This window comes from Pelodiscus sinensis, chromosome 32 (assembly GCF_052426305.1).
Source record: "Pelodiscus sinensis isolate ZL-2025 chromosome 32, ASM5242630v1, whole genome shotgun sequence".
Taxonomy (NCBI): domain Eukaryota; kingdom Metazoa; phylum Chordata; order Testudines; family Trionychidae; genus Pelodiscus; species Pelodiscus sinensis.
The window spans coordinates 4,168,010-4,447,692 of record NC_143083.1 but is presented as its reverse complement, the minus strand read 5'-3'; the positions used below and the strand labels follow the sequence as shown (position 1 = coordinate 4,447,692).

Below are 279,683 nucleotides of genomic sequence, written 5' to 3'. Positions count from 1 at the left end.
GTTTTTTTTAAAAAAAGTTTTCTTTGTAATAAATGCTACATCCGTTTTAAAACAACAAGGCACCTTGCCCTGAAAAGCGGAACCTCTTTGCCTGCCTCTGAATTTTTTCCCCAACACAATCCCCCTGCACTTTGGTGCTGCCAAATCTGCAGCGAGGGGAGAGGGGAAGTCACTATGTAACACACAGTTTCAGATGAAAAGTTTCACCCGTGCGAATCTTAAGGCCCCCAGACATGCAGCATCAGGGGGCATGTGTCTCTGTTCCGGGGTTTTGTGTCTCCCTGGAAGTCTCGGGGTCTCCGTGACTGGCAGGATTATCCCCACAGCACATCCCACCCCTCTGACGGCAGCCCCACACCTGCCGGGAAATGGAGTCAGGCCTGGAGCTCCCATTTTTCCAAACCGCCACCCGCCCATTGGCCGGGGCACTGACCCGGAGGCTAATCCACCACAGCAGATCCCTTGGTGACTGTGCCAGCTCTCCGCACTCGCTTCCCTGGGCTGCAAAATGGGGCGACGCGCCTGCCCCCCGGTGCCGGCCCAAGGAGCGGGGTTGCTGTGTTCAGCCCCCGAGTGGATGGCTGCTGGAGGAGGTGTTAACAAAGCCCACGGTAAATTGCAGGCAGAAATATACGTGCAAATTACCACCCAGGCACTGCATACAGATCCCAGCCCCTGTGCACACGCCGGCACCTCTCCCCTGCCCTCCGGCGACTCCCCTGCCATCTCCTCCCCCGGCTGCCCCTGTCGCCGGCACGGGCTGGCTCTGCAAAGGTCCACGCGAGGGAGGTTGGTTTCTCGGCGCCCAGCGGATTCAAACAGCCCTCTGATGCTGCGGAAAGGGACCTTTATTTTCACTGGTTTTCACCTCTGCAGAGAGGGCCCCTTTCTCTAAAGCCCCTTTGTGGCTCCCAACATTCCTGCTAGTCTTTTCCATCCAGGGGCAGATTTTTTCCACCCATGTGTGGAATAAATTTTTGCATGTGCACCAAGGCCTATGCAAATGTGCACCACCAGCTGAAACACAAAACCAAGCTGTGGGCACTGTGCTAATCAGCCAGGTGGCCTCTGAATCGCCCCTGAGCGGCCGCACAAGCTCCCAGCTTCCAGGGAACACAGGTGGTTTCCCCCACTCTTTGCCCTGGGGGCTGGTGTGTGCCACCCACGGCAGCAGCTACCCGCGCTGCAAGGGCTGGGAAGGTGGCCCTCCTGTCTGGCCCAGCCCCTCCTGTCCAGGCGAGTTGGCTAAGGGCCAGTGCCCCTTCAGCAAGACAGGGCGGGCAGCAGGGCCTCGCTGTGCCCAAGGGCGCGGGGACCCAGCCCAGACGCTCTGTGTCTTAGGCCCATGGGGGTTAGCAGGTTAATTCTAAAGGCCACGGGCCAAAGCCCCTCCTGGCCGACAGGGAAGTGATGGGCAGGAGGGATCGGCCCAGGTGGAGGCTGTTCCGGAATCCAAAAGTGACCGAGCTGGAGCCACATAACCAACCGCCTGGCTGGGTCAGGAGGCCCCGGGACAGCGATGGACCAGACCGGCTCGTCCATCGCCTGCGCCCCATGGGCACGCGGGTCCCTGCTCTGGAGCGCTGGCCCATGCAGGTTCAGACGAGCCAAGCAATGGGCACAAGTGGGGGGAGGGTAGGTTGGCACAAGTGGGGGGAGGGTAGGTTGGCACAAGTGGGGGGAGGGTAGGTTGGCCGTAGGAGGGTGGGGAGGCGCTGGGATGGGTTCCCTGGGGCGCGGGGGGGATGATGGAGCTGGGGCTGGTCCTGCTTTGGGCAGGGGGCTCCTGAGGTCTCTGCCCGCCCTGGGGTTCCAGGATTCGTCCAGCCCCGGGCGGCAGAGCCCTTCCCGCAGTCCGGCAGCGCTCGCTCACAGGATGCGTCCCCGCCCCCCGTCCCCTCCCGGGCTCCCTCGTGGGCGGGCGGTGGGGAAGGAGAACCGGCCCGGAGAGCGCCCAGCGCCGCAGTCAGCAGGGCAGGGCAGGCCGCACATGGGCCTGGAAGAGGGGGCAGGAGGGGGCACTGGCAGCTGCTTTCGGGGCCCTTGTCCTCCCCCCACCCCCACCCCCGGTGCCTGCAGCCCCCGGAGACTGGCTCCACCGTCACAGTCCCGACGGACTCGCCGCACAGCCCCCGCGGCGGCGCAGGCAAGCCCAGGCCTCTGCTCAGGGCGGGCCTCAGTCCATGTGGCGAGGGGCCGGCAATATGGGGGAGGCTGATCCTGCCCCCCCCCCCGCCCTGGCTCAGTGCAGCGTCACCAGGACCAGGGCTCGCATGGGGCGTGCATGCTGCCCCCTCGTGTTAGAAACGGGTCCTGGGCACCTTGCGTTCCAACCTGGCCCCGACGCGCGGTCAGGGGAGGGCCGACTGTTACCCCCACGAGCCGCCCCCCCCATGTAGCCACCTCCCCCCGACACAGCCACTGCCTGCAGGGGCCCAGCGAGAGAGAGGCAGGCATGGCTCCTTTGTGAGGCTCCATGGCCTGGCCTGGGAAGAGAAGCCAGAGGCCTGGGGCAGGGAGGGAATTCGGGGCCAGATGGGGCCGGAGCTGGGGAAGGGGCCTGTGCTGGTTGGGAGAAGACATGAAGAGGTGGGGGGTGTTATGCAGCTACATGGCCCAGAGCCCCACGACCAATCACCTCATCCCACCGCACCCACCAGGACCTACCAACAGGCAGCAAGGGGTCCACCCCAACACGCCCATGTCTCAGGCCCATGTCTCAGGCCACAAAAAACTAGGGGTCTGTGCCCAAACCCACGGCAGGAACCCCTCTCCGCAAAGGGCTAATGAGCCCCCCCCCCCGAGCCAAGCAGCCCCAAACTGGCACTTGGCTCCTACCCCGCTCTGCCCGTCCACCCTTTGAGCTCCACACGGTTCTTCCTTTTGCCCCTTTTCCTGGCAAGCAGAAAGGCTCCTGTTCCTCCACCGCGGGAAATGCCGACTTTGCTGCCTGGGCCTGCCAGCCGCTGGGAGCCACCCGCAGACTTTTCCTCTCCGCCACCGAGCTGCCCACAGCCCCTTGGCCTGCTCCCCCGCTCCCAGAGGGCTCTGCTGCGCCCCGGCTGGTCCCTATGGAAGGGCTTGTCCCTGGGGAACATGCCCTGTTCTCTATGTAACACACATGTGAAATGTGCCAGAGAAGCTGACGCCTCCGTCCTGCGTCGTTTTATTCTCTGCCCCGCGGCTGAGCTTTGAAGGGGCCTGGCCAAGGACTGAGGAGAAGCCATGGGGGGCAGCCTTGGGTTTTAGCCCATTTCTGGGAAAGAGGCCCCTGCCCCAGGGTTGCCAGGTGTCCGGTATTGACCCGGCCAATTCGGTATTTTCCCCTCCTGTCCGGTAAAAACATTCAGAAAATACTGGACACCTAAAATGTCCTAAAATGGCCAGTACTTTCTGGCTACGTCTAGACTGGCCCCTTCTCCAGAAGAGGCATGCTAATTTCTCACTTTGGAATAGGGAAATCCGTGGGGGATTTAAATATCCCCCGCGGGATTTAAATAAATATGTCCGCCGCTTTTTTCCCAGCTTGGGGAAAAGCCGGAAAAAAGCGTCTAGACTGGCGCGATCCTCCGGAATAAAGCCCTTTTCCGGAGGATCTCTTATTCCTACCTTCAGGAGGACATGTTTATTTAAATCCCCCGTGGATTTCCCTATTCCAAAGTGAGAAATCAGCATGCCTCTTCCGGAGAAGGGGCCAGTGTAGACGTAGCCTCTGCCTTTTTCCTGGCCAGGAGGCGAAAATCCCGGGTGCTCACCGGGTTCCGCAGGGGAGCTGTCCGGCCCGGCGCAGGGAGGCAAGATGGCAGACGGCCGCCAGCAGCCTGTTAAGGCCAAAAAGCCTCAAAAGCTCTTCTTAAAGGGGCCACGCTGAGTTTTTTTAATTTTTATTTATTTTGCTTAATAACTCTTGGGGGGTGGGAGGGGCGTCTTTTTTTTGGTTTTTTTTGCTCAACAGAATTGTTTCTCTGATGGCTATTTTTTGGGGGAGGGTGTTCGGTATTTTTGGTGAAACCAGCTGGCAACCCCACCCGCACCAGGGGGCGAAAGCGGCGCGCCGGCTCACCCATGGGAACCAAGGCTGGGCCTCTCTGGCACTAGCTCTCAGGCGGCGTTCCGCTGCCCCAGGGCCTGTGTCCCCTCTCAAGCTGATGTACGGGGGGGCTGTCTACACCATCCATCACTCAGGGTCTGAATCAGCCTGAATCAGGGCAGGAGGTGCTCAGGGGCCAGATCCTCCAGCCCTGCAAGAGGGGTGGGTCAAAGCTTGGAAACTGAGTCCGGCTGCCCAGCCCCCCCAGCTGTAGATGTACCCTGGCCCCATGCGCAGTAGCCAGACACGCCTGCGCCTGGCCTGCATCCCCAGCGGAGCCATTCGGGGCCGGGCCCTGAGAGGTGTGGAGGGGTCTGGTTCCCGCCAAGCGCACGTCTCTGCACAGCAGGATCGACGCTTGTTCTGCCTCTGCCCCCGCTCTGCGGACATGGCAGCTGGGCCCTGCCTCTCCTGGGCTCCGTGCCCCAGTGTCTGACCCACCAGGCTCATGGCCCGTCACTCAGCTGCTGCATGTCACTGCAGATCCCAGTGCGTGACGATTAACAGGCTCCGCACTGCGGTGGCATCGAGACGCCCCCGGCGTGGCCAGGACCGCGCTGCGCTAGGCACTGTACGAACACAGCCCAGGATGGTCCCTGCCCCGGGGCGATTCCAGTCGAAGCAGGTCGATTTCAATCCGGCCCCAAAGAAACCCAGAACCTCACGGGCTCCGTTTCCGAGGCTGGCAGGAGTTCTTCCCCTCGGGTGGCCACAAGGTGGCGGCAGGCCCGCGCTGGGCTCGTGTGGCGCCCTGGAGACTTTGTGACCCGTCTTGGGGGGTTCATAAGCTGCTACCGGCTGCGAGGTGATTCTGCGGGTCGAGCTGTACCCAAGCCACGGGGCCGGGTAATAGCATGACGAACGCACCGTGCTGGCGCGGCGAACTGCACCCTTAAGGCTCATCTCGGGCCCCACGTTCGCGCCCCCGCCCCCGGGAAATGGGCAGGCTCCTCCCCCCCCACCCGCCCCCCAGCTGTGGACGCCTTTGCACATTTGCCCAGGCCTGCAGCTGCACCCCCCTTGGCCTCCGGCTCAGTCCCTGCCCAGGCTCCAGCTGGGCCAAGCATTGCTGAGCCCCTCGCCTTGGGAGCAGCGCTCCCTCTGCCGCCGATCAGAGCCAGGAGCCGCCTGGCAAGTGTCACATTGAAGAGAAACTGACAGGCCAGAAGCTGTTTGTCTGCGCGGGATCCTGGGCCAGGAGCGCTGCCGTCGTCTCCCCGTCAAAACACAGCAAAGTGAAAGCTCTTTTGTACTGCAGCAGGCTGCCCTGCCCTGCATCATGGCCCTGCATTGCTCCTGCAGCAGGCTGCCCTGCACTGCATCATGCCCCTGCACTGCTCCTGCAGCAGGCTGCCCTGCACTGCATCATGGCCCTGCATTGCTCCTGCAGCAGGCTGCCCTGCACTGCATCATGCCCCTGCATTGCTCCTGCAGCAGGCTGCCCTGCACTGCATCATGGCCCTGCATTGCTCCTGCAGCAGGCTGCCCTGCACTGCATCATGCCCCTGCATTGCTCCTGCAGCAGGCTGCCCTGCACTGCGTCATGCCCCTGCATTGCTCCTGCAGCAGGCTGCCCTGCACTGCATCATGGCCCTGCACTGCTCCTGCAGCAGGCTGCCCTGCACTGCATCATGGCCCTGCATTGCTCCTGCAGCAGGCTGCCCTGCCCTGCATCATGGCCCTGCATTGCTCCTGCAGCAGGCTGCCCTGCACTGCATCATGCCCCTGCACTGCTCCTGCAGCAGGCTGCCCTGCACTGCATCATGGCCCTGCATTGCTCCTGCAGCAGGCTGCCCTGCACTGCATCATGGCCCTGCATTGCTCCTGCAGCAGGCTGCCCTGCACTGCGTCATGGCCCTCCACTGCTCCTGCAGCAGGCTGCCCTGCATTGCATCATGGCCCTCCACTGCTCCTGCAGCAGGCTGCCCTGCCCTGCATCATGGCCCTGCACTGCTCCTGCAGCAGGCTGCCCTGCACTGCGTCATGCCCCTGCACTGCTCCTGCAGCAGGCTGCCCTGCCCTGCACTGCCCTGCCCTGCATCATGCCCCTGCACTGCTACTGCAGCAAGTTGCCCTGCACTGCATCATGCCCCTGCACTGCTCCTGCAGCAGGCTGCCCTGCCCTGCATCATGCCCCTCCACTGCTCCTGCAGCAGGCTGCCCTGCACTGCATCATGCCCCTGCCTTGCTCCTGCAGCAGGCTGCCCTGCACTGCATCATGCCCCTGCCTTGCTCCTGCAGCAGGCTGCCCTGCCCTGCATCATGCCCCTGCCTTGCTCCTGCAGCAGGCTGCCCTGCCCTGCATCATGCCCCTGCCTTGCTCCTGCAGCAAGTTGCCCTGCACTGCATCATGCCCCTGCACTGCTCCTGCAGCAGGCTGCTCTGCACCTAATGATGCCCCTGCACTGCTCCTGCAGCAGGCCATACTGATGTAGGGTGATCCCGTTTTAAAGGGACAGTCCTGTATTTAAGGCCTCCTGCCGGTTTCTTTTCTTTAAAAGCGGCAAATTGCTCTGTGTTTTCCGTCTCGCGCTGTCGTGACTGGCAGGTCCTGCTGGTGGCCAGATCCCTGCTCGCCAGCCACCTGCCCACCAGGGGCAGTGGCCGACAAGGGGTGGGGGTGCAAGGCTTGTGGCAGGACGAAGCTGCACTGTGCGGGGTGAGCCATCCCTGCTGGTCCTTCAGTGCAGCCCCCTCTGCCTGGCGGCCAGTTACACGTTGCCTCTGTGGCCTGCCCGTGGCCCCTTTATGTGCGCCCCTCCTGCTGTCCTCTCCTTGCTTTGCCTGTTCTCCCCCCCGGCCCTGCTGCTCCTCTGTATCCCGCCCAGGAGATACAGATGCTGACCAGTCCAGAGCTGCCAGCACGTGTGTCTATGGGTGGTGCACATCTGCACATGCCTTGGTGCATGGAACAAAATGTATTCCACATGTGGGAGGAAAAGTTGGCGGGACCATTGACAGTAACCCCGCCTCACCTGCACCCGGCCGACGGCCCTGCCACTGGCATCCCCATCCCCCACCAGGGAGGGGCGCAGAAGCTCTGCGGGGGGGGGAGCTGTCAGGGCAAGGAGAGGGGGGAACAGGCAGAAAGGGGAGCAGTGAAGCCACCACAGCTGTGAGCCAGGGGTGGGGGATCGGGGCGTCAGGTGCTGGTTGGTGTAGCCGGGGGCCAGGGGATTTGGGCCAGTGGGCCCGGCAGGCAGAGCAGGGGGTCAGAGGCTGGGGGGGGGCGTGGATTGGGCCACTGGGGCTGGGAGGCAGAGCAGGGTTCGGGGATTCAGCCACAGGGCCAAGAGGCGGAAAAGGGGCTGCGGGCTTGGGGCTGCCCTAACCGGCACGGAGCAGCCGCAGCACAGGGCACCTCCTGATCGGGCGCATAGTGACGCCCCAAATTTAGTGGTGCCTTCACTCAGGCTGCGTGTGCCTAAGGACAGCCCTGAGCCCCTGCCCTGCCGCACCCTCTCTGGCCAGGCAGGCAGGTTCCCTGGTGCCCAGGGCAGCCTTAGGGCGTAACCCCTTCCTGCCCGCGCTGGAGCCGGGGGCCAGGAGGAGCTAGGGAGCCAGGCGAGGGGAGAGGAGGGGGAGAAAAGCGCAGCCAAGTCACCCCTTTCCCTCTCGTCCCCTCCCCCTCCGGGCCGGGGGAGCCTGGCACACGCCCCCAAGCCGCCGTGTGGCCCCTCCCAAGGCTAAGGGAGGGTGGTGACCCCCCCAGACCCACACACACGTCCAGGCTTGCAGCCTCCGATGCAGAGGGGAGGGAGAATGAGTTGAGGTGCGGGGGGGCAAGGGCCTGTGTCCCGTCCTGCTGGGTTTGCAGAGCAAATGTCTCCGGCGGGCCTGGGTGGGGCTCACGTCTGCCCCCCCCAACACAGAGACCCCTGGGGTCAGCAAACCCTGCAGGGCTCCTCTCACCCCCGGGGCCCCGCCCAGCCCACAGAGCGGAGCCCGGCTCAGCAGCGCGGGGAGGAGGCCAAAGCAGGGAAGAGAATGTGGGGGGGGGGGGTGATTGGCATGTGCACCGGGCCACGAGCCCCGCCCGTCCACTGCACCTGGTCAGCATCCCACTGCCTCCGGACCCCCACCCCCGCTGCATCCCCCCCAGCCCTCCGCCCTGCGTCGCACCCACCCCGCCCCACCCCCGCTGCATCCCCCCCAGCCCTCCGCCCTGCGTCGCACCCACCCCGCCCCACCCCCGCTGCATCCCCCCCCAGCCCTCCGCCCTGCGTCGCACCCACCCCGCCCCACCCCCGCTGCATCCCCCCCCAGCCCTCCGCCCTGCGTCGCACCCACCCCGCCCACCCCCGCTGCATCCCCCCCAGCCCTCCGCCCTGCGTCGCACCCACCCCGCCCCAGCCCTCCGCCCTGCGTCGCACCCACCCCGCCCCACCCCCGCTGCATCCCCCCCCAGCCCTCCGCCCTGCGTCGCACCCACCCCGCCCCACCCCCGCTGCATCCCCCCAGCCCTCCGCCCTGCGTAGCACCCACCCCGCCCCACCCCCGCTGCATCCCCCCCCAGCCCTCCGCCCTGCGTCGCACCCACCCCGCCCCACCCCCGCTGCATCCCCCCCAGCCCTCCGCCCTGCGTCGCACCCACCCCGCCCCACCCCCGCTGCATCCCCCCCCAGCCCTCCGCCCTGCGTCGCACCCACCCCGCCCCACCCCCGCTGCATCCCCCCCAGCCCTCCGCCCTGCGTCGCACCCACCCCGCCCACCCCCGCTGCATCCCCCCCAGCCCTCCGCCCTGCGTCGCACCCACCCCGCCCCAGCCCTCCGCCCTGCGTCGCACCCACCCCGCCCCACCCCCGCTGCATCCCCCCCAGCCCTCCGCCCTGCGTCGCACCCACCCCGCCCCACCCCCGCTGCATCCCCCCAGCCCTCCGCCCTGCGTAGCACCCACCCCGCCCCACCCCCGCTGCATCCCCCCCCAGCCCTCCGCCCTGCGTCGCACCCACCCCGCCCCACCCCCGCTGCATCCCCCCCAGCCCTCCGCCCTGCGTCGCACCCACCCCGCCCCACCCCCGCTGCATCCCCCCCCAGCCCTCCGCCCTGCGTCGCACCCACCCCGCCCCACCCCCGCTGCATCCCCCCCCAGCCCTCCGCCCTGCGTCGCACCCACCCCGCCCCACCCCCACTGCATCCCCCCCCCCAGCCCTCCGCCCTGCGTCGCACCCACCCCGCCCCACCCCCGCTGCATCCCCCCCAGCCCTCCGCCCTGCGTTGCACCCACCCCGCCCCACCCCGCTGCATCCCCCCCAGCCCTCCGCCCTGCGTCGCACCCACCCCGCCCCACCCCCGCTGCATCCCCCCCAGCCCTCCGCCCTGCGTCGCACCCACCCCGCCCCACCCCCGCTGCATCCCCCCCAGCGCTCCGCCCTGCGTCGCACCCACCCCGCCCCACCCCCGCTGCATCCCCCCCAGCGCTCCGCCCTGCGTCGCACCCACCCCGCCCCACCCCTGCTGCATCCCCCCCAGCCCTCCGCCCTGCGTCGCACCCACCCCGCCCCACCCCCGCTGCATCCCCCCCAGCCCTCCGCCTTGCGTCGCACCCACCCCGCCCCACCCCCGCTGCATCCCCCCCCAGCCCTCCGCCCTGCGTCGCACCCACCCCGCCCCACCCCCGCTGCATCCCCCCCCAGCCCTCCGCCCTGCGTCGCACCCACCCCGCCCCACCCCCGCTGCATCCCCCCCAGCCCTCCGCCCTGCGTCGCACCCACCCCGCCGCACCCCCGCTGCATCTCCCCCACCCCAACCCCCTGCATTGCACCCACCCCGCCCCACCCCCGCTGCATCCCCCCCAGCCCTCCGCCCTGCGTCGCACCCACCCCGCCCCACCCCCGCTGCATCCCCCCCAGCCCTCTGCCCTGCGTCGCACCCACCCCGCTCCACCCCCGCTGCATCCCCCCCAGCCCTCCGCCCTGCGTCGCACCCACCCCGCCCCACCCCCGCTGCATCCCCCCCACCCCAACCCCCTGCATTGCACCCACCCCGCCCCACCCCCGCTGCATCGCCCCCAGCCCTCCGCCCTGCGTCGCACCCACCCCGCCCCACCCCCGCTGCATCCCCCCCAGCCCTCCGCCCTGCGTCGCACCCACCCCGCCCCACCCCCGCTGCATCCCCCCCAGCCCTCCGCCCTGCGTCGCACCCACCCCGCCCCACCCCCGCTGCATCCCCCCCAGCCCTCCGCCCTGCGTCGCACCCACCCCGCCCCACCCCTGCTGCATCCCCCCCACCCCAACCCCCTGCATTGCACTCACCCCGCCCCACCCTGCTGCATCTGCACCCCCATACAGCACAGGGCTATACAGCCCCAGAGCCATGGTGAAAGTCACTGGATTGAGACAGTTTGACCCCTTGATCACTCTGCCATGGAAACAAAGCGTGTGGGTGTGGCGCGTCCTTTGGCTGCCTAGAGAACACGGCTGCCTCTCCTCCTCTGTGCCAGGCGGCGGGGGCGGGAGGGGGATGCCCTGCCACCTGACTCATACCAAACTCGGAGCTGACTTTCGGCAGGAGCCCGGGGGGGCGGTCGCAACAAGACCCTGGCTCGTCTCTAATGGTCACTACCAATGCCCTGCCCCAAGAGCCAGCGGAGAGGTGGGTGCCTGCCCATCCTGGCTAATAGCCATTGATGGACCTAATTTATCTAGCTCTTTTTTGAACCCTGTTAAAGTCCTGGTCTTCACAATATCCTCTGGCAAGGAGTTCCCCAGGTTAACTGTGGGTTGTGTGACGAAGTAAATCAACGAGCTTCTACTAGGAACTAGAGCAACTACTTCCCCTTTCACACAAGAGGAACTGAGCTGCCCCCAGATGGGGCTGACCCACACAAACAAACTGCAAACCTGCTGTGAAATCAGCACGGCGGCTGGCCCTGTGCAAGGGCCCGTTCCTCTCGGTATGGCACGCCCATCGCCCACTCAAAGGAATACGATGGCGCCATGAAACCGTGCTAGCGGGGATATAAATACCCACTGAGCCCTCCAGAGGAGGGGCTGAAGAGTCTTTCCACTGGCTCAGTATTAAAAAAAAAAGACCAAAAACTAGGACAATCCGAGAATGTCATTTTCCAGCTGGTGCACGTAAAGCAGCTCCCCCCGCGGGGAGGAAGCCCCGTTTCCTTAGCGAGTAGGAAGCAGGCCGTTAGCTAGAAGTGTGCTGCTTCCGATCCCGAGCCCCCAGGCCTGCAGCGCTTGGAGGAGCAGCGCAGGGTGTGGAGCCGGGCTGGGGGCCGGGGGCCGGGCGACACGCGCCAGCATGAGGAGAGCTTCGACTAGGCCGGGGTGGGCGGGAAGGGGCCGGAGGCGGGACCTGGCTCGCTGCCAACGGGCCACCGGACGCCGTGTTTACCGGAGCGGCCGCAGGCAGGCCTGCTCCCATTGGCCAGGCCCAGCTAACGGGAGCTGCGGGAAGGGGGGGCCTGGTAACCCCCCAACTGTGAGGGATCTAGGGGCCAACCAAAAAAGTTCCCCGCAACCACCAAAGAAAAGCAAAGGCCCCTTGATCCCCGGGGACAAGCAGCGGCAGCAGAGACGCTCTGCCCTATGGCCCCAAGTCCACTTTGCCTCTTCCTGCCCCTGCCCCGCCCCCCCCACACCCACACCATGACCCCGCCTCTTCCTGCCCCTGCCCCGCCCTCCCCCACAGCCACACCCTGACCCCGCCTCTACCTGCCCCTGCCCCGCCCTCCCCCCACAGCCACACCCTGACCCCGCCTCTTCCTGCCCCTGTCCCGCCCTCCCCCCACAGCCACACCCTGACCCCGCCTCTTCCTGCCCCTGCCCCGCCCTCCCCCCCACAGCCACACCCTGACCCCGCCTCTTCCTGCCCCTGCCCCGCCCTCCCCCCCACAGCCACACCCTGACCCCACCTCTACCTGCCCCTGTCCCGCCCCTCCCCCCACAGCCACACCCTGACCCCGCCTCTTCCTGCCCCTGCCCCCCTCCCCCCACGCCCTCCCCCCCACAGCCACACCCTGACCCCGCCTCTTCCTGCCCCTGCCCCGCCCTCCCCCCCACAGCCACACCCTGACCCCGCCTCTACCTGCCCCGCCCCCCCCCACAGCCACACCCTGACCCCGCCTCTTCCTGCCCCTGCCCCGCCCTCCCCCCCACAGCCACACCCTGACCCCGCCTCTACCTGCCCCGCCCTCCCCCCACAGCCACACCCTGACCCCGCCTCTTCCTGCCCCTGCCCCGCCCTCCCCCCACAGCCACACCCTGACCCCGCCTCTTCCTGCCCCTGCCCCGCCCTCCCCCCCACAGCCACACCCTGACCCCGCCTCTACCTGCCCCTGCCCCGCCCTTCCCCCACAGCCACACCCTGACCCCGCCTCTTCCTGCCCCTGCCCCGCCCTCCCTCCACAGCCACACCCTGACCCCGCCTCTTCCTGCCCCTGCCCCGCCCTCCCCCCACAGCCACACCCTGACCCCGCCTCTTCCTGCCCCTGCCCCTGCCCCGCCCTCCCCCCACAGCCACACCCTGACCCCGCCTCTTCCTGCCCCTGCCCCGCCCTCCCCCCCACAGCCACACCCTGACCCCACCTCTTCCCCTCCCGGCCCTGCCCCGCCATCCCCCCACAGCCACACCCTGACCCCGCCTCTTCCTTTCCCTGCTCCGCCCCCCCCAGACACACCCTGACCCCACCTCTTTCTGCCCCTGCTCCGCCCTCCCCCCCACAGCCACACCTGCCGCTGGAGAGCCCGTTGGCAGCCGGCTCGGCACACGGGGCTTGGTCCACGGCCGCTCCTCCCCAGCGCAATAGGGGAGGCTGTTCAGAGCCTGCTGGCTGGAGGCGTCGAGTCCTGGAGAAAGGCGAAGAGCTAATCGCTCGGCAGTGGGGCTGGGGGCGCCTGGCGGCAGCCTACCAACTCAGAGCGCTCAAGGCCGGCGCGGAATCGTTCGGCACGGCGCCGGGGGGAGCAGCCGGGGGCGATGGGAAGAAACGAGGCAAAATGGAAGCGGACACGAGAAACCTCTTCCCCAGCCTGCTGAGGCCAGAGGCGGGAAGCTGCCACGCCAGGAACCGGCAGGGACAGATTTCGGCCGTTTCCGATTTTCACAGGAGGCCTGGTTCCAAGTTGCTTTCAGGCCGGTTGCTGCCCCAGCCCTGGGAGGGCCCCGGGGCAGGGCAAAGGGGCGATGAGGCAGAGTTCACTGCTGCCTTGAGAACTCGCCAGCCGGGCCCCACCGATCACCCATGTGGCTTAGAAACAGCACCACCCGTGTCGTTGCTGATATTTGGAACCAGCAAGAACCCGAGCTGGGCTCCTCCCTCCATTGGCCCACTGGCTTTGCCGCCGTTAGGGTCAAAAGAGAGGCTGAGGGATTTGGGCTTCTTCAGTCTGCAGAAGAGAAGAGGGAGGGGGGATTTGAGAGCAGCCTGCAGCTCCCTGAAGGGGGTGCCAAAGAGGATGGAGAGAGGCTGTTCTCAGTGGTGACAGATGGCAGAACAAGGAGCAATGGTCTCAAGTTGCAGTGGGGGAGGTCTAGGTTGGATATTAGGAAAAACTATTTCCCTAGGAGGGGGGGAAGCGCTGGGCTGGGTTCCCTAGGGAGGGGGTGGAGTCTCCATCCCTAGAGGTGTTTAAGTCTCACCGTGGCAAAGCCCTGGCTGGGCTGATTGAGTTGGGGTTGGCCCTGCTCTGGGCAGAGGGCTGGACTGGATGACTCCTGAATCTCTTCTAGCCCTGAGAGTCTAAGGGTACGTCTACACTACAGCGCTAGTTCGAACTAACTTAGTTCGAATTAGTTAATTCGAACTAAGCTAATTCGAACTAACGCGTCTAGAACTAAAAACTAGTTCGAATTAGCGTTTTGCTAATTCGAACTAGCAAGTCCACATTGAGTGGACTCTGAACCGGCCTTAAGGATGGCCGGAAGCAGTGCCGGCAGGGCATCAGAGGAGGACTTAGAGCGTGGAGATGCTGTCTCAGGCTAGCCGAGGGCTGCGCTTAAAGGGTCCCGACCCCCCCCCCCGGACACACAGTTCTAAGGGGTGCCCCGCTTGCAAAGAAGTTCTGGCTTGGAGTGCCCGGAGTACCCACACTGGGCACATCACACCACTCGGCCATCAGCCCGGCTGCACTTGCCGCAGGCTGCCATCTGGGGAGAGGGGGCAATTGGGGGGCTGCAGGAGAGCTTCCACCCCCAGAAGCCCGCAGAACCAGCCCAGTCCTCCCCATCGGGGGCTCGTACCCCATTCCTCCCTCACCTCCTTCCACTTACCCTTCCCTAGCCCCCCTTCTTATTGATGTACAAAATAAAGATAACGTTTCTTCCAACATTGACTCTGTCTTTATTGAACAAAACTGGGGGAGACTGGGAAAAGGAGGTGGGAGAGGGGAAGAGAAAGGCTGGGAGAGGGGAGGGCAACTAACATGATCAGGGGTTGGGAACAGGTCCCAGATGAAGAAAGGCTACAGAGACTGGGACTTTTCAGCTTAGAAAAGAGGAGACGGAGGGGGGACAGGATAGAAGTCTCTAAAAGCAGGGGTTGGGTGGAGAGGGTGCATTCAGAAAAGTTCTTCCTGAGTTCCCATAAAGAAGGACTAGAGGACACCAAAGGAAAGGAATGGGTAGCAGGCTTCAAACTAGTAAGAGAAAGTTGTTCTTGACAAAGCAAATAGTTAACCTGCGGAACTCCTTGCTGCAGGAGGCTGTGAAGGCTACAACTAGAACAGAGTTTAAAGGGAAGTGAGATCAAGTCATGGAGGTTGGGTCCATGGAGTAGTCTTAGCCAGGGGGTAGGAGTGGTGTCCCTGCCCAAAGTTTGTGGAAGGCTGTAGAGGGATGGCACGAGACAAATGGCTTGGTCATTGTCTTCGGTCCATCCCCTCCAGGGTCCCTAGGGTTGGCCGCTGTCGGCAGACAGGCTACTGGGCTAGATGGACCTTTGGTCTGACCCAGGACGGCCATTGTAAGCTCAGGGCTCAGGGGTCTCAGTGGACCCCCTTGATTTTCATGCACACCTGCTCCTGGGTGGCCAGGCTGGCAGCTCTCCTGCCCTAGACGGCCACTTTCCTGTGCCTAGTGCGGAGATCGTGGACGAGGTCCACGATGTCCGCACTAGCCCAGGAAGGTGCCCGCCTCTTGCGGTCCAGGGCAAGCTCCCGGGAGCCGCCAGCCTGGTCCCGGGAAGAGGGGGTGGGCTGGGGGACATCGGGTGGGTGGCTCTGTGCCGTGCCAGGTGCAGGGTCTGCTGGCTGGGTGCTGGCAGGCTTGCACCTGGCACGGGCACCGTAGCCAGCTCGTGCCCCTTTAAGGGGTCCGGGGCCGGGAGGGGGGCATAGAGTTTCCCTGGTGTTGGCCAGAGTGGCCACCAGGGAAACCTGGGGAGGGCTAGCCTCCCACTAGTTCGAATTAAGGGGCTACACACCCCTTAATTCGAACTAGCTAGTTCGAACTAGGCTTAATCCTCGTAAAATGAGGTTTACCTAGTTCGAACTAAGCGCTCCGCTAGTTCGATTCAAATTCGAACTAGCGGAGCGCTAGTGTAGCGCCTATTAAAGTTAGTTCGAACTAACGTCCGTTAGTTCGAACTAACTTTGTAGTGTAGACATACCCTCAGATGCTACGACTTTGTTGTTCAAAGATGGGGTCTTGTAACCTTGGCAGTAGCTGCTATTACAATAAAATAAAGTCAGTCTCCTCTTGTCCCTGTTGCTACTCTCTGAGCTCCTTCCCAATACTGCATTCCCTTCACTCACTGATCGTGTGATTTTTTTTTAAATGGACTCCTGTTTACCTTGGAGGTAAGATGATTCGTTAAGGAGAAATCTGACTCTTCTGATCGATTCTGTCTCATTGACGAACCACTCGTTACAGTGATTAACATAAAAGACTTATTAGGGAAGAAGGAAATTTGCCAACCATGTAGCTGAACGCCATCAATAATACCAGGCTACTGCCGAATCTTAAACAGCGCCATTTATAGCCTGTGTATTTACGACATTATAGCCTCAGATAATGTGTCCAGGGAGCAATATCCATCCAAGTGTCACTGCTCAGCGCGGATTAGTGCTAATCCCTTAGTCAAATTGATGGGGCCACGCTCCCGCTGCAGGAGGAGAATGGGCCACAAAGCAAACCCAAGAACCGGCGTTTGATCCGGCCTGCAAAGCAAATTGGTAAGTGGCCGTGTCTTAGTGGCACCTTCGCTCCCAGCCCAGATTTCCAGTCCTCCGAGGAGATACCCTCACAGCCGGAGCGCCTCCTCCTGGCCACAGCAGGGGCTGCACTCTGCCAGGCCGAAGCCCCTTCCTGCCTCTGCGCTTCACCGCACTCTGGGGGCGCCACGGGTCCTGCTTGGTGCCCCGACGGCTGGGGTGTTGCTTGCATCCGAGTCTCTCTAGTCTCCCCATCTCTGGCCTGTCCCACTCGGTCGTCTCTTCCGCTGTCCCCAGGGCTCCGAGGCAGGCGGGGGGCCCCAGGCGCCCCCTGCGTTCCAGCCCAATCCTCGCCCTTGCTACACTGAGCCTGGGCTACCTTCCACCCTGCCGTATCACGCCTCCTCCCTGCTCTCTCGGCAGCCTCCTCCCGTTCTCCGCTACAGACCCATCTTGTCCTTGCCCGGCTGTGCTGCCTCCTTAATGAACCCTCGTTGCATCTGACTCCTCTGCCCGGGACAGGCACTCAGCCCCCCTGCTCTCCTGTCCCCCCTCGACCCTGTACAGGGTGGACCCCCCTCTCGGGGATCTCTGCCAAGCACAGACAAAATGAGCAGGTGTAACTAGGGGTGCCAGGTTTTGAACCGGACAGTCTGGTATTTGCGCTTTCTGTCCAGGAAACAAATGGAGAAAATACCGGACATTTGAAACGTCGGGTATTTTCTAATGAAGTAAGTTTTATTATTATCAGGCGTATCAGTACGTGGGTGTGTACTGCCTGGCTGGTAGACACCCTTGCACTGCGTGAGTGTGTCTACCAGCCAGGCAGTACACAACTACGCAGTGGGGGGTTATGGAATCCCCGGGGCCAGACTCGCTCGCGCGCCCCACTGGGACCGTGCGTGGGACGGGCAGCATCCCAGGATCTGTGTGCGCCCAGGTCAACCCTGCTCCCCGCCAGCTGGTCTCCCCCACCCTCGATCTCCCCCGGTTCCCCTCCCACCCCCGTTCTGAGATCACGTGTCTGGTATTTTTGGAATCCCAGCCGAGGTGCAGCGGTTCGCAGAAGGCCAAGCCGCACCCTGCCGGCACCCTGGCCAGGCACTTTGGAGCCCTCGCCCTTTGCGCGAGCAGCAGGGGTTGCGAGCCGCCCCGACGAGGAAGGAAATGGAACCCGGGGCCAGGCTGGTCCCTGGCGCAAACGCCCTGCCCTGAGGGCGACGCCCGGGGTGAGTTGAGCTCACAGTTCAGCTCAGCCTGCAGGACATTTTGAAACCCCGTTTGACGGCACATCCTCCCGCAGGCGCCCACAGCCAAGTGTGGTGCAAGGCCCTTCCCCGGCAGCGCCCGCCGCTGCGAAACCCTCCCCATGTCGGACAGCCAGGCCTCTGCCCTGCTGCCCCAGCAAACCGGCCCCGAGGCCGGCCCGGCCAGCCACCGCAATGGCGCTGGACGTGCTGGCCAAGACGAGGATCCGTCCTGCGCCAGGGCGGGCTTGGAAAGGGACGTGCCAGTGTTTGCGCCCGCAGCGCCCCCGCCTCTCCCCGGGAAAACACAAAGGTAACAGGCGCCTGCCGGACGGGCTGGGCCCCGGCCGTGCTCTGGGGTAGATCTGGAAGGCCGGAGGGGAGCGTGTCGCTAATCTGGCCCGGGGGTTTCACACGACGGGGCGCGCCCAGCACTGGGCCGGGAATGCCGGGTCCCGGGGCTCGTGGCTGCAGAGGGATTGGGTGAGCAGTGGGGGGGCTGAGGCAGCTCCCTGTCTGTCCTGCACTGCAGACCGCGCTGCGCCCCAGAAGTGGCTGCAGCAGGCCCAGCTCCTATGTCGGGAGGGGGAGCACACAGGGCTCCAATACTGCCCCTGCCCCGAGCATTAGCCCTGCACGCCCACTGGCTGGGAACCTGCTGCCGGCTGCTTCTGGGGGCAGCACAGTCTGCAGGGCCGGAGAAGCAGGAAGCTGCCTTAGACTCCCCCCCCCCCACTGCACTGCTGCACGGGAGCCTCTCGAGGTAAGTGCCTCCGGCCCCAGCCCTGCCCCCCCCAATGCTGGAGCCCCCTCTCGTACCCCAAAGCTCCTCCCCAGCCCCACCCCACACTCCAGTCACATGATGGACAATTTTCTTCCACTGCATCCTGAGACAAAACATTTGCAAGCGGCTGCTCTAGCCTCATCTCCTGCAGAGCAAAGGCCTGAGAATTTCCCAATTGCTGCCCTCCAGTAGCAGCAGCAGCAGCAGCGAGGCGGCAGGAAGGGAGAAGAGAGGGATCTGCAGGGAGAGCACAAAGGGCTGGAGGTGGAAAAGACCAGCGAGGGGTATGAAGCCAACTCCGCTCTCCCTAAACTGTGGGGTTGTCAATTTCCAGCTCCCGCCCCCCCCCCAACCTTTCTCCAAAGGTTAGGACTCGAACCTCTCACTCTCTCGACGGCCCAAGCAGAACCCCACGTCTGGATGCCACTGAATGTGGCTCCGAGTCTGCTCTGCACTGCCAAGACAATGGGAAACTGAGGCACAAGGAGGTTAAGTGACTTGCTGAGGATCACCAAGCAAGTCAGTGGCGGTGGCAGGCAACGCTCCTCATTGGCACATGCGCACGAACAGACGTCTTGGGCTGCAAATGAGCCCGGCTTTCTCTGATGCAGCTGAACTGAAACCCGCTCTCCAGGCGCTAAGGCCTGCTGAGTTCAGAGGGGAAGTTTCACAGTGTGGACACGCGGTCACCGTACCAGTCAGAAGTTCACAGCTCCCTTTGGCCACTGCCAACTCAGCCTGGACTGAAACTGGCGAGCTGGAGGCTCATGACTAAGCCCTCACCCCCTGGTCAACCTTCCACTCTGGGGGGGATCTAAGGATTCCCCTTCCATGAGCCCACGGCTGCTGCTGTACAGACACGAGAGCCCTAAGGATCCACTAGGAGCAGGGTTGCCTGTAAGCTGAGGGCTTGGGTGGCCACCCAGGAGAGATTCAAATGCCGCCCACAGCCAGCAGTGTGGGTTTCTACTGGTGGTGCACATCTGCATGTGACAAAATTTATTCTGCACACGGTTGGAAAAAATGAGAGGAAACTGGTTCTGTGACTGAAAAAATCACGTCCTTGTCCTTCCAGTTCCAGGGGCTGGAGTTTCGTCCGAGCACCCCCCGAGGAATCTGCAGGGCTAATACTTCCCAGGCTGCACCCACCCGCCCTGTGCCTGGCTCTCAGCACCCCCCGTCCAGAGGTTACACATCTGGGATGAAATGCCAGTGAAAGGCAGCTGCGGAGGGACATGTGTGGCTAAAACGGGAAATATTTGCAGAGGGAATCTTGTGGCCCGCAGGGACGGGGCCTGGCTGCAGGCGTGTGCCCAGGCACGTAGCACACACACACAGACGTGCACAGAGCGAGCTGTGAGTGCCACCCTAGCACCCCCCCTCGCACGCGCAGGCAGGCCCACAGACCCATGTGAGCACGGCCAGATGACGCTTTGCCCCTCGGTACCCCATTCTGCTAACCGCCAGCAAATCTCCCAGGCCCCCCTCATAGGCTCCCCTCTGGACAAACGGCCCCATCGTGTGCCCTCCCCCCCCCCCGACACCACCCTTTCCCCAGGCACACGTGTCTCCAGGGGAGAGCTGGTTACACGCAGGAGCCTCAGCCCGCCAGGGAACCAGCGGCTGCTCCAAACTGCAGCCTGGCTTGCGGCGTAACAGCTCTGCCTGCACTTCCCCGGCTCTCCGGCATCTCTCCTCGATTCCTCTCTCGAAACCTGCCCTGCGGGAGCTGCTGCAGGGACCCGGGGGGCGCGTCTGGGCAGCGGCCGCCGTACCCGCCGGCGAGTCAGGGACCGGTTTGGAGGGGCCTGCTGAGCCTGCCTCGTTTCAGAGGCGCGTTGGTTTCCTGCGGTTTAAAAGAACAGAGCTGGGGGCCAGCGAGAGCCGGTGTCATTCCGGGGGCTCCCCAGGGGTGCAGCCGACCCGGGATGCAGAGGAACCTTTGCCGTATTTCGGGTTTGTTTCAAACCCAACCGGACTTCTGCTTGCCTCTGACGCTCCCGCCCGCAGCCTGATTCTCCACAGCCACGCGCCCCCCCAAGCCCAACGGTCTTGTCGGGGCGTCCAGAGCCTCCCGCCCGCTCTGCTCCCCAGAACCCCACACAGCGGAAGGCTGATGAGGGACTGGCCGCGGGGCCCATGTGTGGGGAGGTGACTGGGTCTTCCCATGTGGCCCCCGTCAGGGCGCGCCCAGGCTGCGATCTCCAGAGGGGTCCCTGGATGGGAGGGGCAGAGGAGAAAAGCAGGTGCCAGGGTCTGCTAATGCCCTGGGCTGGTGGCTCTCCAAACGTGGTCCACAGGCCACTAGTGGTCCGTGACCCTCTTGCAGGTGGGCCCTGGACTGGGCGCTCACCCCCATGAGGCTGGTGCGCCTCCGCCGGCTTCCTGCCGCAGGGGAGGGGGAGCCTTGCGGGGCAGATCCAGCAGATCCGTGCACTGTCGCTGCCCCTCCACCCAGCTGCGGGAACGGCAGCGCAGGAAACCATCTGGCTGGAGGCTTTCCCTACTGCTCCCATTGGCTGCAATCACAGCCAATGGGAGCAGCAGGGGGGCGGTGCCTAGGAGCAGTGGGAGGCACGGAGCCAGGTAAGCACCCCCCCATCCCTCTCATGTCCAGACCCTGCACCCCGTCCCCTCCCCCGCCTGCAATGGGCCAGGAGTTGGTCTGGACTTCGGGTCCCCAAGTAAGAGCCTCTCCTGCTCCCGCCTGGGCCCGTCCAGCAGCCAGCGCCGTCCGAGTCCGATGGGGCTGGGATCTGTGGCCATGCTGCCACCAGCTGGGGAGAAGCAGCACAGACCCGGGGCAGGGGGCGCCCGGTGGGCCTGCTTCTGCAAAAGCAGCGGGGAGGCCGGGGGCGCCCCAGGCGGTGGGTGTGACCTGGTTGGGGGGCTGGCTACCCTAGTGGCCCTAGGCCCGCTCTGGTTGGGCGTTCACTGGGCGCTAGGCTTGGGCTGAGGCTGACCCCTACTGGCCTCCGTCTGTAAGCACGGCCCAGCGGGGGGTGGCCCCGGAGGGCCCCCATAGAGTGACGGTGCATCGGGGAACCCCCCGACCCTGCACCCCCGTCCGCAGCAGGATGTGACTCCGCCAGCCAGTAGCATAGAGCGGGGACAGAGCTGCTCCGGGATACAGCGCGGCATGGGACCGACGCAGGCGTGAGAGGACGGGCCGACAGCCCTAGTTCCCCAGGGGAAGGGGTTACAGGCCCCTGAACCCCCCTACACTGGTTAGTCTGCCTCCTCCACGCTTCCCCAGGCTCTCCCTGCCCTTTGTCCAAACCCCTTCCCTGCTCAGGTGAGAACCGGTTGGGCCACTGTCCAGGTGACCTGAGGGCCCTGGGGCGAACCCCCGCTGGGCCGTGGTTACAGACAGAGGCCAGTAGGGGTCACCACAGCCCAAGCCTAGCGCCCAGTGAACACCCAATCAGAGTGGGCCCAGGGCCACTAGAGTAAACAGCCGCCCAACCACGTCACAGTGGGTAGGAGAGGCGGGGAAAGGCCTGGCCCCGCCCACGCCGCCTGCCTGGCCCCGCCCACGCTCTGCCCCCAGAATGCCTAACCGAGCGGTGCTGCCCCCAAGCGCCCACCCTCCTCATAGTGCTGGGGAGGAGCCTTGGCCCCCATAGGGGGCGGGACCTGAGCAGAAGGGGCGGGGCTGGTGGCGGGGCTGGTGGCTTGCCTCCCTCCGCCCTGACTTCACCCGCAACCCATGTGGCATCTTAGAGACTAACAAGCTGTCATCGTTTTAGCACCGAAAATGGCCCCACTAGCAAACTTCCCATGCCCCAGCCTCCTTGCTAATTGGAGGCCATCACCGCGGCCTCGGGCCTCACTGCTTCCCCTTTCAAGCTGGCGGGGGATGGAGGCAACGGGGCTTGGCCTGATCTCCCGTTTCCCTCCCGACAGAGAGATCAGAGCAGCCAGAAGAATGAGCAGCACTGAGCCCCCCTCCCCAAGGCAGGACGGGGGGGCAGGCGGCTTCCCCTGGCACAGCCCCCCAGGATATCTCATTTACAGCAACATCGGTGAGTGGACTCCTGCCAAGCTGGGACCCGGGCGACCGCTCACCATGTGGAGTGGGGGGCAGCCAATCACACCCCTGGGCAGCCAGTCACACCCCCGGGCAGCCAGTCACACCCCCGGGCAGCCAATCGCACCCCAGGGCAGCCAGTCACATCCCCGGGCAGCCAATCACACCCCCGGGCAGCCAGTCACACCCCCGGGCAGCCAATCACACCCCCGGGCAGCCAGTCACACCCCCGGGCAGCCAGTCGCACCCCCGGGCAGCCAGTCGCATCCCCGGGCAGCCAGTCACACCCCCGGGCAGCCAGTCACACCCCCGGGCAGCCAGTCACACCCCCGGGCAGCCAGTCACACCCCCGGGCAGCCAGTCGCACCCCAGGGCAGCCAATCACACCCCCGGGCAGCCAATCGCAACCCCGGGCAGCCAGTCACACCCCCGGGCAGCCAGTCGCACCCCCGGGCAGCCAGTCACACCCCCGGGCAGCCAGTCGCATCCCCGGGCAGCCAATCACACCCCCGGGCAGCCAATCGCACCTCCGGGCAGCCAGTCGCACCCCCGGGCAGCCAATCGCACCCCCGGGCAGCCAGTCACACCCCCGGGCAGCCAGTCGCATCCCCGGGCAGCCAATCACACCCCCGGGCAGCCAGTCGCATCCCCGGGCAGCCAATCACACCCCCGGGCAGCCAATCGCACCCCCGGGCAGCCAATCGCACCCCCGGGCAGCCAGTCGCACCCCAGGGCAGCCAATCACACCCCCGGGCAGCCAGTCGCACCCCCGGGCAGCCAATCACATCCCTGGGCAGCCAATCACACCCCCGGGCAGCCAGTCGCACCCCCGGGCAGCCAATCACACCCCTGGGCAGCCAATCACATCCCTGGGCAGCCAGTCCCACCCCTGGGACTTGTAAATCTGCAGGGGTCTTACTGGAACCCTCCGGGGCTGAGTCCCAGCCAGCTCGGGGCTGGTACATTTGCAGGGAGTTAGGCCTTGTGCACCTGGAGAGAGGCAAACAATAATTGCTCCTCCAGGGCCACCAGTGGGGGCAAAGAACCCCCCGGATCTGCACAGCTCAGCCCCACTGGACCCCGGGCTTGGCTGCCTGCACATCAGCATGGACACGCCACGGAGGCACCAACGGAGCCAGCTGAGAGCCCCCCAGCCACCTCCCCTCTTGGTCCCTCTTGCTGGCAATGCCCAGCAAGGTCCATAGCTCCTCCATGCCCCGTCCAGAATGGGCCAGCCACCCTGGGCCTTCCCTGCCCCTGCAGGCCAGCGTGGGGAGGCCGGGTGGGCAGGTGAGGGCCATTTGCAGCATGGAAGGCACCGAGGGGACGGAGCTATTGGGGCCCGGTGCAGCCTCCCTGCGCGCCTGGGAAGCATCTCAGTGGAGGTGACGGCCGCCTAAGCGTGCGCTTGTTCCCTTGCAGGAGAAATGCGGGCGCACTTGGCGCCAGCCAAGACGAGCCGCGGGGAGTCGCCCACCACGGCCAGCGCTGACCCGCCCCCGCCGCCCCTGCCCAAAAAGCAGCTCAACAGAGCCAGGTCCTTGCCAGAGATGCAGGTCTGTCCCTTCTCCCCATGCCAGGGCGCCCACTTCCCCACGCCCCTGGGCACCCACTACACCCTCCCCGAAGGCGCCGTGCCTGACAGGGGCGGCCGCAGCTACTCCGAGTCGGCAGAACGCCCTCTCGGCGACCCCAGAAGGTACCTGCCCATGTCCCAAAGCCGGGGCGACTCTGAGCCCTGGGGCACCCGGGGTAAAAACCCCCCTGGCGGTGGCTCCGGGCCCGTCCCTGCACACCCGACCTTCGCTACCCCCGATGGGGAGCTGCTCAGCTTCTTCCAGGCCCTGGAGAGCACGGCCACCGTCCAGGACAAGGTGATGGGATGCCACCAAGCGGCCTTGGTGCGTCTCACAGCCAGGACGCAGGCGATCCTGGGAGGGGAGGAGGAGCGGCAGCTGGAGGGAGCAGAGCGCGCAGGAAAGAAGTGGGCAGATTTCACGCTCTTAGAGACAGAGCCCTGTTGTGAAACCGGAGAGGCCTGGTACTACCGCATCTGCTGTGCCTCTGAGCCACGCCGGCCAATCCTCGCTGCCAAGGTAACCGGAGACCTTGGACGTGGGCCAGTCCTGACCTCGGACAGCGCCCAGATCCACGCGGCTCCCAGACCAAGCACCTCCATGGAGAGCCGGTTTCTGGCTCCGGCTTGAAAGCCGGGCTGGTCGGGTGTGAGGGTGACTATCAGGTCACGGGGAACCGGCGAGGGTCCACAGTCGGAGCCGCCCCGCCCACGGTGGGAGAGCTGATCCAGCCCGGCTGCCTGCTGTCATCTGACTCAGCCGCCCCCAGCCCAGCCCAGCCCTGGAGTATGCGGGGGGGTGTGGGTCAGACCCCCTGTGCCATGCAGCACGTCGGATCTCCCTGGTGCGCCGAGGGGTCTCCAGGGTGCGCAGAGCGGAGCGTGGGGCCTAGGGCCGGGCCGCGGGCCTGCCTGGGTTGACGGGTCGGGTTCCCCCGATCACCCCCGGCTGACGGCGTGTTGCCGTTTCTCGCCCCAACAGGTCCACAAGTCCTGCCCCCGCGGTCTCGCCGTGCAGATGTCCGTGGGGGCTCATTTCAACATTCAGCAAGTGCTTGGCCACTTCCTCGATTCCCCCCCCAAGGACCTCGTGCCTGGGGCAAGGCCGGAGAAGCTGGGCCGGCTCCGTCCTGGAGAGGACGAGGGAGCCGTGTCTGCCGGCGCGTCCCCTCCCCTGACCCAGGTCGCCCTGTCTCCTGAGGTGCCTTATCAAACCCTGGCTGATTTTGTGCGGGGCTCCCACGCGCTCCACAGCTCCCGGCCCGGCCCCTACGAACGCCTGGCGTGCCTCCTCCTGCTGCAGCTGTGCACGGGGCTGGAGCACCTCAAGCAGCAGCGGGTGGCCGGCGCCGACATTCACATGGAGAACCTGCTCTTGGTGCAGTGTCCGGCTCTGCCCCGGGGCCGGCAGGACGAGACTCCAGCCGCCGCGCTGCCGCTCCCAAGGCTGGTCGTCAGCGACTTCTCGAAGGCCACGGGGCAGAAGAAATCCGCGTCTGTGGCCCGAGACCTAGATCGAGCCAGCACGGCCCCCACGTGGCTCTCGGTGGCTCACGTCCAAAGCACCGAGGGGCTCCAGCTGGGCAAGCTGGTCTACGAGATCCTGCACCTGCCCGACCCCCTGCAGAAGGCCTCAGGACTCAGGAGCGGTGACCTCCCCGCTATCCCAGCCTGGTCCACCTACTCCCGGGGACTCCAGACCCTGGCCAGCCTGCTCCTCCACCCAGATCCCCGCAGGCGCCTGCCCGTCGAACAAGCCAAGGCAGTGCTGCAGATCCTGCTGTGGGGACCACGCCAGGAGCTCCTTCCCAGCCACCAGCTCACTTCCGTCCTGCTTCAGAACTGGCTGGCCGTCAAGAGGGCGCTGCTGCTGCTGAGCTTTGCGGAGAAGGCGCCCGAGGCCGCGGCGAGCGTGGGGCTGGAAGACTGGCTGTGCTGCTGCTACTTCACGGAGACCTCGGCGCACACGCTGCTCCGCACCCTCCGGACCCTGCATGCCTCCGACAGCTCGGGAGCGTGCTAGCCCCACAGAGTCCGTCATGTCCCAAATGCCTGGATCCGCTTGGTCCTCTGGCTGGGCTCAGCCCTTCACCCCTCGGAGGGCAGTTTTCTGCAGCTAACTGGGGGGAGTCTTCAGACTTTTAGGACTCGGGTCCTGTTTGCTTTAGAGTTTCCGTGGCCCTTTAACTGAGAACAGGGCCAGCGGCGCCAGGGCCAGCTGGACTGGAGCTCTGGGGTGGAATGTGCCTCCTTGCGCCCGGCACACAGAGGGACTGGGCTGCTCATCCAGCGGCTTGCACCCTTACGCACCCGGCCCTACTCCCGTGGGCTCGCACCGCAGCCAGACCCTAAGCATCTGCCATGAGGGTCTCCTGGATAAACCTCACGCTGTTTACTGCTCCTATCCCAGCCCTCCCATCTGTGCAACCTCCCATCCCATCCCCTCCAGGTTCACTCCTTCCTGGTCCCGGGGACTTCAGGGATGTGCTGTTCCCACCTCCAGCCTCCGCTCCAACTCGTCAGGGATTGTGCAAAATAAGATGGGAGCTTCTGAACTCCGTTCTCAGTGACACCCTGGTAGACACCCCCCGCACCCGCGCACTTTGCAGGGTGTTTACTCAGGTTTAGCCTCCTTCAGCCAATTTTCAGGCCATGATTCAATATTTTGTACCAAATTCCCTGGAGTTGTTCTGGAAAAACGTTCTCCCTGAGGGCCAAATGTTCCACGTGGTCATCTGAGTAAGGGCTAGTGGATTGGACCTTTAGACACAAAATCTTCCTTGAAGCATCCACCCCCACGCCCACCCCATAGCCACTAACGACATCGCTTTGGTTTAAAAATAGACTCTAGGGTGCCTTAACGGTTACATGATTAAGGAGAAATATGGTGCATCTGATACACCTGCTCTATTGAGGACTGATGGTTGCATAATTATTACTGTGGAGAACATATTTCAAAGAGGGAAAATGACCAACCTTACAGCAGAACACCGTGGCTACGGATAGACTGGCATGATTTTCCGCAAATGCTTTGAATGGAAAAGTTTTCCGTTAAAAGCATTTGCGGAAAAGAGCGGCTAGATTGGCACGGATGCTTTTCCGCAAAAAAGCCCCGATCGCCATTTTCGCCATCGGGGCTTTTTTGCGGAAAACAAATCATAAGAACATAACATAAGAACGGCCGTACTGGGTCAGACCAAAGGTCCATCTAGCCCAGTATCCTGTCTACCGACAGTGGCCAGCACCAGGTGCCCCAGAGAGGGTGGACCGAAGACAATGATCAAGTGACTTGTCTTCTGCCATCCCTCTCCAGCCTCTGACAAACAGAGGTCAAGGACACCATTTTATCCCCTGGCTAATAGCCTTTTATGGACCTAACCTCCATGAAATTATCCAGCTTCTCTTTAAACTCTGTTATAGTCCTAGCCTTCACCGCCTCCTCTGGCAAGGAGTTCCACAGGTTGACTACACGCTGTGTGAAGAAGAACTTTCTTTTATTAGTTTTAAACCTGCTCCCCATTAACTTCATTTGGTGTCCTCTAGTTCTTCTATTTAGGGAACTAATAAATAACTTTTCTTTATTGGCCCTCTCCACACCACTCATGATTTTATAGACCTCTATCATATCCCCCCTCAGTCTCCTCTTTTCTAAACTAAATCTGAGCTGTCTACACTGGCTCTTTTGCGCAAAAGGACTTTTGCCTGAACAGGAGCAGCATAGTATTTCCGCAAGAAGCACTGATTTCAGACAGTAGGAAGTCAGTATTCTTGTGGAAATTCAAGCTGCCAGTGTAGACAGCTGGCAAGTTTTTCCACAAAAGCAGATGATTTTGTGGAAAAACTTGCCAGTCTAGACGCAGCCCTTCAGTAAAACCCGGATCCTGCTGAATCTCCCTCGCTGTGCATTGATAGTCTTACTTGCTATGACATTAGCGCTCCAGGTGACATGTCCAGGGAGACAGAGAAAGCCAGGCGTCACTGCTCAGCGGTTAGGTATAATAGCCTAGATCAGTGGTGGGCAATTTGCAGCCCTGGGGACGCAGGTGGGTTCTATGCATGGCTTACGAGACAGTTTGTTACCCTTGGCCATGCGCTGGGTTGCCAGGTTCCGCTGGTTCCCATCCGCCCAGGTATATTTCCTACCGGTACTACTAAAGCGACATGCCAGGGCCAGGGAAGTGAGGAGCACGCTGATTGCACGCCCGTGCGCGCCCTCTGCAGCCAAAGCAAAACCACCTTGTCCCGGCGACTGGTTAGGACCCCTGTTGCGACCCGTTGACAGGAAGGAAGGTCACTTCTGCAGCCCCCTCTCCCGCCTGGGCTGCCTATCGCTGGCCTAGAGAGCGTGATGAACGGTTTGGGTCTGTTTGGGGCTACCCAGAGGAGTGGCTCTGGGGAAGGATTTCAGAAAACCAACCACCCCAGAGCTCCCCATCAGAACCAGCCTGCAGAGCGGATCTGTGGGGCCATGTCTACACCAGAAAACTCTTTTGAAACTACTAAATCCGACTTTAAGAATTTGAACCTGTGTGGCCTCACTACAGGGACGCCTCGAATGCCGTCCGAGGCAGGCGCTGTCAATGTGGACGCGCTACCTCAGACTCAGAGCCCAGGAAGCGCCGGGGAGCTGCAGGCCTCCCGGAGGCCAATTCGTTCGAATTAGCGCCACCGGGGCATCCACGCGAATGTTATTTCGGGCTGGTATTCCTTGTGAAAAGCAGGACTACAGCATTCGAATTCCGTGGCCCCTTATTCTGGAATACTGGGCTTGGTAGTGTGGGCACACCGCTCACAAATTCAGCCGAGGGGGTGTCATTTTGGACTACGGGCCTAGTGGAGACCAGGCCGGGGTGATTATGAAGGGCCAAGGGGCCGGCCAGCTGGTACGAGGTCTGAACCAGCCACCACACCACTGTGTTTGGACTTGCTTGTCCGCAAGGCAGTTGGCACGCTGCTCTCTGTGCTATAAGCCAGGCTTGGGTTAGCCAAGCAGCGGGCAGCAGCAAAAGCCAGCAGCATGCAAAATCCTGGGCTGATGCACTAGTCCCGCCTGAAAATCCCACTCCTTGCTCCTCAGTGCTTCGGTGAATGATAAGTGGGTAGGTGCTGGGCTGACAGCCGTGGGGTCCTTTAATCCCAGTGTTGGGACAACATGGGCATCGGTACTGCAACCCGGTGAGATTCAACTCACGGAGTTTCCCCTCTTCAGCCGCAAACTACTGATTCCTTGGTGAACACACGGCCATGGCAGAGACGAAGATGAGAGCACCTTCCTTTCTCTTGTAGACACGTGTACGTTCGTGCCATGGAAAGCTATGCTCGGCTGGTACTGTGAGTACAAGACTAGTCAGTTTTACAGCATAGTAGGAACTTCATTTGTTTCTGACATCCAACTCACTGGCAGCGAGACAGGCTTCGGAGTGGTAGGTCCTCAAGAAAGAATGTGTTTGTGGACAGACTGCTTCTTTTGACACAAGATGCTTTACTTCTGGAGCATAACGTCTGCTCGCTCACACAGTGAGCCAAACAACATTCCCAATCGCTGGTTTTGGTTTATGCTGAGCCATGTCAGTTACACACATACATCTGGACAGATTATAGTGTCTGGGAATTTTCTTAGATGTGTCTTCACTATGTTGCCACGATCGAGTTCTGGAGTTTGATTTAGCGGGTCTAGTAAAGACCTGCTAAATCAAATTCAGAGGGCGCCCCTATTAGCACCAGTACTCTTGCTCCTAGCAAGGAGTAACAGAAGCCAATGGGAGTGTTTGCTCTCCTCGACGACCTCCGTCTGTGGAGACCGTGCAGAAACTCCAATTAAGGTACATCAACTCCAGCTATGTAATTAATGTAGCTGGAGTTGCATATCTTAATTCCACCTTCCCGCACAGTGAAAACATGGCCTCAGAAGGGACTGTCTTGTAGTTAAAGCACAACCTAAGGAGTTAAAGATATCTGGGGGCCTACACTATGCTCTGCCACTGATTTTCTGGGTGCCCTTGTTAGCCCTTCTTCAGCTATCCTCTGCAATATTTCATCTGGTAGCCAGATGGCACTAAAACATCTAGCACTGGCAGCGACAAAACAAAGACACAAAATTCTCAGTTATGCTTGCTCCAATTAAGAGCAGAATGCTTCTGATTTCCCACAGGCCCGTTACTGACATCAGTCCAGAAGAGCTGCCACAACATGAATGCCATTAGATTGAGTTCACATTCAAGTCAAACACTATTTTAATCGGAGCCTCACAATCATTGGCATGTTTATTCTTTCAGCGCACCTGTGACGTAGATCAGGCTTATCCCCGTTTTAACGATGCAGAGAGAAACAGAGCAAGGTCACACAAAATGCCTCCAAAGGGACAGGAGAGTTTGTTGGCACCCAAAGTCTATGCTTGTGCCCTGACCAAAAGAACGTCTTTTATTCTCTTTTACAACTACGGTCCTTTGTTTTTATCCCGTGATGCTGTCACTTTTAAATGACACAGCTGCCTGTAATCTTTCTGAGCCTATGTCTGGACTACTATGTTTTATTGGAAAAAGGTACGCAAATCATGCTCTGCAATTTGTGTACCCTTTTCCAATAGTTTTGCCGGAAGAGGCTTTTCCGAAATTGGGCCCGTCTAGACTCGGCCAAATTTCGGAAAAGCTTTCTCTTTCAGAAGAACCCTTCTGCCTCGCGGGAGGAGGAAGACAGGGCTTCCGAAAGAGAGCGTCTATTCTTCCGCCAAAAAAAAGGGGAAGAGCAGACACGTTCCCTGGACCCCGTAGTCTCAACGTCACCGGAGATACAAGGTGAGAGAGGTCATCTCTTTTAGTGGGCCAATGGTGAGCTTGAAAGCTTCTCTTTTTCAGTGGGAGCTGTCTGTTGCATAGTATCACCTGGCCACCTAGTTGCTGTCAGAGCCTGACACCAACGCAGCGCCAACACTCAATTCCTATGGAGTATTGCTACAAACAGCAGCTGATGAGCGTCACTCTAATCACTCATAAGTTTATGTAAAGTCTGTTTATTAATGGTATATATTGGAGAGCATGTTCCCCCCCCAAATAGTCAGCCCTCCTGTTGTGTATGGGGGGGACTTTCACTCAGCAAGAGAAAGGAGATTTTTTTTAAAGCCGGCAAATGTATTTGTAAATTGACAAAAACTTGGCAAAGGATGCGGGCAGGAGTATTATTATAATTGGTTGTTTGGTGTGCAGTAGCACCCCGGAGCCCTGAGCTAGGATTCCACTACGCCAGGCACGGTTCGACAACTAAGAACAATGGTTCCTGCTCTCCGCTTTTAATTTCTTTTGTGACTAGACCAACTCAATTTCAGTGTAATGGCATCCGCTGTGAAGCCTTCTGTGACTACTGGGCCATTCCTGGCTGACTCCCTTTACATTCACGCAAAAAGTGAAAATGTAAGAGTTGGCTACTGGTTTATACCACACTTAGTGCTTCCTTTTAAGAAATTCAATTGCACAGGATTATTTTAACTGTGTTATGCAATATTGCAGCTTTGTTTAGCAGCTTAAAGCTAAGCTTAGAATCCAAGCAGGGAGGAGTTATATAAATTGAGTTCCATGTAGCATGTGTGTTCTTAGAAATCTAGTTCCCAGGTGGGTTTGGAGGAAACTGCCCCTGCAGGGCCTCTCCCTCCAAAGCAGCTGGTGATCCTGTCGATTTCTGTGCTTCTAACCAGAGGCAGGCAACATTAAAATCCAAGTAAATGGTTCTCTAGACGCAAGATTCGCTTTGGCTGGGTTTTTTGTTTTAAGTAAACATTTTCCTGAGTTCCCCCGGCCCTCCTGCACCCCCTCCCCTCCACACACCTTTAGGTGCTGGCCCCCCAAACAGCCAGTAGGGGGCACATGTTGGCCGGTGGAGTCCCCTTCCATCCACCCACCTTGTCAGAGGGGAGCCATAAGCACCGTGCACCCTCTGCTGCTACCACCCATCACCCACGCTCCTCTGCCGCTACCATTTGTCTCCTGAATTTCCCCACGGTTTCGACCCACTTGTGGAGGCAACGTTGAGGGCATTGATGTACCAGGGATTTCTAGGCCACTGCCAGCATTTAAGCCAGGGCCTACATTTGGCCAGAGGACAGAGGTGATGAGAATAAAGTCATCTGGATTCCACTAATCCTCCCACCAGGATTGACGAGAAATTTATCTTCGTGCCATCTGGGCCAGGGCGAGCACCTGGCAGAGATTCACTTGTTCCTCCTGCCTTCTCCCTTCCTCTGGGGCAGCGATTGCAGTGGCTGGGTATCTACCTCTTCTCTCTAGCCCTCGGGGGGGGGGGGGGGGGGAGGGCACGCATGACAAGATACACAGCCTCTCCACTCACTGGCGGCAGGCGACATGGGGCGCTTGCTCACTCTGGCCTCTGCGGTGCTTCCCAGCTATAACCGGGCACTAGTAGGGCTGCCAAGTGCCCAGTATTGACCTGGACTGTCTGGTATTTTCACCTCCTGTCCAGTAAAACAAATTCAGAAAATACAGGACACCTAAAATGTCCAGTATTTTCTGGGTTTTCTTCCCTGCCAGGAGGCGAAAATACCGGACACCAGGCAACCCTACGACACACTCAGCAACCAGGCCCAGCCCCCGGCCTCCTCCCGCTGGGCCCCCGACGCCCGCCGTGCTTACCTGGTTCCGCAGGGAAGCTGCCTTCTGGCTTGATCAAGAAAACAAAATGGCCACCAGCAAAAAGCCTAAAGACCAAGGCGAAGCAATGCCTTCCCTGGGTCTTAGTGCTCAACCGTCCCCGGTTCCTATCCCTATTCTGACACTGCACACACTGGAAGGGCCATGCTGTTTTAATGCTGTTTTGTTTTATTTTATTTTATTTTTTGCTCAACATCTTTGACCTCCCCTCTTTTTTCCCCAGTGCCTTTTTTTTTGGGGGGGAGGGGGGGGGTATTTTTGGTTAAACCATCTGGCAACTCTACCAGGCAGCGGGCTCTCCCCTCCAGGCCCCACCACTCAGTGACACGGCTCGACTGGTTTGGTGCCCTTTGTTACTCAAGTTCATTTCACTGGTATCTACGAAGGCTGCACTGAGCTTAGGCCTAGCCAGGATTTAGTCTGTGGAAAGAGCTGGCTTACCTAAACTAGAACCATAGCCTCCCGGAAATGGAAGTGACTAAGTCTCAAGAGATCCTAGCACCTCATCCCGTGCTCTAGCTGCTCTGCCCTGGTCACCTCAGCACAGCGCTGGGCAACCACGACTCAGGAGTGGGCCGCATGCGTGGCCCTCCTCTGTCTTAGTAGGCCACGTGATTCCAGTGATGAGCAACCTGCAACCCAATGGGGTTCCACCTGCAGCCCCTTCTCTGTCCCCTTCCCCCATGCCTCTGGCACACTGGAGCCCTGAACTTCCTACCCCTCCTCCCAGCACTTTCCAAGCACACAAATCCACTGATTTGCACGCTCTCTCTGCTCCTCCCCGAGCTTGACCAGCCAACATCCCGGGCCCCAGCGCATGAGAAGGGAGCAGGCAGAGGAGACATGTGGGCTGCGGTCAAACCGCAGTGGGTCACAAGTTACCCACGCGTGGAGGGAGACAGGGAGGGAATGCTCCTCTCGTTGCAACCTCAGACTCTTTGAGAAATATTTAAAAATGGACGTGCTTGAAGCGCGCAGTGGCCGGCCTTCCCTTTGTTACCCACACCATGCTCATCACTTAAAGCTGCGGGTAGAGTTGCTGATCCATTTCCAATACACTAGTTACCAGGCAGATGACACTCCCAGCAAGTGAACAGCCTACCACCATTATGAATTCTGATTCCAATCCAGCCATTAAGCCACAGAATGCTGTGTGAAAGGCAGTTGTGTTCCAGACTTCTCACATATGCCTCACCCCCAGGTTTCATTATGCCAGGGAATCAGGCTTTAGGCATAGATTATAGCAAAGCATAAAACACTGACAATCTGTTATCAGCAGGCAATCCAAGCAGAAGACTCTAAACTGAGTTAATCCTCAATACACAGGTTAAGGGAAATGGTGGCAAATTATAGGAAGATGCCACTACTGAAAACATCCAGCTGTTATATTGCAGAGTGAAGAGGTGGAGTTGTGGTCTTTATACAAGATATCCAGCTCATTTTTACTGAGTAAACCCAGAGGCTAAAAGCAAACAGCCACGTTAGATGTATTTTTACACCTAGACTGTTTAACGAGAGGGCTGTGGTTTTCACATCAGTCTTCCTTTCACTAAGGTAACATCCCTTTACATATGTAAAACCACTACAGAACAGCATCTGTGGCTTTGTATATGTTGAGGCAGCAAATATCTGGGGTAGGCCAAACAGTTCCCAGACTCTTCATTAACAACCTTTCAGCGGTCGTCAGTGGCTAGTAGGCCTAGCTGAACACATGAGCTGGAAAGATGGCTCCAATCAAAGTAAGTGCGTACTACTCAAACGTGAATGCAAGTGACACTTGACATAAGTGATTAATACATCTGGACAACAACCTCAAAGAAACACCAGTTAGTCTGATTGGTCAATTGGACACCATGTGAAACAAGTAGTAACCAATCAGACAGCAGCAGAGATTAAAGCTGTGCCTGTACTGCATGGTCAGGATGGGCCTGTTCCCACCCCTACCCCCATGGCAATCTTACAGTGAAGGAAGCAAAGATGCTTGAGATTTGCAGGCAAAGCTTCCAGGCTAAGGCCACCAAGGCAGGAACAGCTTAGGGGCTGCACCACATTCCTGTTAGCTGTGGGTCCCACTTTCAACCCTCTCCCCATCCACAGCCAGGAGGGGGACAGCTCTTTTCATCCCCTCACCCATCTCCTCCAACCCTCCCCAGGAGGGGCACAAGCATGCCCAGGACCAGAGAATCAGATACTAGATGAGCTCTCGAAGTCCCTTCCAGTCCCCTGCCCTCTCAGCAGGACCAAGCACTGTCCAGATCAAGGGTAAACAAAGGGCCCTCCACAGGCCAGATGTGGCCTGCCAAGCTAGTGGATGAGGCTGCCCTGCCACTCCCCCACCTCCCAGGCCAATCAGAGTCGGGGGCCAGGGAAGCATGAGACATCTCCTCAGCCCTGTAAGAGCACAGCAGCTGGAGACATATGCTGGCTATTTTAAAACAAGTGGCATCTCTCTAGCTGCCACACACTCTTGTGCGAGTGGAGACTTCACCTCTGGGTCCTGATTGGGAGAGCCCACGAGGCCTCCTCCCACTAGGCACCTAGAGGGATGGCTTAGAGCATGGGTTCCCAAACTGGAGGGTGCCCCTTGGGGGCATGAAGGACTTCCAGGGGGCATGAGGCAACCCAGCCCCACACCCCCATCAATCCCCCCAAGTTTTGCTATTTTTGGGGGGGCGCATGAGGGTTTCTCAAAAATCAAAATGGGGGCATGCCAAAAAGTTTGGGAACCACTGGCTTAAAGGGAACTGGCAGCTGTTTTAAAACAGCTGGCAGCTCTCTAGAGGAGAGAAAAGGGGAGGACTTCTTGCCCCCTCACTCCATACCAATCAAGGTGCAGGGCCGGCCAGGGAGAGAGACAGTGGAGCTGCTCCAATCTGAAGCCTGGGCAGTGAGTGACTGAGGAGTCTGTTTTAAGCATAAGAATGTAACTGCAGTACTGGGTCCGCCCAAAGGTCCATCTAGCCCTGTAGCCTGCCTGCTGACAGTGGCCAGCACCTGGTGCCCCAGAGGGTGGACCGAAGACAATGATCAAGCGATTTGTCTCCTGCCATCCCTCTCCAGCCTCTGACAAACAGGCCAGGGACAACCAAATCTATCCCCTGGCTAATAGCCTTTTATGGCCCTAACCTCCATGAAATTATCTAGCTTCTCTTTAAACTCTGTTAAACAGCACACTGTCCCTAAGATTTCAGTGCTCGTGCCCACACACATCCCCCACCTCCGCAGAGGGAAAGGAGACCAGAGTAGGGCAGAGCATGGCTTCACTTACCCAGCAGCAACACACTGTCACAGGTGTCTTTCACACTATAGCCTGCAGCCCCACCCCTTTCAGGGGGCCCAGAACCAGCCCACAACCACATCCCAACAGCAGCCCCCCTGCAAAATATATTGTCCATCCCTGCTCTAGAACCTGGACCGAAGCCGAACTGCTGGAGTCAGAGCAGCGGTGTCCATACCTGAGGTTTTACTGCACAGTCAGCAAGGAAGATGGATTAGTATTAGTCTGGCTGCCCTTGGCTGCCCATTTTGAGCCAAAAGCTTTCTAGCCAGAGGGAAGGTCTTAAACATCTTAAGCCAGCAATAAAAAGTAAAATATAAATTTTTATTTAGAATTAAAGCAAATACTTCGGTATCACAAACACAATATTAAACTTCAAGAAATATACTGCTAATTTGGAGTGAGCATTTATTTGCACAATCACAACATGCGCACAATTCCAGAAAAGATGACATTTGAAATTTTCAACATCCCACCACCAGAGCAGCTGGTCACAATATTTTGTACAAAGAACAAACAATTATATGTACTGTAATAGATGTTGACAAAATTTCTACAATTTCATCTTTACAGACAACAAGAAAGCTCTAAGAGGCAAACACTGCAACCTATTCTTCTTCCGAAGAATCTCTCTCAAACGTGTAGGCCATGAAGCAAGCATCTGGTCTCTTGGGGACAAGGGGATGCCCTGGTCTCACAATCTCAAAGCCCAAAAAGCTGAAAGTTCGGAGCAATGCAGCTGCAAAAAGTAGAAATACAAGTTTAAACGGATATCGAGGCCACTAGACAAATCCTACTGGCCAGAGTAGTCATGAGGCTCTGAAAAGGCCAATTTCTTCACATACATTGCAATTGCATTTCTAAGAAGTTACTTATCTAGTTACTGAAGCCACAGTGAAAGCTGTGTGCCCGTTTCCATTTACACCCACCTCTGTCATCTCTGTTCTTGTGGAAGCAAATGAAGACATGGCCAACTTGAAGCTGTTCTTCAGCAAACTCAAGAAGAACTGCAAAACTGAAGTGAAATATCAGTGAGGCAAGACAGTTCCTGCAGCAACATCTGAGGGTCAAACGTATTAGAGGAGCAAACCACCTGGGGCAAATTTTCGAGCAAGTGACCTGTGCACCGTTGCACCTGCAAATTTGTGCGCCCAAATCAGGCAGCAGTGTAAGTACCCAGGCTCTCAACACAACTGATCCCAGCTGTGCCAGTCTTGCTCAGTTATCCTTGAATTCTCTCAGCCCAATTAAGACTTCCAGTCTTGGAACGCACAACTAGCACAAAACACCTGCAGTGAAAGATGCCCCAGCATTTTAAGACCCAAATACCAAATGAAGTTAAAGACTTAAGAATAAGAGTGACCTACCTGGTTCCTTTACTTGTAAGGCCACAAATCACCCTTGCAATCCTTTTTACTATTAAAAAGTTTATTCCCCCTTTAAATGAAACTTGTAATTCAGACTAACCCTTTCCACAGCTAAACAAAAAAACAACAACTCAGCAACTAAAGACGAGTATGCTCATGCTGCTTGAGCTAGCTTACATCTCTGAAGCCTTGGGATCAGTGTGAAACAGATTTAGATTATATTCTCACTGGCACATGCCAAAATAGGAATACTATTCGGGACTGTTCTAGCACTTTAGAAATCAAATGCATCTGTCCTGGGTGGAACAGAAGAAATGTGGCCAAGGAAGCTTGGCACCTAATCCCATAATTGGCTGGAAGTATGTAGCCAACACAGGAGCATCACCCTTTAGGAGAACTGAAGGTCGCCCCGATGAGGAAGAAGTCAAATGGCAGATTACATTCCATCCTGCATACCTGTCTTTGCTCCCTTCAGGCAGAGCACCACTGGGAATCTCAATATATAGGTTGCTGTTGTTCAGCACTGCCCTCCAATTCACATGTTTGGCATCTGTAAGCCTTGATTGGACATTCAGAATTCTTGTCCTGTTATTAGATGTTAGTTCCTCTGTTACATTCAGCCGATTATCCTGTTAGAATAAGATGGAAGTTACCTTTAAATTCACCACAAATTTTGACATTCAACTCATCTGAGATGCAAGTGCAAAAAATTCTCTGAACACTACAGTCAATAATATAGCTAGGGATGTTAGCCCATAGTCATTCAAATAATGAACCAATAAAGCCTGGGCTTCTTGGTTAATCCAAATGACTGCGCACGCACACACCCCTTGCTGCCTCTATCAGAAGTGGCAAGAAGGGCCGCATGCAGGAGCTGGTGCTCAGGGGGATCTGGCTTAAAAAACTAGCTCCCCACAAGCACCGGATCATGTGGAGCTGTCCCTCCCCCTACTACTGCCTCTTTGGGGGGGGATTCCAGCCAGGAAGTGCTCACCGCCCCTCCCCCTCCCCCAGCTGGGCTGCCATAGAACAGCCTCTCCATGGGATGCAGGAGTAGCCTCTGTCCATGGGCAGCTCCGGCTTCCTGCTGACAGGGGCAGCAAGTGGAAGCCAGTCTGCACAGGGAACCAATTTTTAAATAGGCTCCCTTTTCAGACCAGCTCCATCTACCATCCCACACAAGGTTACTAAAATACACAGTATCTAACATCCCTAGTTATAGCCTTCGCAAAGTCTGCACCACAGGAGAAGTTATTCATAACTAAGAAAATGAAGCAAAGACTGCATGGCATTAGATTGCCTATACTTACAGAATAAAATAAATTAGCTGAAAGATTGTGATCCCTCTGACTATTCCCTCGCCCACCTGGGATCTTCAGGGGTGGGTGAGGGACATCAGGAGCACCACCGAGGCCCCGGACCCAGGTTACTACAGCAATTGAAAGAAACCCTGGAACTAAAGAAAATCATGGCTTCAGTTAAGCTATTTAAAGCCTAGATAACAACAAGCAGCATTCATGTTTTAAACAGGAAACCCATTAAAAGCATGCTATTAGCCTGAGCTTATGAAAGCAAAATCAAGCCTCTAACTTGCATTTATGCTGTGAAGGGAAAGGAGTGCCAGTCTCAATGACCTAGGATAAAAAACATGTAGGTCACCAAGGGCCTATTGAGGAGCATTCAATATATACCCATGATGCTCATGCTGTGAATTCCACAAATCTCAGGAAAGCTAAGGATTTGATGGTATTTAAAGTTAAGGCTGAAAAACAAAAATGAGAGCTAAGAACTTAATTATAACATTTTACAGTTAAATTGACCTATAAACTTCATAGTCAGACATGACAAAATACTTTTAAATTATGTAATTGCCTTCATGCCTGATCTCACTGCCAGGCCCTGTGCATTCAGATCAGCGCTCATGCTTAATTTGTTCTGGAAGGACAGTAATTGCATCATTTCTCTGCATTCTGAAAAGCTTACGTAGATTCCACTTGGGGTTTTGTATCTCCAGCTTGCTAAATAGTTTAAAATGTCTAAGTAAAAAATGAAGGCTGTTCCTTTAAATCACTTATCAAAAGCGTACTTGAATTTTTTACACTGACAGTATCTTTCAAAAAACGACTGAAGCAACACACATTTATTCTGCTCTTAATACTGACCCTTACAACAGAAGCCACTATGGAAAGCATTTCATCTTTGTGAAACAAGTAGTGCACCTCATTTTTGTACACAAGTTGTTTCACACCATCAGGGAAGCCTGGCTGCCTGATCCACTTTATACTGTACCAAGAGTGACTGCTGTGCACACTGGCCCCTCCCTCTGCACCATCTTTCACCCTGCAGGCTTGCACTTCAATTGCGTCATCTCAGCAGATGCAGCAATCAAAGGCCTTAGGGAAATTTTCACAATCCTCCTATCTGAGTGCCAGCAGCCATTTGCAAATTGGTATAAACATGTACAAAATAATCCACCATTTTGCACAGTCCAAACGTGTTTTGAGATTTCCAAATCAGTCAGAAAACTGTGGTAAGAGACCATTATTCAAAAGGCACAGAACTATATACTGACTGGCAAAATATGCAAGTGATCAATAAAGGGTACGATTGTGAGGCTGTAATATGGATCTATATAGTTTTCCTGCAAAAAGTTACAGGAGTGGGATCTTCTAAGCATAATTGTATCTGAACTCTCCGTTCTATTTAAGAGTAGCAGTTTTACGGTAAAGAATTCAATTGATTTCCTAATATATGCATTAAACATTTTAATATTCCTTTCGATAGTCACTGTAGAGCAGTAAATCCTACTGTCCGTGTGATAACCTTATTTTTATTTAGTAGGCAGTAGCATTAACTTGTGTATATAAAATTCCATATATAAATTAGAATTAACAACCTCTTTAAGCTAGCAGTATGTAATCTCTTTTCAATAAACAGCTTTGAGATTTAACTCTGGGAGTTGGTTAAAGTTGTGCTCATTTGTGGTGTGGTCACTACATGGCCTTGTTTGGACTGTAGCTTTCTCTAAGCACAAAAATATCTTCTCAAAACAGCCTTTGAAAAGGGAAAAAACTAGCTGTTTTCTGTCCTGGGTAGAGATCACAGCAATTTTCAGATGTTTCATCCCAACAATTATTGCTAACAGTTTAACCGGTACGAGACGATTAAGAAACCATCTTTTGTAACATGCTTCTGTTCTATTTTAGGTGAAGCTTCTAGATTTGTTTCCATTTACCCTCAGAGTCCTTCACATCCCCCAATCTTCTGCCACTTGAAACTCAGTGTTCCAGCCGCGGAAAGGCTTTTCACAGCAGGATCAGCCTCTGGCTTGGGGACAGTACAAACCTGACCTCACCATGTCTGACTGGTTGCTAAGCAGACACAAAGCTGCCCGTTCTCCAGCCCCACGGACCGTCCTGCCTTGGGGGGGGGGGGGCGAGTCCAGCTGCCAGATCAGCGAGCTCCTCGCTCGCTGGCGGTCACGTGGCGGGTGCGGGGCTCGCAGCTCTTTTAATTACTGCATTAGTGCGGGCCGGGAGGCAGCAGCGCTGCGGGGGGAGCCCGGGGCACCACGGCTGGATGCAGCTCACGGGGGGGGGGGGGGGGCGCGCTGAGTCAGCTGGCCGAAGGGGAAGTCGTAACAAGGTCTAGAGAGGAGGGGGGCGACCCCCCCCACGTGCGAAGGGGGGAGCGCAGAATGGCGGATGCCCGAAAGGAGGGGCTCTGAGACGGGCCCAACAGCGTTACCCAAGGGGACTCGGCGGGGGCGGACGGGGGCGGGGCCCCCCAGGCGGGGGGGGCGGGGCCCCCCCGGGGGGGGGGGGGGGCGGACGGGGGCGGGGCCCCCCCAGGCAGGGCGGGGGGGGGCGGACGGGGGCGGGGCCCCCCCAGGCAGGGCGGGGGGGGGGGCGGACGGGGGCGGGGCCCCCCAGGCAGGGCGGGGGGGCGGGGCCCCCCCCCAGGCAGGGCGGGGGGGCCCCCCGGCTCCTCACCTGCTCTGTCCGGCTCCGAGACGCAGCACGGCGGGCATGGCGATACTTTTATTCCCCTCTTTCTCTCTGGCGAAGCAGTGACTGTTGAGTATCCGCTGCAGGGAGGATTTCACCATCCGGCCGCTCTGGTCCGAACCCCGAAACCCTCCGCCGCCTCCCCGGCCCCTCTCCAGACACTGCTGCACAAAATGGCGCCCGACCGCCCCCGACGCCCCTGATATAGGCGCGCTAGGCGCTTGGCCCCGCCCCTCCCGTGACCACGCCCAATCGGTGTGAGCCACGCCCTCTAGAGTGTCATGTCTTCTGTGCGGTAAAGCGCCTGTCCGTCTGGAAGAGTGGCTTTCTATTGGCTGAGGAACAGAACGAACGCGGGCGGGGGAGAAGGGAGAGTGATCTTCCTATTGGCCGGTGAGGAGGATTACGCTAACTGGGCGGGTTTAGAACGGGCTCGGCAGGACGCGGAGCTAGCCTGGCTCTCATTGGCTGCCGGCGGGGAGGGCTGAGCCGCGTTTGATACTCTGGCCTGGTATTGGTGGGTTTATTGCTAAGCCAACGTTCACGCCCACTGGAGAGTCCCGAGTTCGCCCCCGGTTGCCAGCAGCAACGGGGGGGGGGGAAGGAGTTGGCGGAGGCGATGTGCGCATGCGCTGGGCTTGTGTCACGTCCTCGGCCGTCTGTGGTGAAATCTGGTCCCTGTTTATCCCCCGCAGGCCCCCCCCTCCCGCCTGAGCCCCGCGCGGCTTCCCCTCCCCCTCCCCCACCGAACTCTGTGCCCCCCCCACCCTCCTGCCTCCCTTCCCCCACCGAACTCTGTGCCCCCCCCACCCTCCTGGCTCCCCCTCCCCCACCGCTTCCCCCCCCCACCCTCCTGTGCCCCCCCCACCCTCCTGTGCCCCCCACCCTCCTTCCCCTCCCCCACCGAACTCTGTGCCCCCCCCACCCTCCTGGCTTCCCCTCCCCCACCGAACTCTGTGCCCCCCCACCCTCCTGGCCTCCCCTCCTCAGCCACAGAGGGCCAGCTCCCCCCTACCTCCCGCCTCCCCTCCCCCTCCCCCCTTTCTACCCTCACCCCCTGCTTCCCCTCCCCCACCAACCTCTGTACCACCTCCCCCTCCAGGCCTCCCTTCCATCGACCCCCCCCCCCCGCCTTCCCCCGCCCTTTCTGGAACTCCCCCCACGCTGCCCCCCTTCGTTCCCCTCCCCCCATTTCCTGTCTGCGCAGCCCGCCCCCACATTTCCCCCTCTCCTCTGCAGGAACCAATGGGAGCCTGCCCAGGGTCCATTTCTGAGCCTCGGGACTTTAAAGGGGGGGGGGGGTCTGATCTCAGCGCGTGAATGGGAAAGAGCGGTGATTGCAGGGGGCTTGGCCCAACAGGCGTGGGGGGGGGCAGATGGGGGGGTTCAGTGAGGGCCTGACACAGGAGAACCACAGGCCGTGTGGCCGCTGGCGGGGGCTCTGCAGCTGGAGAGCAGCGGCCGCAGGCCAGGAGCGTGGCTCTGAAGGCGGCATGGCCCACGGCAGTACAGAAGTGAAATGGCCCGGGGTGGTACTGCCACCTTTATTTGTGCTGTTGTCTGCAAAGCTGGGCCCCCGGCAGCAACTGCCACTCTCCAGCTGCCCCGCTAGGAAGGCGAGAGCACCCTTACTTCTGCACTGCTCTGTCTTCGGGGGCAAAACAGCAATCCCTCTAACATAACCTTGTGATTTCCCCTCCCCCCCATTGGAGAGAAGCTGGTTCCCTCTCCCCCCATGAAATCTGTGTAGTAAGGTAAAAAAGCACATACAAGATCAGATTTCATGGTGCATGACACATTTTTTGCTGCTGTGAATTTGGTACAGCGCTAGGAATAGTCAAGCGCTGCTTTAACAAGTATAACAAAAGCAGAAAACACCCAGTAAGGTTGCAGTATGCCATACTTAGCAGAGCTCTTCATTTTGCATGTCTTGGTTCTTTGATATAGTTTGGCTTGCAGCCGTAATGTGCTAACCTTTTTTGGTGTAGCTTGCTAGTTATTTCCAAAGACGGAAGGAAGGAGGAAAAGAATGAATTGGACAAAAATATTCACTGAATGCTTGGTGCTGTACGCTGCCCCATGGAGATGAATCTCCCACTGCACTCAGCCTCAATGAAATCCATAGGGCTCCACACAGACCCCAGGCGGTTTTCAGTGCAGCTAATGAGCTAACACACTCTAGCAGATGTTTTGAAAAAAAGTATCCTGAACTTGGTCCATCTTCCTAGAAAAGCAAAAAAGTCCTGCTATCTTTTTTTGGGGGGGAAGGATTTTTAAACATTCCTGAACATTTTTTTACTTGTTATTTTATTTTGGTCATAGGTATAATAGTACTTTGTGAAAATTGTTTATTCACAAAAAATCATAGTTCAGACTTTATTAGTTGCCCACTTGGGGGGAAAGTTTGATAGTGATATTCTAAAACAGAGCAGCTAAAAACGAGGGCTGCATGTGGCCCGCCACCCCGTTTGTGGCCAGTGGGGCAGTTTGGGTTTACACAGGGCTCAACGGGTGGGAACCAAAACAAAAAATAATGTCATAGAATCATAGGACTGGAAGGGACCTTGAGAGGTCATCGAGTCCAGCCCCCCGCCCTCAAGGCAGGACCAAGCTCCGTCTACACCAATGGTCTTCTGTTGATTTGGGTTTTCGTAGTTAAATTCCTGGGCTGTCGTTCATTAAAAGTGCTGTTACATGGGTGGAAAGCGGGTAAATATTGCATTTTATTAATAGCAGCAAAACTGACTTAAATGGGGCCTGCATGTTGTGTAGTTTTCCCTTAATCTTTGTATTCATGCCTATCAGTGTGAAAGAAGCTATTTGCATATATATTTGCATGTATATGCCACCACACTTAAATTGCGGCCCTTGGCACATGCTGTATCATTGTGGCCCCCAGAGCTTCCGAAGTTGAGTAGCCCTGTTCTAAAACATAAAAACTCATTTTTGTGCTGTGTGTGCAAACCAGTGAGGAAGTAAACAAACTCTGGCCCTTTTAATAGCAGAAGTTCTTCCTTCAACAGCAAGCTATTAATAAGGACATACATTGTGTTTTTGAGCATCTATTCTGAAAACCTAGGCTTTGCTCCCACAACTGGATATGTACAGAATCTGCCTTCTTTGATCTGACAGCAGGATCAAAGTCCAACTGTGGTCCAAAGGAAATTATGTGGGACTGGGAGTTAACAATTGTAACCCTTCTTCCAGATGGAGCCAGAAGCAGCCAGGGCCTGGTTCAATATCTAAGGGTTCCTCTCCATCCATCCCATACAGAACTGGCTTGAGCCCCCATTCAGTGACTTGGGAAATTCACAAACCTCCCCTGGGCACCTCTGAGAGTCAATGCTTCCCAACTCACAAACACAGGTTGTGTCTACACTGTCGCATTCTTGCGCAAAAACAGCCACTCTTGCGCAAAAACATGCCGCCTGTCTACACTGGCCGCACGTTCTTGCGCAAGTACACTGATGTTGTACTGTAGAAAATCAGGGCTTCTTGCGCAAGAACTCTGATGCTCCCTCTCAGGAAGAAGCCCTCTTGCGCAAGAGCTCTTCCAGAAGAGGCCAGTGTAGACAGGCAACATGAATTTCTTGCGTAAGAAGCCCCTATGGTTAAAATGGCCATCAGAGCTTTCTTGCACAAGAGAGCATCTACACTGCCATGGATGCTCTTGTGCAAAAGCACATCTCTTGCGCAAAAGCACATGCCAGTGTAGACGCACTCTTGTGAAAGACTATTTGCGCAAAAACTCTTCCACAGAAGAGTTCAGCTGTGTCTACATTGGCACGATCTTGTGCCAAAGCGGCTGTTTTTGCGCAAAAACATGCTGCCTGTCTACACTGGTGGGGAGTTCTTGTGCAAGAACACTGACGTTCCAATGTGTGAAATCAGTGATTCTTGCGCAAGAACTATGATGCTCCCGCTCAGGAATAAGCCCTCTTGCACAACTGTTCTTGCGCAAGAGGCCAGTGGAGACAGGCAAGATGAATTTCTTGCGCAAGAAAGCCCGATGGTTAAAATGGCCATCGGCGCTTTCTTGCACAAGAGAGCGTCTACACTGGCACGGATGCTCTTGCGCAAAAGCACATCTCTTGTGCAAAGGCACATGCCAGTGTAGACTCTCTCTTGCGCAAATACTTTAACGCAAGATTATTTGAGTATTTGCGCAAGATCATGCCAATGTAGACGTAGCCTTCTTGCGCAAGAAGCTGCCAGTGTAGCCGTAGCCCCAGAGTCTGAGAGCAGAAAAGAAACTTCTAATAAAATGGACGGAAGTAATGTGGCATTCATTTGGGAAACCACCACAAACAAAGTCCACTTCTTGGCTGTGACTTCTATCCATCAGTCTCAAACATTTTCAGCTCCCAGTGATTTCAATGCTCAGCAAGCAGGGTAGAAAAAACACCACTCCAACAATTAACATAAGAAAAGAGGTACTTAACAATGTCTGTTTAGTTCAGTTCTTCCAGGAGGAAGGGGAAACAGGTCAAACCACTCCAGACAGGAAAAAACCTCCTGGCCAGAATAACCTTCCTTTACATTTCATGCAGCTCTGAAAGTAGACCCTGCATTTGCAAGATTCTTTGGCTAATGGTGAGCCCTTTCACGTGGAACAATGTGGCACGGTCTTTCTTTTCTGTATCTTCACAAAATGACAAGCATTGGTAACCATATTTTAGCTCTCCCTGCATTGAATATAAAGATAGCAGGTGTTGGGTCACAAATTAAATTGATTACAATTAGCAGAATACCACTCCATCTGCTGAAGAGCTTTAGGACAGCATACCTTCAGATTCTGCTTACAGAAACATAGGGGCTGCGTCTAGACTGGCATGTGCCTTTGCCCAAAAGATTTGCTTTTGCACAAAAGCATCCGTGCCAGTGTAGACGCTCTCTTGCGCAACAAAGCTCCGATGGCCATTTTAGCCATCGGGCTTTCTTGCGCAAGAAATTAACGTTGCTGTCTACACTGGCCCTCTTGTGCAAGTATACTTGCGCAAGAGGGCTTATCCCTGAGCGGGAGCGTCAGAGTATTTGCGCAAGAACCACTGATTTTGTACATCACAAAGTCAGTGTTCTTGCGTAAATACTCGCAGCCAGTGTAGACAAGCGGCAAAATCATGCCAGTCTAGACGCAGCCAGGTTCTTTTGTTGACTTGCAGCTCTTTTTAGGAAGCATTTTCAAAACATCTTTCACCTGTATAAATGCATACTAGGGTGCTACACCCTCTGCTTGCTACGCTGGCCTACCCCCCTCTCTCCGGCCACTTTCGCTTTGCTGAGAGAGCCTGTGGACACTGATGATGAGATGACATCGTTATGTTGTCCGGCAGGGGGAAAAAAATTATATATAGAGAGAGAGATAATAAAGAAAAAGTTCAAATAATACAAAAGAAGGAAAGGACCATTCCAATGGCAAGGGTTTCTTTAACTGAGCCAAATCTATGCAGTTTAGGGCATGTCTACACTAGGAAACTATTTCAAAATAAATAAATCAATTTAATAACTCCCAAAATTACAAAATCAAAATAGCACGTCCACACTACAGGGAAGCCTCGCACTTAGTCCGAGGCAGGCTCCAAAAATGTGGATGCGCTACCTCCACTTAGAGCTCCAGGAAGCACTCGGGAGTAATTAGTTCGAATTACTCTGGGGAGTCGTTATTTCAAAATGGCGGCATCAGAGCATCTACACGACTGTTATTTCAAAATAACTCTTTTGAAATTAGTGTTATTCCCTGAGGAAAGCGGGAGTCCATGTTTTGAAATGAGCGGCCGGTTATTTCAAAATAACGAGCTTGGTAGTGTGGACTAAGGGCTAAGTGTACAACATTTCAGATCACACAAGCCCTCATTTCAAAACCAGACTCGGAGGCGGAACTGGATGGCTTAATCCTATTATCATGGATACAAAGGCGCTCTTAAAACAAGGGTTTGCCTGATGCTGAATGTGTCTGAACAGTGGATCCAGTGTATTCTGTGAGTTATCATAAAGCACGTGGAGAAAGGTACATAGAACACAAAGCAGCTGGCAGACATTCTGCCGGAACAATACAATTACCAAGGTCATGATGTTCTGGTGAATGTGAATGGCTGTTTTCGTTTTTTGAAGCCAGCTCTGAGGAGGGAGAGCGTATTAGCTGCAGACTCTAGCCAGGTTGTGAGCGCTGTTTTTGTACGTGCTTTTAATTGTTGCGATTTTAAGATATGCTCATTCAGAAACTCTGAACACAAGTACGGAGACTTACTCAATAAAACACACCAAATGAAAATTGTGTTCAAATCCCTAGCAGGCATGTAAAATCCTGGTTACTAGCTCAATGTTAACTGCTTTACTGGGCTACCGCCCGCATGACTGTGGGCCCAGCTGGGTTGGAGTGGCCCCAACCCCGCTACGAGGGCAGGGCGTGTGGGGGGGCTGCTCTGACCAGGCTGGAGGGCTATTCCAGCCCACCAGTTAACCATTCCCATCCCTAATCCCCACTGACCTGCTATGGCCTGAAATCACACTGGTCAAAACTGGGTAGAACAGTGGTTCCCAACATGTGGTCCGCCGTCCCCTGGGGGTCTGTGATGGCGCTGTAGGGGGTCCACGGAAAGTTTAGGAAAGGAAAGAGAGAGAAAAGTAAGGATCGGCCCACCACGGGACTAGGACTTTCTGTCAGATGATGCTCACTGTTCGTGACCAGCCTCGTGCACGCTGCCTCCCACCTTCAGGGTGGGATCTTGATACCCCAGGAGACACCATCCGTCCTCCCGCCGCCAGCTGCGCTGCCATTTATGCTCCAGCCCTCTCCCCCCTCCAGGGTTGCCAGGTGTCCGATATTGGCCAGGACAATCCAGTATTTGTGGCCTCTGACCAGTAAAAAAAAAAAAAACCCAGAAAATACCAGACATGTAAAATGTCCGGTATTTTCTGTTTTTTCTCCGACAGAAGGCTGCTTGGGACATTCGTCCCCTGCCACGTCTGGCGGGGGTGAGGGAGCGGTGAGTGTGGGGATTTAAAGGTTCGGTGCCTCTTTTGTTGTTGGTTTTTTTTTTTGTTCAACAACTTTTGTCCCCCGTTGTTGTGGGTTTTTTTTTTTTATCAACCAATTTTTTTCCCCGCCATGTTCTGCATTTTTTGTGAAAGTATCTGGCAACCCTACCCGTCCCGTGGTGGGCCCGATCCTTACTTTTCTTTCCTTTTTTTTCCTCCCCCAGGACACCGGGCCCAGCCCAGAGTGGAGTGCCAGGGCAGGAGCTGCCTTTGGTGATAAGAGCCCCCTCGCCGTATCCTCCGTGGATGGGCAGGCAACGGGAGTGGGAGCTGAGGAAGCAGCATGGGCCAAGGGATGTTTCCCACCACTCCCCTAGAGGGGGGGGGGGGTCTGTTTAAAAGATTGAAAAGGGTCCGTACACTGGAAACGGTTGGAACCACTGGGGTGGAAGATGGTGACGCAATGCACTGTTGCTGGGGGGGAGCGTTGTTTTGCTACACAGCTCAGGGTGACAGACCTAACCAGCCAGTGACTTGTCTTCGGGGCAGTGGGAGGAATGGAGGTGAGGGAGGAATTCTTGACTGCAAGGCTGTGTCTTAACCCCATTAGCACAAGGGGGGGAGAAACATCAGCACTGAGTCCCATGCCGTTCCCTTCATTTGGCCATTGATTTTCAGCTGCAGATTCCTGTGTCATTCAAAACCCAGCCTGAAGCAGGAGAACGGCACCTCCTGGGTTTTACTCAGGCTGAAAGCAACACAACAGATAAGACGTGCCAATTCTCGCTTTGTGTGCTCTTGAGAAAACCCTTCTGCAGGGAGGGAGGTGCAGCTTGACTCCAGGACTTATCATGGTAACAGGCTGTAACCAAGCGGGGTTCGTATTCACTCTCGTAAGTTGCATGCGATTTCTACTCTGCTATAGTAACCCCATGTGTGTGCCTCAGTTTCCCTGGGCACTGCACCACTGTCTAGATGGGGATGGGAATTCTGGGTGTGACTCCCTGAGGGAAGATGCCCCGGCCAGCCCATTCACAATGGCCCAGGCTCACAGTAATCTGAGCCCGGGAGGGGGGTACGACCAGGTGACACGTTTTGCCTGGGAAGCTGGCAAAGGCTGGAGGTGGGGCTGGCGGCAGGCAGAGATGAGCTGGGAAGAATGTACGTGGGACTTAGCTGGGAAGGGGCCCAGGGCTCTGGGTCTGGACCCCTCTTTCCCCAAGATGGATTGTGCTGACAGCTTCTGGGTCCTGTGCTAACAAGTCTGAGCTACCCCGTATCCCTGGGAACTTATAAACCTTCTGGTCTTCCTGCCGGCTCAGAGTCACCTCTGGCTGCGGACGGGAGTGCGGGACCCGGGAACTCCCCAGACCTCGGTGACACAGGAATTATTATTTCTAATATGTATTTATATATTAATCTAATAGTCCTGTTCCAGAATGGATTGATTTAAATCACCCCAAATTGATCTAAGTCAGAGGCAGCACAGCAAGTAGGAGGTACCCTGGGGGGCAGCTCCAAGTCCAAGGGAGCACGTCCACATTAACGGAGCCTGCCTCGGATTCATTTCAAGCTTTCCCCGTTGTGCGGACACGCTAATTTGATTTTGTGCACTAGGGAGTTAAGTCGCATTTAATTATTTCGAAATAGTTTCCTAGTGCAGTGCGGAGCTGTTTTGAAAGAGGGGCACTGGAGCGTCCACACTACCACTATTTAAAATAACTATTTCAAAATCAGCATTATTCCTTGAGGAAAGCTGGAGGACAGATTTCAAAATAAGCAGCCTGTTATTCTGAAAGAACAGATTTGGTAGCGGGGACGCTCCACTTCTTAATTCGACCTAAGGGGGGTTATTTCGAAATAAAGCCCTTGTGTAGACCATGGTATATGGAGGTGAAGTCTCTGAGGTTGAAACCCATTAGTGGGGCACTATTGGGTGCAGTTGGGGATGCCAGAGCTGTGCCTGGCACCATCTGTCAGGGATGGTGTAGGTGGAGCTTGGTCCTGCCTTGAGGGCGGGGGGCTGGACTCGATGACCTCTTGAGGTCCCTTCCAGTCCTATTATTCTATGATTCTATGATTCTCTTCTGTGGAGGATTATAGACCCTCCAGGCAGTTAATCCAGGCCAAACGTGGGATTCAAAGCAGTGGTTTGGATCTTCTCTAGACATGCTTCGGTGGGATCAGTTACACTGAGAGGCCATAACCATGATGTTGAAACATCTTCCTTTGAGGCTGTGTCTACACTACAAAGAAAAGTCGGAAAAAGATACGCAAATTCTTTTTCCACTTTTCTTCCGAAAGAGGCTTTTCTGACATTTGGCCCATCTACGCGGGAAGATGGGAAGATGACATTGCTAAACATTTTGGACGAACGTGGGGAAGAAAGGCAAGAGTGAGAGAAGAATGGTGGACGTGTTGTGATCGGCGCAGTTTTAACAATAGCTGAAGACCGATCGATCCAGATGATCCAGGTGACATGGGGCCAAATGTTGGGAAAAAGCCTTCTTTTGGAACATTCCTTCTTCCTCATAGAACGAGGTTTACAGGGATGCCGAAAAAAAGGGGCCTGCTTTTCCGAATTTTTTTTCGGAAAAGCAGATGCGTTCCTTGGTTGTGGCAGAGCTTTTCCGAGGTACCTCTGGTATCCCAGAAAAGCTCTGCAGTGTCTACATAGCCTGAGATACTAGGGGAACGTTAGAGCTGCCATCCGTGTAAAAACACTTAGAGTGGCTGAGAACATCAAAACTGGATAGTAACAGACCATAAATCCCACTGTTTCCATAGCTTCACATGAACTCCGTGGGCATTCTAGGCATCAGAGGGACATTCCTCAAATAGTATTATATAATATAATATATATGGAAATATACCGATCTCATAGAGCTGGACGGGACCTTGAAAGGTCATCGAGTCCAGTCCCCTGCCCTCATTGCAGGACCAAGCACCATCCCATATGTCAATGAAAACCATTTGTACCCCATCCCATTACATCGGGGTGGGGAACGTAAGGCCCACTGGCTAGATGCGGCTCTCAGCTTGCCTGGATCTGGCCCCCAAGTCTCAGGGCTCCCACCAGCATTGGGGATCCCCTGCTGGCGCTCATGCCCTTCCCCCCTCCCCGCCATCTCCCCATGGGTCTGGAATACACAAAATCTACTGGTCTGGGTGGGCCCCGCTCTGGCGTGCAACGGAAATGTGGGTTGGGTCTTTCTCCTCCTTAGGGGATCACACCAATGAGAGTTGGGGGAGGGGGTGGTTTGTTTCTCACTTGTGTGCAGCCCCCAGCTGAGTTTTCTGAGGGTCAGTGGCTCCCAACCCAAAAAAGGTTCCCCTTCTGCACTGAATCTGTCCTGCTTTGGACAACTAAGTAGCCCATCAACTGCACTGTCTGTTAACATAAAGGCTTGTTTCAATCTTAAGAGCTACAATCAAGGTGAAAAAGGATTTTAGGAACCTTTGTGGGACTAAAGACTCACCGAAGGGCTGAGCTGTTTCACACGTTGATGTGTTTGTAACCTGAAGACTTTATAACAGTATCCTGGAAATTCAGGTACAGTCTGGCTCACCAACAAGAAGAAAGTATCATGACAAGATTAAAACAAAAGACAGGACTATGTAGCACTTTAAAGACTAACAAGATGGTTTATTAGGTGATGAGCTTTCGTGGGCCAGACCCACTTCCTCAGATCAAATAGTGGAAGAAAATAGTCACAACCATATATACCAAAGGGTACAATTAAAAAAAAAGAACACATATGAAAAGGACAAATCAAATTTCAGAACAGAAGGGGGATGCATCTTGATTTGTCCTTTTCATATGTGTTCTTTTTTTTTTAATTGTACCCTTTGGTATATATGGTTGTGACTATTTTCTTCCACTATTTGATCTGAGGAAGTGGGTCTGGCCCACGAAAGCTCATCATCTAATAAACCATCTTGTTAGTCTTTAAAGTGCTACATAGTCCTGTATTTCGCTTCAGCTACACCACACTAACACGGCTACATTTCTATCAAGATTAAAACAGTCCTTCTCCACCATCAAAGACACAGGCTCAGAGTTAGGTCATTTAGCTTGGAAGGGGCAAGATTTTTTTTGTATGATTTTCATGCATCTAAAAGGGAAATTTATGGTCCTAGGAAAATAAGCTTTTCTGAAACGAGCAAGATTGTGGACATAATTAGGAAAGTTCTTAACTTGGAAAAGTTTCTTCCTCCGGACAGCTGCTCTAGGGGAGAACAGTTTGCTGTGGCAGCAGAGGGAATAAATAAATCCGATTATTGAGGAGAAATAATTGTATTTGGGGATGGACGTGCCATGTAGCGGGTGATGGACTGGACAGGTCACTCCTAGGTCCCCCTCCTTCCTGCCTTTATTTCCGCAAAGTGAAAGTGTGATACTGACCAGCTGACACAGTGCCAGTGCTTAGAAATATTTATTAACGCAGAAAATACTGAGGTTGGTCCCCCCAAAAGATTTCTGATTCTGGCAGCTTGTGGAATGCTGTGTCTGGAATCGTGGCTGTCACTATTTATGTAAAACAAAACAAAAATCAGCTAAATAAAAACATTTATTGAAGATAATATTGTTAATATTTGTGCCTATTCTGTAGTCCTCTATTCTGGCAAAGAGGAAGATTGAGTTGCGGGCTGTGGAGATATTGTAACGGGCTCCTGTTTCCAGGTTCGGGAGGCGGTCAGACGCAAATAGAGCAGTAAATTGATACTTTGACTTAGAGAGGGGAAAGGAATAATGGCTTATACTTTCTCCACTTAACTGAATTAGGCTATTGTAGCTCTTCTTGCATGTGGTCACCGGAAATGCTTATTATGTTAGGAGCAGCATGGGACTGGGGCTCTCTCTCTGACTGCTCGCTAGGGAAATGCAGCAAAAAATTAACTCCCTTTAGCAGCTGTGAAATCCTTGCATTGGCCTTACACAGGCCAACAGAAGAGTGAAACAACATTTTTAACCAATTGTGAATCCTCCCCTTTAAAATGAAGTAATGTTGATTGCCAATTTGCTTTCTTTCTGCCTCCAAATGCAGCAAGAGCTTGTCCTTATTGCTGTAATCAAGTACCAAAGACAAATACGATTTGAGACTGAAGTGTCTCCCAGGAACCTGAAGCCATTATGCCCTATATAACAGTCGTCTAGTTCACAAAAATCTGCACGTAGGATAACTCCCTCGCCCTGTGTAACTTAACAGTCTGCGTTCCGAGGACCTCTCCAGCACCCATCCACCATCTGCTTTTGGGAATGGGAGAAGCAGCAAAACAAAATCTCATTCAGCATGATACCAAAGCGCTGAACACAGTACAACTCAAGCACCACAAAATGCAGTAGATCTTATAAGCAGAGCTCTTACGCCTACTCATCTTCCTCAGAATTTCTGGTTCACTTCCTCCCTGATTTCAGTGTGGTCAATTAGCCAGTTTTAAAATCCCCTCCCCTGCCAAACTAGTTGTAGTTTTCTAACTTATCCGGAGCTTCGCAGGGTACAGAATGACAGGATCACTGCTTTTGCCTTGGAAAGCTCCCCTAATGGCTGTTGATTTTGTTCTGAAGGTCAAAAGTCTTGCAAACCCCATAGGTTAGAAACAAATGCTCGGTGCTCCTGCAAAGCAAAGCTGGGGTTCTTAGCTGCTTTCCAACGCTCTCAAACATTTGTTTTCCAGGTGGTTCATGAAATATGAAACCTGCAAATAGCGGCTAGTCCCCCAGTCTGGGTTTTTAGCTTTCCACTGTGCCAAGACTACTGACGGCGGATCCTGTTCCTCACCCCAAAGTAACTTACAAGCCCTGGGGTGGCTCTCCTACAGCCAGCTGGTTTGCAGTGCTCTTGAGGCCAGATCCAGTAACAATCAGAATCCTTTCCATCCCATTCTGTGCTTTCCAGGCCAAATCCTGCAACGTGAAAAAGCACCTCCTGAGAAGTGCAGAGCACACTATATGGGAATTCCCATAATGTTGCAGGTTGAAGCAATAGGTGCAGCAATTCATAAATAAAACAATCAATGGGGAAAATATAGAAATAAGAGCCGGAAGATCAATCAGACAGACCTCCCTGAAACACAGGGTACTATCAAACCTCTACTCCTTAACATTCGCCTGAATGGGGATTTTTTTAATGTGTAGATTTACAGTTCTGTGCCATAAGATGTTCCATAAACTTTAATCTTCCATAAGATTTCCTGTTGCTACAGAGAATTATGAATAAATGGGTAGAATAGCAAACAATACAACAGAAGATATTGCAAAGTTATCATGCTATACCATCTCCCTGTTTAAGAAAGTGTTTTCATTCACTTAGGGCTTGATCCTGCTTACACGGCTTTCATTGTGATGCTTTCGTGTCATGTAATGACTGTAGGGATGTTAATGGGTAACTGGTCCAGCTGGGCTGACACGGGGAGGGGGCTGCTCCAGCCTGTCCAGACCCACTGCCCATGGGACCTCAGTGAACCGAAATGTTAAACATTCTGATTAACCGGTTCACTTTTTAACCAGGATTTTACATCCCTAGTAATGGGAGCAAGATCAGGGCTTTACAAAGTTCTCAGTTCTGTCAGGGGCTGGGTTTTTCCCTTCCTTGTCACTGAGTTTGCAGAGAGAAAAATGGGGTGCAGTGCAGTACCCCTTGCAGAGTCAGATCCTAAGAAACCACGTCGCGGCGAGAGCCTGAGTAATGAGCATTTGTGGAATTCTTTCGTGAACATTGCCAGCCGCTGTGGGCTCCATCGCCTAGCGGCACACGCCGGAGCTTTTCTGTGCTAGATTTAGTTGCTTGGTTTTAGTTCGGCTTCCCCTTTGTTTTACAGAATTGGTCAGGGAGGACGATTATTCACAGACAAACTATTCTCGCTCCACCCTTGTTTGTTGGGTTTCTGGGTTCCCCGAGGCAGTGGCTGGTTTCGGTTCATTGCTATCGGGCTTGGAACAGTCAGTTTAGGAACGAGGAAGGAGCCGTAATGCGGTTTGAAAATGTTATCAAAACAAGCGGAGGCCGGCAGTGCAACATCTGGTCTGCCAGGAATACGTTCGGTCAGTTCTGCCTGCCTAACCGATTGGCCACACGGTTCATTAGAATGGATTTATTCAGAGGAGACTCTCCCCCGTGAAATCGTTAACGAGCACATTTCCCCAGACATAAAATGAACAAGCCTCCTGGGCAAGGGAGGCAATTACTCTCCTTCAGGAGCTCCGTGGCCATTGCTAGAACATGCGTCGGGGTTGGGGTCAAGTGGAAGCAGAAATGGCTGGGGGGGGGGGGGGGGGGTTCCAGGTCCAAAAAGACCATGAGGATCCTGCCTCGCCCTAGGGATGGAAAGGGCTTGCGGGTTAACCAGGAAGGGCTGGAGCCGCTCCCCACCCAAACCAGTCTACAGAGCTGGCCCTGTCTGCGGTGGGTCTGGCCCAGCCCCCTCACCCTGGTCACTTGCTGGCTCCCCAGGACCAGAGCCGCAGCAAGGCCTCCTGGGGTGCGGGACTGGCGGCCCTTGCTGGCCACGCTCCCAGGGAGCTGGCTTCTCTGCTGCAGCGCCTGTAGCCACAAGGATTTGTAGCCGTTCCAGGGGTACGTTGACATCCCTGCTGCACACTGCTCCGCATTGGTTCTGTGTCCCTTTTCGGGTGGCCCGGGGTCCGGTTCTGAACCGCACGGTCCAGTATCGGAGCTTTCTGTCCGGGAAACACATGGAGACACTAGAACTGTGGGGGGTGTTCTAGATCAGATGGGATGTCGCTTGTGATGTCATGTCAAGTGTGTCCGGGATTTTTGTTGAAACCATCTGGCAGCCCTCGTCCCTTTGGGGGAGAGAACATGCAGAGGGCACTGGGTGTGGCCACTGATTCTCAGCTGGATGACCCAGGGGTAAAAACAAAAGAGCTCAGGGCCCACAAATGTGAGGCTGAAACAACAGCCACACTGCAGCTCCTTCTAGTGGCCCACAACTGGGGTAGAGGAGGAGTCCAACCCCTGCAAAGATCACCACAAAATCTGGTTTCTTGGGCAGGGGTGGGTGAGATGTGGCCCACGGGCCACATCAGGCCCACCAAGCCACTGGGTCTGGCCCGCAGGTCACATCTGGCCCACCAAACCACTGGATCTGGCCACGGGCCACGTCTGGCCCACCAAGCCACTGGGTCTGGCCCGCAGGCAACGTCTGGCCCACCAAGCCACTGGGTCTGGCCCACAGGCCATACCAAGCCACTGGGTCTGGCCCGCAGGCCACGTCTGGCCCACCAAGCCACTGGGTCTGGCCCACAGGCCATACCAAGCCACTGGGTCTGGCCCGTGGGCCACGTCTGGCCCACCAAGCCAGTGGGTCTGGCCCGCAGGCCAAGTCTGGCCCACCAAGCCACTGGGTCTGGCCCACAGGCCATATCTGGCCCACCAAACCACTGAGTCTGGCCACGAGCCACGTCTGGCCCACCAAGCCACGGGATCTGGCTCGCAGGCCATGTCTGGCCCACCAAGACACTGGGTGTGGCCCACAGGCCACGTCTGGCCCACCAAACCACTGGGTCTCACCCACAGGCCACGTCTGGCCCACCAAACCACTGGGTCTCACCCACAGGCCACGTCTGACCCACTAAGCCACTGGGTCTGGCCCGCGGGCCACGTCTGGCCCACCAAGCCACTGGGTCTGGCCCGCAGGCCACGTCTGGCCCACCAAGCCACTGGGTCTGGCCCACGGGCCACGTCTGGCCCACCAAGCCACTGGGTCTGGTCTGCAGGCTACCCAATCCAGCCTGCAGACTGCCCCTCCAGGACCCTCAGCCACAGAACAGCCAGCCACTTCAGAGTAGCCCCATGCTGCTTTAAGCAGCTGACTGCTCCCTGTGGCTGGCTGCTCCAAGTGCTGGGGGGAGGGGAGGCTTTGCACGCTGCCCCCACCCAGCAAAATCTCTCAGCTCAGAAACCAGCCAATGGGGGCCACACAAAAGTGAGACAAAGAAAAAAGCCCACCTCCCTGACGTGGCTCCCGACTGAGAGGCGGAAAGACTCCCCACATGCCCACGTACCCCTTGCACACCAGAGCATGGAGGGGCCAGGCTAGTAGATTCTGCCGGCCTTCCAGACTCTGGGGTGGGGGCCCAAAAATGAGCGTTCAGTGTGCAGGAGGGGGCTGCCGGGAAGAGGTCCGGGAGAGTAGCAGGGTGCAGGAGTGGGCTGGAGGTGGGAGGGTTGAGGGGGGCAGGCGCAGGATGGGAGGTCTTGGGGGAGGGGGGCACTTACCTGGCGCTGCTCCCCAGGGCCGCACATGGCACTACCCTCTGCTGATCCCATTGGTCATGATTATGGCCAATCAGGGCATCAGGGGGAAAGCCAGCTGGCATTTGGAACGCTGTCGTGCCACTCACACAATGCAGAGGCATGGAAATAAGCACTAAGCTAAACATCTGTCAGGTAGCTGTGCCTTCAATACCTCTGGCACGGCCAATATATTGTCATCACCTTAGGAAACTTCATGTCAATCACCCCCCAGCTCATCAGATGGGAATGACTTTTAGTCACTCTCAACCTGGGCTTTGGACTGGAGACCTCTTGGGGTACGTCTACACTGCAGGGTTATTCCAAAATAACATAGCCCACGTCTACACGACTTCTTACTCCGACTCCGGTAACCCTCATTGTACGAGGAGGAAGGGAAGTCAGAGGAAGGCGGCTCTCTCGGACCTCCTCTGCGTAGACAGTGCCAAAAGCCAAGTTAAACTCAAGGGCTGTGTCTAGACTGCACCCTTTTCCGTAAAAGGGATGCAAATTAGACACATCGCAATTGCAAATGAAGCGGGGATTTAAATCCCCCCCGCTTCATTTGCATAAACATGGCTGCTGCTTTTTTTCCGGCTCGGAGCTTTGCCAGAAAAAAGCGCCAGTCTAGATGGGGATCTTTCGGAAAATAAAGCCTTTTCCGAAGATCCCTTTTTCCTCTTAAAATCAGGCATAAGGGATCTTTCGGAAAAGGCTTTATTTTCCGAAAGATCCCTGTCTAGACTGGCACTTTTTGCCGGCAAAGCCCCGAGCCGGAAAAAAGCGGCAGCCATGTTCATGCAAATGAAGCGGGGAAGATTTAAATCCCTGCTTCATTTGCAATTGCGATGTGTCTAATTTGCATCCCTTGTACGCAAAAGGGGTGCAGTCTAGACACAGCCCAGTTGCGTAGCTTCTTTTGGTTTCAGTGCCGTGGTGTAGACGAGTCCTAGGAGAAAAGGTTTCAGTGACCTGAGCTCTCCCGTCCTTCTTGAGCTTCTTTCTACAAGTTCTCTGGGCACAAATTAAGAGACTTTGCTCTCTTGCTGTTCTTGTTTAACCTCCAGAAGCTGCAGCTGAGACATTTAAGGAGTTTTATTATTTAACCTAGATGGGCAGGTTTGGCTCGTTCCGCGGCGGCTCCTCGACATGCTCCGTGGAGTGCCCTGGAAGGCCATAGTGGAATGATCCCGAGATTCGTGCTGGAGATTCTTTTGTCGCCAAACAGCGCCCTAGGGAATCTGTTCATTCCTGTCTTGTTCACCAATGTGGACATGCCTCCCTCACAAAGATGTGCTCACCCTGTCCACAGGGACTTTCTACTTCAGAGGCAAGTGTAGAACAGCTCTGAATTAGCACTTCACAGAAGCCCTGCCTAAGAGTTTTCCCATCCGGGCAAGGAGGCCACCTCCCGAGAGGCTGATGTGAGAATTCTGTCACTGACCTAGTTTTGTCAAGACTGGGAATTAGGTCGGTTCAAATGCCACGCCCAGGCCAGGTCTACGTTAGACCCGGAAGCTTGGCTTAAGGTTCACAATTCCAGCTACATAAGGGGCGCCCTCTGATTCATTAAGTGAATCTTAACTCGCTAAATCAAGGGCCTAAGAGGTGTGGATTTTTCACACCTTTGAGCAACATTGTTATACCAACCTAATTTCCTTGTGTAGACATAAGAGTAGCCAGACTGGGTCAAACCAAAGCTACATCCAGCCCAGCATCCTGTCTGCCAACAGTGGCCAATGCCAGATGCCCCAGAAGGAGGGAACACAACAAGGAATCCTCACATGATCCCTCCCCTGTCACCCATTTCCAGACAAACAGAGGCTACAGACACCGTCCCTACCCATCCTGGCTAATAGCCATTGATGGATCTACCCTCCATGAATCTATCTAAATTTCCAGATCGCAGGCCCTGGTTCTCATGGGGGACTTTAATCACCCTGACATCTGCTGGGAGACCAATATGGCAGCACACAGACAATCCAAGAAGTTTTTGGAGAATGCTGGGGATAACTTCTTGGTACAAGTGCTGCAGGATCCGACCAGAGGCCGTGTGCAGCTTGACCTGCTGCTCACAGGGGAAGCAGAGGTGGGTGACAACCTGGGAAGCAGTGATCATGAGATGGTAGATTTCAGGCTCCTGACCAAAGGAAGAAAAGAGAGTAGTAAAATACACACCTTGGACTTCAGAAAAGCAGACTTCGACTCCCTCAGAGACCTGATGGGCAGAATCCCCTGGGATGCTAACATGAAGGGGAAAGGAGTCCAGGACAGCTGGCAGTATTTTAAAGAAGCCTTATTGAACACACAGAAAGAAACCATCCCGATGCGTAGCAAGAGAAGCAAATATGGTAGCAGACCGGATTGGCTCACCGGGGAAATCCTTGGTGAACTTAAGCACAGAAAGGGAGCTTACAAAAAGTGGAAACTCGGACAGATGACTAAGGAGGGGGATAAATGTCTAGCTCGAGAATGCAGGGGAGTTATCAGGAAGGCAAAAGCACAATTAGAATTGCGACTCTCAAGGGATGTGAAGGATAACAAGAAAGGTTTCTACAGGCATGTTAGCAAGAAGAAGGTGATCAGAGAGGAGGTGGGGCCCCTACGGAATGAGGGCAGTAACCTAGTGACAGATGATGTGGGGAAAGCTGAAGCACTCAATGCTTTCTTTGCGTCTGTATTCACGGACAAAGTCAGCTCCCAGACTAATGCGCTAAGTGACACAATCTGGGACGAAGGTGGACAGCCGTTGGGAACGGGTTAGGAACTATTTAGAAAAGCTAAAAGTACATAAATCCATGGGTCCGGATTGAATGCATCCGAGGGTACTGAGGGGGTTGGCAAATGTCATTGCAGAGCCTTTGGCCATTATCTTTGAGAACTCATGGAGATCGGGAGAAATCCCGGGTGACTGGAAAAAGGCAAATGTAGTGTCCATCTTTAAGAAAGGGAAGAAGGGCGATCCAGGGAACTATAGGCTGGTCAGTCTTAGCTCAGTCCCTGGAAAAATCATGGAGGGGATCCTCAAGGAATCCATTTTAAAGCACTTGGAAAAGGGGAAGGTGATCAAGAATAGTCAGCATGGATTCATCAAGGGCAAGTTGTGCCTGACCAATCTGATTAGCTTCTGTGATGAGGTAACTGGCTCTGTAGACATGGGAAAGTCAGTGGATGTGATAGACCTTGACTTTAGCAAGGCTTTTGATACGGTCTCCCACAATATTCTTGCCAGCAAGTTAAGGGAATGTGGATTGGATAAATGGATGGTAAGATGGATAGAAAGATGGCTGGAAGGTCGGGCCCAGCAGGTAGTGATCAACTGAAAATGCCTGTCTCCCTCCCTCCCTCGGCTTAGGGCACAGTGGTAACACTCCAAAGCAATAGAGAAGAGATGCTACAGGATTGTAAAGAGCTGTATGTCGTATGTAAAGTATTGCACTGATAGCATCGCACTGCAAGGGGTGACATAAGGAACCCAGCCACTTAGCAATTTCCATACTGCCTGTAACAGGGCAGGACTCGCCCCCTGGCACCTCCTGCTGGTCACTCAGAGAATCAGCTCTTCAGCCCTGGAGTGCCCCTCTCGCCTGCTATAGCCTGTTATTCTCCACGAGCTAGTGTCAGGGCCCACATTCCTCCCAGATCACGACACTCCTCCCTCCAGGAACTGCCCCACCGAGGTGTGCCAGTAGTTCGGAATAGGAAGCCTAATCCGAACTACCTAGTTCGTGCCACGTGTAACCACGGGCACGGAGTCCGAACTAGCGGACATTTAAAAATGGCGGCGCCCGGCAATATGCAAATGAAGCCCGGGAAATTCAAATCCCGGGCTTCATTTGCAACTCCGGTTGCCTACATTACCACCCTAGTTCGAACTAGGGTGGTAGTGTAGACATACCCTGACAGATTTATTAGGGCATAAACTTTCGTGGGTAAAACCCACTTCATCAGATGAATTGGAGTGGAAGTTATAGAAGCAAGTGTATATGAAAGGGAGAAGCATAATCCTGCTTCTGTAACTTCTACTCCAATTCATCTGATGAAGTGGGTTTTACCCATGAAAGTTTATGCCCCAATAGATCTGTTAGGTTACGTCTACACTAGCCCTCTAGTTCGAACTAGGGAGACTAATGAGGGCGACCGAAAATGCAAATGAAGCACGGGATTTAAATATCCCACGCTTCATTAGCATGTTCCCGGGCGGTCGCCATTTTGGAAACTGACTAGCCCGGAATAACTGCCCACATCTACATGTGGCAGTGAATCGGGAGTTCGAAGTAAACCCCTAACTCGAATTAGCTGTTACTCCTCGTGGCTGTTCTTGTGCAAGAACCCGCAGAGCTTCCACGCTACCCGCCCGCTCTTGTGCAAGAAGATTTACAGTACGGCGTCGGAAGGGCGGGTTTCTTGCGCAAGAGCTACGCTGTTTTCTAACAGGTGTAAGTCCTCTTGCACAGGAGCTCTTGCGCAAGAAGGCAATGTGGATGTGCGGCAGGAGTTTCTTGCGCAAGAAAGCCCTATGGTGCAAAAGCACATGGCCGTGTGGACGTGTTCTTGTGCAAGAACCCGCCAGTGTAGACATACACTTGTTGTTTTAGTCCCAGAGAGTTTCACAGGTTAATTGGATTCTTAATAGATTCAGCTTATGATGGCTGTGTCACTAGGACATCTCCTTGCCTTCGCCCTTGGTGCATGGCCCCTTCCAAGACACCACGGAGATTTCTGAATTCTCAGTTTGTAATATTCCCCCCAGCGCATTGACTCCGCCCAAATATCACTACTATCTGGGTGTAGATCTCCCTCCTCCCCAGGCTGACAGCGGCTAAAGAGCATGTCTAAGGTCTAATTTGCTAACTGCTGTCCATAGCCTGGGGAGGAGGACGTCCTCCCTCATCCCATTGTGGGGCCCAGTCTCCTCCCTGCTGAATTCATTGGGAACAGCTTTCACATCCTGTCCCCTCAAGCCTGGGGCCAATGGGAATTGGCAAGTTGGCTTCTCCCAGCTGACGGAACAGTATATTCAGTGCGACATCTTTGTAGTTATGGCGAATCAAGAACAGAACTGAATGGGCTAAAGTATGTGAATTAAAAGTGTCCACTTCAGAGCGTCTTGAAGACAGGGGATACATACAGGCTAATCATGTAGATCACTATACATTAGGGATATGTCTGCACTGCTCCCTCTTGCGCAAAAAATATGCAAATGAGGCAAAGCGTGAAATATCTCTGCATCAAATTTGCGTAATTAATGAGGCTCTGTTTTTGTGCAAGAGCCATCCGTCCTCTTTTTTTCAGGAAGAATGGCTCTTGTGCAAGAGGGGGTTTTGCACAAAAAGGAGCCATGCAGACAGCTCCTTTTCGTGCAAAAACCTCTTGCGCAAAAACTGAGCCTCATTAATTATTCAAATGAGGCGTGGCGATATTCCACACTTCGCCTCATTTGCAATTTTTTTGCGCAAGAGGGGGCAGTCTAGACATAGCCTCCGTGTACCACTAATAAAAACTCTTAATATTTATGTCATGGCTTTGCATGTTGAAAATGCTTTTGAATGCACTTTTACTTCCTTAAGTCTTTACAGTGTAGAATCATAGAATCATAGAACTGGAAGAGACCTCAGAAGGTCAAGTCCAGCCCCCTGCTCTAGGCAGGACCAATCCCAACTCAATCAACCTGGCCAGGGCTTTGTCAAGCCAAGACTTAAACACCTCTAGGGATGGAGACTCCACTACTTCCCTAGGGAACCCATTCCAGTGCTTCACCACCCTCCTAGTGAGATAGTTTTTCCTGATATCCAACCTGGACCTCTCCCACCACAACTTGAGACCATTGCTCCTTGTTCTGCCATCTGTCACTACTGAGAACAGCCTCTCGCCAGCCTCTTTGGAACCCCCCTTCAGGGAGTTGAAGGCTGCTCTCAAATCCCCCCTCACTCTTCGCTTCTGCAGACTAAACAGACCCAAGTCCCTCAGCCTCTCCTCATAAGTCATATGCTCCAGCCCCCTAATCATTTTGGTTGCCCTCCGCTGGACCCTCTCCAATGCGACCACATCATTTTTGTAGGTGGGGGCCCAGAACTGGACACAATACTCCAGATGTGGCCTCACCAGAGCTGAATAAAGGGGAATAATGACACCTCTGGATTTGCTGGCAATGCTCCTCTTAATGCAACCTAATATGCCATTAGCCTTACGGACAGTAAGTTTCAAGCTTCCTAGGTTATATTACGGTGGGAAATCTGCAGCAGGGAGAGGTGAAAGGTCTTGCCCGGGCCCATGCAGTAGCAATGTGGAGGAGTCCCAGTTTCGTACACCCCTGTTCAGCTCACAACAGGGTTAAAGTCGGGTTCCACAGAGGCCAACAGAAAGGAACTAAAACGTTTAAGACTCAGTTACAATTTCTGAAAACAAATCTGAAACCGTCTGATTTAAAAGCTCAACTTTCTGCTCTAAAATTCTATTTGATCATCATTTTCATAGTACTTAGAATCCTAGAACACTTGAACAGGAAGGGACTGTGAGAGGTCATCAAGTCTCGTTCCCTGCCCTCACGGCAGGACCAGCACCAGCTAGATCATCCCTAACAGGTGTCTGTCCAACCTGCTCTTAAATATCTCTAGCAATGGAGATTCGACAATCTCCCCAGGCAATTTATTCCAGTGTTTAACCACCCTGACAGGTAGGAAGTTTTTCCCAATGTCCAACCCAACTCCCTTGCTGCAGTTTAAGCTCATTGCTTCTTGTCCTATCCTCAGAGGCCAAGGAGAATTTTTCCTCCCTCTACCTAGTAACACCCTTTTAAGTACTTGGTTTGAATTACTTTTCTTTGTCATTACACTTGAAGTTTCTTTCAGTGATTCCTTCGTGCATGTCTGTTTAGGATTCTTGTAGGTGTATCTGGGGAGTGCTTATGATTTGTACTTGAATTTTAACTGGGGCTTGAAAAGTACATTTGCCAGTGATGAGTGGGAAGCTCTCTCCGGGATCTGTGGGGGACAGAGCCATCAATTAATACAGAATTTTAGCTCATTTTCTTTAATTGAGGCGTTGGTGGCTGCAAAGAAAAAAAACCTTGCCAAATGTAAACCCGATTATGATCTTGAATCTGCATACATTTCTAAGTGCTAGTGCTGTGGCTCTGTCTTTGCAAAGCAACAGGAAAGTGAAATTAACCAACATCTCGTCATTTTCATTACTGCTTTTCAGAAACCTTTAAGTAGCAGCGCAACTTAAACTCTCTGGCTCTTAACTAGAGATGGGCTTGAATCAAAGTGGTCATGCAGCTCAAAACGTCACCACTGGCAGATCTTCCAGTGCTTCTTTTGACTAGTTACTGTCCATTAATGGAGCCAGTAGCTTCAGAGAATCAAACTGTAGTCACTACAGATGCGTCTGACTATGGCTGGGAAAATCAGCGGAACTTCAAGCCCAACTCATGTGGTTTCTCCTGGACCAGTATTTACATCCAATCCTCCTTCAAGGACGTTCCCCACTCTGACACTTCGAGAGCAGAAGGTGGGGGGGCCACAGGAGACCTTAAAAATACCTCGCCTCTAGAGGCTTTTGTTTTTAAAGCTCCCCAAGGTCACAGATTCCCTGGCCTTGCGAGGTAGCTGCCACCACCCAAGTGGAAAAAAAACCCCAACTTTCTTCTTGAGCCTAGGAAGAAATCTCTTGAGAACTTCTGCTGGAGGGGTACCCCAAGCTCTTTTACCACAAGAGAGCTTGGGGGGGAAAAGAAAGCAGACTGTAATCTCTGATAGCTGACCGCTCAGTCTTAGGCATGCATACACAGACCTCCTATACCTTCCAGGAGATAGGAAACCTTTAAGAATCCTTAAAAAGGTGATTTTATTAACAAAACAAATTAGACACACTTGGTAAAGCAGACTTGGTTGCTACATGTTATAAAGCCACTGAGAAAAACCAGATTAACACACAGAGAATTGCTTCCCTGGGATTCAGCTTTAGTTACAGTGGATGGGGGGGGGGGGGCACATGGACTCAGCACAGAGGAGTTTAACCAAACAACAAAACAAAGAAAATAACCTGATCGTGTCTAACTAAAAATATTCCCTATCTACTCACATATCCGTCCTCCCCAAGGCCAGTCCATTTCTAGGCATGGTATTCTTTTCTAGGCGTGGTATTCCTGCCTGGTTCAATTCATCTTGTTCCCCAGCTTCTGGTTTGAACTCCCCAAAAGAAAGAAAAGCAGACAGATTGCCTTTCACTTCAAATCTCAACACATTCTTCCCATGGGTTCTCCTGGCTCCTTGCCAACCCTTCCTAGATTTTTTCAGGGATTCTCTGAGTTTAACCCATTATAGGCAGTACTCCTCCCATCCATCACATGTGCAAAAGGAGTCCTTAGTGATCTGGTATCCCAAAGAGTCCTCCTGAGCCAACTAGACAATCCAGATACCACATTTTTATTTCAAGAGGAAGAGGGATGTGTCACCCTGGCTGGGAAGCACCGCTGAGGTGGCACAGAGAAGTATCTAACAGGACATTGCTTGTTGCCATTTTCCTACTAAGAAAGGAAAAATGTGACCACTCATCTGATTATTAATTGACCCCCATGTGCGGTCCCTGGACCTTTAGGTAACAGGGGAGATCTTTCTTCTCCAGGGGTGCAGACAAAGATCTATTTGCCTCACTGCGGCGCGTCAGATTACTGGGGTTGCCCTCCGCTGGACCCTCTCCAATGCGTCCACGTCCTTTCTGTAGCGGGGGCCCCAGAACTGGCCCCAACACTCCAGTTGTGGCCTCACAAGAGCCGATTAAAGGGGAATAATCACTTCTCTAGATCTGCTGGCAAAGCTCCTCCTAATGCACCTCAATATGCCATTAGCCTTCTTGGCTACAAGGGCGCCCTGTTGACTCCTATCTAGCTTCTCCGTCCCGTCCCCCCCCGCCAATGACCATTTAAACACAGTGCATGAAGGATTTATCTGATGACTTGTTATCTCTAGAATGTCCAGTATCTATAGGCTTGTATACAAAAGCTTTAGTAGACACGCTGCAGGCCAGGCCTTTCTCGGTTCCCCTTTCGCCGCCACGCCCTCCCGGAGCAAAAACCGAGAGTAACGCGCAAGTGCCTCTCCCTTTGGAAAAGCCCCAGCCTGGAGTTTGACTCTGCCAAGGTTGTGTTGTGACGGGGCAACAGTGACTCAGACGTTCCTGGTCCCAGACATACTCTACGTGCAGAGAAAGAGAAGCCGGAGCAAACGCCGCCCGCTGACATTAGCATACGCCCCTCCCACTTTAACCTCAGCTCCCTGCAACCACTGCGTGGCGCAGGACTGAGTTGGTGCCTCCCACGCATCTGAGGAAGTGGGTTTTACCCAAAGAAGCTCCTGCTGTAACAGTGTCTCAGGCCACAGGACTGCTTGTTGTTTGGAAAGTCACAGGCCAACACGGCCGCCCCCCGGCGACGTGGGGCCTGCCTGTGTGCAGGCTACTTTCCAGTGCTGCTGCTGCACATTGACAAGCGGCCGGCGGGAAGCATCTCACGATGAAAAGCTGCCCAGAGCTCAATCGTGTCGGGGTCCCTGGAACACGCACCCCAGCCAGGCCTCCCGTCGCTACTCAACCTGCTTCCAGAGACACTGGGCGGAGAGACGGGGGAGTTTCTCCGGCTCCTCCCCCACCTGTAAAAATGATTTCTCAAGTGCGGACGGTTGGGTTTTCAGCCAAACCGTCTCAGGACTCAGCCTCTAACAGAGAAAATACTCAAGTGGAGCCCAGAGCTCCAAGCAGCGCCAGCGCCCCGTCCTTGGCCGGCCAACACGAGCAAAAGCCTGTGGGAAAGGTGGGCAGATTCCAGCCAGCCAATTCTTAGCCATGCTCATTGCAGTGGGGGGGATGGCTCAGCGTTGCACTGCGCCCCCCCGGCGGTACCGGCCTGAGCCAGGGAACATACCAGGGACCAAATTCCTCGACGAATCGCTGTCACAGGCCACCTGAGCCCCGCTGAGGGCCTAGGAGCCAACTAGCAAACGGGGCCCCGTTGTATAAACACCCCAGGAGACCAGCCCGTATGGCCGCCTCCTCAAAATAGACAAGCAAGACTGGGGGGAGGGTGTGCAAGCTCAGTACAGAGTCACTCTGCGGCCTTGGGCAAGTCAATTCAATTCTTTTCTCTGTGCCTCAGTTTCCCACTCTGAGGAAGCGAAGCCGCCTGCCTATTCCACAGAGCCCTGGCCGGATGAGTGAGGTGGGGCTGGCCCTGCTTTGGGCAGGGGCTGGACTGACTCCTGAGGTCGCTGCCCGCCCTGGGGTTCTGTGTTTAAACACTGTCCTAAGTGCTTTGAAATCGACAAGGCTACAGCAGCATCGGGACGTCTCTGAAAGCAGCCAAGAGTCCACAATCAAGGTTCACAAGTACATTGCAGTTCAAGTGCCAGCTCCTCCCCCAGCCTACAACGGCAGCGGTTTCGGGCGTGGGGGGAATTAACGCCGGGAGCTTTTGCTGACCCTCATTTCCAACTAGATCCCCCACACCCACCCTTCCCCCACCGCTCAGAGCTCTTTGACAGTTTCTTACAACGGTTTGGCATCTACCACGTCAGCTGCAGAGCCATTCCCACCGTCACCCGTGTCCCACGGGGCCGTTCCTGCGAGTCGCTCCACCCTTTCTGTGTTCCGATTTGTCTCGCTCCTCCTCAGGAGTTTTCAGAGTCTGGTGCCCTCAGCTTGATTTTTTCCTGTAGCACTAAGTATGTCTCCTTCTTTCCTCTCTCCCTCTTCTCAGCGGCTTACGGGTAGTTCTTCCGTCGTCCTTTACGCAGGCCTTCCCTGGCTTTCTTCTCCCTGCTCTCTTCCCGCCTTCCACTCTGCTCTTATCCAGCTTCCCTCTCCCCTGGCTCTCTCGGGCCCTTAGTTAACAGGGACGTTACACTGACCGGACGAGGGCCCCCTCGGCCATGGCAGGACCAGGTAGTTAAACGAGGAACTGGTTTCACATCCCCATATTTAACCGTGTGCTTAAGCATCCAGCGTGCTGGGTGAACCCCAAAGGCTGCGTTAGCAGAGTGTGGATTTTAGTGCATTGACTCAAGTCCTTAGGCACGTGCTCGGGAACTTGCTAGATCAGGCTTTGTCCTGCCAGTGCATTCTGGGCAGTTTTGTCCAGGCCAGGTTTCCACGTCTCAAGCACCCGGGGCTTTCTCCCTGCTCATGGGAGTCTGCTCCAGAGTCCAAAGCACCTCGCTGGCTGGTGGATGAGCTGACACCAGCCCTACTGAGTGCAGGGGACACAGACTCCCAGGGCCGGCAGAGACCCCAGGAGGCACCGAGACCAGCCCCCTGCCCAAGGCAGGACCAACCCAACTCAGTCATCCCAGCAGGGCTGTGTGAAGCTGGGACTTAAAAACCTCTAGGGATGGAGATTCCCCCCCCCCCCCCCCCTAGGGAACCCAGCCCAGGGCTTCCCGCCCGCCTCGGGAAAGAGTTTTTCCTAATACCCAACCTAGCCCTCCCCCGCTGCAACTGGAGCCCATTGCTCCTTGTTCTGCCCCCACTGAGACCAGCCTCTCTCCAGCCTCTTTGGACCCCCCTGCAGGGAGCTGCAGGCTGCTCTCAAATCCCCCCTCGCTCTTCTCTTCTGCAGACTGAACAAACCCAAATCCCTCAGCCTCTCCTCGTAGGTCACGTGCTCCAGCCGCCTTGTCATTTTGGTCGCCCTCCGCTGGCCCCTCTCCAGTGCGCCCACATCCTGCGTAGTGGGGGGCCCAGAGCGGGACGCAGCACGCCGGCCTTCCTCTGCTTCCGCACCCCCCTCCGCCTCCGTGTCAATCGCACCCTCCTGCTTTCCCCCTCCCCGTTGCCTTCCTGGGCAGGTCATTAGCTGGACAAGCCACTTTCTGCTGCAGCCCAGCCCAATGTGTCTGGTTGTTTTCTTGCCTCAGTTTCCCAGAAGGGCCGCTGGCTCTCCGCTGACTAACCGACTGGAGCTGCCGGAGGAGGCCAGGCCCGAGCACGTGGCTCCACTGTGCCACATTGAGCGTAGTGGGGAGCTGGCTGAAAAGGGGAGGGGGGCTGCCGAGAGCCCTCTCCCAAGGCAGGATCCGGATCTGCCTCGGTGCCAGCCCGTGAAGGAGCAGAGAGCCCAGTTTGATCCTAGGATCCTGCAAGATGAGGGTGGGAAGAGACCCCAGGGGCTCATCTCGGCCGACACCCCAGCTTGATAACCATGGACTCGTGTTTAAACCTCGGGGGGAGGGATTGTTTGGGGGCTGCAGTGAACGGGGGTTCGGGACATCGTAGGCCCAAGTGTCCGAGTCTCTCGCTCCCTGCAAGGTGGAACAGACTCCCCAGTGCCTGAGCTCTGGAAAGCTGCCTGGACGAGTCTCCCCAGAACACGCTGGGAGAACAAAGCCTGGGGGGGGGATTTTAAATTGAGCCCAATAATAATAAACACGCCATGGTCTGGTGTGTCATCTTGGTCATGGGCACAGCTAGCCCAGAGCGCCCCCTGCTGGCTCAGCCGGGCGCCTCCCTTCTGCTAAGAATGTGTGTCACCTGTCGGGTCCACAGTCCAGTCTGCTGCCAAGATAACTAGCAGCCAGACACACGGGGGTGGCTCTACCCCTCCCCCCCGGCCTCCTTAACCCACCCTCCTGCCTCTGTCCCCAGCCCATGCTGGATTCTCTCGGGTCTGGGTCGGGCTCCTGCCCAGGTGTCCTCTCCAGGGCACCGTGCCCTTCCCCAGGCAGCCCGCTCGTGCTCTGTTATTCCTCCCCCGCACCGTTTTCCCAGCCTCCTTCTGAGGCCCAGGGATCTCAGGCCACCACTTGACCCCAATTAGGCCAATCTCTTCAGGCTGGGAAACAGCTAATTATGGCACCAGCTGGGCGGGCTGAGCACCGCTGGCTAACCCTTACTTGGAGCAGTAACCTAAAGGTGAGAGACTCTAGTCCAGTCCCTGGTGCCACGCTGATTTACTACCTGTACTAAATCATTAGCAATACTGTGAAAAATACCAGACAGGTTCACACTCCAATGTTCCCTCTAACTTTTCCGTCCACGTGCAGAGTAAATGTTGTTGCGTGCACCAAGACCTATCCAGATGTGCACCACCTCAGACACCCTCGCTGCCAGCTGTGGGCGCTCTGCTAAACAGCTGGGCAATATTTGAATCTCTCGTGGGCCACCACCCAAGTGCTCAGCATACAGGGAACACTGGCTCAGTCCCTTTTCTCTCCCATATCAGGCTTGCAAGGTTTCAGGAGGCACAGCCGGCTGTTCTAGGGCCCTTTGCTCAATGATTTCTGGCTGCCACAGTTGTCTTTGTGGGACAGTAGCCAGGAGGCAGGAGTAGGAAGAGGTGGAGGGCGCGATGGGTGAGCCTGGACATACAGAGATGGATGGAACCAGGAGAGGGCCCAGTGAGAGCTGGGGGAGGGGCGGGAATAATAAATTCTCCAATAATGCATTAGTTTAGAGCCCTGAAACTGTTTGCAAATGTTGATCAAGTTCAGTGTGAAGTTTGGCCTGGAGAAAAAAGGGCTTTTTGAAGCAGAAATATTTCTTTCCAGCCACCTAGAAATGGCACATTTTGGCTTTTCATTTCAAAATGTTTTTTAAAAAACTTAAATTGACTTTAAAAAAACCCGGTGAAAGATACCCCAAAACTACTACACAAAAACTGGAGAAAACTTTAGGTTGGACCCAATGTCACCGTGCATCCACAATGTGGTGTTTTGTTTTGGCGAGAAACTGGAAAAAACCCCAAAATACTTGCAGTTAAAACCAAACAGCCCTCCCCCACATTTGTGTTGGGGTGGGGTTAGGGGTTGTTTTTTTTTGTTTCAGGGGTCAATCCAAACCCAAACCCCACTAAGGCTCTGATCAGCTCTAGTTGGCACCTGTCAAGCCCCCAATTAAAGCCATCCTCCTCTAGATTGCACTCTGAAATTGAATTCAAATATGCAGTTTGCCCATGGAAGCAAATTGCATATCTTATTTCAATTTTAATTCGAAAGAGGCTATTTCAAAATTTGGCACCCAATTTCAAAATAAAGCACTATTTCAAGACATCCCTTATTCCTCGTGGAACGAGGTTTACAGGGATGACAAAATAGTGAGTCCGTTATTTTGAAAATTATTTTGAAATAGCGGCTGCGTTCCTTGGACGCGGGGTAGCTATTCGGGATATCTCCGGCATCCTGAACTAGCCTTGCAGTCTAGACAGACCCTTTGTTTCAGGCTAATGGCCTGAGTCAGTAACACAGCACTGGAGTACAGGGCCACATAGCCTAATGGCTAGAGTCTCAGAGTCTCAAGGCATCAGCCCTGGTAGGGGGCCCCTAACCCAGGTGTGACGTAGTGTGGGTACCTTGCTGGTTGCTAGGCTTGGGTTGTGAGTGACCTTCACTGGCTACTGTCTGCAGCACGGCCCAGCAGGGCAGGGGATGAGTCATTATGCAAGGGGGCTTCGAACCTGTCTGACCAGTTATCTCCCAGGGAGCAGAACAATGGGAGGAAGGGGAGTGGAGCCCTGGCTGGGGGCAGGGCTGGAAGTGAGTGAGTTAGTTTCTGTCTGGGAGCATGGAGGAGACAGCCTCGGGGAAGGAGCTGGAATTTAGGGGCCCAGGCTCCCCCATCTCAAGGGGGGCTGAGACATCCTAGGCCTGCCCTGGAACCAGATGACATCTGTGCTGTGCTGTATCCTGGAGAAGCAATAAACTCCCTCTATTATACTGGCTGGGGGAGTCTGTCCATGCCACTACAGGGGTGCAGGAGACAGGAAAACCCCAACATGCCATCACACCAGGGCCCTGCCAGTGGGGAGAGATCCACCACTCACTCAGCAGGGAACCCCACCACAACACGCTGAGCTCACTCAGGTGGGAGATACCACTCACGCCCCCGCCCTGGGTCACTTCCTCTCGGCTCTGTGATGGGTGCACCACATCATTTCAGGGTCCTCCAGCTCCACAGCACCAGTCTCCTCCTGAGACTCCACCTGCTCCCAGATCTCTGGCTGGGTCACCTCTGGAGCCCCTCTCCACTATCCAGCACAGACTGAGCTGAGCTGCTCCCTTTTATACTGCTCCAGCACTTGGAGCATGCCCAGTCTGGGTGGAGGGGCGGGACTTCCTCTGCCCACAGGGTTTTAACCCCTTCCGTCCCAGTGCGGGGTATACACACCCCATCACACCCCCTTTTGTTTATAGGAGCATTTTTTCAATCGCAAGCAACAGGAGTGAGGGGGAGGAGGAAGGAAGGGAAAGAGAGGGACCTTAGAAGGATGCCTGCATCCTTCCCCATTCCCCGCCCTTGGCTCTAGGCACCCCAGCTCCACAGTCCTGAGAGGAGCCAAGGCAGCCCATGGAAGGAAGCAAACGGGCCTCCCGTTTCTCTCTCTCAGAGTGAAGTCAGCCCCTCTTCTCTCTCCCAGGGCTCCTCTGATTGGTTGATATTTTGCTCTGGCAGAACTCAGCACCTGTTGCTGTATATTACTCGGGAGCGGCTGAGCCAGACACGCGGCGGAAGGCAGGACGGCTGCGCTCAAGCCCTAGGTATGCCTTTTGTGGGATTTTAACTCTTTTAGGCGAATCGAGGAATCGCCGCGGCCGCAGACGGTTCGCCTGGACTCGGACACTAACTGGCTGGCTAGCCGGGGATAGATCTGTGTCCGGGGGGAGCCTGTAGTGCCACAGTCTTCAAGGAGCTGCTGGAGAGGGAAGGGGGCTATTTTTGGAAGCTGCTTTGCTGCAAGTCGGGCGGGGGGGGGTCACACTTCAGCTCGTGGACCGGAGCGTGTCGGGGAGAAGTCACTGCCGGCCCGAAGGTGGGATTCCTTGTACGTTACCAATAGACCCGCAGACACGTTAGGGAGCCTGGGCGAAGGCGTATCCCCCCGACTGACAACAGGCCACGCGTCCGGGCGCGAGGGGAAGCACCGTGAGACATTCGTAGCGGAGTCGTCCAGGCCCTCGAAGGGTGCAGAGGCTCCGTGGCGGGATGAGGTTGACTAGCAGAGACCGGGCGCATGGGCTGTAATTGCCGCATTTGGCCAAGGCCGTTGCCGCAGCGTCAATTAACCCTGCTCTTCCCTGCAACTTCGTACCAACGCGTCAGGAACCGGAGCGCTGAGCCAGGAAACAAAAGTCTGCTCTGGCCGACTTGACCGATTCTGTGGCCATTGTGACTCTCTCCAGCGGTGGGGAACCTAAGCCCTGGGGGCCCAATGTGGCCTGGATCCAGCCCCCAGGGCTCAGGGCTCCCCCCATAGCATTGGGGACCCCGCGCTGGCGCTCCAGCTCCCCTGCTGCCCCCCCCGCCCCACGAGGCTGGAGAAACAAAATCCACTCGCCTGGGCCCCCTGGTGCGCAAGGGGGATGTGGGAGGTTCCTTCTTCTCAGTCAGGGGCTTCTCACTTGTGTGCGGCCCCCGACTGATTTTTCTGGGGGTCAGGGCCCCCCGACCCAAAATAGTTCTCCAGCCCTGCTCTGCGCTGTTGTCCCAAGCTGTCAATTTCAGCTTCCTTGCTTCAGGGAGGCAGGGACAGCTGATGAGGGTGAAGGGGGTTTCCAGAATGTCCCTAATTCAGCTCTTGGATGCCTGACCCAAGGGGGGATGCGTGTGTGTGTGTGTGTGTGTGTCAGCACCCCCTCGCTCCCGGCCCAAAGGGTCTGTCCGAGCTGGGCCGGTGTAAACCTCAGCCGTTCGTGCGAATGGGGCTTCAGGGTAGCCAGGACCCCCGTCCGCAGATCGAGAGACCGGCTGTAGCGGTAGCACCCCCTGGACGGGGGGATCTGGCTGAGGAGAGGGAGAAATTCCAGCCCAGCTCAAGGTCTGTCAGCACCTCTTGGGAGCGGCCTGAAAAAGGAGGTTTGAGGCTGATTGAGCTGAGCAGCCGGAGCCCAGGAAGGGGGAGGAATCGATGACTCAGCGACGCACTGGGGAGACCAGACGAGCCCTTTGGTTGAGTCATCAACGTCCCTTCCTGCTGGGCCGCAGCCCCTCATGCCTTTTGCACCAAGTGCCCTGCTCCGGCAGCACGGCCCGCTGGGCAGGGGCGAGGGGCAGAACGCCCGCGCGGTAAGAGGGGAGAGCGGGGACCCTCACGTCGGCCCAGGGCTCCCTCTTTGGTGCCTGGTGCAGGAGCAGGAGCCCAGGGGATTTGGGGACAAGGAGATGAACCCCTAAGGGGAGGAAGCCCAGACCTCCCCGTGCAGCCCCAGCCTGACTCCAAAGCGCCTACTCCTGGCTTATTGTATGTCCCTGATGCAGCCTGGCCTTAACCAGCTGAGAATGGAGGGGTGGGGGCGGAGATAGCACTGGGGAGGGCCCTGACGTTAGCGCATGTGACAGTTGGCTTCTGGCATCCTGTTCACGGGAGCATCCTCCACCCTTCGCCTCAAAGGGCTTTCGCCAAGAAAACAGTGTCACCGCGCACTGCAATGCAGCTGTCTCTGGGGTGGAGCTTGGGGGCCGCTTACAGCAACACGGCCCCGGAACTAAGAGCAGGGTGCAGAGCAGAAGTGGAACTGGAGGGGGAAGTCAGAGAGACAGCGGCACGGCCCACTTTGCAAGCGGTTCAGAACACGCCTCTATTTTTAGAAACTTACCAGAGGATCTTTAATGACGACACGAGGGCGGGGTCTTGGTTTTACGTATCCAAACTCCAGCCGAACGTGGGCATTGCAAGGGCCCCGTTAACTGGCTCTTAAGGACCTACAGCATTTCCTCCTGGGGCCCGTGGAAACTGGGTCCTTTCCACACAGATACGTGGTCAGATGTCTGGTCTACTGGGCTGAGCCCAAGACCAGGACCCGCCTGCAATGTGACACTGATGCCGCCTGTGGCTGTGTCATGTAACTGTCAGAGGGTGGGACAAGCCTTTGAGACCCCCCCACACTGACAGGCTCTCTGGACAGGCTGTGACGGGCGCCCGCTTGCAGCGATCGGTGCCCTGGGGTGTTCGGGTGCAGTGTCTGGGCGCCATCGGCTTGGCTGCCAGGGCCCCCCGGACAATGCTGAACGCAAATGGGTTTGATCCCCCCTCTGTTTCACCAGACTCCAGGGCGCCATGGCGACGGACACCTGTGAGGTGTGGGAGACAGAGCTGGAGGACCCGGAGGCCATGGAAGAACTGCCGCTGTTTGCAGAGCACGTCCCGGGGCTGTCGCTGGAGGACTTAGGACAAGGTACCTCTCCCTCCGGAGGGGCAGGACATTCCCAGCACATGCTACTCCGGCCTCCAGGGAGTTAAACCGCAGTGGGCCTGTGCCGAGCTCATTGGACAGGGTCCCTGAGATGCCTTGCGGGGGATTAGTTGCTTAAGAGCCTGCTCTGGGCAGTGAGAACGGCTTATAGAAAATGACGGGCCCTTAGACCTTGTGAGGCACTTTAGCACCGGCCCCCAGAGGGGTGGGAAAGCCACGCCCGGATTCGCCGGATTCCTCGCCGGAAGGGGAAAACAGGAGATTTTTAAACCCAGCGTCGCTGCGTTCTGTAGCATTGCACCTGACTTAAAAAGAGCCAGCAGAGGGTTTGAAATGTTCTCCTCTCTGCTTGTACTAGAAATGCAGGGCCACTCGCCCTTTCGCCTGCAACTGTAAATTTAAAACCAATAGAGCAAGATAGCGCCATTGGCTTGAGAGGGGAATTCTTTGTTATTCAGCCTGCTGAAAATAGTTTGGGTTGTACAGGTTCACTCAAATCTGGACAAACACTGGGGAGAAACGCTCTTCCCTCATTTCTGCAGCTTTAGGTAGGGACAGCAAGTGGTTCCAATCTACATCTCAGGTCCTCTTTTAGGCTATGGACGGCCTCCTGGTTTCCGGAAGGCCTGATTTAACATCCCTGATATTTCTAATGCAAAACTCACGTCACACGTTGTAATTATTAAGAAAGCAATCAGGCTTTCTTTACACGTCAAAAAGAAAAAAGGGACAAATGAAATTGCTCTGCTCTTGTAACTTACACCTTTTCAGTTACATGTCAGGATTCTCTATTTCCTGACTGTTGATTGGCCCGTGGCCAGCACTACGAGCTGGGAGCAAGGAATCTTACTGGTCCTGAAAGTCCGAAGTAGCACAAAAGTTAACATTTTTTGATGGAACCCGTTACACAAACTGCAATTAAAGTTAAAAACTGAGCGCCCCAGCTTCCAAGAGGGGTCCGAGCTCAGCTCTGAGGGATGGGCTAGATCCCCAGACTGGCTCTCCCTTAGCTCCCTGTTTCAGGAATGACACACTAGCATCCGGCCTGCACCATTCTAGCCTTACGGGCCCCCCGCGCAGAGACGGTAGCGCCGGGGGAGTTCGGGGAATTCTTGGGCGTCTCGGGATCCGTGAGGTCAGATTGGGAGGCCCTTCACCGTTGCCAGTCTGTTGGAAACACAACAGGGTGGTCCTGCACCCCCCACTGCCCTGCTGCAGCCGAGGCTGCTGTGTCGAGGGTGTGACCTGGTTTGGGTGCATCCCTGGAGCAGACAAAGAAGCCCGCCAGTGCCTAGCCAGCAGCTTTTACAGGGAACATCACGTTTTCTCGCTCCTCTGTCCTTTGCCTGGGAGGGCCAGGGAGCTCGTCCCGTCACTTTCAGGAGCCCGGGAGACTTGCCAGCTCCGGGTTCCAGGGAATTTTCAATGTGGCACCTGGAGAACGGCTTTTAACTCCCGCTTGCCACGTCTGATCAGACGTGTGACCATCGGCCTCGCGGAGGGATCTTGGAGTTGAGAAAAGCATCCAAACCTCTTCCCTGCTCCAAGCACTGCCCCCGATTCACTGTGCGACTGGCCTGCACGTGGGGTCCTGCGTGAATTCCTGACTTGCAGGCAGCCTGACAACAGCTTTCAAGTACATAAAAGGCTGTTGCAGAAAGGAGAAAAATTGTTCCCCTTGGCCTCTGAGGACAAGCAGCAATAGGCTTAAACTGCAGCAAGAGAGGTTTACGTTGGATGCTGGGAAAAACTTCCCGCCTGTCAGGCTGGTCAAACACTGGACTAAATTGCCAGGGAGGTTGTGGAATCTCCATCCCTGGAGATATTTCAGGGCAGACTGGCCACCTGTCAGGATAATACTTAGTCCTCAGGGCACTGGACTAGATGAGCTCTGGAGATCCCTTCCAGCCGTACAAGTCCATGATCTATGTAGAGTCTAGGGTTATGGGGTCCGCAGGCACAGCTCCTTGCTAAAGGAGAATGTGTTGATGATGATGGTGCAGCAATAGTAAGGCTTTTATCTTCTCTGCTGGCCAGCACTAGGCAGCACGATGAACACATGCTGCGAGCCCCAGCTGCTGTCCACGTGTCTAGTATACACCCTAATGCATGTTTCATTGTGCTTGGACGTGTCTCTACCAGATGCCGAAGTGCCACAACGCGAAGAGGAGGCAGACAGAGCCCCGGTGAGTAGCTGCTCTTCAGTGATCCGGTTTGTAACCATCTGTCCTCCGCCCTCACGGGCGCCGCGCTGAGGCCCGAACTATGCGACACCGGCCCTTGCGGCCCACAGCAGCAGAGGCCTGCTCCTTGGCTCTTGAGGGGCAGAGGGGGCTGCCTCCCGCCCCTTTCCCGAGCTTTGCCGGCCTGCTTGGGGCAGAGAGCTGAGATGAGCTTGGCCAGGAGGGGCTGTTCCTGGTGGGCAGGGAGACCCGTGGCCCATTCAGTCCTGGCTCCAGCCTGCCACGTGGGGGTCGCAAGGTGTCTCTTGGGCCATGGGCAACCTGGCAGCCTTGAGTCAGAAGCCACCTGAGGTTCTCACCAAGCGGGGCGGGGCCCCGGCAGAAAAGGCTCCGTAGCTCATGGGCCGGGGCTCCGGGCCGCGCTCAGAACCTCTGCCACACTGGCTCCTGCAGGAGCCTGAACTTGGTATCTAGGCACCCAGCTCCCTTTGATTTCAGTGGGAGTTGGGAACCTAAATACCTGAGGACTTGGGCCAAAGAGCCCCTGAAGTCCGCAGATGGGGAGGCACCAAGGAGACTGTTGCTTGTTGCCAGGGTTCCCCGTAAGCCGGGCGCTTGTGCGGCCGCTCAGGAGAGATTCCATTGCCGCCCAGCTGATTAGCACAGCGCCCACAGACAGGTTTTTTTGTTCCTACTGGTGGTGCACATCTGCACATGCCTCAGTGCACATAACAAAATTTATTCCACACATGGCTGGCAAAAAGCTGCACATGGATGGAAAAGATTAGCGGGAACATCGGCCGTACATGTCGGCATTAGACAAAGCTTGGCTTAAACAGGGAGGAAGAGACAACAGTGTGGAAACCTGCCCCCATATACTCATAGGGCTCAGGGGCTGTGCGCTGTTAGGCAGTGGGAGGGAACCCTCCTGCCCCAGCCCTGACCCCCCAAAGCCGGAGCCCCCTCTGAAAGCCCAAATCTCCATCCTCAGCCCCACCCCGGAGCTCGCACTCCAGTCACATTACGCTGGGGCGCGGCATCAAGAATTTTCTTCAACTGGGTCACGAGACAAAAGTTTGCAAGCGGCTGCTCTAGGTGGTAGCCTCTAGGCGGCCTCCTATCGGAACAGGTGTGTGCACGTCTGGTTCCCCCAGCCCCCTCTGGCCTTGTTCCCTTCATTGGCCGCACTCACCGCCCTCCTGGGCCCTTTCGGCTGGCAGCAGCTCTTCCCTGCGGGGCGGGGGGAGGAGAAGGGAGCACCTGGCTGGGAGGTGCAGGGCGGTCCGTTGAGAGCCCCACAGATTGGGCAAGGCCACCAGGTGTGGCAGCCGCTCTAGTTCCTCTGCCTGGGAGCGCGAGGGAAAGCAGGCAAGAGTCCCCAGCTGGGCTTGGCACCCGAGCGTCTTCCAGGAGGGTGTGCAAAGGACCAGGACCAGCAGCGCAGGCAGACACACAGCCGGGGTCTACCCGAGTCCCGTCTCTGTGCCTCTTCCCTGCTACGGGCCACATCTGTCTAGAAGTCCAAGCCGGCAGCGCACACAGAGACAGCGGGCAAATGGACGATGGGGCGGCCTCGTCTCCAAAGAGGGAGCTTGGCATTGGGAAAAGTTCAGAAAAGGGAAACAAAACTGTGTCGAGGTTTGGAATGGCTGCCATATGAGGAGAGATTAATAAGACAGGGACTTTTCAGCTTAGAAAAGAAGAGGCTAAGGGGGTGGGATATGATAGAGGTCTGGAGAAAGTAGATAAGGAAAACTGATTTGCTCCTGTAACACAAGAACTAGGAGCCACCCAAATGAAATGAATAGGCAGCAGGTTTAAAACGAACAAAAGGAAGAATTACTTCACACAGTGCACAATCAACCTGTGGAACTCCTTGCCAGAGGACGTTATGAAGGCCAGGGCTTTAACAGGGTTTAAAAAAGAGCTAGATACATTTGTGGAGGTTCGGTCCGTCAATGGCTACTAGCCAGGCTGGGCAGGGATGGGGTCCCTGGCCTCTGTTTGTCAGAGTCTGGGAATGGGTGAGAGGGGAGGGATCTGTTGATGATTCCCTGCTCTGTTCCCTCCCTCTGGGGCACCTCGGATTGGCCGCTGTCGGCCGACAGGACACTGGGCCGGATGGAGCTTTGCTCTGGCCCAGCCTGGCCGCTCTGGTGAACGATGCCGGCTACTGACCCTGCAGCGCATTAGTATGACCCGTGCCACCGAGCCCGTTGTGCTAATTACCCGTCTCCGCCCCAGTGATCTCTTACCCGCTGCAGGCTGCTGCTGAGGGGACACACCAGGGTAAAAGTCTCCATCGCTGTGAGGACCAGAACGGGTCAGGGCCTTGGTCTGACGTCTTCCCTGGAAGGCAGCAGCCCCCGGCTCCATGGCGCATGGGAAAGGAGAGTGCTAGTGCCCCAGGCACGTGCCACAGGAGCTGGGCGTCTCAGAGGGCTCCTGGCCCAGACTTGATCCAGCCCCGCCCGGTGTCACTTTCCAGAGCCTGCTGTGACGGCAGGGCGTGGTACAGCAGTGCTACCCTGGCCGTGTGTAGCTTAGCTCAGCTCTCTAGCTTCCTCTGATTTCTAGTCTCCCGCCCCTGTCACGTCCTGGCTGAATCATCTTAACGTATTTGCCGCATCAGCAGTGAGTTCCGTAGGTCAAGAAATACGGGTTCCACAATAGAGAATCGTTACCCATATTTGTGTCATCGTGTGATGGCCAAGCCTGGGCAGTCGCCTTCCCGACACTGCCCGGCCACCGGGGAGGGCTGGGGCCCTGACACTGCAGCCCCGACCCTCCAACTGGCTGGGAAGGATCAGACTTGAGGGCTGGGGAAGGAAGGTTGCAGAAGGGGCGTGATCCCAGGGAATGGGGTGGAGCTTTGGGGTGGGGGTTGGGCGCGCCTTCCCCAGCTGGGCCCTCACATGCTGCTCGTGAGGCCGAGGTGCCAGGAACGGAACCAGGGCCCTCCAGAGAATAAGCCCAAGCTGGTGAGGAAAACACCATCCCAGCTACGGCTCTGTCTGTCCCGTGTCCGCTGGGTACAGAAGGGGCCTGGGGACCGACTGGCTAAGCAGCAGTGCTGCAGAAAAGACCTGGGGGTTACAGTGGGTGAGAAGCTGGAGATGAGTCAACAGGGCGCCCTGTAGCCAAGAAGGCGAATGGCAGATTAGGGGGCATTAGGAGGGGCATTGCCAGCAGACCCAGAGAAGTGATTATTCCCCTTTATTCGGCTCTGGTGAGGTCACATCTGGAGTATTGCGTCCAGTTGTGGGCCCCCCATTATACAAAGGATGTGGATGCATTGGAGAGGGTCCAGCGGAGGGCAACCAAAATGTTGAGGGCGGGGGCTGGAGCACGTGACCTACGAGGGGAGGCTGAGGGATTTGGGCTTGTTCAGTCTGCAGAAGAGAAGAGGGAGGGGGGATTTGAGAGCAGCCTGCAACTCCCTGAAGGGGGGTTCCCAAGAGGCTGGCGAGAGGCTGTTCTCAGTGGGGGCAGGTGGCAGAACGAGGAGCACCGGTCTCCAGCTGCAGTGGGGGAGGGCGAAGTTGGAAATTACGATAAATGATTTCCCTAGGGGGGTGGGGAAGCCCTGGGCTGGGTTCCCTGGGGGGCAGGGGAGGAATCTCCATCCCTAGAGGCTTGTAAGTCCCAGCTTGACACAGCCCTGGCTGGGCTGATGGAGTCGGGTTGATCCTGCTTTGGGCGGGGGGCTGGACTTGATGCCTCCTGAGGTCTCTGCCCGCCCGGGGGTGCTAGGGTACCGTGAACACACCTGCTCCAGGGGGTCAGACAGATTCCCTGAGCTGCTTTGCCTCTTTCCCGCTGGTGCTGAGCAGTCACCTTCCCCCCCCCCCCCTTGCAGGAGATGGAGCCGGGGGAGAGGGGCACACTGCACGTCATCGAGCAGGATCTAGAGGAGTTTGTGGAAAGCATGACTGACACCCCCGGCGCCATGGAAACGCACATGCCCAGGGTAGAAGAGGAGGAGGAAACCAGTGCTGCTGCGCCAGAAGGTACCGGTGGGCGCGCACCCCTCTGCCAGGTCGCCTGTCAGCCCAGGAGCCCTGAGCCAGAGAGCAGAATTCTCTTCTCCAGCATCCCCCCCCCAATTCCACCAGGCGCCGCCAGGCTCTGCCACCTCTGAACACAGGATGCTTTGGCCCAGAACGACATGACGTATCTTATTGCCCTTATATAAATCCATGGGACGCCCACATCTGGAATACCGCGTACAGATGTGGGCTCCTCATCTCAAAAAAGATATACTGGCATTAGAAACGATTCAGAGAAGGGCAACTAAAATGATTAGGGGTTTGGAACGGGTCCCATATGAGGAGAGATTAAAGAGACGGGGACTTTTCAGCTTGGAAAAGAGGAGACCAAGGGGGCATAGGATCGAGGTCTATAAAATCATGAGTGGTGCGGAGAAAGTGAAGAAGGAAAAGTTATTTACTTGTTCCCATAATATAAGAACTAGGGGCCACCAAATGAAACCAATGGGCAGCAGGTTTAAAACAAAGGAAGTTCTTCTTCACACAGCACATAGTCAATCTGTGGAACTCCTTGCCTCAGGAGGTTGTGAAGGCTAGGACTAGAACAGGGTTTAAAAGAGAACTAGATAAATTCATGGAGGTTAAGTCCATCAATGGCTCTTAGCCAGTCTGGGTAGGGAACGGTGTCCTTTAGCTTCTGTTTGTCAGAGGGTGGAGATGGATGGCAGGAGAGAGATCGCTTGATCATTACCTGTTCAGTTCACTCCCTCTGGGGCCCCTGGCATTGGCCACTGTCGGCAGGCAGGATACTGGGCTGGATGGATCTTTGGTCTGACCCAGTGTGGCCGTTCTTATGCCCCTGTTGAGGCCCTGGCCGGGCGCGGGAACCCCCCATATTCCCCTTTCCCCACGGCCAGTCCCTGCTAGCTGAGCGATAACTGGACAGACCAAAGTCCCTTGGGACTGGACTATTGTGTCACCTGTGAGGCCTTGTCGTGTGCTTAGCCCTGCATGCCGGGCCAGTCCTCCTGCTCCCCACCTAACGCCTCTTTCTCTGGGCCTCAGAAGCTCCCCAGAGCCTGCCGGTGACAAGGAAGGTCGAGTCCCGCGCCGCCGGGAAGGAAGCAGCCCTCTGGGCGGGGCTCTCACTCAACAAATGCATCCTCCTCGCCTCCGTTGTGGCTCTGCTGAGCCTGGGCTTCCAGGCGCTCCGAGGTGAGAGAGCTCAGAGCCGCCAGGCCGGGAGCTGGGCCGCAGCAGGGGCCACTTTGGGAGCAGCCTGGCCCGGGGGCTGGGCCTGGAGACGGAGCCCCTCTCTCCCCTCCACACGTTCCTGGGAAGGGGGGGGGAGGACAGCTCTGCTGCTGACCATGTGGCGCGTTAGTATTCGCGGTGCCACCTCGACCAGTGAGGGGCTCGTGCGCGGCCCCCTTCATCCCAGGGGCCGCAGGGTTCTCGGAACCAAGGCGCCCTGGCTCCACGCGCGGGTCAATTTAGTAACACGGGTGGGGGAAAAATCCACGCGGGCGGAAACCAGCAGGCAGCAGCAAACAGAGCATCTCACGGGCCACACGCAGACTGCGAGCTGCTGACCTAGACCCCGTTGGGCTAATTACACAGCAGGAGCCATCTCTGCCCCAGAGAGCTTACAGTCACCATGGGCAAGCCTGGTGGCAGGGGAAACTGAGGCAGAGAGGGTGAAGAGATTTGCCCCAGCTCAGCGAGCAGGGCTGGAGTGGAGCTGGGTCTCTGGACTCCTACCCCGGCCCCCTGGGACTCTGAGCATGTCTGAACGCCAGACGCAAACTCTTGCTGCCCGCAAAACCTGTTGGGCGGCGGCCGTACGGGTTCCTCCTGCGAGCACAGGATGGGCAGACAAGCCCCGCACAGCAGGAGCAGTTTTAGGCTGTGTTTTGTCATCTCCTGGGGCTTAGTTTTCCTCCACCGCCTTCTCTGAGCCTGGGAGTTAATTAAATGAATGGAGATTGCCTATCTCCTAGAACTGGAAGGAACCTTGAAAGGTCGAGTCCAGTCCCTGCCTTCACAGCAGGGCCAAGTACCATCCCTGACAAATTTTTGCCCCAAATAGCCTCCGCAAGGATTGAACTCACAACCCAGGGTTTAGCGGGGCCAATGCTCAAACCACTGAGCTATCCCTCCCCATTAAGGGTTAAACTGCAAACTGGAATGGGGAGTCCGCCCCCGAACCGACTCTGCGCACAGGATCTAACCCGCCACAGGGGCTGGGCTGGCATGTCCAGGCCCCTTGTTAGCAGCACCTCGCTCCACGGGGAGCCTGGGCACCACCTGTCCTACTCAGGCCTGGCAGTACGAGGGGCCCAGCCTGGGCATCTGAAAACAGTGCCTGTCCTGGAGGGGAACTTCCCCAGCCGTAAGGCAAAGGATGACGCCGGTTACCTGCCCAGGGGCCGAGGCGCCTCTAAGGAAAATGAATCCAAGCTCAGCAAAGGTGGGAACTGACCGTAGCTCAGTGAAAGCACGTTCAGTCCGCGCAGGGAGCCCTTACTGGGATCCGGCTCACTCAGGAAGTGAACGAAGCAAAACCCAGCCAAGGCCGTTTGTTTCTGAGTAAAAGCATCCACACAGTCGTTTTCCGGGGCTTAACGAATCCGGATTGAAAATTAGGTCGGGTGTCTCCCACGTGGACGAGCCTTCTCGGGGGGACGGGGGGGGGGGGGACACAAAAAGCCTGAGATACCGCACGTGGCACCTGGATATTAGATCTAGAAACATGGGGCCACCCCCCACCCCCCCGCTCGAGTCAGGGCCCCCCCCCTTGTTCTGGCTGCTCTGGGTGAGACTCTTGGGATGGGCCCATTTCGGAAGCATCCCCCATTCAGGTGGAAGCAGCTCTGGGGCAGGGAGCCGCCCGCAGGAACCCCGCCCGGTCTCTCCAAGGGCTGACCGTGCCCCCGTCTCCCCGTTCTCAGACGCCAGCGACGTGGAGGCCGAGGGTCCCGCCGCAGAACCCAGACTGTGGGCCTGGCCCCAGAGCAGCCTTCCCGAGCAGGGCGCCGGCGAGAGGGTAAGGAGAGGCACGGCCGAGCAGGGGGAATCTTGGAGGCAACTCTCCGAAAAGCAGCCACCAGGCTTTCACCGTGCCCAGGGCCCACCCTGCAGCCCTGACTCCCAGTCAGTCCAATGAAATCCAGGGCCGACCCACGAGAAGGGCTGCAGGGGGGAGCCAGGCCCGTCTCAGCCGGGGCAATCCTGCCAGAACCAGGCCTCATTTCAGTACATGCTGGGCTGGGAGGAGGCAGCCCCCAGCACCCCAGGATCTGAGGCATTGCCCAAGCGCTGGCATCACGGCCCCGGGCCACGTCACTGCTGGGGCAGAGGGACTGTCCCAGCCCCTGGGTAAGAGGCAGGTCGGCCCTGCAGGCCCGCGGGAGCTCGTCTGGCCACGAGCCCAAGTCACTTGCCACTGCAGGCCAAGCCGGAGCAGGCGCAAGGCTCTGTGTGAACTGGAGGGCGCGGTGGGGGTGTCCTCCACGGCAAGGCGTTCGCGGCGTTCGCTCCAGCGGCCGGGCAGACGGACGAGGGTCCCGGCCCCCTGGCCTGGCCCCATGCTAGGAGGAGGCTGTGCTCTGCTTTCCCCGCAGGGAGAGCCATGGTTTTCCTGGAGCTGGTGGGAGCCAGAAGCAGCAGACCCCGAAGCCAAGGCGGCAGGCGCGCAGCAGGAGTCCCCGAGAGGGGGCCAGGAGAAGCCGAGGGCTCTGGAGAGGAAGGAAGAGAAGCCCCAAGAGCGCGGGGGGGCTCCACCCGAGAAGGCGCTGCTGCCCAAGGACAGCTCCCCGGAGGCCAGGGCCAGCAACGCGCCCACGGGGCCCCCAGAAGCAGGCTCTGAGCAGGAGGAGGAAGAGGAGGAGGGGGGAGAGGGGCCCCCGCGCAGCAGCAAGCGAGCCCGAGGGGAGGGGAAGGAGGGCAGGCGGCGGGACCGCCAGCCCAGGCCGGGCCGCAAGGAGCGCAGGCAGGAGGAGCGCCCGCAGCAGCGGGGGGAGCCCAAGGGCCGGAGGCCGCGGGACCAGCACAGGCCCTTTGCCCACAAGTTCAAGGAGGGGAAGAGGCACGACTGAGAACCCGCCCCCTGGCATCTGGACACGGAGCGGGGGGGGGCTGAACAACACGACATCGGGGCACCCGCCCCCCAGGGCTCCGGCCTGCCCGTCAGCCCAGCACCAGCCTTTCCTGTGGCCCCGAGCGCCGGGCCCATCGCGGGTTCCTCCATAGACGCTGCTTGTTTGCCGAGCTCCCCAGGAATTAAAACGCCTGCCCATGATAGCGGTGTCCCTGCCTGCGGTTACAGACAGGCAGCGTGGCCCTGTGGTTAGAGCCACGCACCGTGGCCCTAGCTCTGCCCGGGCACGTCCTGCCTGTCACTTGTTTGTGCCTCAAGTTCCCCCAGCTGTAACACGGGGATGATGCTACGGCCCAGGGGTCCCTGAGTGCCGGGGAGACGCTTTGAGACCCCAGCATGACACAGCCCCTTAGTGCTGGGGGACCTGCCCTGACTCTGGGCTCCCCTGGGTGTGCGCTGAAAGGGGGGATGGGTTTCTCCTTGCTTGCTCCAGGAGAAGTCCCCCCCTCCCCCCCCGAAATGATTTTGTGCTTGTGTAGCAATCTTAGCAATGGGTATTCCTGGAGGGCGTGCCCCGAGGGCCAGACGGCCGCCCCAACAGAGCTGAGCTGTACGCCGGGCGGCTGAATTAAATCGGAGTTAGCCAAACCACGGAGGTTTGCACAGTCTGTATACAAACCCCTCCCGTCGCTTTCAGGCCTCCCTGCTGACCACAGGCCTGCTGGCTTTGCAGTCCTCCCTCGAAACGCCCCAGGGAAGCTGCAGGTCTAAACCGAGGGGAGGGGGAACCGTCCAGCTTTCCCCCCACGACAGGAGCAGAGAAGGCCCGACCCCTCTCTGCCGCACCGGCTTAGCGGACAGAGGAGACAGCGGAGCGCGCCACTTCTCCCCGCCGGCCTCAGAAGAGAAGAGGCGCCGCGGCCCCCGGCGCGGAGGGAAATGGTTTATTCCGACCTCGGCTGAGTTTGCAACAAAACGTCCTTTTTAATAACGTATTAAACCGACGGTTTCAGAAACGTGCCCGGGTGAAGGGTTTTTTGTACGTTTGGGTGAATCTTTGCAGCAGCCCCCAGGAGACTAAACCGAAGCGTTTCAGCCACAGCCGGATTCCGCCCCAAAGATGCCAGCGTCAACCCGAGCTGCGGAGCCTCCTGGGAGCGGGAGTGGCCAGCGCCCTCCGGCAGGTCGGAGCTACGTGCCGCGGCAGGAGGCGGCGGAGGATGCCTGAGGTGCGGCAGAGGGAGCTGCAGGTCGGGCCTCGAGGCTGGGGCAGGGCGTGCGGCCGGGGCAGGGGCTCGCAGGGAGGCAGCGAGAGCGGGCGCCCCTCCCCCTGCACCTGGACGCAGCTGAGCAGTAGGTGCACGGCGAGCTCCCCCGGGTCCCCACTAGCTCCCACGCAGCAGCACAAGCCCCCGGGGGCTCGCTCTGGGACTCTGCACCGGGGCAGGTGGGGAGCTCCACACCCAGCCAGGGCTGGGGGCCTTGCCAGCGTCGGATTAGCCAGTGAGCAGCAGAGCTTCCCCTGCCCGGCAGTGCTGAGCACCGGCTCTCCTGCGGGTCATATCCACAGGCCCGGAGCGCGGCCCGCGGGCTGCAGCGGTGCGAGAGCCAACCAGGCTGACCGCCGTCGCTGGGAGCAGCCGCCGCATGCGCCCTCCACGGGGGGCTGAGGCAGCCGCCCCCACAGCCCCCAGCAGAGATGGGGCTGCCCCGAGCCCTCCCTTCGGTCATCCACAAACAGGAGCTGCACTGACAGGCTAGGCGCGCTTCCCCACAGTGGTGGCACCCGGCACTGGCCTCAGCACTCCCGCCTGCCAGCCTGATCCTCCACGTGCCCACGTCCTCTGTCGCGCCCCCGCAAACGTGCCACACGCCTGCCCTGCTGCGCCCTTGCCCTGCCGACCTGCCACCCCCTGCTGTCACCCCACCACGCCTCGCCCTGCTGATCCACCACACCTGCCCTGCCACCCCCCTTCCCTGCCGACCCACCACGCCCCTGCCCTGCCAACGCGCCACGCCCCTGTCCTGTCACCCCCTGCCCTGGCAACGCGCCACGCCCCTGCCCTGGCAACGCGCCACACCCCTGCCCTGGCACCCCCTGCCCTGCCAACGCGCCACGCCCCTGCCCTGCCAACGCGCCACGCCCCTGCCCTGTCACCCCCTGCCCTGCCAACGCGCCACGCCCCTGCTCCACCAGCCTGATCTTCCTGCCTTCCACAGGCCTCTGCCCTGTGCTCTACCCTCTGCCCTGCCAGCCCCGGACTCTCACTCCAGCTCCCTCCGCTGCCTCCGCGCAGGACTGGAATCTCTGCTTCCGCCATGAAGTGGCCTGCGTGGCACCCACGGCATCCTCAGGGGCACGGGCAGGTTTGCATCCTGCTCCTGCCTGCTGCGGAGACAGACCCGCCCCTTCCGGACTGGCCCCCAGGACTGAAGAGCGAGGCAGAAACCCTGACACTGTCGATAAATAACTGCCCATACCAGCATTAGGCAGGGAGAGGCTGGGGTGCTGCTGCCAACACCGTCCCTCACATCCAGCAGAGCCAGAGGGGGTCAGATTTGGCCCATGGCTGCACTGGGAGCTCCAGGCGCAGGCCCTGCTGCCGTCACGGTGCCGGGGGCAGAAGCCTGGGGCTGTGCTCAGTTTCCCGGAGCACCAGGCCCAGCGAGAGGGAGGCAACGAGCCAGCACGTTGGGGGAAAGGCAGCTGGAGAGCCCACAGCCCCTCTCCAGGCGCCCCAGGCCGGCAGGGAGCGTCGGGACAGGCTGGGCGCCCTACCGACAGCCGCACTCCTCTGCCACCATGTTGGGGAAGGTGGTGACCTGGACGCCCTCGGCCGTCATGCAGATGATCTCCTTGTCGGAGTACTTGACGGGCACGCAGCAGGGTCTGCGCTGCAGCGGGGCCCCCCGCTCCTGCATGTCCACCAGCAGCACCGAGTGGGAGGAGTAGTCGGGGATGCGGGTGGAGAGCGGGCGCCGGCAGGGGCCCTCGCAGTTGTTGGCCATGTACTTGTCCGGGAGGATGACGAACTTGTCGTAGTGCAGGTCGATCATCAGCTCCTGCAGGCGGCAGTAGGCCTGGGGCCCGGCGCTGCGGTTCTGCCGCGACACCTTCCTCTTCTCCTGCCAGTGGGCCCGCACCGTCTGCAGGGCTTTGAGCAGCAGCAGCGTGCGCAGCTGGCGGGGGCTGGGGGGCGGCTGCGCGGGGTCGCTGCCGCCCGCGCCCGGCGGGTAATAGCAGAGGGCCAGGAGGTGCTGGAACAGCTCCAGCTGGGCCTGAAAGGCCGGGATCTCCCTCAGCTCCTGGATGACAGCCTGGAGCTTCTCCAGCAGGCGCTGCAGCAGGCTGCCTTCCAGCCGCCAGTGCCCAAATTGCTGCTCCAGCAGGGCCTGGCTGTTCTGGGGGAAGAGGAGCACCAGCGGCTTGTCCGACTGCACCAGCCGCTCCAGGGCCGCCCGCTCCGACAGGTTGACCAGCTGGTGCGGCAGCGTCTCCATCGCCTTGAAGTCCAGCCAGTGGTGGGGCGCGGAGGCCGCCGCGGGCTCCCCCGAGGGGCTCAGGACTTTGCTGACGAACTGGGTCAGGCTGCTCAGGAACTGGTCGCGGCTGTCGGGGGCCGGGGAGGACGCGGCGGCCTGGCTGGCAGTGGCGTTAGGGGCTGGTTCCTCGGCGTTGCTGGCGGGGGGCGAGCTGCCAGGAAGGCACCGAGTGTCACCAAGGGCCCAGCCACGGCTACTCCCCCATAGGGCCCGGGCCCCATCCCCAAAATAGACTCTACTCCCCTCCCCTGGGACCTAGCCCCCCCCCAGCCACCACACACACACTCACCGCAGGGCCTGGCATTCCACACCCCAGTTGTGTTGCACGATACGGTCGGGGCTCAGCCCCTAACCCAGCGCCCTGCAGAGCACAGTCTGCCTGGCCAGCCCCCTGCCAGGCTCTGCACTGGAGAGAGCCCCCAACCAACGGTCCCTCTAAGCTGGGCGCTTGGGCAGCCCCCCAGGAGGCAGTCACATGCCGCCCAGCTGGTGACCAGAGCACCCACAGCCGGCAGCATGTTTCTATGTGTGGTGCACACCCACCCCTGCCTCGGTGCATGAGACAAAATGTATTCCACATGCGGATGGAAAAAGTGAGAGGGACCGTTGCTCCCAACCCAGGGACGCCGTGAGGCTGGAGCCCGAGTGGCTCGGTGTCCTGTTGGCAGCCGCCGGGACAGGGAGGGCTCAGAGCAGGTGCAGCCGCGTGAGTCCCTCCCTTAAAAGCCGCTTCCCCCCAGCACTGTGGGGGAGGCAGGGCGACGAGACGTCAGCCGATTCCCGGCTCGCCCCGCCTCAGACGCTGCTCCCTCTGCTTTTTAAATGCCGGCTCTTAATACATTTAACAATCAAAAGCGCAGCTGGGGGGAGGGAGGAGACCCAGCGTGAGCCGGGCAGCTGATTCCTGGCTCGCGCAGGGTCCCTCCTGCTGCGCTTTAGCCGTTTAAATGCACGAAGAGCGACAGGCGGAGGCGCAGTGGGGCTGGCTGCCGAGCCGGGAGCTAACCCCGCTGCAGTTCCCCTGCGTATCGACTAATCGATTCAACTAAATTGAACTTCACTAGCTTCGAGGGGAACACGCTGCGCTCAGACCAGGGGCCGCCCCTTCCCCACGTCACCTGCCTCTGCTGCATCCTCCCCATCTCTACCGCGCCCTCGGCACGTGACTGGGCTGCCCCCAAAGCAGCCAGGGACCTGGAGAAGAGTCCAGAAAGGGCCCGTCTGCCATGCAAGACACAGCCTGGTCCTGCGCCCCCCCCCACGCCGACAGCAGAGACTCGGCCTTCGTTCTAGCCCGTGAGCCCGCACACGGACACCCCGTTATCGGGGTGTCGCACCCGTGGGCAGGCTGAGCTGCAGGGCGTTGGGCCTCACCTCCCGTGGCGTGGCAGGCGCTTCCCCCCCCTCCGTTCCCCTACGCACCTGGGCTGCGGGAAAGGGGCCGTCTCCAACACCCCCCGGGCCGGGAGAAAGGATGAGGGGAGCCCTGTGATGCCTTCGCATCGCGGCTTCGCCAGCAAGAGCAAGGCTGGAGTCATCCTGGTGAAACACTTCTCGTCGGCGCCAAAGAGGAGCCGCTGGACCTCCGAGGTCGGCAGGAGGGGGCCTGGCGGGGAGCGGAGAGGATGGAGAAGGGGGATCATAGAATCAGAGAGCTGGAAGAGACCTCAGGAGTCATCAAGTCCAGCCCCCTGCCCAAGGCAGGACCAATCCCGACAATCAACCAAGCCAGGGCTTGGTCAAGTTGAGACTTAGAAACCTCTAGGGATGGAGAGTCCACCCCCACCCTAGGGAGCCCAGCCCAGCGCTTCCCCACCCTCCTAGGGAAATCGATTTTCCTAATGTCCAACCTGGACCTCCCCACTGTAACACGAACCCATTGCTCCTCGTTCTGCCCCCACTGAGAACAGCCCCTCGCCATCCTCTTTGGAACCCTCTTCCTCAAATCCCCCCTCACTCTGCTCTTCTGCAGACTGAACAAGCCCAAATCCCTCAGCCTCCCCTCGTAGGTCATGTGCTCCAGCCTCCTCATCGTTTGTGTTGCCTCCACTGGACCCTCACCAATGCGTCCACATCCTCTTGGTAGTGGGGGGCCCAGAACTGGACACAATACTCAGTAGCAGCAAGATACCCGTTCCCACTCAGGGCTTGGAGCCCTCCCCGGATACCTTCCCGGCCCCTGGAGTGGAGCCCACAGTGACAGATAGGGATGAAAATAATGGGGCTTCCCACAGGTCCCCCAAGGCCTGGACAGAACTGCTGCCAACCCCCTGCGCTAGCCTTCTCCTGCCTGCGCCAGTAACCCCACTGTGGTTGCACATGGGGCGCTAACTCAGCCCTCCCCCACTGATGCTTGAGACCCCAAAGAGCTTCGGGCCCCCTGGCCCCTCTAGGAAAAGCTGCCACCAGAGACCTCTCGGCCGCCCCCTTAACAGCTGTACCTCCATCGCCATGACGCCTGATTGCCAAGGAAACGTGGAAGCTGAGCTGCCTGGGTGTGCGTGTGGCAGGCGTCACCAAGGCCCGGAGCAGCAGGTACCGGGTGGCCCTGGAGAGGCAGAGAGCCTGCAGACACAGCAGAAGCCCGGTGAGCAGATGGGAATGACCCTTTGCATGCAAACCCCTCCCCGCCTGGCTCTCCCCGGATAGCAAGACAGGAGACTGGCAGGCCCAGACTGTGCCATGGGGACCGGCCTGCAGAGCCCAAGCAGCTGAGCATGAATCTTTACATGGAATTCATCTCCAAGTTTCACACTGTCACCCTGGGCTTGAATAAAGACATTAACTGGCCTGCCCACTACAAAGCCAACTTCTCCTGCCTTTCTCATCCACATTTTCACTTCAAAAGCTACGAATGGGACACGTCCAGCCCACTTCATTAGCCTTGTTAACATGGTCCTACAATCGACGCGTTTCTCCTGCGGTTCGATACGTCGCTTGGTTTCTGTTATTTCCGCTCCAATTCATCTGAGCAAGTGGGCTTTGCCACGAACGCGCATGACTGGATGTATTTTGGTTTGCCTCTAAGGTGCCGCAGGACCACTCGTTTTTAAAGTTACATACTAACCCGGCGACCCCTCGGAGATTCCTGAATACAGACGGGGATTGTTATGGAGCAGGAGGGGATCGGGGGAATTTGGCCCTCCCTCGCCCCCACCGCCCGGGGGGCTCCATATCTTCAGCATGCTCACTGCACCCCAGCCGTCGAGCAGCTAGCAGACCGGTTCCAGGCCCTGCCGACCCAGGGGCCGCTCTCCACCCCTCAGCCCTCCTAGCTCGGCTGTAAGGGACGAGGAACATCACAAGGATCCCCCCCGTGCAGCTGACGGAGGAGCAGCCGCTTCCCTCCAGCCACGGGCAGCTCGTGCAGGAGGAGCCTGAGCAGTGCTCCGGTACGCCCCAAGAGACCACGCTCCCACCAACGGGGGAAGGCCGGAGGGTTAACGCCTTCCCCAAGGCAGGGCGAAAGGCCCTCGCCAGAGGCAGCTTTGTCTGAGCACAGGAGCAACGTCATCGGCATTGCTGCATTTATTCCCACGCAAGGGGGCGGCCTCAAACCCGCTCGGTGCACACGTCGGGGCTGCAACCTAGCCCCAGGCTCACTCTGCTGCAGTGGGGTTAGCTGTGGCAGCCTCGGTTGGGCCAGGGACATAAAGCGTCTCCTGGGGACAGACATACAAAGGTGTGTTGGGGGGAGGGGGGAAGAGCTGTCCCATTCCACCCTGCTGCTGCAGAACTGCTCCATGGAAAGGACTTGAACAATCTGGCCAGGGACAGCTGAAAGCTTGGAAATCCAGCCCTCCAGGGGCACTTCCGCTCTGAAAAGCAACAGTTAAAATGCCTCTGCTCCCTGGGTGAGACAGAGCCCAGAGCCTGTTCCCATTAGCGCTGCAAGGCCGCCCTGTTCCAGGAGGGGGCACTGGAGTCCAGCCCTTCCCGGGCACCATTCACTACATTCCCCTCGCCCAGCCAGACGTAGGCTTGGGCATCTCCTGTCCAAGCCGGTTGTCACCGAGGGCAGAATCTGGCCCTCGGGCTCTTCCCGCCGGAGACGGGCCGGATGAGGGGAAAGTCACTCTCGGGTACACCCGCCCTGCAAGCGGCAGCCCGAGTCTGAACCCAGTTCTACAGCCTCCGGCACGCGGGGCTCCTGCTCGCACACTGAAGACAGCTGCGTAGACGTTGCGGCTCAGGGACGCATGCACACGCACACACCCCCTTCAGAGCCTGCATGTCTACACAGCTACATTTGGCACCAGAGGCCAGAGCCCTGGTATAGAATCGTGGTTAGATTTGGCGCCCAGCTAGCTGGGGACCTATGCTGCAAAAACACCCCACCATGGCCGGTGCTGCTTGGCCTCCTTGCTAGCAGCAGCCCGGCCAAGGATTGACTGGGACAGAGAGACTGAGCCCTGTTAGAGATCTAGGACAAGGATGCTGGGGGGCGGGGAGCCACGGGGCAGGGGCATGCTCGGCTCTGCAGGTAGCAGCCACGAACAGAGACAGAAAGCCAGCCTTTGCCAACTGCTTACCTGCTTCTGGAGCAGCCCATCTCCTGCGGCCAGGAGCGTCTCTCTTGCTTTGCTTTCCCTGCTTCCCAGATAAAATACCAGCAAGGCAGATTGGACCTCTCCAAACGACCGCCCCACCTCCTCTTGAAGAGCCAGCGTAAACCTGAGCTTCGTCTCAGCATCCCACGTCACTGTGGAGAAGGGCCCACACAAACAGCGTGACTCTGGCTGGTAAAGAGAAACACTCTTCACATGCAGCTAGCCTGTGGAACTCCTGGACACAAGACACCAGAGGCCCAAGCATTTCAAGAGACATAAAACAAAGGGATCAGGCAAACCAGCATAATAGCTGAGGGATCCACTAGCTACAAACAAAAGCAGAGTTATTAAACTTCCTTGGTGCAGGGCATCAGACAATGGGTAAGTGCCAAGGAGTGCAAAGAAATTTCCACCACAGGAAGGTTATTCTAGCACCACTTCCTGCTTAAATGAGCACCCCTTTCCCCGACACGGCGGTGCTGGGCCACTGCTGGAGACAGGAGAATGAACTGACTAGATCCCCGGTCTGAAGTGGCAGGTCCTTTGGGTGCAGCAGTCCCAGAGGGATCTGCCCCAGCCCCGAGTTGCTCCTGCTGCCCTGTCCACGGCATTTCTCCTCCCCCACGGTCCTTCTCCAAGGCACGATCAGGCCAGGAGCCACGTCACCACCCCCCCCCCCCCCCGCCATGTTTCTACACACTGCCGCCTCCTGCCAATTCCTTTTGTCCCCGGGCGCAGCGGGGAGCCCGCCAATGGGCCTGGCATGGCTGCCCCCATGCTCCCGACACTCCTCTCCCAGATCGGGGTCGGCAGCGTGCCTGGTCCCAGACCCAAGTGTCCTGGCAGAAATGTTGAGGTTCGTGGGATAATTTTTCAGGAAATGGAATGACGGCGACATCCCTCCCCTCCGCCTCTGCCCAATGTCCCTCATGCAGCACATGCCCGTCGGGCAGCCTGGTGGTGCCGACCCTGGGTCCAGATCCTCCTGCTTCAAAAGCCCAGCCCCAGCCCCTTAGAAGGGATGTTATTTCTGCGGGCTCTAGCACCCAGCAGGCCCCATCCCACCGGGGGCAGAGGGCTCTGACACTTGCCCCCAGTTCACTACAACCTTCTCCCGCTTCGAACTCTGGTTGGTCTAGTTTTTCTAGGCCCTCGCTCCTCCGGCTGCAAGATGGACCCCGGGTGCCCCTCCAGAGCGGGCTCTCCACACCCAGAGCAGCATCTGCGGACGTGTGTGGCCTCTTGAAGTCAGTCACAGCAGGATGGCTTTCAAGGATACGGGATAAAGCACTTGGAGGACATCACAGATGCATTCTCTGGCAGCAGCTCTTCCGGTGACCAGCTGTTCTCAGAGGAGCGGGAGGCCCTGCCGTGGTGGGGCTCACCACGGATTTATTTCTTTAGGAAGTTCCTGGGGCGGGGGGCAGTAATGGGACGTGGCTCCAAGCCACCGAGCAAGGTGAACCGCTCAGCCCAGTGATAACCAGAGTCCTGGCAAAACGCACATCCTGGATTAGAAGCTACCACCTGTTCAGAGGCCGGGAGCAGGAGGGAGGCCCGCCATGCCGGGTCAGACCAGACATCTGTCGAGCCAGGGCACTTTGCCAAAGGCTTTCTCCTTTCACCCAGCCCCTGTTTCTAGCAGGCCCACCAACTCCATGAGCTGGTGTCTGGCAGGGCAGGCTCCCACTGGCCAGGGATGAGTCGCTGTCACATTACTGGATTTTGAGGGGAGTAGCCAGATCACTGCTGCACCCATGGGGGGGTGTTGGCCCCAGAAGTGGCACAAAGGGGGGCCATGTGAGGTGTCAAATAGAAGCCTTTCTTCTGATTCCATATGCGCTATTCATGTGATTGGATAATCTCGGTACGTGAAGTTAGAAGCATGGACTTTGTGTGGATACCAAATGTTTCTCTATGTGGTTGAACTATGGGCAAAGCAGCTCAGCCTATGGACATGCTAACGAGCAAAGCTCTGGAACAATAGCCCTCTATAGGCCAAGGACACACCTAGGGGCTACCAGCAGGGAACACAGGGATAGGCCATGGGCCAGGTGACCTGCTGTAGCCCAGAAGAGACCAGGAAGGAGGGATAAATAGGCCATGTGGCTGACTCCATCTTGGTACTCAGCTCAGCACTTCATCCCAGAGGCAGCAGTGCAGGGATCGAAGAGCCGGAAAGAACTGTGGACCCATCCTGATCCTAGGATGCGCAACAAGGACTTTTACGTCAGCAGCTGTAACATCTCTGCTAGAGCCTGCATCGAGAACTGGGAGATTCGGTGCATGTAACGTACTATACTTTAACAACCTTACTCTCATGCTTTTCTTTATTGTAGTAATAAACCTTTAGATGTTAGATGCTAAAGGATTGGCCCAGCGTGATTTGTGGGTAAGATCCAGAGAGTAAATTGACCAGGGACCTGTGGCTGGTTTCTTGGAACCGGACAGAACTTGTTCGGGGTAGGTGGGATTGGGTGCTAAGACCCCCCACCCGTGTATGAGGCCCGGGTCCATCTGGGGCACGGATATTGCTGGGGTGGTGGAGGGGTTTTGCTCGTGAGGCTTCAGGCAGGCTGCTGAAGCGCTCTGTGGGACTGGTGTGTGGCCTGTTTGGGGAGGTCTCCAGTCTGGGGGCTGTAAGGAGCCCCGGATTTGAGCAATTTGCCTTGAGCGGACGCCCTCAGCTGTGCCCAGACTCGGCCCAGTCCGTCACAGTCACGACCACCCGGAGCTGCACACGTGGGCACTGACTGAGGACACGCAACGAGGCCCTGGGCAGATGTGGGGCCCGCCTGGTGGGGCAGCAATGGGGCAGGGATCCAGGGCGCCTGCGTCCCAGCCTCACCCCCACCACCGACCAGTGACCCCTCCGAGGGGAGGGGGAAACAGCACTGATCCACCTTGCCCAGCTCTCAGGCCCAGGGCTGTGGATGAGGGGCAGGCTGGGTGCGCTCAAACAACAGATGCTGGGAAGGCAAAACCTGAGCTGCTCTGATTAGAAAACATGCAGATCCTGGGTGGCCTGACAGCCCCACTGGCCGCTAGCACCAATTCACTGATTCAGAGGCACTACCGGAATGCCTGGGTGTCGGCGTGTAAATTAGTCTCCACTGATTGCTTGTGCTATTTGATGGCCCCAGTGCCACCATGGGCAAGCTAGGCTAGCGAATGGGCTACGTGCGCAGCCCGCCATCTCAACGGGCCCAAGAGTCCCAACGCAGTCCCTTGGGACTGGGTGGGAAGGGCTAGTCGACTAGCCCACTAGCAAATGCTTATCAGACAGTCCACAGGCTAGGCGACTAGTCGCTTCCCCCTCCCTTGCTGCCTGCCAGAAAGAGGCAGCAAGGCAGGGGGGAGAGAGGAGGGGATGCTTCAAACCAGCAGACTCTGGGCTCCATGAGGCGCTGCCACTTTGAAACACACGTGCAGGCCGGGGACTCCCCCGCTGATCCCCGGCTCCCAGCGCTTTCGCCTTTGAAGTGTAGCAACAGCCCTGGGGAGGTGGAGATGCCCTTATCAACTAATCAAATAGTAGGATTAGCCCGTTAATCTCAATTTACCATCCCTACTTGGGACAGGGCACCTTTGCCAACCGCGCTTGCGTCCCTAGACTAGGGGAGCCGTGTGCTCCCTCTGCATCCGGTCAAAGCGCTGCTGCAGCACAGGCCGGGGTGCCGACTGACCTGCCACCGCTCTGGGATGGGCTGCCGAGGGAGCGACCGGCTGTCACAGCCAACGTGGTGTGCGATCAGCACATGCCCTGGCTGGACGTGTGTGTCACTAGTAATACCCGTAGGACAAAAACCTACGCGGACAGAAACTGGCCGACTCTGGCAACCCTAAGCGTGGGCAGCAGTGAACAAAACGTCTCAGGCCACACCCAGAACCCTGATGAGCTGCATGGGGCCCGCCAGCCACGGATTACCCACCACTGGTCTATGGCACAGGTGGCCACCCAGTGAGATCTATCAACATCTGTTTTGCCAGCCATCTTAGGGGAGAGGAGGAGGGCTGGGCCGGAGAGATAGCTGCAGCCCATAGGCCCTGCTGAGGTGGTTTGGCGGGGAGGTGGGTACTTAGGGGGCAGCACGAGACCGCTGCTTACTCTGGGAACGCGCTGGGCTGTCTATCTGCACAGAACAGAGTGAAATGATGCTCCCAAGAGCCTGAAGGCAAAGTACAAGGAGAGAAAGACATGCCTCAGCATGGAGCCAGTCAGACTAATGGGCAGGAGTTGACAGCTGTTTAAGCAGGAGATCTTAGACGTCCCTTCCCAGTCTCTACCCGAGCAGAACCTGGCGGATGTCCAAGCCAGGCACAGGCCCAGAGACGGCTGTCAACTTGAACAAGCAGAGCACCCTCCTCCACTGCGATGGAAGCAGAATCATCCTCATTTCACAAATGGGGAAACTGAGGCACAGAGAGAGGGCTTCGACTCGCCCCAGTTCACAAAGCGCTGTAGGACACAGACCACCTGTTTCAACAGCGCCTAGCTTAAGGGGGGCCCCACGTCCATAACGGTCGCTCTCAGGGGTTACTATAAAACAAACAATAAATAGCGAGGGAATGACAAAATCAGGAACAGAATCCAGGACTACAGACATCTAGGTCTCTGCAGTAGCAGCTAGGCAGTGCTCCCTTACAAGATACTGCTCAGCAGCCTTACTCCTTCAAAACCCAGGGAGGAATTCATGCTCAGAGACTGCTCTGTGGTTTGCTCCCATTTTAGAGATATGAAAAATGAGTCTCAAAGAGCTTGAGACCAAAGACATTCAGAAACAGTCACCGGTTTGGGACACCTCCCTTTCCGGGTACCAGCTTGGGCTCAGTGATTTGCACCATCGAATCTGGCCAGGACCTCAGTGGTGGGGGTGGTGATTGATCCGGGAGAGATCAGTGCTTCAGGAGAGGCATCTGAGTCAAGATTAAATTGAACTGGTCCTGACCCCCAGGCCTCTGCTCAACCCAGCAAACCACAGCCTCTTGGAATAGGGCACCTTTTCCAACCACGCTTTCAACCAGCCTCCGTAAGTAAGCCTGGTTCGGCAAAAACGCCCTTGCTCACTTCGCATTACTCCAGTACAGTGACAGTCGGAACTAGCAAATGCCCGCGCAGTGCCGCACATGTGGCTGAATTCTTAGGAGACATAATACTGCTAATTTGAGGGGCACAGTTGATTTCCTTACAAAAATACACAAATGGTGAACAACTCAAGTTGTCTGCCACTTCACAGGCTCCGGGAAGCTTCCTTGGACCTGAACTAGCGGCTCACCCAGAGCCACGCACATTCAATAAAACCGTCCTAGGAGCAGGGTTATAGTGCGGTGTCTCACGCCAAGGGTCTGAGAACAGCAGCACACAAAGCCCTGCCTAGGAGCACCAGGAGAGTGCCGGGCCCTGCCGCACAAGCACAGCACTACGCGGCTCTGTGTTGCTGGTTCAAATCCAGCCCCGGTCACAGAGATTTCAACAGCTGCTGTCTGCTCCGAGGCAGGTATCCAAGGAACGCAACCCAGCTCTCAGCCGGCCACCCTGGTACGGAGGGGCCAAAAACTTGGGAGACTGAATTCCCTTTTCAGACTTGGACTCGATTCCACCCCAGACCCGGGGTAGGGATGTTAGTGAGGAGTCGACTGGAGTATCGACTACATGCTTCCCCTCCCCGCCAGGTTGCTGCCTCTGACAGGCAGCGGGGGGGCAGAAGCCAGTGCTAGGAGAAGCTGGTTTAAAAGCTGGTTCCCTCAGCATGTCTCCACGGTGCCACCTCCTCCCACCCGCTGCTCCCATCAGAGGCAGTGGGGAAGAGGAGAAGGGGAGCAGCCCCTGTCCGCAGGAGCCCCAGCAGGGAGCTGGGCCCCCGCCCTGGTGGACAGGGGCTGCTGCCACCAAGCAGCCCCCTGTTCACAGCAGACTGAGCTGGACACTGCGAACAAGCGCTGCTGGACTCCGTGCAAGCCGGGAATGAGCAGTCCTGGCTCGTGCGGGTCTGGGAGGCTGCGCCTCCGCATTTTAAAGGCAGCTCTCACTACATTTCAAATGCAGAGCTGCAGCGTGGGCATCTCCCAGAGCCAGCACGAGCCAGGACTGCCGAGTCCCCATTTGAGCCAGCTCCTGGAGCTCCCCTTGCCGTGGCTCTGCAGAGCAGCCCGTCGACTAGTCGTGTCATTATCGACCACACGAGGAGCCAGATCACCACAATTTAACATCCCTAACCTGGTGAAGCAAAGCGGGGGGACCCTGATGGGACAGCTGTGTGTGACTCAACCGATTTCAAAACCAGACTGACATCCTCTCACTAGACCCCTGCGTAACGAAGACCAAGGAATTCCACCGACCCCCGCCACAAGCACACCGCTGCTCGAAGGGACGCGGCGCCGCTAAAGGACTGTGCTCGCACACACACACACTCCAGGGCTCTCAAGCCAGCACTAAGTGTTATATATTTAAATACGCTGGTGGAGGGGGCTGAGGAGAAGGTTCACCCAGTGTAACTAACCTAGTTGTCTGCAGGGTCAAACCCTGCCCGTGCTAGAACGCTGCTGGAAAGAGATCCCGCAGACACCGACGTGGCTCCCTGGGGGAACATGGTCCCAGGCCACCCCCCTGCGGCTTAACATTGCCCTTTCCCCATTCCCACCCAAGGGTAAGCATGAAGCTATCTACTTCTGCACCGACCCATTCACATGAGTCTGCACGAGTCCTCATGCAGTCTATTGCAAGGGAGATGCGGCAGGGTTTCTACACAGGCAAGCTCCCCATGGCAGCAAGGGCTCTGATGTGCTTCATGAACAGGGCTGGAGACATTACGCAAGAGACCAATACCAGCGGGGAAAGAACAAGAGGGAATTGTTCTCAGCAATCAGCTTTCTCAAGGGTTTTATGCCACCCTATGAACCAGGGCACTGCTAAGAACGGGGACGAACGCGGTTACCCACATATACCCTTTCTCTTCCACAGAGAGAACAGGGTCTCACCTTAGCCTTTGGATTTTACTGTAAGCATTGAAGGACTGAGTGAGCCAGGAGTGCAGCAAGGGCCGAGGGGGAGAGCATTAACCCAGCTATGCTGGGAGCCCCAGCGGCCAACAGGATGTTGCCAGGGATGGATGGGGACAGGGACACGCACAAGGTGATCTCTACCAGAATTGGGGTGATCTCTACCGGAATGGGAAGCTTATGATGCTGAGTGGGTTATTTCTACTCTCCGGGGAAGTTGGTCCCTCTCCCCCGTTTCGTCTCCTACCGACCCCCATCTTTGGTGGCAAAGCAGGATTTGCCTGGTAACGCCCCACTTCCCATGGGATCTGAGTATCTCTCTCAACCCCAGTCACTACAGGGTTCTCTTGGCTGACTCTTCCGAGGATTTAACCAAGCACTTACCTTCCTCAAGATGCAGCACCAGGAACCTGCTCTCCCCTGGCTCAGCCAAGTGGGCATGGATGTGCTTCAGAGACAGGAGAGCAGAATGGGTCTCCCCGGCAGGACAGATCCCAAAGGTCTGCAGCTGGCCTTGATCCCAGCTGGCATGTCTCACCAGCTTCAGGAAATCGCTTTCGTAGCTGGTAAGGACCCCCACAACTTCCAAAAGACTCTGGTCCAAGCCGTACCGCCTGCTCATTCTCATCGTGCACACAGGCCCCTCCAGCCTGTCAGGGAGCCAAGCAGGGAGGCTGGATTCTAACCCCACAACTGGGGAAACTGCCTCCTCGGGGAAGAGCTGGGGGCATTTTGCTCCCTTGGCATAATCTCCTGGCTGGTCACTCTTCAAGAGGGGATGAGGAACAGCGGTGGCCTTGGATGTCAATGCCACGAAGCTGGGTTCTGCTCCCTCATACGTGCTCTCATCTTCCTTTTCTCCCAGCTCCTTCGGGAAGGTTATTTCCAGTTCTTCAGCCTGCCAGAGTCCTCCCCCGATGCCTCTCTTCCTAGGCACAGCAGCAGATGGGAGGAACAGCAGCAGGTACTGCAAAGCGACTCCTAGCACGGGCTTCATGTTCTGGCGCGGAGCAGCTCTAACCTCCGAGGCTAGAGTTACTAAGTGCATCCCTCGAAACACTTATGTATGGGGAGGACTGCACCTCCCATTCAAACAAAGCGACCTTGAGTTGACAATGCACAACACACCTCCCCTGAGAAACATTCAGAGGCCAGTGTGCTGTAAAGAAGGGAGGGCCGATTCAAAGGAGTTTTTCTGCTCTATTTTTGGCTTTGCATCCAGGGCTTGGAAACGTTATAAAATTGAAGCTGTTTACCTTATTTGTAGGGATGCTTGTCCTTGACTTAAGAAGTTTTTAAGAAGGGTGGGGAGAAAATGGCCAGTCTGGCTTGAATCTTCACTGGGATTGGCAGACATTTCTCTTAGGGCTTGAAACATCTGGGGGGAGGAACTGCTTAGAGTGGAAGGAATGGGTAGAAGTAAGGTAATGGGAAGAAATGGAGAGAAGTTAGATCAATCAGTTCTCTCGGCTGGGAAGCGTCCCATGATTACTGGGAGCACCAGCTCTTCCCCTCTGCAGACACATTAGAGAGGTCATCTCATGAAGACTCATATTATGCTGTTCCAACTCCTCTGGAAAATTCAGTGCTTGGTGTAAAAATATTTCATTCTACTGGAGCATCAGGGAAGGGTCTCACGAGGGAATTCATGGAAGGCTCAGACCTTGAGGCAAAAACCGTCCTGGATTCGATAAAAGAGGGAACAATCCTGCCACGGTCTGTCCTGCTGGGTCACCAAAGCTACTTTCCTTTCCTGCTTTCACTCATCCCAACAGGGCCAAATGGCTAGTGCGGTCCCCACACCGATTCCACGGCAATGTGATGCCCACAGGTAAATGGATCTTCAAAACCACATTCAACACACAGCCAGACCTTTCTGCTGGCTCACAGGGCCCGTGCGCATGACTCAAGAGGTAAATGCAGTACCAGGAATCTCTGTCTGCAGAGGTGCTGGAGACCAAGCTGTGTGAATAGACCAAAGGGCTTACTTGCTCCGAGTTCTCTCCTACCGCAAGACTCACAAGCGATAGAGCCTCCATCCCATCTCAGGGTAAGATTTCAACCGGGTCGACAGACTCAAGCCACAGAGGCTCTTAAGACGCTGGCTTCAGAGAACTGCCTGAGCACCAGCTCACCTGAACAGAAATCCCTCTTCCTGTTGTTCCACACGTTACACTTGCACAATTAGCCAATTTTCATTTTCAAAATACTAGTTTGTGGCTTTATCTTGAGGAATCCTACTTCACTCTGACCTTGCCCAGCTGCGTCTGACACGTCACGTACATTTGCAGGGAGATTCATCGGGCAGCCTCGGCGTTGGGTATCTAAGATGCAGCAAGAGACAGCGCATGGGGCAAGAATCCATTTCTGCCACGTGTTTGTTGAGATGCACATGGCTAGATCTAAACCTAGCTCTGAATCTGGACCCCTCTGTGCATGTTCAATATATGGAAATACATGATCAAATTCTGGAGCGGGTGAGACAGCCAAGGGAAAGTCAGCTGTCATGGAACCCCAGAAAGTGTCCCCGTGAGGAAGGATGGGGGAGTTCTCCCACAGGGCAATGTAGAGCAGTGGGGACCAACCAGTTGATCGGGATCTATTGGTAGATCTTGGAGCCTGTCAGATGATTCTTACTGGTTTGGCCAGGAGGCTATCAAGTGCCAGCACCTTCAGCTGCCTCTCTCCCCACTGCTGCTCATCTCCTGCCCTTTGCCTTGGAGCTGCCCCTCCCTCTGGGATCCTCCTGCTCTCTGTGCAGGGCAGGGGAGCGAGAGCGCACTGATGTCAGGGTGCCCACTCTCATCCTATCTCCACAGAGCAGAGAGGGGGCACAACAGGACTTGGGAGGGAGCTTGCTGGCTGCTTTTGGGAGTGGTTCAGAGCCACAGCCCCACCAACCAGGAGCCACGAGCAGTGCCCATCTGCAGCTCACATCCCAAACTCCTACCCCAGTCGTGAACCCCCTCTTGTACCCCAAGGCTCTGCCCTAGGCTCGAGTCCTGAGGGCAGGGGACTAGACTTGATGACCTCTCAAGGTTCCTTCCAGTTCTATGAAATAGGTATATCCCTGCATCCAAATGCCATCCCAGAGCCTGCACCTAGAACCCCTTCCTGCCCCAAGAGCAGCTCAGAGCCTCTCTCACATTCCAGATCCCTTAATCCAAGACCGGAGCCTGCACTCCAACCATCTGCCCCAGCCTGGCGAAAGTGAGTGAGGATGGGCAAGAGAGGGAGGATGGAGTGAGCGGGGCAGGGTCTTAGAGAAGGTGCAGGAAGGAGGTGGGACAAGGGTATTTGTATCTGAGGTAGACCTTGGATTGCACTTACATTTAAAAAGCGATCTCAAAAAGGTAGACCCCTGATGTAGAACATGGGACAGCAAAAACCAACATAGGGAGAAGCATTGTGTCATGAGTCTGAGCTGATGTTAGATTTCTAGAGAGTATAGTCATTGTCCCCTTGAGTAATGATAACTCTGAATATATACCACTAAGGACAGCAAGGGCTGACAGTGTGTTACTAGCTACACATTTTCTTGAGCCTTTTAACACTACTAATGTGGAAACACAGGCAATGGTTTTCACCCAAAGAGAAAGACGTGGATACAGAAAACAATGTAGAAAGCCTTTTAATGAACCTACAGGATTCAGGCAACGCTATTAGCATATAAAAAGGACAAAGATTTCCCTCTGAGCAAATAATGGTGTATAATTAAAACACAAATCAAAAGGAGTCCACTGGGGAAAGTGTCCAGGAGGAGCTTTTCAGTTGGAAGGAGGAGGGGGGGGAATAGTTCCTGGCCCCTCGGTGGGAAGAGGTGGTCTCATCATGGGGGGCAGAGGAGCAGGGGGATGTACCCCAGGAGCTGGGGGCAGCTGAGGTGGTGCTGGGGGCGGTACAGGACCGGAGGGAGGCATGGGTGGCAAAGTCAAGCCTCCTGGAGGAGGTGGCGGCGGCGGCATGGAGTCCGGCAGAGGTGGTCGTGGGGGCAAGCCATTCATCAGTGGGGGTGGTGGAGGCCTCTTCACGGTTGGGGGTCCAGGAGGGATGCTCTGGGGAACTGGGGGCTTCTCCATTTTGAAATGGAACTGAAGGAAGAACTAGGGCAAAGCAAAAAAAAAAAAAAAAAAAAAGGGACAGATTCAAATCAGCAAAGCAGCTTGGGAACCTCGCAAGGTGGCTGCCCTACCATGTGGTCTCTGGTACGCCAAGAAATATTGTGAACCACTGAAACATGATGTGTAATGCTTCCAACCCCAGGTGTCACCTCACATCGCGCTCAGCCTCTCCATCAACAGACAACCTCGGGTTCGCACCAAATGCAGTCCCACTTCTAATTCTAGAGTAGCCCGAAATATGCTCTTTGGCTTCTGAGTCAGTTACCAAGTTAACATCTCACCCTTATGTATAGCACCCCATCCCTGCTCAACTGTGCCTACTGCACACACACCCTGGACACAGCACCACACAAGTGTCTGGCGCACGGTTCCCCAAACACGTTAGGAACATGTTGCTGCTACGTATTGATCCACTGGTGCTGTGCTGCGGCTAAGTCCGTGCATTCCCTGCGGAAAGGTCTGGCTGCTGGACTAGCCACTGACGCGGCAGCAATCCAGGAAGATTTTCACTCAGCTTCATGTTTTATTTTTAAGCAAACGTAAATGCTGGTGACCGCTCAGGAGACAGATTGTGTATGTACAGCAGCAGCTTTAGAAGCTTCTTCCCAATGCACTTCCACCTGACCTGGAGGGACCCCTTGTTTGGGTGAGAAAGAAGATCAGTCTCAACGACCCCTTCACATCTCCACCTCCCTGCCGAGAATGCCAATAAGGGAGCTTACTTTTGGGTGATTGACACTTGCCCTTTTAGTAACTCAGATTAGCCAAGGAAGATCATGTCACGTGCCAAACACCCACGGAGAACGTTAGACAGAAAACATTCTGTCTCACATTGGCCTGGCAACCCCAGGGTTGTGGCTTCAAGGCCCAGCCACCCAGGAACACCACCACCAGCTGCCCCATTAAGAAGGCCGGATAAGGGACGTCCTGCAGGTAGGGAGGCGGGCTGGGTTTTGAAGTGGCCTAGGGCATTGGCCTGAGGACCCCAGGATTGTGGGTTCAAGCATCAAGGAAAGGAGGGCTCCAGCACACATCTGTGTCCAGCGTTCATAGGAAACTGAACCAATGTAATCAATCGGCCAGACCCACCACCAACCCACCCTGGAAATCGGAGTTCAGAATGTGGGCTTGTGAAATGCTCAGCATCAAGGCTCCACAGTGAAGGAGCATGAAGTGCCAGAACTACAAGATAATCAGAGTTAAGAATGCCTTGGGAATGGAGGTTGTTTGTAACACTGAACAAAACATTACAGTTGCTCTTTCAAAAGTTTACTACCAAACACTGACTTACTACAGCTCTGAAACTTTACTTTGCAGAAGAAAAACGCTGCTTTGCCTTTACTTTCTAGTAGTTTATGTTTAACACAGAACTATATGGTATTTACATTTCTGTGTCATGCTTCTGGTTCCAAACAATGCGGGTGGCTGACTGGTCAGTTTCTACCTCTGGTGTTCATAACTGAGGTTCTACCGAAGTATTTTGGTAACCACTGGCCTACGCTCCTCCACATTGTCCTCTTATCTTTTCACTCCCTCCCAAAGAAGTGAGTCTCCAGCTACCTGTTTGGTTTCTCTGTTCCAGTGAGTCCAAAACTTTCCTTCTGCTTTGTCAATTTCCCTGCTTGGCACCTGTAACAAAAGCAGTAAAGAGCTATTATTAGCACCACCAGATTAGCTCCTTAGCACTAGAGCGGCAAGATAAGCACCGCTATTCCAGGCTTGTGTGAGATGTGCTATCAGGCCTTAATAGACAGAGGGGAGGAATTAAGACACTTTCATATCTCTCAAGGGCAAGCTTATCGTCTGAAACTGGCTCCTCTTAACACCTGCACAAAAAGGATGCAGGAGCAGGGCCCAAAGGGCTCCTTTCTGTGCTGGAGGCAGAGAATTCCTTGGCTGCCCAGACGCTCTCGGCCACATGCCTCTATTCATCCTGAAGGGTGGTTCAGGAGTTGTCCTCTTTCAACACTTCCAACCAAGCTCCCTGTACACAAAGGCCCAACCATGCTCCCCATCCACATAGGCGCAATGGAATAGGTGGACACTGCTCTATTGTCACTGAATGCACAGGGCAGGGAGAGATCAACATGCAGGAGGCCAGAGTGGGTCATTTCAGTCTTACCATCCACGAGACACATTCCCAGCCAATGATTGGCCAATAAACTGTACCTTGAAAGCAATGGTTTCATAGGGCTCCGCCGCCATCAAGAGGTATTGCCAGCGTCTGTCTGGGGGCTCAATCCTTTGCTCGTATGCAGACATGAACCGGTGCCTAGGCATGATGGTTTCAGCGATCTCTGGGTAATCGATCTGTGGGGGGATATTGCAGCATTAGGTACATACTCAATCCTCCCCCCTTCTGCTAGCGGAAAACACCCCCAGCCATAAAGAGGGGCCAGTCCGTGTCCTTTGTATGGTGAAATTAGTACATTTACTGCTGGTGAAAGAAACCAGCCTTGGTCACGGATCTCTCCACTTACAGCATGGTGAGGAGCAGTGCGCCGGCACCGAAAGCTTCCCCCAGCACCACTGCCCATGTGCCACAGCACAGCCCTACCGAGACCACCCCTAGGAACAAGAGGACCGTTCCTCAGCCCGTGTCAAGAACATTCTGATGGCTGTCTGTAATTGTGCGGGAACATGTCTACCAGGAACCGAGCCAAAACCCTCAACGACAGCCTCTGTTCTAATCCATCCTGCTAGGAACTTGCAGCCGAACAATTCCTTTACAAGCACCACTCAGCGGTATGCAAGGTTCACAGTCGCTTACCTGGAAGAGAAGGCTCTGTTGCCCCATTTCTGGATCTCTCTGTTTGGTCACTGTGAAAGGACAATGAACGAGTTCAATACCGTAGTGTTTCCAACCTGTGCACCACAGACTATGTGTAAGAGGTTCACAGAAGGTTACTATTACCATAGAAAAGTGATTTTCAATCCAGGGTCTGCACATTATGTCTAAGATTTCCAAAGGGTTCTGCACTGCCATTCAAAACTTTTTAGGGGTCCACAAATGAAAAAAGGCTGAAAACCGCTGTAATACAGTATTGCAGCTGGAGTGACACTAATCCTGTTTTAGGAATTGATAGTACTGCACAGAGCACCATCCCAAAGAAAACAAAAACTCTGACCGTTTACACAGTTGTAACACTACATTATTTGAAAGCCTTTATGCCAAGTGTTCAGCACCACTCAAATGCAGCAACTTCTGGGGCAGAGGGAGAGAACGGACACACAGAACATGGCAAAATAGGGGAAGATAGGGGACATAAAATGGAAGAAAAAGGAAGTTTTGGCCAAGAACACAGTGACAAAGCCAGTTTCATGAAGCGTGCCATAACAATTTTTTAAATAAAAATGGGTGAGTAAATTTGAGATTACAAACCTTGTTAGTGACATTCAGCATTTATGGAAAGAAAGGGGGGAAATCATACTCATGGGAGCAGTACTATAGTAGGTGGCAGAGGAGAGCCAGAATACATCCCATGCTGTCCACCTGTTGCATCACTGATCATGACTACCTATGCATTGCTGAGTCACTCTACAGGCAAACAAAACAATGCAAGGAGAGGGGGACGCGGCCCTAGAATTTATTTATAACCATATTGGCTGAAAAGCTTATTTACAACTAATATCCACAGCACTGCATTTCAAGCAAGCACCAGGTTGGTACCCTGACAGAAAAGACATGCCAGTCACTTGTCACCTTTGTAACCTGGTCGTCCAATTTTCACAAACTTTTTCACTTCCACTTTGACTTTTTCTGGTGCAGGCTGGGCAGGGGCTTCCTTAGCTTCCTTGGCAGCCCTGCGAGCTCTGAAATCAGGACAGAAGGTTGTCATCTAGATGCACTCAGAAATGCGATCCTTTCGATTAAGAGTACTCTATACAGCCTTGAAACCCTGCTAGCCGTCTCTTGCCAACTCCTGCCCTGACAGAGAACTACAGTCCCTATAGCTGTGAATTTGAACCCACTGCTACAACAATGCTAAACCAAGAGCTTCCCGTCTGACATTCCACTTAGCACATGAAGAAAAACTACTTGATGGGTTGCACCCAAGAAGAGAGGGAGGCTTAAAAGCCAAACTGGACTGTTTGATCTCATGCCTACAGCAAAACTAAGTTTGCACTCTGATTTATAATGTAAAACAAATAAATCCAGGATGAAGTGTTTGTTAAAACAGATACCCACTAATTTAACATGTCCAGAGACTGGAAAACACTTCCATTAAGAACTTACAAATTGGTCTGATGCTTTTTCCCCTGGGTGTGTGCTAAATAGCTTCCCTGCAACAGAACAAGACAAGAAAATTAAATATGACAGAAAGCTGTGAAGTATCCAGATGTCACAGAAGAGTTAAGCTGCCTTCTGAAGGAAGCTCTAAGACACGTCAATATTTTAACTCTTAGGGTACGTCTACACTTGCACCCGAGTTCGAACTAGGGATACAAATGTAGGCGACCGAAATGGCTAACGAAGCGGGGATTTAAATATCTTGCGCTTCACTAGCATAATCTCGCCTGCGCGCTATTCCAATTGCCAGCTGATTCGAACCAGGAAGTGCGCTCCGGGCCGCGTTAGTTCAAATCAAACCCCTTAGTTCAAACTGATGTTACTCCTCAAAAAATGAGGAGTAACGTTAGTTTGAACCAAAGGGTTTGTTTTGAATTAACGCGGCCCGGAGCGCACTTCCTGGTTTGAATCAGCTGGCAAAGAGAATAGCACGCAGGCGAGATTATGCTAATGAAGCGCGGGATATTTAAATTCCCGCTTCATTAGCCATTTTGGTCCCCTATATTTGCATCCGTAATTCGAACTAGGGTGCAAGTGTAGACGTACCCTTACAGCACAAAGGGAAAATGTATTCATCCTCATAAGTGCACTGAGGTACGGGAAAATGTACACTTTTTTCAGGGTCTCATCCATTCCCTCCACCAACCCAGATCTCAACCACCAATCACTTCCTCTCTTGCATGCCCCCCCCCCCCAAAAAAAAACCCTGACACAAGCCTCCACATCCTGACCTTTCACAACCCACACTGGGAGATCTCTTGCCCCTGAGAGCCAACCGCAATTCAAATACTAATGCCAGTCCTTAAAAAGATGCTTCTAGTTAAAAATTAAAAAGAAACAAAAAGAACATCTTTAAGGTACTTATACATTAGATGCATTATTAAAGGTGCAATAATATGAAATGACAAATTTATTGTGTTTCAGTTTCTCAACCTTCACTTTCTAGGCTGCTTCCACTAGTTTTGTGCTGCAATGGATTTCAAGTGCAATTCAGGGTTTTTGGCCTAATCAAATCTGTCCACTGACTTTTTTAATGTTTAAATCACAGATACATTTATAGTGGTTTGAGGTGCTGTACAAACCTGTTGTCACAAAGCAAAATTTTATGTCCTCCAAAACAAAAACAATAGCCAGTTTGCAGGAGTTATCCCCTTGGAAATGAGACCACCTCCAAAGGGTTAAATGCGAAGGCATGTTCAACTCACCTCATTGTTGTGCAGTGTTAGGCAAAGTTTACATTCATAAGAACCCAAGTGATTTTTCATAAAGTAAGGATCCTGAGGAGAGGATAAGAGAACAAGAACTGAATGAGAGAGGTCACATGCTCATATCAGCAACCTGCACTACACTGAATTTACAGACAAAGGTAATTTGTGTATATATAAGTCAAAATCATTCCTGGATTGGAGAGAGGAATCTTTAAGCTCATTGATTTCAGTTATGGAATGAACATTCCTTTCAAATGGATAACACCACAATTTATTTGGCAAGCATCAGCTGCATGTTCTATACCATACAAATGACAATAGGAAAACAAGGTCCTATAAGGTATAAAGTAAATGTATTGTTTATATGGTCAAATGACAGTGTTTCAGTTCAATCTTCAAAACCTCTCAATGAGAAGGCACTAGAAGTATTTCATTACCATCCACAGTTCTCCAGTAAGGCTCTGATCTGACAAGCTACTTCCCGGAGGTAGACCTCTGAACATGAACAGAGCTCCACTGATTTCAATAAGGCTCTGAATGGACAGTCCACCTGCACATAATAGGAATGTAAAATCCCATTGAATGCGTTTATTGACTAAAGGAGGCATGGATGGGGGGGGGGGGGCACTCCAGTAATTCAGTGACCCCAGCCTTCAAGGTGCCAGGGCCTGATGTGAACAGGGGCTGTTCCAGTGCCTGGGGCAGCCCCTGGCTGTAGGGCACCCGGGCCCACCATGGACAGGGGCTGCACCAATGGAAACATATATTACTTTTTAGCTGAAATTAATTTTTATATTAAAATATTTTCCGATAGCCAGTTAGGTTTATGGCAATCCTGTAACATACCACTCTGGTGAGATTCAATAGGTTTACTTCTCTTTACATATATGAAAAGATCCAAGCTCACCTTGTTGATGTCAATAGTTTCCAAAGCCAGCTGCCGAAGTCTCTCTCTGCGGTCTCGGTTACTTTCAGAGGATGAGGCTACGCCTCCACTCCCAGTTTTACCTCCAGGACGATGCTGAAAATCCATGATTAGGGCTTTTGCAGTTCAAGTGTCTTAGGTGTGAAAAGGAGTCTGGGAAAATAAAGAAAGATGTATAATGGTGTGATAAGTAACTCACAGTGAGTCACTTACTTAGAGCAGTGGTTTTCAACCATAGGTATGTAGACTGCTGATGGTACATGGAGGTCTTCCAAGAGGTATGTGGAGAGGTTACAAAGGGTATATCAAGTCATCTATAGATTTCCCTAGTTTTACAACAGTCTACATAAAAAGCATGAGCAAAGTCAGTGCAAACTAAATTTTCCAACAGGCAGTGTCTTGTTTACACTATTCTATATAGTACACACTGAAATGAAAGTACAACGTTTATATTAGAATTGACTGATTTTAAATGGTAAAAGTGAGAAAGTAAACAATTTTTAATAATATATTGTGACATTTGCATTTTTTATGTTTGATTTTATAAGTAACTTTAAGTGAAGTGAAGGTGGGGGTTTGCAGGATAAATCAGATTCCTGAAAGAGATACAATAGTCTGGAAGGTTGAGAGCCACTGTTTTCAAGTTTCAGAAGGGTAGCCATGTTAGTCTGTTTAGCAAAAACCATGAGGCATCTTTAAGGTACCACAGGAGTCCTCGTAGTTTTTGCTGATTTAAAGGTTGCTCTATGTCACTCATTAGCAAACTGATTGTAGAGCTGGCCTAATGGAAGCAGTTAAGTGTTGAAATTCAACAGAGTCACTTTCTCTTCTGTCATCTTCAAAGTCTAGATTCCAGAGCAGATTTTGAATAAGGTAGTAATCAATTCTCCTACTACCAAATTTCCAAATATATGCTAACTGGGCATCTCTCACCTGACCCACCCCCCAAGTTTTGCGCCCTAATTTCTTCTGTAGCCAGCATCCTATCCCTCATGGCAATAGACCGAGTCTCACAAGAAGCACACTGGTTACTATGCAGAGGCAGGGATACAGGATCACATTCAGCACTTTCACAGAAACAGCACTACCGTACCGAACACAATGGTTTGACCACGGCCTTTGGCAGTTTCACAGGTGATTTCATTTTCCTGGCTACTTTCACATATTTTTCTCTATTACAAGATTATGCATTTTTGCCTGGGATATTTAATACACTCACAATTGAGGTAACAATATTTGAAAGTTAACAGTCAATTAGTGGGCACGTCTATGGTCCAGATCTATGTTGTAGAAGTTGGACAGGTAACGCCATTTGAAATTCAATTATAAATTAGGGATGTAAAATCCCATTTAATTGGTTAACCAGTTAAACATTATGTTTAACTGGATAAGCACATAAAGGGGGTGCAGCGGGCTGGAACAGCACCCCAATGCAGGCAGGGGCTTCTCTGGCTGGGCTAACACAGCCCTTGCCTGTGGCACTCCCTGGGTCCGCTGCAGACGGGTGATCCACCTGGAAACAGTAAGATGCTACACTTCACCCCAGTGATGCTTACTGGTTAACCTTTCATTTACCCAATACAAGTCACCAATTATTTGCTGTAAGTTCTGTATCTTGAACTGCCTCGTAAAATATTTTATACAAAAAACAACAAATGATATAAGAATTAATTAATAATCATAATAAACAGAAAAATACCGGACATCAACTATAAGCAAGTTGGGCAGAAACCACGTCTTCAGAAGTGTCTGTACAGAGGTGCTGCTTGAAGGGCCAAAGCACTGGTTGTGAGAGGGGCCTCAGGGAACAACTGCACTATAACGTAACAGTCATCACTAATAGCAGTTTACTGTTCACATTGCACCAATGAAGATGCTTATTTTCGAGCTGTGTAAGTGGCCACAGACATGTTAAAAGCACAGAGCTATCTAGGATTTTCAAAACATGGCACTGCCTCTATGTGGGATGCTCAGATCTGTTCCCGGAAGCCATGTCTGGAAGCTGCATCAGGTGCTACCTCATGCTTCGGAGAACAGTCACAAGTCCTGAGTGGCATTTTCAAGACAGAGGCTGGACTGGGGGCAGAGGCTGCTGTGGGCGTGGGGAAGGGATGCTGATTCTCTCTGAAAGTCAGACGCTAACGTGACCTCATATAGAATCCTAGAACTGGAAGAGACTTCAAAAGACTTCATCAAGTCCAGTCTCCTGCCCTCAGTGCAGGACCAATCACTATCTAGATCATCCCTGACAGGTGTTTGTCTAACCTGCTCTTAAATATCTTCAGAGATGGAGATTCCACAACCTCCCCAGGCAATTTATTCCAGTGTTTAACCAGCCTGACAGGTAGAAAGTTTTTCCTTATGTCCAACCTAAACCGCCCTTGCTGCAGTTTAAGCCCATTGCTTCTTGTCCTGTCCTCAGAGGCCAAGGAGAACAATTTTTCTCCCTCCTCCTTGTAACACCCTTTTAGATACTTGAAAACTGCTATCATGTCCCCTCTCAGTCTTCCCTTTTCCAAACTAAACAAGCCTAATTCTTTCAATCTTCCCTCGTAGCTTGTATGTTCTAGACCTTTAATCATTTTTCTTGCTCTTCTCCGGACCTTCTCCAATTTCTCCACATCTTTCTTGAAATGCGGTGCCCAGAACTGGACACAATACTCCAGTTGAGGCCTAATCAGCGCAGAGTAGAGTGGAAGAATGACTTCTTGTGTCTTGCTCTCAACACTCCTGTTCATGTTTGTTTGTTTTTGTTTTTTTTTGCAAGTGTCACACTTTGACTCATGTTTAACTTGTTGTCCACTCTGACCCTTAGATTCCTTTCTGCAGTACTACTCCTTAAACAGTTGCTTCCCATTCTGCATGTGTGAAACTGATTGTTCCTTCCTAATGGAGCACTTTGCATTTGTCCTAATTCAACTTCATCCCGTTTTCCTCAGACCATTTCTCTAGTTCGTCCAGATCATTTTCAGTTATGACCCTGTCCTCCAAAGCAGCTGAAACCCCTCCCAGCTTGGTATCATCTGCAAACATAATAAGCGTCCTGGCTATGCCAATATCTAAATCGTTGACGAAGGCATGGAACAGAATTGGTCCCAAAACAGACACCTGCGGAGCCCTGCTTGCGGAACAACCAAACTCTGCCAAACCCCAGGCACCTCTCCAGTTCAAGGAGGGAACAAGCTTTGCACTAACACTCCACTGTCCTTAAGCCCCAACACAGGACTGGGCTCTGCTGTCACAGCACTGCAGGCTCGTCGGCCCCTCAGAATAATCCCCACCCCGCAAGAAACCTCAGAGCCCCCCTGACCCCGCCACCTGAGCCCAGCAAGGCCTGGAGCCCCCCTCCCCACTCCAACCCCCCCCCCCCGCCCAGCAAGGCCTGGAGCCCCCCTCCCCACTCCAACCCCCCCCCCGGCCCAGCAAGGCCTGGAGCCCCCCTCCCCACTCCACCCCCCCCCCCCCGGCCCAGCAAGGCCTGGAGCCCCCTCCCCCTCCCCCCCCCAAAGCCCCCCTCCCCACCCCCCCCCCCGGCCCAGCAAGGCCTGGAGCCCCCCCCCCACTCCGACCCCCCCCGGCCCAGCAAGGCCTGGAGCCCCCCCCCCACTCCGACCCCCCCCGGCCCAGCAAGGCCTGGAGCCCCCCTCCCCACTCCAGGCCCCCCCCCCCCCACCCCCCCCCGGCCCAGCAAGGCCTGGAGCCCCCCCCCCCACTCCAACCCCCCCCCCCGGCCCAGCAAGGCCTGGAGCCCCCCCCCCACTCCAACCCCCCCCCCCCGGCCCAGCAAGGCCTGGAGCCCCCCCCCCCGACCCCGGCCCAGCCCCCCCCCCGCCCAGCAAGGCCTGGAGCCCCCCCCCCCGACCCCCCCCCCAAACCCCCCCCCCCCCGCCCAGCAAGGCCTGGAGCCCCCCCCCCACTCCAACCCCCCCCCCCGGCCCAGCAAGGCCTGGAACCCCCCCCCCCACTCCGACCCCCCCCGCCCAGCAAGGCCTGGAGCCCCCCCCCCCACTCCGACCCCCCCCGGCCCAGCAAGGCCTAAGGCACCCCCGGGCACGCACCTCACCAGCGCTCGCGGCTCCCCTCAGGCCGGCCCGCGACTGCGCACGCGCAACTCTCTCTCAGGGCGGAGGAGGCGCTTCCGGCTTCCGCGCGGCCAAGCATTTCCGGTTCGCCGGATGGGAGGGTCACGCGCGACGAAAGGCTTCCGGGCCAGGCGCTTCCGCGTTGGGGGCGGGGAGCGACGGTTGGCGGCTCGCGCGGCGGGATGCGGCGGCTGTAGGGGCGCGCGGGGGCGGGGCCTCGCCATGCGCTACAACGAGCGCGAGCTGCTGGCCCTGGCCCGGCAGCCGGCCGAGAAGGCGGCGGAGATTCTCATGCGCGTGCCCAAGAAGGGCAGCGGTGAGGGGCGGCGGGGGCGGGGCGTGTGACGGGAGGGGGCGGGGCGGGGTGGGAGGGGGGGGGGCGTATTTGTGGGACTGGAGAGGGGAGGGGTCGGAGCGTGTGGGGGGGGGAGGGGCGGGGTATGGGGAGGAGAAGGGGGCCGGGGGCGGGTCGGGTGTAGTGGGGGTGGGGCAGGGGCGGGGCATATGTGGGAGGAGCTAGGGTGGGTCGGGGGCGGGGCGTATGGGGATAGAGTGGGGGTGGGGCAGGGGCGGGGCATATGTGGGAGGAGCTAGGGTGGGTCGGGGGCGGGGCGTATGGGGATAGAGTGGGGGTGGGGCAGGGGCGGGGCATATGTGGGAGGAGCTAGGGTGGGGCAGGGGCGGGGCATATGTGGGAGGAGCTAGGGTGGGGCAGGGTGTATGGGGATAGAGTGGGGGGTGGGGTGTACAGGGTGGATGACAGGCGCTCAAGAGGGCCGGGGGAGGGTTCTATTGTGGGGCATGAGGCTCAGCTTCTTCCACTCAGGAGCCAGCTACTCCCACACCTTCCCCATTCCCCCCCCCCCCCCCCAAACTTCAATCTGGCTCTTTGTCCTGCCTCTGTTGAGCTCCCTGCCCTGTCCCCTTCCCTGTGGGATGAGCAGGGACCACGTTGGCACTTTCTCAAAGAGGCGGTAGCTCCACTCCTGCATTCTCCTCCCCCAGCGCTGGTGAGGTGGTGTATGGCACTGAGCTACCACCCTTTGTCCGCAAAGTGGCTGCCTTCCTGTGGTGGGGGATGGCATGTACAATGCACTGGTAGACCCCTACGCAGATATAAAATTGGTATCTGTATTGGCAAAAAGATGGTGGGAGATCTGCAACCACAGCTGCGGCCGCAGAGAGCTGCCACCTTGCAGGGTTTGAAGCAGCTTTCTATCCACAAAAACAAGACATGGATAGCGGCAGCCATATTCAGGGATGTGGATACCTGTGAATTTGCATTGGGATCGTACCAGCCAGGAGGTGCTACAAGAAGCATGTGTGGTTAAAGTTTTATAGGTCATCAGTGAAAGCTTAGCCCAGGCTGGCACACCTAGGATAGAATTGAGGTTGCTTGAGAGGTCATCAAATTGCTGTTCAGCCTAGAATCATAGTGCTATGAACCAGTAAGAATGAAAGGTGCCTGCACCTTCCTTTGTGCGACAGGTCCAGTTTTCCATCCTACAGATGAATGTTCCAATATTTTCTATCCTTAAGCAAAATAAATTTTGTATGCAGCAAAGCATGTACCAATGTGCACTACCAGGCCGAGACACAAGGGCTGTGGCTACACAGGCACGATCTTGCGTAAAAACTTGCTGCCTATCTACAGTGGTCACGTGTTCTTACGCAAATAAACTGATGTTCTAATGTATAAAATCAGGGCTGCTTGCGCCAGAACTCTGACGCTCCTGCTCAGGAATAAGCCCTCTTGCGCAAGAGCTCTTCCAGAAGAGGCCAGTGTAGACAGGCAACATGAATTTCCTGGGCAAGAAAGCCCTATAGTTAAAATGGCTCTCAGAGCTTTCGTGCGGAAGAGAGCATCTACACTGGCATGGATGCTCTTGTGCAAAAGCACATGCCAGTGTAGACGCTCTCTTCTGGAAGAGTTTTTGCATAAGAACGCGCCAGTGTAGATAGAGCCAAGCTGACAGCTCTGGATGCTCTGCTAAGCAGCTGGGCGGAGTATGAATCACTCCAAAGCACTCAGCTAACAGGGAACACTGCCACAGACCTCCGCTTCTGAATGCTGTCTCTCTTCTTTGCAGTGCTGAAGAAACGCCTAGTGAAGCTAGTTGTCAACTTTCTCTTCTACTTCCGCATAGATGAAGGAGAGGTATAAAAATAACTTGCTTCTGCAAACTGGCTTTATGAACTTGTTAGAGCTGTTGTAGAAAAACATATTAATAAGGCAGGTTCTATACCAAAGGGCCTAAAAACCAACCAAGAGCAGACTGCCGTTGTGCTAAGCTCTGTACTATCACAGAATCGTAGATGGTCCATGCCCTGAAACACTTACCGGTGAAGTAGTCACACTGCACTGTTTAGCTAGTGGTGTTTGAGGAACACAATGAAGCCTCTGCTTGGCGACGCTGAGAAGCAACTGCTGTCCTGCCCAGCCCTGGCTATCAGTCTAGGGGTGATCTCTGAAACCTAATCATTGCCACACTTACACGCATGGCTGCAATTCATTTATGTGAAACTAGTGAGATTGATTTTAAATTTAGACTAAGGCCCTAGCTAAATCTCAGTAAATAATAACTGTATCATTGCTTTTGAGCAAGATCTGGCAATGTAAAAAAAAAAAACCCCAAAGCATTGTAATCGCTGTATTTTATCAATATTCCTTACTTGGACCTATAAGTATGCAAGCGTATTGTCTGGTTGTTGTAGCAGAGGAATGCGAGCTGGAGCCCACTGGTTCCAGAAAAGACTTTTGATCTGTCTTGGCCTTTGTTTCTCATCCTTAACAATAAAACTCACTTGCACTGTGATTGGACAGAAGATGCAGGATGAGCATGGCATGGTACTGCTGTGGCTACGCCATTTAACAGACTTGAAGAGAAGGTGCTTTCGGTGGTGTTTGTAGTGATCAGAAATACATGTGACCCTAAGGATCCTTGCACTCCCTTTGCAGAATATTTCTTCTCTCCTCCTTGTCTCCTCTGACAGTCATGATCATAGGATCTGGCCAAGAAGATGCCACACTTCACAGTCTCTTTGGGGTGATTATGAAATCATGTTAGAGCTTTGACCGCATGAGACTAGAGACCATTCCCAGTAGCAGATTTCTCTCCACTCCTGCTTACACGAGTTTGGCTGTTTTGGCTAATTTTCCTGGCAGTTAGAGACTATAAAATATTTCCCTTTGTGTTTAGCAGTAAGTGGTCCAAAAATAGTTTGGAAGCTTAGAATAGTATGTGCTGACGGGATACTTAGTCAAATAACACCTCTTAACACTGAGTTGTTCTTAAAAAAAGTCTGTGGTCTCTATTCTATTTGTTTGTCTCTTGCAGTTCATTTCGGACAAAGAAAAGAACCCTTTCTCTGGTTTTCATGCCTTAGCTCAGTGCACCCATAAATGACTTGCAAATTCTGCAGGTGAAATTCGTTTGTTTAAAATGAACTGTTTTAAAAAAACCGAATGCAGGGACAGATTTCATTAGACTTCTGCAAAGCTTCAAGCATGTTCTTTTCCAGACCTAAGTTTGGATTTCTGTTTGTGCTGTGCCTTCCAGCCAAACTTGATGTGCAGACTAGATTCTAGAGAACTTTTACCACCTTTGCCTCTTTTTGTGCAGATCACTGAGCTATTTATTAACTCTCCAGAGTTGTACTGAGCAAATACAGATGTCCAAAGCACTGTGTAAATACTAATCAACACAAAATATTTGTACAGTGAAGTATGACAGCAGAGACAAAGAAATTGGCTACCTAAAAACCGCTCTGTTTTCAACCCTCTCAGTTCTCGCCAGGTTATGACGTCTGCCCTAAAGTCCGTCCCCTGGTAGTTTGTGGCTTATCAGGATCTTCCTATCATTAAAAATATTTTTGTCTTCTTGAGCTGCCGTGAAAGACCCACTGTAGCAAACAATACATGGGAACCAGTGAAAGAGCTGTGACTAGCAAGATAGTGCACAAGAACTCAAATAGCTTAGGGAATGTCGTTTCTGCTCTAGCCTCTTGGCACTGTTGTCTCTCTCTTTCACGAGTCACTCACTGCGGCCCCCACGTCAGTCCCCGTGTTCCCTTTCCCGCCACAATGTCTCACATGTGTAGAACTGGCTGAACAAGGGGAGGGGTGTCTTAAACCTTCTCTGTGGGTTTCTTTCTAGCCAATTGGAGCTTTGCTGTTGGAGCACTGCAGAGTCACCAAAGAAGAGGAGAATGTCTTTTCGATCAGTGAGTTGTGGGAGAAGATTCTCATGGGTGTATCCTCCTCTCGGTTTCCCTTTTCAGTCAAGTAGCAGAAGGGCAAGGGGAATGTTTCTAGAGTCAGATCCTGCACCATACTGTGTGGAGTGTCCTGTCTCACGTGGGGCGGGGCAGTATGGGAAAAGGGAGACGCATAAGAAAAATTCTTGGGTGTTGTAAGAAGTGATGCTACAAAATCAATAGCCACCCTCTTCCCTCCCTGTGCTGCATCATTGACGCCTCCTGGCGTAATGATTGTGCTGCTGAAGGGTTGGTCTCGTCATGTAGGTATGAAAACCAGCCCCCCAGCACGGGAAGGTCCTGGACCATATTTTGGTGGTGTCAAGGTGCTAGCTCTGGTGCTCTGGACAAAACTGTGTTTTCTGCCTCTTGGCTCCCCTTTGTAGGGTTTTCAGTAGTCTGTTCTTTACTTGCTGCCCTCAGTTTCAGCACAGTGGGGCTGCGAGCTACGCAGCTGCTGCGCTCAGCCCCAGAGGTGGCTGCATCCCATTGCTGGCTGAGGGAGGCAGGCGAGTGCGGAGAACGCGGGGCTGACGGGCGCTGCGGGAGTGGTTAAGCGCTAGTGGCCATTCCTCGCAGGGAAGATGGGCTGTGGCCACAGTGCTGCAGCTAGGCTCTTGCTTTCAGGCTCAGATAAGGCACTTGTCAGGGCTGTCCCAGCCTGGGCCCTCCCGCCATGCTGTTTGGCCTTGTGTTGATAGCAGTGGCTCCAGCTGGCTCGCGGCGCGTTGTCCTTTGGAAGCAGCCTTTCATCCCACAAGCAATCATTGTGCAAATGGTATGTGGCAAAAACAACAGGATGTTTCCTCCAAGGCCGTCCCCATATCTGTTGGCCTGCCTGCCCGGCGCAGCTGCTTCAATGTGCGGAGCCTTCGTCTCCACTCCAGCCAGGAGGGACCAAACTCCCACTGTCTGCGCTAGGGCCTCTGGCAAGAGAGCCGCCCGGGCACCAGCCTGCAGCCGGTGCTGCCTCTCCCCGTCAGCAGCAGCAAGGCCATGAGCTTCCTGGTGCAAGGCTTGGGGCACTGCTAGCTTCTCCAGCCAGCCCACCACGGTGCCTCCTGCTCCAAGGGCAACAGCAGCCCACACGATGGGGCAGCCGGGGGGCTCTCCGGCCATTCACACGCGGCTGATGCTCCCAAAGCTCATTCCCCAGGGCTGGCGTGGGCCAGAGTTTGTCCTGTGTGCTGAAAGGGACAGATTCTCATAGCCCACTGCCGCCCCATTGAGCTGGCTGGTCCTCCTCTGCCAGCCACCCTGTGACATCTGCCTGCACGGCTTTGCAGCAAAGTGGCTACTGTTGAAGTTGCCTTCGTCTGGGCTGTGTGGGGGGAGGGAAGCGGGCCCCTTGCCCTCTGCCTGCAGAGAGGAGCCTTGGAACGTGGCAACGTCTCCTCCTAGGCTTCAGACACACTCTGGTCTCCGTTTGTGCCTGCAGCATGGGGGGAGGCAGTTTGGCTGAGTTACCTCCATGCTGGAGCCCAGATCTAGATTAATTATGGGTGGCAGTGCCAGGCTTATTAATTAGGGGGCCTGATGCCATCTTGGTGAAGCATAGGCTGGAGGGAGGCTGTTCTCAGTGGGGGCAGAGGGCAGAAAGAGGAGCAGTGGGCTCCAGTTACAGTGCGGGAGGTCCAGGTGGGATATTAGGAAAAACTCTTTCCCCGGGTGGGTGGGGAAGCCTTGGGCTGGGTGCCCTGGGGAGGGGGGAATCTCCATCCCTAGAGGTGTTTAAGTCCCGGCTTGACACAGCCCTGGCTGGGCTGACTGAGTGGGGTTGGTTCTGCTTCGGGCAGGGGGCTGGACTTGATGCCTCCCGGGGTCTCTGCCGCCCTGGGGTTCTAGGATTCTGTGATTAGCGTCACACAGGGAGTCAGCTTTTCACTGGTCAGCTGGGCCGGATTTTGAGAGAGTCGGTTCCTGCTTCCCCTCTGTGCGTGTGCAGCGCCCCATGCGACGAGCGGACGGCTCTCTTCAAACACGGAGCCGTTCGGCTCAGCGGCCTGGTCCAATTCCAACGTATCCATGGCAGGGGCGGGGAACTTTGTGCGTCGGGGGGCTGCACAAAACCCCCTCACTGACTGAAAACACCCCACATTCCCCGCACCCCAGAGCCTGGGGGGCCCAGCCGAGTAGATTGGGTGCTCCTGCCCGGTGGGGGGCAGTAGGGGAGGGGGGGCTGGAGCACCAGCACAGGCTTCCCAATGCATTGGGGGAGGGGACTCAGCCTCAGGGGCCGCATCCGGGCCCCAGGGCTGAGGTTCCCCACCCCTGGATCTATGTCCTCCATGATGGTCCATGCTGAAGCTTTGAGAGGTGGTGCCCTGTGCTGCCTCTCCCAAACAGGTGTGCTCTGAACAGCCGCCCCGTTCCACCCCAGAGGCAGCTGCACAGCAGTGGTGCATGAGCAGATTCCTGTTTAGCTCGTTGGCAGGGTAACTTTCGGGATGAGCCATGCAGATAGAACTAGGCATGGGCCATGCGCTAAGGGGAGAGGAGTCCCTTGTCCTGGGTCTGTGCCACTTGCAGTGACCTTTCCTCAGTCAGCTGCACCGTAACTCCCTGGCCAGGTGGGTCGCTCAGGGGCTGCTGGGCCGTGCCAGTGAGACGAGGGATGGCTCTGAGCACGTTGCTGCCCCGGCTGTCCCAGGGGCTTCCTGAGCAGCCCTTCCAAGAACCGCACCTAGGGCATTTCAAACAAGGAGGGCTCCCTGGAACGCGGGAGCTGGAGGCTCTTGTCCCTTGCTACAGGGAGGGTGGTTGAGGCTGGGCCCGCGGGGGCCTGGTCCTTCTAATATGTCAGCAGAGCTCTGGCCCTTCCAGCTGAAATAGGAAGGGGCAGTTGGGGCCGGCCCGGGGGGCTGGCGGTGACACCGGCGGGTGGGCACAGGGAGCGTCTCTCAACCCTCCGTTCCGTGTCCCCGGCAGGTTTCATCGAGGAGCCCGACCGGAAGTACTCCTTCGAGTGCGACACGGAGGAGCAGTGCCAGGAGTGGATCGAGGCTCTCCGGCGAGCCAGGTAGGGCTGGGGAGGCTGCCCCCAGCGCGCTGGTATGTACGTTCGTGGCACACCCTAGGATGGCGAAAGGTCGGCTCCTCGCCAGGCGCATCCCGATGCAGGGAGGGAGGAAGGGAGCACGGTGGGCCCGGTGCAGCACAGGGCAAAGCACTGGCCTGGCTGCAGAGACGTGTCCGGTACCTCCCAGCTCGGGCCGGGTGGTGACCCTCCTGAGCACTGCTTGAGGCAAGGTCCTATCACAGGCACTGCTGCCAGGAAGCTGCAGGCTGAGCCCTGGGGAGAGGCAGCTCCCACGAGCCTGGTCGTTCCGGTGAAGGGGGGGGTGGCTGCCTGCACCCCACCAGGGCTGTTGCACATTCTTGCAGCGGGGACGGAGCTGGGCCCATCTTGGGCTCTGCAGCCCCCGTTCAGCCCGGCCCCTCTGCTCCTTGTCTGCCAGCTACGAGTTCATGCGGCGAAGTTTGATCTTCTACCGGAATGAGATTCAAAAGATGACGGGAAAGGTGAGTCCGGCGCCTGCCCAGCCATGGCCCAGCCACTGTCGAGCCTGTTTTCTGCCGGGGAGAAGTGGAGCAGCAAGAACGGTGCGGGAGGGGGTTGCGGCCCCAGAATAATTTAGTTCTCGAAACGATCCCCAGTCAGTGTCAAGGGGCCTGACGGCCCCCCAGATGGTCTGGTCGTGCGGTGGCAGCATCCCGCTGCACCAGCATGTGGGGCTCGCTCAGAACCGCGGCACAAGGGCGTGGGGCGGGGACTCCAGCCGTCCGGTCACGTCGGTTTCGGAGCTCTCTGCCAAGCAGGTGTGTAACTGACCTGCAGCCCTGCTGTCGCCTCCAGCAGGTTGTACAGACGCCGCACTGCTGACCGTGTGAACCTGAGCAGTAGGCAGGCGCTCGGTTAGATCACTTGGGCCTCTGCCAGTGCAGCTGTGGGCTTCTGCCACCTCTGCCCTGCTCCTAGCTCTCGAGGAGAGCCCCGCAAGCCAGTGACCCTGGGACAGCTGCACTCTCTTCTGGACTAGGGTAGCTACAGAACAACCCCCCCCCCCCCCCGCCAGGGCTGCCCTTCTTGCAGTCTCCAGCAAGGCTGAAGGACTGTCCTTTGCTGCCCCCCCCCCCCCCCCCCGAGTCTCCTGCTTTGATTCTGAATCAACGCTCAGTCTCCCAGTTGACTGGACTGGTCTGATCCCCAGGCCTGGGTGAAGGAATGGCTCTAGCTGCAGACAGCCACGGCCTCCTGCTGCAGCCGGTGCAGAGTAGAGGGGCAGCGCTGCAGGCCCCGTGACCTCGTAGGGTGCAGGGAAGCCAGCTGGGTGTCTGCTCCCTGACTTACAGGCCTGTTGTGCTGTCGCTGCAGGACCCCCTGGAGCAGTACGGAATCTCGGAGGAAGCCCGATTCCAGTTGGGAACACGCAAGCTGTAACCTGGCAGCTCCCCCTCCCTCCCGCGGGGCTTTCCTGCCATTCAGCCAGCTCCTCGGGAGGGGTGGGGGTTCAAACAGCGCGCCCCTGCCTTGGGGAGCGCCCGGGACCAAGCAACTGATTTATGGCCCAGATGACTCGTAATGGATTCCTTGCGCACACACCTCCCTGTCTCCAGCCCCGCAGGCTCCCGCCCGGCTTACCTGGTCCCTGCTGCGCCAGCTTCCGCTGGGACTGTAAAACTGCCAGGCTGAGGGGCCGCTCCAGGGGCTGCGGAGGGCCCCTCTCCAGAGTCCTGGGTGGACGTGCCCTGGAGGGGGAGGCCCACTGGTGCTAGTAGAAGGCAGAATGATCTTGGGGTGGGGGGCTGGCTGGCTCGGTGCCAGGGTCTGTGGCGTGCCCATAGTGGCAGCATTTCTGCTGGGAATGGCCTCAGGCAGCCGGCTGCACCCTCTGGGACGCCGAGTCAACTGGTGGCTGCTCTCTGGTTCCTCTCAAAGGCAGCAGGGGGCTTGCTTCCCAGGGTGGCTATTGGCTGGGCGCTGCTTCGGCTCCGTGGGGTCGCCAGCCTGAGCCCTCTGCACCTCTCGCGTGTGCCCCAGGAAACCCCAGTACGAGCGTCATTGGGGGGCAGGCGTGGAGACCGGTGCTGGTGCCTCCCGAGGCTTCTCCCCAACGCAGCCGTGGGAGGGGGTCCGTCGGCGCAGGCAGGCAGGGCCAGCACCGCTGCAGGGATTCGCGTGAGGGTGGAGACAAAGGGCCACCCGGCCGCAGGCATCCGTCTGCCAGCAGTAACGGCACAGCCGGGCGTCTGGGGCAGTGCGTTAGCTCTCACAGCCTTGACCCTGCTGGCAAGGCTGCAGGCGGTTAACAGCCAGCACCCAGGCACAGGGACAGCCCGGCCGCCGGGGGCAGGATGCAGTTGCTTCAGGCATGTAGTGTTATTGCTCACCAGACCCCCAAGGAGGAACTAAGCAGGGTGCAGGGCAGGGGTGGGCAAAAGGGCCTCCCAGGGGCCGGATCCAGCCCGCCAAGCGAGTTGATCTGGCCCAGGGAGGCCCTGCCGCTTCCCCCACCCCTGGGCCAGTCAGGGCCTGTGGGCAAAAGCAGGTGAAATCCCCTTCCACCCTGCCCCACCCTTCCAGGAGTGCAAGCACAGTGCCCCTGGCAGAGGGGGAGAAGACTTTGCACACCCCCCTGCCCCCAAGTCCTGATTGGCCTGGGGGCAGGCCCTGCGAGGGGCACAGAGCTTCTCAGCACTGCCCAAGGAGACTTTGCCCCACCCCTCAGGCCAGTCAGGGCTTGGGGCCAGGGGCTCAGCACCTGACTACGTGAGGCGCCCCCGGCGGGGAGCAAGACGCATCACATGCTCTCCCGCCCCAGGCCAATTGGCTGGGGGAACATGCAAACCCTCCTACCACCAGGGGCACGGGTACCGAGGGAACCGCCCACTGCCCAGAGCAGACTTTGCGCCCCCTCCAGCCCCAGACCAATCAGGGGCTGTGGGTGGGGAAGCATGGAAGAGTCTTGGCCCCGCCCCGTCCAGGGCCACCCAAGGCCACTTCAGAAATTTCTAAAGTGTCCCTCCCTCCCTCCCCCCCCAAAAAATGTGTTGCCCACGGCTGGTGTAGAGCATAGGACCCCCCCCCCCCCCGATGCCTACTACCTGACTGTCTGCACTGGAAGAGGGAGATCGGGTCCTACCCACCTCTTCACCTTGGCTCTCGGACAGTGGAGGCCGTTGCTCCTACATGCAGCCCTAGGGCCAAGCCCCGCCCCGCGTGGCAAAGGCTTTAACCGATCTCGTGGCCTGTCCACATGGCAAGGAGCTAGAGCAGCCTGCAGGCCAAGGGTGGAAGGTGGAACTTAGCGCTGTGACTCGGGCTGCTCGGGGGGGCCTCTCGCAGGCGGGGGCTTGCCAGGGGGTAGCTCTGGTTTCCAAAGCAGTCACAGTGGCTGCACCCCCCTTTCCAGCTCACGCACGCTGAGGGGCGGCAGTAGGTGGGGAGATGCTGCCACTCGCAGACTGAGGGGCTGGCAGATGGGAGCTGAAAACAGGTCGCTGGCTGAGGCCAGGTGGCCATGAGGCAGCAGTCACCGAGCATGCTAGGGAGCGATCTCAGCTGCCTTTCCTTGGCCTGTGCTCCGCCCTGAGGCCTGAGCCCAGCTCTCCCAGGAGAGGTTCAAATCTGGCTCCATGTTACTCGAGGTTCAACGGCTGGGATTGGCCGGTTGTCGCTGTTGGGGCCTTTGCTCCCTTTCATTTACCCTGGTGCCTCTCCCCGCTGCAGTGGCCTTTCAGAGGGTGCTTTGAGTTCTGCTGTAACGGTCACACCCCCCACCCCACTGCATCAGCAGCTGAATAGCAAGAACCATCTCCAGTGTCCGCTCTTGGCAGGCAGCACAACCACTCACCTAGCTAGGGATGTCAGATCCCACCTCGCTGGTTAGCCAGTTAAACGTGTTCAACCCATTAACCAATTGAAGGGGGAGTGGTAGGAGGGGGGCCTGCTGCAGGCCCTGCAGAGCCCCCACTGGTTAACTGGAACCAGTAAGCATCATCTGCTAAGGGGGATACTTACTGGTAAACTTTTCACAGCCCTAGCATCTGAGCAAGATTTTTACACTCCATAGAATCGCTCTACCATATTAGACTCTCAGCTGCAGGAGCTTTTCTCTCAAGACAGCAGAAAGCTGGGAAATACTGGGTTCCTACAGAGCAAGCCAGCTCTGAACTTTGGAAAGATTTACCAATAATCCTCTCCTGTTCCAATCCTGCTTCTGTTTGGACGTTTTTGTGCACGTGTCTTTAGAATCAGTGTCAGCTGGCACCCTGGTTCTACTCTCAGTGCTTGTTCTAGCCCCCCCACAACCAGCTTCTGAGAAACCTGTGTCAAGATTTAAAGCCCTAGCGGGTGTCCCTGTGAACAGAACTCCGCAGACAGGATTTCAGAACTGGAACATTGCTGCAGATTACTTGCACCAGGCAAACCACCAGTCCAACTTGTGCTTTTCCTGTACAAAGCACTGACACTAGCGTCGTCAGCCTTTCAAAGGGCAGGCCGTAGCTGAACTGTTATTGTTGCACACTGTATAGAAATGGGCATTTGTGGTAGGGTTGCGGGGGAGGCACATCGGGGAGCAAGCAACAGCTCCAGCTATGTGCTTGGATTAGGAGGTACGTGAATTTCACTTCCATTACTAAACTGAATGTATGAAGACAGATGCTGTGAAGAGTTATCTGAGCAGGTTGTGCGCCCAGTAACTCATTAGAACTAGCTAGACAGTGACTCCTAAACAATTACATTTCAAGATTAAAGGGAAACCGTTTTAGACACTTGAGAATTAGGAATCTGTTACTGGCCATTTATATGTCAAAGTTTTTCAATTATCTGTTCAGGGTCTTTTTTGTCAGTTAGTTGCTCTAACAAGCATTATATAAGGTAAATCGGTTTGGAAACTTTCTGATACTGTTCGTAGGTTGTACAATCAATGTTTTAAATAAACACCTTTAATTGTTTTATGTTGTAGATGTTACCTAAGAAATCCATGTGAATTTTTCTTCAAAAGGAAAGCAAGGTGTAAAGGGGGACACAAGTTTCAATGAAGAGTTGTACTTTCACTGATTTTCCATGTGAACTGTGCTCTTAACTCGGGGGCTTTGAGAACTCCTACCCCCCATTTGCCCACACTAAACTCCTCAGAATGACCCTTTGAACAGGAAGGAAGCAAACATCAGACCAAAAGGTGTAACTGGAGCAGAGGCAATAGACACACAAAACTAGCTTAAGCATTGCTGTTGCCATGTCTAAGCCAGAATGGTTGGCTGGGGGACTGACATGGGTGTGGCAGATCCCCTTGTGTAAATCCACAGCAGCTGTGCAGTGCCAATAGGGCAGTAACTGAGAAACGAGGTAGGAGATTGTAGCTACAGACCCTCACAGAACAGGAGCAGCTAATAAGCTCAGTAGGCCAGCCAATATTACCCCTTCTACTACTCCAAGGCTACTGACTTCTCTGCTGCGATTGAGGCCTGACTCGCTGGAAGGCAGCCTTGCAAAGGAAGGACTTCAGAAAACGAGTGTGTACAGGGGACACCTGCTCAGTGTGTTGCTGTCAGTATCTGAAGTTTCTCTTATAAGCCTTCAGCCCATCCCTATCCAGTGAACCATGGGATGCTTTGCACTGTGACAGCTGGTGTCTGCACTGGAAGATGCCCATTTTGTAGGTGTTTTTAAACCATCACTTGGGCTCTAGGCAGGTGAGTTTAAACCCAGGAATCTAATGAAAGCAAAACAAATTGAGTAACCAAGTCACTGAATTACTTCGCTTTCTGTGACGTGACTTTCCAGCTGCCAGCTGCTCTGGAGCTCACGCAGCGCTCTGAGCCTTCAGACTCTGCAAGTGAGTTTAATGCCATGACGTGTCAAGTCAGTTGCCCAAGTGACAGAGGACAGGAGTTCTGCAAGCGGAGAGAATTGCAGGATGGCGCTGAGTGAGATCCTGGCACTCACGCTGGGCAGGATACAACCTTCATTTGAAAAGTAAAGAAAACCACCAGCCTCCGAAGCACAGATGCACCACCACAGGACACAGTATTTAAAATACATACATTTTAATAGAAAGACAAAACTTCAAAGCATTATTTCCATTACAAATCAAAGACAAGAAAATAAAGGGGAAGGGAGGGGCGAATAAAACTAACTCTTGTATTATGGGAACTTTGGAAGGGTGGGTGGAAAATATTTTTATTTATTTATTTATATATATATATATATATATATATATATATATATATAATATATATTATTACATACATATATACACACCAGAATTCACACTAGTTCTATGGAAGAATGATGGGGCAACATACCAGTATAAAAAAAAAACCAAATAAAGATAAATTAGGGGAAGTTTGATTTTTTTAAATAATTCAATTTATGGTATAGGCTAAAATGTATAAGCTAATTCCTATTTGCTAGGAAACATCCCATATCACATGTTCTAAGCAAGAAAATGGGCATTTTTTGTTTTAAATCCATTAAAAATGGATTTGTATTAGTAGTTAAAAGTTTTACTGATCAATTCCTGAGCAACAGCAACTTCATTTGCATTCCTCTGTCCAGTCCCACCCAGCCAGGGCAGACTCCCACTCCTAAAACACTTTCTGAAAAAGAACAGAGACTTAAAGAATTGTTTTTTTAAATTTAAAACTGACCACTTCAAGAATTTATACTGGGGGGCAGGAGGGTGGAGCCAAGCAGGCTGGATCAGTCCATTTTGCCTTCACCTTTTTAACGCCAGAAACACTACTGTTCCAAAGGACAATTCCACTGCACCAGAAAAGCAACTAGATGTACCTTAGAGTCACAGGGTCAAACATCAGCGTTAGCATCTTCAAACCTTTAGGAAGCAGTTAGATTATCTTTAATATTGACATCAAAGCATGAAAACTAAAAAGACTTTTAGACAGTCACAAGCACTAAATATACCAGAAGGATAGTCAGTTTAGTATTGGGTTTATGCCCTGAAGGCCCACAACAACATCTTGTATTGCAATATTCAGTCTAAATAGCTATAATGCAAAAAGGATACATAAAATGGCACAAAATTTAATAAAGTCCAACTCATCTGTGGAAAAACTGAATGAAAAAAATATGCAATTGTTCAGGGGGAAAGGAATTTGAATTAACAAAAATAATTGGATACTTTTACACTGACTAAATTTGTGCTTAAAAACCCCCCCATTTATTGTGATTTTCCTCAGTGCTGCAGATAGTTCACAAAAACACTTACTAGTTACTCCCCAAACTGTGATTAATAGATTAATGTTTTACAGTTCACTGTACAGGTTTCATTTCTTACTAGAAAGCAATCATCGGTCAGAGCTACCAATGCTCTAAATGCTTTTGGCTCAGGCAAAACGAGAGAAGCAGAATTAACAGCAACAACCTACGAGTTCTAATGAGAACTCCCTCTAAAGAAAAAGGGCCTCCAAGCTCTGCTACGCAGGAGGTTTGTGTTCAATACAGAAAGCCAACTTGCCTATGTGTGGTCAATACACTCCTGCAGGAGACCTCGCAGCCAGGACAGGGTTAGAAAGCTAATTACAGCTCTTCAGTGAGCAGCACCAGTGACAGGAGTTATTTAGCACTCCTGATGGACTCTAATGAATAAGGCTACTTCCAGGTCCATGAAGAAAACTGCCAAATGTATTGATAGTCCCTGGGGACGAAAATAGCACCATCTTCAGGGGGGTGGCGGGTATTGTAGGCCTGGAGTCTGTGGGAAAAAATGTGTCCCTAAAACAGCAGCTTATAGGTGTCTGCAGCAAGCCCCTGCTCTTGACATTCCCTCCACCATTCCAGCAACACAGCAAGGGTGGGAAAGGTGGTCGCTTGCAGCCTGGGGGGGGGGGGGTCCTATTTTGCCATCGATACGCCAGACAGGTGATGAGACACTGGCAGTTTCAGGGTCTGGCTTGGCCAACTCTTCCCTGGGGGTAAAGCCTTTACTGCCCACTGGGAAGAAACAGATACCACCCCTCAGACTGTGAAGTGATGGCATCCAGCCCTCCAGCTACAGCACAGGGAGCCGTCCTGCTCTCAAAGCCAATGTTCCCACTTGCCCAGCTGACTCCAGGGTGAGGGATTGGACCATGAACGATCTTACAACCCCCTTTGGAAACGACCCGAGTTTGCCCAGCTGTCACAAAGCGCTGGGCTCCACAAATGAACAGTGAGTGAAGGGAAGCGCACTTCGTACCTTAAGAAAACAACTGGAAGCGATTGTTCCCATGAATGCCCCCTCCCATTAGCACAACCTGAGCAGAGACAGTGGCATAAGGCAGGCCCTGCAGCTTGTCCCCGACGGAGCCCGGTTAATGCAGCTCCCTGCCTTGCAAACCAGCAGACAGCTGGGAGAAAACAGCACTGAAACCCAATTTACTTTACTGCTCAATCCAAGCAGGTCTGCAGGGGTCAAAGTCTGGCAGTTGCCTGTGTCTCATCTACCTACTTAACTAGAGCTACTTCGCCAATTTCTCCAGAAAGAGAAGGTGGGGGAAAGATTAAAGGTTTGCGCTACAAGGATCTTTACCGAGGGCTAGGCTTATCTGACAGGATCAACACATTCAAGATAGAACTAAAACTTGCCTCCATGTTGCAAAGTTTCACAGCCACATGGCCCTCTAACCTCCATTTTTGTCATTTTATCAGTTCCAGTAGAAAGGGGCTGGTGGGAGGACACTGATTGTGGATTGCATTCTTCCCCCGACCTCCCTGCATTTTCTAGCTCCATTCTGTGTTTAAAAACCTCCAGTCTTCTGAGGCACATCAGATTAGATCATTATTTATCAGATGCCATTTCTCCCATAAGCAAAATTACTCTCAGATTTAGACACAAACTTTCAAAGCCAAGAGATTAAAAACATATGACAATATCCAAGTAACACCCCATAGAAAATCCAGCCTTCACCAGGATAATGCACATGGGCAGCTGCAAGCTTCGCCCAGCTAAAGGTCTGCATGGCCCAAGATGTAGCAGAGCCTGTAGGCCTGAAACAGCCACATCTGACAAGCAAGTTTGAAGCAACTGCTTGAACTCTGGAATCCTGGGATGCAAGGTGCACAGCGTGTGCTTGTTTTCACCCCTCCAACAAGACCGGAAGCTGCTGGTCCAGCCGACCTCCAGGCCCAAATTAACGAGTTCAGAGTCACTCACTGCTGCGCAGCAAACACGATTCGATGAACAGGCTCTGGCACTCCTTGTACTGAGATTTTAAAAACTGGGCCAATTTCAAAAGAAAGTCCCTATGCTTGCAGGGTAGGAAAGTGCGACAAGGTGCATGTCCCGGAGATTGGCCGCTCTCCTTTACCCCCCAGGCTGGCAATAGGCACAGTCACTTCAGAAGCAAGCAGATCAGGAAGGACAACAGAGTGGCAGCAAAAGCAGTCTTTGGACCAGATTGTCCCCCTCCCCCAGGCAACGCATCTGCCAATCGAGAGGGGATTTCAGGCTACGTGGCCCACACAAATTCTTGGCTTCTCTATTGTGATGGCTCACAAACCCAGTCATCAACAGGGTGGCTAGATAACTGGTGTTCCAACAGATATTTATCCCCACAGTACAAGGAGCAACAACTGGCACCTGCCTGCTCAGTCAGCTGGTGCTTTGGGGGCAGGAGCCTAGCACAAGGGGTTCCGATCAGTGACCGAGGTCCCCACAGGCTACCACATAGATGGCGTCCGTTGGAACTCGATTCGCATGCAGTGCCAAGAGGTCCTGCGTTAGCTCCCGCGCTGTTGGTCCTGATTATAAACCAACTGGGAGGAAACCAGGAGAGTGTCGCTCTGTAACACCTCTCTCAAGGAGATCAGGAACCCTCAATGGATCTTTTAGAGGCTTCCCTCTCCAGTGTTCACACATGGGAAGCTTTTTTTTTTTTTTTTTTTTTAAACACACACATCTAAGTCTGTGGGACCCTCCATACAAACCCTTAACCAACTCCACTTCTGAGAGGCAAACGACTCAGCACATTTAAAAACCAAGCCCACTTGTTTCCAATTCGCTGCCGGTGGGAACCCATCGCTACGAGATGAAGTATCTAGCATTTCATGACCTTCCCCAGGAAGCAGCCAAGTGCCAAGATCCCCAGTTTAGTGATGAGGAAATACAAGTAGAAACAGACTTGAGAGATTTCAGTAACAGCCAGGCCCTCCAGTCCCACTCCAAGGTCATGTCCACAAGGCAAAGCTGCCTATTTTCTGAATTCCTCGGCCACCACTGCCCTGTATAACCAACTTGTTCCTGAATGACTAATCCACAGAACATCATATGCAGGTTTCACGCCTTGGGAACTCTTTCCAACTTTAACACTCCAAGAGGGTGTCCAGGGGCTGGAAAAGGCAAACCAGACAAGTAGAGCCACCAAACAAGGGAAGAGGGCAACTCTTTGACCCTGCAGCCACAAACGCCTGGCTGGTTCAGAAAGGCCCAAGCAGCCTTAGTTCAACACGACATTCTGGAAGTTCCATTTTTCTGGCAAAGTGTTTTAGCTTCATTACGAGTCCCCTGCCCAGCAGCAATGCGGATGAGAAGGAATGTGGGAGAATGGCTGGGCCGAGTGCAGGAAAGCGTAAACCCCAAAGAATTCCTTTCCAACACTTCATAGTTTGGCTTAAGCACCACCTCTCATTACCGAGAACAGGTCTCAAACTTGGGCACTGAGCTTTCTTGCTGTGTTCACAAGCACTAAAACATTTCCAGCCATGTAGATTAGATATTTTTTAATAGCACTTCACACTTACATGGAGCTTTTTATCCAGAGAGCTTAAAGCACTTTAAGAAAGGCAGGGATCCTCCCATTTTACAGATGAGGAACATGGAGAAACATATGGAGGAAACATTGAACCAACCTGCCCAAGCTTACAGTGAGTAAGTCAAAGAGCAAGAGGAAGACCCAGGTCTCTTACCTGACCCTAGTGTATCATGAGAGTCCCCAAAACATTACGAATCTATTTCCCAATTTCTCCATGGAAAAGTGGAAATTCCCAGGAGGCAGCACAGAGCAAAATGTCCTGTTTGGTGAGAACCAACAGGTTCCATCGTCTTGCCTCTCCCGTTACTCTGCCCTGAGTCACTTCCCCGAAGGTCCAGCTCAGCTGGGATTGTTGGGAATACAAAATCCACACGCAAGTAGAATGTGCGGGACACAGAGGGCTGCAACAGTCAAGCTGTGGGGGAGGAAGTAACAAAGGCAAAGAACCTCAGGAATCCCTGCAGGACCCTTCTGCCCTCAGAAGAACGTTTAAACCTCCCAATACAGGGAGGGTCTCAACCCCCTCAGAACAGCAGTCCTGTTAGGTAGTAGGGCTAGGACTGCCCCAGGCCTTGCACATGGCTAGGGGGGAATCATCGTCTGGTGAAGGCAGACCGCTCAAGTGATGCTGTGCATTTTCTGCTCTTCTCCCTCTCAGGGCTGTTGCTGGGCGTCCATCAGCATAACGGAGGCGGACAGAAGGGCAAAGCTACGGGCCCTTCGGTTTCATTAACTACCCTTTTTTATATCCTCCAAGGACCTGAGCCTGCATTTTATTGCCTTTCATTGGGACTGAGACTGGTGAGAAGGCCCTACACATCTTCCAGTCACCTAAAGATCTGGATCAGGCTGAAGCTGCCCAGTTCCCAGCTGAACAACAACTGGGTTACATGCTCTCCTGGATTCCAGGGCAGGACTGTTTATGGCTTCCACTAGAAGCTATCGGATGTTCCTCTGCTATCACTCACTGGGCATTACTTTCCTTGCTTTAGGTTCTCCCCATGGGGCTCGGAATCCGTCTGGATGCGGAACCTCCCCTCTTCTGTGCACGATTTAAAAGATTCCTGGCGATCAGGGATAAGGATCAGTCCCCTTGGTGATCAAGAATAAGGCCAAGTTACATGAACAGTTTCTGCCTACAAGGGGTCACCTCTGGGAGAGGCCTGCACACTTAGGAGCTGACAGCACAATCGAGCTGGTTAACATCTATGCCATTGTCCACAATGTGATCTAAAGGGAAACAGCTCATTTGAAATAGTGAGAACTGTTCATCAGGATATTGCACCTTTCCAGGACTGGTTCACTCATGTGGGGAGAAGGGGGAGCTGGGGAGATCAGGAAAGCAGGAGAACACTTCCATCAGCTACTCGGGACACAAGAACCAGCACTGAATGCAGATAACTGTCAAACCAGCCCCAGCAGCACAGCACAGGACAGCGTGAAAAGGTATTTGGCCTGCTCCATTTAGGCAGTTGATTCATGAAGCCCAGCACTTTGTGACAAGGGGGAACGGCTCTAGGTAGCTGGTAAGGGAGAGCTCACGTCTACAGCGAATGGCTGCTTGCTGGAAGTCAGAGACTAACAACCTAGCTGGAACAGACTGTAGGATACCAAGTTCCAAGGCTAGCAGGTGTTCAGTTGAGCACCAGCGTGTTCTGAATCTAGTCCTGCTGCTGTAACGATTCCCCCTCTGTTACTGTAGTTTCCTTTATTGTGCTTGGTCCAGTCTATGCTGCAGGTTGATGATTTTGAACTAATGGATCCTCCTCCTCATTTTGTGCACTTAAATAAATAAAAACAACTTTTTACAAGCTTACGGTGCATATCACAACCTAAAAAATAAACTGAATAAAGTTTATGAAATTTATAAATTTTCATCATGTCTATAAAATATGGTCACTGCTCAGAGTGACACTTTTCTGTACACAGAAAACCAAGTCACAATACAATTCAAAATGCACCAGTTTGATAGTGTGGCAGCAAGTTAAGCTAGACTGTGGTGTTTTTGTGAACTACCATTTAAACCTATTCAAAGCAAAGAAATACAAAAGCGAATGCACTTAGAAGTCAATAAAATGTACAAGGGCTGAGCCATTTCAGAATCAAGTATCAAAACCTAACTAACAAAATACATTGTACTTCAACAAAAACAACACACAATCGGTTATCTGTCCCAGCACAGAAGCTCAGTTTTCAATCTTCCCAATATTGTTAAAAGGGCCTGACCAACACCAGTGATTATGCACCCTGTTCATATGCCAATGACATCCCAAAACAAGTTAACAGTCTATCTACTGAAATTCACAGTGACTTGAGCGCCACTAAAGGCTTTAATGGGCCCAGTGGAGTAGTCTACAGGACTAGCAAATTATACATCTTCTGTTCAATGTGTCTGACCCACTTGAGCTCGCGTGGGTCAGATCACGTGATCTAGCTGCCATTCCAGAGGGGAGTATTGCATTCTTGTTAGTTACAAACAATATCAAATGCCTGATAACTCAGCCATAAGCTCTGTTAAAAATAGAAGAATCAACCACCCAAAACCAAGACTGCCATTTTCTGTACTCCTGCTATGCTGTAAACCAACAGACTTTGGTATATGAACAGAGTGAGTTGAATAAATAAAAGCAGACCTTTCTGAGAACTGGTTTGGCATTGGTCAACCCTCATATTCAGCACCAAGGATTTGAACGAGAGAGGCACAGTTCTGACGGATGAAATAGCACCGAGAGGAGGCTCTTTACATCTCTGCTGGTGTGCCAGTCCTTTATTATTCAGAGAATTATTTCAATTAGTTGTGGTTTTTTTATGACTTTAGATGGAATAAAGTAAGTCAAAATTGTTTCCATTTTTAAAAAAAGATAAATACTTTATCTAAACTATTAACAATACAAATTGGAGCTTTTTTAAGCATTTTCCTTTGCAGTTACTTTTTAACTCCGATTCACAGTAGAATATTCTTCTCTCTGTTGTGTGGGTCTGTCACTTGTTTGTTACTTTGTCCAGTAGTAAGAGTAGAAACCCCTGCCAGGCCAGGCGAGCACCTTTCAGTGGAAGCTGAGTGAAGTTGGTCCATGTTGTCCTTGCATAGGTCACATTGGGTTGAGGTAGAAATCCTAGTTACCTGTAGGACAAGGAGAGGAAGACACCAGTCTAAATTAGATGCATCAAATCAAGTGTGTGCCAGAAACGTCACACGCTGCCAAGTTCTTAGCTCTTCTGTTATCCAGGAGCAAACGGGACAGAAAGGAGAACAATCCACGTGTTGCTATCGGTCAAAATCAGAGACCGAGACCCAACAGCCTCTTCTGTTGCACCCCAGCCCTTCTTGGGCTACGCAGTGACACCATCTGAACCCTCGCTCCTAGATTCAGGCTCCAGTTCAGCACAGCAAACACCAGTAGCCTACTGAAGATAAGGGGATTATTCATCTGTTTAAATCAGGCATATGGGGCCTGATTCCAAGCCCACTGAAAGTCAACTGGGGCATTTCCATTGGCTTAGGGTAAGGACTATGTTCAAGTTCCCTGTGAACTGGGACATTCAATACCTGTTTGTGTTGGAAGTCTCCACCATCTGCTAACGTAGACGCCTTGATGTGTCAAAGCCAGTATGTGCCATGGGTTCTAGACTTTTGCTTTACATCGAGCTTAAACCGTAGTCACACCTTAGTGGGCCTGAATACAAGTTCTGTTCTATGCCATGTATTGGGGTTCTGCTCTTGCATTTTGTTCTGCCACAGGAAAACCCCAAGGCCTTTTGAAATCTCTTCCCTCGGCCCCCCCCAAAAAACCCCACACACCTGAGAAAGACCCTGCACACCATGGTCCTACCAGACAGCTACGTGGGACGTGGAGACAGGTCAAACCTGTCTGAACCTACTTCGCCCACATAACAGGTGAGTGCCCTTCTAGCTAACAGTTTTGTGGAGTGGGTCTTTTCCCCACAATCTGAAACACCTGCAAGATGACAGCTTCGTCTGAGGCCTTTCTGAAAAGTTTCAATTTTGACAAACAGGCGTTTTCTAATGAAAAAACAAACAAAAAAATCCCTCCCATTCTAGTCAAACCCTTCCTCTCCAAATTCAAAATTCCATCCATGGCTCCCCTCTCTTTCAGCCACCACCCTGTTCCACTTAACTGAGAAACCAACCGAAGCTGCAGCCTCACTTAGCACGGACACCGTAACTGAGGGTTTTTCCCCCCTCCTCCTCCTCCTCTCCCCTCTTTTTCTGCTTTATATTTTGGGGTTTCTGTGCCCCTCGGTGCCTCTTGTTCCTCTGGTCTGAAGAAGCGGGTTGTGCCCATGAAAGCTCATGATACTATCTATATACTTTATTAGCCTCTAACGTGCTCCAGGACCACTCGGTTTTTAAGCTCTAGGCAAGTTACTAGATCTCTCTGCTTCAGCTTTTCCCATCTGCAAATTTGGAAGCTACATCTGAGTGTTACGAGGCTGGGATCACATATAGAGAACAATTTGCCGGTGAACACACTAACTGCGTGCAAAGTGTTTGATAAGAACCTGGGTGTGTACCATACTTTAGTCAAATGCCTCCAAAGGCAAAGGGGGTTACGTGATAGTGAAGGTACGTCTGTCCCAAAGGGTAAACAGCAGCACCAGAGACTTGCAGGAGTTGCCTACTAGTGGCTTAAATTAGGTCATCCAAGTGCTTTATAAACCCAAAGACTTCCACGATTAGAGACTTTCTGGCAGTGCAGATTATTCTGCAGGTGCTCTGAGAGATGCTTTGCTGAAATGCACGCCCAGAGGCTCTCCTCTTCCATAGCCTCATTCCTTACTTTGCCTGGGCAGGAATTTAGCACAGGCTAGTCACTCACTAACTTAGTGTAATCCATCTAGCGAACCCCAGACTGCCAAGGCCAGTACAGCATGGTGGCTGATGCAATCGGTTGTGCTATACCTACCAGGGAAGGCCACTAGAGCTACTGGGAGCAGATAACGGAGACTTCCTTCCCTACTCTCAGCTAATAAAAATGATCATCACAGGCTACAGAGAATGATTCGATCAGGTTGCCACTGTCAGGCAGAGATGGGAGTCGCCAGGCTGCTTTTGTAACGCCAGTTCCCACAGCACTTGGCTTAGGGTCACATCATCTGCAACCCACTACCAGATCACCCTGACTCCGTTGTTTGCAAGGAGAAAGCAGCTGTAGTCCATGACATGGAGTTTTCCGTTTTTAGCTAGAGGGGGCAAATGCGGTATGCGACCACCCAGACAATACCACACTGCCACCGAATGTCAAAGCAGCAGCAGCACGCAGTGGCATGACATGCCAACCTGAGCAGGAGCACACCATGTGGTGTGAGGGAGTAACCCAGCAAAACACAGATTAGCCAGCAAACCCCTGCAGGGCTGCATATCAAGACAGGTGCTTGGAAAATATGAACCACCAGCTCCTCTTCTTAATTTTTCTCAGGCTCTCAAAGCAGCACATTTTTTCAAGTAGTGATACTGCAGGAAACATGGCCTCGTCTTACATAAATTGGCAATTTCTGCTACCCAGGCCTGAGCACAATGCTCCTGGATATCAGAGGAGGGAAGAGTTAGACTGGTGAGCACTCAGCGTGTCGAGAAATCCTTAGTCCCAAAACTGAGGCGCTTTAATGGCGCCCCCCCCCCCTTCTGCCTTGTGATTACCTACATTGTATTAGGCCAAAGAATCTGTTCCTACCCCCCTTCCAAAGTCAGCTCCAGGCTGACGGCTGAAAAGGAAAGGAAGGTCATTCAGTATCTTGTACAAACCTCCTGTTTTCTCTAGCCTTACCTTACAAAATAAGAACTGTTAGCTAAGCAAGCTCTTTATCGTGGCTTAACCCCAGAAAGGTGCGAAGCATAAGGAGACTGCATGCCAAGTGTAACCCACATAGCAGACGTGCCAGTTGCGTTGGACTGCGGGATCACGGGCGCGGTCTGTGCCAACGCCAAACGGGGCAGAGGAGGGTGATGGACAGTAAAGGAGGGACGGGAAGTTTTGTGCTGAAGAGAAGCTAGCTTAATAGACAAGGAAGCATTAGCAGATTGGACAGAAGCAGCAGAAGAGGATGGTAAAAAAGCATCGTTAGCTGGGATGGATGCCAAGTTTTGCAGAAGCACAGGCTCGGAGTTAGAAGCAAGTAATGGAGGAGGAGGCGGCAATGAAACATTAGGAGGGGGTGGAGGAGGGGTATGAAAAACAGACTGCATCGGCGCTCTGTTTAGGTGTTGCACGGCTCTGTTCTCACTGGATGTCACTAAGCTAGAGGAGGGGGACTGGAAGGAGGAGGTGCTGACAACAGCCTGCAGAGGGTTTAAGCTTAGCATTGTGCTGCTAGAAACAGCACTGCTGCTGAAACTGGCTCCAAACTGATGAGAAGAGGAGGCAGAAGGCACCGCATGGTTAAAAATACCTGCAAACAGGAGAAAAAAAACTCAGCTTCAACAGATGGGCTTTGTACAGTCACAAGCGACAAGAGAAACAAAACAAAAAGCCAAAAAAAAGCAAAATTATAGCAGTTACAGCCCCATACAAAATATGCAGCATGAAATAGCAGCAAGCAATGAGAGATAATGGTGCAGGCCAGGGGGTACTAGAGTCACTTACCTTCCTATTGCCAGCCTGCAAGTGCCATGGGGAGCAGTGGCCTGACCCAGGAAAAAGCAGAGCTTTGGGTTCTAGGCCATGCAGGCAACCCTCTGAGTCACTAGAGCTCTTTAGCTGAAGACTGGAATTACTGCTGTTCCCTCCTGCTTACCCACTTACAAGGCTGCCGGGGGAGGGTGTGTCTGTCCAACAATCTATACACGCTAAGAGGTGATGAGAGTTAGGATTTCCCGACATGGTGCATGAATGATTATGGGCAGGACCTCTCTGAACCTGCCAATGCTATGGGGTCAGCGGAAGAGTCTTTCCTACCTGCTGCCACTAAATGAGAGAACAGAAGCATAGAATGCTAGAGGAGCACATGGCGTTTGCTATTCGTGGCACAGAAACATTCTTCTCATCAGGGTCAGTTCAAGAACTAGCAGAATGCTACACAGCCCATCAGCATCTGATCTCAAAACGATACGGATATTCAGCACAAACATGAAAGGGGGAAAGAATCTTATGTCCTAGTCTCAACCTTCCCCGAGGCTGAGACGTCGCATTTCCTTCATTGTTCATGGAGGGCTGCATGACACGTTAAACCTTTAGACCTGCAGGGAGACCTAAGCTGGTTCCAGCATTGTGACCACGGACGCCCTCGCCGGTTATGAAATCAGAACCTGTAGGCAAACGCCCGTTTCCCTTACGGTTAGTTCTACGCTCATCTAGCAGATAGAAAGCTGGTTGTTCTGTCCACTGCGCTGGATTAATTCCATCAGCCCTGAGTGATGCAGGACCCTCAGTCCAAGGCAGAGCTGCTCCAGCTCCTGCAGCAATGAAAGGGAAAGAAACTCTGCCTCCAGCCCTGCCCTTACACCAGAGAAAGAAAGTTCTGCCTACCTCCAACTGTTCCACCTGTAACCCCGGGAGAGAAGTTCCCCATAGCATGAGAGTTAGTCAGTCTGGTTGTAGCTGATGAGACATGGACCAGACTGGCAGCAGCTGGCATTGAATTAAATAAGGACTGCAATACTGAGGAGTTGGTGACCGAGTTGAGGTTTGCCTGCAAAGCCATGGGGCCCAGGGGGAACTGCGATCCAGTGGTCAAGGTGTTTAAGAAAGGATGGTGCGTCTGAACAGCAGGCGCTGGGTTGCCTGCAGGCGAGACACCAGTGGAAAGGCTTTTGCCATTGAGAAGGCCACCAGAAGATACAGTAGCAGCAGAAATGAAAAGGTTGTGGCCATTTTTAAACTCCACATCTCGGTCCCGTCCTTTGCTGGCCTTGCCATTGTGCTGCAAGGAACTTTTGTCAGAAGCTCCTGGACGAATGGTTAGTTCACTGAGCTCTTTACTTTTGACCCCTGGCCGGTTTAAGTCTTCTCCTTTCATGCTGACTAGGCCTTCAAGCTGCCTCTTGTTCAAAAAGGGATTTGTCTCCAGAATCCCCACATCTTTGCTCCGCTGGGACTGAAAACCCAGCGAGGCGTTGAGGGCTGACACATCTGAATTCTTATGAGGAAGAGAAGCACCATCAGTAAAGCTGTGTAAACCAAGGTCTGCGGTCAGCCCACCATTGTACATGGCTCCATTAGTGGAGTTTGTATTGGAGCTGAGTCCATCCGTCCCAGAGGAGGACATAGTGATGTTTTTCCTTGTATGTGCTGCAATTTTGGCATCAATGGCCATGCCATCTTCAGAGGATGGCCTAAAGGCAAACAGAGAATTCTGGCTCAGAGATGGAACAGCCTGCAATGGGCTATCTGTCGTTTTGGTCAGGTTGATGTCCGAAATTGGCGAAAAGGTAGACTTCCATTTACTGCTATTGATGTTCTCACTGGTTTGTGCTTGTCTCCTCCCAGCTAAACTGCCACCTAATTTGGAAGAAGGATTGCATGCATCAATGAACAATTCATTTAATCTTCAGTAAGCAAAATCTGTCCAACAACTTTACTCATTGTAACAGCTGATTCTGCTTTCCCAACACACAGGGACAATGCAGAAGCTATCAATCCCTCTGCGACCCGAAATAGATGCATCTCAAAGGACTGATTAGGCTACTGTAATCCACTAAGGCAAAAGTGGGTCAAGCTCCCACTGTCTAGGAAAAAAGAGTAAAACCCTCTAACATGCTCTATTCTACCCATAATTTTATCCAGGTGCCAAGAGTCAGGACTACAACCATAAATTTAAAGGGGCTTTTGAAGCAACCAACTACAAAGAGATGGCCTGAAAAATCTAGTAATGTGATGAAGGCAATCCCCTTCAGGCTCGGGATTAGCACGCCTCTGCTCTGAAAGGCATGTTCTCCCCCGGAAAGCCTGCTTACCAACGGACACCCTAAAAACCAGAGGGCAGCAAAGTACATTTAAAGGGAGGGTTAACATTAGCCAAACTCACCATTTTCAATAGTCTTCGGTGGAGATTTGCTCTCCAATGATATTGTAGCAATTTTCCTCTCAATTCTAGCAAGAAAAGAAAAAGGTTACTCCACAGTGCTTCTTGAAGTCTTGCTGTTACCGAGTTAACCTGGGACGTACCTTTTAGGTTTTATGTTTCTGTGTCTGCACAACTAGCGTTACAATGTACAATACCAGCTTAGAATGCTGGTGCTCGACCCTCCCAGAACAGGATGCCACTTTCAGGAGTCTGATTTGTGTCTCATACCTCCAAATCACACCTCACTTCAACTACCTGCTTACACGATCAGACAAACATAAGAGACTCAACAGAGGCTGTGATGGAATTTTACCTACATACCAAGAATACACATTTATGGAACTTTTCATTGCTTTTTTCCTTCCTCGGGCAGATTTCCAGCACCTTTACTCAAAGGGCTTCACATACACACAAATGGGAAAGAATGTGGCAGGTGTCTAAACCTAGAGCAACATGACACAGAAGTCTGAAATAGGAAGTGAAGAACTCTGTACCAAATTGAAATGGAAGTGGGAATTTTCTTAGCCAAAAGTTACCCAAAAGGTGAGACTCGGTCAGGATGCTGAAGTGAGCATTCCTGCAAATTTTATGCTGATTCTCTCCAAGAAAGCCACCCATGGCAAACACTGAAAACCAAGCTAAGAGCATAAACACAGGTTAATGAGAGATCTTTATACCTTGAACGAACAGACCAACCTAGAGACCTGTAGCTTCAGATCAGATAAAGCTGCTAACCTGACATCTATGGAACAACATTCACCTGCTGCTATTGTGCTCATCTTCCGATCCCTGCTCCTCATCCGAAGTCAGCGGCGAGTAATGAACGCCGTTGGTCTGACTCAGGGGCTTCTCTTTTTTCAACACTGGAGGCTGGTCATTGTCCTGGTAGGGAACAGGAGAGTTCTTCAGGGAGTTTTCAGGGGAGGAAATGGCTGTTATTTCTAAAGGCTGATTAATGTTATTGACCTGGGATAGGGAGAAAAAAAAATGTTAGATGAAAATATTCTTTTAGGAAAGAACTTCCTAAGACAAGAGTCACACTCACACTCAGCTTTAAGACTAGCTTAGTGCTTTAACACCAATAGTCAATGCTGTGCTTCAGTGTCACAACCCTAAAAATCCCAGACTCTGTTTGGCTCCTTTCGGAGCTATCGGGACTGAGTACTTGATCTTGAAGACAACAGAAGTAGACAGTTAAATGCATGGAGAAGAGAGGGCTAGAACATTTCACCTCAAATATCAATTTCAGATGTCATGATGAATGCAAGCTACCGATCCTCGTTAGGAACATCTGCTGTGCGTTTTATAATGCTTACTGAGTACCAGTTGCTTAAAGTCAATGGGACATAAGCACTCAAGTCACTTAATGAATTTATTTAGGCAGTAAAATTTAGATTTCACTATAAGCAAATATATTATGTTTCATGGGCACTTGGAGAGTCAGAATTACACCAAAATTGTAATGCCGCACAGTACTGATATGCCAAAAATATACCTCTACTTCAGGGGTGGGCAATAACTTTTGATGGGGGGCACTCCAACAATTTGGTAAGTGATCAAGGGCTGCGCTCTTCTTTGATATTAATGGAGGAAGCGCAGAGTGTGGGGATGCAGGCTGGGTGAAGAAGAGAGCCCAAGGAAGGGAACTGGGGTGCAGGAGGGGCTGTGGGGTTTAAGAGGGAGTTTGGGTAAAGGAAGGAGTTGTGACCTGGGGCAGGAGTGCAGGGTCCAGGAGGGGATTCGGGCCTGGGGGAGGGGAGTAGCATCTGGGAGGGAGTTGTGACCAGGTGCACAAGTTTCAGGGATGACCTGAGGCCAAGATTCAGGGTGTAGACATAAGTGGGGTGCCATGTGCAGGCTCTGACCAGGAAGCACTTACCCTAGGTGGCTCCCAGCCAGCAAAACCCTCAGGCAGGCTCTCTGCCTGCTGCGCTCCTGCATGCCACTCAAAGTGGCTGTCTGCAGGGGCCATTTGCATCTCTGCATGGGGTTTGCCCCCCGGAGGGAGGGAGGGCACTCTGTGAGCTGCCTGCGCCGATACCATGGCCAGGGCAGCTCCCAAGACTGTGCTGTGGGTGGGGGCAGTGAGAGTAGCATCCTCCCAGCAGCAGCGGGCAGTGCCAGGGCAGTGCGCTGGGCCATGGGACAGTGACAGCCCTTCCCCTCTGCTCTACTTAGTTATAACTCCCATCATTCTTTTCCTTACCATGGAGTTAATATTGAGTGGTGACCCCGAGGGCTGTGTAAAGAGCCCAGCCACGGTTGGTAAGGATTTGCGTTTAGGGGACACCCCAGAATTCAGATTCAGATTCCCATTGGAGGATCTCTTCCTTCGACCACGTTTCTTCCCATCCTGCATGTGTGCTTGGCCACAGTCCATCCGAATGCTTGCAGCCAGGGGGCTGTGCTTGTTAGAAGGAGACTGTTTCACGCTTCCTGTACTAGGAGAAATCGTGAAGATGATTCTTCTCTTGGCCTCATTCTCCGGATCTGAAAAAGCGGCATCAGGCTGAAAATCTCCCTTTGTTCCTTCGGCAAACATCTTCTGTGCATCCCCGTACTGCAGTGCCCCTACCATACTCTGGGGGGCGCCATTTAACTTGGGGCTTGCTGAGTGCTGGTGAGCTGGGGAGTTCTGCCCGGAGTTCCGTGACTGCAGCATTAGCAAAGAAGGGTGTTGTGGAGTGGAGCTCCGAGACCCCACAGAGCTAAACAGGCTCCCCGAGTCGTCCACAGCTGCCTGATCAACACCATGGTTAAGGTGGGCTGGGCTATTTGAAAGAGTTCCATTAACTGCCATGGAGCCAGAAGAATATGAAAAACCTGTTGAAAGGGAATGTATCGTTCAAGAAGAGCAAAGGTGCGTACTCTCCAGTGCGAGCAAGATTACATTTCTGGGATATATGGTTGAGACTATTTTCTTCCATTATTTGATCTGAGGAAGTGGGTCTGGCCCACGAAAGCTCATCATCTAATAAACCATCTTGTTAGTCTTTAAAGTGTTACATAGTCCTGTATTTTGTTTCAGCTACACCAGACTAACACGGCTACATCTCTATCACATTTCTGGGATATGTCTGCGTACAACTATTCCTCTCTGCATTAAGAAATTGGCAACCCCGGCAAAAGCAGTAACTGCGCTGAGCTCTGCAAGGCTGCTCTTCATACAGTGAAGCCAAGAACACCACTGGATGGGTTGGTGAACTAACTTACATCTGTCAGTTCACTCTGCTCCCTTTTACAGAATATGGGACCTTCTTACGTAACATGCAAGTGTCCTGCTTTTAGCCCATTTTCTGTCATTCCTCAAGTGCCTTCTCAGGAAAAATAGTTCACCTTGGATTAGAACCCACAAACCTGTGCGCCACACAGCAAGAGTCGGCCAGGTTCCTTTCAAACAGACCTGATCACCTGCAAACCTAGCGGCCCCTCCCCCCCTCCACACACACACCCCACCACCACCTCAAACCAAAAGGAAGAGGGAGAACACAGTGGTGGATCTTCAGTAAGTCAGGGGAGGGAAGGAACCCATGTGGGAGTTGAGGAAAAGGGGAGTAATTAAGCTCATTAGTATCAGCAGTGATGCATCATGCATGGAATTAGACTATAGTTCGGGCCTTCTGTCTTGGAATAGTTGGGACGCAGGAACCCGGTGTTACCCTGCAGCACCCTTTTGGCTAAGCAAGGAGTGTCTAGTGGCTTCAGAAGGAGCCACCTTCAGTCCTGCTCTGCTGAAAAAGCATTCATCCCCTCAAAGGCCCTGAGGGTGTGGTACCCAGAGGAACAATGACCATGCAAGTCGGATGAGGCTACAGCTGTGGAAGAGAGCTTCCTGCAGGCTATGCTGAAAGGCACTCACTGGTCTAAGAAGCCTGAATAAAAGGTCTCTGGGTGTTTGTGGGGAAACGGCTCCTGCCCCTTGTGAAGCTCCCAGTGTTGAGAATGGCAGTCAGGAAGTCAACAGCTGCCTTTCCAGACTATAGTAAAAGGCCCAGCTCATTTCTCTTACTCCAAGGGAACCCTGGCACAGTGCACCAACCACTGGGGAGCAACAGGATCCAGTAGTGGTGCAGCAGAAGGTAGGATGTCCCCAAGGCTGGGGAGACCCTTTGTTCATCCTTCATTTGTGCTGATGAGAGAAAGAACTGGAGGCAATATTCTGCCAGCGTTCCACATGGCAGCTGCAGCTAGAAGAACCAGGAGGCTAAGCGGGGCCCCAAACAGACACGCGGTGGCAGGAAGGTGAAGTCAATCGATACAGATACTAGAAGAGAGCCTAAGGGGGACTTCCCAGGCTAGGAGTTCAAGACTGATCTACAATAGTGTTTCTCAACCAGTGGTCCAAGTACCCTTAGGGTACTCGAGAGAAGTCTGGGGGGTCCGTCAACACAACTGACATTCGGAGAAAACTGAATTTTTGTTTTAAGTTTTACAGCACTTCACTATTTTTGTACTTTTTACACTAAAAAATGTCATCGCCTGCCCAGCCACGATTACGTTGTTTAAACAAATGTGTTGAAATGGTAGAAAAAAAATTGTGTCTGAAAACTGTAGGTACTAAGGGTATTTTTTTTTTTAAAGGGGAGGTACTTGCTTTTTTTTTTCTTTTTTTTTGAAACAGGGGCACTTTATAAAAAAAACGGTTGAGAAACGCTGTTCTACAAGAACCAACTGCCCATCGTGGTTTGTGAGTCTTTTGTCAGAAGTGCCACACACGTTTCTGCCACTTAATCACCCTTCCTTTCATGCTTTTTCAGCCTGATTTCACCCCCAATCTAGGTTCTCCTCCTTAACCCAGAAACATCGAGCCTCTCCATACAAAACTGCACCATACATCCAGCTCCGAAACACCAGGGGCCATAGACTCCCAGTGCCCAAATGCTCAAGCACACGTAATAAAAGGAGGTTCTTCAGAGGGGAAATTAATTACCTGAGGTAGCCAAAGCCAGTGGCTTGTTTCCAGCAGCATTGCTCACACCATTATGAGAACTAGCACCAAACTGTTTTTCAAGTGTTGACAACGAGTCTCGATTCTGATGAACTGGACTAGGTGTGCTTCTCTGGAGGAAGCGAAAAAAAACACGGGCATTTCAATCCAGAGAGTTTATTCAATAGCTGTTCATTGAACAGAACTCACAGGCATTAGTGCATTCCATCGCTTTCGATCGCTCTGGATTGCCTAAACCTTCTGGGCTTTGTATATTTTCAGAAAATTACAGTTTAATTCCAGGCTGCCCAAACATCACCAAGCCAAGGGCTGCATTGGCAACTTGCTACTTCTCGTTTGATGCGGCCTGCAGGGAGGGCATGTCACTATAATGCACCACTGCATGCAGAGACACGGGCTCTCAGCAGACCACACCGTCTGCACTAGCACGAGAACCAGACCATGGACTGCACGATGGGATCTCAGGAGCCTCATTGAGTGTCTCCTCAAGCTGCCATTGTCCATGCCCAGGGAATATTCCTCTTTCCCACCTGGAATAATAATCACCAACTGGCTGACCACAGGTCACCAGCAATGTACTGGTGCACAAACAGAGTTCTCAAGTAATCCCAAGAGCCTTGGTGACCTCCTGCTACTGGGCTGTAGTTTGTTTCTAGAACTGTTGGGCTCACATACCATGTCACAACCAAGAGCATAAGGAAGTGTTTCTTTTACACAGGTGGCAGTAGAGTTCCCAGGATAAGCCTTTGCTGACAACCCAAAGAGTGGAAAGGGACTGAAAGCGATTCCTCTCCTTGGAGGAAGAAAGGGGAAAACTCAAAAAGACGGAAAACGATGTACCCTTCGGTCTCATCTACGTCTGCAGCTATAAGCAAGGCACAGGTTTGTTTGGAATAGGGGGCCAACCCACCGCAGCTACATTATCTGTAATAGGGACTGCCTAGACATAGCCTAAGCACATTGCCACCACTAGGTCAGAGTTTGGCCTATGCAAGGGCTAGCCTGGTTACGGGACAGTTCCATCTCATCAACGACTTTTATTATCTACATTGACTTAGCATCCAGGAGTCCCAGTCACGGATCAGGATCCCATTGTGGCAGTGCTATATAAACACATCAAAGAGGGCTCCTCTGCCTTCAACTCAGGTCCTTCAATCCACAGCTACAGTGCAGACTGGAAAGGAGTAAAGGGCTGCAGCGTACCCTCAGTTCACACACAGTGAGGCGTGCACTCAGATTGAAGGCATGGTGCTATTCAAGTATTTCTGTTCTCAAGATACCTCCCTAAGCAATAAACCATCAGGAACCCTAGCCAGAGCCACACTCCCACCAGCTGTAAGTCAGCACAGGCCTGCTGACTTCCATAGAGCTACCCTGCGCTGCCCCACTACACGTACACACACAAGTGCGCACAGAAAGATTCACATGCTGTAGGCGCTCACAGACTTCAGAATCAAGTGCTCCCTCTGCCAAACCAGTTATCAGCCAACGCTGTGTGCCAAAGAAAGCCCTAATTCCCCAGGGCAGCAGTGTAACTCACTACCACTTCCTTCCATGTTAAGAGAAGTCTCCACCTGGAATGAAGATGACAGAGTTCTCCAACAACTGCAAGGCCTTTCGCTGGGAGAGGGGACAAGGGAGACCAACTACAATGCCCTCCAACTGCAGCTGCCTGTGGATCTGTGGGACAATGGGCTTTGGGGGGACGTGTATGCCCAACTGCATGCTGCTGCACAAAGATGTACTGGTGAACTGCTGGACAGGACTCAAACACCACGACGGGGTCACAATCTGGAAAACATCCAGCCAGCGTGAGATGGTTCAGTGGGCTGAGAGGGGAGCCATTAACCCTCCTTTTGCCCCCCAACCCTGCCACACTACCATCCAGACAGATTCCAAACCCATGTTCCCCCCGGGAAGGGAGTAAACACTTCTTGCTCATCTGATCCGCCCTCCTTCACTGTCCTTTTCATGCTCTTCCCCCTGGAAATACACCCCAGCACAGAAAATAAATACGGGTCCCAAAACACTTTCAGGTGTAAAACCTGAAAAGTCAACCCCACTGCAACAGCTCGTGCTTGGCATGTGCCCATTTCACAGCACGGCACAAACACAACCTAGGAAGTCGCAGCTGAGCTGAAATGAGCAGTTGGGATTCTTAACTCACAGTTCCATGCCCTACCCATGAGGCTATGTCTGCCTCTCCAGCATGCCACAAATTCAGAACACAAGCTGTTTGGGACAGGGACATCCTCTCTCCCCCTGTCCAGGGCACATGCTGACCTAACAAACACTAGGTCCAAGGTCAAGGTAGAGCCAGCATCAGCAGTCACTCCAAAAGTATCAATGATAAGTAATCTAGCTCAACATCCTGGCCAGGACTCTGGTGCACCGTATGCGATTATTGCCCAGTTTGGTTTTCAGTTAGGGATGGAAAGTGTTGACAATCCCTTACTCACCACCTTCTCAACACGGCTAGGTAGGACTACGCTGGCCAGAGGGATACTAACAGGGAGTTTATTGGGCTGCACCGTGCTGAGAGGAATACTGATAGGTAGGCTGGTGATAGTTTCTCCATTACTTGCAGAAGTCCTCTCTCGCAAAACCTGCAAACACACAAGCAGCCTGTTTCAAATGGGGGCTTGTTACTAGTAAAAGTTTCCCCGACCACGACCAAGCCATGCGATCTCTTAGCATACGCTAAGAAATAGATCTTAGAATACATCTTGATATAAAGTACACCGTGTACGTTTCCCCCATATACTATCCTGCTTCATTTGTTCCCATCAGGCTGCATGTTACATCCAAGAAATGGGTGTCTGGGAAGGTCGGATGCATTACAAAGACAGCCTTTCAATTCAGCCAATGACAACCCACCGCAACCACAGAGGAGTGCCAGTGTCCAAAGGAATCTGGAGTAGATCACCTTGGGCCAGAGGATGGAGGCTCGAATGTGGGCCTCAAAGGGCAGGGCGGAGCTGGGGGTGAGGGGGGAATTTTTCGAAAGCTTGTTTCCCCAAATATCTGCGAAGATGTGGGGAGTCACAGCCTCTTATTCCTTAAAACGTGCCTACATGAGAAATATAAGCCTGCACTTGTGAGAAAGAAAGGTGCCTGTCGAACAGAACTGTAGACAGAAACTCTCTGTCCACGGAATAGATACAGGCAGGCAGCAGCATGACAAATTTCCTAGCACTACCACCGGGTGGTGTGCATCAACTTGACTCCGGAATGGGTGCTGCTACATGGGAGAGGACAGTTCACACACAGTGGTACATTCTCTCCTCAGCCTCTCCATGGGACCAATGCCCAAGTGATGGGAGGGGGGACTGGTCATGTAGACAAGTGCTCACTCAGAACTCGAGTAACACCACCTACTCACTTTATTGAGTTCACTGAGACAGCATCAGGTAGCATTACAGCTTTTGGTCACTGCCAACCTAGCTTGTGACCAGAGTCTCTCTATTCTCCAGTTTCTTCTTTTGACATCTTGGACATCACACCCAATGCTCAATTGACCTTTCCTATGGCTACCAGTAAGGAGCAAAATTCACAACCTCTAGCTTAGTGCTTTTATGGTTTGGCTCCATGAGAAGCAACATGTCTGTTGCCAGCTCTGTGTAGAGCAGCCAGTCCATCCCTTACCTTCTCTCCTGCAATCGGTAAGGCCGCTGGGGAAGAGGGCCGAGTTTCCTGAGGACTCAGCTTTATGCCATTTGAAATTCCAGGGCTTGGATATGTAAGGCCATTCTCTTTTACATGGTCAGCTCTGGAACAAAGATGCACAGAATTAGCTTTTGCTTTCTATTGCTCTTTTCCAAAATTAATTCCTGTTTCAAACTCAAGGCATTACTGCCTTGCTTACCTGATCAACTGCCCTTGTTGAATATACTAGCTAAGGGCTATGCCACAAAGCTTTACCACACTAGAATCTAAACGGAGATTCTACTTCTATTGTCTGTAGATATTACCAGCAACACGACAAGCATTACCGCACCTCATTTCCCAACACAGGAACTGACCACTCTCACCTCTGATGTATCTCATTAGTTGTTGCTTTTCCATTGACTGCATGGTCCTGATTCAAGTGTCTCCTTAGGACTATCTTAGCTGGGGAAAACCTGGTGTAATCAGGTAAGGACAAGCTTGCTGTCTTGTCCACCTTCTGTCTGCTGCTGTGGTTTGGGGTGCAAGGGATTATTTCTTGGTCCAGGTGAGAGGTCATGTATTGAGGGGTATTCTGCTTAGAAGAGGGCCTGCTAAGAGCATTATGGATTTCATAGGGAGTAGCATGGCCATTCATGGACAGTTCAGGGCTCATGCCATTGATGTGAGGCATAGGAAATTTAGAGCACTCAAGCTCAAGTTGGAATCTGCCGTGATCAGCCTCAGTCTCACGGCCTAAACGATTTTTATTGCGTAGTTGTACCGACAGAGATTCATCGGGCGGCATATACGATTTCAGCTGCATGAGCTCCTGCTGCCTTTGACTTTTCTCAAGCTCCACAATGCTGATCTTTAAATGAAGAGGAGGACAAGGATTAAAGACTAGACCTACAAATTATACCACATTTTGGAGTTTTCCCTTCCAGATGCTTCTCAGAAAAAGTGTTCCTTTTTTTGGATGATAACTCAAAGCAAATAATCTAGGATTTAAAAAACAAAATTTCAATACACGCTCTGGATTTGTGAAACAAAAGACAGAGGTAGAAAAAAGAAATGTTCACACAAAAGTAGTGAACATCTCGCGCATGTGAGACAATTTCCAATAAAGAGCGTAAAAAGTCAGATTTAAATCAAAATACAGCCCAATTTAACAATATAGGAAGATGGGGGGCGGGAGGGAGATACCATATACAAAAAAGGTACAACCAAGGTACAACATTTGGACTGGGTTACAACTTCCTATGAGAAGCCAAGAGAACCAACCCCAGGTGAAAAGAAAGGTCCTCTTGGCAAGATATTTCTATGGGAAGAGAAGTGTGACATGAAACACAGGAGATACAATATGGGTGCAACAGAACTAAACAGAATAAAACCAGTTGGACCTTTCTTTTCACCAGACAACGCATTTTAAGGAAACAGAGAACAGCTGATAAACCAATGCTCGGGTTCAAAAGCTCAGAGCAATACTGGAAGCCAAGCAAATTTCCATTACTTGCCCTTTATACACCTGAAAAGTTATCTGAAGCTTTGATCTTCCTAGTTGTATTAACCCCTGCTAATCATTTTGCCATTACGCTACCATAGCAGCAGCCAGATGTATGTTCCAATATCATATTATGCAAAAAACATCATCATCATCACGTGCCCTAACTGGAAAACAAGCTGAATGCAACTTGGAGCGGGTGGCACTAAATTTGCTCCTGGTTCTACCTGCAATTCCAAACAGTGCTTTTGTTTCTCGGAAATCTGATTTTTCAGTGCCTGCTTTTCCTTCAGTAAGCTCTCCAGGGACAGTGTTGACCAATCCAGCTTCAGTTCTTCGCATCGTGCTTTAAGCTGCAAGAGTATTAAAGGCTTGGTCAGAAATATAATTCAAAATTCCAAATGATTAATGGGGCACGGCAGACTCCCACCCTCCTCCCCACTGACATTTGGAAGGCAACGTCTATCATACTGAAAACTAAACCCCAGAAAAATTGGTTTCCAATCCCAATTGATGCAGCTGGAAGTGGGTCCTATAGGCTCTGTAAGGTGTGTTACTCAACATCCCTAGATGCTTCTGCATTCAGCTTCTCCCATCCCAACATTAACTGCGTGAGCTGCTGAGAGTGGTAGAGATATAAAATGATAGCAACAGCAAGTGAGCCCCGGGCAAACTTCCTCACCACAGTGTTCTATGACCCCAACTGTGAACTGCTATCCCGTATGTGCAGAGTATGTCTGCCCAGCCATGTACCGTGGATAAAGTTGCGGGCACCCAAATCAAATCACATCAGAATATTTCTGGATTTAAATGAAAACTTCCATGAGAATGGCACACCCACCCCACCCTTTGGATCAAGATTCCTTCTTTTGAAATGCATTTGATTCAGAATTAAGAGAAAAAAGAATGCAACTGTTTTCTAAAGCCAAAAAGTTTAGGGCTAAAGGAAAGCCACAGGCAGTGTAGGAACCAAACAGTGAGCACAAGAACTGGACACATCAGCTCTTCCCATCACCAACACAGCATTCTCTGCATGTATAACATTCTTCTAGGCTCTAGAGGAACTAAGATTTCCGTTCCATTTTTGTACTCATTAAGATACAAAAAGAAAACAGCAGTTCAAGTCCTGCCATCTATATATAACGACCATCATTTGGCTCACACATTGCTAGTCAGATGGAAGCACAGTACGCACCAGCTGCAAGCTCTGATTCCTGAGTTCACTGTTATCTTTCTCCAGCTGCTTTGTCTGTTCCTTCAGCTGCTGGTTGTGAGCAGAAATCTCCTTCTGAGCCTGAATCAGGTCATTATACGTCAGAGCCTTAACTCCCAACTACAGGATGAGAAAGGGTTAGATTAAAGTGTGACTCAGTATTCCAATTCCAACAGTATTTCACAGTTCTATGTTGCCCATCATTCAAGAACTCACCCCACTTTCACAGTCCTGTTAAAAACTCCCTAACATTTCTGAGCAGCAATTTATCACCATCATCATTCCCACATTATGGATGGGAGCGGAGGCAGAAAGGTGAGATGTCTTGTGCAGTCACAAACACGTCACTAGCAAAGCTGGGAATACAACCCAGGGACTGACCCTCTAGTCGGATCATATGACCAAGTGACTAGTCGCTCTTTCCCCCCCACCCCTTGCTGTCTCTATCAGAGAGAGGCAGCAAGGGGGGAGGGAGCAGGAGCTAGTGGAGCCACCTTAAAAGCTGATGGAAATTCCATTCATTAGTCCATTAGCTGATTAAAACTTTTTTTTTTTTTTTTTGCTGCAAGATGGCTATCTTTCAGGACCAGACTTCAGAGAGAAACTTCTGAGCTGCAGTTCATCTGCAAATTTGACACCATCAGCTCAGGATTAAACAAAGACTGTGTATGGCTAGCCAGTTACTAAAACACTGTCTCCTCTCTTGGTGTTCACACCTCCAGATCAGCTGCCAGAAGTGGGTCTCCTCCTCCCTGACTGAATTAACCTCCTTATCTCTAGCCTGATTCTTGCCTGCATATTTATACCTGCCTCTGGAAATTTCCACTACATGCATCTGACAAAGTGGGTCTGTGCCCACAAAAGCTTATGCTCCAATACATCTGTTAGTCTATAAGGCGCTACAGGACTCTTTGTTGCTTTTGCAGATGCAGACTAACACGGCTACGCCTCTGATACTTGTCCAGATGGGCAGCTACTGATTCATCCCACCATGGTTATTTATCAGAACAGCACAGCATCTTGTTGAGGTTTGTTGTGCAGATGAATGAAATCCCTGGTTCGATTCCAAGTGTGTTCTGTTCTCCCACTTCATAAGCAGAAGTGGCTGGGGTCTTAAATCCACAAATAAAATGGTACAGTGATAACACCAACACTAAATCTGCAGATCACCAACGTGCACGTGTGAAGATTTTGGAGAATGATTGGGCAGACTTAGCAAGTCTGCTCAACTAGGGAAAAGAAGTGTTTTCTGGGGGATCTTTTGTTACCGAATGGAATTCAGCCCAGGACTAACACACCTCCTGGGATCAAGGCCTGGTGGTGGGACTGTTAAGCCACCACTTAAGCCACAGTGATGGACAGGACAAGAGAAGGAAATACACTCCGCTGTCCAGCCACCAGCAGGTAAGAGCCAAGATGTCAAAGGCAGAGAAACACTTCAATTACACTGGATTATTACTTCCTAGCATGGATATTTCTCTGCAAACATTCACTGTCAGTCCATTTGCACCAGGCTAACCCATACCTCATCAAGTTTCTGTTGAAAAAGCCGTTTGATTTCCTCTTTCTGTGCCTGGCAGTGGGTGAATAACTGTTGTGCTGTCCCCAGTAACTGAGCATTCTTTTCCTGAAAAAGTAAAACAAAACAAAAAAGGAATAGCAAAGTTTACATCATACGTCCCCTTTAATATAGGTGTGAAATTCCATCTCAGAAATTAGCATTTCAGATATATAGATGCCTACACAGACACAGGAACCCTATCTTAACAGTAAGACCTATTGGTGGTATGGTCTTCCAAGATCAACACGGCAAGTCCCATCACCTGAAATATTAAAAACTGTACTGCACAATTAAGAATGATCCTGCACTAGAAAAGAAAATGAACTAGACTGCTTCATAGATTCTGCAGTTCTGTGTTTGCTAGAGTTTAACACAGTGGGTGAAAATATATTTTTTAAAAGTACACAGCTATTTATTTACAGACTTTTCTGTAATATTCATCAGGATAATCTCTCAGTAGTTCAGACTTCTCTTCCCAGCACACTTGAGTGATAGGGAAGCACCAACCATAGTTTAATCATGAGAAACTGAAACACAAGGAGATAAAATAACTCGCCAAGGACACACACTAAGTCTGTGGCTGAGCTGGGAATAGAACACAGACGCCTCACAGAACATGCTTCAAAGAATTTCAGTAAATGAAAGTATGTCAGGGAAAATTGGGACTACGTTAAGTCACTTCCTCCTGAAGCCTCTCTCAATTTTTCATATAGAATTCATGCCACTTGTTTTGACTTCTAGGACAATTCATGGACATTACATTCACCCGACTACCACAAGGAACCCTTACAATCTTACCTCTCTTTCAGTCTCACACTCACTATTCTCAGAAAAGGCAGGAGAAGAACTGAGCAAAGAATTTCAAATGTATATGAAAACAGGGACTGGGCAGGGGAAAAGGAGCACAACTCTATGATTCCTTCCCATTTATATCCCAACTCTAGGTGGATTTTCTGCAGAGACAAAGCATTCACTGCCAACGGCTGAAGAAGGGAAAAAGAAAGGGTGTTGCACTCAGGAGCAACTGGATAAAGAGCAATGTTCTGCACATTGGGGAAAATACAGCATATTACATTCATCCACAATCAAAACCCCTCTGTCACCTACTCCAAGGGTTTGGGAAAGGAGAATGGCACAATCACCATGGCACTAAACCCACTGCTTAGGGGAGGCTGTGAAATCACTTCTTCTGTGGATACCTTGCATTTCATTTAGAGTTAAGGCAGCACAGTAGCTCCATCTAAGGGCACATTTGTGCATTTCATAGTATCTTGCTGAGCAGCTTTATTTATTTTTTGTAGTAAGTCACAAAGGCAGAGGCAGTATTGTAACCAGTATGCACAATAGAACCAGTTATTTAGCCAGAACAGATTGCATTCAGGTTACACAATTTTTAACTAGTGACTCTACACGCCACGAAGAGACTTTTGACTTACAAATAGTGTTTCACGTGTTGGTTTCCTTAAGGTAGCAAAAGGTATCAGAAACCACCACCGTACAGTCTGAAATCACTGTGCAAGAGGGCAGAGTTAACTTTATGCTGCTCACTGTCCTGACACCAAGCTTGAGAACAGAAGGATTTTTTGTCCCCCATTTCTTAAGGGACCTTGAGACGAAGTGATGTTCAAAGCGCTTCTGGCCCAGTGAATGCAGCAAGCAGCATTTGGTTACTTCCAGCAAAGGCACAGCACCAGCCTTCCCATATGGAGAACAATCTATCAGGTCTGTGAAAGTCTAGTGACTTGATGCTATTACCCTGGATTATGTATTTCATAAAAGTCACATCATAGGAAAAAATCCAGCAGCATTCTTCTCAGACTGCCAAAGGCCTAGAAATAACAGACCCAAAGTGTTGAGCATTAAAATTTAACTGTGTAGGCAGAGTTGTGTGGAGGAATAAGAGAACTGTTACTTACCTGTAACTGCTGTTCTTCGAGATGTGTTGCTCATGTCCATTCGAATTAGGTGTACGCACCGTGTGCACCGCATCCTCCGGAGCGTTTTCCCTAGCGGTACCCTTAGCGCCGGCAGGGCGCCCCTTGGAGTGGCGCTGCCATGGCGGGGCGCAAGTACCTCTGCCTGCGCTCCCCCACCTCAGTTCCTTCTTGATGGACGCTCCAACGAAGAGGAGGTAAGGGGGTAATCAAATGGACACAAGCAACACATCTCGAAGAACAACAGTTACAGGTAAGTAACTGTTCTTTTCTTCTTTGAGTGGTTGCTCATGTCCATTCGAATTAGGTGACTTCCAAGCCAACCCCACTCCAAGGAGGAGGAGGAGCACTCAAAGAGAAGTCCACGAAAGTTGAACAATCTGAACAAATTTATTCAACTAAGCAAACACAGAAAACTGTAGAAAGTGCAATGTGATACAGATAAAACAAACATTTACAATACAGAGCTGAGGACTGCAGAGCCCAACCCTGCGTCCTCCCTAGTCTGCTGTGCCAGCGCGTAATGCACCGTAACAGTATGGAGCGACGACCACGTGGCCGCCCTGCAGATTTCAGTGATTGGAACCTGCGCCCCAAAAGCTAAAGGGGATGCCTGCGCCCTGGTGGAATGTGCTGTAACCCGGGGCGGGACCTTCCCGGCCAAGGCATAACACTCCCTGATACACTCTGCGACCCAATTGGACAACCTCTGGGTCGATATGGGAAGCCCTTTCATTCTGCCAGCAACAATAACAAACAATTGAGTGGACTTGCGAAAAGGTTTAGTCCTGTCAATATAAAAGGCTAGCGCACGTCTAGCATCCAGGGAATGGAGCACTTGCTCCTTAGGGGAGGAGTGGGTCTTTGGAAAGAAAACCAGGAGGTAGATTTCTTGGGACAAATGGAACGGTGACACCGCCTTGGGGAGAAAAGCAGGGTGAGGGCGGAGCCTCACATTGTCAGTAAACACTAGGTAGGGCGGGTTTACCGTTAACGCCCTCAGATCGGAGACCCTGCGAGCTGACGTAATGGCCACAATGAATGCAACTTTCATAGAGAGGTGCTTCAAAGAGCACGTGGCCGGCGGCTCAAAGGGGGGGCGACACAAGTCTAGACAAAACAAGGTTACGGTCCCAAGCGGGGAGAGGGGGTCTAACCAAGGGATACAACTTATCCAAACCCTTAAGGAACCTTTTGACCATAGGGTCAGAAAACAGAGACACTCCTGCCAAACCAACATGGAAGGCAAAGAGTGATGCCACATGGACTTTGATAGAGGAGTTAGAGAGGCCACTGGACCTAAGTTCAAAGAGGTAGTCCAGAATGGACAGGACAGGTGCACAGGACGGGTGCACTCCCCTTTTGGACGCCCAAGACGAGAAGCGCCACCACTTGGCTGTGTACGACCGCCTGGTAGACAGTTTCCTACTACTTAGGAGCAACATCTGAACCTCCTGGGAACATTCCCTTTCCGGTTGGGTCAGCCACGGATAAACCAGGCCATCAGGTGGAAAGAGCTGAGATTCAGGTGAACCATGGTCCCCCGGTCCCAAGGTTGGGTCAGGAGGTCCCAAACCAGCGGGAGCGTTATAGGGTCCTTGGTGAGCATGTCCCCCAGAATAGGGAACCAGAATTGCCTGGGCCACCAAGGGGCTACCAGGATGACCGTGGACCTGAAGATCTTGACCCTGGTCAGAACCCTGGGAATTAGGGGAAACGGAGGGAAAGCATAAACGATGCCCACCGGCCACAGTATGGTCATGGCAACCCCCTGGAATGTTCCCCCAGCCCCAGCAGGGAGCAGTAGCTTTGGCACTTGGTGTTGCGTGCCGAGGCAAACAGGTCTACTAGGGGACAACCCCACCTGTGGAAGACGTGATGAAGGGCCGAATCCTTGAGCGACCACTCGTGGGCTCCGAAGGACCTGCTCAGAGCATCAGCCAGCACCCTAAGTTTTTGCACCCCGGCAGGTTCTCTGCCTGCAAAACTATGTTGTCCTCTATGCACAGGACCCAGACACACAGTGCCTCAAGGCAGAGGGGAGGCGACCGGGCTCCCCTCTGCCTGTTGAGGTAAAACACAGCCACCGTGTTGTCCAGGCGGACCAGGACAGAGCAGCGAGAGAGCTTCGACAGGAAGCCCGCTCTGCTGGGGACCATAAACCCCCAAGTGCGCTCCCCAACCCAGGTCAGAAGCATCTGTGACCAGTGTAAGCGAGGGGGGAAGTACAGTGAACAGGACCCCGCTGCACACCACCGCCTCATAGGTCCATCATTGTAGGGAGGCTATCCCCTCCGGTGGCACTGTTGGAACTGTGTCCCAGAGACCCCTGGCCTGGTTGAATGCCCTTGCCAACCGGGCCTGCATGGCGTACAACATACGTACACGCCGCCATGTGTCCCAGCAGCCTCGAGCAGACCTGGGCTGTCGTGATAGGGAATTAAGTTAACTCGGAAACCAGCTCCACTATGGACAGAAACCTGGCTCCGGGGAGGAGTGCTCTCGCCACCCTGGCATCCAGAAGGGCACCTACGAATTCGAGGTGCTGGGAGGGAGTCAACAATGACTTTTCCTCGTTTAGAATAAGTCTCAGCCTTATGAAGAAAGCCGTTGTGAGGGAAACATGGGCCTCCACTTGCTCATAGGAACGACCATGAATCAGCCAGTCATCTAGGTATGGAAAAACATGTACCCCTTTTTTGCGGAGGAAAAACTACGACTGCCATGCATTTTGTAAAGACCCTGGGTGCTGTTGAAAGGCCAAATGGGAGCACTGTAAATTGGAAGTGGCATCGGGAAACAATAAAACGGAGAAACCTCCTGTGGCTGGGTCTTATTGCCACATGGAAGTAAGTGTCCTCGAGATAGGAGACTGGTACGCAACTCTCGAACTGTAAAACCGGAATGACAGAAGCCAGGGTTACCATTTTGAACTTGGGCTGCTGGGAGGGACCTTGACCAACCCCACAGGAGCTGTCCCCTCTCGGGCGGCGGCGGCAACCCCTTGCGGAGGATGGGCCGACAGCAGCCCCCACACTCCCACTGGGAGCACGAGGACATAATCCCCACAGGGGACCTGGGACTACGTTCTCCCTTGCTGTCTGTAGGGCAGCTGACGACACTGAGGGGCCGGCGTGTGAATCCCCAAGGACTGTAGGGTAGACCTCATGTCTTTAAGGGTATAGAGTCTGGAGTCCGTATGCTCCGAAAACAAGGCTTTCCTGTCAAACAGCAAGTCCTGGATGGTGGTTTGGACGTCCGGGGGTATACCAGACACCTGCAGCCAGGCACCATGGCGCATAACCCCACTTGACACCATGGTGCGGGCTGCCGAGTTGACAGCGTCCAGGGAAGCCTGGAGGGCCGTGCAGGCAATGGTTCTGCCCTCAGAGGTCATGGTCGCAAACTCCTGACAGGCCTCGGCAGACAGCTTGTCCTTAAGCTTATCTACAGCCTGCCAGGTATTAAAAGCGTAATGACTCAGCATGGCTTGCTGGTTAGCAATGCGGAGTTGTACCCCACCAGTGGCATACACCTTACAGCCCATCGGGTCAAGGCGCTTGGGCTCCCTCGCTTCCGGGGACGGCCCCAGCTGGGGAAGCCTCTCCTTTTGGGCTGCAGCCTGAACCACCAAGGACCCCGGAACAGGTTGGGAGTACAAGTGTTCGTGCCCCGACTGGGGAATGTAAGAAGGTAATAGCGCCTCTCGACTCCTTTTAAGGTAGGGGTCAGGGTCGCCGGAGTCTGCCACAGGGCATTGGTAATTTTTGCCACGGTTTTATTAAGTGGCAAAGCCAAGCGGGTGGGCGCATCGTCCAAGAGGATGTCAATCATGGGATCCGTGTCCTCCACTACAGGTTCCACTGGGACATCCAGACTGGAGGCCAGTCGCCTAAGCAGATCCTGATGCGTTCGAGCATCCATAGTAGGCAACGCTGTTGCGGGATCCATCAAGGCTTCATCAGGAGATGACGATGACACCTGGATCAGTGCCAGACCCACCGTAGAAACCGGTTGAGGCACCGGCTGGGAAGGCAGTACTGCTTGTGGAAGCGGCTCCGATACCGAGGCCTGTGGCTCAGCAGTGGCATCTGTAGCAACCGACCTCTGGGGAGGAGGGAGGGGGTCGTGACAGCGACGGCTGCGCTCGGTGCCCTGAGGCACCAGACACCACAGAGGAGGGCACAGGCCCCTGCCACTGGTGGTAAGCCCACAGCGTCCAGAAGGGCCATTGCGGTTGAGGCGGCCAAGTCTGCTGCACCTGCGAATGATCATGCCAGGAATGGGACCTATGAACAGAGGAAGCTCCTGAGAACTCCGACCTGAACAACGCTGCATCAGAATCCGATGAGTAGTCAGACTCCGGCCAGGGAGGCGCAGATGACGAATGTCCTGCCACTGATGGAGGAGCAAACTTGGCCATTGCACTCGGGCAAACCCGAGTTTCTCGATGAGGGCATGCTGGCACCAGGAAGACCGGTCCCAGTGCTGGTGCCTGTTGCGGCACCAGGAGAACAGGTCCCAGTGCCGTGAGTGGAGCCAGCTGCAGCACCAGGAAAACCGGTCCCAGTGTCTGGGGTAGGGTTGATGCCAGGAGAACAGATCCCGGTGCCCGGAGTGGAGCTGGTTGCGGCACTGGGAGGACTGGTCTCAGTGTTGGTGCCGGTTGTGGTGCCAACATGGATGGCTGCGGTGCCAAAGTCGGTATCGTTTGCGAGACGAACCCCGAAGAAGTCAACTTCATCGGCGATGGCGGGACCGACATGGCCCATGGGGCCAGTGCCAGTGATGGTGCCGAAACATGCATCGGTGCTGAAGAGGCTGATGCTGAAGGGTCCAGTGCCGACGACTAGAACGGCACCCCAGGAAAGCTGCTCAGCGCTGGTATCGAAGATGATGATGGTGCCGTAGATGTTGCCGTGAGGCCAGGGTTATACGGCACTAGTGCAGCCAAGACGGGGTCTAGTAGGCGACCCAGCACCGAGGGAGGTCAAGCCCAGTAGAGCGCCGAGTGAAGCCTGGCGGCCTGCGCCGAGGCCAGCACTGACATGGAGGCAAGCGGGACCGGTCCCACAGGGGACGGTCCCGCTGCATAAGCGACCGGTGCTATCCAGTCATGCCAGTGCGGAGGCGAAGCCGGAGCCAACACGGCCTCCAGCATAGGCGACCTCAACCCCTCTGCCTCAACCGACGACAGGGGGGAGGTAGCGAGGCTAATAAGGTCATGCGCCGCCTCAAAGGTGTCCGGTATGGAGGGATGGTGTGAGGGTAGTTGCCCTGGACTGGATGGACGTCCCGCTCGCTTACGCCTCACCATGGTGGATGAGGACATGTGCACCGGAGACTCAGCACCGCGGTGTAGGCTCAACTTGGACTTCCGGCTAGGAGACGTACCACAAGACGCTCTCAACCTCTTCGGAGCCAGAGAGTGAGACCGGTGCCGGGCCCTTAACGCCGAGGCTCGGTCCCGAGATGGAGCATCTCACGTGGAAGCCGGTGCACTGCGCGCTGCAGAGTGCCCAGCAGGTGCCGGCTGTAAAGCCGCCTCCATGAGGAGAAGTTTTAAACGAGTCTCTCTCTCCCTCTTAGTGCTCGGCTTAAATGACTTGCAGATCTTACAGGTGTCTGTCTGTAAGATGGCCCTCACTCAGACACTTCAGACAACTGTCGTGGGTGTCTCCTTTGGGCATGAACTTTGCGCAGACAGCGCACGCCTTAAAGCCTTGCGGCCCTGGCATTCCTCACCCCTGAAGGGGGAGAAGGAAAAACAACGAGACACTAATTATCTAACTAACTGAACTATTTAGAACTATCCACAATACTAAAAGAAACAGGAACCATTAACTGATCTAAGAGAGAGACACACTCCATCGACCATCATGGGCAGTAAGAAGGAACTGAGGTGGGGGAGCGCTGGCAGGGGTACTTATGCCCCGCCATGGTGGCACCACTCCAGGGGGCGCCCTGCCAACGCTACGGGTACCGCTAGGGAAAACACTCCGGAAGACGCGGTGCACGTGGTGCGCACACCTAATTCAAATGGACATGAGCAACCACTCGAAGAATTATTCCTACTACATACTAGTAATCCCTAATTTGCAAGGGCATTAATTAATTCCCTAGCTGAGAGAAAAGCAAGGAAGAAAAGGTATTTGAATAGTACTCCCTCTGCTGGTCAGATCATTCTACTGCAGCAGAAAATTCTGCAGGAAAGGCTGAAAGAAAATTTTTGTCATCAGCAAGTATTAATTTTACCCAAAAATACATTTTTTCAGGCCCAGAACTATTTGCAAATTCAGTCCAACTTTGGCAAACTGCTTTAGCCAAAAGACATTAAAAGTTTCAAAAGCACCCAATCAACTCCATATTTTGTCAATCAAACCAAGCAAATGTTTCTGTTTTTCATTTTGCAGGAGGGGAGGGGTAGAAGAAAAATTAGTTTTGGTTCAAAACATACAAGGATTTTTTTTTTTTTTGGTTCAGCTACTACACCAAATTATTATTTGCTCAGCTTCAACTGAAGACTCACGCATAATAAATTTTACAATTATAATGCTTTCCATTAGGCTCTTAAGCATCTTACCGACATCACACAAGGTATTTATAATATGCCCCAACACCTACAGCTATTTATCCAATCTACTTTGTGACACTTGGCTATTTCATTACTTTATTTAGTTCTTCCATTTATTATAAAGTGAACAAACCGTCCTGATTTTAAATTGATTTGAGGGTTATGGTCTATGGTTCATTGCAATTCCCGGTTTCTGCACATACTGTAGAGTCGGTATTTTCACACAGATGAGCTTTCAATGGACACTTTAATCCAGAAAACCAGAATAAGGGCTATTTTATATTCTCTAGCTACATTAAGCACAAATAGAATTGTCCCATATGACCCATCTATGAGCTCAGAATAGGACTCTGAGCCACAGTTACCTGACAGAGATAATCCTTTCCAAACTGGGTAAAATGCCACGTAACTTTTGGTCCCGTCCTCTCCTGAAGCTCATCAGGCAGAGAGCAGACAGACAGGTAAATGGTGGTGCTTTAAAGTGTTACATTACTTTCTCTTGAATGTTCAAATTTCTAGTATCTATCCATCATTGTTTAGTGTTGGGAGAACCATCATTTTCACCTGTCTAAGTGGTCCCATATCCAGGCAGATAGCCCAACCATATTTAACAGTGTTAAATAGAAAAGAATTTAGCAATCAATTAAATCCAGACAATCCTGTGAAAAAGGTGATTATCCTCATTTTACAGAGGAAACAGGAGCAGTGAGGCAAAGCAATTTGATCAAGGTCACACAGTAAATTAGTGGCCCGGCTGAGAATAGAACACAGGACTCAGTCCTGTGCCTTACCCAAAAATGTTGGACTGTCAATTAACTGCAGTTAACTCACATGATGAACTCAAAATTAATCATGATTAACTGCAGTTAACAATATCAACTGAAAGTAAATATTTAACATTCTTCTACATTTTCTAATATAGCATTCAATGCTCAGTAATTATTACAAATCTTTGCACTGTAAAATGATAAAATAAATAATATTTTTCAATTTCTCTAATATAAGTACTGTCATTCCATCTCTTTATTGCATAACATACAAGTGTAGAATTTTTTTTGTTAAGTTAAACCAAAAGAATGTAAATTTTTAGAATCTACAAGTCCACTCAGTCCCACTTCAAACTTGTTTCTTTTAGTGACTGGCTGAACAAGAAAAAATTACAATTTTGGCGGGGAAATGCTTCCTGCTTCGTGTTTACAATGTCACCCGAAAGTGAGACTAGGCATTCATGTGACTAGGCATTCACTTTTGTAGCTGGTATTGCAAGGTATTTACAGGCCAGTTGTGCTAAATATTCATAAGCCCTTTCAAGCTTCAATCATCATTCCAGATGACATGCTTCCATGTCAATGATGCTCTTTACAAAAAACTAATGCATTAACTTATGACTGAACTCCATGGAGAACTCGGTCTCCGGTTCTGTTTTACCTGCCATACATTTCATGTTATAGCAGTCTTGGATGATGACCCAGAACTTGTGTGTTTTAAGAACACTTCCACAGCAGATCTGACAAAAAGCAAAGATGGGACCAATGTGGGATTTCTAGACATATCTGATGTGCAGTGCAAAAATCCTGAAAGGGATACGGTATGCACACACTTTCAGAAGTCTTAAAAGAGCTACACTCCAATGTGGAAACTACGCAACCCAAACCAAAAAAGAAAATCAGCTTTCTGCTGGTGCCATCTGACTCAGATGATGAAAATGAACATGCATCGGTCTGTTCTGCTTTGTATTGTTATCAAGCAAAACCCATCATCAGCAAGGGCACATCCTCTGGAATGGTGCTTGAAGCATGAAGGGACATAAAACCTTCCACACATCTGGTACGTAGCTGGCATCAGAAGATACTTACAACAGTGTAATTTGAACACCTGTTCTCATTTTCAGGTGACACCGTAAACAGGAAGCGGAAAGCATTATCTTCTGCAAATTATAACCAAACTTGTCTGTCTTAGCAATGAGCGGAACAAGAAGTAGGACTGAATGAACTCAGACTCTGAAGTTTTACATTGTTTTATTTTTTTAACACAGTTATTTTTTGTACATAGTTCTATATTTATATGTTTATCATAAAAGTTGACACACCTGCACCTCAGTACTTATATTAGGTGAACTGAAAAATACTACATAAAGTGAGCACTGTGCACTTGATATTCTGTGTTTTAACTGAAATCAATATATTTGAAAATATAGAAAACATCCAAAAATATTTAAGTAAATGGCATTCTATTAACAGCATCATCATTAATCACATTCGTGTTCTTAACTGCTTGACAGCCCTACCAAAAAGGCTCTCTCCCCCCTAAGCAGGGCCTTTAACTCTGGCCAGGGGCTATATGGAATTAGATAAACAGATCTGAAATTTTGGGTCTGAGTCATTTTCTCAAATATCTATGGAAGGGGGTATGGAGGCTGTAAACCTATAGCTAGAAATTGTCAAGAAAAATTAAAAAACACCTTACCTTTTCCTGCTCCAGTAACTGTTGCAGGTTTGCTTTGTATTGGGGAGTTTTCATGTACGCCATGAACTGCATGTACTGGATCTTAAAAGAGTCTGTAACACAAATGCATGGATGACAACTTCATTGGACGCAAGGGGAGAAAAATATATTTAAGACTTGTATTTTGGACCACCGTTGCTCACTACCGCTTTTTGCATCAAAACATCATCAATTATTTTATTTTAAATTTGCACCATCTTTTGCCCTATGAATGGTTATTCCAATAATGAGTTTTCCTTTGCAGGAAAAAGAATGTTTTAAGCAAACTAACAACTTTCTCCAATAGCAGATTACTTAAGAGTCTTAGCTGGTCTGTGCGTCATGCATTAACCACATAGATTAGCTCCCTCATTATAACATTTCTAAGAGCACATTTTCAGGAAGCAGGCAGGAAGCTGATGGACTCTAATGATGTGTGTGTTGAAAAAGGAGTTTCTTAATGGACTGTAATGAAAGCATGACCAATAAAACAGGCAACCCATTATCAGGATAGGAGTGCACTCACAGTGCTCCAACATCCTTCCAGTCTCTCAGCCGAGGGTCATTCTACTCTCTCTCCTTCACAGCTAAACCTCTACTTCTCTCTTCCTCTCCACCAACCTTCAGCCATGCTCTGGGGTTGCCTTGCCTTGGTTAACTGTAATCTCCCTAACCACAATGCACCTCCTCAAGTCTATCCATCAAGCCACTGCTGAAGGTGACCAGTACACTCCTGATCTCTTCACTGACCTCCAAGGCTGTGTGTCTTCACAGATCTCAGTCCTTGTTGTGTCCTATACTTTGCCATTTCAACTCACTTTACTGCTCCTCACAGGTCTCGCCTAGAAGGAACTTGAGGTTTTTTCTGCATGCCATCTTTTGTGTCTGGAACGGGCTCTCTCACCCATGTAGCCTCACTGCCCTCGAACTCTGGAAGCATCCGATTACATTTTTCTACTTAGCTTTCTAGTTTGGGAAAACAAAATTCTGACCACTCCCGCCCCCAAGTTCCTTATTCGTTAAGTTAGTTGGTGTCTTTCTAGGACAGTAATATGGCTTCCTGTTGACTCCAGGCCCCTTTTCTCTTGTGCCACTTGAGAACTGAAACCCAGCCAAATGCAACATATGTAGACCGAGGCTTCAACTTTAACATGCAGAAGAACAGACACATTGGCAATGACGGAGGCTGGAGGAGAGCTGGAGGGTGCTCCCTTTTCTTCTGCAATGGTAAGCATGCGAGACCAAGACTCACTGTAGGAACAATAGCTCCTTAGTTATTATAAGGTTAGCATCTTCACTGGAAAGGTTCTTGTAAAGGATGGCAACACAGTCCACATTTTTAAAACACTTATTCACTTGTATTTTAGTGCTGGTGAAATACTTTGTTTAAAGAAACAAGAGACTGAATCTCATTTATCCACAAGATACATATAGCAGGAATCTGCCACTGCTGCCCACACCCCAATGGACATCATCCGTATTCTGAAGGGCTATTCCTAAGAGCAGGGGTGGGCAATAATTTTTGACCGGGGCCACTTCAAACATTTCTGAAGTGGCTCTGGGCCACCCTGGAAGGGGCAGGGCCAGAAAACTTCTGTGCTTCCCCACCCACCGGCCCTAATTGGTCTGGGGTAGGAGAGCACACAAAGTCTTCCTCCCTCTTCCCCCTCCCACCCCGCCCCAGCTATTCTCAACAGCTGGCAGTTCCCTCTAAGTGCCTGTGCCCCTGGCCGGAGACTTTGCTTGCTGCCCCCAGATCAATCAGGGCATGGGGAGGAGGAGCATGTGAAATTTCTCGCTCTCTGCCCCGCCCTGAAAGGGAGCACCATGCTGTGTCAGCCACCAGCTGAGCAGCAGCTGGTAGTTGACTAAGTGCTGAGCCCCTTGCAGGGCGGAAGGAGACTTCATGCGCTCCCCCTGGCCCCAAACCCTGTCTGGCCCGGGGTGGGGGAGCACGTGAAATCTCCTCCCGCCCTGCAATGAGTGCGCAGTGCTTCTATGCGCCACACACTCCTTGCAGGGTGGGGGAGGGCGGGAGGAGATTTTGCACACTTCCCCCCCTGCCACCTCCAAGCCTTAATTGGCCTAGGGGCAGGGGAGCAGCTGGGCCTCCACAGGCCAGATCAACTCACTTGGCAGGCTGGATCTGGCCCACGGAGGCCCTTTTGCCCACTCCTGACTAAGAGCAAAGTGGTCTCACCATTGCACATTCAGTCCCTGCTGGAATTGCCAACAAAAGGGACACAAGGGGGAAAAAAATGAGGACTCCCACCCCACCCCAACCAGTTTCACAAAGGCCAAACAGCTGCCTGAGCACTGACTGTAGGGGACTTGAGGTGAAATGCTCCATATCCCATTACTTACCATTCCAAATGCCAGTATTTTGCACATCATTGTTCTGTATTAAAATTACCGCCTTTTCCCCCCAAATTAACGTTTTCATGTTTCATTGCCTCATAGCAACATGGTACATCACAACCAGCACCAAGACAGCAAACTGTGATCAGCCCATTATTGACTCCTTTCACTCTCTGTGTAAGGAGGGGAACTTACCTAGCAGCTTCTGTAGTGCAGGAGGGGTAGGAGTCACTAACAGTTGGTTAGGCGAATGCCGTTGCACTTTAGGAGGTAGTTGGTAATATGGACTATGAGGTGACTTGTATGCATCTAAAGGAGAAAGTTATGCAGACTGCATTTAAAATAATGAAACAGCAAATGAAGAAGCCTTTTGCCTTTTTTACAACACAGAACCCAGTAACTTGGCCAGGTGCCTGTCACACAACAGATCAGCTTTTGAAATACAAATCCTGAGTGTAACCAATACATCTACAAAGGCAAATTTTGCCAACCATGCTGTTCCACTGTGTCCCCCCCCCCCCCCAGCCCTGCCTTCTGGTGATGTCTGGATTAGCATTAACAGCCAGCTGTCTGAGTGTCAATCATCCCAGCTGGAAAGCTGGTGATACAATGACACAGTGCAATAAGAAAAAGAGAAGGGATGTACGTGAAACTGACAAGAAAGAATATTTGGAAATCTGTCGCCTCCAAATAAAGAGCTCTGAGCAGTCCCTCTTAAGATGAAAACTTTCCTGGACAGTAACTGAGACTAACTATGGAAAAGGCTCGTCTGCTAAGGACTGCCAATTTCCTCAGCTTACCCTGAGGAGAGGATGAGGATGTCTGTGACACAGTTTGAGCATGCAGAAGCTCCAGTGCAGTTTGGTTCTTCTTGGTCTTGCGCTCTGTATTTGCGGTGTTCATTTTCTTGGGACGTCCTCGCTTCCGCCCTGCCATTTTCCTTCCTTTCTTACTCAGCTTTTTCTTGCGTGCTTTGGAAGGAGATGTCTTTTTAATGGCATTTGTCCCAACTTTTTCTTCTTCAGCACCAGAATCCTAAAGAAATATTAGAGATAAAGCTTTTTAACATTTAGTATTTTACCTTTGCAGAATATTAGTTAATCTTTACAACACTCTTAAGATAAGTATCAACCCCATTTTATAGAAGGGAAATGGAGGCACATAAAGCTACAAATAGATCATGGTTAGATCAGGGGTTAGAATTGTTCCTAGCACCCAGTACGCTAGCTCTCCCCTGGATCCATCTATCACAGAGCAAGGGTTCCAACACTGATCCACACAACCAGCTGCTCATAGGGAATCTTATTTTAATGTAGTTTAATAGCTCGAAAATCAAAGCTGAAGTCACATTCAAAACTTTCCTCCTCCTACTTTTCCACATGAACAACTGCTACTTGTGCCACAGGGATATTAAGCAATTGGGAATGGGAAGGGCAGTAGCCTGCAAAAATAAGGCTGGGAAAGCATGTTCTCCACATACCAAACTACTAAAATGTGGTGTGGCCCTTGAATATGTAGAGCCTGTCAATACAGTGAACCAGACCAAATACATTAATAAACTATTCCAGAAGCGCTTTCACAGCACACTAATTATTCTGGAATCAAGTGACTTGCTTCAGAACACTGTATCCATGCGTGGAGCTCTTTAGGAACAGATTTTTCCGGTCATGCCCTATGTAATCAAGCTTGTATTGTTGGTGCAAATCTCAAGCTTCTGCCATAATAAAGAGCACATGATTCTGTGTGAATATTCAAGAGGGTGTGGACCTTGTTATCTTGCACCTTCGTTGGAGTAGTTGTGTTGCTCTTGTTTTCTCTTTGCTGGCGACGTCTAGCTGCCTCTTGTTCCTCCTAAAGACAATTTAAAATAAGGCATTAAAAAAACCCACCCACGAATAAGCCCAAAAGACAGCAATATTATTTTCCCTTTGGAAGTACAGACTCCAATCTTGCCAACCTAGTTTCAAGAATAATCATTCTGACTAGTCATTGTATAGTAAGGAATGACAGTAAGGAATACTTTTTTTTAGTAAGCTGGAAAACAATGGCTTTATTCTGTTCCACACAATAACAGGTGGGAAAAGGAAGGTAACCTGAATTAGTTTTATGAGCTATACTATTCCATGGTAGTCTCCTAAGCAGAATCCATGCAGATAAGCAGTCACAAGCAAAAGAGAGAGGACCACACATTTTCCACCTTCATGGAGTTAGGTCTTTGTACTTCTAAACAAAAGCCTCTATCAGTGACCTTATCTATAGCCAACATATCACGTGTTGTTGCATCACGGCAGCATCTTTGAGGGCCCTGTCATATCAAGTCATGAGTCAACTCTTTGAAAGACAGCCTAATTAAATCCTAGCCAAGTCTGTAGACAAGATAATCAAGATGAAAAGTAGCTGAAAAAGCTCCATTCCTGCCTAGCCACTAAGGACATAAAACTCCCCGAAACACTCTTTCTTGTACTTTCCAGGTGAGGTTTCATGTGTTGATAATTCTACCAACTAAACTACCTTGAACTAAGTAAAACTAATTAAAAGTCAAACCGGTTGGATTATAGTAAACTCAATCTCTTCTGTAATAATTCAGTACTTCCATGGTTAGGAGGCAGGAGGGGAGACTGCTAAAAACAGTTTGTGATTAGTTCACAAATAATTTGAAGATATTTGGTGGGTTTTCTCCATGCTCAGTGGCAAAAATCTCCCTCCCTCCCCCCGCCCACACACAAATGTGAAATCAACTATCCAAAACTCACAAATTTAACAGTTACTATTAACCCCAATCTCAAATGCCATTAAAGGTCAGGATTGGAGAACAATGACAAAGCCCTAAAGCTTAACACTAGAAGACTCCAAAAATGCAAGTAGTGTTGTGGATTGGTACAAGAAAAGTCTAGACCCATATACCATTTGTGCTTTACATCTAACTCATCATCTTTCAGCACTATTTAATATGCCCAATTCAATGAGACACAAGGTCTCAAAAACCTCTGTGTTTTGAATTCCATGCACTGCAGGTAAAACACTGTGATCAAGGACATAACTTTCATTTCCAAGTGAATGATTTGTCACAAAATAGCAGCTGAGACGTCCCTTCTTCAAACTCACTGACAAGACTCAGCAAACTAAACCATAGTTATATTCTTAACATCTGGTCTGTGAGTGTTATTAGCATTTAATAATCCTTTAAATACAATGCAAGTGGAACACTGCAAGGATTCTAGCTTCCCTGATAACTTTTTAAGAGTTATTAATTTGGATGCATTGTCAAAGCATCTGTGAGTGACTTCATTCCAATGTGATTAACTGTCGGCAGATACTTTATCTTGATGAGCTTGAAACACATTTCCCCATCTGATTCTTATTTCTGTATAAAGCTATCAGTTAAAGTGATCATACTGGGTATTTCATTACTATAAATACATTATAAAAAAATTAAACAACTTACCCTGAGTTTTGGATTTTTGAGACTAGAAAAATAGTTTTCAAGCTGAAAAGGGAACGATAAGATAGTCATTATACATAACAGAACACACATGCATAAAACACTGATTCCTAACATGAGAACAAAATTGCAGATGTTCTGACAATTTTCCCGCTGATAAGCTACATCAAGACACTATTTATTTCCATTTCGTTCTTTCTGGGAAGAAGCATACATGTGGTGTAGTGGGACACAGTCCAAACCTCAACATGGTTTATCATCTTCAACACAGCACATCCTTATTATAAAGCTTTGTGCTATGTATCTCTAGTCACCAGAAGGTTATTTTCAATAGGCGACACAACTCTTCTCTAATACTGCATTAAAATAAAGCATTTGCCTCATTTCCAACAGGCACATCTACAACATAGGCAAACAAGAACAGATTTGCAAAACAAGATTGTGCAAGCATGTTACAGAATTTAGATCATGAAGGTAATGCATTTTTCCACAAAATAAGAGTTAGATTTCTATAGATTTTATTTATGAAGGAAACTATAAAGGTGAATGCACAAACACATTTAAGATGCTAGAGCAACTCTATTTAATTTAGATTGAGGACTATGAAGTATCCCAATACCCTAGCACGAGATCTTTCACACATTTATTATATACAGCACACTGAGAATTTTTTTAAATTCCTTCTGTAGAGTCTTTACTCAGAAAAAAATAGCTATTGTGTAGGAAAAGCACCAACAGAGTCAATGAATTATGATTCTAGGAATTTAGATTTCTTCATATGCAAGTGTATTTTTACTGGTTTATTTACATACAGATAACCACAGAGCTACACAGAATTGCAATCTTTCAGAAACCTGCTTAACTGAAGGCATCAAAACCTAACACTAACAATGGTGAACTAGAATTTGGATATATGTATGCATGCTAAGAGACTAAGCTATGTGAATAAATTGTCCCTACCCCAAAAGCTATAACGTACATCCCTAGATGCAAGAGGAAGATAAATGAAAAACACCAAGAATTTAAGTGTGTAAGACCAGCACAGCATTTCAAAGGGAAAAAACAAAAGATTCGCCAGCCTAAATTTGTACTCACTATGGTACGATCAATAGTATGCAGGTAGTAAGAAACTGGTTTCCCAGTCCATGAAACCGACCCTTTCAGTGGTGATAACTCCACAACTCTCATTATAGTGCCAATATCTGAAGGAAAAAAGACAGTTAGGAAATCAAGGTTAGCGTCCTTAGCATTCTGAGGATGCTTCTGCCAGAAAAGCCAGTCCACACAAACTCTGACCAGCTGCATGGTGGATTTAAAAATGTGCACATGCACACACTTACTTAAAAGGGAGCTACATGGGATACACACACAGCCCTAATGCCAAGTGACTGAGTTTTCTGAGAAGATATATTTGGCCACATTATATGGTGCTACTTTAACTGCTCAAGTAGACCTGGAAACTCTGTGGTCTAATTTATATATTTTAACTAATTCTGTGCTTTTTCCACCTAGAGTTTAGCTAAAAATCTGTGGAATTCAAAATGCATCTTCAGGGTATGTACTGTATTGCTTTTATTTTTCTGGCACATACACAATCATCTTGGACCAAAAGTAGCAACAGTAGGCTTTCAATCTGACAATGAGCCCAACTATTCTTTCAAAATAACTGGTTTGAGGAACCCACTGGCAATACAGTTACAACAGTATGGACATGGGGGACTTAATTTTGTTAGAAACTTGTCACATATCCAGGCAAAAGCTTTGGCTGTAACCAAGGCTTTAAACCTAACTACAGAATGCTGTAGTCAGCAAATGCTTAATTCAATGGCATGAATGTGTAGGAGAGATTACAGATACTTATTTCTTCTGAAAGACAATAAACCAACTGAGTCTGAATGTATACGAACATTACATAAGGACAAATACAAGGTTTAGGATATGCTCAGTAAGATCACTTGTTTAACTAAATTTTTTTAAGTCTGGTCTGGCTCAAATATTAACAGTTCACAATCCTGCTGAAAGGGCATAACAAGTGGGGTTCTGCACAGTCTGTTTTCACCGGTTCTGTTCAGTATCTTCATCAATAATTTAGATGATGGGATAGAGAGTACACTTATTAAGTTTGCAGATGATGCCAACCTGGGAGAGGTTGCCACTGCTTTGGAGGATAGGGTCAAAATTCAAAACGATCTGGAGAAAGAGTCTGAGGTAAGTAAGATGAAGTTTAATAAGGACAAATGCAAAGCACTCTACTTAGGAAGGAACAATCCATTTCACACATACAGAATGGGAATAGGGTTGCCAGATGGCTGAAACCAAAATGCCGAACTCCCGCCCTCCACTTCTCCCCCCGCCCCACAAAAAAAAAAACTGGGAAAAAATTCTGTTGGAGAAAAAAAAAAGGGGAGGGGGAGAGACTAAAGCTGTTGAGCATTAAACAGCATGTCCCCTTTAAGTTCAGGGATAGGAACAAGGGAGTCGTTGAGCACTAAGACGCAGGGGAAGCAATACTGCTTCCCCTAGGTTTTTTGGCCAGCAGCCATTTTGTGCTAGCAGCCTTGGGGAACCAGGTAAGCATGAGGGCTGGAGTTGGAGGACTAAGGGGGGGGGGGGGGAGGCTGGGGACCAGAGTGGAGCTGGGGGGAGGCGGGGCGGGCACTGAGTGTTTGTAGGGTTGCCAGCTACCTGGCATTTTCGCCTCCTGGCCAGGGAAAAATTCAGAAAATACCAAACGTTTTAGGTGTCCGGTATTCTCTGAATTTTTTTTTTTTTTTTTACCGGACAGGAGCCAAAAATGCCAGACTGTCCGGGTGAATACCGGACACTTGGCAACCCTAAATGGGAAGTGACTGTATAGGAAGCAGTACGGCAGAAAGGGATCTAGGGATCATAGTGGACTATATGAATCAACAGTGTGACACTTTCGCAAAAAAAGCAAACGTGATTCTGGGATGCACTACCCACAGTGTTGTGAGCAAGAAACAAGAAGTCATTCTGCTCTACTCGGCACTGATTAGGCCTCACTTTGATTACGGAGTCCAGTTCTGGGCACATTTCAAGAAAAATGTGGGAAAACTGGAGAAGGTCCAGAGAACAACAACAAAAATTATTAAAGGCCTAGAAAACATGAGCTATGAGGCAAGGCTGAAGGAATTGGGCTTGTTTAGTTTAGAAAAGAGAAGACTGAGAGGGCACATGATAGTGATTTTCAAGTATCTAAAAGGATGTTACAAGGAAAAGGGAGAAAAACTGTTCTCCTTGGCCTCTGAGGACAGGACAAGAAGCAATGGGCTTAAACTTAAGGGAGGTTTAGGTTGGACATTAGGAAAAATTTCTGTCAGGGTGGTTAAACACTGGAGTAAGTTGCCTAGGGAGGCTGTGGAATCTCCATCACTGGAGATATTTAAGAGCAGGTTGGATAGACAGCAGGGATGATCTATCTAGAGGGTGCTTGGTCCTGCCAGGAGGGCAGGTGACTGGACTCGATCTCTCAAGGTCGCTTCGTTCTAACATGCGATGTTCTATGAAATATTGCCCTCTAATGATTTTTAAGAATGCCCCAAAGAAGATGGATACAAAAAGCTTTAAAAGAAGGTAACATTATTGTCACCAAAGCAGTTTTATTAAATACACATTTAACAGGTCAGATTTTAAAAGCAAAGCAGTAACAGGAGGTGACTGCGCCAGCTGCTTCCTTTAAGAGTGAGGCTTATTGGTTCCTGCTGGAGCAGCTCCCTGCCCAGGGGGGCACCACAGACGAGGGGCACTCCCACCTGGCTGGAGCAGCCCCTGTCCAGGAGTGGGGGGGAGGGGAAAAGAGGAAAGACCTGCAGCCCTGTGTAAGCTTTAATATACAACTAGAGCTTTCTATTGATTTTTTTTTTTTTTAAGGGGAAAGTTATACCGAACACCACACAGTCACATTTAAGCAGAGAGAAGTGAATCTTACCACTCAAGTTTCGACTGTTTATTCTAAAGTTTAGAGGTGCAAAAGGCTTTGAGGACACGATTCTGCCACCTGGGAAAAAAGACATAAGCGAGCCAGTTACCACTACTCTTTAACCAAAATTCTCTGGAGAAAGAAGGCTAGATGCTGCTTTACATTTAGTATCTGAATAGCAACTATGAGAAATTGTATTAACGCCACTGAGTCACTTTCAAAAAGCTTGAAGTTTTTGTTTAAGATATTAAAAAAAAAAAAGCCCCAAAACCATCACTGCTAGCACGTGCGCACACACGCACCTCTACCTCAAAATATTCTAAAAATAATTATTCCCATTTTGTTGTCGGGAAAATATAGCCACAGAGACCTCTTAATGGCAAGGGACATGCTGAGGGGTTACAGGAATCTCGAGTGTGATATTTACATTCTAGCCTACAAAAGTGTGTCATGTGAGGTCTCAAATAAAAGCTGATGTCACACCAATCATAGACTTCACTGCAAAATGCAAGCACAATGTTACGCAAGGAGTCACGTTAATATACAGAAAATGATGTTCTTAAAGTCTGTAATTTTTTGCCAGGGACCACTTAAGAAATGTTTTAAGTGTCTCTTGTTTTATTTACCTATGTCCTGTAGGTGCGGAGCTAAGTTCCTGGTAAGCTGTACAGCCACTCAGCTGCCTATGCCATGCAGATGCCCAAAGAACCCATCCTGGGACCTAGGCCACCCCAACTTAGCCCAGCCTCTTTTACAACCTGCCATGGCTGGTGGAGGGATGGCCTCCAGCCGTTGAGTGACTTTACTCACACCTGGCCAGGGTGACCCAACTCTGGCTCCAACGCAGTCCTGGAACTGCCATGGCAGGGAGAGGTCCCTCCCCCAACTCCTTCAGCCCAGGTGCTGCTGTGAGGGGGGAGGGAGCGAGAGAGCTGGAGGAGTCCTGGCAGTAGCCGTGGAGCACCCTCCTTCCTGCCAAACCCCTCAGCCCTATAGCCTGCACCCCCAGCTGGAGTCCTCACCTCTCTCACCTTGACCTGAGCCCCTCACCCCCAGTCCCATCTCAGAGCCTGCACTCCCAGCCAGAGCCCGTGCACCCCAAGCCTGCACTCTCACACAGGACCCCTTGACTTCACCCCTGCCATGGGCATTTTGTTGTGTGCACCAGTGTGGAGGTGACGTGTCACGCATCACCTCCATACTGGTGCACATAACAAAATTCATTCTGCTCTGGGGTGGGAAAAATTAGAGGGAACATTGGTGTGGAGTATGTATTAGATAATATTCAAACTTGGAGAGAGTTACCATTTAATACTCAGATCTTTTTTTCATAAGAAGCTGAGCCATAAAAGCTAGCAGTTGGAAATCTCTAAGAATGCCATGATGATCTTTTACGTGGCTGGGTTATTTTTAGTTCACTATGTTTGTTCCACCCCTTCAGTCCTTTGGACATGTGACAGTTTTAGTTGTGACAGATATTACAGAAATAGTGATTTAACCACTCTTGCAAGGCAGATGTATAGAGTGGGCTATCACAGTTTGAAGTAGCTGTGGGAGTGCTACTCACACAGGATTATTCCCTGTGAGGCCAAGCCCAGGCATAAACAAAATAAGTAAATTCCATAACGTTCTAGCTGTGTCACAAACCAAGCAAAGCCAGGAGAGTTGCCGTATGTTTGAATCTCTAGCTTTACTTCAGAGTCGGGCATTTAATTTGTATTTAGTTGGAGGCATGAGACATGGAAGCATCCTACTCCAGTGGCTGGGTACTGGACTGGGAATCAGGAGACCTGGCTTCTCTTCCCAACTCTAATTCTGGTGTTTGGGGACTGGACTTATTGACCCAGGAGATACTTTATGGTCCTGTGTTCCTAAGACCTTCAGCAAGGCACTTATTTCAACTCTGACATTCCCCAGTGGAGTCCAGGGTTCTGAGGTACCTCACCTGCCCTTAGGGTGAAGCAGTCTTATCTGTGCCTGCCAGGGGTCTAGTCTGAAACCGCCAGCCTGTGGCGCACAAGCACTACTTTGTAGGCCTCACTCCCTCTGCACAAGCTAGTGAAGGGAAGCCCTGAATCCTGGGAGTTCCCTGTGATGTCCAGCCCCTCCTGGCTGCGTGCTCATTGAATGACCAAGTGTACTGGTCCCAAACAGCTTGTAGGATCAACTCAGGATCACCACTTTGCTTCACACCACATCTTAGATACATTTATCGTGAAAACAAGACTGCCCCCCCCCCCAAATGATCAGAGATTCAAGTGATGGTTAAGAATACTGGAAGTAAAAAATTATATTTAAAACAGTCCTAGCACACTTTCTACAGATTAAACTGTCAATCTGCTCTCTAAAGAAGTCTGTTACACCCCTTTGCCTTCCCTGCCCTTCAGGGGTTCTCTTCATTTTCATCCAAACCTGGCTGAGACGCCTCTTTCACAAAGCAAACTTGTTGTTCATTTGCTTCCACTGTGAAGTGCTCCAGGGCATTGCCATATATTCCAGAGCAAGCCTTTGATGAGTAAATAATTTTTACAAGCATGATTTTAAAATTGCACTGCCCTCCCATTTTTTTCATTACTTAAGTTCTCACAAGCCTTCATTAGCATTCAGTTCTGACTAGTGAAAGGTGATCCACTGAGAACAATACAATACGCAATTTATATTAAAACATGCAATTAGATTACCTGGTTTTCAGATGGTAAGGAGCCCCTAGACCGGGGTGGGCAAAAGGGACTCCACGGGCCGGATCCGGCCCCCCGAGTGGCTTGATCCAACCCATGGAGGCCCTGCTGCTCCACCCCCCCCACCCAGGTCAGTTAGGGCCTGGGTATGGGGGGGGAAGTGTACCAAGTTTCCTCTTCTCTACCCCTGCCTTGCAAGGAGCGTGCAGTGCTTAGAGGCACCACGTGCTCCTGGCAGGGTGGGAGGAGGCTTCGTGTGCTCCTCCACCCACAAGCCCTGATTGGCCTGGGGACAGAAGGGGGTGTACACAAAATCTCCTTCCACCGCCAGGGGCATAGGTGCCCAGGGGAAACCTGAGGGGAGGGGCAAAGGCAATCCTCCACCCCCAGACCATTCATGATCTGTGGGTGAGGAAGCAGGGAAGTACCCTGGTTCGGCCCCTTCTGCTTGAGGCCCTGCCAGCCTGACAGACTGAATGACTGCTCAGTGGCACAGTGTGACTGAACTCTGCAGCTGCTGGCTTCCAGAGCCATGCCTAATCCAGGAGGCCACAAAGCCTCTTAACTGCAACTCACCTAATTAATTTAGTACTAGTTGAACATGTTGAATTGATCTTGTGCTGTGTCTGTACTAAAGATCTCACACACACACACACACACACACACACACACACACACACACACACACACACACACATATACACGGATACTGAGTCTACCAGCCACACTCACTCAAGGATACTGAGTCTACCAGCCTAGGTCAACTCACTGGGGCTTGTACTATGGAGCTAAGCAGTGTAGCTATATGGCCCCCAGCTGAAGCCTGGGCTCCGAACCCAGTGAGGGGCCATGGATCTCAGAGCCCAGGATCCAGCCAAAGTGGGGATGACTGCACCATACAACCTTACTTTCGGCCCTGCAGCACAAGCCCCAGTCAGCTGACAGACTTGCTGCCACAGGTCTCTTTTTGCAATGTCTACAAACCCATGAAGATCCAAGCCTTATCACAACAAAAGCAGAGGCATTGCAAATTTTCACCGCCCCGGCCACCAGTGTCCTTAAGACCTGCATGGAGAGCTACTCGTAGGCAGAAAAGGCAGTCCAGGCTCCAAGTCCATTTAGACCTTGCTTTACTTATTGAGAGGAGGTAAAATTGCCAATTAGTAGCCACTGTGGCAGCTGTCCACACATCCATTCCATTCTGTTCCTCGTAAACTGGTATCTACCAACCTGGCTTTAGATAACTATAAAAATGTCATCACCGCCACTGCAGAACCACAGATTGATGCTGAAGGATCAGTTTCCTCATTAATAACCCCACCTGAACCCAAGCATGTAGTATAGTACATAATAACTAGTAGATAAAGTAACCAAATGAAACAAAATGAAGCCCATCAGTTTGGACAGTGACATTGAGTAAAGTGTGAATAGCAAGTTAGGATTAAAAGATTAATGGTTTAGGACTTTCAATGTTAATTGAGGGACGTGATTGCTCCATCTTTTCTAATATGTGGGCAAATTCATAGGACAAAGATCTATCACCCCATCCCAGTTTGGTTCACAATGAATTTTTCTATCAAGTACAGCAAAGGGCTCTGAGGACTCTTGTTTCAGAGGCACTGATCTAGGGTGTTAGTGCAGGTTTTTAAGCACAATCATCATGTTGTTTCAATACAGAACTTTGCATATAAATAGAGTATTTAAAGCTGAAAAACACATTCAGGATTAAATATTCAAAAAATGTTATGAAAAATGCTGCCATGGAAATACCCTTCTGCCACAGAAACAATGTGCACATGTATATAGCAGGAACATTTAGAAGAATGCAATAGACATTGTGGGGCGTCTTATGATTCCAAAAGACTTTTAAACTGGAAGCTGGCTGCTGGAGATAGCAAATCAGGAACAGGCAGCATGCTGCAGCAGCTAGTAAACACTGAATCCACGTACAGCAACTCACAGCTACTACTGTGCAGCAAAAAACGGCAGAATATTCAGCAGCTCCCGCAGGAAAGAGAAAACCAACGGAAAAGAATTTAAGTTCGATGTGTTACCTTCCTTCATGTTTGCAAATCGCTCCTTCAGTTGGTGATCCACCTCAGGACCAAAGGCAAAATTATTCACAAAAATAACACTGCAAGATAATGGTCTAGTTATTAAACAGGAACAGACAAATGGCATCTTATTTTATACACACTGCTACCTCTATGAAATCAACTACCTTCTATGAATGATGTTCACGGTTCTGAAACAAGAGAATACAGTGTATCCAGAGGGTGGATAACTATTTTACTCAAGAAACAGAACATTTCTACTTGCAAGCTACATAAAGTAATAAGCTAGAGTCAGCATTCACCGTAACATTTTGGTAAATAAGTACATGTGAAAAAAGTGTCATATTATGATACTTCCATTAATCAGATCAGCAGCTTCCGTGCCATGAATTCATAAGTTAAGAACTACACTGGCAAGTTTCACCATCATAATATTAATATGGTAGACTTCCGATAATCCGGAACCTATGGGACCTAGGTGGTGCCGGATTATCAGATATGCCAGACTATCGGGAGGTACTATAAACTGGTTTTTATTTATTTATTTATATATATATATATATATATATATATATATATATATATATATTATTACACACACACTGTATATAAAGTATTCTTAACCCTTTTTACTGTACATACTGTATACAGTATACTGTAATGTTTTAGTTTTTTTAAGCCTTTTTTACCCTTTTTGCTCAGTTCAGCGGCTGCCGCTGTTACCTTGTGACTCATTTTTTGACGAAGCTCACTCACTAGGCTCTTGCCATTTTGATGGTGAACTACTGAATGCAGGACTATTGGGAGTTTTACTATAGTTTGTTCACTATGCCTCCATGATGTCTGGTGGCCTTTTCACGGTGCACATGAGCTTAGCTACTGCTGACATGTTGATGGGACTTGTTAAATCACACTTAAGAAGTGCTGACAGCCCGTCTTGACAGATATCTACTGAATCCTATTATACTTTGGTAATTTGAAGAAGTATTCACAAGGAATTTATTTACCAAACACCCTCTTAATCCCATAAATGATGGTGAAATACAACAGGTCTTTTCAGAAGATTAATACCAAGGCATTTGGGTAGACAATCTTTCTCCTAGCTCTCGCTCAACAAATCTTAGGCTACTTCTACACTGCAAGGTTTTTGCGCAAAACCCCGTGGAGCATCCACACCACAAATGCACTTTTGCTCAAGTAAATCAACAGTTAAACAGCAGAAGAGAGGGCTTTTGCTGGTGTAGGTAAACCTCCTTTTACGAGGCATAACTCCCTTTAGCGCAAGAGTTCTTGCACAAAAAGGCAAGTGTGGACGCTCCAGAGAAGTTTCTTGCGCAAGAAACTCCTATGGGGAAAAAAGACAGGTGATCTGATGGCCATTCTGCAAATGGCCATCAGAGCTTTCTTGTGCAAAAGCATCCATGCAGTGTGGATGTTCTCTTGCACAAAAGCACATCAATGTGCTTTGAGGTGTGGATGTGCTCTTGAACAAGAAGTGTGTGCACAAAAACACTTGCGCAAAAGGCTTCTTGCACAAAAAGCATGTAGTGCAGATGTAGCCTTACTGTCCTCAGATTGTCTTTGGCTCTCCTACACTTGAAACATGTGTGTCTTTCATGGTTGACGGATTAAATCTCATCACCCTAAAAAATATTTAAGCCTTGAAAAATTGAGAAAATTACAAGAAGACATGACAATGCAAAGGTGAAAAGTGTCATGAAGTGGGGGGAAAAAAGACCTTCAGCCATAAGCAGTAAGAAACAGGACATATTACAAATGGTGAATATATGTTACACAGTTAATTTTGAAATCATTTAACTTTGGGTCTGATATTGTGAGTTTCCAAATGTCTTCTACTGGCTTCAGTGAGATATAAGTATGCTTGACACCTCTCAGAAGTTATTCAGTCTCTTGCAGGATCAAGCTCTTCAAGATACTTTTTCCAGACAATGCCATCTATTTTGTAAGGATTTATTTCTTTGCAAAGTTAACTAATTTGTTGTATTTTCTCCTTCTAATGCCTCCATACAACAGATACATACATTTCTAGACATAGCCAGAGCTATATATAAAATCCACAATTTTAAGAACACCTATGGGAGAATAAAAAAAAAAAAGATCTTTCTGCTGCCCACCCCTACTCTTACAGATATGGGAAATCTTGTCTGGCAAGTAAAGCCAAAAGTGCATGCCTTTTATCCTGCTTCTCACCCCCTATGCAAAAAAAAGCCCCCAGAATTTTAAGGGGAGAAAGAAAAGAAATGAAGTAATCTGAAATCATTTTTAAAATGTTTGTTTAGATGGAATATTTACTATGCACATTGGAGACCAAAATAACTTAGATTTCCCCCTTATTTGGTTTAGTGCCTTTTCAGTGCAGACTGCTAAAACCACAAGTGCAGACAGTATGAATAATAAAATGCCACACATCTTGCTTAAGCATCAGCAGTCGCGAGATAAGAAATATGAACAATAATTATGGGTGTGCAAAAGTAAACGCATTTTTAAGAGTTTGAACCTTTGGAATGCCTTATCTGCTTTCTTAGAAGCACAATTTAGATTAGGTAAATTATTCTGTCAGATTGGGGATGGTGTCATAAAAACCTTTAACCAAATGAAGTCGCTAGAAGTGCTCTTAAAAATCCAAGGGAAAAAAAAGGCCATCAGCTAGGATGCTGCCTCTGCTTACAACCGAAAATGAAAGGGGAAATTTCACTTTATTAGGAAATTGAGCTGGGTCAAAATATCCATTGATCAATCAAAAATAAGAGCAGATGTTGATCAATTTGTATTCACAAAAGCAAATTCAAATGACTACGGCTTGAGAATGAAAAACCTTTTGCTTTATGATCTTTTGTGGGAGGGAGGAGAAGGTCATGGGACAGGAAGGCAACCAACTACATATGAACCAAACTAACACAGAAATCCTTTACTGCCACTGATCTACCACTGTCTTCACGTGGAATAGCAAACAATCCACAGCATGAGATCTGATCTGGTCCACCCTGAACTTGAGTCAGCGCTACCACTGCCTTCCTTGCTCAGGGGCGGCTCTCATCCTGTCCTTGGAGTCAATGTGGAAGTGGGCACATGAACCAGTCATCGTATGATCTGCTCACAACCTCACTGCAGTGTTTGTGCTGCTGAAGTGATGTGCTGTGACCCCTTGGCAGACAATCACTCCATTGCACTGTGAATACTGCCAAGTGACAGTGGCCAGCCGAAGCAGCATACGCAGCCTCCACCCCGCCCAGGGCCAGAGGAGGAGAGCCGATTCCACTGGAGCCAGCACTAGCAGTCTGGTTCTGCCAGATTGAAGGTAGGGGTGTAAAATCCCATTTAATCAGTTGACCGGTTAAATTTTGTGTTTAACTGGCTAGCCACTTAGAAGGGGGCCTGCAGCAGATCGCAGCACAGATAGAGCAGCCCCAGACAATTAGCTGGTTAACCATTCACATCTGTAGGTGCATCTAGTGCCTATATTCAAAATGGTTCTAAAGACATAGGAGAATTGGAAGGGGTACAGAAGGATGTATGTGTAAGATGCAAACACCTAATGAGTAAAACCATACCACACTGCATGGCTGGGACAAGTCTGCCCACAAATTAAAAGGCAGCCCAAGAAGTTGAACTGGGATACATAGTAATGCAAAAACCAGCCTGGCAGACGCCTCTTCTGTGTGTGCTTTTAAACGAGGTCTTGGAAACTATCCATAACTTGCCACAGCCCTGAAAAGAGTCTCAACAAGCCTCTTCATAAACTATTTTCTATCCCTCCCAGCAACGGGGTAGTCTAGAAGTACATTTGCATTAATGTATTTTTCTTTTCTATCATATGGTACCTGATTAGTATCTATTAACATGTCTCTATGAACATGTCACCTTTCACAAAAATTTAGGAGTGTTTCCCTCTTCAGCAGCAATATGCTGTAGTAAAAAAACTACTCCATCTCTAAATGCAGATCTTCAGTTTGCATAAATATTCAACTATCCAAGAGAATCATATATAATGGAATAGCCAATTTCAGTTAGCTCAGCCTTACTATCAAGGTAAGCAGCTCTCCCAGGCATATGAAGTGCCAGTCACTCAAGCCGGCTTGCGAGAGTCACTGACACAGAAAGGAAATGCTAAGACAAAAGGGGCCATCTTCAGCTGAGTAAGAGAAATTTATGCTGGGAACTCCAATTAATACTTCTGGGAATGCATGAAAAACCATTCCGCCTGGCACTTATCAGGCTCTCCATACTATTACTAGTCTGAAAGTTCATATATAAGCTTTAAATATTAGCTATGGAAATTAAGAATCATGAGCTGACCATCCTCAATTCCCATTATCCCATTAGAATATACTGACAAATATTACCAATTCATAAAGCTATAATCAACTGTTCTACTGTACCTTGTGTTTGCAATTCTCTCTTTCCATTCTTCTGAGAGGAAATCACCTCTCTCCAGCTATAAAAAAAAAATAGACAAAATGTAAATGTCTTGCAGCTTTGTACACCGGACAAGGCAAGGTTCACATTACTAGACTAACTCTGTAATGCTAGTTATGAATAGGGCCACCTGAAATCTTCAGGAAATGCCTCAGAGCCAACTACCCCACTCCATTCAAACAAAACAAAAACAAAAACAAAGCCTCCCGTGCCACAGCTGTCCTTTGACTCCTAAGGATAACCATTCAGTGTGTGGCTCATGCCTTATTTACTGCCTACCATGCCAATTGTGCACCACCACACAAGGTTTTATTGATTCATTGGTTTCTCCATTGGACTCATCTCAGCGGTACCCAAGCGCATCACATACATTAAATGAATCATCTTCTCAACTCCCCTTTTTTGTCCATCATAGGGGTGCAGCAGGAGGGGGAGAGAAGACTCAGCCTGAAATATGCAAACATGTCCACGAGTTTCCGTTTCCTCAGTGGCTGGGGGCTAACGCTCAGGCCCCAAAGATCGGATTTTTCAGGGATGCTGAGAGTTCACAGCTCTAACTGCAGTCAGCACAGAGCATCTCTACCAGACGTACTACAGGTACTACAGCTGCACACCAGCACTGATGCAGCAATTCTAGCATAGACTTGCCCTTGATGTTTGAAGTATTACCTAAAAATTACTAATTTGCAGTATTCTCAGTAATTACAATATAGAATACTCCAAATACTAAAATGGCTGCACTTGGTTAATTAAGAAAAAAATTTCAATGATGCTGGTTATGACAGATATCTAGTATACTCTAAGGATGTTAAATAATGGCTGACTAATCAAATAGTCGATGCATTTTGCTCTATTATGCAAAATTTAAGTCATTATTCCTGAGAAAGACTACCATGTGCCTTGTCTACCCTAAGTACTATCTGTAAAAAAGAATTCTGCAATTGCTAACACTGGCACTGCTGTCCTTGGTGTTAATGTTGGGAGCACTGGATGGTTTATCAGACTATTTAACATGGTTATATAGCTCTGCGCAGAGTTATCAAAACAATGGCCTACATTAGGGTGCTCACTAATGTTGTCAGTTTAGAAAATTCCGCAGAGACAGGGCAATAGAGTAGTCCTCTCCACCAGATGAGATGACACGACAAAAATTCCTAACATCAGTACTTCAGTGAATTTTACAGAAGGTGGTGTACAGTCTCAGGCTACATCTACACTGCAGGCTTCTTGCGCAAGAAGCCTTTTGCACAACAGTTTTTGTGCAGAAACTTCTTGTTCAAGAGCACGTCCACACCTTTTGTGCAAGAGAGCGTCCATACTGCATGGATACTCTTGCACAAGAAAACTCTGATGGCCATTCACAGAATGGCCATCAGGACACCTGTGCTTTTTCGGATAGGCTCTTTTTGCGCAAGAAACCCCTGTGACGCATCCACACTTGCCTTTTTGTGCAACAGCTGTAGGAGTTATGCCTCATAGAAGGAAGTTTACCTACACTGGAAGAAGCACTCTGTTCTGCCAATTTACTGCCAACTTCCTTTCACAAAAGCACATTTGAGGTGTGGACGCTCCGTAGGTTTTTGCGCAAGAACAGCTAAGTGTAGACATAGCCTCAGCAACAAAAACAATGCTGGAATCCATCCCTTCCATTTGTAGAAGGCAGGAGTTATCAAAATTTTACAGCAAACAGCAATAAGAATGTGGAACAAGGTTTAAATATCAAACTCCATGGTAAGAGAATGAAAAGTTTCTTACGGACCTAAATTAGAAGCTTTCTAAATGAAAGCAGCTGGTCAGAAGATGCAAATGGATCCATAATTTCAGTCTCTGACCACTAGGCTAAAATACTCATTCTAAGCACAAAGCTTAAACACACATTTTATAGTCATTCAGCTCTGTTAAACAGAAGAGTAACTATCTTAAACCCATGCTCTTTTACTGCAGAATAAACTTCATTTTAGGGATTGGAATAAAATGGAAAGAGGAACTGACAAACTCCTGAACATTTTTAAAAGCTAAAACAATCATGTGAGACCAAGAGGGACTGATAAATGCATGAGTCAAACACACTTCAATACATATACTTTTTAGGCTCTGCCAAAACCAAGTGAAAGTACACTTTCAATGTAATTGTCTGAAAGACTTCAAAACTTCTGTCTGAAAATCTTATCTACCATGGTTACAGCTAGTATCTCAGATGACTGACAAACGTATTAGAGGGCAAAACAAATTATTTCTGTTTACTTTGTACATTTGACATCACTGTGTTGATTTAGTTTCACTTGTCTCCCCACAATTACAGTTTCTCCTGTCTGTGTGGGGCATATACTATAAAGCCAATCACTTAGTTGGAGGATTTAGGGCTGGAATAGCATCAGAAATAGTGCTACATACTTGCTTTTTTTTTTTTTTTTTAATTACAGTGACTAGATTTCAGGTACTTATAAAAATAGTTGTGACCCCAACTGTGTTATAGATTCATCCTGTCTGTGCAAACAGAAAAAAGGTATTTTAACCAAATCAAGGAAACATGTTTTAACCCTGATAAGGCACATTCCTGGGTTAAACATGAAAATGTTTTCTTCCCCATCTACCCAGCCAATAAGTAGCCATATTATAAATCAAGAGGACCACATAACCATATTCAAACATGGTTATTTTTATATTCCAAGAGGTAGCCCATGTTTAGCCAGTGCTTGGGTAAAAACTGCTCCAGAAATGGCAAACTGGCATAAAAAAGGGTAGTAATTTTGGCCTCCATCTCCTCTATAAAAATAGCCATGTTTAAACATGGCTGTGACTCAACTGTTTTATAAAACAGTTTCCTACATCCAGTTAGTAGGTACATTTCTCAATATGGAAGCAAGGAAGGGGCTTCTTCACCAGTTACCCACCAGCATTTATTTAAAAGCAGTGTGGAAATCGTATGCTTTTTTTAATGCCAGTTTCTGAATCCTGCTGATGAATTCTCAAGCCATTTACGAGCTTCTACCCTTAACTGCAGCAGTATACCTCCTGCCAACAAGGCAGGAGAACTGCCTGCTGTGAAGTTTGATGACTGTGGTATAAGAGATGCTTTTTAAACTTCGGAAGCGAAGAGATCTAGCTACCGATCACCTTTTGTGACATAGCAGCACTGCTATAGACCTGACCTTCACCAATCCCAAGGGAGAACACTAAGTGAGATCTCTCAACAGGACCCAAAACAACTGGCCCAAACAAGAATCCCCAAATTTCACTTGGAAGAACTGGTAAGGAAATGTGTGCTCTTCCATGGTAATTAAAAACCTACCCAGCCAGTTTCCGAAGGGCTATTTCATGCTTAAGTACAGAATGCTGTGCTGTCGAGGTCACACAGGAAAACCACAGCCTGACAGTGTGAGATGGCAGTAACAGCAGTAGGGATGCACTCAGTCTCTTTCAATCATGTACCCCTCCCTCCCACAGTGCGCGCTCTCACACACAGAAATGTAATCTCCTTAGTGAATAATGAATGGAAAGGACCATCTGTAATGCAGATATTTTCATCTATTAGACAAGGCAGGGGACCTGCTTTATCTAAACTGATAATTAGCTCACTGAAATCCACTTCAGAGAGCAGCCAGCCCCCACTGTTTCTAAATTTAGAAGCAGAGGCAGGTTTTCCCTCAGGTTTTCAGACAGATCTGTTTGCTCTTTGGAGACTGCAGGAATATGCTCACAGTAGCTGAAGTCTGCAACTCCAAGCAAACTGGCATGTCACACCCCTAGGAAGCAATAAGAAACACACTACTGCAGGCCTATATTCATTATAACAGATAACCATAGCTGCTTCTAAAGGCCAATCCATTTTCCCAGAGCTTTGGGCTCCAAAATCTAACAGGAGCTAATATTCTCTTCCCCAGACCCGCATTAGATGGCTCTGCTGTAAAGCTCTGACTGCACAGTCTCATTCTAGCAATCGCTGGGCAAAGTGCTTGGCTCACAAAAACAGGTCATTCCGCCTGGAAAAGTACACGTGGTTATTTTTAAGCCCGTGTTCGTTGCAAAAATAACTAGAGGCAATAATCCAAACCTCTGAAACGTGGCATTATGTCAAAGCCACAGGGGACATTTGGAGGGCTTTTCAAATTCCAAAACATCAAGTTTCCCGCTGAAATAGGGCATTCAAAAATATCTAGGACAAATACACATCCTGCCCACACCCTTACTGCAGACAGCTCAGTTAGGCAATGGAAGCTTTTATGCACAGGCAATGACCGTTACGAGCCTGCAAAATACATCCGTGCAAGAGGTATCAAGGCAGCCTGTTTTTGTTCTGAAGGAAGACTTTTGTGAAAGAGACAACACGTGACTTCCAGGCCACACCCAAAACCTACCAGAAAAGCTAGGTGAGGCCTGCAGGTTACAAAGAGGGGAAAAAAGACACTGGTGTAGGGAATACATATATCCACCACTAATGCACACAAGCTCAGTTGTGGGGGTTGGACAAGATGCATAAATACCTTGGCAAGTGAGGTTTCCTTCTATGATACAGTCTGCTTATGTGGGGGATAAATCAGATACACAACTCTAAGTAGCCATTAGATCTAGCTAGAGCCTCAAGTGAAATCTGGGAAGTTAGAATCATGCATATATGATTGCAGAGCACTTGACTGCTCTCAAGGTACCTTCTAGTCCCACAATTCTATAATCTAGATTCCCTATTCCCCAGGCACTCCTGTCTTCCAGATCAAAGTGATAGAAAGGTTGGATAAAGAACACTATGATCCAAACCACCTTTGATTTCAAAAAGCTAAAGCCAGACAAACAAGGTTTTACAAAACAAGAGCGAATCCTAGTTTTACCCTCATCTTTAACCAGATTTACAGTAGTGTCCACACTGGATTTAAAAGTTCAGCAAGGAAACTGGAGCAAGACCACTTGCTATATGGATGCCCTCAAGATATTATAAAAACAATGAGCAGTCCTATGGCATCTTAGAGACTATCAAAGTTATTAGGTCACCAAGGTTTCGTGGCTAAAACCCACTTCATCAGATGAGCTGGAGAGAAAAATGTATGTATTTATTTGTGCTCCAACTCAATTGATGAAGCTTTACCCACAAAAGCTGACGACGTAATACATTTGATAGTCTCTATGGGGCCATAGGACTGCTCTTTTTTTTTTTTTTTTTAAAGTTACAGACTAACAGCCACTCACTCCGCAGGCTTTTTACGAAGATGGGATTTGGGGACTACAAAAATGGCTAACATAGGGACTCCATGGGAACTTGTATACCACGATTTGGGGGGCAAGAAGGAACTGCTCAATCCAGCAACATCCATGGTCCGGCATGATTTTAATTAGCTGGATGTCCACTTATGAGTGAAGCTAAATTTCCTGCAGTCCCTTAACATTTCCTTACAGCCAACAGTCCTAGCTCTAAGAGTTCTGCATTGTTATTTAGGTCTAAATGTACCCCTAACTGTTTTCTAAGAGTCCAGTAAGCAGCAATGCTGCTAGACAATACCGACCAAGTCAGGCAAATTCCCTGGTTCGGCAGTGGTCAGGTCCCAAGGGTGCCAGACTAGAGAGGTTCAACCTGTATAACACTGACCCACCTCTTCCCATACCTTAAGAATCTGCATGTCGTCCTTCATTTTATGCCAAGGCTCAGGAGTTGGAAAGAATTTTCCCCTATGGCTAGGGCAAGCTCTTTTTAGCAGTAGGGGAAGAACAGAGGAATTCCTCTGTCATCAATCCAAACTAAACCAAAAAACTTCAGCCTTTCAACCATACTGAACATTAAAGATGTGAATTTGACCTCTTCCCCCTCCCCCACCCCGCGCACAGACTCCTCTCTCCCCAGCTCTGCAAGTTTGCACATAACTCCTCTCCTGGTGCACATGTGTAACTGAACGAACCCTTTCCTATTAAGGAAATGGTAAGACAACCAGTGGAAGGCATTGAGGACACAGAACTCTCAAGACAGACCATGTAATCACCCAGTTCAAATCGCATAAGAAAAAATACTGACTTCCTCAGATCAACAGGTACCTTGGAAAAAAGTTTGAAACTAACTTGAAAACTGCCAAGGAATAGTTCCAGTTTCATGGAAATAGACACCAGAAATGTTATTCTACAGACAAAAACAATGAACAAATTAACAGATGAAAGAATGGGGTTTAGGTTTGTAGTGGAACACTCTTGCCCAAAAGCCTAAAGTAACTCAGTGATATAGGATGTCCTAAACAACAAGTAAAGGCATTAATAGCCACAGATGGTGGTTATTTTTTCCAACTATTATATAGAAAATTTCTGCTCTCATGCCCAAGATAGGAACCCCCTACCTTTAAAAGTTTCAGTAATAGCCCATGATTAGTAGCTGTAGCTCAGCAGGTGCCTTGAACTCCAAAATGCCTCAAGATGTTTTGCACCAGCTGGAGAACTTTACAATGCAATTATGGACTGACAAGTGACAGTGTTAAAATATCATCTTACTCAACAGGTCAGCCTATGTATATATTCTGACCATGCAAATTCTCTTTACTGATTCTTCTCACTAAAATATATTTTCATTTTTTTATTCTCGATAGCACTGGTGACCAAATGCAATGGGACTACAGAAAAGCAACCTAGATATTTGTATTTACTTATTTAAGTCTGTGAATCAACGGACTCATTAATTATGTTCTGATTTCAGAATCCACTGCCTGTGATGATGCTCCATCCAGAAGAAAGAACTACTCAGTTCTCAAATTCCAGATCACATTTGTGGGATTGGACGAGGGAAGACCCATCACCTCACTTGTAAACAGAGCACACTGGATATGGAATCAATGTGAATCTCAAGCTATTATTATTGGTCATTTTTTCAGAGTACGAACACAGAGCCAGTTGTACTAAGAATTATGGATACTTGGCTGTGAGCAAAAAAAATCATGCAAGAGGAACAACAGGATTTATTGCTCTCTCGTGTCTGTCAGTTTTGATCGTTAGAGCAAGGCAGCAACACTGTGTACAAACTCAATACCACTGTCCAAAGTTATACAAAGCAGCTGCAAGCATTGGAGACTTATTCCCACAAATTTCTGTCAACCTTCCACTCCCTTTCCCCTATTCCCCAACTCTTCGGTCTTCTAAAATATTTACTTTATCTTTTTAATCCAGGTGTATGAAATGGAATTTACAAAGTTAAATTCTGGTGAGTCACAAACCACCCCAATCCTTAGTCATATTGATTATTATTGTCAGACTGGGCTCTTGAGAGCTGTCTGGGAAGTAGTGCTCCCCTTCTCTGAGACATAAGAGATGGTGGTAACCTAGACATTTTACAAGCAGCAAGCAAAGCTCTAAGTGCAGTTGCATTGTCTACCACCACTACATTCCCTGCATCCAGAGGAAGCTTTTGTGTCTTCCAGTGCATTCTAGTCACGATTATAACAGCCTGTATTACCACAGAGGTAGTGGATGGAATTATTGTTTTACTGCCAAAGACAAGCTGGCTTCACAGCATGTTGCCATGTGGAGGAACTAAATATAGAAGGATTTAGGACTCGTTTCCCTTATCCAATATCCATGCCACAAGAATTATGGAAAGAGTCTTTACAATCCACCAAGAAGTGTGTATCCGCATATATATGTTGGCTCGGAGGGGAGAAATTGCCAGTTATCTTATTAGGGTTAGAGGTGCACATACATATGCTGCCCCCAGATTCATGATTAAAAAGGGATGATAGCTGCCAAAAGAGAGCAAGTAAAACTCTGCCATGTATGACAAGGGGATGGAGATGAGAACGTTTTGACCTAATGTAAGACTCCTAAACCCGTATTTAGGCATCCGTGTATAACAGTAGCTTCCCCGGGCACTCACTAATGGATCTAAAAGTGACTATTACAAAGCAATTTCAAAACCAGCTTGAGAGAGAAGCTGCAGAACTTGGTTTCATGTACAAGTCTGACACCTGTAATCAATGTTTGAAAAAAGACCTGCCCTGGATGGGTGCTACATTCCACACCCAAATGACATAGAAAAAAAGTACCGGGTACCTATAGCCCATTCTATTAGCCGCATTTAGCATGGACACTAATTGACAATATTTCCTCCCCCATTTTCTTTCCCTCAACATCTCCTCTCTTTCTTTGCTATTTTTTGGTACCCTGGATCCCTTAACTCCATTCATCTGAAGACATGGGTTGTGCCCATGAAAGCTCATACCATCATCTAGATTTTTTGTTAGTCTAAGGCAGGGGTGGGCAATAATTTTTTGCCCACTTCAAAAATTTCTCAAGTGGCCCCTGGCCGCACCAGAATGGGGCGAGGCCTCAAGTGGAAGGGGTGGGGCTGGGATACTTCCGGGTGCCCCATCCCCAGACCATGATTGGTCTGAGGGAGGGGGAGTGCCTTTGCCGGCCTGCCCCATCCCTTCCCCGTGCTGGGAGAAGATTTCCCCACACTCCCCCGCCCCAGACCAATCAAAGCCCCAGGGCAGGGAAGCATTCGACGTTTCCTCCACTCTCTCTTCACCCTTATAAGCATTTATAAGTGCCACGCAGTCCTGGCAGGGCAGGAGGAGGTGTCGCACGCTTCCCCACCCCCAGGCCAATCAGGGCCTGAGGGCGAGGGAGCGCGTGAAGCCAGGACTGTGCGGCACTTATAAATGCTGCATGCTCCTCTCAAGATGGGGCCAGGGCAGCGGAAACTGTGTGTGCTCCTCCGCCCCCCAAGCCAATCAGAACCTGGAGCGGGGGAGCAGCAGGGCCTCTGCGGGCCAGATCCATCTCTTGGCAGGCCAGATCTGACCCACAGAGGCCCCTTTAGCCCACCCCTGCTCTAAGACTACATCTATACTGCACCGTTTTTCTGGGATACCAAAAGCAATGCTGCATCTAAGAAATGCATCCACGTTTTTGGAAAAATTTTGGAAAAAGTGGACATGTTTTCGCCATCCCTGTAAGCCTCATTTTACGAGGAAGGAGACATGGCTCAAAAGAGCAGGTTTTTCCGAAATTTCGTGCCGTGTAGGGATGGAATAGTGTAGTCAATTAACCAATAAACCAAAGCGTATAGATGAATGCTATAGACTACATGCATTTCCCCCCCCACACACACCTGCCAGTACAATTAGCAGCAGGCTGGCCAACAGCCCAGCCTCGTGCTGAGTCCAAGACCTAGCCCCACTGTGGCTCTGCATTTAAAGTGTATTAGGAGCCAAGCAGGCAGGTTCAGTTCCGGCTCATGCCGCATCTGGGATAGAATCAAAGCTGGAAGAGAACTCAGGAAGTCATCAAGTCCAGCCCCTGCCCAAGACAGGACCAATCCCAACAGGAGCTGCTGCCATCCTGTGCTATTGCCTCTGTATCAGGGGTGACAGGCAGCCAGTCCACGAGGAGAGCTGGTTTTTAAACTGGCTCCCCTCGCGGAACTGCTCTCACCTGGGAACCCACGTTGCTGCCTCTGATACAGAAGCAGCAACATTGAGTGGCAAGGGACTCCTCAGGAGTGGGACCGGAGCACATTGACTTCTGGCCCCACCCCGGGGACTATAGAATAGTCAACTAACCGATAAGAATTCATGGGATTAATCAACTATTGAATTAACCCATATTTAACATCCCTAGTGCCATGCAGACATGCCAAATCTCAGAAAAGCCTCTTTCGAAATTGCGGTTTGCAATTTGCATATCTTTTTCCAACTTTTCTTTGTAGACTAGACGTAGCCTAAGGTGCTGCAGAACTACTCGTCGTTATTTACATTTTTTTCAGTTACAGACTAACACTGCTACCCCCTGAGTTGTTTTCAAAATCTTTTGTATTGGTGACCCCATTCACATAAGCAACCCTCTGAGTTGCTTTTACAAATGGAGGAGGAGAGTAATCCAAATTAATGGGGACTCAGGGCTGTCAGCCTCATGGAGCTGACAGCTCAAGATGCCCATGTAACCACCATGTGATCCCTTGAGGGTCATGACCCCAGTATGAGAACCCCTGATATAGAAGGTGGCGTAATATTAGTGGTGCCATGCACCCTCACTGCCACTGACAAGTGGGAGCCCATCTGCTCAATACCATTGAAAAAGCAAGCAAGCTATCTGGGAGCCTTAAGTTAGGGGCACGCGTAGGAAAATTTTGGCCTCGGTCTTTACCATTGGCTTTTATAACCTTTCCTCCAAAGAAAAGAACAAAAATAAGGAGTATTGTTCCCACTGCAGCTTCAGATTCTACCACATGTAGTATACAGTGTGGCCATAATCACAGCCTCAAGAAATCAATATACATTTCAGCTTAGGTTCCTTCCCTAGTCTTTAACTTATATGGAGCATAAGTGAAATGCCTTCAGTGAGTACTTTTCATATCATGCCAGCTGGGTAGCACACGGGACGAGTGTCATACGACTACTTGCTGGTAAGGGAGGCGTGCACACGGTTTTACAGCAGGAAAGTTTGCAACTTTGACATTAACCCAACTGCAAATTAGCCTTGCCCAGGAGGATCAGAATATATAAAAGGAATCATGTCCCACGCTACATGTCTGTTTCAGTAAGGGATATTTTGAGACAGGCAACATTGTTATCCTAGCCCAACAGACGGCCTATGTCTCAAGGAGAAATAGTAGAGCCCTTTCATTACCAGGCTGACCCCTGGACATTAGACTGTCATGAGCTTTACATTCTCTGCAAATGAAGAATTAACATAACCCTCCTTGATGCCAATCCCCAACTACCAGCTAGAGACCATTGGATAATATGGTGTGGAAAACAATGGGAAATTCAAAAGCAAGTGGACCAGACTGATCCAGTAGCTTAGTTGTAGAGTGCTGTGCAAAAATCACATGGAAGACCAGGATCTGTTTCCTGGTCAATTACTCCCATGCTAGGTGTGCTACAGCGATAGCTCACTAAATCCCTACAGAAGGGACAATTCCCTAGAATCACTCAATGGCAATTCCTCAAAATGATCAGGGAACCACAGTGACCCACTCATCCCTCCATGATTCAGCATATGGCAGTATGGGACCGCAAACCATTCTTTTTTAAGCAACAGTTGCAATAAATGACACACAAACAACCTGGGGTATTCTCAGGGCTCTGAGAGCACCACTAGAAAACAGGATTATATTAATTTCTCCCAAGTAAAAAGCTAATCAAGGAACAATTTTCCTAATGATGTTCATGGGAGCAGAAAACAGCTTGAATAAATGCAAGTTAATAATAAAGAGGTTCCCAGGAACTGCAAAATTTCCAACACTGCACATCAAAATGTCATGAGAGTCCAGACGAGGGCTCTGGGCAGATGTATTTTTGAGAGCCTTGCTCAGCAGCAGCAAGGTAAAGGCCAGGAAGCAATCTGACTCATGCTGCATCTTGGCTGGAGAACAGGAGGAAGGGGACCTATAAATTCTGAACATCAGCAATAAGTGGAGCACAAAGATTTTCAGCACAATTTCACTCACTGTGTATTCTGCATGTTTTTTCCCATACCATTTCATCCACTTTCTGAACTCTCTGTCCATCGTCTAGAAGAGGGAGGGAAAACAAAACCACCCATTAGGAATCTCGCGATACCAGTCGCAGGACAGTGAGAGGAGAAGAGGCAACTCTGACAAAACTCTAGCAGTTCTTTCCATTAGCACCTTAACTGGACTGCGAAAAAATCATGTAGGCATACTGAAATTCTATTCTTTTAGTTTCTTACTGGGGACAAAGTCGGACTTATTCTCTGCTTTCCCCTCCAGAGAAGCCTTAAAGACACTTAGAATTGACATTGCTCAGTAGTCTGCCAAGGATGGTGCAACTGTTGCTGTTGTGCTACATAATCCCAGAGCAAGCAGGAGGCAGTGAACGTAATCCTATGGGAGCCTAGATAGTGAAGAGGAGAGGTAAAGACAGTCTAATTAAGGTTAACAAGAAAGCATAAATAGGAATGCTTCGTCCCATTGCTATTGCAGTTGCCTTGCAACACACTGCCAGCAGTTGGGGGGGGGGGGGGGGGAGGGGGAGAGAATGTGTCAATCTATGACTCGAGAGACTACAGTTGCATAGGCTGACATGGCACCTGTAGTTCAAAGTTGGCAGTGGGTTTCCATTGCCAGAGAGGAGAAAGGAGCTGAAAATCCTTCACATCCCAACAGTCTGGGGTGAATGACAAGCAGCACCATTATTCTTTTCCTATAGACTATGGAAAGTGCTATTCTCTGCTATGGCAGTGAGGGTCAGTTATACTGGTTCATTCCCATTTAAAACCAAAATGGATGTGTACTGAAATTGTGAGTTTCTCACTCTTCCAAGACCTGCTGTAAATGCAAAATATAGATCCAGAGCTCAGACTGGGAGGAAAGAAATGGCATTCAGGTTTCATCCACCATCTGAAACTCCATTCAGACACAGATCAGCTGGAGGTTTCTGATGTTATGACAGCTGAGACACATTTTTGCTGACATCTGAATGCCCATTAGGCTTCAGAGTTAACACCAGGCACTCCGCACCACTCAAATACTGTTTCCATTTCCACAGTCAAAGAAACACTGAACTGTCAGTAAACATTTTGGAAGTTTCAAAACTATAGACTGGAAATTTAGTTTCCCCTCCCACGATTTAAGTGAAAGCTTAAAAACTGTATAAAAGTGAATCAACGGCCATTTGTAAGTGCTGGAACATCATGGTATACTTTGTTTACCTGGTAAAGTAATAAAACATTTGACACAACAACATCAGGATTAGTACTCCTAACAATTTATATTCTATTCATGCTGTTGTAAAAAAAAAAAAATTAGTTCTTTACAGCCTGCTTGTCATTTACATGATTGCCCCTTCACACTGCTAGAGTGGCATAAAAGGGGCTTAATATAAATAAAACTCTGGCCTTTTAAGTATTTTCTTTCACAAATCAGTGGTTTTTAAATAGTGATTACTACTAAAGAGCCAGGAACTTAGCCTTCCTGAGCTGCTCTAAAATGAGTCAGAACACTCATGCAAGGAGATGAGGGAGAAAGATTTGGTAAAAGTATTCCAACTCAAAATTTCTAACGAATTACTATGAAAAGTAAAGACAACTTACTTCCTAGGCCCTTCTATGGCACTCATGATGGCATCAGAGCCTTTTACCTATATCTTCGAAAAGTAAGCTCAAAAGCTATTTGTGCATTCTTTAAGCTAAAGTTTGTGTGTGGAAAAAAAACAAAGTCCATTAGTTTGGACAAGTTAAAGGTGTGAAGCTCTGTGCAACTTACTGGAGGAAGTACAGAATTCTTACTGCAACTTGACCAACTGTTATTGTTTGCTTGCAACTCATTTGGATTCCATGTTTCCCTTGGAATTGCTGAACTTTGCATGTCCCCATAGACACAGAATTAATGGAAGTGTAAAGAAAACTGCTTGCCTAAGTACAAGAGCCTTATTATGAAATTTTGTTGTATTCACTTCTTTGGGTGCATACTGAGCACTGCTATTCGATAGGCCTCAGTAACTCCGCAGCTAACATTTTTAATATCTAAACTCAATGGTTTTAAGAGTTGGGGCTGCTAAGGGGCATTCTTAGCATGATCTGTATTACAAAACTTTTTTAAAAAAATTAGGCATTCCGATAGCTCTCTCCCAATGCTCTGACTTTTCCCAACTTCTTCCTAGGGGCGTTCAAGCTTACACAGCACTAGCCTCTGTGACACAGTCCTTTCAAAGTCCCATTCCAAACAGCAGATACTAATTAGGGTCCTGAAATCCACAGCTTAGGCAGTACGGTGTCTAGGTTCAACATGCATCTTCCCTTTTGACTTTTGTTCCCTTTTTATAAGCTTCCTATCCCCAGTTACACAGCCTCACACTGCCTAGTTCTTTTTCAGGCCTTAACTAAGCTCTCTTCAGAGACCAGTTAATGGATGTTTCTGATCACTCAGAGAGCATGGCCTATAAGGAACAGGAAGCACTTAATCCTCCTCATTTTTATCACTGCTGTGTTTCCAGTCCTTACTGACTTAAGGAGCCAGAGTGTCTAGGATTCACACTCAGGTTTCCTGCTTTCTAATGCATAACAATTACCCGCAAGACATAAGGCACTGAGCCAGCCCTGGAATCAAAAACCTACAAACTCACCTCAGCATATTTGGCTGGAATATCAGCTTTCTCCACACCATAGTGATGTTTGCAGTTTGTGGCAGCAGCAACTTGAAGCACCACCTGACCCACACCTGAAAGTAGAGGTGCACACAGTTATAATACAAAGCTCCCCCATACACAGGAAACTGCTTCTAAAACAAAGGCCAAGATGTAAGCAAGAGGGATTCCTAGCTGTGCAGAATGGTTCCCATGTCCCTGCACAACATCTGTGTAATCCACACTTTTTGGGCAGTGAATATTCTCTCACTTTTTGTCTTGCCTACTCATGCTAAGCTCTTCGGGCATTCTATAAGAATGCACAGTACCTAGCACAATAGGCACTCCCATAATATACATATTGTGGCACATTGAAGTTGGAACTGTTCTTTGTAATGTAAATTGTCATACATTTAACAAAGTCAATACCAGAGCCTATTTATCATTAAAAAGACTTGCGTCCTATGGAACGGAAATAGATGCATTTTGTTTCCACCAGAAAACCAAACAGCAGCTAAATTAATTTTGCAATTTAAATCTGCCGATATAATGGAGAAAGCTATAACAAAACATTTATAGCTCATTTTCATCATGATGAAAAATGCACATAGAAGTCTCAGCACATGGAAAAAGACAAGAGCATAACTTCCTAGTACAATAAAAAAAAAATAATGTTCAATAGGTAAAGTAATTTTAGAAGCAACTGCTAAACTGCCAGAATAAACATTACAGCCGCTCCCCGAGTTGCCAACAGTCGAATTACGACCGTTTGCACTTACGACCAAAGCTCCCATGGAGCGGTCGTAAAGGCGGGCCCCGAGTTACAAACACGACTTGCGCTTACGAACAGCGCGATCACGCGTAACTCAATGGGGTCCGAGTTACGAACAGATCAAGTTACGGCCAAGTGTTTGGTCCGTAACTCGGAGAGAGGCTGTACTTAAAAAGGTATGAACTGTCCATCACTCAGTCCCAATTAGTCTGCAGTAGAGACTTCTCCAGCAGTAATTAGCTGCCATTCCCACACCTTACATCTCTTTGGCTTATGTGAAAAAAGAAAAATCACAACTAAACTTCTGTTTGCATACATGACCCAGATTTTGCCAAATACAAGGTAAATCTTTCCTAGCTGTCACTCTACATTTCTTATTGCAATTGATTACAACTGCGGATCAAATCATTTCTAGATTCATTCTAATACAAAGTTTTACACCATTTGTACTGGACTAATGTAAAATGCATTGTCTCACTAATGCACTTCTCGTAGAATCATAGAGGATTCTTCAGGGAACAGAAATGTTCAAGCCACCCAGAGAGCACATTTACACAGAAAGCACATTGTCGTTTTCCATTTCATCAGTTGACTGCAAGAAATAGCACTAAAAATTGAGGAGGCGGTTCTCTTGCCATTAAATCAGTATTGATTCAATACTCACTTTGGTGTAATGAGGCACCACAAGGCTGACAATCCCGTGTAATAAATGTTTGTATTATGGTAGCACCAAGAGGCCCCCCTCTCCTTTTGCTAAATACCGTATACACTAGTGACATGTGGAGGAGGTTTAAGACTCCACATGCCCCCCTCTATAGTGGGCAGGAGGGGCAAGGGTCAAGAGCCTCCAGGCACACCAGGGGCCTGCCTGCAAACCCTGGTGACTGCAGCAGGAGCCACGGGGACGAGTGGAGAAACATGACTCCACTTGTTGGCTGCCAGCAAATCACTAGGGGAAGGAGAAGGCTGGTACTCACCAGTGGGAAGCGGAGCAACACAGCTAGCAGTTGGGAAGCAAAGCCACATCACTTTGCTTCCCCCTGCAGATGGGTGCACAAAGGGGGGCCTTGCTAGGAGTGCCCGCAGAAGTGTTAGAAGAAATTACTGCCTCTCTCTCTCTCTTCAGGGACCACTTGTGGTTAACAAGACGATGCCATTTGCAACAGTTGTTCTAATTCCAAGTTGCATAACTATGGCCACGTCTAGACTACGGAGATCAACTCTGCAGCAATTGATCTGGCATTTGATTTAGTGGGTCTAGTAAAGACCCACTAAATCGAACACTGATGGTACCCTCGGAGATGCCAGAACTACTCCTCCTCGCGAGGAGTAAGGGACATTGATGGAACTGTTTCTCCTGTTGACCTCCCACTGGGAGGACAGCACCAAATCTTGACTTAAGATACAGCAACTCCAGCCCTGTTTTTATGTAGCTGGAATTGCATACCGTAAGCCGACCTTCAGCTATAGTGTAGACCTAGCCTAAGTTCTGCCTTCTTAAAATTCCATTTGCAGGGTCAACTGCACATGGTACTGCTGACTTCTAGTCTTAAATGGTTGGACATAGTTACGTGATAAAAAATGGCTGCAACATTTCACCATTGGTTGTTACACTCCAGGCAGATGAATGATTCCTATACACAGAAGTGAAGTAAAGGCACTAAAGTTTTTGAATACTGTGCAATTGCTATAATGGTACTCTAATTTACACTGTACACTACACTGCATTGACTAGAATACTATGGAAATTTAGTCTCAATTTTACTATCGACATGCAAACCTCCATGGGTGTAGGGAAGAGCTGTGAAGGGAGGAGAAATCACAATCCTATATTTCAGTATCAACCAACTGAAAAACCAATGCACATAAAATTAACCACAGCATTAAGGCTGAGGCTATTGAATGCTAAACTATTATTTTCAGATGCTTGTAAAAGTTCCTATTTTTCATAGGCTTTGTCTTAGCCCAATATTAATGTCTGGGGATCTTTGGTGATAAATTTCTGGTTTGGGTCATGTAGACACCAAGGAAAACAAAAGTTTTACTCAAAAGTACCAATCAGCTAACACTCTCCCATCTTGTTAAGCAAACAGCAGGACTGTGTAACTTCCAGATATGATCGCTTATGACCTTAGCGAACAAATAACTACACACAATTGTGGTGAAGCAGTTATTTCAGTACAGCAAAGCTCTATAACTGACCAGAGTATTTTAGAAGAATCTCATATTCATAAAATCATAGAACTGGAAGAGACCTCAGAAGGTCATCAAGTCCAGCCCCCTGCTCTAGGCAGGACCAATTCCAACTAAATCAACCCGGCCAGGGCTTTGTCAAGCTGAGACTTAAACACCTCTAGGTGTTTATATTGTACTTAACTATCCATATAAAATATATGGACCTGAGGGGGCAAGATTTTAAAATCAATTCTGTCCCCTGTGACTGACCTGCTTTAACAACCTTAACTTAAAATTTCATTTAGTAAATGAATACGGAAGTTGTTGGTAATTCTGCTGTATTTTCACTGGGCAGAATCCCCTTCCCTTTAGTAAGATAAGGGATGGCTGTTGAAAAAGCAAGGGGACACACACACTATTTATTTCAACCCAAGACTATTCTACATTAAAAGGAGGAATTCTCATTGCTCCTTTCCTGCTGGAAATGAGATGTGAGCAACTAACAAGACCACCATCTTATTCGACTTATCGCTTTCACATGTTTGAGTCACATCTGGTTGCATCACTGATCAAAATTTTTACTTTTGTTAAAACTGCTAACTTTAGCATAGATGGAGCTATGGAAGTGAGAGCTGGATTTAATATGGCCTCACAATAAAATATAAAACATTTATTGCTGATGATTGGGTCAGACACAGAAAAGAACCTACTTGCCTTTCAGGCAACACATGGCATTTGCACATCTGACACTAGGGGAAAAAAGGTATGACGCATGAAATGAACAAACTGAGTCCAGAAACCAGTTTGGATATGGACTCTGGTAATAGGACTTGTACACAGACATTTCTGACGCCAACCATATTTTAAAATGAGTACATTTATGCATGGTGTGAAAAATGGAGTATTCTTAAATTAAGTTTCCTGATGAATTAATCCTTTCTTCACAACAGTATGGGGAGGTAACATATTTAATCCCACTGCTAACATAGGAAGGAAAGCACTGATCTGTCAGGAGTGCACAGCAAGATGCACATTCTGTGGAGATGGGTTACTTTCCTAATATAAAGTTACTGATTTTATTATTATTATTATTATTAGGAGGAAAAAGCCTGGGCAGGGACAGAAAAGGAAAAACAAAGCAATTTGTCACTTACCACTGCCCAAGTCAACAAACAAGTCATCCTCAGTCATTTTAATCTCATCAATCATTTGGGCCACTAAATCAAATGAAGTCTCTCCATACACCTCTGGGGAAAAGGGCTCATAGTTGTTGAGTTTCTCTGGGTCAGTCACCGAGTGGTTATATACTTGCTGCAAGATGTGACGGAGGAGCCCATTGGAGGGACGAGTGTTCAGTTTCATGGGCTGGGTAGTTCCTTTCCACTAAGAGTGGGGAGCAGGAAGAGAATGTAAAAATCAATCAATCATGACATACCTGAACTTGTGGGGTGGGGGGGGGAGGAAAACTGGCACAAAGATAATCCTCTTTCCTCCATCTCTCTTCTTGCATGAGTAAAACTGATCTAACAGTTCTTCCATAAGCAGTAGCAAGACATGCTACAGAATTTCTGCAGCAATGCAGCTTGGGGAAGCTGGTTTGTTTTACTGTCCGCATCACCTCACACAATATTTTCTAAGACTGCATACCAACTACACCAGGGAAAAGGTATCTTGGCCGCAGCACCAGGGGAGGGGCTGGAAGAGAACAGCCCCTGGTGGGCAGGAGTACCTGGGTGAGGGAGCAGAGAACAAGCCTCTGGTGGGCAAAAGGGGGCTGGAGGGAAGAAAACATGCCCCAGCCCACAGTCTCTCTCTCTCTCTCACACCCACACACAAACACACCCCAAGGCCCTGTGCCAGGTAAGTCTGCTAGGAGAAGCTATTGATGTTTCTGAACTTCCTCTTATATCTTCCCTCTTTGGATTTTATACATGTCTGTAAGCTTTGTTTCTGGGCAGCTTTTCATCTCCTCTTCCTGTCTAGATTCTCACTTCAGTAAATGCCAAAGAATTCCAACTTTTAAGCTACTAACAAACATGATTAAAGTGGCTGGTATCTATAGATCAGGCAAACAGCACACAGATCTGTAGGTGCCAAAGAAGTGCAAAGTCTGGGAGATGTTCTAAACCAGTGGTCCCCAACGCAGTGCTCGGGCGCTATGGCGCCGGCTGGGCCATTTATGTGCGCCCGCGGAGCAATCTGGCCTGGCCCCGCCCCTGGGCGTGCGGCAGGTGCCAGTCCCGGGCGCATGGGCAGCCCCTGCCGGCCCTGACCTCGGGGGTGCCGTGCGTGCCGCTGCCGGCCACGGCCCCGGGTGCCAGCCGTGGCCCCGAGTGCGCCGCACATGCCGGTGCCGGCTCCGGACGCATGGCGCCTGGGCGGCCCCTGCCCGAGGTCACAGCATATGCCGGTGCCGGCCCCGGCCGTGCGGCACATGCTTGGCCCCGCCCCCAGTCACGTGGCCTGTGAGCAGCCCCCGCATGCCCAGTGCGTGAGCGGTCCCGCCCCCAGGCAGCCCCAAAACGTTGGGGACCACTGTTCTAAACTACTAGCAATATCTTCCTGAAGTGTATACTGAATGCTCCCATAAAATAAACATGTGTCTGATGGGACTTTTTGAAGTATTTTGACCTATAATTGAATTTTTTTATATATAATTGAATATATAGAATACAATATATTATTAAATTGAATACGCGTTAAGTATGGTGACAGATATTACTGAAAGAAGTGTCATGTAAATTCCAGAAATGAAGTCTTAATATTAGATTATACTTGCTATATTCGATTACCGCCTCCCAAACCAGCCTTAAACTTGGGGCAAGAATTCCAAAAAAATTACTTATAATTGAAAATTTATTAAATTAGCTTTCATTCCAGTTCTTCCTTCGCATCCTTTGAACAGACCAGCTCTAAAATATAGCTTTATGAATGGTAAGAAAATTCTTAATCTATGGATCATCGCCACAATACACAAGAGGGTTCAGATAGAACCTTTAAGGAACCTTTATTTAAGGAACCTTTGAGCCTCAATCCCTCCACACATGTAAACACGTATTAAATCCTTGTGAAATTTCTGACAAAAAAAGCTAGATATGGTGCGTGCATAGAAACCCTTTTTCAAAGGTAACAGCTATTTCAAATGTCAAAGCAAGAATGCTAAGTGCACATTAGGGGCTACAAGAGTGTAAATCTGCATTTTAGAAAAATTAAGCCTTTCTTTATATAAAGATATAAATTCACTCTAAAGCTAAATTCTCAAGTGCCAAGTTTTGGCCCAGAAAGCAAGGTTTAACAGATGATTTATTAACTCCTGAATGAATGAAAATGTTGTAATGGCAGTGCCACTGTTTAAGCTAACACACACAACTTAGAGCTTTGGATGTCATTTTTGGTACATGAATTTGAAACCACTAGCTTGAATAAAGCCAGCTAGCTAGGAATCAGGGCCTAACAAAGGTAAATACATACCAACTGATGAATGCTATCAATGGCTCGGTTGTATTTGTCACAAAGCCTCTGCATGCTTTCAAAGCTGTGAAAGGAGAAAAGCAAAATTTGCTAGTAAGTTACCAGTCTAAAGCAGTGTTTCTCAAACTGTGCTCTGCGCAAGGCTCCGCGAGACATCGCCAGGGGCTCCGCAAGGTTGACAAACTGGAAACATCGATAGGTACAACACATACAAATCAGTGGACTGCTGGGGCTCTGCATAAATTATGTATGTAAAGGGCTCTGGAGCCCAAAAAATTTGAGAACCACTGGTCTAAAGAGACTCTTGAAACGCTCAGGTATTTGCAATAAAAGTACCATTGCCAAGGTTGGTAGGCCAACATGTGAACTACATTTAAATGTATATATTGTAGCTGTAATTGGGGAGGGGCGGGCAAAATATTCTCTAAGCAATTTTACACTTTTTATAAAGTTTGCTTAAAGAAGAGACAACTATTCATGAGAAATTCTACGCATGATATCCATGTGATGGAAGAAGAGATCTTTTAAGGAAACTGATTTCAAACATTCAACTTCCAAAGGCTTATTGTAACGAATGGGGGAAAATAAGTTATGGAGATACCCTGACACTATCCTACTTTCTCCTTTTTGACCAATCTGGAATTCAAGCTGGACAGTTTCATGGACACTCTTATCTTGCATTTTTGTTTGCATGTAGGGAAATGGAAGGAAACGATTACACTTGTCATGTGTTCTGCTTTGTTCCTTCCCATGTCCACCGTATCCAGCTATAAAGACAGGCAGACACTTATCCAGAGGTCATTTCTATTCTGTTCTAAAATGCAGTGTGCCATGTAACAGAACTTTCAAAATACAAACTTCATCCGCCAGAGTCCTGTTTTAGCAGAGAAGCATACTGCTTGTTCTAGGGTTAGCCGGGTTCACAGGTTAGCCAGGCCCCTTAACTGCAGAAGCTAAGAGGATTACACAATCATTTCAGGTCAAGGAGAGAAGAATTCCTGCCAATTCCCCTGTCAATACAAAAGTACATTCCACACACAGCAGCAAAGGTCATTCCACAGAGTAACTGGAATAACATGCCCCACAGCTACCCCAAGACGGGAAGGGAGGAGGGAAGTTAACCTCTTATGAACTTGACTTCATTACCACAACTAACTAAGACTCCTGATTTGAAAACACTGTGGCTTTGAACGCACTTTGGGCTGCAAATTGACAGGTTTTAATTCCATGGTAATAAAAAAACATGAAACTGAAAAGCATTTTTTTTAAATGCATGCATATTTGCATTTCTGTGCCTATTCTCTGCATTTGTCAGCGCTGCAGCCGATGTTCCATAATAAACTTTTGAAAGAATTATCTCCCCTCCCCCAAGAAAAATAAAATTGATTAAACCATTACTAGAATGACAGGTTTATGGCTTCTTTGAACAGTTTCAGAGAAATAAGCGAGGTGAGGACAAATGGTTTTTTCTCTTATTCAGTATCACTGCTGACAACAAGTGATGCTGTGTGGTTACATAACCCACCAGCACACCAATACTACACAATTATTGTTTGTTACAACATCAGCATAGAAACTATAGAACTGATGTAAAGAAGTATTGAACACTTACTACTCCCCACTGAATTCTCTGGGTGGTTGAAGGGGCTAGTAGAACAAGACCATATCAAATGAAGGTAACAGAGTAGGCACCAAAGAGCAGTGCTTCTAAGTAGCAAAAGCCATCCAGGTGCTCAAATCGTTAATACTGAATTAGGACATAGTTCAATGTCACCTGTCTCAATGCTATTCAGGAGACATGATCCATTTGTGGACATCAGTGAATGTAGATCTTTTTCCTTAAAAATTTCATGGACTTTCATAAACCACAACTTGGCTGCAGACAAAATGTCATCTCTATTTCCATTCTCAGTGCAGTCAAATTGAGCCAAAAATATACAATCTCTCAAATGTCTCCAAACCAATTTATTACAAACAAAAGAATTCCATAGGGTCAGATTTTGACCCTTCCCATCTTTACTCACAGAGCAGACTGAAACATGTACTAGGCGTTTTCACACAGCTCTGTGAATCAGGCACTACTCCTGCTTCTCCAGAGACAAAGCTGTAGGAATGGTTTGAGTTGAAACTGGTTTTATAGTCACCACTCGTATTTGATTCTCAACAGGAGAGGAGTGGGGAAAGTTAACTTCTCACAAACATGAAGAGAAAAATCAGTGGTGCCAATGGCAGCTCTGGCATAGTGTTTTCCAACAAGAATTCTTAGTTACTACAAAAGCAGAAACTTCAGTGCCATTCAGACTCCTAACACTGGCTCTAGCCCAACAGCACAGATACTGATCATTGTTTCAGGATGAATAATTCCAACGCACCCCAGCTCAGCTTTCTGCTATGTGAAGTTTCCAATTATGTCCATAAGCCCAACAGCCGTTGCCAATACTCCTGTTACACATTTCCTACCAAAATAACTTTGTAAAGCCTGAAGCCAGTTTTAAAAGAAAACTGCAGCTCAGTATGTAGTTTCTAAGAATAACTAATTACAGACCAATTCACAACAAGCCTTTTATGTCTGCCCTTCTGGGGAAGGGGAGGGTTCCTCTCACCTTTTTGTATCATAGTCAATTAAAACGTAATTTTCCATAGCAAGCTTGAGATCTGGGATTTCTTCACAGACCCACCTGCAAGAATGAGACAAGAATCAGAATGCAACAGACACCCAAATCTTTTAGATGAGCATTTAACCAGGGCAGTTTTTATTTTTTACCAAAGCAGCAGTCTGCCTCAATTCTAGGCTGACTTTCTGATAAATTAAAGACAGTGCTACAAAAAGCATGAAAATACTTAAATATTGTAAAAAGCGAGATAGACATCACAGAATGCTATCTATGGAGCTCAAAGAGTTCTTACTATACACAAGAGTGATTATGAAGTAAAGTGCCCATTACCATTGGCAGTACTATAACGCTCTTGAAGAGGCATGAATTCAAATCTGAATTCACAATGAAGTGACAAATATACTTAGTTGGAGTAAAAATAAAAGCCACAGCTCGTGCTAATCTCGGAAACATGAAGCACAAGAACAATCTTTCTGAAATGCATTTATTTTTTAATAAGTTGCTACGAATGACCACTTCCTTTGACAAAGCTATTTCTTTTGACACATGTAGATGCAAGTCATCGCCTGCTACCTGATGTTTGAAACCATCCTCCGCATACATTAAACCTCCAAACCACTGGTGTTGGGGGGTGCTTTCTTCTTCTACCAGTACAGTGTACACCTCCCTGGTCCAGCACCCTTGGGACCTGAATGGCCCCAAACAAGTGAGTTTGCCGGACCAGGGGAGGTCAGTCTTGGGCTCTTCCCTCCGTCCCCAGCCCACACTCATCAACCTGGCCAGTGTGCTGCCTCTGCTCTGGCCAGGCTCCCTGTCTCAGGCCACTGGCCCTGAAGGCTGCCAGGCTGGCTGAGCTCACAGTCCCAGGCAAGCTATGTGGCTGGGGCTCTCTGGTCTGGATGGCAAGTCACTGGAGTCACAAAGTCTTTGTAAAGGGCTTTCCCTTCTAGTAATCAAACTGAGTGGAACCTAAGTATAGACCAAAATAAAGTGCTCTGTTGAATACTATCAGGAATAGGGATGTATATGCCTCGTTCCACGAGGCGTACAGCTAGTTCGGATTAGGAAACCGCGTGCACGCAGTCCGAACTAGCTGGCATTTAAAAATGGCAACGGCCGGCTTTATGCAAATGAAGCCCGGGAAATTCAAATCCCGGGCTTCATTTGCAACTCCGTATGACTACATTACCCCCCCTAGTTCGAACTAGGGAGGTAGTGTAGACATACCCTGGGCGATTAGTCAACTACCTGATAAGCATATGCTTATCAGGTAGTTGTCAAGTGACTCAACTAGTTACTTTCTCCCCCACCTTGCTGCCTCTATCAGAGAGAAGCAGCAAGGGGGAAGAGGGGAAGCTGGCTTAAAAGCCAATTCCCCTCAATACCATCTCTGTAAGGGGACAGAGGAGCCGATTCTTGGCTCATGCTCAGTTCCAGACACTGCTCCTCTGCTTCTTAAATGTATTAAGAGCCACATTTAAAAGGCAGAGCCGCAGAAGGCTTAGCTCCCGGGGCTCACCGCATTGTGGCTCTGCAGTTTCACCCTTTACCGACTAAACAACCAACACAACTTATCCTGCTCACAAAGGTGAGGTTCTTATGCCAAAATGGAAAACTCTTCTGCCAGCAGAGTCTTCACTACATGCCCTACTGTGGTAGATATAGACATACCCCATGTTAATAGATTTACTGAGAAAAATTCCAAGCTCTTCCCCCCCCATTTCTGTGTTGACTTCGCAATGGAATTAATAGTTGAAAAAACACACAACAAAAAAGAATAATATTTTAGACAAAGTTAGAAGACATGACTGCATGGATCAAGGAAGCAAAACTGTTGATTTAAAAGTACTCTTTCTGTAAAATCAATTTTCTCGCTTTACTGCGCTAAAAGGTGATCTGATTTTATTTTGAATAGGCTAAAATTGTACAAAATGTTCCACACAACGAAGAGGTGAGAGAAATATTTAGCATCCAAAATGACTTGAGAATGTTACGCCACTAATGCTCCTCACTGCTCTTTAGAATATTTAGTGCCTTACAGAAAGGCATAATGGTATTTGTGAACTACATGTCTTTATTCTTCTAATGAAAACTTAAAACCTCACTTTTTGATCTCTACAATCTTTTTTCCCCTTAAACTAGGCCAGTGTGCAGCAAACAACCGTTCATATCACAACTTTTCAAGCCAGTGGTCAGCTCTATATCCTCTCCCCTCACACCCCCACAGGACAGCTTACTAGCATAAGCTAAATGTATAAGCACTGTGGTTAATTTGGTGCATAGATAAAACTGATAGTTACAAAGTACTTTAAGACCCTGAATGAACTACAAAAATCCCCATATTTTAATAAATCTGAGACACATGATTTCCTGACTGTGTTCCAGCACTGACTCTTCTTGCCATTAGCTGGTGTCAATATAGGGAGGCCTAGTACTTATGACTCTACAACTCGGGCAACCAGTTTCAGCAGCATCTCAGTTAAACCTACTCAGTGCAAATCTAACTGACATGCTGCTGAACACAGATGTCAGAGACCTTACTAGTGGCACTACCACTGAACTGCTGTTTTTAGACAAGGCCTTTGTGGATTAAAAAAAATAAATGTCAAGGAACAAGACTAAACCATGGTCCCCTAACAGGGATAACATTATTTTCAATTCACAATCACAAGAATATCTGTGTCTCACAAGAATAAGCTGTGTTTCACAAGAGCATTTTAAAAGTCATATGGACCAGCAATGCTATTGTAAGATCTCACCCCATGCTAACACCTCAGGTACCAAACTCTCACTGTAGGCAACCCAGGTGCAATACTGTTTACTAGGACCACGTGGACAGTCACATTGTATTCTCTCTCAACATTCTAGCTCAGGTGGAGGGGAGGCTTCCAGGGGGACACTATTCAGCTCTGACCAATAATGAGCTACAACAGAGTTGAGCTACAAATGAAAGCAAACTAAGGATATAAAATCCTGTTTAATTGGTAACTGGTTAAATGTGATTAAAGGGAGCCACTCTAGCCAGGTTGGGCTGGTGTGACCCTGCCATCCACTGCAGCTGGGCTGGAATGCCTCCCCAACCCTGCCACAGGGAGAAGCCCCTGTCTGCGACACACCTGGCTTGCCACAGATAGAGGCTGCTCTGGAATGGCAGGAGCAGCCCCTGTCCATGGTGGGTCCCACAGAGCTGGACCAGCTCCCTGCCTACAGGTGGGGAGCTGCTCCAGTTCCCACCAATTAATCAATACCAGTAAGCATCACCCATTAAAGATGATGCTTACCATTTAATGGGTTAACCTTTCACATGCCTAAAACACCGTGTAAGGTTGCTAACTTGTCCATTAAGCAAAGTTGTGAGACAAGTAAGCATGAAAACAATTTTAAAATATGACTAATGTATTTTCACACTCTATTGTGGATAAACAACAAACCCAGTTGTATTAAGGACTTACCCGGAAAGTTTTTTCCCCAATGCTGCCAAAACCACAGTGAGTATGAATTATTGCTGTGTCACTGCTATGCATGGCTGTAACGGTGCCTGAAAATGTTCAGCCCTCCGCCTTCTTGCAATAGTATTTCAGGCACAGCCTCCCACTGATGCAGTCCCACTAGCAGTAGGAATGCTCATGCAGGCATCGCTCCCAAGCATTTCAGTGTCAAAGGCGCTGCACAGTTTTAGCAACAGTGAGATATTTTGAAGGAAAAAAGTCAATAGTGTAAGTTTAAATTGGGCCAGAATCCAACAAGAGACAGTAGATGATGGTGAAGTTTTGTTCGCTAAGCTCCTAGTCTTATCCTTCCAATTTTAAAATCCTCATTATTAAAAAAAAAAAAATCCACCCTACAGTGTATTAGAGAGGTAAAAATGTGATGAACGATGTAATCACTGACAATTTCAGTTGGCTCCTACATACCCTCCCAGCACTGCTGCCTCTTGTTACAGAGGCAGCAGTGTGCGAGGGGAGGGGGAAGCAGACAGCACCCTGAGAGCCAGCGCATGTGGGGAGACGGCTTTTAAGTCAGTGCCCTGTACGTACCAGTTGCCACCTGCCCTCCTCACACTGTTGCCTCTGATACAGAGGTAGTAGCACAGGGAGGCAGGTGGCTCTTCAGAACCCAGTGCACGCCAGGAGCTGGCTTTTAACTCAGCTCCCCATACATACCAGCAGCCTACCAGGTCAGCCAGTCAATCAAGGCTCATCAGGTAACCGTGTATACCAGGGGTGGACAATAATTTGTAAAAGGGGGCCACTTCACAAATTTCTGAAATGGCCACGGACTGCCTTGGAAGGGGTGGGGCCTTGGGCAGAAGGGTTGGGGTTCCCTGTCCCCAGGCCTTGATTGGGCACCTGGGGGTGGAGGAGTGGCAGTGTGGCCATGGGCACAGAGTAATACCTATATGGAAGTAAAAGTTCTGTCGAGCTCTGCATTGAACACTTACCGAATTGTCTCAATGATTTCATGAGCAGCATCATGGTGTTTGTCCTGAAATTAAAAGAGAGGGGGTTTGAGAGAGAAAAGAAGCAGTTTCAGATATTTGGAGATCACCATTCATGTCAAAGATTACATGACTCAACCTTTTCAAGAAGATTAAGATTTACACATAGGCAAGAGTCCTTAATTGCTGCCAAACCCAGTTAAAACGTTCAAAATGTATGTCTTACGAGAAAACAAAGCTTTACACGCTTAAAAAAGTATGTTTCCTTGAGTTTCCACAGACCACTAAAAGGTTTTTACAAACTTTGCACTTAAGTCACGTGCACTTCTTGAAAAAAATAAATTTTGCAGTCAGTACCCTTAGGGATTATTGGTGTGAGGTGAGTGTTTGAATACAAGCTATATTACAAACAGCTGATTTCATCTACTTAGTATCTGGAACATGTTTACATCTCTGTATGTGGAATAGGACTGTAGATTAGCAAGTAAATTAGAAATAAAATAAACCATCAGCTAAACAATAAGAATATTAGTGATTAAAAACTGGGAATGCAAAACACCAGTTACTACAGGGCTGTGTCTAGACTGGCAAGTTTTCCGCAAAATCATCTGCTTTGCGGAAAAACTTGCCAGTTGTCTACACTGGCCGCTTGAATTTCTGCAAGAACACTGACGATCTCATGTAAGATCATCAGTGTTCTTGCGGAAATACTATGCTGCTCCCGTTCGGGCAAAAGCCCTCTTGAGCAAATCATTTGCGCAAGAGGGCCAGTGTAGACAGCTCAGGACTGTTTTGCGCAAAAAAGCCCCGATGGCGAAAATGGCGATCGGGGCTTTCTTGCACAAAACCGCATCTAGATTGGCACGGACGCTTTTCCGCAAAAAGTGCTTTTGCTCAAAAGCGTCTGTGCTAATCTAGATGCTCTTTTCCGCAAATGCTTTTAACGGAAAAACTTTTCCATTAAAAGCATTTGCAGAAAAACATGCCAGTCTAGACGTAGCTCAGGTCTTTCTATCACTATAAAACCCATTGAAATTGTCCATTACATTACACTCACGCAGAAGATCATGTGGCAGACAGGTTTTACTAGCATGTGTTTAGAACACATTACTCAGGTAAAGCCAAAAGTGAGTTCTGCAGGTCTCATCCCAAATGGGTGCCGTTAAAACAACTTCTGCCTAAGCCACATGTCAGAAAAGTCTATTTTAGGAAAAGTAGGGGGTTTTCTAACCATTTTACTGTATCCATCCTGCAAAGCCCAGAGACATAATCACCATGGGTATGTCTAGATTACATGCCTCTGCCGACAGAGGCATGTAAATTAGACTACCGGACAGTCAATGAAGCGGGGCTTTAAATATGGCTGCTGCGCATTTTTATTTTAATGAAGCGGGGGATATTTAAATCCCCACTTCATTGCCTATGTCGTGTAGTCTAATTTACATGCCTCTGTCGGCAGAGGTATGTAGTCTAGACATACCCCAGGAGTGCCACAGTGCAGGGCTCACAAAAAGACAGAGAAACCTCTACAAATAAAGTATCATGACTTTTAGTTTTAAAAAAGGACTTTCCAGAACAAAAAGCGAAGAGAGAGCCTCCAAGGTCTGAGTTTACCATGCTGGGCCTCAGGCAGGGTAATTTTTGAAGGGCCTGTAGGTAGGAAAGTCCACATTTGAGGAAAAGAGGAAACATTTAAATGCGGAAGATTTAAAAGATAGGGGATGTTTGAAATTTTAAAAAATTGTGTAAGGGCAGAATGCAGGCAAAGCAATCAAAGATGTAGGTCAGAACGCATTTGTGAGGCAGCAGTCACTTATACAGTACAGGTTGAACTTCTCTAGTCCGGCATCCTTGGGACCTAACCAATGCGGAAACCGAGAATTTGCCAAACCAGGGGAGGTCAATATTGTCTAGCAGCATTACCAACACCCCCACTGTTTAGTGGGCACTTAGAAGACATTTAGAGATAAATTAGACCTAAACTAAGAGCCCAGAACACAGAGCCAGGATTGGTGGCTGTAAACAAACTTTATGGGGCCATGGGAAAGTTGGCCACACCCATGGCAAGTGGGCATCTGGCTGATAAAAATCATGCCAGACAGATGTTGTATCAGAGTGTGCAGGACTAGAGAGGTTCAACTTGTGCGTGTGTATATATATATATTATTTAGTCCTGCATGTGTATATATACAGGCTACGCTTGTACAAGCTTAATAGACCTTTACTGACTGCTGAATTCCCACAGCCAAATTTGGGTATTCATAGGTTTCCTACTATACATACCCAGTTTGAAATTCAGCTTTATAACATCAAGTCTTACTTTTAAAAAGCAATTTGAGGATGGGGCAAAGGACAACAAAACCCCATACCATGCAGCCTGCAAGCTGACAGAAAATATGTTAATGAGGTATTGCCTGGAATAGGAATCTCAGGAGAAAATGAAAGTGGCAAACATCTATTAACCTACCGCAGGGGTCTGCAACCTATGATTCAGTGTAGACTAAATATGGCTCTTTTGTCACTCCCAAAAATGCATGCAATTTTTTAAATTGAAATGAAAAATTAATTTAAAATTTTAAAAATATGTAATTACTCATGTAGCTTGGATGCATGCATGAACCTGAATTTGACCAGTTGTGATGTAAACTTCAAAGAAATGTGCGAAAAGATACAGCGGCCAAAGTTCCATTAAATCAAATCTTTGAGTACACCGTTTCATTTATGCTACTGATAACGGACATGATGATTAAAAATAATATTAAAATGTATATTTTCAGTCATCGGGCTCTTTGTTGACCACTTGTTCTGAATTTTGATGCAGTTTCACCTACTGACTCAAGTACAGATATGACAAGAGACTGCACTGTCTAGACTGCCAGAAAGGGATTTTATTTTTAGGATGCCAGAACTTCAGACTGTAACCATGAAGACTCAAGCTGTCTGGGATCAGTAGTCTTAGACTCAAGCCATGTCTACCTACACTTACAAGTTTACAGCCATATTATGCTGACAGGAGAGTGCTCTCCTCTCAACCTAATAAAACCAGTTCATGTTAATGGCAAAGCACGAGCGCTTATGCTAGCAAAACTTATCTCTCTCAAGGGTGTGTTTTTTTCACACCCTTAAACAAAAGTTTCGCTGACAGAAGTGAGAGTGTAGACATGGCCCCAGATGTGAAAATCCTTGACCTTTCCAGGGATAGCAGCCACAAAATACCTAAGGAAGGAAGGAAAAATTTAATAAAGGAAACTGGAAACCAAGTAATAAGATAACCAGAGAAGTTTAACACACTAACCACCATGGGACCCTCTTTGTATGCTCCATAATATGCCAAAGCTCCACACACAAAAATGCTCCTAGCACACATTTAGTTCAAACTTGCTCTAAGCAATGCTACCCATCACGTGATCTGCCACTGTACAGGTTGGACACCTCTGATCCAGCACCTGAGTGTCCCAGATGAGGGATTTTGACCTTCCATGGTCCGGCATTTAACCCCTCTCTCCCCCCCCCCCCCCCCCCCCCCAAGATCAGCTCTGCTTCTGGCCTGCCCTCCCAGCCAGACCCCCACCTGCCACCAGCCCTGCCACAGCAGCCCCGCCAGCCATACTGCAGCAACACTGGCCCCGCCAGCCAATGGTCCCCCACTGTAGCAGACCACTGCTCAGCCACCTGGGCTCCCAGCCCCACCACGGCAGCACTGTGTGAGGCCACCTGACAGCCTTACCATGGCAGCTCACAGTCCTGCCACCAGGGTTCCAGGCCCAGCCATGCAGATCGCTAACTCATCGGAGGCCGCTGACATTCCAGCCACCGTGCTGCTGGCTCAGATGAACTCCCAGACACTGGCCCCCTAAGTTCCCAGTGTCCACAGGGCTCCTGCTTCTGGCTCTCTACTAGGACTCACCGGTCCAGCAAAATCCAGACTATGGATGTTGCTGGACCCGAGAGTCCCGGTTGTGAGAGGTTCAACTTGTATCCCTCTCAGGTGGTGCAAATCAATGGTGTAACAGCCCCAACAATTCAAGCGAGTACATGCATCCGCCAGAGAACTCACATGTGGGGCAAAAACAGTACACAATCAAAGCAGCAATTTGTTTTTCCATTCTGCTTCAATGGCACTGAAATTCAAAACCAAAGTTAGTTCTGATCACATTCCTTGGTATTCCAAAGGGCTAGGATGAACTAACTATGTCTCTCAACTCCAAACAAAATCTTCTGATTCAAGGAGAACGCCACCAAGAAGAATAGGAAGGTAATAGTCTTCCTCAGGAGAACTGTATCTCTTCTGAACACAGACTGAAGCACTTGCCCTTTGTGCCACTGCCAATTTACCACAGAGTAAGAAGTCGCTTTCAAATCCCCAAGCTAAGAACCCAGCACTACAAAGACTCCAGTACTCAGCTCCACCAGTCTAAAGTCATAGAATCCTAGGGCTGGAAGAGACCTCAGGAGGTCATGGAGTCCAGCCCCCTGCCCAAAGCAGGACCAATGCCAACTAAATCATCCCAGCCAGGGCTCTGTCAAGCTGAGACTCAAAAACCTTTAGGTCATGATATCGATCCAACAGCAACACTCCACCCTGTGAAAGCCTTTGAGTGCTGCATGGATCAACTACTCTAGGAATGAATCTAAACAGATATTGCATAAACTAACTGAACTGCTTGAATAATCCTCCACATCTTTGCAGATGCCTTGTGACTACTCTTTCAAAGCTCCAGGAGAAACAGACTGCCAAGTAAGGAGCGAGAACAGAGTGCCCATTTTGAGAAAAGGGCTTGGAAATGATTCTAGGTCTTAGGAATTTATTCGCTCTCCTAGTCCTCCAGGACTCCCAAAAGGCTTCAAGATCTCCCACAAGCCACTCCACGAGGAAGCTATGCTGCAATCTACATTTTAAGTCCCAAGAAAGCAGTGCTGCAACATAGCAACTGTTTCAATGTTAAACAGACCAAAACAGAATGAATAATGAGGCGAATGCTGCACCATTTGTACTAAGCGGGCACTATTCTGTTGGTTGAATAAACTAGACAGTTGGATTGTTAGTTAAATGCAGCTCAGCTTATGCAGTGGTTTAATATAGTTCCTGCTAAACCTATTTGGTTTGACCATCCTATGTGGATGGAGTCTAGCCATATTAGAAGTGTCCAAAAAACTGCTATTCCCTTTAAAAAAATTATATTACAAAGGCACACCAATCTACGTAAGTAAACAGGTTAGCTGGAACCACATGTAAAGAGAATTTAACTCAGGAATTTTATAAAGGTCAAATTATAACAGTTTTCTACTAGTTGCATTAGGACTAAAGGCATCATCTTGATGAACTATCTTCCCCATTCCCTAGGTAACTGCTCAGTCTTAAAACTTACTTCAGACTTGAAGATGGCATATAAAGATTTCTGCCCTCAGTTACTTAAAAGCACTTTGCAAATGAACAAAAAGTTGTGTCTTTTTTTGTTGTTGTTGGTTTATTTGTAACGTACAAAGAAAGCCTTACATTACCATTCCCCAAATGTATTGCCCTTAAAAAGTTAGGCCATGTCTATACTAGGAGTGCTTTACTGGTATAACCACACTCATATGTTATACCAGCAAAGTGCTCGTTGTAGGGTAAATTGAGGCAGTCCATGGTATCTTGCTGAGAACTGCCAACTCAAATCTGAAATTATTAGGCTAGGCCTGGGCAGCGCACAGACAGCAGTTACTGTGACCCTGGTTCCCCTGGCAACTACATTCCAAAGGGCCTGACTCTGGTAAGGCCTGGCTGGTACCAGCCAGGCTGCGCGCTTTTCTCACTGTCTCTTGTGATTTCAGATTAATCTGCTTGGATCCCAAGGACTGTGCCAACACAAGGAAGGAGTCATCTCACAGTAAACATCACAATTTCAGCAAAACAAATTGACATCCTATATGTCCATTTTTGGGGCTTCCATCCTGTATATGTTGGCTCATTTAGCTTGTTAGGAATAACTACCTGTATTAGTGTGATAATGTTTAATTGGCAATGGGCAGAGATGTTGTGTAACTGTCGTAAACCATTGGTTTATGTGCACATCTCACTTCCTCTGCTAGACCTATCAAATCACTTCTCCATTGATCTGCTACCTATATAATCTAATGTATGTTTTGGTTAAGTTAGTGTTGTCCAGGTTAACCTCTGGTTGGTACTCCACCAGTGCTGTGTGTTCAATAAGTCCTCGGCTTGTTTTCACCTGCACCCAGTGTGTCCAGTATTATTCCCTACACTTGTCGTGTGGACACAGTTTATATGAGCCAGGTTCTGCAACTACTGGTATAGATTATTTACTCTGCAACTTCTAAACAAAAATAATATATGTTAGTAAATGTATAGGACATAAATGGGCAATAATTTTTGAGGGGGGGGGTCACTCCAAGAAATTCTAGGGGTTTGGGTTGTAAACTAGGGCAGGAGGGGATTGTGATCTGGGACAGGGGATTGGGGAAGGGAGGGGCCAGGATGCCAGGCCTAGGCTCTGGCCAGAAGACTTATCAGCCTCCCAGCCTGCCCTGCTCGTGCTGCTCTGTGAATAGCTACCAGTCCCTTGTGCTTCGTGGCTGCCTGTTATTGAAACAGGAAGCTCCTATTGGCCAGTTTCTGGCCAGTGAGATTGTGCTGGGGGCAGGAGAAGCTTTTAAAGCTCTCCCCTCTGGGCTCAATTTTTGAAGTGAAACCACCCCACAGCCATGTTTCTGAGCAGCATGTGGGTGGGGCAGGGCAGGTAAGGAGCTTGCCTGGGACTCCCTGAAACATCCACAGGCTGGATCTGGTGGCTTGGTGGGCCAGATCCAGCCCATGGCCCGTATTTTGCCCAGGCCTGGTATAGGATAACTGTGTCTACACATGGGGCTCAGAGTCTACAGGCCTGTCTACACAAAAGTCATACCTTTTTAACCAAATCAATATAGTTCAGTTAAAAAAAAAACACACATACTTGGAACCTAGTTACACCAGTATAAATTTACATATAGCAGATCATATTTCTATATGAGAAGAAGAATCTATACCACCAGAAACTCATTTACAACAGGTATAATTGGGTCCACCCTTGGGATTGTACTTTCTTGGTAAAGAAAACCTCTGACCATTATACTGGTACAAAAATTGAAAGCAGACCAGGACTATAGGGCATTTTTGTTATCTATAATTCATATGTCCTATGAAAATCTGTTTAATAAAGCCAATTCTCCTGCCCCTTTATGTTACAGCGTAGAAATCTCATAACCTTGGGTAGAAATCACACAAGCAAAGCTTTTTCTACACAGAAAGATACACTGACACAAATGTGAATTAACATGAGTAGAACTCTGCCAGTTTAGCCCCTGTACGCTCACTCTAATTCAAGCATAAGAGGCATTTTCAGTTTTGTCACTTGGAAATAAACTAAACTGAAACAAAGCCATTGTTCCCCCAGAATAAGTGTCCCCATGAAGGATTATATTGGTACAAGTTGGACGTACCTTGTCTAGCACCCTCAGGACCTGACCGGTTCTGAGCAAGAGAGTTTGCCCAAGCAGAAGAGGTCAGGTCTCCAGATTATCCTACGGGGGCTCCCTGACCCCAGCCAGCTCTCCTGCCAACAGGCTGCTGGTGGGGCTTCGCTCCTAGCCGCTAGTCCCCTTGGGCTGCCAGCCCACTGCACCAGCTCCACTCCTAACTGCCAGCAACCTCTGCCCTCTGGCCCAGCAACATCTATGGTCCCCTTGGACCAAAGAGCCCCAGATGCAAAGGTTCAACCTGTATAACTCAATCATTCTAACTTGTAAAACTTCCCTGTGTAGACAGATCCTAAACCTTGCCTTCCAGTCCTCCAGTCATGCCAGACTAGAGACCCTGGTATTTATAAAATGTAAAATGTGTGCAGGCATTGTACAGAAAACAAAAGAGAGACAGCCCTTTCTCTACTGGGGGTATCTATTGGTAGGGCCTCAAAGCAGTTAGCAAATGCAGCTCCCATAAACTGTAATACCATCTTAATGACAACAAGGAAAAGCAAAAAAGGCAAATCAGACAATTTAAAAATACATCAATGACTAGGTTAACTCCAAATTTTATCAGTACAGTTTGTTGTTTAATATTATTTTGCCAAGTTTTAAAGAATATGAGAGGCTGAAATTGCACAGTTTCAGATTTCCAGATCATCTTATTAAGGATCAACTGATCTCTTCAGATCCAGAAAGGCACACAATTTAAAAGGCCATGTACCTCTATCAGTGATCAATAGCCAAATGTTCCAAGGTTCTTTAGTCCAGAAAGCAGCAAGAGGACAACACTGGAGAAGTTTAAACAAAACAGATTTCCTGTTTTTCAACTGGAAAGAAATGTTTCCATAACAGAGAATTTTTATTATGAAAGTAACATGTATACACTTTGCGTAATGTGAGCACCCAATTATGCCCCGGTACATGTATAAAATACTTGCTGGCCATAACAAGAGCCCTGCATGAGCAAGGCATAATTAGTCCCTATTAATTTGCATGACGAGAGCCTCAGTGAAAAAAGAAGTCAATATCCCATAAATGCAGCTGCTCCTTCCATGTCCCTCAGAAGTCAAGCTGTCTCAAAATGAAGATCTCAATTTATAATGATAGTAAAGAGGACAATATTCTGCAAAGTGCTTTGAAAAAGAAAACCATTTAGTCATTGAACCAGCAGAACTGAGTACCCAAAAGAAAACTATCAAGTTGTTCCAACTTAAGACAGTGTTTTGTTAAAACTTAGTACTAGGACTAGGGATGTTTAAAAAAAAGTCAAACGTAACCGTTAAAGTCCCAGCAGTTACACACGCTGCCGGCTCTGCAGTGACACTTTCATAGTGCAGAACCTCAACGCAGAAGCTTATGCTTAAGAAGGCTCCCGGTGCGCACTGGCTGCCAGCCCCACTTCCAGGGAGCCAACTGCCATCTTGCCCTGTAGGCTTTGATACAGAGATTGCAGCGCAGGGTAGAAGTGGGCCTAGCTTCGCTGTGGGCTCTGCAGTATAACTTTATACAAGGGATGTGAGACTGTCTACACTGCACTCAACTCGAAATAAGATACGCAATTTGCACTATGCAAACTACGTACTTATTTCGAGTTTATTTCAAAATAGCCTATTTCAAAATATGGTACTGTCAACACGGCACCAAATTTCAAAATAAAGTGCTATTTTGAGATACCCCTTAACCCACATGGAATGAGGGTTACAGGGATGCCGAAATACCACGCCCGTTATTTAGAAAAATATTTCAAAATAAAGGGTGCTTTGTGAAGACGCAGGGTAGCTATTTCGGGATACCTCTGGTATCCCAAAATAACTGATGTGTAGCTATACCCTAATCGTGTCAATTATACCCTAATTAGTCAATTAACCGATAAACAAAAGCTTATCGGTTAATGCTACAGACTACACACATTCTGCCCCCGCAATTTGCCAGTAAATTTTTTAGCAGGCTGGCTTGAAATGGGTCCGGGACCTACCTCTGCTGAGGCTCTGCATTTAAAGCGTATTAGGAGCCGGAAGGACAGGCAGCCTGGCTAAGTTCCGGCTCGCACCAGGTCTGGGAGCTCAGACCAGCACTAGACAAGGGCTGCTGCTACCCCGCACTGCTGCCACTTTATCAGAGGTAGCAGCACAGGGCAACAGGCATTAAGGGTGATGCTTACTGGGTATCCCGTTACACGTTCACATCCCTAGTTTGCCAGTGTGTGCCGACAGACAGACAAACAGTGTCAGTACAAGTATACTAGAAATTGAATATGCAGCCAATACCAGCTGATTATTTTCTGTGATATCTTAAACCAGTACTCCAAAACAAGTATCCAATAAAAAGTCCTTTTGTTAGAATATCTGCAGGTAAGTCTACACTACAGCGAAGCAGTTCCAGTCCTGGGCCACTAGAGTGTCTATATTGTAGACCAGGGCTAGTCAACACGTGGCCCGTGGGCCACGAGGTCCATTTGTTTGCGGCCCGCAGTGCACTCTGAGTTTACACGGGGTTCAACACACAGCCCGCAGGTGGGAGCCAAAACAAAAAAGTAGTCAATATAATGGTCTTCTGTTGATATGTATTTTAGTAGTTAAACTCCTGGATTATCATTGCTTATTAAAAATGCTGTCATACGGGTGGAAATTGGGTAAATATTGCATTTTATTAATATCAGCAGAACTGACTTAAACAGGGCCTGTGTGTTGTGTAGTCTTGACTTAATCTTTGTATTCATGCCTGTCAGTGTGAAAGAAGTTATTTGCATATGTATTGGCATGAATATGCAACCACACTTAAGTTGCAGCCCTCAGTATGTGCTGAGTGTATCATTGTGGCCCTTAAGGCTTCCAAAGTTGAGTAGTTCTGTTGTAGACAAACCCTGGGTCTCAACATCCCTGTGAGGGAAGATACAGAATTAAAAAAATAAAATAAAAAAAATGGGGGGGGGGGGAACCATACACACTCCGCATATGTTTACACTACAGCTCTGAAGCTGTGCCACAGTGACACCATTGCATAGATGATTCTTTTGATAATGGTAGTTAATGCAACTCTCAGAAGAAAAATTCCATTGACCTAGCTGCATTTACAGTGGAATTGGGTTGACCTAACTCATGGTGCTCAAGATGCAACATTTTTCATGGCTCTAAGCAACACAGATATATGTCAATCTAATTTTCAACATGTAAATCAGACCTCAGGGGGAAAAAAAAAAAACAACATGCCCAAGTTGGCATTGAGACCTCTGTCTATATATATTGCACCAACTGAATTAAATGTGTTATTTTAAACTGATTCAGTAAAACTCGTGCAAAACAGCTTAATGTATAAACTCAAGTACATTTAAGCCTAAATGATTCTGATTTAGTTTGACTCCTTACTGAGTTAAGATAAAATTAATAGAATCCTGGTTTAAAATTAATCAAATATCCTCACCCTTTTTAACCAGTTTTAAATTCAACTGGTGCTACTTTGAATGCGAACAAGACCTAAACAACTGTCAGAGCTGGGATTAGAACCCGAGTCTCAACTAGGGATGTCAAAATGTGTGTAATTAAATACATTTTCAGTAGTTACACAGTCACATGCGTTCCAGCTCCTGCCTGCTACCTCAGGCTACTGTCTCTGATACAGAGGCAGCAGCGTGGGTGGGGTGGCAGGCGATCACCCCAGAAGTCAGTATACACCAGAAGCCAGCTTCTCGGATGACTCCTGGTGCGTAAGGGGAGCCTGTGTGCAACCATGAACTTTAACCTATGAGCCCAGGCTCATCAGTTAACCATTTACAGTTGCATTTTCACACCCCTAGCATGCTCCTTTCTATTTCCTTATTTTAAATCAGAAGTGCTCATTGTGATTAGAATATACTTTCATTTCTTATACTGCCTGAAAACGATAAGCATTTTAAGTTCTCTAGGACTGTCATTCAAAGAAAAACAAAAACCTTTTAACAGTAATTTTCAACTACATTTCTCATCATCTAGACAAAGAGTAACACATATTAAGAATTATCCACGTTTACTACTATAGTACCTAGGAATCAACCAAGTCAGATCCCACAGAACTAAGCACTGTTCAGAAACAGTAGCAAACACTACTACCAGACAGTAGTAAACAGATGACTTTTACTGGACTATTTGTACCTATGTTTGTTTATAATACAGTAGCAATTTCCAATGAATATAACTGAATTAAAAGTCTAATATCAGAATGAAATGTCAAACTTTGACAGTTTATTACAACACACTTGCTGCAATCTACCCAGCTATTATCAAGGCCAATGTTGCAATACTGAATGGAAAGTACTACATAACCTTCTCCACAATTTTTCCCTCCATTTACAATGTTTGCTTTAATGCTCTTAAAAGTAATCTTCCCATATTAAATCTTCAAGATGATCCCTAGAAATAATTCTGAGGTACAGCAAATTAGTGTTACATCTGAGACACCCAGGTGTATGGGGTTGGGGAGGGGTTTCCTAATGAGGAAAAGTTTGTTAATATAAAGTGAACCTCAAAAAACTATTTCTTGCACATTTGTGAATGTATCACTTTAGGCATTTTTCCACAAATAGGATGGGCCTGTTCAAATAAAATATTTTACTCTCAGTGCCTTACATGAGAAACCACATCCCAGTACTCATCCTTTTATATTTAGTTCATTTTCATGTAACTGTCCTGCAGTTTTTATTTTTAGCAAGCCTCACGAGGATTACAGTTTAAAAATAAAATAAAGAAAGTTTCTAAAGCTTATGATGGCATACATAACTGTTCTCCCTCATCTGTTAAATGACGATAATATTTGTGAAATTAATCACTGACGCTATGTCTACACTACAGAAATTCTGCCATGTCCAAGGAATGCGTCCGCTTTTTCAGAATAGTTTCCGAAAAAGCGGGCACATGCTTTCAGAAGCCCTGTATTCCTCATTTTACGTGCCCCTTTTAGGAGGAATAAGGGCTTTTCCGAAAGAGGAGGTTGTTCCCACATTTGGCTCTGTGCAGATAGGCTTTTCCAACATTTGGCTCCTTCTGGGAAGAGAAAACAAAAACAAAACACACACACACACACACACCACGGAAAAAGGTATGCAAACTACAGTTTGCAATTTGTTTATCTTTTTTCTGGAAAAAGATCGCTGTGTGGACATAGCCTGTCTGTACAATGCTTTAAATAAATACAGAGCTTACAGCCCTGCGTAAGGATTCTATGAGCTACTTTGAAGTACAAGCCAGAGAGATTTCTAGTATTGCCTCATTGGAAACATTTGAGGATAAGCACATAAATAAGTTGGATTGTAGAGGTGATCTCACAGATATCATCTTGATCTTCTATAGCATTTCTAAACAGATTTAAAAGCACTTTACAAAGGAAGTCAGTATGACCCCCATTTACACATGGGGATACTGAGGCGAAGGGGAAGTGACTTGCCCGAGATAACTCAGAAAGCCAATGGCAGATGCAGGAACCGAGGCAGCAAGGGGGGGGGGGGGAACTAGTCGACTATCTGATATGCATTTGCTTATCGAAGTCGACTAGTCCTTAGCATCGCTAGAAGAGACATGACAGTTTGGAGATGTGCAAGCTAATGGTGGTCAAGCATTTGCAGACCAGAGGAAGACATCTCATGAGCCCAACATCTCCTGGGTCAGCCAATACAACTCAAAGCAGCAGCTGACGCAAAATGATTAAGAAAATGCTTGTTCATTTCTACGTTGCCTTTGCCAATAGGGCTGCCAACTTTCTTCTCTCAAATCCCAACAACCTATCCCCACCCTTCCCAAGGCCAGGCCCCTACCCACTCACCCCCACTACATTACCTATCCTTTGGTGAATCGCTCACCCTCACCCACTTTCACATGGCTGGGGCTTGGGGTGCAGCAGGGGTTGAGGGCTCTAACTGGGGGGGGTTGCAGGCTCCAGGGTGGGGCCAGAAATAAAGGGCTCAGGGTACAAGAGGGGGCTCCAGGCTGGGACAGGGATTCAGACTGTGGGAAGAGGTCAGGGTCTGAGGCAGGGTTGAGGAGGGAGAGGGGAAAAAGAGCTCTGGGGTGGGGCTAGGGATGAGAGGGTTGGGGTGAAGGAGGCTCCCAGCTGGGAAGGCAGGGCCTAAGAGATTCAGAGTGTCGAAGGGAACTGTAGAGTGAGGCAGGGGGATAGGGTGTGGGAGGCACTATGGGCTCTGGGCTGGGACTAAGGCTGAGGGGCTAGAGTTGCAGGAGGGGTTCCAGACTGGGATGGGGGAGGGCAAGGAATTCAGAGTGCAAGAGGTGGTGGAGGCTACAGGCTGGGATGAGAGGGTGAGGCCTCTGTCTGAGGATGCAAGCTCTGGGGTGGGGCCAGAGATGAGAGGTTTTGAGCATTAGAGGGAGCTCCAGGTTTGGGGAAGCTCAGGGTTCTCTCGGATGGCTCCTAGTCAACAGTGCAGCAGGGCTAAGGCAGCATCTCTGCCTGTCCAGGCTACAAATTGTGTCCAAGAAGCAGATGGCAGATCCAACTCTTTGGTGGGGATGCCAGGAGGCTGTGCAGGAAGCCTAGACTTATCACTTAGTTGACTACTTGCTTACATCCCTATAGGGAAAAGGGAAAAAGATACTGTTTAGAGAGGGAACTGAAGTCTCAAAAACTCCACTGCAGCTAATAACTATTTTGAGTCACTTGCTCAAAAGGTACTGGCCCTTTGACATATGCACTAACAATTTTTGGTGAGCTCAAGTTTGTGCATGCATCAGGACTCTCTGAATACAAAGTGAAGAAAAAGCAAAAGTCGTATCTGTGCAATATTTCATATAGCAGGGCTAGATATAATGCCATTAGCTCAGATTAAGGTGGTGTAATTTACTTTCCAGAGTATCAATGGAATTTAATACCTCCTTTACAGATTGGAACAAGAATCTTCCTCTGAAATGCCTTGCAATTGAAGTTTCCTTGCACCAGGGAGGAAGTATAATGCAAAAAGAGAACTCTAAACTCCCTCCTGTGGGCAGTGTCTCTGCCCAGTCTCTTTACCTTCATTAAATAAAAGAGCTAGAGCTCAAAGATTATTTCTCCACATTTCTCAAATGGCAAGGTCATAAAGTACAACAAAGGCTCCAATCAAAGCTTCAAGTCATTTACAAGGCAACCCACAGCTGGCCAGAAGACACCATGTAAAACCTGTAATGCATTAAGGGACAAAACAAAACAAAGATTGCCAGTTTTTTCTTTAGCAAATCAGGAGCCAAGAATTAAGCTATATTAAAGCATGTTCTTGATCAGAAGTGCCAAAACTGGTGTGGGAACTAAAATACGATGCATTGGAATGATACAGAACTTTCTAGTAGACTGCACAACTATTGGGCTATATTGGTCTGGTTCCTCCTTGTTTCCACCTGCTACAACCAGGGGTGGACAGGATCTGGCCCACCAAACCATCTGATCTGGCATGCAGCCCACCCTGCCATGCCCCCTACCAATCAGGGCCTGCTACACTGTACTGAGACAGCTCAAATGCATTAAATATTTTTCTCTCTACAATCTACATAAGCAATTGCTGTGGTTGCTCCAGGAATATGTTGCAAATGCAAGGGGAGGTGGCTCATGTGACAGCAAACTGCAAGGGAAGTATCCTTGAGAAACTCTCTGTTCATACCCGCCCTACCCAGCAAGAGGCTAAGCGCATGGCTATACTACAAAGTTTACAGCAGCACAGCGGCTCTAAATCGATGGGAGGAAGCTCTTCCATTGGCTTAACTACTCTAACTCCCACAAGCAGCAGAAGCTGTATCAGTGAGATAAGCTCCTGCACTGACATTGCCAGTGTGGACAGTGTTCTTACGTCCTTACAACTTGTGTTGCTCAAAGAGATAGATTTACTCATCCCCAAGTGACGACTCATTCCAATGTAAACTGTAGAGTGAACAGGGCCTGAGGCCTTGTCTATATGAGAAAGTTACACTGGTATAACTGTGTACATTTATGACACATACTTTTATGCTGTGTAGTTAGTTTGGTTAGGGATGCCATTTTCTACCACAATTGTTATGCCAGTACAATCCCTAGTGTGAAAGCAATTATATCAGTATAAATGTGGCTTGTATTGGTATAGCTTGCTCCCCTTCCCATATGGCAATAATTTTCAACCTGTGGGCCACAGACCTCTGGCAGTCCACAGACTAGGTCTCAGATTTCAAAAAGGTCCATGCCTCCACTCAAAATATTTTAGGGACTCAAATGAGAAAAAGATTGAAAACCACTGCCATCCAGGAATAAGATTATACCCATAAAACTGTGACCACAACAAGAAGGCTGGGGCTAGTGTAGTTAAAGTAGTACAACTCGTGTTTAGACAAACAGTTGGGGTATGGACACACTTATTCTGGTATAAAAATTATTTTTCAATTTAAATCAAGCCATTTGGGAACAGGGTTAAATTAAACTGAAATAAACCAATCTCATATGGTAATAAGAGGGTCCACCCAGATGGTTACAAAAAATTCTCATTGCTGGAACTGCTTTGTAGGACAAAGATAATTTTCTGCATATGTTACTCCTAATACAAATGAACACTTCGTCCCAAAACCATACTAATGGCTTGAACATAAATAAGTCAAGGTTATGTTAATTTAAGTTCCATTAGGAACAGGATGAGGAAAGGAGTTATCAAAAAGGATAATATTAGAAGATAGAGACATTCTCTTTCAAAATTCTGAGATAAAATAGTGAGATACCTGGACATTAGTCATAAAAGAACTTGGTGTTTAATGTTAAGGAGTTTCAGAACCATGCATAGCATTAACAGAATTTGCTTACCAAATACATTTCAATGCATTTAGCATCATTTGGTGACAAAAAGTTCCCAATAGAGTATAAACTCTTTACTGACTCTCAATACAAAGCAACTATTATGTTTCCAGAGAAGTGGGATGGACTTAGAGACACAGCAGCACTTCAGATTTTATACCTACCATTGTGTAGAAGAATGTTAACAACCATTTTTATTTACTTTAAAAAAAAAAGAGAGAGAGAGAGAGAGAAACTGCACTTGATTTACTTTGAACCCAACTATAAACTATGCATGTTGCTTTCAGTGGGAGGAAGAAATTCTGTTCACCACTTAAGTTTATTACTTATGTACATACATACCTCATACATCATCTTTACACCTATTTATTCTCTTGCTGATTTGGTATTTTACACAGTGTGATTTAAATGAAGAAGCTTTTTCATTTAAATACCATAACTATCTGAATCTACCTCCTACTTATTATACCAATGAACACATCAGAATGCCTAAAAATAAGACATCCTCCATAAGGAGTCTCAAGGTCCTAGAGAAGAATTTTTTTTTTTTTTGGTCTCAACACTCTGGGAATGAGTTCCAACTTGTTGCATTGCAAGGTGGTCCAACAGGGTTATGCCCACCATAGACTTTGCACTACATGCAACATTTATAACGAGTAGGGATGTGAATGGATAACTGGTACCTGGGAGCAGCCACCTGCCCACTGTGGGTGGAGAGCTACTCCAGCCTTGCAGGAGTTGGGAGTGGAAGCCCACTTAATTAACCAGTTAACTGATTAACAGGGATTTTACATCCCTAGTAATGAGACAGTCAAAAGCTTTCTAAAACCATATTAATTTTAAAGACTGGTAAATATTATAGCTCTAATATCAAAAGATATTCCTTATTTCAAGGCAAAAAATTAATTGAAGGCTATGCCCTTCAATCCGTTTACTCCCTTTAATGAAGGTTCACTGAAGACAGCATAAAACCTTGGCTTCACTGAAGTCAATGGCAAAACTCTCATTGATTTTACTGGTACCAGAATTTTACCTTACACTATCAAAATCTTGCATAAACACTTTACACCGCAGCTCTCATATCACTGAAATGCACCCACATCTGTGCTAGGAGAAGGCAGCTATAGGAACACTACACAACAGCTAAGGACAGTTTTCAAAACATCTAAAAAGGGATACTTGATACTGCAGAAAAAGCTTGGACTGTCCGTCTCTACCCTATAGGGCTCCCAACATTGCTACCAACAGTGGAGCTACACATGATTAACAATGACAGAAGTTTCTGAAATGTTCCCTTTTACTATACGCAGATTCTAACAATATATTTGGAATATTAAATGGAAGAAGCTTATTTGAAACTTTCCAAGGATATTCTCTTTACGCGACTGATTATTTCTGTTTTTAACACTTACCTATCTTCAATAGTTCCTCAGATCCCTAGCCTGATCCTTGTTCATAGCTTCCTCAAAAAGTGACTCATTCACTTGTGAAAAAAACCACAGTACACCAGAAACCATCTTTATTATTCATAGTTCTGATTACAGGCAGTCCCCGGGTTACGTACAAGATAGGGACTGTAGGTTTGTTCTTAAGTTGAATCTGTATGTAAGTCGGAACTGGCATCCAGATTCAGCCGCTGCTGAAACTAATCAGTTTCAACAGCAGCTGAATCTGGACACCAGTTCTGACTTACATACAGATTCAACTTAAGAACCCCAGGCGTCCCCAAGTCAGCTGCTGCTGAAACTGATCAGCAGCTGATTCCAGGAAGCCCGGAGCAGAGCAACTCTGCCTCGGGCTTCCTGTAGTCAGCCACTGGTCAGTTTCAGCAGCGGCTGACTTGGGGACGCCTGGGACAGAGCAGCTCGGGTGCTGCTGGGTTGGTCCAGTAGCACGGCCGCTCCTCAGCACTACTGGACCAACCCAGCAGCACCCCAGCTGCTCTGCCCCAGGCGTCCTGATTCAGCCGCTGCTGAAACTGATCAGCAGCGGCTGAATCAGGACGCTTGGGGCAGAGCAGCTGGGGTGCTGCCGGGTTGGTCCAGTAGCGCCAAGGAGCGGTGCTGCGGGACCAACCGGCAGCGCCCCACCTGCTCTGCCACAGGCCCCGGGCTTTGTTCCACGTCTCCCTGGTCTGCTGGGGGGGGGGGCCCACTAACTGCGCCCCCCCCCCCCCCCAGCAGACCAGGGAGACGCTGAGCAAAGTGGTGGAGGACCCGGGGCCGGACCCGCGGCGCTGATCTGGAAGCTGGTCTTCCAGATCAGCGCCGTGGGTCCGGCCCGGGTCCTCCGCCGCTTTGCTCCACGTCTCCCTGGTCTGCTGGCTCCCCCAGCAGACCAGGGAGACGGGGAGCAGCTTTTCTCGCCCCGGAGGAGGCGGGCAGCAGGACCAGGTGTCCCGCCGCTCCAGTCCTCCGGGGCGAGAAAATCCCCATTCATAACTTCAGATCCGACATAAGTCGGATCCGCGTAACTCGGGGACTGCCTGTATATCTATGAAATTAATCATTTATATATCCTGTTGTAAAACACAACTTGCTTTTCTCCTATTCCTAAAAATAGGAACTGCTCATTAATTCTCTAATATTTAAATTCTTATACAATGTTTGATAATGGAATTAAAAATATTACTGGTTGGATTAATAAAACCTGGCAGCACACTCATTAAGCTACCTCATACACTGAACATCTTCCACTAGTTACGATATTTACTTATATGTCTATTGCACTGAATAAACAATAATATCTTAGAATCAGAGAGCTGGAAAAAGCCTCAGGAGGTCATCAAGTCCAGCCCCCTGCCCAAGGCAGGACCAATCCCAACTCAATCACCCCAGACTTAAAAGCCTCTAGGGATGGAGATTCCACTGACTCCCTAGGTAACCCATTCCAGTACTTCACCACCCTCCTAGTAAAATAGTTTTTCCTAATATCCAACCTAAACCTCCCCCTTCAATATCTTCAGAATACAAAAGTTACATGATAAGTACAAAGATGTCCAATTTCAGGGATTGATTTTTTCTGCTTTGTTTTTGTATTCAGTAATCATCTACAAGTTAAGAACTGCAAAATTCATTGCATTCATGGACTCCTGATGCGAACTCTTCTTCAAAGTCAACTGCAAACAGTATCAAGTATATAAATCAAAAAAATATCATTAATGCAATGGACACAATTGTTATTTACTATACCACTGACCAGGTGTAGTCATTATTGCAGGGGGAGGTACTCAAAAGGTTAATGCTAAGAGCTGCAACAAAGAAAAAAAGGAGGAATGAGGAAGGTGAGTATGAAACAAAAAATACAAAAGTAGAGGTATGGCTGTTCATGGAAAAAGAGGATTACATTTCTCCAATCTTGCAAACCAAGGGGTAAGATATCCTGCATAAGTTTCCAGGAGAAGTACAATTCATCTGAAAGGCTGATACTTAAAAGGACAATCTTCTCCGTAAGTGGGTTGCCATGAGAGAGAAGGGTGGGAACATATGATAAGTTGTCATGGGATAAGAGGCAAGGTCCTCTCATGGACTGATAACTTGTTAAAAGACAAAAAACAAAGGGTAGGAATAAATGGTAAGTTTTCAGAATGGAGAGAGATAACTAGTGGTGTCCCCCTAATGGTTCATACTGGGACCAATCCTATTCAACATATTTATAAATTATCTGGAGAAAGGGGTAAACAGTGAGGTGGCAAAATTTACAGATGATACTAAACTTCTCAAGATAGTTAAGACCAAAGCAGACTGAAAAGCTTCAAAAGACCTCACAAAACTAGGTGACCGGGCAACAAAAATGACACATTAATTTTAAGTGTTGATAAATACAGAGTAATGCACACTGGAAAAAATAATCCTAACTATACATACAAAATGATGAGAGGCTATAGCTAAACTAGTCCACAACAGAGAGATTGTGGAGTCATACACAGTTCTCTGAAAACAGCCACTCAGTGCGCAGAGGCAGTACAAAAGGAATCAGAACATTAGGAACCATTAAAAAAGGCATGGAGAATAAGACAGAGAATATCTTATTGCCTCTTGTGAGGGAGTGATGATAGGAAGGCCTAGCATCACAGGAATTGAAGCCTTTCAGCCCAGCTAGCCCCACCCTGATTTACCTGTAGCCAATGCCAGGTGGCAGGATACAAGGAAGGAGCTTGGCTCAATTAGAGGTTGACCAGCAAGGAGACAGGAGTTGGTTCTGCTGTCTGCAAGACTTGAGCCACAGCCCATCTACTTGGCCAGCCACTGGAATGTGTAAATTGTAGGAAAAGGGAGGGGGCACTGATGTCAGGGGGTCCCTCCTCCCCCCACTTTCATACTCTAGCTCCACACAGGGAGAAGAGGATGTGGGAGCTTGGCAAATCTGTCTCACACTCACCTCTTGACCCAACACATACGTGGGGCGTGGTTGTCATTTTTTACTGCTTGCAAAGTGGGTTAGTTGGGGTTTTTGATTGGTCTGTGCATTTCATCATTTTCATTTCTCCCTTATGCTTAAATTTAATTCTTTGAGTAGGGAATTCTCAAATGCCAAACCTGTCGTGGCTGGAGTCATTATCCCTGTGGTAACTGTTACTCCTGGAAGTGGCTGGCATGTCCTGCAGCCCCTGAGAAAGGCAAAGCAAGGGGTCTCCACATGTTGTCCTTGCCTGCAGACACCATTCCTGCAGTTCCCATTGATCAATAATGGGGAACCGTGGCCAGCAGAAGCTGTGGGCTCAGTGCCTTAGGTGAGGGGCAACACATGGCACCATGGAGCCACTGCTGTACATGCCAGCTGCTTTCAGGAGTGGGGCAGGACCAGGGCAGGAGTAAGCCTGCCTTAACCCCACTGCTCTACCACCCTGAAGCAGTTTTAGTTAAATGGTGCCCAGCTACAGCCTGCTTCCTGAGCACCTGTCCCAGCCCTGAACCTCCTCCTGCACCCAACCTTTCCCAGAGCTTGCACTCTAAACCCCCTCCTGGATCCCAGACCCTCACCCGGGGCTAAGCCCAGAGTCCCTCCCACATTCCAAACCTCTTGGCCCAAGACCAAAGCCTGCACCCCAACTCTCTACCCCAGCCTATTGAAAGTGAGTGGAAAATAGGAGAGGAAAGAGGGAGCAGGGTGAGGCCTCTGAGAAAAGGCAGGAAGGAAGTGGGATAAGGGTGTTTGGGTTGGAGGTAGATCTTAGGTTGCACTTAGATTTAAAAAGCGATCTTGTGGTTAAAAAGGTAGGATACCACCACCCAAGGCTTATCAAATAGTCAACTAATAGCTTATATCCCAATGACACGAGAGGGATAGCTTGAGGATTACTTGTTCTGTTCACTCCCTATGGGGCATCTGGCATTGGCCATAGTCGAAAGACAGGATACTGAGCTTAGATGGACCTTTGGGGTGTGTCTAAACTACATGGCTCCATCGATGGAGCCATGTAGATTATGCTGATCAGCAAAGGGAAATGAAGCCGCAATTTAAATAGTCGCAGCTTAATTTAAATTTAAATGGCTGCCGTGCTGAGCCGACAAACAGCTGATTAGCTGTTTGTCGGCTCAGCATGCTAGTCTGGACGCTCCCGCGCCGACCTGAAAGCCCTTTATCGACCTCCCCATTATGCCTTGCAGGATGAGGTTTATCGGGGAGGTCGATAAAGGGCTTTCATGTCAGCAGGGGAGCGTCCAGACTGCCCAGATCTGCCGACAAACAGCTGATCGGCAGAGCGGGGCAGCCATTTAAATGTAAATGAAGCCACGATTATTTAAATCGCAGCTTCATTTCCCTTTGCCGAACAAACAAATCTACACGACTCCGTCAACGGAGCCATGTAGTTTAGACGTACCCTTGGTGAGCAAACATAAGAATGGCCATACTGCGCCAGACCAATCTAGTGCTGTCTGCACCAGGGGTTAGGTCAGTTTAACTATCAATCAGGGGTTGGATTTTACAAACTCCTGAGCAATCAAGTGACATCCACCTCATCTCCTAATGCAGACCAAACCTCAGAACAACACAGCTAAATAAAAAGGGGAAATATATTGTTTAATATAAGTGGGTAACATTTTAAGGGACCATTCAAGGCAAAAGGGCACATTAACACCTTTGCCATCATAAGGCAAAAGCAGGGGGGGGAGAGTGGGTTAGTTTGATTTTAAAAGCCATGAATCCAGTGTCTTAAGACCATAATTTTTAATGTCTAGAAACATCATGAGTTCAAGCTTTGACTCCTCTTTTGAAGGATTTCTGTAGGTTTCCTTTGAGCACAGTTACTGAGATCAGATGTGGCATGATCATTTTGTGACATGCGTTCACCCACAGATGATATGATGGCGTTTTCATTTTTCATCATGAGGTCATTCAAGACCAAAATGATTGCCTTTCACCCACGCTGCTGTTTTTGGAGCATTTAGTGCACTGGATGAGGTATACCAGTTGTTGTGATAGGCACAAGAAGGACCCATGGGTCTTAAAGGGTGTTTTGCAGGGGGTATTGAGCTTTGTGACAGTGGAGATGTCTGCAGATTCTTCTGTCAGAGTCTGGTGCTTCTTTGAGTTGGTGTGCCTTGATCTATGGCTTCTGATGAGCTTGCTGAGGCTGGAGGGCTATTTGAAGGCCAAAAGAGAGGATTCAGGAAATATTTCTTTCCCAGGCCCAAAGAATAGCTCTATCTCAAAAGCCTGTCTCTTTCACCAACAGAAGTTGGTCATTCATAAATAAATAGGCAGACAGTCTCAGCCACACTGTGTGTCTAATATACCAGGACCAACATAACTACAACCAATTATGTTAATCATGTTACAATGCTCATTTTAACATTTGCTTCTGTTTGTTTTGGTAGTTAAAGTGTATTGAGAGAAAAATTCTATTATCCACACAACCTTGAGAAATCATCAAGTCTGTAATTATCCAGATTTAGTCTACTCAGCACTAACCTTCCAAAGGCATGCAGAGTTTGGATGGTCAGAAGAAGGGAAGACTATTAAAGCTTCTAAAGTTTCTTCTACACTAGCCACATTTTTGAAAAAGTTCCCGAACACCACAAATGTCAGTTCAGTTCTAAAGTTTCTCAATTTTGGCTACAGCTACACTGTAGCCTTCTTGTGGAAAAGCTTATGCAAATGAAGTGCAGCATGGAATATCACCGCGCTTCATTTGCATAATTAATTAGCAGCCGCTTTTGTGCAAGAGGCTTTTACGCAAATGGAGCTGTGTAGATGGCTCCTTTTTGCGCAAAAAAACCCTTTTCCACAAGAGCCCTTCTTCCTGAAAAAATGAGGAAGAATGGCTCTTGCGCAAGAGGGGGGTTTTGTGCAAAAAAAGGAGCCACCTACACAGCTCCTCTTTGCGCAAAAGTAGCTGCTAATTAATTATACAAATGAAGCACAGCGATATTCCATGCTGCACTTCATTGCATAAGCTTTTCCGCAAGAAGGCTACAGTGTAGCCGTAGTCTTAGCGTCATCATAACACACACAGATGATGATTATGAGGGCTTGATGAACTGCAGCAAAAATTGCTTGCCAGACGCATACTGCGCATGCGCAAGAGCCGCATTGCGCATGCACGCACCGCAAATGAATGGGGCACGCGGCTGAAACCTACTCTTGTAATATTTGTCGAGCCCTGATGATTATGAAGCCTTGTATCTTGAGTAATTTTTTGGAGAGCTAGTGCCATCACCACTCCCAGTGAGCAGATGTTAGGTGACAGCATACTATTAGAGTCCACTGCTACATTAGAAGACACTGCTACATTAGGAGACACTTCTTTCCTTAACCATAAAGGAAGATATAATTTTGATGCAAACAATTACATTCCAGACAGAGCAGCTTCCCACAATCAATGTGAACATAATATGTTAAACAGGGTTTATTAATCTTCACAGTTAAAACTTCAATAAATTTTAAAATGACATTCAACTATGTAGTGATTTTAGTCACTAGTGCCTGCCTCTGAGCTTACACATTCCATTAGAGACAGAATTATATAGTATGTGTCACAGCCCAGATTTCCAAGATCGTGGTGAAAAAATGCTATACACCCACCCACCTGTACAATAAAGTCAATACTGTATCAAGCTTACATTTTGTTACTGCTTAGTAATAGTCACACATTCCAAAATATGCCTCTCTCAACAGCTGCAAAAATGATGCCATGACAACATTTCTGGTCAATGGAATATTTTTGCCATTGGAGCTCAGCAGAAAGATAGCTATGAGAATAAAAGCATCATGCACACACAATAGAACAGTGAATTATTCTCCAATTATTCAACTCAGATTTATCATCACAGCTGCTAGTTTGAAGGCATAAAATTCAGACTGCAGTCACAGAGGCTACTCCCTATTCTGAAGGAGATACTTCATCGTGACAGCAGGCTGTAACAGCACCCAGCAAGCAAGCAAGGAATAGGAATAGAGCCCCAGTATCTGATTCAGAACCCTCAGAAATATCAGGGACTGAGCTTTCCATCAGATGTTTTCTTGTGAGGAAACTCTATGTCTTTTGTATTTACCTTGGGCAGTTGGCAAAATCAGGAATCATTTTCAAAACCTAGGTATCTATGTTTTCAAGAATTAACAGGAGTGACATCTTTTATGTTATATACTGGCCTATATACCTGAAATCTGAAGTCTGAGCAAGTGATTCTAAGGGTACATCTATACAGCAGGGCTGAAGTCAAATTAAGCTATGCAACTTCAGCTACATCAATTGTGTAGTGAGTCAAAAAAGCTTAATTTGGCTTTTGGCTCTGTCTACACAGCTAGAAATTGAAGGAACTCTTCCTTCGATTTCCCTTACTCCTTGTGAAATGAGGGTTACCATAAGCCCGAGTAAGAAGTCCTCAAGCTCGACATTATTTCAAAATAAAGGCTTGTAGTGGATACATGCACTATGTTATTTAGGAATAACGTAAGTTATTCCGAAATAACGCTGTTATGTAGACATACCCTAAGTGAAGTGAAAGGCCAGCAGAATGATAAATTAAGAAATACCTTATCTAGGTTTATTAAACTTCTCATTTGTTACTAAAAAAAAGCTTAAAAGCAACAGATGAAGCAGAGTACAGGTCCTAATATTCTAGACATGAGAATTTAACACAAGCACCCTTTTGGGTAGCAATCTGGAAGTCAAGGAGTTAAGCTGTGACACAGAAGAGTAAAACCACCTCAACTATGATTAAGAAGGGCACTCAAAAACCAAAGGTCAACATCAGAAAATATTTTCTGAGTCATGGGGGAGTCAACTTACTCATTACAGTGCGTTATGGACAGAACTGCTCACCATGTATTCATTAGGAAACCGTGGCCTTTCCTTTGAGGAAAGCAAAGGGGGGGAGGGAAGAGTCATACTTTCAGTTTTGTATGTAAGCCAGTAGGAGGCTGTATCTGTAACACCAATGCTCTCTCCTCCCACGGTCTTAATTAGTCTTGTAGGAAAACGGTGGTTTCACATAACCCTCCCTGGTTTCTTTTAACATCTTGACAAGCATCAGTTTGTCAGCTGAGCTATTATGCAAATTCAGTAGTCTGAAGAGATCCCAGTTTTCCTACAGTAAACAAAATAAGCAAAAGTCCTTTATAACAACAAAAATCACACCATCGTTAAATTGTTAACAGCCATTCACCATGAATATGAACATTTTAAATCAAATCCTTTTTCATGGTACAAAACATTCTGCTAAGTGAGATGAAAAAAGGATGTAGTAACAAATAAATTGCAAATGTTGTCTAATACAATGTTAAGTCACACCACTGTGCCATCAAACAGCAGCTCCCCAACAGCTAAGCAGCTTTTGATACTGAAAATATGATTTTCCAGCACTCCTGTGGCTCTCAGAATTAATTAGTAAGGAGTGCTGTTTTCTCCTCATCCCCCACAAGTTTTATCTCATGATGTTGACTCAGACGTTGAAGCCCTAAAAAGCTTAAAATAAGGATGCTTCTAAATAAACAAATCTTTAAAGAAATACTAAGTCATACCACCTTGCCTCCTTAGATACTAAGAAGTGAGTCAGTGGTGAAACTAAGAAATGTTTTGCTGACGTCAAACAGAGCTGAGCTCTGAAACCACAACGGTACATACACCCTGCTGCCAACTAGAGTCTGAGCCAAGGAGGGAAATAAAGTCTACAGTTCAATACAGTACAATGTTAGTAGGCCAGCCACTGCAAAGAGAATTTCTTTCTAAAGCGTTACAGTTCTTAGTTGCAGTGACTGTAGTGGCAGGCTGTCCACAAAAATATTATGGAGTGTGAGCTCTTCAACAGAGCTGCAGTACAAAATATTGATTAGTCACAGATGAAAGATTCACTTCTGTATCTCTGTAGGAAAAACAAGCAACCCAGAGAGGCCACCTTAATGACAGGATGGTCCACTTCTAAGGCATTTCTTAAATCCTATATGCAGATAAGCAACCTGCTCACTAAAAGAGCCTGGATATTTTGACATCTTAAACATACACATGCAACCTGGAAACACCTGGCTAAGTTTCCCCAGATAATTTCTTTATCCCTACACCTTACAAGTTTGTAACATTAAATTATGGTTTCCTTTTTTAAGCAAGGAAATTCAAACTAATATCACCAACCTAGTCCCCCTCTCCTGACTAAGCCTTAGCTTATGCAAAAAAAATAATTATATTTATTGCTATATATAATCAGCTTGGAGAGACAAGTGAGTAGGTGATAACAAGCATGAAACTAAACTGGTCGCTATTACACTTTCAGTTTCTGTCATTTCAAGTGCAGCAGGAGCACAACACACATGACAGAACTGCCCTAACAGGAAAGGTTGCATTAAGTAGTGAGTGCTGAGGGGCTCAAGGTCTGGAGCGGGATGATCAAAAATAGCAAGTCCTTGTATATGCAGGATGTTTTGGAAGCCACAGCCACATCCAACAGCACTAAAAATCAGAAAGTATGTAGTGGTCTTCCCTGTCACAAGCAAGACAGTATATAAGGGCAGGGCATCAGCATTACCAAGTTCCTTAGATTAGCTATCTTAGTAGCATGTCCTCCTTGTGATGTGAGACAAAAACAACAAAATACTACAAAGAATGAAAAACAACAGTTGCACCGAAATCAGTTTTTAGAAGACTACTGCCTGTCTTTCCCTTTGCAAACCAATTTGCACCCTGTGTTTTTACATGGCAGGGGATAAATATTTGATGTAAAGGCTAGATCAATTTTCCACTGACATCTAAGCATATGTAAGTAAACAAATAGTTAAGTTTCTCCTTAGTGAGGCTTTGCTAATTTGAACACAGATGCTCATTTTAAGGGATCACATATCTAACACTTTGATTCAAGACAGACAGAAAAGTCAAATTTGTGGATTATTTAAACACACAAATGTGATAGGGAAATCAGTACCATATTCATGGGGTGCGGATTATAATGTATAGTCAACAGAAACATTGACTTGGAACTTGACAAAAAAAAGGAACACGAATGTTCATTTTAACAAAAAAAAAATCAAGGAAAGCTGCAACTGAACAACCACACACAAATTCCAAAACCCTACCTTTCCTACCGGGAATTAAGATTTCTCTCCCCCTTCCCCTATACCCATAACCTCCTTCCGCAACCCGGACAGAGCACTTCAGACACACGTCCCCACCAGAAAGAAGAGCCTAGATTATATGTTCACATTTGTAAAATTACAAATCCTTTTGATCCTAGTCTGAAACAATTTAACAAAAGTGGGTCTTTATTAACCTGTCAAAGGAACTAAAGGGCTCATCAAGAATGTAATTTTTTCTATTAGCTGTCCTCTGACCACACTCCCCTTCTCTGAGAAGGCCCACCAATTTTAGAGGTCAAATCCCCAAGAAACAGGACCCTGAGTTAAGCAAACTTTAAGAACCTACCTCCTTGCTATATTTCATCCTATAGTTATTTTTACTACAGTAATTCAAATGCTACAAGTTTGTACAGTCCCTACATCCCCTGCCATCGAAAGAAAAAAAAATAAAGTGACAAAATATCCAGTCCAAATCTGGGCTGAATAGAGAAAAGTGGCTAGGGAGAATAGAGTAAGGTGGGTAAGAAGCAGGGTGCCAGCTTGAAGAAAGGAAATTATAGAAAAATAATCCCAAATAGCATTACAGGATTTATTTATAGAAAGGAATTATTTGCTTGGGTTGGGAGTCTAAAGGAAATGGGATTATTTGAGGGCAAATAGGGAATCCACGGACTAGAAAGGTGGTGCTGGCTTGTTGAGGATAGGGGTGTCTGCTGGATGGCAAATGACAGGCAATAACCAGTGATGAAGGTTAGGAAACGGGTTGGATAAAACAGTATCTTTTATCGAAAGGATGATTATTCAGGACATGGAACAGAATGACTGGGAAACAGGGACAGACTACTGAGGATTGGGGTGGGGGCAGCAAGGCATCCAAGTGGATTTCAGGGGAATTGTTTGGGGACAGAGAAAGACACACAAGAAGGAATAAAATAAGGGAATCTGTGGCAGAAATGGGAACTACTTGGGCCTGGCACTACTCAAGGCTGCCTGGAGTGGAGAGGTGTTTTAGGCAGGGACTGTTTAGATAGAGTGAGGACAAGGGTTTGCTTTGGGAGACAGAGAAGCAGAGCTACCAGGGACAAGGAGTGTTTGGAGAGGAAGGGACAACCACCTATGGATGACAACCCATGGGTGTCAGGCTAGGAGAGAGCCTGAAGGCAAGGGGGAACTGGACAGGGGGCATCCAAGAACGGAGTTTTCTAATGGTGAGTGGGGTAACCAGGGAAAGAAGAACATTCAAGCAGGGGGAATCTGGTGAAGGTGGTGCCAGAAGGAGGGGAATTTGATAGGAAACAGGGAAGAGGGTCTGGGACAGGGCAGTGGCCAAACCAGGGGGACAGGGAGTGAGGAGGTACCAGAGAAAAGGAGAGCCTGATGGGGACTGGCCAAGGCACAGGAGGATCTGCAAGGAAGGGAGCAGGAGTAAAGTAGGAGTAGGGGGCATCCAGAGCTGAGACTATCTGACGGGGGATGCCCCAGCCGCAGGTGGGGGGCTCTCATAGGGCGCAGGGGGTGCCCGGGGAGCAGGAGATTGGATCTAATGTGCAGCGATGAGGTGCCCAGAGCACGCGGGTAGACGGGGGCGGGGGGATGAACGGGGAGCGGTGGGGCCCCCATGAGGAGCCCGGCGGGTGCATGGCAGCGAGGGGGTGCCCCAAGAGCGGGGCTCTGACGAGGAGCGGGGCGCCGCGTGAGGTGCATGGCGGGGGCGGGCGCATGGCAGGGGCCGGCAGCGGGGTGCCCCATGAGGTGCCGGGCGGGAAGGGGGGCCCAGAATCGGGGGGATTGGTAGGGACAGGGGCGCCCCGAAAGACGGCGGGTCTAGAGGGAGCGGGGCGCCCCGAGAGGCGCGGGGAGGGGGGGTCGGGCGGGAGCGGGGCGCCCCGAGAGGCGCGGGGAGGGGGGGGTCGGGCGGGAGCGGGGCGCCACGAGAGGCGCGGGGGGGGCTCGGGGGCGAGAGGGAGGGCGGGAGCGGGGCGCCCCGAGAGGCGCGGGGAGGGGGGGCTCGGGCGGGAGCGGGGCGCCCCGAGAGGCGCGGGGAGGGGGGGCTCGGGCGGGAGCGGGGCGCCCCGAGAGGCGCGGGGAGGGGGGGCTCGGGCGGGAGCGGGGCGCCCCGAGAGGCGCGGGGAGGGGGGGCTCGGGCGGGAGCGGGGCGCCCCGAGAGGCGCGGGGAGGGGGGGCTCGGGCGGGAGCGGGGCGCCCCGAGAGGCGCGGGGAGGGGGAGGGGGGGAGGGGGGGGGGGGGGGGGGGGGTCGGGCGGGAGCGGGGCGCCCCGAGAGGCGCGGGGAGGGGGGGCTCGGGCGGGAGCGGGGCGCCCCGAGAGGCGCGGGGGGGGGGCTCGGGCGGGAGCGGGGCGCCCCGAGAGGCGCGGGGGGCCCGGCGGGGGGAGGGCGGGGGGGCGCCCCGCGGCGGGCGGATACTCACGTAGACGGGCAGCGGCCAGGGGTACACGGCCGGCTCGGCTCCCACGGGCGACTTCAGCCGGAGCTCCAGCCTCTCGCCCATGTCGGCAGCAGCGGGGGGCGGCGGCGGCCCCGCACCATGCTAGAGGGGCCGCGCGGGGGGTGCGGGCCGGGGGCCGCGCGGGGGGGGCTGCCCGCTCCCCTTCGCTCCCGCTATTGTAGTCAGCGGCTGGCCGGGCTCTCCAGCGCCGCCGCCATCTTGGGCCGGCGTGAAGCGAGCACAATGAGCCGCCGGGGCCGGGCCCGACCAACGCGCCAGACGCGGGGGGGAGGACGAGAGCGCGAGCGAGCCCCCCCTCCTGTCCTCAGCTGCCCTCCCTGCTGACAGCCCCCACCCCCGGCAGGGGCGGCGCTCTGCTGCTCATGGGGGGGCTTTTCCAGGGTTTCTATTTTCAGATTTTTAACCGGGGGGGGGTCCATGTGGGGGGGGGGGTGATTTTTGCATGTATTGTATTTGCACAACGTTGGGGGGTCTTTGCACCCGGCACCCCCCTTGTCTCCGCGGGGGGGGCCTTGTAGCTGTAAAAGGGGGGGCAGATGTTCTGCCTGCAGCGGGCTCGCTCCCTTCCGCTTTGCAAGGGGGGGCCCCCTCCCGGCCAGAGAGGGGGCGCCCCTGAGGCTGCCCCCCCCGCCTCGCTCGCTGCGTGCTGCAAGGAGGGGAGGCTGCACCCCCCCGGCCAGAGAGGGGGCGCCCCTGAGGCTGCCCCCCCGCCTCGCTCGCTGCGTGCTGCAAGGAGGGGAGGCTGCACCCCCCGGCTTGCGGGGGTTTCCATTCGCCCCCTTCGGTTCACGGGCTCCCCGCCCCGCTCCCAGGGGCCCCGGCGTGCAGCGGAGCAGGGGCGGCGGCAGCCCCCGTGGGCAGCTGTGCTGCAGCCAGGCTCATGGCGGTGGAAGGTACCAAAGTGCAAAGGACGGGAGGGGTGGGGCCGAGGACACCCGAAACGTGCGGGACATGCTGATCGCGGGGGCTGGCAGAGTACAGGGTACAGGCGGGGGGAGCACGGGGAAGGTTGTGTCAGCAGTTCCCGTGGAAACGCCCCCCCCCCCCCGCCTCTGGAGCCAGCCCAAGAGGGCTGGAGGAGCTCCCCTCCCCACGCACAGCCAGCCCCCCCCCCTCCCGGCAGGCTGGGGGGCACAGAGCAATGCCGGGAGCCCCCTTGCAGCATGCTACAGCGGTAGCCCTGTTAATCTGTTTCAGCAAAAGCAGCAAGGAGTCCGTGGGGGGGGGGAGGAGGGGGGAGATCCTCAGCAACACCACATTGAGTAGGGCATGTGTGTCCTTGCAGACACTGCTAAATAAATCTGCTCTATTTGAAAGTGCCACCCAACTCCTTGGCTGTGTCTAGACTGGGCTTTGAATTTGCGCAAGAACACTGACGATCTCATGTAAGATTGTCAGTGTTCTTGGCAAGGACAATGACTCTCCCCTTCGGGAAAAAGCCCAATTGTGCGAATACTTTTGCGCAAGAGGGCCAGTGTTGACAGCTGAGAACCGTTTTGCGCAAAAAAGCCCCGATGGCGAAAATGGCGATTGGGGCTTTCTTGCACGAAACCACATCTAGATTGGCACGGACGCTTTTCCGGAAAAAGTGCTTTTGCGCAAAAGCGTCCGTGCCGATCTAGACGCTCTTTTCCACAAATGCTTTTAACGGAAAAAACTTTTCTGTTAAAAGCATTCGCGGAAAATCATGCCAGTCTAGACATAGCCCCCGTGTTTCTATCACGAGAGACAGCGCCTTGCTTTCCCTTTTCCTGCTTTGACGCTCCGCGCCCCCCTTCCCCAAACAAACTACATTTTAACAGCTAAAAATTAAGCAAGTACCTGGTTCTGGGAATTCATAGGCACGAGTCCTGCAAAGTCTTTGCAGGCGACAACCTGGACTTCAGTGGGACTGTTACCAATAACAGGCGACCCCCCAAGAAGGCCGAGGGGCTGAAAGCCAATTGTGCTTCAGTCTTCCTTAAAATGGTAAATTGTGGCCGGATACCACATACAGTTATTAAAAACAATGACAAAGGGGAAGGAACACAAGTCAAAAGCAGGGAAAGAAGAAAGGGATAAAAGAATATTTAGGCCATCTACAACTGCAGGGCAAAATCAAATTAAGATATCTCAGGTCAGCTACGTCAATTGCGAAGCTGAAGTCGAAATAGCTTAATTTGGTTTGGGGCACTGTCTACACAGCAGGAAATTGAAGGAAGAACACTTTTCCTTCAACTTCCGTGAAATGAGGGTTACAGGAGTCGGACTAAGAAGTCCTCCAGCTCAAAATTATTTCAAAATACTGGCTTGCTACGTAGACAAGCACTATGTTATTTCAAAATTATGTCAGTTATTCCGAAATAACACTGAAGTGTAGACATGCCCTTCGAAGCTTACAGCAGTACAGTGCCCCCAATACCGCCATAAGAAGGCTTGGTAGCCACATTATGTCAACAGGAGAGAGCTCTCCCGTTGGCATAATAAAACCAGCTCAATGAGTAGCACTAGCTACGCTCACCGGAGAGCTTCTCATGCAGACATAGCACCCTGAACACGAGTTCTTATGGTGGCCAAAGGTATGTCGCTCAGGGCTGTTTTTTCACAACACCAAGCAACAAAAGTTTTGCCAGCACAAATGTCTAAAGTGTAGACATTAACTTAGATAATTCAAATGTATTCAGATCAGTAGGGGAAGGCTGATTTTCTTTATGCATAGACACCTTTCTCTCTGGATCTTGCTAGTTATTTCTAGCCACCTACCCTCCCTTTGCACCTTGGGTACTGGAGGGGCTAGCTTGGGGTGGGGCTTAAGCCTGGTGACTACACTTGGAAGAGCGGCTCTTGCCTCTAGGAGGGGAGGGACAGGACAGAACTTTGGGGAGAAGGAACAGGAATAGGGGCTATTCTTCTCCAGCCAGGGGTTCACCAACCACTCATGGCACCACACTTTAAAAAAGATTCAGATTTGAAAGTAGCCATCCTTTCACAAAAGAATTTCAAAACCCAATTACAAAGGGAGACATGAACTGGAATTCACTTGCAAATTCAATAAAAATCAGTATAGGATTGAATAAGGATCTTAACTGGTTAAAGCATTATACAGGCAATTTCCCCTCTCTGGATATTCACATCTCCACATCAACTGCTGTGAATGAGCCACATCCACCCTGACTTGATTAGCCTCATTAACACAAGTCACACTTCTTTTGTTGTCCTTATATGTACCCCTGCTCTGTAACTTCCACTCCCAATTCATCAGGTGAATTGGGTTTTATCCACAAAAATTTAAACCCTAATCTGTTAGTCTCTAAGGATACATCTACACAGTCGTGCGTGCATAGTTTATTTTGCTATTGCATAGCTTATTTTGAAATAGAGCGCTATCCCAGCGCCTTCCTTATTCCTCATGCAACGAGGTTTACAGTAGGCCGGAATAAGCCACACGTTATTTTGAAATAATGGGTGTGCTGTTAAGAATGCGCACCACGCTATTTCGGGATAACAGACGTTATCCCGGAACAGCACAGCTGTGTAGATGTACCCTAAGGTGCCACAGGACAACTCATTGTTTTTGCAGATACAGACTAACAGGGCTACCTCTCTAAGACAAAACCAGTACAAGATTTAGGAAATCTGGCTGATAAGGAAAGGCATGTTTAGACTTGAGGAAAGATGGGATGGGGTGGGAAGGAACCTGATAATAGTCTTCAGTGAAGGGCTGTTACAAAGAAAGATGGCGAACAATTATTCTCCACATCCACTGGGGTAGGACAAGAGCTGCTGCAAATGACATTTAGTTTAGATCAGGAAAGCCTTTCTAACTAGAAGAATAGTTAAGCACTGGAATGGGCTTCCAATGGGGTTGTGGAATCCTCATTCTTAGAGGTGATTCTTATTCATAATGGGTGAGACAAACACCAGTCAGGGATATTCTAGAGTCACCTGGTACTGGCTCAGCACAGGGGGCTAGATTAAGTAAGTGCACTCCCTTCTGGCCCTGCATTTCTAGGATTCATGGGAGGTAAAGTTAAGACAGATATAGTAAGTCTTTACAGGATAATCTGAGCCATAGTGTTTCCCTCAAAGGGGTCATGATAAAGGAAGGCAATGTGGTAGAGCACTAGACTGGCACTCAGAAGAGCTGAGTCCTATTTCTAGCTCTGTCACTAGCTTGGTGGATGACCTTGGGCAAATCACTTAACATCACTGTGCATTAGTCCCCTCATCTGTAAAATGGGGATGATACTGACCTGCCAGGTGACTCATGAATTGAGATGTTGCCTGGTGTGTATTTTCAACACCAAAAACAAAATAAAAATCATCCCCAAACCCCTGAGTTCAGGTCTAATCTTTCTGGAAGAATCCTATTACATTTGAAAACAAAAATCATCTGCATCTGCCCCTTTCATCCCAAAGCACTTTGCAAGCTGCATCCATTTCATTCACCACTGAAATACAGCCCTGTCTGGCTTAATACAAACCCTCTAAAAGCCCAGCACCTCTGGGCAATGACGGTCCCATTGTCAGTGTTCCACAAATAGTCACGCTTTGTTGCCTTTTGAGTGAATAATGGTTCCATTGGTTCTAGAATTAAGGGAATTAAACACTCCACAAAAGGTGATGGCTTGACATCCCTCCTGGCCAAAATCTATTTATCACCAGTACAGAGAAACCTGAGCACACAGAAAGTTTCTGTGACCTAATGTAAAACCTTACGGCAGGGGTGGGGAACCTTTTTTGGGTCAGGGGGCCACTGACCCACCAAATATCAGTCGGGGGGGGGCTACATACAAGTGAGAAACAAATAATACAAACACACCTGCACACTGACTGGTCCCCAACTGAGAAGGAGAAAGACACTCCTCACGTTCCCTTCACACACCAGACCCCTGGCGGGCACATCCTAGTAGAGTTTGTGTGCTCCAGCCCCGTGGTGGGGCAATGCGGGGGAGGGGGTTGGAGGGCCAGCGTGGAGTCCCTACTGCTGGGGGGACTGGGCTAGACTCTGAGCCTTGGAGACAGGATCCGAGGAAGCTAAGGACCCCTGCCTTGGGGCTTGCCTGCACACAAAAGTTAAGGCGCTTTAATCCTAGTGTGGATTCAGTTATAACAGGACTGCTAGTTATTCCCATATGGGAAGGGGACTAGAACTATACTGTGCAATACTACATGTACACGAGTATGCCATGTGCACACTAGTCTAGCTAGAGACGCAAAAGAAGCCACTCCCCTAAGGCCATGTCTACACTACAGATAAGATCAAAGCCGCCACAGTCGATCTTCTGGGGTTCGAATGAGCAAGTCTAGTGAAGACATGCTAATTTGAATGGAGAGGGTGCTCCCTTCGACTTCCTGCAGTGTGAACTGTGTCAAAATTCGAGTTAACACACTTCACCATGAGCTACTCAATTTACACAACACGCGTATCTTAATTCAAATTTATCCCCTAGTGCAGCGGTCACCAACCAGTCGATCGGGATCTACCAGAAGAGCTTGCAGCCTCTGACAGGTGATCTTGACTGGTTTGGCCAAGCAGCTATCAAGTGCCCACACTTCAACTGCCCCTCCCTCCACTGCTGTGTACCTCCTGTCCTTTGCCCTGGAGCTGTTCCCCTCTCCCACCCTGCATTTTATCTCCACAGAAGGGTGGGGTGGGCACAGAGTTTGGGATGGAAGGAGTTTGCTGGTTGCTTTTGAGAGTGGTGCAGGACCAGGGAAGGGGTGAGCCTTCCTTAGCCCCACTGCATCCCCCTCCCAAGAGCCACCTGTGGTAAGCAGTGTCCAGCTAGAGTCTGCATCCTCAATCCCTGTGTCCCTGTCGTGTACCCTCTCCTGCACCCCAAGCCCCTGCCCTAGTCCTGAGCCCCACTAGACCCAAACTCCCTTACAGAGCCTGGCCCCCCCTCCTGCACCCCAACCTCTGCCCCAGGCTCAGCTCAGAGCCCCTCCCACACTCCAAATCCCTAAAACCAGAGCCTGCACCCCCACCCTCTGCCCCTGCCTGATAAAAGGGGGGAAGGATGGGGAGGGAGGAAGAATGGAGTGAACAAGGACAGGGCCTTGGAGAAGGGGCACAAAGACGGCGGGGCAAAGATATTTGGGTTTGAGATAGATCCTGGATTGCATTTAAATTCAAAAAGTGATCTCGTCCTTAAGAAGATTAGAGACCCCTGCCCCAGTGTGCACCAGGACTAACTGAATTAGCTATGCCATATAAATACTGTGTGTAGTCTAGGCGCATGTCGACACCCAGGGGTGTGTAAATGTAGCCCTGGGGGAACGCAAAAGTCTTCCAGGTGGAATATCAACCCATATTTGCCTGGTTTTCCAGCAGACTACCTAAAAAACACTAGCCAAGTCAGTACAAATTAAAAAACAACATCAAACTAAAACAATATAAATCTTGGGGATGAGGGATAGCTCAGTGGTTTGAGCATTGGCCTGCTAACCCCAGTATTGTGAGCTCAGCCCTCAAGGGAGCCACCTAGGGATCTGGGGCAAATCTGACAGGGATGGTACTTGGTCCTGCCAGCAGGGCAGGGGTCTCGATGACATCTCAAGGTCCCTTCTAGTTCTAGGAAATAGGTATATATACATATGGCACTATACACTGAAATATAAGCACAATATTTATATTCCAATTCGTTAATAATATGGTAAAATGAGAAAGGAAGCAATTTTTCAGTCCTGTGACACTTTTGTACTTTTATGTCTGATTTTGTAAGCAGCTATGGGAGGCGAAAAGGGGAGATACAAGACTAATCAGACCCCTGAAAGGGGCACAGTAGTCTGGAAAGGTCGAGAGTCCCTGGTCTACTCTACAGCTGCAGCGCTGTGCTGTCGATGCTTCCTCCATCCACACAGTTTATGGGTTCTCAAACTTCTACAGTAAAAATTAGCACACAACTCCAGGAGAGGGGGGGAGTGAAAATTAAGCACCATTACCCTCGATTGAGCTCCATTGCCCTAGCAAGTCTAAACCAGTCCTGGTGACCCATTAAAATGGGACACGTCTCAACCCACAGTTTGAGAACCGCTGATGTAGTTAATCCATGTCTCCGAGGGTCAGTAGCTAAGATGGCAGAAGAACCTTTCCATCAACCTAGCCATGTCTCCCCCAGCAGTTAGGTCAACCTAATTATGGGGTACAAGGCACCCCTTTTTCACAGCTAGATGGATTTAATTGTTAATTCAGTCTCTACTGCCAACAACACGTCAGCTATGCAAATATTTTTTGTGAAGTGGACACACCTATATATTAGGAACCAGACCAAGCTCTCCATTTTACTTCACAATGAGCAACCAACTAATTATAAACAATTATACTGGCCTATGCAACACTGAAATAAGAGACCAAACATTTAATGCTCCGAATGCTCTTAATCCCTCTGAGTCATCACATTTTAATGTATATCTCTGCTCTGAAAGAGCTGATCCAAGCCAGCAAGCAGTTCTGCATTTAAAAGCGTGGTTGAACAGCAGAGCGAGAGAGACAGGATTAAATACATTTTTCTAAGATGCCTAAAATAATCACACTAGTATTGTCTTCAGTGGCAGGTCTCTTCAAACTGCGGAGGGAAACTGGCAAAGATTTCCCTTCCAGCAGAAGCATTCAACCCCTTTCTCCAGATACTGCCAGACAGCCTTTGCTTGAGATGGACTTTCGTCCCTGGCTCGTAGAGAATCAAGGGTAAGAAGTTATTTTTGTCTATAGAAAGCACCTGACTGCATCAAAGGGTTGGTGGTGTTTCTAAAAACCATTTCCTTTCCCCATTTACACCCCCCACCTCCTGCAATTCAGGACTGTTTCTCTCTCATATTTATATGTGATCCAAATAGATTTGCCAAACAAGCCAAACAAGACAACTGCATTAGTCACTGGCATTTGGTACATGAAGTAAAACAGGGCGCGGCCAGGCAGGCATGACTACCAGCTGTCCCCACGCTTACCCACATGAGAAATGTTTGTACTTTGACCGGGTAAGCCATATTTACACCGATAAGACTGATGAAAAGGTAGGTAGAGCAGCCCCTGAAGGTCCAAAGTGAAGCTTCTGGGCTCCAAATCATGGCACTAAAAAGGATCAGATTCAGGAAGACAATCAAACATTGTTCACTGAAGGATTGATTACCCAGGGCCAAATGTAGCCCTGGATTCTCTTGCCAGCCTGTGCAGCCTCAGTGGGGTAAACACAGGAGTTTGAATCACAAAACTCCATAATACACCCAGTTCTAACACTGGCTCCCCTCTGCGTCCTCAGACTAATCAGGGAACCCCACTCTCCCCGTGCCCAGGAAATGGTCAGCACATAGGGTGGGAGTCAAGATTATCTTCCTTGCTCTTGTCAAAAGGTGAAAAATCAGGAGATTGGATTTAAAATCATGAGATCCTGTGAAAGTAACAGATGTGGATTTTTTTTATTTCCTTCCCGGTCACTCGTTGAAGCTTTCTCCTCAGCCACAAGTGCTAGAAATTCACTTTAAAAAAAGAAGACGGGAGGTAGAAGCCATTGCACAGCCTCTTGATTCCAGGAGCCTGGGACTTTAAAGCAAGCAATAGTTATCACAAAGCTCATGGCCAAATCATGAACATTGGCAACAACGTCTGAGCTGGCCTGGGTGAGTAATTCACCAAATGGCTCTGTGGCTCTGAGCATTGCACAGGTAGCATTCAGGACTCTATGGGGGGTATTCATATGACAAGAAAAGCATAGGTGCAGGAACCAGGGAAGTGAAAGTGTAACCATGTACATGGGTAACCGATGAGCGTGGGTTCATCGTTTAACGTGCACAGTTACACGCAAGCTCCCATTACATTTTGGGCAACAAAATGGCAAATGAAATTTAATGTGGATAAGTGTAAAGTAATGCACATCGGGAAAAATAACCCCAACTATACGTACAGTATGATGGGGGCTATGACAAATCAGGAAAGAGATCTTGGAGTTATCGTGGACAGTTCTCTGAAAACTTCCACACAGAGTGCAGCGGCGGTCAAAAAGGTAAATAGGTTGCTAGGAATTATTAGGAAAGGGATAGAAAATAAGACCCAGAATATCTTACTGCCCCTGTATAAAACTATGGTACGCCCACATCTTGAATACTGTGTACAGATGTGGTCTCCTCACCTCAAAAAAGATATTTTGGCCTTGGAAAGGGTTCAGAAAAGGGCAACTAAAATGATTAGGGGTTTGGAACGGGTCCCATATGAAGAGAGGTTAAAGCGACTGGGACTTTTCAGTTTAGAAAAGAGGAGACTGAGGGGGGATATGATAGAGGTCTATAAAATCATGAGTGGTGTGGAGAGGGCAGATAAAGAAAAGTTATTTATTAGTTCCCATAATAGAAGAACTAAAGGACACCAAATGAAATTAATGGGTAGCAGGTTTAAAACTAATAAAAGAAAGTTCTTCTTCACACAGCGTGTAGTCAACCTGTGGAACTCCTTGCCAGAGGAGGCTGTGAAGGCTAGGACTATAATAGAGTTTAAAGAGAAGCTGGATAAATTCATGGAGGTTAGGTCCATAAAAGGCTATTAGCCAGGGGATAAAATGGTGTCCTTGGCCTCTGTTTGTCAGAGGCTGGAGAGGGATGGCAGGAGACATATTGCTTGATCATTATCTTCGGTCCACCCTCTCTGGGGCACCTGGTGCTGGCCACTGTCGGTAGACAGGATACTGGGCTAGATGGACCTTTGGTCTGACCCAGTACGGCCATTCTTATGTTCTTATGTTCTTATGTTTACACACAGGGAACCAGCTTAAAAGCCAGTTCCTCAAGTGCACTGGCTCCCAGGGAGCCACCTCTTCCCCTCACCCCTGTGCTGCTGCCTCTTAAACAGAGGCAGCAGCCCGGGGGGGCAGGTGGGAACCCCCACGCACTCCCATGGAGCCACCTTCCCCATTCCCTGTGTTGCTGCCTCTGATACAGAGGCAGCAGTGGTGGGGAAGTGCAGGAGGGAGCTACCTGGCCCCACATGTAAACATGCAACTGCTAAATGTAGAGCAGTTACATGGTTATTTATTTAAACCCATTTTAACATCCCTCACTGGGACTGGGGTTAGCATGGAATTTTGGGATTCGAACTCCTGTGTTTACTCCACTCAGGCTGCACGGACTGGCAGGAGAATCCAGGACAACATCTGGATCAGTGCACAATGTTTGATTGTCTTCTTGAATCCGATCCCAGGCACACACTAGCCTGAAGTGGTTTCTATTGTACACAGGGTTTACAGTTTGGTTCAGTGGTTCTCAGCAGCCCCACTGTACAGAAAGGTCCAACCCCTCTGGAGAAAAGGGGTATTTTTAGCACCAGCTAACTCCGGTAAGGCCTACGTGAGCTGAATTTAGCTCTTGGGCTACCTACGCTATGGCCGTGCATAGAGTGTAGTAATAAACATTTAAGATTTTGAAATATAGTTCCTATCGCTGACTAAGTATTCCTCCTCCTCCTGCAGGGATAGCTTTGAGGAGCAACTTGCTCTTAGCACAGACTATTAAACTTACTTTTAGCTCTGACAAAGCAGCCTGGAAAACTTCAAAGCTGGGTGATACTGAATCCCTCTAGGCTTTTCCAACAGGGGCATGGACTGTTAAGGGAAAGAGTGAATGATGCTACTTAACACAGAATGGCTCCCCTGGCCCAGCTATCTGAACAATTCATGTGCTAATTTAATCCCTTCACTTGCAGTCACAAGCACACCCATGCCCCTAAGAATGGCACCTTGAGGCTCCTAGTAGGACAAAGAAAATGCTTTAACCAATCACCTCTTCAAAGGCTTAGCAGCAGGTTAATCTGTCTCAGGCTGGGTGGGGTCTCTGATTGGAAGGGAGACTCAAGGAAAATCCAGGTGGCTACAAAGGTAGCCATGGCTAATGCTCTTTGTACTAACTAAAGAAATACCTGTCACTTCACAGGCCACCTGCTTATTCCATCTCCCCAGTGTGCTCTCTTGTAACCTGGCTATAGAGACTGGGTTTTGATGGGAATTCCTGTCCTGTGAGCTCCCCAGGGCATGCCCCAGTGCAATTTGCCCCATTTTAGAGATGGAGAACGGAGGTGGCAGAGACAAACTTGCCCAAGCTCAGGCAGGAAGCCTGTGGCAAAACAAGGGACTGCACCCACGGCCAGCCCACCGGACCATGCTCCCTCTCAAAACGTGGCTCGTAAACTCATTGGGTCACGGACCATCTTTTTAACCTGTGCTCCCAACAGTGGTGTACAGACCTGTGACTGGAGTCCCTAAGCACATGGTCAGAGAGAGAAATCCTACAGCGGGGGAGGGAAAGCTAAGGCCTGGATCCGCCCTCGAGACTCAGTCCCACCAGACCCCCAGCACTGGGGAGCCTGGGCAGGTGCTCCAGTCCCCCCACTGCCTCCCCACAAGGCTGGAGGACCCAAAATCTACTAGCCTAGGCCCCCCAGGCTCTGGCATGAGGGGAATGCGGGGAGGGTCTTTCTGCTTCTCAGCCGGGGGCCAAGCCGGTGAGGATCTCTCAGGGTTTTTTTACTTCTCGATTGCATGTGGCCCCTGACTGATTTTTCCGTGGGTAAGTGGCCCACGGACCCCAAAAGGTTCTGCACCCCGTCCTCCAGGATGCAGAGCTAGTGAACTCGTCTGCCCAGTTCAGTACAGAATCAATCGCTTTAGCAGTGTACAAGGAGCACTGTGCATGAAGTCTAGGATTTTGGGGTCAGCGAAGAGCATCTATTACAGCCCTTCTCACAAGCACTGGGTGTTAGCTCTGCTGTGCTGCCAAAAATTTCAATCTGGCTCTTACATTTTTGGCTCCCTACATTTTCCTGCAGTTTCTATTTGACATCAAATTTATATCCACTTCCGATCCTTAAGCTACAAATACCATGTACCTGGGCGGCCGCATTTCAGCAGTGCATGAAACAGTTAATAAATATATATAGGCCCAGATCCAGCAACTGGATCCTTGAAGTTGGACCACCTCAGGGAGCCTCAGACCGTTGGTCCCTCTAGTCTTTTCCATCACTGTGCAGAATAAAATTTTCCATGTGCACCCATGCATGTGCCAATGTGCACCACCAGTAGAAACAAAAACCTCGCTGGGGGCACTCTGCTAATCCGCATTTGTATCTCTCCTGAGCACGGTCCTGCCAACGGGAGGTAGGGGGCAAAGAGGGCAGTTGCCCTCTGGACTGGTGATTCAAAAGGGCCCGGAGTTCCCATAGAGGCAGCAACTAGAGTCCCTGGTTCTTTAAATCTCTACGGGGTGCCGTGCAGCATGTGCCAGTGCTGAGGGCTGGCTCGGGGAGGAGCCGCGCGGCACGGTGCGCTCCAGGCGGTGCTGAGGGCTGGCTGACCCTAGCCCCGCCCCTTCTGGGTACACAACGCCAGCCCCATCCACCTTGTCCAGAGCCAGGCAAGTCTGTCGACACCCCTCCCTGAGCAGCCGCACAAGCACAGTGTACGGGGGACACCACCCAGGCCCCACTGAGCCAAGTCTGTTCTCCTGAATACAACTGCAGGATCGGGGCCACGATTGGTATGTGTGTTCAAGCTTGTAAATGGGTCTAGGGGCTCTGGCAATTCTATACATGCAGCTAAGAGAGTGCAGGCAAGGGCAGGCTCTCCCGCCTCCTTCACTCTAGAGTTACCCATATCGAATATACATGCAGCCACTCCCCAAGCGTACCATGCTCGGGGGGGGGGGGGGGGGATTCTGGCTAACACAGCAGGCCCTTTGTGTTCTGTTTGCATACGAGCCCTTCCTCATCCACCTGAAGATGATGTTGGCAAAGCACTTGCTGGTCATAGAATCCTAGAGCTGGAAGAGACCTCAGGAGTCATCAAGTCCAGCCCCCTGCCCTAGGCAGGACCAATCCCAACCGGTCCGGGGAGAAAATCAGCCTCCCTTCTTTCTGCGCACGTGACCTTGTATACACTGAAGTCGGCACACCCAGATTCCAAAAAGAGCAGCTAGTTCAGGAGCAGCACTGTTTGGTCTGCACACCAGTAAGTGCCAGATCCTTCCAACCCTGCTCTTCACTTGTGGGGTGACCACGAGCAAGCCATGCCACCTGTCTGTGCAGAACCCCCATCGGTAAAAGGGTACAGGTTAGACTCCTAGAATCCCAGGGCTGGCAGAGACCTCAGAAATCATCGAGTCCAGCCCCCTGCCCAAGGCAGGACCAATCCAACTCAATCATCCCAGCCAGGGCCGTGTCAAGCCGGGACATAAAAACCTCTAGGGATGGAGATTCCACCCCCTCCCTTGGGTAGTGGCCCCCAAAGCAGTGCCCATGGGCGCCATGGCGCCCGTCGGGCCATTTCTGTGCGCCAGCCGAGTGATCGGGGCTGGCCCCAGGCAGGCGGCACATGGGCAGCCCCACCCCCAGGTGCGTGGTGCATGGGCTATGCCGGCCCCGGGTGTGTGGCGTATGGGCATTCCCGCCCCTGGGCATGTGGTGCATGGGCTATGCCGGCCCCGGGTGTGTGGCGTATGGGCATTCCCGCCCCTGGGCATGTGGTGCATGGGCTATGCCGGCCCCGGGTGTGTGGCGTATGGGCATTCCCGCCCCTGGGCGCGCGGCACAGGAGCGGCACCAGCCCTAGGCGTGTGGCCCAAGGTTGCTGCCAGCGCCTGGGCACGCGGCACATGAGAGGCGCTGGCAGCAGCCCCGGGCATGCAGCACATGGGCTGTTCAAGTCCCGGGCGCGTGGCGTATGGGCAGCCCCACCCCTGGGTGTGTAGCGCCGGCCCCAGGAGTGCGGCGTATGGGTGGCCCCGCCCCCGGGCCCATGCGTGGCCCGCCCCCAGGCACCCAGCGTGTGAGTGGCCCCTCCCCCAGGCGCCCAGCAGCCCCAAAAGGCTGGGGACCACTGCCCTAGGGAACCCATCCCAGTGCTTCACCACCCTCAAAAGGAAATAGCGTTTCCCAAAATCCAGCCTCGACCCCTCCCCTCCCCCCCCACTGCAATGTGAGCCCATGGCTCCTTGTTCTGTCACCACTGAGAACAGCCTCTCTCCAGCCTCTTGGGAACCTCAGTCATGGGCGATGGGTGAACCCGCCTTTGAGCGAGGCCCCACCCCATTTGACCACCTGAGCCCTAAGGCCTCTTACCTACTGTGGCCAGAGGAGCCCCAGCTAACCTGCCTTAAGGACCAGCCTGCCCTTCCCCCAAACCTCGGCCCGACACAGCCATCTTCTCTCTCACAGCCCAAGTATTATTATATTATCAACTGAGATTGAGCCATAACAAGGAAAACACAGAAAAGCCTCCTGATTGGCTAGTAACTTGGACTGGTTAATAACTCAGTCACACGATGTCTTAATACCGTGAGCCGCAGGAGACCCCTTACAGAACCTCCTATTGGAGCCTGTATCACTGCCCTGTGGTGAGCAGAGAACTAGTGAAGATCTGAGGGCAGAAGAGAGGGAAAACTGAACACTAAGGAGCAGGGGGGGGGGGGGGCAAACACACACAAAACCCCTCTCTCAACCTGACAAGGCCTAATGAGCTCTTGGGAGACAGCCCTTCTTTGTTAAACGTTCGTTTCTATTATATATATATTATTGTAGCCACTAGGGGAACCAGTCATGGACCAAGGATCGCACTTGTCTAAACGCTGTACAAACACAGACCATTCCCAGCCCAGCCCTTCCTTTAAGGTGGAAGACACCCTCCTCCTCCCCCCCCATTACAAGATGCTCCCCTCCCAAGAACTTCTCTGACCAGACTTGACATCCTCGGTATGACTGAGGCAAAATCAAGGAGGAATCATTTCTTTAAAAATTACAAAAACCTCAAGGGATGGAGATTCCACCCCCTCCCCACGGAACCCATCCCAGTGCTTCCCCCCCCCCCTCTTAGGGAAATAGCTTGTCCTAATATCCAACCTAGCCCTCCCCCACTGCAACTTGAGACCATTGCTCCTTGTTCTGCCACCTGCCACCACTGAGAACAGCCTCTCGCCAGCCTCTTGGGAACCCCCCTCAGGTGGTCGGAGGCTGCTCTCAAATCCCCCCTCACTCTTCTCTTCTGCAGACTGAATAAGTCCAAATCATAGAACCATAGAGCTGGAAGAGACCTCAGAAGGTCATCAAGTCCAGCCCCCTGCTCTAGGCAGGACCAACCCAACTAAATCAACCCAGCCAGGGCTTTGTCAAGCCGAGACTTAAACACCTCTAGGGATGGAGATTCCACCCCCTCCCTAGGGAACCCAGCCCAGCGCTTCTCCGCCCTCCTAGAGAAATAGTTTTTCCCCAGATCCAACCTAGCCCTCCCCCACTGCAACTTGAGACCATTGCTCCTTGTTCTGCCACCTGCCACCACTGAGAACAGCCCCTGTCCATCCTCCCTTCAGGAAGTTGCAGGCTGCTATCAAATCCCCTATTCACTCTTCGCTTCTGCAGACTAAACTGTCCCACCTCGCTCAGTCTTTCCTCGTAGGTCATGTGCTCCAGCCCTCCAATCATTTTGGTTGCCCTCCGCTGGACCCTCTCCAATGCATCCACATCCTTTCTGTAGCGGGGGGCCCAGAACTGGATACAATTCTCTAGATGTGGCCTCACCAGCACCGAATAAAGGGGAATAATCACTTCTCTGGATCTGCTGGCAATGCTCCTCTTAATGCAGCCCACCATGCCATTAGCCTTCTTGGCTACAGGGCACACTGTTGTCTCGTATCCAGCTTCTCATCCACTGTCATCCCCAGATCCTTCTCTGCAGAACTGCTGCTTAGCCACTTGGTCCCCTGCCTGTAACAATGCCTGGGATTCTTCCGTCACAAGTGCAGGACTCTGCACTTCTACTTAAATCTCATCAGCAGGGTCATCCCGAAGGGGGTACAGGGCTGGGGGTAACCCCTCCTCCTGCCACAAGCCCCGTCTTCACTTCACCCCTTCTACAGGCCCCCTCTCTGCTCTGCCTTCCCCGGAGCAATGGGGCCCAAGGGATTACAGGGACACCTGGCACACAAAGGCAGCAGGGTCACCCCTGCCCCATGCACTCACCCCGCTTCTCCGTGATGGCAGGCAGCAGAGCGTGCTGGGTCTGGGGCACTCTACTGCCAGCTGCCACGGAGAAGCCGAGCGCAGCGGGCTGGGACCATCCTATGCCCGGGATGGCTCTGCCCATCAGATCCCTTTGGCCCAATCCTCCAGTTTGTCTCCATCACGCTGGGCCCTATCTTTCCCCACCAGCATGTGGGTCACCCTGCCCTGCCCAATTCCTTCCACAAGCCCTGCTCCGTTCCACCCCCTCCTGCCCCAGCTCCGCCCCCTTTCCTGAAGCCTCTCCCCCAAGCAACCGGAGCCAGGGGATTACCGGGGGGGCCTGGCTCGGGGTGGCAGCAGGGATCACCCCCTCCACTCACCATGGTGGTGGGAGCTGGAGCGATCCAGCAACCTGCTCTGCCCCCTCTCCCAGCCTGCTGGGCTCAGCTTCCCTGTGGCGATGAGGGGGCAGTGAGAGGGGGGCAGGGTGGGGCCCAGCAGAGCAGGCTGCCAGGTCACTCCAGCTCCTGTCGGTGCCCTGAACCAGACCCCCCCAGCAACACCCGGGCCACCCTGGGCCCTACCCATAGGATGGTTGAGGCAACCACCAGAGAGTCTCCCAAAACACGGGGCCTGTGGCAGCTGCTCCAGACCATCCTAAGGATGGGCCGGCTCTGGCAGCAGGTCTCCCTCTCCCCCCAGCTTAGCACCACCCGCAGACTTGCTGAGGGCACTGCCCATGCCATCCTCCAGCCGATTTAAGAACATTTCTGTGCCTTTTGTCTCCTTTCATCTCTTTTAGATCCGTAGAACACGCTCCCAGACTCATAGGAATGAATGGCTGAAGGGCTCTCATGGAACTGTATGGTTCCACTGGGAGATTTACTCGGTGTCGCTCGGGTCCTTAACTCGAATCGGTTTTGTTTTTCTTCATTTCACTCATCGCTCGAGGGCGGGGCTGGGGAAGAGGAGGTCAGTCCACAGACTGCCCCAGGACAGCAGCTTGGGGCCAGGTGAGAAGTGCCTGTCCATGACCGCTACAGCTGCATTGGGCACAGCTGGGGGAGGGGTACATGTCCCCCAGCTGGGTGACAGATTCACAGACAAACACAGACAGTAGATAGCTGTCTCTTTCTCCATCCCTGTTCTGTGCTGGGCCAGTGGCGTTATAGCTGTCCTGGCCCCCATCTCTGGCCCCTTGCTGCAGTATAACCATCCCTCCTACAAGACTCCTCCCTTTCCCGTTTATGAGAAACAATCGAATTCTATGGACATCCCATTGTCCTGGCACAGCCAAACCCTGACCTTGCTTTAAGTTATGATCGAAGGAAGCTGCCTGCCAAATTTGGTGGCCCTAGCTCTTCCTGTTTAAGAGGCGTTCTTGACCAAACGGGCTCACTGAAGGACAGCCAGCCAGACGCTCATTTCTAAAATATACAGTAGGATGATTAGAAATAACCGAGGGCAATGACCACAAATGGTCAGAACGTCAGTTTTGTATCTAAGCGGAAAGAGACAGCCTCCAGCAGCACAGCATTCCTTACGTCTGTGCTCGCGCGGTCAGCTCGGGACTGAGTTACAGGGCAGAGCACCACTGAGTAACTCTCCCGTAGCACTTCCTGCAGGCAGCAACAGGTCGCCTTTTGCATTCCATGGGGGAAGGGCCTAGAGGGTGAAACGGGGGCCATTCAGGGGCGAGTCTTGGGGAAGGGGTGGGGCAGAGGTGGGGCTGCACTGGGATGGGGATGTCCCTGGCCCCACAGCCCTATAGGGATCAATCAAGTGATTTAGCTTGTCTGCTCCCTGCAAAGCAGATGGTTTCCCACTCGAATTAAAGTGGCCTAAACTCTGATCCACCTGCCTTCCAGCTGGGTCCGCTAATCTGCCTTTAAAGCGCCATCGAACCTGTACACAATATTACTGTATTATAAAGAGTGAAGTCTTCTTTGAAAGCTAACACCACACATTGTGATGCCCGTGTCTCTATCAATGCTGTATGAGGAAGTATGGATATTTCATCATATTATGTTTTAAAGTCAGTGGCCAAACAGGGAAAAACAGGTTTCCGCCACAAAAGAGGGAAAGCAGCTCTTTGCCCGATTCCAGTGAAATTAAGGAAGGTGTGAACAGAAACAATGGAAGCGCCACTGACATACAAGTCAGCAAGGCGGTGGGAAGACCCCTGGCAGGAAAACCTAATGTCCTCCTGTATCTGTACACAGGTTAACTGAACTGTCAACGATCTAGGCAAGGAGAGAGGCCATTTGGCATCCATCCCTAGACAGACTCAAGGGAACAGAGCTTTTGCAAGCTGAGAAAGATGGGTGCTCCAACCAACGGGGAGGGTTGACACTGAATATAGGTAAGAAATCATTTTGAACAAAGGCTACGCCCTGGCTACCTCTAGAGGGGCATGATTTTCCGGAAATGCTTTTAACGGAAACGTTTTCTGTTAAAAGCATTTTCGGAAAAGAGCGTCTAGATTGTCACGGACGTTTTTCCGCAAAAGCACTTTTTGCGGAAAAGTGTCTGTGCCAATCTAGATGCGCTTTTGCGCAAAAAAGCCCCGATTGCCATTTTCGCCATCGGGACTTTTTTGCGGAAAACAAATCTCAGCTGTCTACACTGGCCCTTTTGCGCAAAAATTTTGCGCAAAAGGGACTTTTGCCCGAATGGGAGCAGCATAGTATTTCCGCAAGAAGCACTGATTTCAGACAGTCGGAAGTCAGTGCTTTTGTGGAAATTCAAGCGGCTAGTGTAGACAGCTGGCAAGTTTTTCCAGAAAAGTGGCTGATTTTCCGGAAAACCTGGCCAGTCTAGACACAGCCCCTTTGTTTTAAACAAACAATAAAAACCCTCACTGGCGTAGCTCCTAACTGAGGAGAAAGACCCTCCCCACATCCCTCGTACACACCAGAGCTTGGGGGGGCCCAGGCTAGTAGATTTTGTGCACTTCTAGCTCCTCAGTGGGGTAGCGAGGGGGCTAGACTGCCAGTGCGGGCTCCCCAATGCTGGGGGGGGCTGCATCCAGTCAAGAAGGGGGAAGCATCCAGCCCCTGGGCCTGAGGTTCCCCACCCCTGCTATAAACTGTCTCATACTTCACATTTTTCACTTCACATAGAAGAATGATACATGCACCAAAATAGAATATCCAGGTCCCGCAGACTGTAACATTAAAATGGATACGGTTACATGAGGTATTCTATTTAAAGCATCTCTGAGTTATGCATATTTTAAGTTTGCAGATGATACCAAGCTGGGAGGGGTTGCAACGGCTTTGGAGGAGAGGGTCATAATTCAAAATGATCTGGACAAACTGGAGAAATGGTCTCAAGTAAACAGGATGAAGTTGAATAAGGACAAATGCAAAGTGCTCCATTTAGGAAGGAACAATCCGTTTCATACATACAGAACGGGAAGCGACTGTCTAGGAAGGAGTGCAGCAGAAAGGGATGTAGGGGTTATAGTGGACCACAAGCTAAATATGAGTCAAGAGTGTGACACTGTTGCAAAAAAAGCCAACATGATTCTCGGATGCATTAACAGGAGTGTTGTGAGCAAGACCCAAGAAGTCATTCTTCCACTCTACTCTGCGCTGATTAGGCCTCAGTTGGAGTATTGTGTCCAGTTCTGGGCACCACATTTCAAGAAAGATGTGGAGAAATTGGAGAAGGTCCAGAGATGAGCAACAAGAATGATGAAAGGTCCAGAGAACATGACCTTGAAGGAAGACTGAAGGAATTGGGTTTGTTTAGTTTGGAAAAGAGAAGATTGAGGGGGGACATAATAGCAGTTTTCAGGTATCTAAAAGGGTGTCACAAGGAGGAGGGAGAAAAATTGTTCTTCCTGGCCTCTGAGGATAGAACAAGAAGCAATGGGCAAAAACTGCAGCAAGGGAGATTTAGGTTGGACATTAGGAAAAACTTCCTACCTGTCAGGGTGGTTAAACACTGGAATAAGTTGCCTGGGGAGGTTGTGGAATCTCTGTCTCTGGAGATATTTAAGAGTAGGTTAGATAAATGTCAATCAGGGATGGTCTAGACAGCACTGCCATGAGGGCAGGGGACTGAACTTGATGACCTCTCGAAGTCTCTTCCATAGGGTTGCCAGGTAGACCCTGCCAAAAAAACGGACACACTTGGTTGTGGGCTGGGGGGGGTGGGGCTGGCCAGGAGGTGGGCAGGGCAGGAAGCAGAGCTGGCGGGGGGGAGGTCCGGGGGCCACAGGGCTAGACGGGAGGAAGGGGGGGATGGGAGGAGGGAGGGGCAGGAAGCAGAGCTGGCGGGGGGGGTGTCTGGGGGCCACAGGGCTGGCCGGGAGGAAGGGGGAGCTGGGAAGCAAAGCTGGGGGGGAATTGGGGGCCTGGCGGGCTGGATGGGAGGAGGGGGCCGGAGGAAGGGGGCGGGAAACAGAGCAGACGGGGGTGCGGGGGAGCTGCAGCCACTGGCTACAGCCAGGGTCCTTCGGGCCGCACCCCCAGAAGTCACTCCCTTTAGTTGGGAGCAGAAGCTGGGCGGGGGCACGGGCTGGGAGCCCCTCTCCCCACCCGGTTGCTGCACGCAACCAGAGGCTCCCAATTGGGAGGCGGGGCTGCAACTGGCGCTGGGAGCCTCTGGTCACGTGCAAAAGCCGGGTGGGGGGAGTGACTGGGAGTCCCAGCCACCGCCCCGCCCCACCCGGCTTTTGCATGGGACCACAGGACTCCCAGCGCCAATCGCAGCCCCGCCTTCCAGTCACTCCCCCACCCTCGCCAGGCTTCCGTCCGGCGCCCCGCCGGGAATTCAGAAAATATGGGGCATTGCACATGTCCGGTATTTTCTGAATTTTTCTACCGGACAGATGGTGCAAATACCGGACTGTCCAGTAGAAAACCGGACACCTGGCAACCCTACTCTTCCCATCCTAGGATTCTATGATTCTGTATTCATAAGCCAATTTTCATAAAGCATGGGGGGGAGGACCGTCAACAGGAGCCTAGCAAAACCATCCCCATTCAGGGAGCAAGTTTCTTTTCACTAAGATTCTTGTGAATGAGAAAGCACCAGGAATAGTAGTGCCGCTATGCATTCCCACCAGTACTATGGCCCAGAGGGCTTGGCTTGTGGCTACAGGTTTCTCTGAAAAGCCTGGTTCTTATTTCAGTGCTCTTGATAATCTAGCCTCAACTCACATTGAAAGGGGATCCTTATAGAGCTAGATGGAAAACTCCCCCCGCCCCCAATTTAAAGAAAAAAAATGTTGACAAAAAGTTGAAATATTTTAGCCAAAAACCAAAGTGGTTTGATTTTGAACTTCCACCCAGCTGCCTCATGGGAGTTGTAGTCAGATGCCTTCTGTTTACATTCTCCTTCATAGTTGTGCTCCCTGGTTGGCCTACATATCTCCTATGATACAGTCTCCCTTCTCAGAGAGGGACAGCATGGCAGGGCATCATGGGAGATGTAGTCCAACAAGGCAACCAGCACAGACGTGCAGTGAAATGAGACCACAACTCTCATGGGGCACTGTGGTGGCTTATCTGAAAGGAAATATTTGGGGAGTTCAGTATTTGTTATTAAAACCAATAATCCTGTTTTCAGCAGCACAGACACTTCATAAAAAACGATTTGTTGAGCTGAAAACTTTTCCTGGCTGACCAGCTTAATAGAAAACTCCACCACACTTAGCACAGAATAGCTTCCACACCTCTGAAAATCGCAAGGGCAGTACCATTTTTTTCCCAGGGGAAGGACAGGCCTTAAGAAAGGCCCAGCTTCAATTAAAATATCCATTTCCTCAACTGTTCGAAAGGCCTGCATTTGGCAGACCTTTAGAAAACAGTGCATGACTGATTTCTCTTTCCTGACTTTTGTGTGGGGGCAGCTTAGGGTTAGTTTGGTGGGGGTTTTGTGCGCTGCATCTTTATATCTCTCAGCTCTTTACTGTTTGAAAAGGCAGGCTGCTTGGGAAGGAAGGGAACCCTCACTTGTGAAGCACACCCCCTCAGCCCAGCTCAGCCTCACAATTACATCATTGCCTCAGTTTCTCCAACAGGAATCCAATAAGCCCAAGGAGGTTTGTTTATACTGAATGGTGCCCCTTCAGGGGCCTTATTTATTAAGCCCAGAGATGGAACATTATAGACATAAGCCTCCAGTACAGTGGCTGTAGCTGGCGAGGAAGAGGGTTGAGTTAACTTTAGCCCATCAGCTTATCTCCAGGCTCTTTATCCAGGAAGCCCTCTTGACTAGGAACCCTGTTCTGGAGCCAGGGCCTCTTGTGATCAGCTGAGGGAAGATCTGTTCTTTTGGGGTAAGATCCCCACAGCAGTCAGACCATGACAGGCCATCCTCGGAACAGCATCCAGTGCCTCATCGCCAGAGCTTCTGCCCTTCCCTGGTGAAGTCCCTCCCTACGGTGAGGACCCGCTGAGAGTTAGCACTCGTGGCGCCTCCCTTTCCGAGTCTCTCTCATTTAGGAGCACCCTTCCTCAGTTTCCCTTCCTGACGAGCAACAAGCTCTCCTAAGAAGCCCTCCTCTTAGGTATTTTCTTTTTCTTGAAACTGTTCCACTTCCCAGGGCCTCTGTTCCCTAGAGACTACCCCCATCCACTGGGAACGGTTTCTATTCATCGCCTGCAGATGCTTCCCTGTCTAACTGCCTCCCAGTTACTCCGTGAGTTAATTAGTCCCAGGGAACCTGATTTGCCTCATTCCCTCGTGTGCAGCCTGTCAGAGAAGGGGAGGCCTTTGACTCCTTCATGGGGCCAGCTAGGGGTGAGGGTGAGAGGAACGAGATGGCTGCTGAGTTCAAAGGGCCTGCTCCTACCCGGTAGCTGCAGGATGGAGACCTAGAGGCTTTGTAGGGAAGGTCTGATTCCCTCCTCCAAGGCTCCCATTCATTCAAGGAAGGGTGGAAAAAGGAGAAGGAAGAAGAAGGGCAGAAGGAGGCGTTGGGAGGGTGGGCAATAGTGGGAGGACGCAAAGAGGAGATTATGGGGAGTGGTTTGAGACAGGGCAAGAGGGCGGGGACAAAAGAGAAGGTGCCTGTTTCCCGAGTGTCGGTTTGGAGCCTGACCCACTGGGGGGGGGGGTTCTTGTCACCAGTACGCTAGGAGACTTCTGCGAGCAGTGAGGGGGACAAGGAAGGGTGCTGGGGTTCAGGAGGGCCTGGCGTTTGGAGCCCAGGAGAAGATGAAGAGCTGTCCTGAAGCAACAGGTGCTTGGGCAGGACGGCTACAGCAAAGGCCAGCATGGAGCAGGAAGAGCAACAGAGCCGGGAGGGGAGCCAGGCTGGGGTGGAGGGGGAGCCAGGCTGGGGTGGAGGTTGACTCAGATGGTCTGGCAGCAGCAGCAGCTGCTGCTGCTGGAGGCAATGGCAGAGGAGACTGGTTTGTGGCGCTATAGGAACAGCAGAGGTGTGGGCTGCAGCGAGCAGCTCCCAGGTGTCCAGTGAGTCAGCTGTGAGTAGGTGACGGGGGGGCGTTCACTACTGTCACGGTGCTCGGACGGGGGCCTGCCTGGAGGAGAGCCGTGGCCCAGAGGGCAGTGAGCAGGTTGGGAGGAACCCGGCAGGATCTAGAAGCGGAGAAAAAGGAGGGAGTGGGGCAGGAGAAGGCGAATCAGCTGGTCAAGCAGAAGATTACCTCCCTGACTACAGCCCCAGCATGTCCCTCCTCACAGGGCAGGATAACCAGCAGCCTCAGGAAGGGCGACTGAGGCTGGCAAATTTGCTGTGTGGAGGCACGGGGACAGCTGCAGCGGTAGGGGTGGTATGGTGGCAGCAGGCACTGCGGGGTTTGCCGAAGCCCCTCGCACCGAAAAGGACAATGCCAACTGAGTCTGCCTTTTCCACAGCAGAGGGGGGGGGGGGGGCAGGGCTGTCCATGCAGTAGCCTGGAAGCAATCAGGAAGAAGAGGTGGGGCCAGTCGGAGCTGGGGAGGTGGGCTGGGGCAGAAACAGGGGAGGGAAGTGGGAGTAAGGGGACAACGCATGGGTGGGGGGGAAGAAGGGAGATAATCCGTCTGAGCTATGCTTCCCTCACAACGGCCCAGGCCAGAAGGAGATCTCTTCGCAGAGACTCTTGTATTGCAAAGCGCGGAGTGCGTGCGCTCAGACGGCCTGGCCGTGAGCCGCCAGGGCTGAGGGAGGCAACCGTTCCCTCATGACGAGCTCTTACGAGCGTTACGGCAGGGGTGGGGAACCTCAGGCCCGAGAGCCGCAGAGTGCCTGGATCCAGCCCCCGAGGCTCGGGGCTCCTCCTCCAGTATTGGGGATCCCCTGGTGTTCCAGCCCCCCTCCCCCTGCTGTTCCTCCCATGGGGCTGGAGCACACAAGATCTACTAGCCTGGGCCCCCAAGGCTCTGGTGTGTGAGGAGAATGTGAAGAGGGTCTTTCTCCTCGGTTGGGGGACACATCAGTGAGAGTTTTGCTTGGTGGGTTGTTTTGCTTCTCGCCTGTATGCAGCCCAGAACTGATACCTCTGTGAGTCAGCGGCCCCCGGACTCAAAACAGTTTCCCCAGCTCTGCAGCCATGAAGACAGGATCATATGAACTGACTAAGAACTGTGGGAAACACCAGGGCTGTGTCTACATTGGCCCCTATTCCGTAATAGGGATGCAAATGTAGCACTTTGGAATAGGCAAATCCGCGGGGGATTTAAATATCCCCCGCGGCATTTGCATTTTCATGGCTGCCGCTTTTTTCCGGCTTGTAGATAAGCGGGAGAAAAGCGCCAGTCTGGACGCGATCCTCCGGAAAATAAGCTCTTTTCTGGAGGATCTCTTATTCCTACTTTCAAGTAGGAATAAGAGATCCTATTTCAAGTAGGAATAAGAGATCCTCCGGAAAAGAGCTTATTTTCTGGAGGATCGCATCCAGACTGGCGCTTTTCTCCCGCTTATCTACAAGCCGGAAAAAAGCGGCAGCCATGAAAATGCAAATGCCGCGGGGGATATTTAAATCCCCCGCGGATTTGCCTATTCCAAAGTGTTACATTTGCATCTCTATTACGGAATAGGGGCCAATGTAGACGTAGCCCAGGGGAGAAATGTGACAGCTGGCTAAAATTCAGCCAGGGAACATGCCCTTCTGGTTAAGCTGAGGAGGAGCGTGGTAGATAGTAGATTAGTGCACGTGCCCTGCTTGGTGGAGCTGGTAGGGGATAGGGGGCTGCATTAACTATGTGGGGCAGCCCCACAGATGCGGGGGGGAGGGTCGGACGAACACTTTGCAGGCAGCTCCTCAAATGTGCAGTATTTCAAATGTCAGGAATATGGCCGGGGGCAGCTCTGTGCTCCAGCAAGGGGAATGCTTGTGATGCCGGGCTTGGGGGCACCGAGAAGAAGGGTGTCTTTGAGAGACCATCTGGGATAGGACCTTGATTTGGAGCCAGGACCATCTGGAAACAGCTGCCCCAGTTGTGGCAAAGGGGGGCTTCCCGGCAGAGAGCTCCAGCATCTTGGGGCAGAGGACAGGTGGGGTGGTGGAGGCAAAGTGCCGGTTCTCAGAGCCTGGCGCCACGGGAGCTTGTGGCTTGGCAGAGGACACCCGCCGGGAGCAGGGAGAAGGCCCATCCTGTAGGAGCAGGAAGGTGGAAGAGCAAAGCTCCAGTAGGGCCATGCAGAAGTTCTTCTGGTAGAGTGCCAGCAGCAGCTGGTGGGGCTGCCGGACCGGGGGGGGGGGGCTTCCTCTCCTCTGCTGCTGGGGCTGCTCGCGCTGTAGCTCCCTCCTCTGCTCTGGACAAGGGGCAGCTCATAGCCCCTGGCACAAAGAGGTGTCTAGAGAGCTACTTGGGGCCCCAGCTCAGGTGAAAGGGACTCTCCGGGGCAAGGGATCCCTGGTTTTCTCCTCCTCTCCCCTTCAGGGACCTGCTGCCTTACCTGCAGCGTTGGTAACTGGGCGGAGGAGATGGAGGGCCAGGAATTAGCTGGAGAGGCAGGAGCGCGTAGCTGCCCTGTTGCAGCCACAGAGGCTGGGCCGATGTTGGGGGGGAGGGGGGATTGTGTTGTCTTGCAGCAGCCTACTCTCCGGGTTTGATGTTTACGTCTTTTTGAACATTCCTCTGAGTGTGTTGTCTGGACCTTGCCTTGTTAGGCGGCTTGAGTGTTCCATGAGCTCTCCAAGGGCCAGCTGTCCTCTGCCTAGCGGCTTTGTGCTGAGTGCAATGCTGCCCGTGTGCCGAGGCGAGGGGGACCCTCTGTACTCTCAGCATGGAAACGACTTGTTCCGCTGTTCCCTCAACAAGCGGCTCTCCAGCACACAAGAGAGGCCTGCTCCTGGGGCCTGAAAAACGTTTCCCATCCAAATGGTCACGTCTCTTTATTGCTTTACATTAATACATTGTGAGTTGTTGGGGGGTTTTATTCCATACATGCCTTAAGAGAAGTAGCTCAGCATCTCTTTTAAATAAAAGAGAACCGTGGCTTTGGTGTTCTGTGCTAAACGGCGGCGGATACTTTTAAAATAAGCAATTCATATTTAATCAGCCTACCACAAAAAATTCTCTGAAATTGAAATAAATATACATGGCAGCAGTTCTCCAGGGGACAGCCCGCATCATTTAAGGAATTTGCTCTGAGTTACTTACATTGCTCTTTAATCAGCTCCTTGTCAAAGCCCTGTGTGGCCGAAGCAGATGCTATGTAAGTTGCAAGGGTTTTCTGAAGGAATCCTGCCAGTGCCAGCAGAAATTTCACATGGGTTATTGATTTATTCTGGCAGGTACGCAGGCCCGTACGGAGGGGGTGGAATCTCCGTCCCTAGAGCAGTGGTTCCCAACGTGGTACCCGTAGGTGCCATGGCACCCGCCGGGGCATTTATGTGCGCCTGCCGAAACATCTGGGCTGGCCCCGCCCCTGGCGCGCGGCACATGCATGGTGCCGGCCCTGGGTGCATGGCGCGTGGGCAGCCCCTGCCCTGGGCACGCAGCACATGCGAAGTGCCGGCCCCGGGTGCAGGGCGCATGGGCAGCCCCGCCCCCGGGCACGTGGCACATGCGTGGCCCCCCCCCTTGAAGCACAGCGCGTGAGCGGCCCTGCCCCCAGCCGCCCGGCAGCCACGAAAGGTTGGGGACCAGTGCCCTGGAGGATTTTAAGACCCAGTTTGACACAGCCCTGCCTGGGCTATTGAATTGGGGTTGGGGTTAGTCCTGCTTCGGGCAGGGGGCTGGACTCGATGCCTCTTGAGGTCTCTGCCCGCTGTGGGCTCTCTGATCTGCTGGGGGTGGTAGCGTGTCGCTGGAGGATTCGTCTAACCACATCTCCACGGGAAGCGAGGCTGACCTAACCGCAGCACACGTGGCCGGCATTTCTTCACAGCCCGGAGCGAGGTAGCTGTGCGGCTCTCACGTGTAAATGTCGCCTGGGCCTGGTGCTCACCTGGCTCTTGTTCCCTTTGTCCACGGTGCACTGGTGCAAAGGCTGCGGGGAGCACAGTGCGTGGCTTCTGAGCAGGGCAGTGACCGAACCACGCTGGCCTCTCTCTGCTCCCTCTGTGTGGGCTGATGTCTTCCAGGCTGGAAGCAGGGACTAGGCAGGTAGCCAAAAAGCCTGGCCCGGGGGCAGCTGTGGGAGGCATTGGAGGACCAGCAGCACACCGGGGCTACCAGCCTGCCTTCACTCTCCTCTGCGGTGGTGGCATTAGTGGGTTGGCCTCACGTGGGCTTTCGCCTCTGTCCCTCATTGCACCAGCCAACGTGCGTCACTAGCCCCACAGCACACGAGTGAGGGTGTGTGTGCAGGACAGGGAGCAGGTTAACACTTGCTGTCACCCAGCCCCAGTGCAAAAGGAGTTCCACGCATCTCTGTGGCTCACAGAAAGTCCAAGACAGCTGGATCTTCGCCCATTAAGAGCTGAAATTAAAGGACCAGTGACTTTAGAAACAGCCAAGGCATCGATAGAACAAAACACCAGTGGGATCGGCACTTGTTGAGCCTCCTTATTCAGAAGGTGGCTGGGGTGCATGTCCGCCAGGGCCTGCGAGGTGGGTGGTCTGACCTAGTGGTTGGAACCTGGAGTAGCAGCATGGTCAGGAGTCATGCCCAGGGTCGCAGCCGGAATCAGAGCCAGAAGGGCCATCACACATCAGGCTGGAATCAGGAACTAGAGTCAAAGAGGAACGAGGCAAGATAACTGGCAGAAGCAGGAACTTGGTCTCAGCCTTTGAGCAAGTAGTTGCTAGACCTAAGAAGGGCCACGGCAGGAAAGGGCAATTGAGCGAAAACATGTCCCATCAGGGGTCTGCTGCTCATCCCTGGCCCTTCTACGCTAAGTCAACCGATGCAGCCCCTGCTGGTGTATTATCAGCTGCACCCCCCCCCCTCCACCCTTGCAGCATAGTGGAGCAGTGGGGGCAGCTCTTGCTGGGTGGCTCTGGGTTCAAGATGGTATCTCGCCTTGGAAGCTACTGTGGGTGGCCCTCGTCATTAGCCTAGGGCTGGCCCCTCATCTAGGGCATCCCACTGGCCAGCCGCAGAGGGGAGAAGACTTTTCTCACCAAGGTTCCTCTTCACGAGCCTGGAAGCCAGGATGACTGGAGATTGTGCACAGTCTTGATGAACGGAGGGCAGAGGGAGGGGTTAAGGCACAGGATGAGAACTCAGGAGACCTGGGGGTCAACTCCTGCCTCTGCCACAGACTCTCTGTAAGACCTTGGGCAAGTCACTTAATCCCAGCCCTAAGTGGGGATAACAATTTCCCCCTACAGCACAGGGATGTAGATAGTCTGCTGGCGAATGGGAGGGCAGGGGGCACATCAGCCCCAGGAAGACAAGAGGTCAACATGCCCTCGTTTTGGTTTTTTGGCATGTTTGTCTCTCCACCGGCATGGTCTCTGCCTTCTCTGGGGGTTACACTTGCTGCCACTGCTTGTTCATCCATTGTTCTCTGGGCACTTGACGGTGCTGCCCCTGCCAGCTGGGAAAGGGAGCTGTAGCTAGCCACCCCTTCCTGCAGAACAGAGAGACATTTTTTAGAGAGGGTCTGATCCTGCCTTGCTCCATCTCCAGCTGCTAAGCTCAAGGAGGAGGGGGGAGACCCTTTCCTATTCCCCGCTCCCTACCTCTTATTTTCTCTCCTGCTGCGGCGCCAGGGTGCATGAGCCTGCTTGTTTTCCATTTGCTGCCTACCTAGCAGAAACCGCGTTCATGTGCCCCAGAAGGCTCTGCTCCCGCCAGCTCTCGCTGGAGAAACACGCCGTGCCATCTGCGTCAGAACCACTGCCAGCGGGCAAGGAAGGAAACCCAAACCGTGGGTTTGGAGCCACAGGGGCTCTCTGGCTGGCAGGACAGTGCGGATAGGAGATGGCTCCTTCTCAGGGAAGGAGAGGACCGAAAATCCAGGCAGCAGGGCAGGACAAACGCTATGGAGACTGGACAAAGCTGGCAGCGTTTGCAGAAGGTGCCAGTCATGCAAAGTGCTGGCTGCTTGCCCGGAGCTCTTGGCAGTTTGGTAGCTTCTTCCTTTAGTGTTTAGCTATGAACTAGAGAGAGCAGCCTCTGCAGGGGGACCCTTGGGGCTAGAGGAGGGTGGATCTGGCTCCAGGATGCTTTTGTGAGCTCCCGTCATTCCCTGGATGCTGGCCTCTCTGCTGCCCCTGCCTGTCGGAGAACATGCCCAGCTCACAAGCGTGGCTCTCCAGCGTTGCTAGATCCAAGGGTTCAGAAGTCGCAAGGCAGAGCTCCCCTCCCCCGCCAAATCACAGGAGAACAAGATGGTTTGAAAAACCCAAACAACGTTGGCGTCCGCGTCTTAGCCGCTGGCTTCGGCCTGTTTGGGGGTCGTGGGTTCCAGGTTTTCTTTGTGACCACGTGGGCTGGCGACTGGGAAAAATGGAGATTCCTACGAATCCAGAGGCTGGGCCCTTAATGAAATGTACAAGGTGATTTAAGAACTAGACGCGTGGCTCCCATTCTAACGTTCAGGCCCAGCTTTTTGCTCTGCCCCTTGGCCGTCAGAGGGGCTCCGCCCCACAGCCTTTAGAATCCCCCCCCCATGGGAGGGGCCCCTGGCTCTCCATCCCAAGGGATTAACCTGGGAGAGAAGCACGGTACCTGATAAGACCTAACCCAGAACCACCCAGGAGGGCGTACCAGTGTAAAGCTCAGCCGAGGCGTGAGTGCTGGGAGCGCGACGTAACCCACCTCCAGGAGGGGAACTGTCAACAGCACTAGGAGCGCATTCCCCTCCCCGCGCTGCAGCCTGGTTGCGGGGGGACGAGGGGGTGAGACTTGGCCAAAGCTTCCCTTTCCAGGCCTTGATTCTCCTCCTGGAGCTCAGTGAAATCCATAGAGCCACGCCGAGGTAAAAGTGGCAGGGCTTGCAGCATCCAGCGGGGTGCCCAGGGGGGGCGCTTACACACAGATATGAAGGTGGTGCCCATTTATTAACAATATTGTCTACAAGTCCATGCAAATTGGGCCTGGCTCTTGGGTTCATGGGCGCTTGCCCCCAGGGCCCTCAGTGTTGTAAATTCAGTTTGCAGGCTTGGTTCCACCCCAGTGTACATCCGGAGTGACTCCATGGCCGTCAATGCAGCGTGGCCAATCAGAATTCCTTCGGGGCCACGAGTCCCCTTCCAGCGCCCACGGTAGGGGCCTGCTGATTTCGCAGTGTGGCTGGCGGATAGAAGGGGGCCGCCCCCCGGCAAACATCAGGTACAACTTCTCACTGGCACATCACTCACTAGCGATCATCCCTTGCTCAGCCGCTCTGCATTGCTGCACCACCGCTGTCTGTGCCTACGCATCCGGGCTGGCCTTGGAGCATGCTGCTGCCCGTTGCAGAAAGCTTGGGAATTCCTCTCCAGGGAGGAGGGGGCTGCGGTATCTCATCTTCTTGCCGCCCTGGTAGGCAGAGACGTTATTAATGGCCCCGACATGCTAGCACAGGAAGCCAAGGAATCTGTTACTCTGACGCCTTGTGGTTAGAAATTTAGGCTGGGCCAGAGAGAAGCAGCTTTTCTGAATTTAAAAAGAGATCTAGATCCTGACCATCTGGGATCCCCAACCCTTCCCGCCACCAGCCAGCCAGTCTTTGCAAGAAGAGGCATGACAACCCAACTGTCCGGGGCTAATCCCAACGTGCAGTCTAGCTCCCCACGTGGCCCTGACCATGGCAGCTGGGGGCGGTATTCTCCTTTGCTTCCTGCCCAATCTTGCACAGCATCTCGGAGCCAGCTGCTTGTCGTGAAATGATGCTTGTGTGTAGTTACTGTAGGCACCGGCTAAATGCCTTAGGGGCTGCTTGCCTCGCTTGGGCCACCCTTGCCAGGAAGCGCTGTGGGATTTGCTAGACCCACCCTGTCGCCATCAGGACTCGGTTTGGTTCCCGTCTGGAAGTAGCACAGCTGTGATTTTCCTCGGCACGGTCCTATCCCGGTAGGAGCCCATCTTAGATTAGGACCTCCCAGGGAAGGAGATGCTCCAGACGGAGCTTTGTGCGTCACTGTACAGCAGTGGGGTTCAGGGTGTGGCCCGGGAGACGGTTTGTTTACCGCTGCCCACGTGCAGGGTTGCCAGATTCCACTGGTTTCCATCAGCGTAGGGGTTTTTTTCACTCAAGTGACACGCACATAAAGCCAGGGCACGTGGCGTGAGGCGCGTGCTGATTGCACACAAACTGACTGTGTGCGCCCCCTCAGCACCCAATCCCAGCGCTGCCACGGGTCAGGCGGCTCCCCCCAAATTCTAGGGATGCAGGAGCTGTTGGCAAAACCGCCCTGTGCAGGGGGAGCCTCTTGGTTACGAGAATCTTGCAGCCACGGAGACGAAGGAGGCGGCCCATGTGGCCACACGCTAGCCTCGGTTGCCCCTCGCTGCTGTACGGCCTAGCGTGGAAGGGTACTCGGGTGTCTAAGGCTGCTGTGGGATTCAGGAGCCCTGCCCTCAGTTCCTACACAACCTTGAGCAAGGGGCTTGAGCCAAAATGTTTTTTTAAAGTGTCCACTGATTTGGGATTCCCAGATTGAAGCCTTCCTCTCAGAACTGCTGGGCAGCTACACCTCCAGCTGCTGCCACGGGGCCAGCAGACCCTCCCGCATGGCAGCGAATTAGAGCCAAAAAGTCTGCTGCTTGGGGGTCAAAGCCAGGCCCTACCTTGGGGAATCTGTGCCTGTTGCCTCGGGGGACAGGGCAGAGTCATTGATGTTCGCATGGTGCTCGCCGCAGGGCTAAGCGCCGGAGAAAAGGCTGTACCGAACCCGCAGGGCCGTTTTAGCAGGGGAGAGGTCGTTGCGAGAGGTTACGAAAGTGCGCCATCTACTACGTATTTAAGAGAGTTTGCCACTTTGGCGCAAAAACACGCTGCCTGTCTACACTGGCGGGGAGTTCTTGCGCAAGAACACGGACGTTCGAATGTGTGAAATCAGGGCTTCTTGCGCAAGAACTATGATGCTCCCGCTCAGGAATAAGCTCTCTTGCACAGCTGTTCTTGTGCAGGAGGCCAGTGTAGACAAGCAACATGAATTTCTTGCGCAAGAAAGCCCGATGGCAAAAATGGCCATCGGCACTTTCTTGGACAAGAGAGCGTCTACACTGGCACGGATGCTCTTGCTCAAAGGCACATGCCAGTGTAGACGCTCTCTTCTGGAAGAGTTTTTGCACAAAATCATGCCCGTGTAGACGTAGCTCTCGTGCTAGGACCAATTTGGGTAATACAGCTTCCTCTTATCATGCCTTGCGTTAAGAGTTTGGTTGTGCCAGGACAATGGGACGTGCCTGGAATGGGATTCAGAAAAGCACACCGAAAAGAGACAATCACCAGCCAGGTGAAGGGGGTTGAGTGCCCCAGCCTTGAGCTTCCCACCTCCACAGGTGCCTTAAAGCCAGAGAGAGGCTGATGCTCCCCCCTCCCACCCAGGAAGTGCAGGGAAAGTGCCCAGTTTGCTGTCTTCCTCACTCTGGCTGGGGAGCAGATGAACCGGGACCTGCCCCAGCTGGTGGACACGCAGCCCTGCCCCGGCTGTATGTGCTGGATCTGCAGCGGCCATGGAGAGGCGCTTCTCGCCTGGCCCAAGCTGCTGCAGGGAGACAGGACTGGAGTGTCCTCTCTGCCCGGGGCAGCCTGCACCTGACCCCTCCTCCCCAGCCCCACCCCAGAGCAAGGATGGAAATGGAGCAGGACATTTGCATTTCCTTTTCCAAAACCCAAAAACAAATCCACTGAAGCACCGCCGGGTCCTTCCCACAGGTCACTGGTAAGGAGCCAGGAGATGGGTCGGGCAGGGCCAGTGCTGTGCTCTGGCTTCCTCCGGGCCCCTTGCCGCATGGTCGTTCTGACTGGCACCAAGAGGAGCCCTGCAGCCCAGGCTCCGAGGCAGAGCCTTGAGTCAGCCTTGCAACACAGATCAAAACTCACAACTCAGGCCGAAAGAGAAGGTCGAATTTACTAAGGTCGATTTTTCTAGCGCCGAGTTTTGCAAAGTCGAAGGGGCACCTCTGTTGCATGCGACAGTTCAGCTCAGTGCTTCCCCAGAGCGGTGGCTCCCGTCGACTTGGACAGAAGTGCACGGTGGGTAGCTATCCCCCAGTTCCTGCCACCCCTTTGCATTCTGGGTTCAGTCCCACGTGCCGGATAGGACCACCACAGTGCAGGGAGTGGTTCTGACTGGGTACATGTCGCCAGTGTCCCATAATGCTCTCCTCCCCTCCCCCCACGCTTGGGAGGCATGAAATCGACTGGCGTCTCGGTCGTCCGAGGAGGCCGGGCGGGCAGAACTTTGCAAGACCGCCGGCCAGGGCTACTTTAGCCCACATTCTTGTTCGGGGCTCCCCTCCTGCTCTGGAAGGAGCTCCCCGGGGCTCCCCTCCTGCTCTGGAAGGAGCTCCCTGATGTAACAGCCTCTGTCCTTATCCATGGGCCTCTCCCAGCCTCTCCTGCTCATTCTCTGCTGGGCTCTCACCGCAGTGGCCATAACAGCGGAATGAGGCCACGTGTGTTGCTGCATGGACACGCAGCGTTTCGACACCTGCTGCCCCATGCAACCCTGGACATTCAAGATGGGGCCACGCCGGACTGTTGTGTGCAGGGGGGCTGCCTCGTCGTGTCGGAAACCTCCGGACAGTGGGGCTCCCGTCCCGTCCCTGCTGTTCATACCACGCCTGGGAAGTGAGTCAGAGCTGGTCTCGGCCTTTTCCTTCCTCAGACCAGTGCGTCTCAACCTTTCATTTGCGGACCCCTGCAAAATGTTGAATGGAGGTGCAGAGCGCGCTGGCCATTTTAGACACAGGCTGCGGCGCCCCAAGGGTCCACAGCTCAGAGGCTGAAAAGCGCGGTCGTGGGGCTTGCGTGCAGGGAGTACGTTGACTGGCATAGCTACTCTGCATCACTGCTGCCAGCGCGGCACCAGCTAGAGCCCCAGGCCCTTTCAGTTGACACTGGGGCACCATGTGGCTCTATGGACTACTGGACAGGTGGGCTAAGGGTCAGCTGACCTTGGCCCCGCCCACTTCTACCTGAGGCCCTGCTCCTTCCAAGAGCACAGAGCCGCCCTCTTGCCCAGGGGCCTGGTGCGGCTCTCGGCTCCTCTGCTCCAGAGTTTACCATGAAATGTGGTTTGGCAGATCTGGGATGTGTCCAGGAGCTTGTTTGTCTGCAACGTCCTGACCGTCTATCGATCTGTTCTGGGCTGGTGAGGAATGGCCCAGGATTGATCACAGAGGGTTTGGGACTCAGGAGATCTTCCTGCCCCATCCTCACTGTGTGACCTTGGGCAAGTCACTGAAACTTTACGAGCCGGACTTTCAAGGAAATCCACGTCCAACAGGCTGGGCACCTTTGAAAATCTGGCTGTTATGGATGTTGGGCCTTCTGAGCACCCTGGAAAACGTTGTCTGAGACTTCCTAATTTATTGCCCGCTCACGTCATTTAGTCCCTCTGACGTCCGGGGGGCCGTTGGGGCCGTGCTGCTGACAGTACACGTGTGCACACGCAGGATCAGGCTCTGAGCGAGGCAGATTAGAATCCGTGCAACCAGGCTTCCCTCGTGGCAGGCTGTGAATTGATCCGTAAGGGGTGGGGAAAATGATTGTTGCTATTATTGCTCTCGTCAGGTGCAGCAGGAAACGGGCTGGAGGAAGCCAGGCAAACGGTCAGACCTTGGCTGACCACAAACACCGACTCACTCCCCACCGGGATCATGCAGAACCTCTCCTGGCCCACGTTCCAACCCCATTCAAGTGAATTGACTTCAGAGGCCTTCGCATCAGGCCCAGATGGAGGGAACTCTTTGTTTTCGCCCCGCTGCGAGTTCTCTAGGGCGGTGGTCCCCCTCGCTGGCTCCCTCAGGCTCCGGTTCGGTCCTAGCCGTGCCACCAAGCTTGGCTTCACCGCTTCCGGGAGGATGTTACTTTGCTCTCTACGTAAAGGGCGTCCAGATGCCACCACGAGACGGGCCCTTGATAGGAACGGCCGCTCGCTCGCAGGCAGCGCGTGCCTGCAGGACTACACGCCGCCTGCACAAACGCCTTGGCAGAGCCGGACTCGACCGCTCTCCTCCCGGCCGCTGCCAGCTGGTGAAGAGCAGGCACTTCAGCCGCAGCTGCGAGAGGTGGCCCTGCCAAGGCGTTTGCTGACGTCGTCCTGCTTCCAGCCAGGCCTGCTATCCGGGATCCAGCAAAGGGGGCCACTTGCCCGTTTTCTCCATCCCGGAGCGTCGCATGTGCTGGGCCAGATCCATCCCTGGGGGAGGGTGGCTGCCTTCAGCAGAGTCCCACCTGGGCCGCACGCACACGGGGGCTGCAAGCAGACGGCCGCTGGTGCCTGCGGATCCCTCCCTCCGCCCTGCGCTGGGATTGGTTGTCTCACGGCACCGTCCCGCCTGTCTCCAGATTCGCAGAGAAACCTGGGGATCTATGGGCGAGTTGGGAGTGGGCCGGGGGCCAAGAACGCCACCGCGCTAACTCCTAGCGAGCGACGGGGAATCTTCCCGGCATGAATGCGGGTTGGGGCTGCGTCGCCCTTTAGAGAAGAACCTGAATTTCCTGTTTGTTCTGTGCGAATAAACCCCATTCCCTGCTAAGGGCGTAGACCGGGGGCAACTCTGAGCCACAAAGCCCTTCCTGACAACCCGTACGAGGGGCTAATTTCAGCTGTTGGTTGAGTGGGTGGCTGCTGGGGGCCTGGGGTCCATGGAAGGTGAGACTAGCAGCCCCCTCCTGATAAACATTGCTTCACCGCCCCGGGGGTGGGAGGAGAGGAACAGAGCCTGAGCCTGCCCTCAGGGGCAGATGACCATTTTGCGGGGCCCCGGGCAGCATAATTCCGCGGGGCCCCCCCTTTGCCACGGCGCATGCGCGGGGCTTTCTGAAGCGCAGGGCCTGGGGCGGCCGCTCCATTCGCCCTGCGCTATATCCGCCCCTGCCTGCCCTAGCCCCACTGTCCGGGATGGGAGGGCAGCAGGCAGCCTGCAATCCGAGCAATGTGTGCAGATTGACGAGCCTGGAGAGAATAATAAGACAGGGACTTCTGCTCGTGGAAAAGAGATGACTAAGGGGGCACAGGATCGAGGTCTATAAATCACGACTGGTGTGCACAAAGAGACTAACGAAGAGTTATTTACTCCTTCCCATAACACAAGAACTAGGGGGCACCAAATGAAATTAAGTGGCAGCAGGTTTAAAACAAACAAAATGAAATAT

At 51.0% G+C, this 279,683-nt stretch overlaps 7 protein-coding genes across 15 annotated transcripts; 3 read left to right on the top strand and 4 right to left on the bottom strand.

The window, feature by feature from the left end:
- The first annotated feature begins 17,239 nt into the window (after positions 1 to 17,239).
- On the top strand, positions 17,240 to 26,930 carry PEAK3 (PEAK family member 3). The gene is made up of 4 exons (XM_075903192.2): positions 17,240 to 17,754; positions 22,132 to 22,250; positions 23,678 to 24,351; positions 24,814 to 26,930. Exons 1-4 carry the CDS (start codon positions 17,564 to 17,566, stop codon positions 25,852 to 25,854), a joined length of 2,025 nt encoding a protein of 674 aa, XP_075759307.2. The 5' UTR covers positions 17,240 to 17,563; the 3' UTR covers positions 25,855 to 26,930.
- A 9,138-nt stretch (positions 26,931 to 36,068) lies between these two features.
- OAZ1 (ornithine decarboxylase antizyme 1) lies at positions 36,069 to 41,325 on the bottom strand. The gene is given in 6 exon segments (XM_075903193.2): positions 36,069 to 36,504; positions 36,695 to 36,780; positions 37,589 to 37,761; positions 38,443 to 38,529; positions 38,531 to 38,588; positions 41,125 to 41,325. Coding segments are annotated over 6 exon segments (651 nt in total). The 5' UTR covers positions 41,241 to 41,325; the 3' UTR covers positions 36,069 to 36,373.
- Positions 41,326 to 72,878: 31,553 nt separating this feature from the next.
- On the top strand, positions 72,879 to 87,923 carry JSRP1 (junctional sarcoplasmic reticulum protein 1). 2 transcript variants are annotated; one of them, XM_089775049.1, is made up of 7 exons: positions 72,879 to 72,898; positions 75,402 to 75,532; positions 77,693 to 77,736; positions 81,593 to 81,743; positions 82,788 to 82,937; positions 84,674 to 84,768; positions 85,346 to 87,923. In XM_089775049.1, exons 2-7 carry the CDS (start codon positions 75,415 to 75,417, stop codon positions 85,817 to 85,819), a joined length of 1,032 nt encoding a protein of 343 aa, XP_089631175.1. In that variant the 5' UTR covers positions 72,879 to 72,898; positions 75,402 to 75,414; the 3' UTR covers positions 85,820 to 87,923. The 2 variants fall into 2 exon arrangements, with proteins under 2 accessions (XP_089631175.1, XP_075759316.2); XM_075903201.2 differs by lacking the exon at positions 72,879 to 72,898 and adding an exon at positions 72,955 to 73,170.
- A 15-nt stretch (positions 87,924 to 87,938) lies between these two features.
- On the bottom strand, positions 87,939 to 104,405 carry AMH (anti-Mullerian hormone). The gene is made up of 5 exons (XM_075903200.2): positions 101,298 to 104,405; positions 93,897 to 94,066; positions 91,806 to 91,929; positions 90,787 to 90,970; positions 87,939 to 89,515 (listed from the first exon to the last, which is right to left on the bottom strand). Exons 1-5 carry the CDS (start codon positions 101,959 to 101,961, stop codon positions 88,597 to 88,599), a joined length of 2,061 nt encoding a protein of 686 aa, XP_075759315.2. The 5' UTR covers positions 101,962 to 104,405; the 3' UTR covers positions 87,939 to 88,596.
- A 123-nt stretch (positions 104,406 to 104,528) lies between these two features.
- On the bottom strand, positions 104,529 to 115,671 carry SF3A2 (splicing factor 3a subunit 2). 2 transcript variants are annotated; one of them, XM_075903202.2, is made up of 9 exons: positions 115,517 to 115,671; positions 111,441 to 111,611; positions 110,531 to 110,602; positions 109,272 to 109,318; positions 108,738 to 108,847; positions 107,805 to 107,854; positions 107,204 to 107,344; positions 106,595 to 106,663; positions 104,529 to 105,016 (listed from the first exon to the last, which is right to left on the bottom strand). In XM_075903202.2, the coding sequence occupies exons 2-9, from the start codon at positions 111,564 to 111,566 to the stop codon at positions 104,681 to 104,683; spliced, it is 951 nt and encodes a 316-aa protein (XP_075759317.1). In that variant the 5' UTR covers positions 111,567 to 111,611; positions 115,517 to 115,671; the 3' UTR covers positions 104,529 to 104,680. The 2 variants fall into 2 exon arrangements, with proteins under 2 accessions (XP_075759317.1, XP_075759318.1); XM_075903203.2 differs by having other exon boundaries at positions 115,522 to 115,662.
- A 50-nt stretch (positions 115,672 to 115,721) lies between these two features.
- Positions 115,722 to 127,756, top strand: PLEKHJ1 (pleckstrin homology domain containing J1). 3 transcript variants are annotated; one of them, XM_075903204.2, is made up of 6 exons: positions 115,722 to 115,856; positions 117,631 to 117,698; positions 119,698 to 119,764; positions 122,726 to 122,816; positions 123,256 to 123,319; positions 124,173 to 127,756. In XM_075903204.2, exons 1-6 carry the CDS (start codon positions 115,763 to 115,765, stop codon positions 124,236 to 124,238), a joined length of 450 nt encoding a protein of 149 aa, XP_075759319.1. In that variant the 5' UTR covers positions 115,722 to 115,762; the 3' UTR covers positions 124,239 to 127,756. The 3 variants fall into 3 exon arrangements, with proteins under 3 accessions (XP_075759319.1, XP_075759320.1, XP_075759321.1); XM_075903205.2 differs by having other exon boundaries at positions 123,182 to 123,319; XM_075903206.2 differs by lacking the exon at positions 124,173 to 127,756 and adding an exon at positions 123,654 to 123,863.
- Positions 127,757 to 130,526: 2,770 nt separating this feature from the next.
- Positions 130,527 to 243,339, bottom strand: DOT1L (DOT1 like histone lysine methyltransferase). Of its 5 annotated transcripts, none has more exons than XM_075903196.2 (29): positions 243,075 to 243,339; positions 212,874 to 212,917; positions 208,421 to 208,495; positions 205,818 to 205,881; positions 203,501 to 203,729; positions 199,400 to 199,494; positions 196,765 to 196,827; positions 185,315 to 185,370; positions 180,915 to 180,994; positions 176,192 to 176,260; positions 173,338 to 173,444; positions 172,246 to 172,287; positions 170,568 to 170,651; positions 169,601 to 169,835; positions 168,996 to 169,109; positions 166,425 to 166,516; positions 155,415 to 155,516; positions 153,872 to 154,009; positions 152,904 to 153,029; positions 151,559 to 152,043; positions 151,173 to 151,296; positions 150,038 to 150,133; positions 147,510 to 147,639; positions 144,786 to 145,402; positions 143,340 to 143,545; positions 142,541 to 142,605; positions 141,043 to 142,014; positions 139,345 to 139,966; positions 130,527 to 136,679 (listed from the first exon to the last, which is right to left on the bottom strand). In XM_075903196.2, exons 1-28 carry the CDS (start codon positions 243,153 to 243,155, stop codon positions 139,380 to 139,382), a joined length of 5,178 nt encoding a protein of 1,725 aa, XP_075759311.1. In that variant the 5' UTR covers positions 243,156 to 243,339; the 3' UTR covers positions 130,527 to 136,679; positions 139,345 to 139,379. The 5 variants fall into 5 exon arrangements, with proteins under 5 accessions (XP_075759311.1, XP_075759310.1, XP_075759309.1 ...); XM_075903195.2 differs by having other exon boundaries at positions 149,987 to 150,133; positions 170,583 to 170,651; XM_075903194.2 differs by having other exon boundaries at positions 149,987 to 150,133; positions 243,075 to 243,338.
- Positions 243,340 to 279,683: the final 36,344 nt, after the last annotated feature.

Bases quoted from the DNA above. Each gene is read 5' to 3' on its own strand.
- PEAK3 (XM_075903192.2), top strand. From the start codon at position 17,564: ATGTCGGACAGCCAGGCCTCTGCCCTGCTGCCCCAGCAAACCGGCCCC. The intron at 17,755-22,131 runs GTAACAGGCGCC...CCCTCCCGACAG, and splicing joins CTCCCCGGGAAAACACAAAG to AGAGATCAGAGCAGCCAGAA. The intron at 24,352-24,813 runs GTAACCGGAGAC...TCGCCCCAACAG, and splicing joins GGCCAATCCTCGCTGCCAAG to GTCCACAAGTCCTGCCCCCG.
- JSRP1 (XM_089775049.1), top strand. From the start codon at position 75,415: ATGGCGACGGACACCTGTGAGGTGTGGGAGACAGAGCTGGAGGACCCG. The intron at 82,938-84,673 runs GTGAGAGAGCTC...CCCCGTTCTCAG, and splicing joins GGGCTTCCAGGCGCTCCGAG to ACGCCAGCGACGTGGAGGCC. The intron at 84,769-85,345 runs GTAAGGAGAGGC...CTTTCCCCGCAG, and splicing joins AGCAGGGCGCCGGCGAGAGG to GGAGAGCCATGGTTTTCCTG.
- AMH (XM_075903200.2), bottom strand. From the start codon at position 101,961: ATGCACTTAGTAACTCTAGCCTCGGAGGTTAGAGCTGCTCCGCGCCAG. The intron at 94,067-101,297 runs GTAAGTGCTTGG...CCTTCTCCACAG, and splicing joins GGTGCTGCATCTTGAGGAAG to TGACGTGGGATGCTGAGACG. The intron at 89,516-90,786 runs GTGCGTAGGGGA...CCTTCCTGGCAG, and splicing joins GCCCCTTTCCCGCAGCCCAG to CTCGCCCCCCGCCAGCAACG.
- SF3A2 (XM_075903202.2), bottom strand. From the start codon at position 111,566: ATGGATTTTCAGCATCGTCCTGGAGGTAAAACTGGGAGTGGAGGCGTA. The intron at 110,603-111,440 runs GTGAGCTTGGAT...TCCTCTCCTCAG, and splicing joins AAACTATTGACATCAACAAG to GATCCTTACTTTATGAAAAA. The intron at 107,855-108,737 runs GTGACAAGTGAC...GTCCTTTCACAG, and splicing joins TGGACGACCAGGTTACAAAG to TGACCAAACAGAGAGATCCA.
- PLEKHJ1 (XM_075903204.2), top strand. From the start codon at position 115,763: ATGCGCTACAACGAGCGCGAGCTGCTGGCCCTGGCCCGGCAGCCGGCC. The intron at 119,765-122,725 runs GTGAGTTGTGGG...TGTCCCCGGCAG, and splicing joins GGAGAATGTCTTTTCGATCA to GTTTCATCGAGGAGCCCGAC. The intron at 123,320-124,172 runs GTGAGTCCGGCG...CTGTCGCTGCAG, and splicing joins TTCAAAAGATGACGGGAAAG to GACCCCCTGGAGCAGTACGG.
- DOT1L (XM_075903194.2), bottom strand. From the start codon at position 243,155: ATGGGCGAGAGGCTGGAGCTCCGGCTGAAGTCGCCCGTGGGAGCCGAG. The intron at 203,730-205,817 runs GTATGTATTTAC...CCCCACTCTTAG, and splicing joins TTGATAGCATTCATCAGTTG to TGGAAAGGAACTACCCAGCC. The intron at 169,110-169,600 runs GTAAGCTGAGGA...TTTCTCCTTTAG, and splicing joins ATCCTCATCCTCTCCTCAGG to ATGCATACAAGTCACCTCAT.